This window comes from Xyrauchen texanus, chromosome 43 (genome assembly GCF_025860055.1).
Source record: "Xyrauchen texanus isolate HMW12.3.18 chromosome 43, RBS_HiC_50CHRs, whole genome shotgun sequence".
Classification (NCBI taxonomy): domain Eukaryota; kingdom Metazoa; phylum Chordata; class Actinopteri; order Cypriniformes; family Catostomidae; genus Xyrauchen; species Xyrauchen texanus.
Genome location: NC_068318.1, coordinates 14,645,448 through 14,933,805, shown reverse-complemented (window position 1 = coordinate 14,933,805; position 288,358 = coordinate 14,645,448). Strand labels below are relative to the sequence as shown.

General features: G+C 40.4%; 2 protein-coding genes across 3 annotated transcripts; both read left to right on the top strand.

The window, feature by feature from the left end:
- Positions 1-6,809: 6,809 nt before the first annotated feature.
- Positions 6,810-122,320, top strand: LOC127635464 (protocadherin-1-like). The gene is made up of 5 exons (XM_052115540.1): positions 6,810-7,027; positions 12,740-13,558; positions 15,333-17,519; positions 79,565-79,784; positions 118,731-122,320. Exons 2-5 carry the CDS (start codon positions 12,767-12,769, stop codon positions 119,102-119,104), a joined length of 3,573 nt encoding a protein of 1,190 aa, XP_051971500.1. The 5' UTR covers positions 6,810-7,027; positions 12,740-12,766; the 3' UTR covers positions 119,105-122,320.
- Positions 122,321-148,952: 26,632 nt separating this feature from the next.
- LOC127635949 (calsenilin-like) lies at positions 148,953-280,962 on the top strand. 2 transcript variants are annotated; one of them, XM_052116258.1, is made up of 9 exons: positions 148,953-149,055; positions 249,215-249,401; positions 273,268-273,392; positions 276,193-276,262; positions 279,847-279,917; positions 280,120-280,227; positions 280,323-280,427; positions 280,518-280,580; positions 280,915-280,962. In XM_052116258.1, the coding sequence occupies exons 1-9, from the start codon at positions 149,047-149,049 to the stop codon at positions 280,960-280,962; spliced, it is 786 nt and encodes a 261-aa protein (XP_051972218.1). In that variant the 5' UTR covers positions 148,953-149,046. The 2 variants fall into 2 exon arrangements, with proteins under 2 accessions (XP_051972218.1, XP_051972219.1); XM_052116259.1 differs by lacking the exons at positions 148,953-149,055; positions 249,215-249,401 and adding an exon at positions 271,999-272,095.
- The last annotated feature ends 7,396 nt before the right edge of the window (positions 280,963-288,358 follow it).

Below are 288,358 nucleotides of genomic sequence, written 5' to 3'. Positions count from 1 at the left end.
GAATGGGGTCGATTTCAAAGTACCGGAATATTCGGTAGCAACATGTCGATTTCTTGTGTAATCATGTACACACTTCTAAGACACTCGACAACAGTTTGTTTTTAAATCTGGCCGACCAGTAGTCAGGTAAGCACACTGTCTCTTGAGCAAGAGAGCAGCACTGACCAACAGCCAATATAATAGTGCAAAAACGACCTCAAGCCATTCCTTAATTTTGTTTGTTAACAGACAATGACATGATAGAAAGCTTAAAACTATGAGTCATAAAGTGTACAATGACATAGACTTTTAGTCTTGTGGTGTGTGCTTGACTTTACATGAACATATTTAATCCCAGTCCTGAAGCTCATTTAATTTTTCGTTTATGAGGAAAAAAAGGGTTGGAGGGAATCGCTGCAATTCTGAGCAACAAAGACCAGCACAGCGGTCTCCCCATATCCAAAGTCTTTGGTCCATTCCTTTGTGTAGCGAGTGTATCCCATGTGCCGGAGAAATAATTGAAGTTACTTGTGTGTAATTGAGTGAAATCCAAGAAAATATCCGGGTTATTCTGTAATGCTGCAACCTGCATAATTCATAGAATTTCTTCCAAGGATGACGCCCTAGTTCCTGTTCAGAAAACTGTATCAGGAAAAAGGCAACGTCATTCCATCTGGCATAAGCAAAGGGCACAGAGCACAGGCAATGTGATAAGACTTGGGCTGCTTTGAGAATGAGCGTGAAAGATATTTCCTCGCTAACTGTAAAATTGCAATGCCAAAAGCACAGTTTTCTTTTTTCAAGCAGCATTGTCTGGTTCTCTAATAAACAATAATTCATTTTAGACTGCTCTCTCAAGATTAGAATATGCATTTTACATAGTGTTGGTTAATGTTTCTTTGGATCAATGCCATTCACATTAATCCTTTTCTAGCATTTACTACAAAATAAAGGTTTAAAATCAGCATTATTATTTATTCATTTACAATTAACAAGCATTCCTTCAGCACATCCATTTATTCAAATTGAGCTACTGTGATTAGTCCTCCATTAAGGCAGCCAAGACATATTTTACTTGCTCATTTCCTCATATGTTTGCTGTGTTTTATTAAATTGCTTTTGTCATTGCTTTTTGTTCTGTCGAATTGTCTACTGTATGCAGCATAAAACCGTTCAGTGCTTTGACACAGTGAAGCCAGCCCTCCTGTAGAGACAGCCAGTGTCAGTGATTTTTCAAAGATTATATGATTTCTATACTTTCAAGGCTCCGGATGATAGATACTGTATTTCATGGTATTGTTGGAAGTGTTATCTCTACCATTTGAAGTTTCCTTACACAAAGTTATCGGGCTTGAAAAGCAGACAGAAACTGTTCAGTATCTCGCTGTGTTTTCAATCATTATGCTTGCTCTGTTTTATTCAAGGCTTCAGGTGAAGATCAGAGGTTTAGCAGCTATGACAACTCAGTATGTGTTATCTAGTATTCATACAAAACATTAAAGTGTGTCTATGTATTCAGCAGTGTGTATATTATTTATTACAGTTGCAAATTCCTGCAGCCAGTTAGAAGGTATCTATGTGCTCATTATGGTGGGTCAAATGTTGTCAAAACAACCGAATATCAATGTGGTCTTATTTTTAGTGGTTCTGGCAGCTCCACCAACTGGGTGTGTTTGGTCTTATTTCAGCATTTCTCCCCGGTACCTTGTTCAAGGCTGGATTCACCGCTGCGCTTGAGAGGCTGAAAGTTAGCAGGTTCCTTGGGCATGAATGTCTTGTTCTGTATAAACTGGCTCTACACTGTCATAAAGCTGTTGACCCTGAAATGTGTAGAAAAGGTTCGTGCCTGGGTTTTGTTCCTTAGCCACGCTAATTGTTCCCTGTGGTCTTGTCACGTGAATCAGCCACAAGGCTGAAGCATTAATAACATGAGTTTCTCGAAAATGAAAGTTTCATGAAAGTTTTTCTCATGTGTAAACGTATGTCTATGAAAAAGTGCCCACATGCATTGTGCTCTTCCATTCATGACTAAAATCATCAGCATGAGAAAAAGAGGAAAACAGACTGAATATCAGCAGCAGTAGAACAATGGTTATGTCATCCGCATGAATATTCTATGAAGTGAGGAAATGTTAAAACCATCTCATACTCTAAAAAGGAAAATAATCAAACTGCTTTGCTTGTGAAGTAGATCACTTACCAAAGCAACTCCCCTGCACCCCCCTAAGAGATTTCAGTGCCATTATGTGATTGTATCCCCTTTGAATACTTCTGAATACGCTGATTGGCAGTGGGGGGTGTCATTAAAGCAAACTGCTTAAAGAATGAGTCACTGATATTACACAATCAAAATACAAAAGACTGGTGATTTTAAAGTCTCTCACCTTTCATTAGAGCAGGTTTCACGCTGTACACTATTTGGATGCAGACCTCTTATATGCGACGAGCTGCCATTGTCTAGAGTGTTTAACTGAGTTCCATGAAAGTTATAAAATTTCAGCCACTGTTTGGGTGTCTAACACTGCCAGTTGCACAAGATGGCTGCAAGACACAAGCAAGCACAACGCTAATAGATTTTTTTGTTATAGTTTGTTTGGCTAAAATTCTTCGGAGACACTAATATATAGCAAAATATAGCTGTCTCATACAAAGTTGACATCTGACCCTTACCCTGTTGCATGTGGGCAGGCACAGTATGGGAAAGCAGCTACACTTTGATTGGCTGAAAGCGAGCTTGCGAATGACAGCCATTACTTAATGAGAGCCCAGGAGAAGTAACCTGACAGCTGTTTGTTTGCTGCTAATGAGAGACTGGTGGAGGAAAGAAAGACACACACTGGAGCTCTTTGAAAGAGGCTGCCTTCAGAGCGCCTGGCAAAAAGGATGTCCTGCCTCTCCTTGAGTGCTGGACTCGGGGCTATGCTGCAGTGCACTGCTCTGGAAGCTCCTGGGTTCTGCCATCGCTGTTCACCACAGATCAGATCTGATGTCTGCACAGAGACCAGGGAGATATGTTTCTGATAATTAGGTTTAACAAGTGCACATTTATTTAATATAAAAGATGACTACATAAAGACAGGCTTTGGCAAAAGGATACAACATTTAACACAGTTATGCAAGTGTTTTAGTGATGTTTGGGTTATTGTCCCAGATTTACAGTAGCTATACAGAATCCTACTTGTATTGTTCCTTCAATTTGAGCTTGTACACCGCATGGTGGAAATAATTAAAGGGATAGTTCACCCAAAAATGAAATATCTCTGATAATTTATTTACCCTCATGCCACCCCAGATGTGTGTGACTTTCTTTCTTCAGCAGAACAGAAAGATTTTTAGAAAAATATCTCAGCTCTGTTGGTCCACACAATGCAAGTGAATGAGGATCAGACATGTGTAGCTCCAAAAATCACATAAAGGAAACAAATAAGTAATCCATAAGACTCCAGTGGTTGAATCTATATCTTCAGAAGCGATATGATAGGTGAGGGTGAGAAACAGAGTTACAGTGGAGATTTAGAGTAAAAAAAGACATAATATTGTTCTGTTTCTCTCCCACATCTATTATATTTCTTCTAAATATATGGATTTAAATAAGATATGGAGTCTTATGGATTATTTTTATGTTTCCTTTATGTGCTTTCTGAAGTTGCAAAGGTCTGATCTCCATTCACTTGCACTGTGAGGACCTACAGAGCAGAGATATTTTTCGAAAAATCTTTGTGTTCTGCTAATGAAAGAAAGTCACACACATCTGGGATGGCATGAGGGTAAATAATTTTTATTTTTGGTAAACTATCCCTGTCAATGTGTAGTTTCCAACCAAAAACACTCTCAAGCATCTGTTGCACTCTTTCTAAAGGACAGCGTGCTTGCTGTCTTTGTTTTATACATACCTCTTCTCTGCTGGTGGTAGCAGCATGCTTTTAACAGACAGCATCAGGTAGCATGCTGTTACACCCAGTGCAGGAAACATCTATTGGAAACTACAAGGCTAAAAATATCAGGTTGAATCTTCCGTTTTGTAATATAAAACACTGAATTAAGCATTGCAGGCTCTACTTTCTGCTCTACTGACAACAAGACAGTCAATAAGGAACTTGGCAGACCAATTTTTTGAGGTACTAGAGTATTTATTCACAAGACATGTTGTAAACGAAGAAGCTTTTCAAGATAAACATGCTGATGAATCTTTAAAGAGAGTTCACAGGTTCATTGTAAACCCTAATTGAAATGAAGGTAACCTAATCTTGGTAATTTTCCATAATGGAGGGTTGTAAATTGTTGAGCATAATTTACGAGTTCTAAATTGCCCCCCTGAACTATTTAGTTATTTAATATACTTGTATACAGTATTACAATAGAAATTAATAGAAATAACAGTGGAGCTGGGGTGGAAATATTTGTCACAGAATAATAAGCAGCCTTTCATTGTGTTATAATTATATATTGATGAACATTATCCTCCCAAAACTTTAGTTTACTGTCTAACGTTATGATAACAGAAGAATCAGATAGCAGATAGCAGGGTTGGGAGGGTTACTTTTGAAATGCATTCCGCTACAGATTACAGAATACAAGCTGTAAAATGTCATTTGTAATGTATTCTGTTAGATTACTCAAGGTCAGTAACATATTTTAAATACTTTGGATTACTTCTTCAGCACTGGTAGATTTCTTCACTTGTTTTGACTATAAAAATTCTGCCAGTACAGTAAGACAAAATACACATGTTAAAAATACATTCTCTGAAAAACCTAAACATCTTATGTAGTGTTGGTTCTAAAACAAGATAAATCAAATTGATCTTGTTTGAAGGATTTTTAGATATTTTTACAGGAAAACAATACAAAAAATTATCAAGAATACGATTTTTGCCCTAATATCAAAGGTCTTACTAGAAACAAATAAATTATGATCCACCGTGAATTTTCTTGATAATAAATATGATTGTGACTGGTAACAATAAAAGACCAGATAAAAATATTAAAAAAAATATTACATCCACTGGTATGTGGATGTAAAATGGCTAGAAATAAGATTTTAGATTAGCGTAAAGCTGACAATTTACACAAGTTTTATTTCTATTTCTTCTGCTCAACTTACTTCAAACGTACTTCTCTGTCTGCTTGTATGAATGTAACACATCATAAGAAAGTGTTTCACCGCTGTTCAAATGCACTTTAGATCACATCATTTATATGTATAAATGTTTTCCATCTGAAAGGACTAAATATTAAATGAAACAAATGACAATAAAATGCAATGTAATCTCTTCAGTAATCAAAATAATTTTTGAATGTAACTGTATTCTAATTAACAATTATTTAAATTGATATTGTAGTGGAATATGTGTAATTTGTATTTTAAATAACTAATCCCATTACATGTATTTAGTCACTCCCCAACCCTGAGAACTAGTATACAATAAAAACACAGTACAAAAGTTTTATTTATCATATTACTTCCATGGCCCTTATATGATATATAGTTTGGTTATGAGAACATATTGCCTATGATAAAATAATAGTGTTATCATAACAATGAGTAGTTCTATTGTGACACAGTACAAAGCTGCTTTTAATGGTCTTCTTGATTTCTTATTTAATGGTATGGGCCCAACCACCGTAATTTAACATGAAATAAACCGACATGGCTTAGATGTTGATCAGCAGCTTTCAGTTCTGTTGCTGCAAAATGTCTTCGTTCATACCCCTAAGCTGTACAAATGCACAATGCTCTCGTTTTTATACAGTGAGTTAGAGGTCAGGCATTAGGTCTTGCTCTTCACACCAATTTGTTATCCTATTCAGCATCCGTCAGAATGTGAACAGCAACATCAGCCCTGCAAGTGCATGCCTATTTATTTATGTCTGCGTGGATGAAGGAGGAGTGAATTTACAGGGTAAATTAGAAGAACGGCCTTTGCCAGCGGTGCGTGCGTCCAAACGCCCGTGGGTGGCGCCAAAAGAGCAAAGAGCGCCTTACCCGGTTCAGCTCTTAACTGTTGAATGCGTCAGTGTGTATTCGCTCATTGGATGAGATTAGCTCAGAATCCATGCACGAGAAAGTAGCGACACAACGTGCAGAGCTCCGTGGGCGACCATGTGAATGGTCTGGTGCGTTTTAAATGTTGAAGTCACCCTTATAATTTCAACCATTACTGATAAAAAACAAAAAACGACAAACGTTTGGCAAAAGTATAGTTCTACTAAGAGCTGCAAATACATACACAAAATGTTATGGGTCATGTATATTATTAAAAAAATATATTATTTTCTTAACCTAATTGCGCCCTCCTCGTCAAACAGCTTGTGGCGCGTGGGTTTGAGAGCCCCACCTCCTCTCGCTTCCCGCATCTGCCTGTTCGCGCGGCTAGAGAGGAACAGCGCGCGGTGCTGAAAAATCTCCTCTCTCACTCTCTCGCATGCATAGAAATGCATGCAGGATTAACCCTGTGCGGAAAGGAGCCCAGTGCCAAACCTGCGTTGATAATCTACTTCTGAGGAAAATGATGGAGGGAAAAGCCAAATGTACACGTTCTGCCATGTATTACTGCAATTTGAGATACATTTTGTGAAATTGTGCTGTAATTCCGCGAAAAGTGAGTAACGAGGACCACTATCAAATCGTGAGAGGATCCTCTATTAAAAAAACAAAACATAATCTGAGTGTTTGAGGATTTACTGACTGAAAACGGTGGAAGTTGCTCATTTTAGAACTGTTTCTATGTTCTATGAAACAACCAGTAACATTTCAGGACCTATCGGCAGCGGTAATTTCTCATTTATCATCAGTTAAATCTGCCGACGCTATAAAACTGACGCGGAGTCGTGGGAATGGCGTGGAGAAATAGCGCGGTCACTTATGGATTGTTTTACAACAGAAGGATTTTATGTTTTCTTGATGTCTGGATTCCTTAAACAAGGGGTGTAAGTGTCTGTGTTACGTCGAAGGAAACATCAGCTGTAGTTGATTCTCAGACACGAAGCATCGGTCGCGGTTGAGACGCAGGGATCTGGCGAGCGGGGGAAAAAAGTGATCGACGAAGGTAGGCTACGAACTTTATTGACGTGACTGGAAAAATGAATAAAACAGCGGATAATGTTCAATAGCCTACGTCGACTGGGTCACATTTAAAGATTCGATCCACGGCCATTCGATCTGTGCCATTGGAGAACTATTGGGATTTCGATTTTATTTGATACATGATCGTGAATTGTAACTCAGCCTTTTATTATTTCGAAATTACGTACGTAATGGCCGAAAATCTATGATGTTTTATTAATGTGTTCCAGGATCTATCGGACTTATGGGTTTACGAATAACCAAATGACACTTGTTTGTCGCAGCTCACATAGACTTTGCCTGAATTCAGTGCGATGCGATTTTAGAATTCGTACTAATTTGCACGTATGTCAAATCAGTAGATACAATAGGCTAGCCTACGCATCCTGCCGAAATTCTTTGACGTAAAAAAAATTATTCGTTTAAATTCTGCTGCAAAAAAGACAGGCATTGCCTACATTCAACGACCAGTTGAATGTAGGCTATGCCGCGAACAGGCGTACATGTACTGTAGCCTACGTCATGCATAAAAATTTAATTTTCGTTAATAACTCGCTACCCAGCGGCGCTGATTTGGATTTTGTTTCACGGTGCTGTAGATATAGCAGATATAAGCGAAATCGCAGTGGTGCGCCCACCTGGGCTCGCTGGGTCAACAGCAGGATGAATGTTTGGTCAAATCCCTGTAAGGCTGATTACAGGATTCCCCCATCTACCGTCTCCACCCACAAACCTCTCTGAGCTGCAGGGAAGCATATAAAGTGGAGTTTAAGATACTAAACATTTTTAGATGTTAGTTAAACATTTTAGCCAATAAGGTAGATGCAAAACAATAATTGATTTAAGATATACTAAAACACAATAACAATTATTGTTTTGTGTGGGTGTGTGTGGGTTAAATATCTCTTATGATAGCATTCTTAATGAGTTCATGTAAAAGAAAAGAAAAAAAAAATCCTGTTTGTCCAGAAATCTAACCTCATCTTAAATAGTCATGCATTCCAATTACTGCATTCATTTGCCTGTAACATTGCAAAGTGTTTATTGGGTGAGCAAAGGTTAATAATATGGGTTATTGATTTAACTGGGCTGAGCTGAAATGCTAAACCTGTTGAACCTGAATGAACGTGATAACAGATCATTTGATCATTTACAGCACTGCAGAAAAATAAAAGGTCACAATACTTCAGGGAAAATAAAATGTCTGCATGAACTATCAGTCTCAAGAACGGGGGTGGGGTGGGGGGTGGGGGGTCGGTGTATAGGTGTCAGGTGGCTTGCACGGACCCAACACTTACAGTGAAGTATTAATATATTACAGTATATATAAGTAGGCCTATGGTATGAATATATCATATTATTTACTTTTAATATTTTTGGTATTTTAAAGATTCAAGTATTGCAAGATTTGCGAAAATAAAGGGCATCGAGCACAAGCTGGTCTTGAATAAATGATTTAATCAATTACAATAATGACAATTGTGCATGTGCACAATTTTATTTTTCACTCTGTGCTTGTGCATTGTGGGATTTATATCCAAGTGGCTCGAGTGTTTTGACTATGTTCACCAAAATTCCTTCAGATCCTTTTAATGATTCAGTGACCATTTCTGGTGATGCCAGAAGGTGGTGACAAATGAGTGTCTTTTGTGAAATTAGTTAGTCACTGAATCAACGATCAAAAGAAAATTGTAATCCTTTAAAATATGTATGTCTACAGACCTACAAAGAAATTTTAGTAGAAGTTTTAAGCATTATAAGAACAAATCAAATATATCATTTCCCTACAGTTTTTGAGCTGCTGAGCATGACAACAATAATAGTCTTATAATAATTATAATGAGTTTCAATAACATCCGTACATTTTCATGTATGTATAAAAAAGTGTGTCTACATATCTATTCGCTTCAATAAAATGCCTAAGCGTTCTAAGGACACAGCAGATCAATCTTTTTTCATACAGTTTGCTGATGCACACCAACATAGAGGTAAAAAACAGGAGCTGATATTAAACATAGTTTATTTAACACAGATATAGTAACATGCTTAAAATGGCAAAAACATCCGATTAAACTATTACCTCACAATCATAATGTAAAAAGCCTAACTTTACGAAGGCTCATGTACTGATATAAACTCCACTTATAATGTGTGCTTTAAAGGATTTTCTTTAGTTTTTTTTTTCTAATGCCGTAATGCTGTCAATCAAGAACAATATGCCAATAAATAGCTCTCATTTGTGTGTGTTCCTCATCTCTAGATTATTAATTTAGATCAACATCAATGAAAAACATGGATAAATGTGCATTTTTGAAAGCAACTGTAGAAATGAAGAGAACCGCACTGATTAGACTGTTTGACTGAAGGCCTGTTACATAAAGGTTGTTTCGGCTCATGAAACTCACCTGTGATTGGATGGATGGATGCTCAATCAGCCCAAAAGTAACACAATGCAAAGAATACTGTATACAAATCCACCATTTGGACTCTGTATGGTTTAGCTAGTTTGGAAATATGTGGGGGACCAGCATATGGTCTCATGGAAAGTCGGCATGCTGTTTCCGAATGTTCCGGAACCCTTGTATCGGCATACCGATATGCCGACTCACTGACATGACTTATCTCCTATTGGACATTTTTGGAAGGGCTCAACAATAATTAATTTCCCTCGTGGCACGGCTGTTAGCGCGCTGCGACAGTTGCATGGGAGACCACAGTTCAATCACCATTCAAACAAGGAAGTTTGTAGAAAACAATCACAAGCATGATAAGGTTGCATTTTTATCCAAATCATTGCATTTTGTCTCTACTAATGGTTATGGTTAGTTTTGGGTTTTGGTTGGGGGGAAGATTAAATAAAATAAAAATGCATCTTCATTGCTTTACACCCTGTTCAGCTGAAAACAATTCTGTTTACAACTGGCTTCTGGTAATCTCTCCTGGATATAAATGGATGTCACACTTGATTATATGCTCTGAAAAACGTACCGTTTTAGCCTCTGGAGGCAGTGATTTCAAATTTGGTCAGCGTATACTGATTTCAGCTAAAGAAAAATAGGCACACACTTGTCGAATTGTTTGTGCGATAAGGCTTGGGGGGGACAAAAATCATCTTTTTAAAGAGTGAGGCCTCACGGCTGCTACACCTTTGATTTCAAAAGAGTACTTAATATTTTCAGAGCTGTATAAGAATGAAACACTGGGTTTGTCTGGCTTGTTCATTTAGAAATTCTAGGTGTTTACCACTATTCACTAGAGAGGCTATCCTTAGTGAACATATGTTCTCTTTATTGCCTCTTCACAGCGTGTTACCAGCTGATGTATTTGAAACAGAATTATAGTATATTAAATGTTTTCATCCACATATTGTCTGTAGCTCACACTTGAGTTCAAAGCTCTTATAATAACCCTTTGTTCATCAGGCACTCTGAATAGTTTTAACCAACAGCACTTGCATAGTTTGTTGAGTGTTTGTAGACTCTTATCAGGATGAGATGAAGTGCTTATGCTCTTGGGTTGTTTCAAGAGGCTCTTATCTAAAGAGTGTTGCTGGTTTTTACATTTTTATTACTATATGATGTGTTGGAATAATGGATGAAACCATGTCAGCTTGTTGTGGCTGTTGAATGAAAAAAATAAAAAAATAAAACAAAGATTGGCTAAGATTTTTACAGGGAAGATTTCTATTTTGTTTTGATGGGGCGTTTATATGCTAAAACTGGCTTAAAGGTCGTTGGTTGTGTGCGATTTTAGTTTGGGTTATCAACACAAATAATTCCTTGGACTACAGTTCCATGACTACAAACTAAAAGCCCTCTACAAATTCAGAGAAAAACTTAAAGGTTCCAAAAACCAGAAAGTCACAAAATGGCATTTTCTCCATTAGGACATAATCCATGTCATCTTCATGGACCAACATGTCATAAATGTTATGAGTATTTTCAAAAATCCCATTAGCTCCACTATTCCAGTCTAACTGCATTACTGTAGGGCCCACCTCCCAAATGCCTTGAGTGCAAGTTATTGCCTAGGTCTTCAGAAGCTATGCTTTATGCCACAGTCTCTAATCATGTTTTTACCCTACACACTATCAGTGCAGCTAAATCGACAGGAGGCTGCTCTACAAATGCAAAAAAAGAGGACACATCAATACCTGGGCAATTAGTGCATCAATACGCTGCACTCCCATTCTTAACAGATATGGTGGAATTGGATTTCTGATTGGATTTCTATGTATACTTGTGTTTAGCTATTTTGTATAACACTTATTTACTTTCCTTTGGATCATGGCCTCTTGCACAGCCTGTATTGATCTGGTTTGACTCATGCTCCATTCAAGATGTTACATGGATGTTTTGCATACATAAACATACAGGGTTCTTCAAAGACCACTGCATTAAGTGGTACAGCTCAATACACTGTCCACTGTTCTTTAAAGTCACAACAATAGATCTTCTCACTCAGGAAATAATTAAACTCTAAAACCATTTGGTGCTTAAAAAAGAGAGAAACCTGGAGCCAGGGGGATATGGATCAAAGTAGATGCTAAAATAGAGACTAGTGATTAATGAGGAGGCCTAGCAGGTTGAAAATCAAACATGAGCATTACAGTGTGTAAATTAGCCTGAAGTTTCTGAGTCTTGATGGGACAGAGATTTCTCATCTGTCATGAGTAAATCTGTACTCTAAGATAAGGGCTGGCCTGCAGGTGCACTGTGACCTGGTAGTGCAGCTTCTTATTTTACCACTGTTTTACAGAGAGGGGATCTTTTACATTCTGTGATGCTGAATGGTTTCTTTGCTGTGTTAGCAGTCTTCTGTCTCATCAGCCCTTTCATTGAGAAACTGCCCATTTTATGTTATGAGCCAGTCAAATGAGTGTACCCTTAATTAAAGGGAAGTCATCCAGCATAATTGCCCCAACACTGGCTGTAAATATGCATTGGATTAAGCATATATTGAGAAAAGTGTATATACTGGTTATAAGAAGGATTAATTTATGTTGTAACTAGCACAAAGCTTGCTGAGTTGTTGTTTTTTAGCCTAACAGTAGCCCATGCCTTCATATTAAAAAGCCCATTAGGAAGTGTCTTATTACTTGTTCTAAATCATAAATTTTCAAAAGCAGCTTAGTTTGGACAGGCACTCATAAGGGTGATAATTAACATTTTCCCATGTGTTGAATGATGATTTATGAGAGATGATTTAACTTCCAGATTTGAGCAAAAAAAATTAAAAAAAAATCAATTGGAGCAATGTGCTTTCAAATCATTGGCTGAGGTTAATTAATTTAGCTTAATGTCAAAGGAGTATAAAGCAGTTTGTCATGGTATTAAACACCTTTAAGAATGAACGTGGTATAGTTGGCCTTCTTTTCCTTTCTTCATGTAAAAGTCATTGTCTACTCAAAAATGAGACTGGTAAATAATGAAAGATAATGAGGAAGGAGGCTTTTAGTGGTGTCAGGGGAAGAAGCATTTTCCGGAGAGCTTTTACAACTCATGGCCTTAGAATTATTTTTCATAATGTGTACAGAAAAAAGTATGCAGTGTGTGAATTCTGTTTCACCCTAGTCCTTAACTGTAAATTAAATGAAAAGATGATACAACAAAGTTGGTTTCTCTATGTTTACTGAAGAGAATACTGCATGACACACTTGTTTATGATTTAACCTGTTTTTCACACTGTTTTGCAGACTGAGGTGTTACCTCTCTGTGTGCTCATGGATCTCCCTGTGGCATTCTTTCTGCTGTGGGGACTGCTGCTGGACATGTTGAGTGGTGCGGTAGGTGGCATTCTCTACCGTGTGCATGAGGAACAGCCTCCCAGCACGCTCATTGGCAGCCTGGCGGCAGACCAGGGCCTACCAGACACTGGACACTTGTACAAACTGGAGGTGGGTGCTCCTTATTTGCGGGTGGATGGAAAGACTGGGGATATCTTTACCACTGAGATCCCCATAGACAGAGAGACTTTAAAGGACTGTCGCAACAAAGGCAAGCCCTGCTTTCTGGAGTTTGAGGTGTCTGTCACAGACCTTATTCAGAATCAGAGTCCACGGCTGATAGAGGGAAGGATTGAGGTGCAGGATATCAATGATAACACACCACAGTTTCCCTCACCTGTCCTCACCCTCTCGGTTCCAGAGAACACCCACATGGGGGCACTCTTCTCAATTCCGCTGGCCACTGACAAAGACACAGAGAGGAATGGAGTAGCTGACTACACCTTAACAGCAGGACCAGAGGCTGTAGCACTCTTTGGTCTGCAGGTTGCAGAAGACCGTGGTGAAAAATTGCCTCAACTGATTGTTTTGGGAAGCCTTGATAGAGAGCTGAAAGACTCCTATGACCTCACCATCAAAGCTGTGGATGGAGGCAATCCACCTCGCTACAGCAGTGCCTTGCTGAGGGTCGTGATCGCTGATGCCAATGACAATGCACCCAAATTTGAAAAATCATCCTACGATGCAGAAGTTGCAGAGAACAGCCCAATCGGACACTCTGTGTTGCAGGTAAAAATGGAAAGCATGTTTAGTGTTGTCAATCTTTAGATCCAAACAAGGCAAAATAAATTGTCTATTGCATCATCTTGAAGTGTGAAATTTTAATGAACAGTTGTCCCAACCTCCCAACTTTCTGTTCTTTACTTTGATTCCTTTTATCAATGGAGCAGGGCCTGGAATTTCAAATTGGCATTTTGTAATTACCAGAATAATCCAGTTTGATCACTGCATGCACATTCTTTTGGTTAACTTTTATTTAGAGATAAACATTTGAAGTTTGAAAGTAACAAGAAAAAATATGAAGAGTCTATAAGGTTAAAAATGACTCGGTTTGTTCAGTTTGTTTTTTAAGAAAACCCTGTATAGATATGACCTAGAAATTGTATTGTGTGTCAATTTGTATATGTTCCCGGTATTGGGCAGTATTGGTAACTTCAGCTCTAAATTGTCTACTTTCATTCGTGGGATATTGTTAGCTTGTGGTAAAATACATCAATTGGCTCTGCTGCTAATAGCTGACTGGTTGGTTTAGTGGTTCTATTATTGTCATTGATGAAAAAGTTTGCGAGTTCAAATATGTGCTTTTGTAACTTTTTATTTTAATAAACCAGGATTGCATCTACACATCTTGAGTGGGGAGACATGTGTTTGCATATTTCTTTGTGTTTCGACTGGAAAGGAGCAAGTAGAGTGTGCATTTGTGTGAACAAGAGAACATTACAGCTGTTACTCAACGCCACTGATAATAGCCACAAGCACTAATCTTTCCATTCAAAATAACACATGCTTGCGCCAGATCGCCACTTATTTTAACTCACATGAACAAAATTCATGTAATTCGTGTTTACGAAGGAGAAAGTACCATCCACCCGATCAATATAAAGTTATATGTGCCTTAACATAAACTTCTGTCAAAACATTACTGTGCCTTAGAAACATGGGATACATAGGATTTAAAATATAGACAAAATATTTTTTTTGTTACGCATGGCATGTGTGGTCATCATTGAATGACTTTTAATAATAATAATAATAAATGTTTTAATCATCATCAAGAATAAAAAGCTATTTGAAACAGGTAACAAATATAGGAAGTGTAACATTGTCCATAAAAGTAACTAAGACATATGGTACAACATTCTAACATAACTGCAACTGAACAGGATTAACATTACCAGTTGTTCAAACAACACAACAAAAAGAACAGTACTTGATACAGTGCTACAAACAAATGCGTCCATCAACTCTGCGTCCATAAATTATTTAATGCTCTCCAATTATTAAGTTGAAAGGTGTGCTGCAAAAGCATAAATAGAAATGTGCATTCGTAAAAATGCTAACATGAGATGGTTACCTTCTAGGCATGACCCTCCCTCATGGGGGCTGCCATGTTAGGATCACATGACCAGCCAAATACTCCAAGTTTAACTTTCACTCATGGAAATGAAAAATGTCTGACGGTGAATAGTGAAATTCTACAATGCCATTGGTTACTGAAAACTATAGCGCTTAAGTGATACATCTATGTCCCTATGTGTCTGTATAAGTCAAGACATATGCCATAATGACCAGCACAGCATAAACTTAAAATTACTAAGTGCACATAAAATGCCCTATGTCTAAAACATGTACATTTGTGGTCCAGTCTTGTTAATTTTGTTTAGTCTTTTGTATGTGTAAAATAAGTTTTGCACATTATATTGTTGTCTTAGTATTTAATAGATTGTCATTTGATTTCCATTCAGGTTGAGTTGTAATTCTTTTTTGGTGTTTTCTATTGTAGGTGAAGGCTAATGATTCAGACTTGGGCCCTAATGGTGAGATTGAATACACATTACATCAGGAAATTGATCCTGTTCCAAAACTACTCCAGATAGACCGTTCCACAGGTATCATATATGTCAAAGGCCTGATAGATCGTGAGGAGATCAACAACCTCAAGTTTTACGTCATCGCACGAGACAAAGGCCCCTCACCCAAAAGTTCAAAAACATATGTTTCTATTGATGTGATGGACCAGAATGACAATGCACCAACAGTCGAGATTCGTGGCATTGGACTTGTGACCCATAATGATGGGGTAGCAAACATATCAGAGGACATGCCAGTTGGCACTGCAGTGGCACTAGTGCAGGTTTCAGATAAGGATGAAGGGGAGAATGCTGTGGTGACCTGTGTGGTTGCAGGTGATGTTCCTTTTCAGCTTCGGCCAGCCAGCGATTCCTCAGTGGATAACAAGAGGAAGTACTTCCTGCAGACTACAACACCTCTGGACTATGAAAGAGTCAGGGACTACCGGGTGGAGATAGTGGCAGTGGATTCAGGCAACCCGGCTCTGTCCAGCACTAACTCTCTTAAAGTCCAAGTGACTGACACAAATGATAATTCCCCCATTTTCTCACCAACCCTATTTGAAGTGGAGTTTGCTGAAGAGAACCAGCCAGGGGAAAAAGTATTAGATGTATTCGCCTCAGATGCAGACATTGGCACAAATGCAGAGCTAGTCTACAGCATTCTTGCCGACTCTTCAACAAGGGGGCTATTTGAGATTGACCCCAACTCAGGTGAAGTACGTGCTCGGAGCCCTCTAGATCGTGAGCACAAGGATCGATATGAGTTCCGTGTTACTGCAGCTGATAAAGGGGTTCCTAGTCACAGGGGAACTGCCACAGTTGTAATCAAGGTGCTTGATCGGAATGACAATGATCCCAAGTTCATGCTGAGTGGCTACAGTTTCTCAGTCTTGGAGAACATGCCTCCCCTTAGCCCTGTTGGCATGGTAACTGTACAGGACATGGATGAAGGTGAAAATGCTCAAGTGCAACTTTTTGTGGAACCAGATGTAGGGAAATTTGTGATCCAGAATGGCACAGGCACTATCCTGTCCAGTATCTCATTCGACCGCGAGAAGGAAAGCAGCTACACATTCCGGTTGAAAGCTGTGGATGGAGGGGACCCACCCAGGTCATCCTACGTTGGTGTGACCATTAACGTCCTTGATGAGAATGATAATGCACCTGTTGTCACCAAACCATCTAACTCATCCTTCAGACGACTGTCTCCAATGGCTGCCCCAGACAGTGTTGTGGAAGTAGTTGAAGCAGAGGACATTGATTCTGGGTCCAATGCTGAGCTGGTATATAGCATAGCAGGTGGAAACCCACATGATCTTTTTTACATCTCTCCGTCTGATGGAGAGATCACGCTAACAAAGGAACTAACTCGAAAACATAGTGGTTTGCATCGACTTGTCATAAAAGTGAGTGACAAGGGGAAACCATCCCGTCATGCCATTGCCTTGGTACACATTTACGTAAATGAGACCATTGCTAATATAAGTCACATTGAGGCAATTGTGGGACACAGTTTGTATACCCCACTGGACATGGACATTGCAGGAGACCCTGATTTTGGTTTGGCTGCCCAAAGAAGCAACATTGTGTATGGCAGTTTGGCTGGAGTGGCGGGCGTTGTCACTGTGATTGTTGTGGTTGTCTTTATCAGGCATCGCCTTCAGAGGGAAGCTAAGAGTGGTTACCAAGCTGGCAAGAAGGAGACCAAAGATCTGTATGCCCCCAAGCAAGGGCCAAAAAGTGGCAAGGGTAGAAAGGGTAAAAAAGGTAAGCCACCAAAGTCACCCAAACCTCTTGGAGAGGAAGAAGACGTCAGTCTTCAAAAGAGTCTCAAATTTAACCTTGATGGGGTTAATGACAGCCCCAGGATCCATTTGCCTCTGACATATCCACCTGGAAGTCCTGACCTAGGCAGGCACTACCGTTCCAATTCCCCATTGCCCTCCATCCAGCTCCAGGCCCAGTCACCATCTGCCTCCCAAAAGCACCAGGCTGTCCAGGAGCTACCTGCTGCCAACACCTTTGTGGGAACAGGAGGTGATGACAACTCCACGGGCTCAGACCAGTACTCGGATTACAGCTACAAGACCAATCAACCAAAATACAGCACAAAAACGGTACAGATCTTTATTTCTATTTATATATGTGCAGTGCTTGCATTTACTGAAAAGGGTCTAACCACTGTTGTCCTGTTTGGTGCTAAAATAGTGGGTGTTTATTATTGACTGTATGACTATATTTTCATAATAGATTATTTTCTAATTTTTCAAGTGTGTTTTGGGTGAATTCCCAATAAAGCTCAAACATGCAAGAGCAATAAAGGCAGGGCATCTTGTCATACATGAATTTGCTTGATAGGTAAAATGTCTGTTGTATTTCAACACGTTTGCTATATTCCCTGACAACCTACTCACCATCAGAAAATAGTTTAAAATAAAATTTACTTACTGCTTAGTCAATTGTAAAGATCCAGTCATGAAAGGGTTCTTTTCAATAGTTTATTCATAATACCATATCATAATGAGTGAATGTACTCATTCATGCTCATGGGGTTTCACTGTAATTTTTGGGATTGTGAATAGGGTATAAAATTAGTGTTTCCTAGAGCTCATGGTGTCTCTCTGGTCCTGTAATATAGTCTCGTAATTAAGTTACTTTAGGCCACTATTTAAGGCAATTTCACCAGCCCCACTTATGGGGCTTTTCCACTGCATGGAAACTCGACTTGACTCAGTTCTGCTCACTTTTTGAGGGTATTCCACTGTGGATAGTACCTGGTACCTGGTACCTTTTTTAGTACCACCTCAGTCGAGGTTCCAAGCAAGCCAAACCGATAGTAAATGTGACGTCAAAACCCTGCAGATCACTGATTGGTCAGAGAGAATCATCACTACCAGTGTCACTAGATTTGCAACACAGAACATCAACCTGCTAGTTTTAAAGTTAGCCACAGCGATAGCAAAAAATATTTTTTCAGGAAGTGTCTCATCTGTTGGCCGCAAAGCTGAGACATGGCTACCACCGGACCTACCAACAGTGTAGGGAAAAGTTAAAAAAATGTTTAAGTGATTACAGAACCATCAAGGAAAAGTGGATGTGTTTCAACCAAATCGACACTATGGCTGAAGTCCACAATGGAGGATGGTACGTTAACTCTATACTCTTCTTGAAAGCTTCACTTTATTTTGTTGACCAGCTACTGGAAAGCTTGTTTCTAAAACAACCAGGCCAATTTAACTGTTACACTTGTGTAAAATCACCATGCAAACAAATTTATGCAGCACAATGAGCTAGTAGCTAACAGCTAGCGGCCGTGTTGTTGTTTATTGTTTTGTGTCACATTTAAGATGATGTCAGGGCAGTACAACTATGACGATCAGCCTAAAATCCCACCCATGTTGAGGCAGCACTTAAACATCAGTGGAAAAGCAAGCTCAGAAAGTAAAGCGAGTAGAGTCGAGTCGAACCATATCGTGCAGTGTAAAAGTGCAATTAGATGCCAGTTCAATGCAGTATGCTCACTTCAGATTGACACCAAAGGGGAAAACTGAAAAGCACTAGCTGCAATAATATGTATATTTTGTGGGTAGATTGAGTGTTATCTCAAGAGAGAGTGAAAGTGGTTTCCTGTTCAGAGGCACATTACTGAGAACAATGGTATATGGGTCCTGACTCCGTCAGTACCAGTCTACTGTTTGATAAACCCAGCAGATGCTAGATGACAGTCAGGGTGAATGCAGGCCTTCCAGACTCACTGACTGGGGAGAACAGTTACCCACGGCAGCTCCCACACTGTGATGGACAGCATATAGCATGGAAGTGACAATAGACTCCAGCTATGTAGATTGTGTTGCATTTGTGTGTGTTGTTTTTATATGTGTACTTCCAGCTCTCTGCATACACTCATGATTTGCTTGTGAGAATGTGGGTTAGAGGTTCTCATGCATGGCCTGGTTTTGTCAAGTATCAGATCAGAGTCCCGGACAAGAACATAAGTTACATAAATAGATATAGTATCTGCTGATTGATAGGCGTATAAACATGGGACAGATGTTGACTCATGTAACATTTCCTGGCAGATGTGAACTCATGAGGGATCCCTCTCTACTGCTTCCGCTTTCCCCCACCCAACCCCACATTAGATTTAACAGATTGACCAAAATATATAATTAAAATCCCAGCCAAGCTGAGTGACAGATGTGGAAAGTGAAGCGTGGCAGAGTGAATGGTAATACGCTCACCGCTGATTCAGTGCGCGTGGCAATGTGCTCATGTGTGTGTGACAGCCTTGGCTCAAGCTCTCCCAGTTTAAGCTTTGATGAGTGTAAACACAGTGGCCTTGTTTGCAGTTTATTGACAGTGAGGATTGAGCGTGATGACTGGCTTCACTGCTCCCCTTCCTGATCTGTAAAAAAAACTAATTAAGAGGAGTTTGTTTGTTCGGAAAGACTTAGGCCTATACTGAGGTGTGAAAAACTCCTCAATTTACAGTGGCATGGCCTGACTCCATGATGAGAGATTTGTCAGAATGTGTAGCTATGTGATGTGTTTTTGAGAGTGGCCATGTGTGCCTTTCACAGATCATGAATCTTTTCAAAACTCTTTCTCTATAACCTCTAAATGTGTAAGACTGGATGGCATTTAGTGCGAGGACTGCATGGGCTTATCAAGTATAGTGCTAATAATTAGCTTGGTTATTGCCAATATCTAACACCTTCTATTGAAATGTGCTCCCCTCTCCGGAAAAGCCTAAAGTGATAGACATGTGCACACAGAGGGGGATCAAGGGTGAGACCTTCCCAGTTATTTTTAAGTGGGTGTGATGAGAGCTTGTGAAGCTGTAAATCTGTACTTAAATTAAATCCATACAATTAAAATAGCTTATTAGACAGAGATAGCATTTGGTTATGGTTTTTTGACAGATTTAGTACTCGACAGGTACATCAGCCAAGTACTTGACTCTTAATGGAGAGGGGAATGGGAGATGGAGTGATTTCTGTCTCTTTCTAATTGTTGGTAGAAATACATATGCATCAGATGGACATCTTTTGCTGTTGCATCGTGTCTCGCTATCATCTTGTGCAATAAGTGTTTGTTTTTTTAAATGCATTGCAAATTTACAGATATGGGATCACTTTAAAATAAGGTTGTATTGATTTAGCAACAGTTAACACAATCATTAGCCTAACATGACCCAATAATGAATACAAGTTTACTGCATTTATTAACCTCGGTTATTGCTAATTTCTGATCAATTTTTTTTTTTACATGAAAAGTTGTATATATTGACATAAGTTAATGCATTATGAACTAACACAAACAATGAATAATAGTATTTTTATAAATTGACATAAACCAAGATTAATAAATGCTGTAAAATAAATTATTGTACTTCGTTAGTTCATGGTACCTCATGCAGTAATTAATGTTATCGAAGAGAACCTTATTGTAATGTTTACTTTACAACTTTTAAAAGCTGCAGTGTACTGTTTTTGAATGCAAGATAATTTCCTGTGTGTTCACCCCCTTAATCATCTCCAAACAGATTGTTGAGCCTTGTAGCTTCTCCTGACTGAAAGTCACTGTGTTCCTACATTGTTCATGTGCAGTGTACTATATAATCTCTAACAACTTACTGCCTAATATACCATAATAACCATTACATCCCAAAGTTTTCAAAATTGTTCAAAGCCATTGCTACCAAGTACTGGGCTATGTAAGTTCATCTATTCTTAACCAGAGTCTACAGTCAATGTGTTATTCCCCAAACCCTTTGTCAGCTTCACACACTCTACCACACAGTCTTGTATTTTCTGACAAGCAAAGCTTTAAGATAATAAGATTGCCTTTCTTTCAAACATTCTTCCTTTCTCTGAATGTTCTCTCCTTCACTTTAGTAAATTACACACTTTATATAACTAATCAAACACAACCATAAATCAGCCCATGTACAGAGAGAAGCTAAAAGTGTAAATATTCAGTACCTTTAGAGCTCCCTGCTCTTTGCACTGTTGCTATCCCACTTTGTGATACTATATGAGGCAGCCTTGTTTTGTGAAGTCTGCCTCAAGGCCCTTACAAGAATCCCACATTTTAAGTATCTGCTCTGCCCAGCTTTGGCTAATATCCATTGCAGAATGCAGCTGTAAACCTCAAAACTGGCGCCCACCCTCTCAGATCCCCCCTCAGTGAATACAGTCCATAATACTCTCAGACTGCACCTCATTAGAGCACAATACTGCTGGCACTCAACTCTCTCTTTGCGGACCAATATACTGTTAGGTGCGAAGGTCTCACAGGCTCAAACACAGTGTGAAGACAACTGCTGCACTTATGGGAATTTGAGAAATTGAGGCACCCCTTCAGCCTGCAGGGAAGAAAACTGTAGTAATTATCAAGAAATACTTTTATAAAAATTTTAAATTATATATTGTGGAGATAACTCAGGCAAGTGAGCACAATAAGGAGATGTTCACATATAACTTATTTTGTCTGTATGCACTGTTTTTTATTGCTTTTCTATGTACACATGCTAGATGGATGTCTTTGGCCATTGTGCTACTTATGGCTGTTTTGCAGATTATCGGTTCAATCCTACGACTATTATGATCTAAAATTTTACTTTAGTGCCTGTATGTATTGCATTACATATTCAACTACATTTAAAAGCTTTTACAATTGGAATCAAATTTCACAGTTGCTCAAATGATAGAGCATTGCAGTGGCAATGCAAAGGACCGGGGTACGAGTCATGAAGAGAGCGCAAGTCGACACGTGAGGTAAAATTGTCATAAGCACAGCAAAATGACATGTTTGTTTCAACAGTTGCTTTTTTTCATTTCACATTTGGTTTTGTGACTCCATTGGTTAGGTTTAGTTTCAAGGTTTAGGATAGGGAGGTACAGTAAATTCTATTGATTTAAAACTCCATAGAGCATTAACCTAAAAAGTTAGAAGAGTTACCTTCTGATAAAGATATTAGAAACTTTGTGGAAAAAGAAGAGCAAAAAAATTATCTTGATTCAGAGATAACTTTGGAGGAGCTTGGTGAGGTAATTAAGGCCTTGCCTGCAGGCAAGGCTCCAGAGCCAGATGGCTTTGCCACTGAATGCTACAGAATTGGCTCCATTTTTGCTAGAAGTTATTCTGAATCATTAAAGAATGGAAAGCTTCCGTCAACCACGACACAAGCCCAGATCAGTCTGATACTTAAAAAGGTCAAAGATCCAAGTGAGTGTAAGAGTTACCGTCCAATATCCCAGATCCAGCTAGACATTAAAATATTGTCATAAATATTCAATGTTTGATAATATGTCAATTGTTTGGGCATTTTATTCCTAGCAAATTTGTCTGATTTAGTTAAGAGTTAATTTTGTAATAAAAAGGTTTTCAAGCGATGTGGGCAGGTAGGCTTCATTACTTTTATCTATGATTGGGAAGGTTAATGTTATTAAAATGTATTGTATTCCAAAATGTAACTACCTGTTACAATATCTCCCTGTAGATGTCTCACTCTCTTATTTCAAGCAATTTGATAGCATTGCGAAGTCCTTCATTTGGAATGGTAAGTAACCCAGATTATATTTCAATAAGTTACATAGGCCATTTGACAAAGGTGGGCTAGGCCTACCCATGATTTTGTTTTATTATTATTATGCATTCAGTCTCAGACATTTGGCTCATTTGTCTCTTCCACCTGAGAGAGCCCCTCCCTGGTTTTGTATTGAACAGGAATTTCTGGCCCCTATTTCACCATTGCAAAGCCATTCTATCAAACTAACTGGAGAACTGGACCCCTTCTGCTGGTCAGAGTGGATTGTGAGGGGGGTTACTACACACGGTGGGTGACCTATATGAGAGAGTTAAAAATTTGGTTCAACATTCAGAACTGAGACTTACAGATCTCAGTTCTGTAAGTATTTACAGCTGTGCCACCTGCTTTTTACTGTTTTTGGGTGTAGTTTATGCCCCCTTAAATGGCAGTTACTCAGGGAGTGGTGATTACTGCTTTTGGAAAAGGTCACAAGGCATTAGTGTATTACTCCCTGCTAATTCAGAGTCTGGGGGATGGAACTTCAACTTCTCTTAAGTGATTATGGGAGAAAGATCTAAACTTGGAGGAGAGAGTGTGGGCTAGGATTCTAAATAACATAAAGTCTGCATCAAGAGATGCAAAGGTGCGCCTGATGAAATTCAAGATTTTACATAGAGTATATTGGACCCCTCTAGATTGTATAGACTTGGTCTTAAAGACACGCATACCTGCTGGAGATGTCAATCAGTAGATGGAGACACAACCCATGTCTTTTGGAGAAGTGTTAAGATCCAAGAATTTTGGTTAAGGATTCAGAGTTTTATGTGTGAGGCGTTGGGCTACCAGATTTTATTTTGCCCCAAACTCTGTATTTCAGGCGATGGGGGAGTCATTAATATGGAGAATAAGCACATAAAAAACTGGGTCCTAACTAGCGTTATAATAGCCAGACAGATCATTTTAAGAGGTTGGAAGTCAGCTGGAACACCCCCATTTCAGGAGTGGTGTTTGGAGATGGGCAGGGTGGCAGCTTTTGAAGAGGGGTCATGCAGACGACTGGGGAATTTAGACTTGTTTGTGGGGAGATGTGTCGAATGTTTTTTTATAGGGCTTTCGTGGGAGTGACAGCGGAGAGAGAGGTGTAGTGAATTTGTGTGATATATATATGTATTTAAAAAATTTTTTTGTCTATAATTATGTGACCACTGGGGTGTTGTTGGGGGTCGGGCTGGGGTTGGGGGTTAAATATTGATTCGGTTTGTATATGTTTTTCAGGGCTCAATGCTAAGAATTTTTTCTAAAAAGTGTCCCGGTTGGGCCTATATTTAAAAAAATATGTCCGAAGATAAATATTTTTTACATATCTTATGTTTTTAATACAATGTCCCCCAGAGACCTGGGTAGCTCAGCGAGTAAAGACGCTGATTACCACCACTGGAGTCTCAAGTTCGATTCCAGGGTGTGCTGAGTGACTCCAGCCATGTCTTCTAAACAAAAATTGGCCTGGTTGCTAGGGAGGGGAGAGTTACATGGGGTAACCTCCTTGTGGTCGCTATAATGTGTGGTTCTCGCTCCCGTTGTGGCGTGTGGTGAGTTATGTGTGGATGCTGTGGAGAATAGCGTGGGCCTCCACACTCGCTACTTCTCCGCAGTAACGTGCTCAACAAGCCACGTGATCAAAGATGCGCAGGTCGATGGTCTCAGATGCGGAGGCAACTGAAATTCGTCCTCCACCACCCAGATTGAGTCACTATGCCTCCACGAGGACTTTGGGCGCATTGAGAATTGGGCATTCCAAATCGGGCATTCCAAATTGGGGAGAAAAAAAATTCAAATACAATGTCCCCCAAAATGTAATCACATTTATAATTTGCAAGATATGATTTATGCCTTATGTAATCCCATACATGTACTTTACAGATATGAATTAATAAATATAACATATCAGCCGCCCTGCCATTTACATGTGTGTTTTTAAGCCAGGAGTTCTGTAGAGGAGATGATGGGTTTTCGGTCACCCGTTTAGTCATGCTGTCATGCAACTTTTGCCCATGTGTAGTGTTTTCACAAGAAGGATCAAAGATTATTCAGTTAAAGATTTGATTATTAGCTGAGAGAACAGACTTGCTACTAAATCGGTTGTGATGTGTAATATACAGTAGGTCGATATTAGGCCCAATCTGTGAATTAACAATGTGTATGTAACATGAAATCAGACAACCTAAACAATACCAACACAGACTGATATACAATGAACAAAAACAAAAATACGTGTATGGTCCAGAAATGAGACATGTAACAGGTGTTTTATGAGGATGATATGAAGTAGACTGTTTCAAATATTCATCTTCACCCTGTATCTAAACAGCTCTGATAATAATAGCCTAATAGCCATAGTGATCTTCTTTTCATATCAAATGGCATTATCATATCAAATTAATGTTTTGTTTTGAAACATTACCTAATTAAATGTATACTTACATTTTGGATATTGAGCAGCTCGTGATTTCCAGACGTAAGTTTATTACGTCTCATTCGGCTCTTCATCTCTAAAGGCAAATTAATGAGAGAAAATGTGTTTGTATATTACAGTGGGAATAAAACAAGTGCTCTGTCCCTTTACGAGAGCGCATGCATGTTAAACAGACTACGCTGCACGAAGAGATGATGATGATACATATGAACGGAGAGACATGGATTTTCAGTCCTTTAGAAAGAAACTGTCTCGGGTTATGACTATAACCCTTGTTCCCTGAGAAGGGAACGAGACACTGCGTCGTTGAAAACGACTCTTTGGGGAACGCTCCTTAGCGTGCGCCTCTGAATTATGAATGAAACTATTCCAATCTTGATTGGTGTTGCGTCATGACGTAACATGTGACGGCATAACCGGATGCATAAAAGTGACGCCGGTACACATACACATTAGCCTAGCGATGAAGCAAGCCGCTCTCAGGCCTTGAGGGCGTGGCAGGACGACGCAGTGTCTCGTTCCCTTCTCAGGGAACAAGGGTTATAGTCATAACCCGAGACGTTCCCTTCCGAGGGAACTCGCACTGCGTCGTTGAAAACGACTCTTTGGGGAACGAATGCCCACTAGGCCACGCACCGAAAAAAGGCCTGCCCTAGGGTGAAACTGAACTCAGGCACTCAGCTAGGACGAGAGCACACGCGTCGCCAGGCGTACTAGGGAGGTGCAGACTGTAAAACCTGATGAAAGTGTGCGGGGTAGCCCAACCGGCTGCCTCACAGATCTCCTGGAGGGGTACTCCCGATAAGAGAGCCCTAGAGGACGCCACGCCTCTAGTTGAATGAGCCCTCATGGCCAAAGGTGAAGGCAAATTAGCACCTTGTAGGCCGAGATAATAGCCTGAACAATCCAATTACTAATGGTTTGTTTCGAGGCAGGGAGCCCCTTCTTAGGTGACCCAAAACACACTAACAGTTGGTCCGACCTCCTCCAAGAAGAGGACCTCTCGAGGTAAACACTCAAAGCTCTGACAGGGCAGAGCAAATGGAGCCTCTCTTCTTCTGCCGACACATGAGGTGGAGGATAAAAAGCCTGCAGGACCGTAGACCGTGCCGTGTTAGACGGCACCTTAGGCACATAGCCAGGTCTCGGGTGTAAAATGGCTTTAACTCCGCCAGGGGCAAACTCCAAGCAAGCTGGCGTTACTGCCAGGGCTTGAAGATCACCCACCCTCTTTAGAGAGCTAAGAGAAAAGCCATCTTGAACGTCAGGTCCTTGGGCGAAGCCGACTGAAGGGGTTCGAAGGGGGCCAGGGATAACCCTTCGAGAACCACCGCCAGGTCCCAGGCAGGAACCCTGGACCTGGTTGTCAGTCTCATCCTCCATGTACCACGGAGAAAACGAATGACCAGCTGGTGCCTCCCCAGAGGCCCATCACTCAGTGGTGCATGGAACGCCGAAATGGCAGCCACGTACACCTTAAGTGTGGAAGGGAGAGACCCGCAGAGAAACGATCTTGAAGAAACTCCAGAACTGAAGCCACCGGGCAGTTAACTGGATCTAATTCATGTTCTCTACACCAAGTGGAGAACACATTCCACTTGAGGCCATATAATCTCCTAGTAGACGGAGCCCAAGAGCTAAGTATGGTTTCAACCACCCCAGCTGATAGACCAGTATTTAGGTACTGAACCCCTCAGGGGCCAGACCCACAGTTTCCACAGCTCTGGACGAGGGTGGAAGACTGTGCCCCCGCCTGAGACAACAGATCCCTCCTCAGAGGAATCTGCCATGGCGGAGCTATCAGGAGTGAAATTATGTCTGAGAACCATACTCGGGCCGGCCACATGGGGGCAACCAGAAGTAGACTGATGCCCTCTTGGCGGACCCTTTCCAGGACTCCCGGGAGCAGAGCGATCGGGGCAAATGCGTACAGGCGAAGCCTCGGCCAAGCCTGTACCATGGCGTCCAACCCCAGTGGGGCTGGATGTGAGAGGGAGAACCAAAGTGGACAGTGGGACGTCTCTCGAGACGCGAATAGATCCACTTCTGATGGTCCAAATTTGTCCCATGTATTGTCCGAACGTACTAGGACATGGTAACCTTTGATGTCTGGAAGGAAGCTCCTCAGAGCCCTGAACACAGCCAACATCTCTAGACAGTTTATGTGCCAAGCTTGATGATGGTCCTGCCACAGACCCCTGGCAAAGCGGCCGTCCATGACCGCGCCCCAGCCAGTGAGGGAGGCGTCTGTCGAAACGGTTTTCCGGCGACATGACGCTCCCAACACTGGCCCTAGGGACAGGAACCAAGGTTTCTTCCATATTAGCAGAGAACGAAGGCATCTGCGCGTTACTCTGATTATACTGAAATGGATTCCCCTTGGGGAAAACACCTTGGCTTTCAGCCACCACTGGAGGGGCCTCATGTGTAGAAGGCCCAAAGGTATCAAGTTGGATGCCGCTGCCATGAGGCCCAGCAGTCTTTGAAACTGCTTTACAGTGATGGCCTGGCCTAGTTTTAACCCGGACACCATCGCCAGAATGGACTCGATACGTGCAGGAGACATGCGTGCCTGCATCGTAACAGAGTCCCACACAACACCCAGAAACGTTGTGCACTGGGATGGTTGTAACACACTCTTTTGTGTTGAGTCTCAACCCCAAACTTCGAATATGGCCAAGGACGACATCTCGATGCCGAACCGCCATTTCTCGAGACTGGGCCAGAATGAGCCAGTCATCGATAAAATTCAGTATGCGGATGCCCTGAAGTCTCAGAGGAGCAGGAGCTGCATCCATACATTTGGTGAATGTGCGGGGAGAGAGTGCTAGGCCGAACGGAAGAACCCGATATTGGTAAGCTTCGCCCCTGAAAGCGAACCTCAGGAACCTCCTGTGACATGGAAGGATGGGTACATGAAAATAGGCGTCTTTTAGATCTATCGTGACAAACCAGTCCTCGGATCTGATCTGACTCACGATGACAGGAATGGTAAGCATTTTGAACCTGAACCTCCTCAAAGGCCGGTTCAAAACTCTGAGATCTAAAATCGGCCTCAACCCCCCATCCTTTTTTTTTTTTTTTTTTTTGGAACTATAAAGTACCGGCTGTAAAGACCGGACTCCCTGTCTGAATGAGGAACACATTCTATGGCCTCCTTCAGCAGCAGAGATTGCACTTCTTGTTCCATCACCTGAGCCTGCTCCGGAACCACTGTAGTCTGCACCACCCCAGAGAATTTGGGGGCGGTGCCCGAACTGCAGTTTGTACCCTGATTTTATTATATGCAGGACCCATGCAGATATGTTGGGAAGATGATTCCATGCCTCTACAAAATCTACTACGGAACCAGCCTCGAGGCTGGTCTCGGTGTTTTCGAGCACTGTTCTCGACTTCCTGAAGCGAGATACCGGCAGGATTTAGTCGATACAGTCCTTGTGACCACAATTGATGTGTGTTTTTTATTTTTGAAATTGATGTGGCCCGAGCGTCAGAGACGGCGGGAACCGACACCGATTTCCTGAGGACTCCGCTGCGAGAGCAACCTCGGTTGCCCTCCGAGGTTCTACCACCTCGGTAGGACCTCTATCCCGAAGCTTCAACTAAGGGAACCAGCCTCTCGAGGCTGGTCTCGGGTGTTTTTCAAGCACTGTTCTCGACTTCCTGAAGCGAAAGACCGGCAGGATTTAGTCGATACGGTTTCTGTGACCACCACTGATGCTTGTTTTTTTTTTTGACACGAACGGCACGGTGTGCATTCGCTGGAAATTGATGTGGCCCGAAGCGTCAGAGACGGCGGGAACCGACACCGATTTCCTGAGGACTCCGCTGCGAGAGCAACCTCGGTTGCTCTGCAGCGGGGGGGGGGGACAGCCCTCCGAGGTTCAGAGACGGCGGGAACCGACACCGATTTCCTGAGGACTCCGCTGCGAGAGCAACCTCGGTTGCCCTCCGAGGTTCTACCACCTCGGTAGGACCTCTATCCCGAAGCTTCAACTAAGGGAACCAGCCTCTCGAGGCTGGTCTCGGGTGTTTTTCGAGCACTGTTCCCGACTTCCTGAAGCGGGAAACCGGCAGGATTTAGTCGATACGGTTCTTGTGACCACAATTGATGCTTGTTGTTTTTTATTTATTTATTTATTTATTTTATTTTTTTTTTGACACGAACGTTCAGCTGTACGTTCAGCTGGAAATTGATGTGGCCCGAGCGTCAGAGACGGCGGAAACCAACACCGATTGTGTGCGGCCATGTAAGCCCTACTTATTAAAGCAGATGTATCTCTGCAGGGCTTACTAGGCAGCGCCGGGTTTTAGCCCATATACCGTGCCCCCAAAACATCATCTGTAATCAAACACTGGGGCTGGAGATACGGGACGAATGCGGTTTACCCCACGATCTCGTTTTAGATATCTTTGTGGAGATCGGGGATAAACGGCAAACCCCGGCGCTGAGTTTGTGATCTGTGCCGCAGGAAACGCACGTCTAATTGCTTTCAACTTGCGTTCCCTGCTCATTTTGTGGCCAGCTGATATTCAGTCTGGCCACGGCACGCGTCACAACCTCAATCAGCTCCTCATAAGCTTGGCCAAAAACTGGCGTGCTTGGCTCACGGTCGATCCGCATCGATGCTGAGCATATCCACTTCCTCGGAAGCAGTGAGCTCAAGCAAGGGGACCTGATCATGGGCAGAAGAAGCGCGACGCGGGCTTCTGCACCACTCACAGTAGGCTCGGGATCCTCAAGCGAAGAATGAGAACGTGCGCAGCAGTCTCATTCTCATCTGCAAAATCCGCTCGCGAACCCCGCGATTTCAATCGCCGCGCTGCCTCAACAGACGCGGGACCAAAACCGTGGGGAACGCGAGCCTGACCGTGCTCATCGAAGCACGCCAACCGGAGCGCAGCACTCTCATGGGTAGTGCTTCACAACTTTCACAGGCAGATCCCTCGAGAGCTGCCTGTGCGTGCTGTGCTCCCAAACAGTTCACACATAAAGCGTGCGTGTCCCTACCCGTAATGAAACGAGGGCAGGAGTGCACGCACTTCTTGAACTGTTCTGTGGCCATAATATTTTTAAATCAGACAAACAACACCAAATAAGACAAACAATTTCAACATAGAGCGCTTGCTGAAGAGCGAAAGCTAATGTGTATGTGTACCGGCGTCACTTTTATGCATCCGGTTATGCCGTCACATGTTACGTCATGACGCAACACCAATCAAGATTGGAATAGTTTCATTCATAATTCAGAGGCGCACGCTAAGGAGCGTTCCCCAAAGAGTCGTTTTCAACGACGCAGTGCGAGTTCCCTCGGAAGGGAACAACATTTAAAAATGAAAAATGTGGAGATTTCACACACTGTGAACACAGAATGTGCGGGGATGCTTAAAATTTTGCACAAGACATTAAATCCCACTATGAAATTCTTTAAGTGGTATTTTTGACTGCTATTTTCTACCCATTGGAAATAGCTGCTGCTTAAATACTTGGAAAAGAGCAGTGCTAGGAGAGTACGCTCGGTGTCTGCACGATCTTGTGCATGCACATGACACATGACACGTATATTATGCATTTGCAGGTCTTTGCAAGATAAATATACTTGCGCTCGCTCCTCGGTTAAAATACTTCGTTAGCTACATGCACATTTTGTGCTCTCACGCTTGTTGTTTGCTTGCACTAATGTTATAAATGCAGCACTGGCCCAATCGGGCAAGTGACAGATCCTACACACCCGGTCCCGTATTAGGCTAATTATGCCTCCGTGAGGGATAAAGGTCGACTGCAGAGTATCGTGCGAGAGAGAGAGAGATCGTTAACGGACATGTCCATCATGTGTGTGTTTATGTTGTCTTTTAAGTTTATCATTAAACTATTATTTATATTGAAACGCCTCCTCCTTTCCATTGATCCCTTTACACTGGGCTTGACAATAAGGACTGCCCGATGGCCCAGGGCCAATGTGAGAAAGATTCGGGCCAGTTGCTAGAACTGTCACTTGCCCGATTGGGCCAGTGCTGCATTTATAACATTAGTGCAAGCAAACAACAAGCGTGAGAGCACAAAATGTGCACGTAGCTAACGAAGTATTTTAACCGAGGAGCGAGCGCGAGTATATTTATCTTGCAAAGACGTGCAAATGCATAATATACGTGTCATGTGTCGTGTGCATGCACAAGACTGTTACAGGAAGTACCCCCCCATTTTAATTATTTCTGTTTCCCTCCCCTTGTCCCCTCCCTCGTCCAGGTAGATGGGGATGACCTGCCGGCAGACTAGACGTAAAGCACGCCCTCCCTCCAAATGGTGGGGGGGGTACTTCCTGTAACAGTGTAGTACCCCCCCAAAAAACTGTAAAATTTAAAAGAGGGAAAAGGCCAACGCAGAGCGACAGTGAGAGAGAGAGAGAGGAGAGGGAGATGAAAAAAAAAACTTACTCGCCAGTTCTCCGATACACCGCAGCTTGTTCCTCGGCCACTCCTCCACCCTCTATCGGACGACAGCCGCGCCTCTCCGGGCGGATCAGAGGCAGTCCTCCAGTCCCTGGCAGCGGTTCTCCCGCTCCAGGCGGTCGCCAGTGAGCCCCTCCCGCTCGCGGTCGGCGGTCTTAAACCCCGCCACGTTTCGGCGGCCGGTAGGCGAGTCCTACGGCCCTGACCGCTCCAGGCGGTCGGTTAGGAGCCCCTTCTCCCCTCGTCCCCGGCAGATGGCCGCGGCTGCTCCGTTGGGGTGGATGGTAGTGGCGAGAACTCTACTACAGCGTATCCCTCCTCCTTCCTGGGTTTCCGGCACCAGTGTAAAGCGATCAATGGAAAGGAGGAGATCCGGCTTTTCAATATAAATAATAGTTTAATGATAAACTTAATAGACAACATAAACACACACACGACGGACATGTCCGTTAACGATCTCTCTCTGCCGCACGATCCTCTGCAGTCGACCTTTATCCCTCACAGAGGCATAATTAGCCTAATACGGGACCGGGTGTGTAGGATCACGACCCGTCCCCGCCCTCCGCCCTGCCACACCCTGTTTTGCTTTTCTTTGTTTAATTGATGAATCAATAGAAAATCTTAATATTAATAAATAAATAAATACAAAATCTTAATATAATAATATTGATATGCAAAAATGTTGTCACAGTCACATCATTTTAATGAGATCAGGCTTTTTAAAAGCAGGTCTCACACTTTTTTTAGCGCAAGGATAAGTTTGGACCCTAATATGAAATTCAACAAGACCTACAGCTACAAAACAGCATCCCACTAGTGTGCTTGTGTCAACACAGTTAATGCCATGAAGACAACTGGGTGGGTCAAATATGCATTCTTGTTTGTACAGAGTCTCTCTAGAGGGCATCCCTGGGACCAACAAGTGTCTGCAGACACTTACGGACTGGTCTTGGCTAATACTTCAGAATAGATTGACCTGGACAAATGCTTAGGGATTTAGTGCAATGGACAGACATATTGTCCAATTGGGTAATATCATCAAGGGCAGCAGAAGCTTTAAGACAGTGTTACCACTAAGGACAGTTTTCAGTTCCTTCACAGCCATTTGCAGTTGAAAATACACATTAGTATGCCCAAACTGGTTCTTCTGCCAAAATGATTTACTAGATATCAGCATGCCATTGGATCTCTACTTCAAATAAATGAGGCCAACATGACATTTTGAGTCTGAGCTAATCGATTCTCATGATCTTGACAAGCACGCTGGGATGGGCCCTGCAGAACTGACACTGTAGAATTTGATTATCTCTCTATCCCTCTCCCTTCATCTCAAAAGGACACTATTTCAGAAACTTGAGGCTCAAGTAGTGGAAATGCCTGTGTAAATCGTCATGCTTTTGGTCTTGGTCCTTGTGTTTGCGGTAAGCGATTTCGATCTATCATTAAATTATTACCTGTTAAAGGGATTACAGCCACTACCCAGGGCAGTAGATAGTTTCTCTGTCACCGTAAGAGATGGCTGATGTTGTTGAGCTTTTCGACAGCGAAGCTCATTACACCACAGCAGAACACTGATGTGCAACTAATGATAGTGTCATTGCAGACAAGGATGACAATAATGATAATGATTATGGTAATATCCAAGTGTTCGCAGTCAGATTCATTTCCTCCCATACATATTTCTGCACACAACCACAAGGAGCTTGATTTATGGGAATGTTGTCTTAGAAGCATTTTTCTTCATACATGTTAATGTTTAAGTGATGTCGTTTTTATCCATGGCACCAGAGGAATCGCATCTCTAATTTAATCAAATTACCTTCTTAAAAAAATGAAAATATGAATATAGACAGTGACATTCTCATTCTCTCTTTATCTGTTAGCCTGAGCTGATGAAAGGCTGTAGCAATTGTATTCAGTGCCTCTGTCTCATTTCACTGCTGGCAAGAACGCATTCTGTGAGCCACCAGCAGTCAGAGCCACACTTAATAAAAAATGTGAACCTCCTTTAGGCAAAGCTATGTTGAGGCTCAGCTCCCTGATGGCATTGCCTTTAGCTCAGATATTTTATCACTACTCATTCCAGCCTCCTTTACCTTCCACCAGGCAGATTAGTGCTTTTATCAATAAGCAGCTTAGCGCCAATGCTTCTCTCAATAATGTGCTATGCCATTTCTCTCTCACCGCTTTAACTCATAGATGCTCCTTTTCCCCCATCTATCTCACCTCCTCTCTGAGCTGTTTTACTTGTTTTCTTTTTACTTGGATAGTGTACTCTTCTCTCAGTTTTTTCTGTCTATCTTCTGTGTTCTTTCTCTCTATGTCTCACTTTTTTTTTTCACTATGCAAATATGAATTGTTATTTTGCTCATTGAAAGGCCAACAAGGCCAATCAGATTTCTGAGGTGTCAGTAATGAAGTATCTCATTATCTCATTGTGATGAAAAATAAACCTTGCATGATGTAATTGCCTTGTCATGGGCTTTGAATGTTAACTGGGTGGCACATTTCTCCATTCAGCATGTTGCCATGGAGAAACAGGCAACAGCTCTGCATTGGCTGCTGAGGCTTATTTGAAAATATTGATGATATTAAAACTGAAGACATCATAAATAAAGAAGGCAAACAATCTCCTGACGACTGAAGATGCCCTGAGCCACATATATTTTCGTTTCATTAATATGATTTTCTTATTTGAGATACTGAGAGGGTCTTGTTTTGTCATCACACCAACAATACTTTTTGTGAGCCCCCACCAGTCTTCAAAATACCCTACCTTGCTCAGCCAGCTTCACAAGAAGTCCATATTAAAGATTCTAAAGGCATATGGTTTTGGTCAGAAACAACTTTGAAATGTAAATAACTTTTCAGTGACAATTTTGATGCATGTTCGGGAGCGATGTAAGAGAAGCTTAATCGCAATGACTGTGCACATCAGAATTTATCTTGTTTAGAACTAAATGAAACAGGTGAGTCCTTTTTTAAGCTTTAAAATTAGTCACTATCAACTGCCATTGTCTTGAAAAGACAAACTGGGGATATTGTTTAACATATCCTTTTATGTTCTGTATAAGAAAGAAAGTCATACAGGTTCAAAACAACAGTGAGTGTGAGTAAATTGTCAGAATTTTCATTTTCGGGTAAAGAGCATGGCTATGCTAGATGGTCCACCATCTAGACCAGCACCAAACCAGCATTAACTAGCCTGGTCTTGTCAGAAATAAGGGAATCATGGCAGACATTCTACTGCATTATAAAATAACTTTTAAGACAATGAATCCACTCGATCCATTTTAGTGGACACAGGTCTCTGTGTCGCCTTTGGGTCAGTGGGAAAGTTTGCACTGCAGAGAGCGAAACAAGGACAAAGTCCTCTTAGATAGCTCACCCCATTGTAGTGGTAGAGAGCTGCATGATATGCATTTAGCTCCATTAGGGAGGTATACGTTCTCACACAAACTCACACCTTGCAGCAGGGCCGTCCATAAGGGGGGATAAAGGGGAACGTTTTCTGGGGCCCAGCCGCTAGGGGGGGGCCCATGCAGTCCAGCAATAATTATGTTCATCCTAAATATCAGGTTACCATATTTTATGTTGAACCAAAAAAGCACCATTAATTGTTGAAAATGCATTTTATTTAATGCTGCTTGAGTAAAATGTAGCCAGTGTCATAATGAAACACCCCTCTCCTGAAAATGGTCTGAGCAGGCTATTTTTTTTTTAAAACGTAACGTAACGTCAAATCCGCCAGTGCTTCAGCGCCAGTTTGCGGTCAGCAGAAAAGTGACAAGAACAAAATAATTAACTTAATATTGTAGTACATTTAGTTGGTATGCCAGGGCCAGCTAATAAATCAGGGTGCCAGAAGAGAAAGGAGAAGAAGAAGAGGGAGCTGGCAAGGGCTTTAGACCCAAACAAAATTCGACTGACCAACTTTTTTCAGTCAGCTCAGAAACCTGTCAGTGCTCCCAGTCAGGCTAACGATAGCCAGGAGGCTATTAGCTGAGAGAGCCACCACCAATTGCGTAAGATGTTCTGCATTTAACCAGAGGTGGGTAGTAACAAAGTAGGCCTACATTTACTTGAGGATTTTTGGGGAAAATTTTAATGAGTTTATTCCAAGCGAGCTGTATTTTTTTCTGGGCATGAGCTGACTCTCAATTCACAAATGAATCACTCTTTTGAGTCGATTCTGTTCAAAGACTTCATCAAACAAGTTGGCAGATCTGTCTAAATCGGTTCGCTGAATCAGTTTGAATGATCTGTTCAGTTCCTCGCGACTGAATCGCCTGAAGCGCTTTCAATTCACACTCGACTCGAAGTCGCCTAACAGGAAGATTTGAGAACATGCGTTGGATGAATTGGCCGTGGACCTAACGCTACAGTACAGTCAAGTGAGAGCAAATTTTCAAATGCATCACATTTTTTGCCAGCGTCAGCGATGAAGATCTTTATTAATTGAACATGCTGTCTGTGAATTAATGATTCCACAGGATCGATACAATCGATCTCATTTCATTCAGGTAATACATTTTACAACCAAACAGATTATTACGCCATGATAGCACTACTACAAAGTATGACATCATCGTTTTTTTGGACATATTAATTTATACAATAAGCTACCATTGTTCACAGTTTATGAACCTGCCATCACGCGGTAGTTTGTGTGTATTGCGCAGTGGCGTGCAAACTCGTTTGAGAGAGAGAGACCAGCATGATATGAGTAGCTTAGCAGATTTGGGGAGGGCCCATTCACTGGACCTTTTCAGGGGCCCAGTCATTTCTGTGGGCGGGCTTGCAGTGGTGTGTTGTTACACTTACAATCAAGCTTCATTACACAGCCGCTTCATTCATACATAATGCAAGTTACAAACTACAAAGAGAAAACACTGTTTCATATTTGACCATGATATGTGTTGCTGCAGAAAAGAAGCCTGGGGCAGACTCGGCAGTGCTTTACTTTTACAAACCTACTGGTAATATCACTTACAGTAAGTATACTCTGATCATGAGCACACTCTGCATTAGAAATGATGCAGGGAATACTGTATTTTTATACAGATGACAGATGACAGGAAATCATACAGTCCTGCAGCAGTGGCATGTAGCTCTAATTCTCTGGCTTTGAGCTGTCTCTGACTCAATCATGCATCGCACCCAGGCAAAAACAAGTAAATACAACTAAATCAGTCCTTCAAATCCAACAGTCATCGTCAGAGGCTTGTCAGTCAAACCCTCTCGACAGCCCCAAGACGGCCTCACTCTTATACTGAGATGTCAACACATAGACTCAACTCCTAACCCATCAAAAACAAGTGCTGATAAGAACTTCCCCCTTTATCGCCACCCCTGAGGAAAAGGCAACATTGCAGTTTTTCGGGGAAACCAGCAAAACAGTTATGTTTAAATTGCTCAACCCACATCTTCAGTGACAGGTGTGTTTAAGGCCAACTTTAATATGTGATGCTTCAATACAATTTGTAGTTGTGATGGAAAACATACATTTTATTGTGTCCTGGATTTGAGAATAATCCACTTAACCTAAAATCCTGCAAAAACAAGAAGTGATAAACCACAAAAAGTGATAAGGAGATATGCTGTTATGCATAATTCTCTCCCCTGCTTTCTCTGGCTGGCTTGAGCAGTGATCATTATTTTTCTCTTCCTTCACCATATTAGAATATTTCATGAATATTGAGCTTTCTCTGGCTTTTTTCTCTGGCGGAATTTTGTTCTCTGCTGTTTCATGTTGGCACTAAAAGAGAACAAGGCTTAATTGTATAAGTCTATAAAATGGGGTGAGAGAGGAGAGGGTTCTGACAATGAGAATTGTTCTGATGTGCCTCCTTGTATTAGTCTCAAAAGCTAGAGCATCAAGCCAAATGTATTCCAGTATAAGGGGGAAAAGAATGGAGTTTTGATGTCTCTAAGACTTTATAGACATTACAGTTTCATTTTCTGTTAAAGCATGGTTCTCTGTAAAGCTGCTTTGAAACGATGCACGTTGTGAAAAGTGCTATACAAATAAAATGACTTGACTTTTGAATGTGTTCTGATACAATTGCCCTGCAGAATTAGTCTTCAATTGTAGTTGAAAACTTTTTAGGTTGAACTTAACCGTGTGGAGTAACATGCTCAAATCCCTCAGCGACATAGGAACTGTACATTTGCAATTTTATATGGGTCTGTGTATGTGGTGTTGATTTTTATTTAAATGTATGATATTTCTTACAACATTGATTATGGAAGCTAATCCCTTGTCTGACAAGAATTTTTCTTTTTTTTAATAAAACACCTTGGTGTGAAAGAGAGAAAATGAGAGACACACAGCGAGAGAGAGAGAGAGAGAGAGAGAGAGAGAGAGCGAGAGAGTCCACTGCAGTCTAATCTGTCCATTTACCTGTGGTAAGAGATTATTCGGGTGAGTGCTCTAAAGCACGTTTAGAGATGATTATTTGCATGGCAGTCTTATGCTCTTTTCTGGATAGAAGGCATGTTTAAACACGCCTAAAGGTCACTGAAGTGAGAGGGAGAGATAGCACTGGACTGTGCACCAGTGATAATTTTCTGTCCAAAAGCACTTGTCTGGATGATGAAATACAATTAAAAAAATTTAAAAAAGCAAGAAAATGTTATATAAAATGAGAGCAGGTCGATGAGAGCAGGTTGGCCTGCAAGCCAAATTAGCTTGAATTTCTTGGCATCAGACCTTCACAGACATGTGAGTTTTTCTTGCCCTCTTTCAAAGTGGAGACTTGAGCCATGCACCTCAACTATACACCACAGGCACACATAAATTACTGCACTGTCAGCACAGATTACACAAACATCCGATCTCTTTCACTCATGTTTTTCTGTTTCCATAATACAATGAAGATAATTGTGATAATAACACATCATTATCAGTTTTATTTCTATGACTGTAATCAGGATGCAGAGCAGATGCCCTTATCTGCAGCCACTGACATGGTTCTCAGTTGTCCATTATGCTCTTGGATACACAGAAGAATTCCGGTTAATTATCTAGCTGCTTGAAAAAAACTCTGTCCATTCCCCGTTGGGTTTTGAACTGGCAGGCAGCGGGCCACCTGCTTTACCATGTACCATAACAGAGAGGAAGAGAGATTCTGTGTTATATTAAAATATTTTTTACATTGCTTTGGCGATATTGCATTTTGCATAGTGACGTCATTTAAAGCTCCATTGCATTTGAATTAAAAAAAAGTTTACTGCAGAAGCTGTGCTCTGCCATTCATTTCACACCAGTGCTTTTGGGTGGTCACACGATACCAGTAAATTAGTTTATCCAATTCTGCTGGCAATGCATTCTGGACTGCTTCCTCAGCTACGGCCTTCCTCACATTCCACAGTCATACCAGTCCCCGCAGGGTGGAGAGAGATAATGATAGGATGTAACAGAGAGAGAGGGTTTTTAGCTGTTATTGCCACCACTGTTTTATAGAAAAATCACCTTGCCCAGTACTTACTCTAGGGCAGGGTAAGATGTCCTGCTCAGTATGTTTAAGAATTTTGAAAAGATCTGTAATTTAATCTTAGGTCTAAAACAAAGATCTTTTCCATTTTGTTGAGTGTAAATAAACTATTTATGGTTAAAGACAATCAAAAGTATCCTTTAGAAGCTCTGTACAACAGGACTGAATATATCTGTAACAGATGATGGACAGGCAAGGAGGAGGTGGAAACAGTAAGCACAAAGTTTAATGGTAAAACTCAACTTAAAACAAACATGAACACAGACACATACAACACAGCCATGTGCATCTCTCTCTCTCTCTCTCTCTCTCTCTCTCTAACTTGCGACTCCAGCTCCCCTTTATCTCGCTCTCCCACTGATCAGCCTATTCAGCGCCGGCCGAGCATCATCACGGCCCGGCCGTGCCCTCCTCTTCATCACAATATAATACAAAGCTCTTCCTCAGGCAAAGATTGTGTGTGTAAATATCTGTGTGTGGGCGGGTTTGGGTTGCTTATGAGGAAATTTATCTAGGTTACAAACTGGTAATTACAAGAGTATTATGTGATAAATGTGGTTTTTGAGGGCATTTCTAGTGTCCCCATAAATCAAATCGCTTAAAAAAATATACTAAACTTTTTTTTTTAAATGCAGAAAGTTTTTTGTGAGGTTAGGTTTAGGGGTAAGGTTAGGGGATAGAATATATAGTTTCTACAGAATAAATGTCATTATATCTATGGAGAGACCTCATAAGGATAGCCGAACCAGCAGTGTGTGTGAGTGTGTAGAGACTCTGAAGGGGGTTTTAGGGCATGATTCATCCTTCCTTTTATGTGGAAGAAGCAAACCAATCGGACAGTGACAAATGACCCCGTACCCTTTTCTCCTCCAACTGCTACCTCCTCGCTTACTATTTTCCCTTTGTCCCCTGATTATATTGTCTTTGTCTGCTTCTTTTGAACTCTTTGTGCTCAGTGTGTCTCTGAAGGAAAGGCCCAAGGCAAGGTCTCAATGTGTGGCATGCGCACCAAACACTTAATTCAGAAATAAGTCTTAATTGCCCAATTTTACTTTCCATGTTCCAAATTTTACAAACATTAGCATTTCTATTTACATGAAATTCAATTACCAACAGTGACATCTTAATATGTATTTAAAGGAATAGTTCAGTGAAAAATGAAAATGATCTCATCATTTACTTACACTCATGTCATATCAAACCTGTTTGACTTTATTCTTTATAACACAAAATAAGATGTAGTTGTCATATCTCATATGCCCCATAGTGGTTATGTTGGTCTTATTCATTTTCATTGTACGGAATAAAAGATGCAATAAAAGTAAATGACGACTGAGACATACTCCCTAACATACACCGATCAGCCACAACATTAAAACCACCTGCATAATATTTTGTAGGTGCCCCTCGTGTCACCAAAACTGCGCCAACTCGTATCTCAGAATAGCATTTTCCACAAGTGTACAGAGCGGTTGTCTGAGTTACCGTAGACTTTGTCAGTTCTAACCAGTCTGGCCATTCTCTGTTGACCTCTACAGAGGCATTTCCATCTGCAGAACAGTTGTTTTTTTTTTACACCATTTGTAATAAATTCTAGAGACTGTAGTGCATGACAATCCCAGGAGATCAGCAGTTACAAAAATACTCAAACCAGCCCGTCTGGCACCAACAATCATCCATGCGATTATCTAATCAGTCAATCGTTTGGCATCAGTGCAATGTGTAAAATCATGCAGATACGGGTCAGGAGCTTCAGTTAATGTTCACATTAACCATCAGAATGGGGAAAAAAAGTGATCTCAGTGATCTGGACCGTGGCATGATTGTTTGAGCCAGATAGGCTGGTTTGAGAATTTATGTAACTGCTGATCTCCTGGGATTTTCATGCAAAACAGTCTCTAGAATTTACTTCAAATAGTGCCAAAAACAAAAAACATCCAGTGAGCAGCAGTTCTGTGGACGGAAATGCCTTGTTGATGAGTGAGGTCAACAGAGAATGGCCAGACTGGTTTGAACTGACAAAGTCTACAGTTACTCAAATAACCGCTCTATACAATTGTGGTGAGAAGAATATCATCTCAGAATGCTATTGTGAGATGTGGGTTGGCGCTGTTTTGGCAGCACAAGGGGTGGGGACCTACACAATATTAGGTAGGTGGTTTTAATGTTATGGCTGATCGGTGTACATTTTTGTGTTCTACAGAAGAAAAAGGTATGGGTCTGAAACACATATGGGTAATTTATTGAATTTCCATTTTGGGTTGATCTATTCCTTTAAAATACTATACTCTAGTCCATATGGCTTTTTAAGATTCAGAGTAAGAGTGAGAGGATGATGCTCTTTTCTACCTATGATTACTGTCTTTATAATATTTTTTTGCTTGCCTTGGCAATGAGATGCCAAGACTATTAATTGCTTGGCTACCTCTCTCTCTCTCTCTCTCTCTCTCTCTCTCTCTCTCCCATGCACTCTCTGTTTTTCCTTCCCTCACTTGTTCCTTTTTATGGATGCCAAGTACTGCTGGCTGATAAGAAGAGAAGAGCAAGGCCACCCTGATGCTTACTGACTACTGAGCCTGTCTATCTCCCCCTTTCCATGCTCACTGTGGCTATGTTAATGTGATGGGCCAGTCCGCTAAATCCTGAACACTTCATAACTAGGGACACACAACACTGCACCACACAGCTCAATCACTTAACTATAGCAGCTCACCAATATCTGCTCCAAATAAAATTGGCTACAACACAGAACCGCCACACCAGTTCAGCCAGAAAGAGTGTGGTAGCTAAAGATAGCCCCGGATATTGCAAGAATGGAGAAAAATATTGGTTTTCAGGGGATGATGGAAGGTAATTAACAATACTATAATGCAGTATAGCATGAAATGAGAGAGTTTTGGAGATTTGATTCAGTACCTTCATAAGGAGTTTTAGCAAGCTTTTAAAATTATCTAGTGTTCACTGTGGTGTGCAATTATGTGTTAGATTGTTTGTAGGACTATCGTGGTCCTTCAGCTTTTATAAAAGTATTTTAAGACCTTGGAGAGGCAGATGGTTTCATTACTTTGCTAATATGTGAACACTTTGGGTAAAATGTATTTGAATTGCTATACTTGTGTAATCATGTTCTCAAAGCCGTCTTTTGGTTGGTTACAATTAGGGCTGGGTATCGAGTTTGATACATTTTAGGCACAGACCGTATTGCCTCGAAATAATCGAGTAACGAAAAATGTTTTGTCGTTCGGTTACCAAATTTCGATACCTAAGGGGTTAATCTTGTCAACGTCAGCGATAAGCATGTAGCATGCTAGATATGTCCAAATCTAAAAGTGCCAGTGATTGGCTGTGTTTAGGCATCAAGGAAAAACACTATGCCAGTTACGCCCAGAGAAGCGGCTCGTACGTCTCAACCCCCGTAGATATAAAAGATGTGCAAACGATCAAAAGTTTGGCTACATTTCAATAGGCTCGATGCCAACAGCACGCAATACAATATTTGCGACAAGATAATTGCTGCCAAGACTGGCAACACAACAAATCTGATGAAGCACTTGACAGTGCACGGAATAAACTTAAGAGCAGAAAGTTGCTCCGTCTTCGACTGCAAGAAGACCGAGCCGGTGCAGTCATCCTCTCAGCGTCCTCCTGCCACAGACCTTCCTTGAACATGCCCACCACACGAGTCCTCCTCCAAAACTACTGATGAATGCAGCAGCGCTATGACTGGGACACCAAACAAACCAACAAACAAAATCGTCTAACTTGAAGTAGTACATGGTATGTTAAATTTGCGTTTCTGTGCACGGTGGTATAGTCCTATAAACTGTGATCTACGTAACGTTAGATATTGTTTGGATGTATGGCTATAGATAGCTAGCTAAATCGATGTGAAAAATGCTTTAAGGTTGACAATAACTGATCAAGTTTAACATACATTAAGCTAGTTATCTTGTTAAACCATACTTATCCTTAGGGTTGGCTGAATTAACAGTTTAGCTTTCTTGTTTGTTTTTTTTTCCACATTAATGTTACAGCCTCAGGAGATGAGTTTTTGAGTCTTTAAAAAAAGTCAACAAACTAAAAAAATAAAACCAGTGTTTTTTTAAGGTAATTTTTGTAATCTTGATAAAACAGATTTCATAAAATTGGTTTCATTTAGGTTTTGGTATTGAACTTTTTTGAATGATACCCAACCCTAGTTACAATGCAACAAGAGCCAAGTCTATAACAACAACACTTACCCTAACCTTATTTTTCTGCTGCTACCCTATTCATCTTTACTTTACTTATGCTTATGAGGTTCGCATATTCACATTACAAACCCTAACATTTTGTGGAGCAGCAGCACACAAAACATCTATGTCAAGTGGAATCTTTCTCCTGCTACTGTTTAGTACGTCTCTATTTTTCCCATGTATGACTTCGTAAAAGGTGTACCAGGAGCTGAGGAACTACACACACCTTAAATGGGTGCTAAACTTCCCAATGCGTAATTGTTAGATATGGGAAACAATGCCATACTTACACTCCATTTTCCATCTAAAAATTACTAGAGACTAGAGAGAGAGCGGGGAGGCATGAGTCTCAAGAGCACCAACCCTGAAAATAGACAGTTTATTTCCATTTGCTTTATTTATGTTTTGCATACTTTAGTAATATTTGTTGGCAATCATTGACTCTTTCAACAGTCGTTTAGTCTTTTTGAACTGAATACCTTTTTAAAGGTTTCTTTTCTTATGTTTCACTTTTGGACTAATGTCAGTGCAAACAAAAGACCAGCAATTGGAAGTCTGAACTGCAGCGCTGTGGGTTTTTGTTCTTACAATAAAAAAGATTTGCGCAAACTGCAGGGTCTTGCCCTAGGGAAGGATTGTCACTGATTAGGAATCCATATGAAGTGTCAACTGGGATTTGACAAGTATTATACGACGTGGACAATCCCCGCTGGAGATTTCTCTTGAGTCGAAACATATTGTCTGCAATTGTTCACGAGAGAGAGATTTGCCCTCCTGGCCGACCCATGTCATTATGTTATAAATCTAATTATTAGCCTCAACTCATTGGCTGTGTTTGTCCAAAAGCCTGTTTGTGCTGTTTTTTGTGGCTAATGGGAAGAGATGAGAGCACATCAATGATACATTGAGAGAATACAGCTCTGCCCCACTTTTCTGTGTTGGAGCTCTTGTTTTCTCGATGGCATCATTACAAAGGCACGGATAGGCTTCAGGGCAGGGGATCCCTGTGCCCTGCATTCTAGTTTTAGCATGTGAGGCTAGGGGGCACATCTGCATCACCTCTCGGCTTTATTCCTTCATCGCTCTCACGGCACAGCTGGGTTTCCACAAGGGTGTGGGCTAGCCCTGTCCTTTTTTACGGCATCGCCCTGGCTACCGAGCTGAGGAGGAAAAGAAGTATGAACCGCTTTTGTTCTGTATTTTTATGCTGTTGCTGCACAGCTGGGATTCAAACCAGCCTGCTCTGGCTGTGTTCTATATTCACCATCTCCATGGAAGCACAGCTGGGAAGGGATGTAGCCCTCTGCTGCAACTGTACCAGAGCATCACAGCTTGAGCCTCCAGAAGTCTTAGGGCATTCGGCCTGAATCGAGTGTGACTGAGAAACTCAGCATATGAAATGAGCTTTCCATCTTAATCATTGCTCTCTTCAATGCACTGCATGTGGAGAAAAGATCCTTATTTGCAACTGTTGTTTTTTGCAACCAACACTGAAAAAATTGAAATTGTTATTTACAGTGATATTAGTATGGTTTGATATCTACAGGCATGGTCAGAATTTCAATTTTTCCTCCTGTCTGCTGTAGCTCTGACCTTCAGCCACCATTTATTCTTTGTCCCCTGTATGCAATTGCAATTCCCCCCTTACCCTCTGAATTCAATCTCCCAATACTGTTTCAGTGGATGGTTAGTTGATGGACCCAGAAATGTTTAGGCCTAGTAATGGACTGTGTGTCTATGAAGATCATGCCCACAGCCTGTGATTTTAGAATTATCTCAGAGTTTGCAATGTTTTCGTTTTCTATTTTCTCCAAGAAAAAATGTCTCTCTTGGTTCTTTAATTTAATATTGTATTCACAAACCAAAAAAAAAGTTAATTTGATATAAACATAATATTCCTACTGAACTGTTTGATTGAAGCTCAAACAGAATCTTATTATCAATCCTACAGTTTTCTGTGAGGGTTACAAGCCTTTGTGTTTATACACGCTTGCTTGTACTTTATAACTTTTGCTTTCAGGAGAACTTTTTCAAAACCAGATTATTTGATCATAAAAAGGGATAGTTCACCCCAAAATTATAAATATAAAAAAATATATATATATACACTGCCTGGCCAAAAATAAGTAGCTGTTTGGATTTAAATAAGCAGATGCTTAAAAGTATATGATTGGATCATTATTGCAGTGATTAATATGTTTCAGCTGGCAACAATTCTTTTAACCCTAACTAATTTATCCCGTGGTTGTGGAAAAGATGTTACTGTGTTTCAGAAGGGGCAAATTATTGACCTGCATCAAGCAAAGAAAACAAATAAGGAGATTGCTGAAATCACTGGAATTGTTTTAAGAACTGTCCAACGCATTATTAAAACCTGGAAGGATAGTGGTGAACCCTCAGCTATGCAGATGAAATGTGGATGACCGTGATCGGAGATCACTAAAATGCTTGGGGAAGTCACATTGTAAAATATCGATAGTAGAACTCAAGGCTGTGTTCAATAGAGTAAGTAAGAGCATTTCCACACTCACAATGCAACAAGAACTTACAGGATTGGGACTAAACATCTGTGTGACCGCAAGAAAGCCACTTGTTAGTGAGGCTAATTGGAAAAAACAACTTCAGTTTGCTAGGGAGCATAAAGATTGGACTGTGTAGCAATGGAATAAGGTCATGTGGTCTGATGGGTCCAGATTTACCCCATTTCAAAGTGATAAGCTCATCAGGGTAAGAAGCAAAGTGCATGAAGCGATGCACCCGTCATGCAAAGTGCCCGCTGTACAAGCCTCTAGAGGCAGTGTTATGATCTGGGGTAGCTTCAGTTGGTCAGGTCTAGGCTCAGCATCATTATGTGGCAATAAAATGAAGTCAGCTGAGGACCTGAATGTACTGAATGACCTGGTTATCCCATCAATGAATTTTTTCTTCTCTGACGGCACGGGCAAATTTCAAATTGTGAAAGAGTGGTTCAGGGAGCATGAGGAATAATTTTCACACATAAATATGCCACCACAGAGTCCTGAACTTAACCCCATTAAAATCTTTGGAATGTGCTGGAGAAGACTTTACGGAGTGGTTCAACTCTCCCGTCATCAATACATGATCTTGGCCAAAAATGAATGCAACTCTGGTTGAAAATTAGTGTTGTGAAGTTGCATAAGGTTGTCGAAACAATGTCACAACTAATGAGTGCTGTAATCAAAGCTAAAGGCGGTCCAACTAAATATTAGAGTACGCTTTTTTTTTTTGCCAGGCAGTATATATACACTCACCTAAAGGATTATTAGGAACACCATACCAATACTGTGTTTGACCCACTTTCGCCTTCAGAACTGCCTTAATTCTACGTGGCATTGATTCAACAAGGTGCTGAAAGCATTCTTTAGAAATGTTGGCCCATATTGATAGGATAGCATCTTGCAGTTGATGGAGATTTGTGGGATGCACATCCAGGGCACGAAGCTCCCGTTCCACCACATCCCAAAGATGCTCTATTGGGTTGAGATCTGGTGACTGTGGGGGCCATTTTAGTACAGTGAACTCATTGTCATGTTCAAGAAACCAATTTGAAATGATTCGAGCTTTGTGACATGGTGCATTATCCTGCTGGAAGTAGCCATTAGAGGATGGGTACATGGTGGCCATAAAGGGATGGACATGGTCAGAAACAATGCTCAGGTAGGCCGTGGCATTTAAACGATGCCTAATTGGCACTAAGGGGCCAAAAGTGTGTCAAGAAAACATCCCCCACACCATTACACCACCACCACCAGCCTGCACAGTGGTAACAAGGCATGATGGATCCATGTTCTCATTCTGTTTACGCCAAATTCTGACTCTACCATCTGAATGTCTCAACAGAAATCGAGACTCATCAGACCAGGCAACATTTTTCCAGTCTTCAACTGTCCAATTTTGGTGAGCTCTTGCAAATTGTAGCCTCTTTTTCCTATTTGTAGTGGAGATAAGTGGTACCCGGTGGGGTCTTCTGCTGTTGTAGCCCATCCGCCTCAAGGTTGTGCGTGTTGTGGCTTCACAAATGCTTTGCTGCATACCTCGGTTTTAACGAGTGGTTATTTCAGGCAAAGTTGCTCTTCTATCAGCTTGAATCAGTCGGCCCATTCTCCTCTGACCTCTAGCATCAACAAGGCATTTTCAGCCCACAGGACTGCCGCATACTGGATGTTTTTCCTTTTCACACCATTCTTTGTAACCCTAGAAATGGTTGTGCGTGAAAATCCCAGTAACTGAGCAGATTGTGAAATACTCAGACCGGCCCGTCTGGCACCAACAACCATGCCACGCTCAAAATTGCTTAAATCACCTTTCTTTCCCATTCTGACATTCAGTTTGGAGTTCAGGAGATTGTCTTGACCAGGACCACACCCCTAAATGCATTGAAGCAACTGCCATGTGATTGGTTGATTAGATAATTGCATTAATGAGAAATTGAACAGGTGTTCCTAGTAATCCTTTAGGTGAGTGTATATATCCACATATGCACATATACTGTTTATACTCACAGAGCACCTTGTTAGGAACACTATACATAGGGCCTCTCTTTGCTCTCAAAAAAGCCTCAATTCTTCATGAATTCCACAAGATGTTGGAAACATTTCTTTGAGATTATGGTCCATGTTGACATGATTGCATCACAAAATTTTTCAGCTACACATTCTTGCTGTGAATCTCCATTTCTTCCACATCACAGAGGTGTTTAAATGGATTAGACTGATGAGGCCAGTGAACTCATCTTCATGTTCATGAAACCAGTTTGAGATAACTTCTGCTTTGTGACCTGGTGCATTATCATGCTGTAAGTTGGTAAATATGGGTAAATTGTGGACATGAAGGATGCACATGCTGAGCAACAATACTCAAATAGGATATGGCATTCAAATGATGATTGATTGGTATCAACAGGCCCAAAGTGTGCCAAGAAATCATTCCCCACACATTATACCACCGCCACCAGCCTGGACTGTTGACACAAGGCAAATGCAAATTCTGACCCTACCATATGTGTGCCTCATCAGAAATCAAGATTGAACAGACCAGGCTATGTTTTTCCAGTCTTCAACTGTCCAGTTTTTGTGAGCTTGTGCCCACTGCAGCCTCAGCTTTCTGTTCCGACATGGCATTCTACTGTTAAAGCCCATCCACCTCAAGGTGCAATGTGTTGTGCATTCTGAGATGTTATTCTGCTCACTACAGCTGTACAGAGGGTTATATGAGTTACCGTAGCCTTTCTGTCAGTTCGAACAGGTCTGGCCGTGCTCTGTTGACCTCTCTTATCAACAAGGCATTTCCATCTGCAGAACTGCTGCTCATTGGATGTTTTTTTTTGTTTTTGGCACCATTCTAAGTAATCTCTAGAGACAGTTGTGCGTGAAAATCCTAGGAGATCAACAGTTACAGGAATACTCAAATTCTGATGGTTGATGTGATTAACTGTAGCCCCTGACCCATATCCGCATGGACTTATGCATTGCACATCTGCCACACGATTGGCTGATTAGATAATTGCATGAATAAGTAGGTGTACAGGTGTAAAATGCTAAGTGAGTGTATATTTTATTATCCTAGCATTTTTTTCATATAAATCAAGTGAAGGGTTACTGGAAATTTCAACCACCAAAATGAAAAAAAATTATAAAATAAATAATAATAAATGCTATATATTCCAAGTCTTTTGAAGCCTTACAATAACTTTGTGATCGCAACAAATCCAGTTTGAAATAGTTGTTCACTGATAATCTTACTCTCCTTTTATAATCTCAAATGTACTATAAAAATCATATGCACTAAAATGTTTTTGTTGCAATGCATCAATGCGCCATTTTTAAAGGGATGGTTTACCCAAAAATGTAAATGATAATTTACACACCCTAATGCCATCACAGACGTGTATGACTTTCTTTCTTCTGCTGAACACAAACAAAGATTTTAGAAGAATATCTCTGCTCTGTTGGTCCATTTAATGCAAGTGAATGGTGACCAGAACTTTGAAGCTCCAAAAAGCACATAAAGGCAGTATAAAATAATCGATACAACTGCAGTGGTTAAATCCATGTCTTCAGAAGTGATATGATAGGTGTGGGCACAAAACAGATCAACATTTAAGGCCTGATTTTTTTACTTAATCTACTTTCAAAAAACCCTCCTCCGCACAAGAGTTCTTCTTCCTTTGTTTTTTGTCAATTCACATTCTTCCTGCATACCGCCACCTACTGGACTCTTGTGCAAATATGATTTATTTTATTATTTTACTTTACTTTTTCCCAGCCCTACTAGAAGGGCTGGCGCAAGTGTAAAGGACTTCAATATTGGTCTGTTTTCACCCACACTTATCATATCGCTTCCGAAGACATTAATTTAACCACTGGTGATGTGTGGATTACCTTTATGCTGCATTAATGTCCTTTTTTGAGCTTGGAAATTTTGGACCCCATTGAATTGCATTTTATGATTATATTCACATCATATCTCCATTTATGATGCTTTTTGTTGTTGTTGTTGTTGTTGTTGACATTTTGGAGCTTGATAACTCCAGTCACCCTTCACTTTTTTATATGGAAAGTAGTGGCCAGGAATTAAAAGCACAAACAAACAACACAAATCTTTTTCTTAGTCATATGGCTTTGGAGCAACATGATGAGTAGAGTTTTTTTATACTTGACGCTGTGGTTTAAGATATAAGGTGGCACTTGTTGATAGAGCAAATATATTTAATCAACATGCTGATTTGGAGGTTATTTAGAGTTCATTTGAAATGACCTGTGTTAGCTGCATTTAGGCATGCAATGTAATGAAGTAGAGGTGTGAATCTTCACTGGCCTCACGATTCGATTACGATTCAAAGGGTAATGATTCAATTATAAAACGATTCTCGATGCATCTTGTCCTTCAATGTCTTTCTTTTTTCAGTTTCTTCAAAATACATTTTTTACTCTTTATTTTTTTCCCTTTCAGCTTTTTATTTAACAGCTGTTTTAAAAATTTGTTTAAAAAGAACAAGTCACATTATATAAACTAGCCTTTTACATTCAGTATGAGCTGTGAACAAAACATGGACATCCACAAGATTAAATACATTTTTCTATAGTTTAGAGTTTTTCAGTTTCTTTCTTTAGAACCTAATAAAAAAATCTCTTAAAAGCACAAAAGAAATATTGGTTTTCCACACTGAATACTATTACTTCAACTGATTATTTATTTTTTTTTATTTAATATTTTTATATAAATCATTTAATAGTATTTAATTATTATTAAAAATTAATCTATGCCATGCTATTCATTTTAATTTTTAAGCACAAATGGAAGTTGCTGGTCCAGGATGAGAGATATATCTGCTTCTGTGAGAGTGCAGCTGTCAGCTTCTCCTCTCCTCACCTGCACAGGTGATAGTAAAGCGGTTTAAATAGCACAGTAGTTGCTTCAGAAATGTATCAAGCATCCCATATGCACTGTTCTATCTGTTTGCTCTGCGAGTACAAGATAATACCTTTATCATTAGGTGTGCGCACTGTCCTGACAAACTAGTGACCGGCAATGATAAGCCAATGAAATGGAGAGCGTGCAAGAGTAGAGAAAGGAATCGGTTGGGGGGCGTTTGTTCTTACCACAAATAAACTCTCCTGTTGCTATGTGCGTGGGTTTGTGAAAGAATTTCGTGATCATACTCTAGGGGTTTTTGGTATGCTAAATTTAGAAGGGAACCGATAAAGGGCTCGTCTTCTCACACCAATATATGTAAGGGAATTTAGGGTCTAGAAATATGTGAATTTGTGAAGTATTTAACTAATGCACCAGCACTTTGAGCAGAATATTGTAGATGTACTGTACTTGCGTGTCGTGGTGTTTCCTTACGTTCTTTGAGTTGCTTGGTTCTTGGCTCTTGGTCGAAAGTTTGTTCTGTCGATGTTTTGGACCTCTGTAAGATCCGATTATTGTCAGTTATTGTCTGTATAAATGATGAGGTTGGCTTTGAAGCGAGGCCTTCTCATGGAGGATCCGCGACTCCCATTGGAGAGTGAGAGGCTTCCTCAGGACTTCGAGTCCCCAGAGAAGACCACGAGGGAAGAGTTAGAGCGAAATCCGAGCATTCAGAAGAGCAGAAGAAGAAGAGAAAGAGAGAAGAGGAGCAGAGTGTGTTCTTCCTGTTTGGAAACATTTGAACTGAAATAGGCCGCATCCCCAAAGGTGTCCTGCGCCAATCAGAAGTGACTTTTCAGAGTCACATGGTCGACTGGGCTGTCCTTTCTGACAGTTGATTTTATGGTCCTTTGTTTCAGAGTCTTACAAATTTCCAACTCAAAAATAGTGCATGTTTTAAACATTAACTTTTATATCTTGCAAATTGTAGAAGAGGCATGATATTCTTTGTCATCAGCTTCCTCTATGTAACCAAGCGAGCGTTTGCATACCAAATTTGACATTCTTTCATAAATATTATACATGTAGGTAACAAAACCTGAAAATCCCTGGTTACAAATCATACTGGTTAATTCTTTGGCTATACAACATGGATAAAATATTACACACATTTTAAAGAGGTACATCAGGCTATAATCATTAATTTGTCAGTTAATCAAGTTACCACAGTTCAAAGCAATTGTCATAATTACCTAGCAAGACTAGGTATTGTATAAATCGTGGATTTAAATGCATTCTGTACATTTTAGTTGGTTAAATTGGTAAAGTATTGTAACTTTGTGTAGAATGTTCTTGGAGTAAGATGAAATATGTTAGTATTAGAGTCGTGCAAATCTGATGGTCTTTTGGAAACCTTTCAAGGAAAAGTCTGCTTTAACTCTGTGTGGAAGTACAGAAGGTCATGCTGAGGGGGCCTTGCTGACCAATGACCCTTTTTGCTATGAATTATGGTGTTTAGAGTGTCTTGACCATTTTGTTGTCCAAAGACAGGCCTTCAGTAGGACTGTTGATGCTTGGTCCGTTAATTTATGATGTTGAGAAATTCCAGGATTAAATAGGTTGGGTTTTTCCTAGATTTAAATCATGTTGTTTCAATGCTTCTGTATGTATAATACTACAGTACTTTCATTCAGGCACAAATGGTCATGTATTTGATACAGCTGGTCTGCAAACAGTCGTTTTTGTGCACTTGACTTTAGTGTATCCACTTAACTCACGTCTTTGTTTCCACATCTGTCTTTGGCCCGCACCACTGCTCTGCCGTGATTTAAACTGAAATCAGAATCGATTCTGATTCTTTTGAGAATCAATTCAGAATTGTTTGAGTATGAATCGTGATTCACTGAAACAGCTTTCCAACAGCTCTATAATGAAGTCTGTCAGAATTTAATATAAGCTCTTTGTACATTTGTCCATAATAGGGCAGTATGCACTTACACGCACTGCTGCAGACTTCTTTGGTTGCAGGATGGCTGGCAGGAATGCTGTCCCTTGCCCCCGCTGCCCGTGGTCACTGAATCAGAAACAATTACTTATGGGGAACTTTGATGATTTGAAAGTAATTCATATTATTCTCCTTGATTTCACTGGTAATAATGTTTTCCTCACAGTTGTGCTATTTGAGAAATGTATTCAAAATAAGTGTTAGAATTGCAGTTTATAGTCATGCTACACCAGTGGTGCTTCAAAAACAACATGAAATCAAAATACCATACCATATTTATTTTCTTAATAAACTTTGTTTTCTTATAATGCCTGATTCAACAGGTCATGTTATTGCAAAGAAAAATATCTGGTTTATGAACAAACATCTGTTTTCATCAAAAAGTAATTGCTTTCTCTGATTCTGAAATGACTTTTTTTGCTGATATAACCATGGCTGGGCAGTAGAGAAAAAATATTAACCAATAATATCATAGCTCATTGATCACTATCCAATTAAATCCAGATGGGTAAAATCAAGTCCTGCCTTGTACAACATATTATTTCCTAATGTGTTGTACTTCACTCATACATATGTTGCATAATGAACGGTTAATTCAAATACCATTTAAGAACCATTTAATGTTGTCTTAAAGGTCAAAATGAAATCAAAATCTACTCTTTTTACTTTCTCGATGCATATTCTTGCTCTTTTTGTGCATTTTGATTATTGTGATTTTTTTTCCAAAGAATAGTGTGGGCTGGTATGTCAATAGATATAATTAAGTCCACCCAACATTATTGTATAGTGCTGTTCAATGTAATGTAAATACCATTTTTTAAGTGTGCCATTTCATGTCATTATAAAATCAAAATTGACATTATTTACTGATATGTGATTTACTAAATACTAGGGCTGTCGATTTAATGCGTTAATTCAGTGCGATTAATTGTACAAAAAATAATGCGTTAAAAAAATATACGCAATTAATCGCAATGCCCCCGTACCGTAATAAGGAAGATTCCTGAGAAATGCAAGCTTGTAGTACCACCTTTTTACTCCAGAGGGCAGTAAGTGAAATTGTAGCTGTATGAGCAATGCACAGTTTATATAGTGAAGAAAACACTCCAGTAGGCAGAACAACACAAACATGCTTTACGTTCTTGCGTTGAAAACACTTGAAGGAGCGCAAATGCGAACTAAGGGATCTCAAGATGTGTTTAAAGATTGAGTATTAAACTATTTTTAACTTGACACAGTGACCTAAACATTTTATGTTATGTCAAGCTTTATATTATTTTCTTGTTGAATATCCCTTTTTAAGTGTAAATAAGTCATAAAATAAGTAAAATTGGTTGTGAAGGCTGCTTTATGAGAAATGGGCTCTGTGTACATGCAGTGGCTCCAGAGATCAGAGATCAACTGAGAGTGCCTTAGAAGAAGTAATAGTGAGAGAGTGTAAGTGAGAAAATGGAGGTTAGAGTAGCCCTCGATTAAGTCCATAGCGAGAGAAAGAGTACTCATGCAGGAGATGGGGTCACATCCCAAACGTGGAATAGGGGTCAACTAGGGGAGGGGTTGGAGGGTAAAATAAAGGGGGATAAGTCATGGCGAGTGAAGATTAGGGTGAGCCTCCTGGGCTGGAGACAGCCAAGGTTGCTAGGAGACAGTGGGGTGAGAAGAGATGTGCTGAGAGCATACAGAGAGATAGTGTGCCAGTTTGAAGGCGGAAAGCTCTGTGCCAGTGATTTTAGAAAGGTGCCATTGTAAAGGCATCAGACCAAATGCGCACACGATATATCAAAGCAAGATACTCAGCCAGGATCTATCACCCCACATCAGTTACAAGGGGCATCTGGGTAAAAACCATCCCTCCAACTGCAGATGTGCTGATCCAGACACACAGTGAGGTGTCAAAGGGGAAAATCATTACACACAGCAGCACATCCCTGTGTATGTATAATTTAGATGGAAGATGTATCAGTAATTGGCAAGGTTTAAACATCGAGAGCTGAGGTAATTGAACAGTCTCTCTACTAATGGAAGCGTGTCAGACATGAGCTTCCACCCAACTGACAGTGAGTGACAGGCACGCTGCAGAGCCAAAAGAGAGGGATTGAGAAGGAAAGAGAGAGATACCGACTTGGAGGAGTGAGTCAGAGAGAGTGAAAGACAAGTCACTCTTCTCTTTGAATGGAGGTTGAGATGAAGATGTCATGATGAGGAAAACAAGTGTTTTGCTAGCTCACAGCCACGAGGCTGCCTAGACAGATTTCTCCCTCTTTAGCACAAGCTCTCATCTGTGTTGTCATTTTGCAAAACAGACCATGAAAGAAATGAAGAAACCTTAGAGCATAGCTGTCAACCCTCCCGTTTTTTCCGGGTTTCTCACGTATTTTAGCTCTTTTCCCGCTGTTTTCCCGTTTTAGTATTTTCCCGTAAAATATCCCGTATTTTTACGCTCTGATTGTGTTAACTCAGAACCAGAACACGCAACCTGTGTCTGTGAAGTGGCTTGCACTTGGGTTGCTAGACCTCCAGTAAAGCAGGTGGCAGTATACAGACAGTAGCTTAAGCTACTGTCGAAGAAGAAGAAGACAGTTGCAGCAGCGGCGGGCAGGAGGAAGAGGGAAAAAGTAGCGGGAAGTCTGAACGTCAAGGAGAGTAGAGTAACGTTAGATGAGTGTGATGATGGATCAGGACGCTGACGGCCAAAATCACCGTGACCTAATTAACCACCAACCAAAACTGAGGACATTATGCAGATATTTAAGTAAATGGGAGACCACCTTCCACTACCTGACAAGTAGCCATGTAGGTCCAAATTATGCCCACTGCAAAATTTGTCGCTGTAATTTCAGTGTTGGTCATGGAGGGAAAAACGACGTTTCGCAGCACGACAAGTCACAGAAACACAAGCGCGCGAGTGAGTCAGCTAGGCACACAACATCATTATCATCATTTGTGGTGAACCGTGCCTCGTCTGAAGCTGACCAAATTTTTAAAGCTGAGGTGAAAATGTCTATGCTAATTGCCAAAAATAACATCGCGTTCAGTTTTTTGGACGACTTCAACCGTAGTGTGGCTGACATGTTCCCGGATTCAGCAATTGCCAAGAAGTACACTCTGGGGAAAACGAAGGCTACACAAATCATTAAAGGTAAGACTATATGGAGTTACTAAGCTAAGATCTTCTAACGGGTTACTACGGGTACGCCATATGAGGGGTTTTCACGAATCACAACTTATGCTACCCATACATCAGAAGACAAAAAATCCCTTATTTTGGGGATGGATTCCGGGAAATCTCCCTTATTTTCAATGTTCAATGTTGACAGCTATGCCTTAGAGTCCCTCCGGCCTTCCCAATAGTACCCATGTTCAAAATGGCCACATTTCCTGTATGACAATGAAGTTGTCAGAATCAGAGACATTTGGACTTAATACATTACTCCAATTCACACAGTAAACACTTGTATATCTCTCATTCTCTCCTCTCATCTTGTTCCATCTCTTCTCCTCTACTCTTATTCTCACCTCTTCCTTGATTTTCTCTTCTACTCTCCCCTCCTCTCATCTCATCTCCTCTCCTTTACATCTACTCTCATTCTCTCCTCTTCCCTCATTTTCTCTTCTACTCTCCCCTCGTCATCCTCTCATCTCCTCTCCTCTTTTCTCCTTTCCCCTCCTTTTATCTGTCTCATATCATATCATCTTGTCTCATCTTGTCTCCTCTACTCTCTCCTCCTCGTTTCATCTCATCTCATCGTTTCTTATAATCTCTTATCTCTCCTCCTGTCTTGTTGTCTCCTCTCATCACGTAACCTTTCGTCTCTTGTCCATCACCTCTCTCCTCTCGTCTCATAACTTGTCTCCTCTCCTCTCAACCTCGTCTCATCTCCTCTCGTCTCGTCTCCTCTCATCTCAATTCCTCTCCTCACTTCTTTTCTCATCTCATCTACTTTCCCCTCCTCTCGTCTCAGCTTGTCTTCTCATCTCGTCTCCTCTACTTGTCTCCTTTGTCCTTGTTTCGTCTCATCTAATTTTTTTCTCTCTTCTCCTTTTTCCTATTGTCTCTTCTCATCTCGTCTTCTCTCTTTTCATCTCTTCTCTCATCACGTTTCATCTCATCTCTACTCATGTTTCCTCCTTGTCTGCTCTCATCTCGACTCCTCTCATCTCCTCTCTTCTTGTCACCTCTCATCACCTCTCTCTTCTCATCTTTTCTCAGCTTATCTTGTCTCTTTTCCTATTGTATCCTCCTCTCTCCTCTCATCTTGTCTCTTTTCCTCTTTGTCTCAATTTCTCTACTCTCCTCTCATCTCCCCTTGTCTCCTCTTGGCTCGAATAATTTAGTCTTCTCTTCTCTTCCCTTCTCTCTTCACTTCTCTTCTTTTCCTGTCTTCCATTCATGAATCAGAGCCATGAGAGCACCAGCAGCCCTTATAAATAAAGCAAGAGGGGAGAAAGGAAACCACTCTTTATCTCTTTTTTACTCTCTTTCTTTCGACTAAGTCACACGGCATCGCTCCATCCCCATTACGTAACCATTGAAAATAAGCCCAGCAAAAACCCTTTGCAAAGGCCCTGACGAGTGTCCTAAGAGATCCTGGCAAATTACATACCCCCCTCTTTATTTTCACACAAGATGAAAAAGCACAGTGGTATGTAAAACTAGTGCAAATGGAGTCTTCTGCATCACAATCGATCAGATCTTCTTAAAAGTCTTTTTTTTTTTACTTTTCCTTCATTGTCCACCTGAAGACCAAGCATTGATATTGATCTTTGATGTTTGGCATAACTATAAATGCACAGAGAGAGAGGGAGTTTTATCTCTATTGTATTTCAACTCCCCTCTCTCCTGGGATGCTTCCCGCACTCACAACACAATGCCACTAAAATGCCAGCAGGGAAATGGAAGCATTATTCACCAGTCTGCCATTCATAGCAGTTTTGCAGAGAGATGCTGGCTTTTGCAGCCCATCATCACATCCTCTTCATTATCTACCTCACCTGAAAATGCCAATGCCTTTCATGTGACTTATCCCCACATCAGACGGCCATTCAAATTAAAAACAGAGGCCGATTCGGGGGGGTTGTTTTCATTCTCTATCGTTTTTGAAACCGTTTTTTACAGGATTGCCATTTAAACCCAATATAGACAGACAGAAAGCGAGTGAGAGTGAAAGAGGGGGACCAGCACACTCTATATTTGATGAAGTGGTTCAAAGCACTGCCACACTAGCTGCCACAACTTGTGCGTCTGACTTTTTATTTAAATTCAATACATTGTTTATTTTTTGCTTGACAGGTTAATGTGGGGTTCTTTGATAAGAACTCTGATAAAGCACAAGGGTCTGTGTCTTTTCATATGTTTGACTTATATGTTTATGGAGAGCATAGAGAAGAGAAAGACTGTCAGAAAGACATGGATGAAAGCAGCTCTGAAAATGTCACTGAGCCACCGGAGGTACGATGGGTCTACCGACACGCAACATTTTTAACTGGAATGACAGAGATCACCGAAAACAAAGTGGAAAATAAATCAAGCCTCTCATTTGTGCGTGGGTGGCAATGAGGAGAGATAGACAGGGTGAATACACTACCTTGTCAGACATGCATGCACACATACAAACTTGAAACACCTTTAGTCAGCTGTGTAGATCCTGAATAGGTTCAGGGAGAATCACTGGGCTCTCTCCATCCCCATAAAGATACCACAGCAGCGACGGCAGGCCAAATGATAGAGGAGATTTATGGAGAATTCAGGCAGCCGCGGTTCTGCTAAATTGATCTGCATTGTTCTGCACAGCTCCCAAAAAAATGTGCTGTTAAGAGGAGTTTGGTGTACATGCCAGGCAGGCCTCATTAATCTGAAGTTAGTGGAGCTGCGTTATTGAATGCAGTCTTGGGGAAGGACTTCAACGGGTTATATACAGGAAGATGTTGTGCACAGTTGGACGGTTAAAGATAATGGCCCCTGCTCATTTTTTTTAGATGCTTCAGAGACAGTTGAGTGCAGTCATGTGATGTGATTGTGCGGTCCCCCCTTTCCAGGGAAGCGTGTGCTCCCTGGTCGCTGAGAAACGGCCACTTCATTTATGCATTTACACTCCCAAAACACTTCAAAATGTCCACCCCCACCACCACCACCTCCCTTATAAAGCCACAAACAAGGCTGGAAGAACTCTCTCAGTATGGCTCTCCTACATGGGAAATCCATCTACTAAGTGTCATCGTTATACGTTTTTTACCGCAGCTGCTATAGGCTAATGAAACGTGTCCACTGAGGGTAAAACAGAGGAGGAGAAAAAAATTTGATACATTCTCCATCTTTAAAGCCGAATAATCTTTTCATGGATTACCTGCCCTCTCAGAGAATAATCAGATAATTAAAGATAACGCCACTTCAGCTTCCAAATAGTACCATGTCAGCGCTAATACCAAGATGGCATAACAAGTGAGTCTGAGATTGTCAGGGCGCATTTAGGACTTCATACAGCATCTGTATACTTTTCTAATACCTACCGAGAGCAAAGCCAGAGGCAGAATATGGTGAATGTGTCCTTTATTCCTGCATTTGAAGTGGAATACAGCAAATAGATGCTGAAATATGAGGAAACCAATGCCAGACTAGGGTGGTGCATGGAACTATGTCTACAATAGGCACTGTTTATTTTTGGCTACCTACATTTAACAACCTTGCTGCATTTGCAAAGTCTTGTTTGAATAATGAATATCAATAGCATAATTACTGCACTGATGAAATTAAAGTGGATGGACACCACGCTCTGTTTTCCATGAAAAGGGGGAAAAGAACGAGAGCTCCGTCCATCAGTGTTAATTACATGGAGTTTTATTCAGCTCGTGAACTAATTAATGTCTTTTTTGAGGGGAAATCTAATGGACCACCTGGTCATTTCATTAGACGCCAAAGGCCTTTATGGGTTTAAGAGCCAATAAAGCTTGTTCTAATCCAAACCTTCATTACAATCGAATAAAAGATACACTCATGAATATGTATGTTTTAGCCATATACTGTATGTAGAGCATGATAATGAAGCCTTTTGTTAACAATGAGCCATTACTCTCCCTCCTTGATAGACAGTGATAAGAAGTTCTAATAATGAAGCCTTATTGATTTATATAAGCTTTGAACTTTGGATCTGACAGGGTTCGAGCTAAAGGATCTCAAAGTTTTTCAGTACTTTCTATGACTCTTCCTACAGCAGTTTATACTGGCAGGTAAGACTGCACGTCTCTTTGAACATGTTATTATACAAGCCTAGAAAGAGATACAATGTACACACTGGCAGCACATTGTGTATGTGCATCATGTGTGTAAAAGAGAGAGAGATCACGGTCTATCAGAACCATGAATGTATGAACCCTTCCAATCCTGTCAGCTAATGCTGTTTGATGTATTAACTATGAGGATGGGGGCAGTGTGTGTGTTTGTTTGTGTGTGTGTGTGTGTGTGTGTGTGTGTGTGTGTGTGTGTGTGTGTGTGTGTGTGTGTGTGTGTGTGTGTGTGTGTTAGCAAGCATGTGAGAGTGTATGTGTGAGAGAAAATGAAATGTGTTTTGCTTTGTGTGCTGTTGAATAGAAGGGGAGATGTGATGAAGCTGTTTGATATTTTGATGTTTCAAGCTGATTGAGAATCTCTATGTTCTGTTGGTTTGAGTTTTAATGAGTTTTAATCAATCTTTAATTTTGGCCAATGTGTAAACTGTTAGCCTTATTTATTGAAATATAAACAAAAGCTATACAGATCTGAGGACTACGATGAGACATTGCTTGTGTGACTGACGTTTATATGCATATGTGTGAGTATGATTGTACTGGATTGTTGCCAACATAGACCTTGTGATTTATCACCAAGTTGGTCCTAGATCTATCTTTAATCAAAACCTGTGTTTTGTGTGCATGTCTTCATTACAAGTATGACTGAGTTCCAATAATTTGAAAGGTTCGAGAAATAACAACGCTTCATAAAGGTCCCTGAGTTACATAATATTTTAGTTGATGTTTGGGGTTCAAAGGCACAGTGGTCACTGTAGACAGTCAATGCATTATAATGTATTAACAGACATTGTGAATGTGTGATCACACAAGAGCCTTATTTAAGAAACAGCAACTTAATGATTTTATTTCTGGGAAACTGGCACAAAATAATTTCTTTTCAACAGCTTCACTTAAACTCCATACCTGATTTTCAAGTGATGTATCATCTGTATTTTGTGAGTTCCATTCACACCGCCAGCAACACACAATGCCAGAGTAACAGGATGTCATTCATGCATGGATATAATAAAACAATGATGCATGAAAAAGACATTCTGAGATTCCTATATTGAGAGATTGTTCATTTGTTAATGATATGATGCATTGAGCACTGTTGCAGTTTATATAAAAACACTATCCTAGGCAAGAGAACAGCTTCCTTGTCATATTAAAATGATATCTTAGATTTACTGGCAGTACATCTCATATGTGATCATATTTTACAAAGCTATGGTCAGTTGTGCCGTCCACTAATAATGTTAAAGAAACAGCAGTAGGAGCACTCACTAGCGATGTCGCTGGCGGTGTGAATAGGCTTTAAACAAGCTTTAAACCTTACAAACTGGCGACATCCAAGATTTCTAATCTAACATACAGTCATCTCTGAAACGAATGGAATGGCAAGGCCAATTCATTTGTTTTTGCTCTACACCAAAGACATTTTGGTTTGAGATCAAAAGATGGATATGAGACGAGGGTTTAGGATATCAGCTTTTATTTCCTAGTATTTACATCTAGATGTGTTAAACAACATAAAACCTTTTCTGTCAGACCACCATGTCTTTAGGCAAGCAAAAATATTGGAACATGTGATTGACAGGTGTTACTTGTTTCCCAGGTGTGTCCTGTTAGATTGATTGCTTAACAATAAATAGCTCTGAACATCTACTCTTGGTTTTAGCCTTCAGTTTCAGCTGTGAAGACTGCATTTATTGTCAACAAGGATAAGCCAACATGAAGATCTGAGAGCTGTCTATGGGAGAAAAGAAAGCCATTTTGAAGCAGAGAAAAGAGGGAACATCAATCAGAGGCATTGCATAAACATTGGGCATAGCCAATACAACAATTTGGAATGTCTTGAAAAAGAAATAAACCACTGGTGTACTGAGCAACAGACACTGAATAGATCGGCCAAGGAAAACAACAGTAGCTGATGACAGAAACATTGTGAGAGCTGTAGGGTTGCAGCAGTATACCAGTTTTATTGTATACCCCGGTATGAAAATTGATGGTATCATACCATGTACATTTGCTTATCTACGGTATTGAGAAAAAAATGCAACAGGACGGAGTATCACACCTGCATGTGCGCATCTTCTTTCCTTCTCAACTGCCTGTCAGACTCCTCAACTTGCACACACACACACACACACACACACACACACACACACACACACACACACACACACACACACACAGGCAGCTGAGAAAATGTCAGAGAAAAGCGAGGAGAGTGGGGTCTGACGCGTGTGTGTGTGTGTGTGTGTGTGAGTCAAGGCAGTGTTTCTCAACTGGTGTGGGTCACATTCCTATTCGGACTGTGTCGCGGACAGCAGTGAAAGAATAATGACGTGGTTCTCACATTAAAGATATATCACCCGCCGTCCAAGTGATAGCCTATTTAAGATTTACCGAGGAGAATTAATGATTATCTCGCAATCAGCTAAAGGCTTCTCATCTGCACTTTCTCACGAGCGTAACTGAACCAGCTCGCGATCATGATCTGCTCATCTTTCTGGTGCATGCGTGCAACGACCAGGCTTGCGGAGCTCAGACCTCAAAACTGATGTGACCAATTTCAATTCTAGTGAAACTTTTCTAGTTTAAAGCGTTACGGAGGAAGTCAAACCCATCAAACAGTAGGCAGCCCTGACATGCCAAACAGCACTGAGGAGGAAAAAAGCAAAAGAGCAAAAATCATTATACAACATCACCTTTACAAAATTGTTTCAGGATTTAACATGAGTAAAAGTAACTGTTATATTTTGACCAACTGTTATAGTTTCATATGAAATCATCTTAATGTAGAATCTGTTAGACCTCATTTTATATCTACAGTGGTAATTTGAATTATAAACATGATAAAAAGTTTTTAACTACGTTTATTATTATAATTCTGTTAGCTTTCTTATTCTATTTATTTTATTTATTTTCAAAAGGGAGACTTTTTACACATACTTCCATTAAAAATGGTTTCAAGATTCAATTATAATAAAGCGTTTGTTCAACCAAAAATAAAACCCTTTCTGTTTTCACTTGTGTAATACCGTATACCGTGATACCGTGATATTTTCTGAGACGGTTATCATACCGTGAAAAACTCATACCATTGCAACCCTAGAGAGCTGTGAAGAAAAACCCAAAACAACAGTCAGTGACATCACCAACATCCTCCACAGGGTAGGGGGGAAGATATCACAATCCACTGTCCAAAGAAGACTTTGAGAGCAGAAATAAAGAGGCCATAGCACAAGATGCAAATCACACATCAGCAGAAAGAATCTGAAGGCCAGATTAGAATTTGCAAAAAAGTACAGAGATGAGCCACAAAAGTTCTGTAACAAAGTTTTATGGACTGATGAGACCAATATTAACCTCTACCGAAGTGATGGAAAGGCCAACGTGTGGAGGACGAAAAGATCTGCTCATGATCCAAAATATAAAAGCTCATCTGTGAAACGTGGTCACGGTAGTGTCATGGCTTGGGCTTGCATGGCTGCTTCTGGAATGGGCTCACTATCTTTATTGATGATGTAACTCATGATGGTAGCAGCAGAATTAATTAAGAAGTTTACAGGAAAAATCTTTCTGACAATTTACAGAGAAATTAAATGGGAGGAACTTTATCATGCAGCAAGACAATGATCCAAAACACACTGCCAACAGAAAAAAGGATGTTATCAGGGGGAAAAAGTGGAATGTTTTAGACTGGCCAAGTCAATCACCTGACCTTAACCCAATTGAGCATGCAGTTCACCTCCTTAAGAGGAGACTGAAGGGAGGAACTCCCCGAAACAAACAACAACAGAAAGAGGCTGTGGTAAAAAAGGAAAATCATCACAAAAGAAGAACCAACAATTTGGTGATGTCAGTGAGTCACAGTCTTGTTACTGCAAGCAAGGGATATGCAACCAAGTATTAATTGTCATTTACTTTAAGTCTTATCTGTTCCTATACTTTTGCTCACCTAAAACACCTCTAGATGTAAATTCCAGGAAAGAAAAGCTGAAATCCTAAACTCTCGTCTCATATCCATCTTTTGATGAGAACACATATGTCTTTGGTGTAGAGCAAAAACAAATAAATTGGCCTTGCCGTTCCAATAATTTCGGAGGGACTGTATACTGTAAATAATCTATATATATATATATATATATATATATATATATATATATATATATATATATATACAAAATATTAAAAGAATAGCTCACCAAAAAATACAAAGTGTGTCATCATTAACTCACCCCCTTTCGTTCCAAACTGATTAGGCAGATATGTCCTAGCTGTGTTTCTTCCGACATTACTCTCAAATCTGGAGATCATCATATGTTATGGAATGATGGCAACTCTTGGCTCAATTCAATTCTTTAATACATCTCCATTGGTGTTCCACATAATCAAAAAATGTACACAGATTTTAAATTAAATGAGGGTGTGAAAAAAGGACAGAATGGGTATTTATAATGCACATTCTGCTACCCAGGTTTTCAGAGTGGAAAATATGGCATGGCCTGCATGTATCCGCGGGGATCAAGACCATGTGTCAGGCCATTTTTCTGTTTTTATTCAATTTTTTCCAAGCCAATTGTGAATGTCTGTCCTGATAACAGTGCGTGTGTGAGGAACTGTGCACATTTGAGAAGAGTTGAAAGCTCTCTGTGTATTTGACATGATCACTGATAACACATCCCTGGAGCATTATAGCCATTGAAGTGCCATAGGCTAAGGGGGTGCTCTGTGCTCCCAGCCTGCCTCTGAGTTTGTGGTCAGAGATATACTGGACTTTTATACTGGAGTTGCTTTAACATTAGAATAATGGGTATTTTTGTGTCTCTCTCTGACTGTCTGTCTCTATTTGAATATCCAGCAGTAGTAAATGAGTTCAGTGCCCGCTGCAGAGGATCAGCTCTGGCTCCAGATTAGCCCACTGACCTACAAACGACCCTGTAATGTCAGTACCTCAAATCCCAGCATGCTTATTGGCTGGAAATATCTCTAACAAAACTAAAGCAGATTCAAGTCTACAGTTTTAGCTCATGTCTGCTACTCTAATTTCCAACTAGTTGACTCACTTTTTAATTGTATTAAAAATGACTGGCGATCTTTAAAAAAATACATACAATTAATTCCTGTGGTCACTGAACTCTAGTCTGCAGAAATTGTGTGTAAAGTCTGGTACATTTGAATCCTCCTTGCCTTATCCTGGGTTTTGGGAGCAGATGACCGGACTAAGTGCTGGATGTTGTGAAACCTTCTAAATTTGACCCTCTAAAATCTGATAAAATACTTGTGTAGACTGACTCCTTTTCTCACATTTTCAGAAATGATTGTGGCAAAAAAAATCTTCAGAGTTATGCAGAATCTATTAAAATATAAAACATGTAAAAAGGAAGAATTTTGTGGCAGGCATTCAAATCCTGTGGAAATATGTGGTCACATATTCTGTGCATGGCCACAAAATAACTCCATAGCAGAGTACAGTGCATAACATTGTTTAGCTTATTTTAGTTTGAATTGAGACAATGCACAGATAGACAGAGATAGAGTGAGTTGTTGAAGAGAGAGAAGGAGAGATTCAGAGAAAGCCTTGACTTTTTAAGCCATTATCACACTACACTAAGCACAGACAAACACTTTGCAGCGTACGCATACACATGAATGCGTAATCACAAACTCCTCAACTCTACATGCTTTCTCACTTAATTGGAAATGTCGGATCAATGCTTTCTGATTACCAGGCTTCACAAGATAGTTTGTTTCTGGCTTACGGCAGTGGATTTTATCCTTCTCTTTTTTCTTGTTTAAAGACTAACCTTTCTCTCTCTCTGCCTCCCTCGGCACACTCGCAGGCCCAGCTGTAGCCATGGCTATACTCATCCATCTGTAATCAGCTTTTAATTCATTAAGAGGACAGAGCTGTGAATTCGTCAGCTCTCTGTCGTGTCTCTCACCCACCCGCTAAAAGGGGCGGAGAATGAGATGTGAACAAATTCATCAACACTGTCATTTGCTTGGGGTCTTAAAAAGCCTTTAAATCCCTTTGATATTTGCAAACAGTACCCCAGACAACATGTCCTACTAATTTCAAAAGCTCAGGGAGAAAGCACACAAGCGAGCTGGCCTCACTTCAGATTAAAAAAAAATTCTAAGAGCAATTTTTACACCCAGTTGAACACAGTTAGGCAGCTGCCAAACCACAGGTCCGCTCAGATGGATCAATAGAGGAACTTCGTCCTAGTTCCATGGCCATGGCAGAGCGCTCCGAGCAGGAGTTGAAAGAGCTCTCCAGCTTCTAATTAAACATTATTTTTTAATACCAGTCTCTCTTATTTTATATGTTGAGGAAATTCAAAGCTTGGTTAGTTTTTTTTTTTTTTTTTTTTGTCTTTTCAGGAAGAGGGCAGGAAGTGTATAGATAAAACATATTGTCTGTCTAATACAGTCCTTAGTAGCATCATTTTAAGAGTGAATTACAACTGTGAGCCATCTACCCATTAGCCTATAAATAGTGATGCAAAAAAACAATCCTGGAGGGAGCTCTGCAAGTCTTGTGCACACTTGAGAGCTTTGTCATCTCTCCCCAGAATCCCATTATATATCAGGGCCTTAAAGCAATTTGAAGCTGAGCTCCATGCATGCCTTCCAGCCAGGAGCTATAGGGACAGAGATATTAACTCTGAAAATAGATGTTTAAGGAGAAAAAAGGTGTCCACTTGGGAGTGGATACTGAGGATTAATTTCTCAAGTGACTTTCTCTCTCTCTCCTTCTCCCTCTCTCTTGTCCCCTCTGTCCTTCCCTCGATCTCCTCATCATGGCTTAATATTCCGCCTGACTCTCCCACTGTCACTCATTATTTTCAAAACAAGGACTTTCAGAACACCACACAAATGAAATGCAATTTAGGGATACACCAAGCCTCAGAGTTTGCCCACTGTCAAACACAAATGCTTGTAGAAGGATTGAAGAGTACATCTCTCTGAGAAAATGCTTTATTGCGATAGAACAATCTGATCCACCCAGATTGAATTGTAATATTCAAAAAACTTGACACTTGCACTCCAGCGATTTGGCTGAAACTTCTAATGTTGTGAAAGAGACCTGTGTTATTATTTTATGGTATTCCGTGAAGGATCCGCACTCTCCTCCCAGGAAGTCACATTTTCCACATTGTGAATTGCAGGTATATACCTCTCATATGTTATTAAATGGGTTTTTCTCCTCTGCCTTAAAAGAAGCGGCAGATGTCTCGGGTGCCCTCTGATATGAAAAATTCAATTTAAGAGGATGAGAGGGAGAATGGCGGCCTGGCCTATTTTCATTCTCTCACACGAAGGGATATGAGAATGATGTTCTATTGTGATGGGGAAATGATGCCAATCGAACTGCAGAGAAATTCCTTCATAATTCAATTCAGATTCCTCGGAATCCCAATGGCAGGCTACAGTTCTTAAGAGGTGGGGTTGGAGACAGACAGAGAAATGGAGAGATGAAGAGGGAGGCATAGATGGAGTGACAGATGCCAGGTGAATTTAGGGTGGATAGAAAGATAGAAAGGTGAAATATAGAGGGTGTGAAGGAACTGGGATGAGGGAAAGGTTAGAATTTAGATAGTGTGAAAAGTGAAGGTGAGATGGAAAGGTGTAATAAGGAGTGTAGATTAGAGTGTTTGTTTCGCATCTCGTCCTGTTGATGGGCAGGAGGCCGAAGACTTTGAAAGGTTACAGGTTCACAGCTAGGTCAGCCATGACAGCCATTGTGATCTTACAAGTACATTCCAAAACTGGATTGCAGATTTGGCTGCTGTGTCTATTCCTAGTCTGCATGGGGATTCCAAGGAAGTAGATTGGACAGCTGCGCAAGCCACTATAAATGTTAATTGTCTTGAGCTCAACATAATCATTAATCAAATTATCCAGATACAGGGAAAGATGGGTAATATGCCGTTCTTAAAGGACTAGTTCCCTCAAAAACGAATATTATGTGATCATTTTCTCACCCTCATGTTGTTTAGATATAATTTAGGTATAAAACATTTGCTCATTTAGTTGTCCCAGCACAACATTGAAAATTATGTAAAAGGGTCAGACCTTATGACGGCAGTCACAGATATTATAGTATAAATATATATAGCATTTCTCATAGCTCCTTGTCTTTGCCTTCAGAGAGTAGGGATGCGCGAGGCTAGTTGGCTAGTCGACTAAACGGTACCGATGCTGCTAGTCGACACTGGAATTACTAGTCAGTCATTATTTTACTCCATTAAACTGTTCAACATTTTTTACATTTACATTTGGGTTTATATTTTTACAAAGGATGCGCTTAAATTACTGCCATGTAAATGTTACATTTCAAATATAATGAATATAATGGTTATTAAAAAAGAGCCATGGGAATCATTTCAGTGGTGGTGCAGGAAGTATAGTTCCAAGATGTTGGCTTGCATGTCATAAATGCATGTTTTCAAATTTGAGTCTTCTTTAAATATGTGCATGCTTGCAAGTTATTTTCCCATGGAGCTAGCTTTTTCAAGTGCATCTCAGGTGAGTCAGTTCCCTTCTTTCATCAGACCATGTTGCTCATCTAAAATGCATGCTCTGAGTAAGTAGCATTTTAAGTAGTAAGTATCTTTTATTCTGTGTGCATGTCATGTTTAGAACAATACATTTAGTTTATTTTACATTTCTAATAGGCCTATTTTTCTATCATAGCTACGTTTTTTTAACATCATAACTGTTAATGGTTTACATTCTTAACTGAACAGCTGTCATATAAGTTCATCGGCTAATGCACATCGTGAAATATGCACAACATTTCATCGCATTTTTTTTTCCTCGTAGATTTTGCTTACCTGTTAATTATTGTTTAGTTATAACGCTATAGAGTTCAATCAAAACTACAATGTTACCCATCTCCCCTCCCTAAAAAATGGTTTACTCCTGTTGGTTTGCTTGCGCTAATATTAATTACCTCAGGATGACAAACAGCTGCACGACCCAAAAAAATGCTAAGTCCCGCCCAAGCCAGTGAACACAACCAACCAGAACATTGACGCTCTTTTGGTTTCCACTATGGTGATTCTGTTTTGCGAGTCTGACGCAAAGTTAAATAAAGTACCGGAAATTACAGTAGGGATGTCAAACGTGATGGGCCCTGATCAAATCAAAGGTAATATTGTGAACAGATATGGTTTGATTAGCGCACAGAAAAAAAAATCTTATGTGTGTCAAACCAAAGGATGCAGTAGGCTTTGTAAATACATTACAGCATTACAGACCTGCCACTGTCTGATATGTTTTTACTGAGACAAAAATATCATCAAGAAAAAGAGAAAACTTTCTACCCTTGACTGGATTACTTAAGTAGCTTGAAGTACCAATATATTATTTACTTAATTTACTGACATATTTGATACTGATATTAGACAATTGAAAGGTTTTTTATTATATTGCTTGCATTTTTTGCTTTGTTTTTATTTTATTAATTACAATTATTATTTGAAAAAACTTGAAACAATGTTTACTTAAGAAATTATTGAAGGCTCAGTGCCATTGTTTTTATGTTATATTTATATAAACATTTATTTTCAATATAAAAGAGTATACAAAAATATTGGCTATTACGTTTGGTGTTGAGAAGCAGGAAATTTGACTGGCATTGACAGGGCCAGGTTAAGCCTCCCTGGGGCCCTGGGCAAGCTCGTGAATATGAATTAGGTCATGTGATTAACAGCTCTGCACAGGTTAACCAACGTCATAATAAACTAATTAAAATTCATGAGCCACGCCCTATTATTATTCTTTTTACAGAGTTTGGTGTTGTGCTTGTGGTGCCAAAATTACAAAATTCATATTAAAATGAATATTTGATCTTGTGTACCTGGGCCCCCCCTAGTGGCGGGGCCTGGGGCTGCAACCCATGTAGCCCATTGGGTTAACGTTGCTCTAGGCGTTGGTATTGAATACTGAAAAATGTGTTTTAATGTGAAGACTTCTTAGGATGGTTGATGATCAGTTGTATAATAAGTACAAGTAAAGATAGTACTGTCAAGTACGGTTGGACATTAAAGACATTATAAGTGACTTGGTCATCAAAAAGTTCCAACATTTGTATTTTGGTTCAGCCCAGATGTAATGAGGTAGCCTTGTTATGGATTTAAAATCATGTGAAAGATTTGCATTACTCATTTGAGGTACATTTTTTGCAATTTTAATATTAGGGAAAAAATAGCAGCGTATCACTTAAGAAATATCCAACAGTAGACAAACTTGGTAGTATTAAACGTTTGCCTATAGCCATGTGATATTTAGAGCAATTTTCACTGTTCAAGAATGTCTTTCTTTCTTTTTATATTTAATATATGCTATATACATTTTTAACCAATATTTTCATTATTTGAATCAATATTTATATTTAATTAATAAGTGTATATAATTATAGATATATAAGTAGGTAGGTTACATAGCACTCTTAATGAGGTATAGGATATGGGTGGTGGGGCCCTGATGTTCATTAAGAACATAACTACTTTAGCATTTCTAAATTAATGGATCATTAATGGGTGATTCTCACAAAACCTTTCAAGAAAATGTCATGGTCCTATTTTAATTCAAAATCTAAAGAAACAAATAAATTATATTTTGCATTTAGAAAATGAAGCACTAATTTTTATGACAGTTACACATATTTTACACCATTGTCTCTTGCCTCAATGCATAACAGGTGGTCATTATGATACCATATACCAGAAAAACTGAATTTATTTTCTCATAACATTAAAAATTATATAATATTTTATTTATGAATTACTTCTCCATAATAGTAGTATATCCCTGGATACTGTCTGTCTTACTTGCTGATTTTAATTGTATTGATTATTAATTGTATTACAGTAAAAATTTACTGTGTAATGTTAATGAGAATAGTAATTTAAAACAACCTAGAATCAACCTAATTTTCATTCATATAGTTAGAAAAGTCCTTTATATATATATATATATATATATATATATATATATATCTATATATATATATATATATATATATATATATATATATATATATATATATGTATATATTCTCTACAGAACCCCAGACGTTGTAGATAATTGAGGTGAAGTATTTCTGTTTTTATTTGTTTTTAGCATATTTTTTTACTTTAAATCTAACTACTTGTACAGACTATTTGGTGTCTGCCAAGGTTTGTAGTGATGTATTATGTGGCAGAAATTGGAGGTTGTTCTCTCAGCCGCTGTCACACATTTAATTTAGAGATCTTTCCTGCCCTTCTGCACCCACACTGAGTAGGAGATGTAGTGTGAACCCTGGCGCTCTCGCTTGGTTAAAGTTGGTGGGTGAACTCTTGCTGCCGTGTTTTAGTTAAAGGGGATCACGTCAAGCGTTCATGCTGCAGGGCTACGGGCGTGTGCGAGGTTCAATGAGCCGCTGCTTCAGAAGACATGTAGAGCAGAGGAAAAATGAGCTGCGCAAACAAACATGACAATGAAGAAGTGCACCTCTGAAGAGATGCAGCCAGCATAAAATCACAGAGAGCTGAGAGAGGGTTGGGGGGTTGGTATACGGATCCGTTTTTATTTTCCATCTGACTCTCACCTCCTCTTCTCTTTCCTCTTCCCTCTCCCAGAGTTGTTTCTCCTTTTTTTTGTAGGTGCAATAGCTTGGAGGCAAACAGTGTGACACAAGGGTCTTCAAAGAGTCCAGGCTTATCAAAGAGACACAGAGAGGGAGAATGAGAGAGGATGGTGGGGTGGGAGAACTCTGGCAGTGTGTTAGAGAGAGAAATGGAATGGAGTGGGTGTTCACGAAAGACATGAAATGAGAAGAAGAGCTTGTGATTGAAATGAGAGAAGGCAGGAGAAAGCTATTGTCAGACCTGTTTAGCATTTGCTAGTGGTTAATTGCACCGGCAAAAGCTTGGTAGAAACAAACCCCTCTGTGTCTGAGAGACATGAGAGCTTCTCCCTCGATGGTTATCTGTCTCGCTGCTTAGAAAGCCGCACTCTTAAAGCAGCCTGTTTAAAACCGGTACAGGATTTGGGGGCTGCGTCAGTGCTGACACAGTAAAAGGCTGTATTGGTCATTCGCAGCATACAGGAGATCGAGCTGCCACTTCTAATGACAAATCTCATAGTTCATGCCATTTGGTATGACAGCATGCAGGAGTAATGAGTTGAATGAATCGATGGTAGGAAAAGCTTGGGCCCAACACACCGCCTGCAGCTTAAAGCACCCCATGTATCGGCTATCCATTTGTGGAGTATTTCACCTCAAACCACACCTTGTGCGTGATGAATTGACAGATATCTGGCACTCCATTTTCCGCTCCGAGGCATGACACCACAACCATGCAAACTGCATCTTCTCCCTGTCTCTGTTTTTGAGAGAGCTTTTATTTCTGTTAAGTGTAAAATGCTCTTGCGTAGTCAATATCAGGGTTGCGTAAGTTACTCAGACAAAGGTATCCACAACAGACTGCTAATTCTTTAAAATTGTAATCCAGTGATTTTTAATGATTTCTTCCTGGAAAAAGTAATGACAATACTTATTATTTTACTTTAAAGGGATATTCGTAGTTCAATTCAAGGAAAGCTAAATCGACAGCAGTTGTTGCATAATATTGATTGCCACAAAAAAAACAAATATTTGGACATGTCCCTCTTTTTCCTTAAAAAAAGAAAATTGAGGTTACAGTGAGACATTTGTAATGGAAGTGAATGGGGCTAATTTTTAGAGGGTTTAAAACGCAGACATTTGAAGTTTATACAGTAATTTTATAAAATCATTTACATTCATTCTTCATTAGCAGTAAACTTGATTAAACTTCCGTTTTTGCATATACTGTGTTATGTTGTCAAGGCAATGAAGTTGTAAGACCGGAAATACATTTACACAGAAAACGATAGTAAGCGATTTTTTCACTTCTAAAATCATGTGAACACACATATTGTTTATGTCTTGTGGCTATATTTTTTAAAACAGTGAGTATTTTAACATTTACGGATTGGCCCCCATTCACTTCCATTGTAAGTGTCTCACAGCAACCCAGATTTGAACTTTTTTTTAAAGAAAAGAAGGGCCAAGTTGTAAATATTTTTTTGTGGTAATCAGCATTTTGCTACAAATGCTGTCAGTTGAGCTGAAAAGGTATATTTCACCCAAAAATGAAAATTCTCTCATAATTTACTCACCCTCATGCCAGCCCAGTTGTGTATACTTTCTTTCTTCTACAGAACACAAAGATTTCTAGAAGAATATCTCTAATAGCTCTTTTGGTCCATGCAATGCAAGAGAATTGATACCAAAACTTTGATGTTCCAAAAAGCACAAAAAGGTAGCTTGTACGTAAACTATACGACTCCAGTGATTTAATCAATGTCTTCTGAAGTGATCCAGTCTGTTTTGAGTTAGAACAAACCAAAATTGAACTCCTTAATGTGCTATTTGGAGCAAAGTTTTCAAAGTTTTGGTCACCATTCACTTGCATTGTATGGACCTCCAGAGCCGAGATACTCTTTTAAAAATCTTTATTTGTGTTCTACAGAAGAAAGAAAGTCATACACATATTGAATGGTTTGAGTGTGAGTATATAATGAGAGAATTTTCATTTTTGGGTCAACTTTAACTTGTACTGAACCCGAAATATTCCTTTAAGTTATTTTCTACAAACCCTACAAATGCTTTTCAATGAAAAGTTAAAAATATTCTGCTCAATAAATTCAAAATAATGTCTAAGTGTACTCCTTATCCATTGACGTATACAAGTCCTAGACACAGCACCACACATTTTTCCCTTACAACATTATGGGGCAGCCCAATTTCAGCTGTCAAAGATATGCATTTAGATGTAACTGCAATTTGTGTTTTGAATGCATTCCACACAAATAATATTATTTTAGAATTATGTGTAACCAAAGTAATGCAATTATAATGCAATTAAAAGTCAATAGCTTTAATTGGATTACAATAATTTCAAATGTAATCTGTTGCATTACTCTTTGACTAAAAAAGTAATAACACCCAACACTGTTCAATTTAGCGTATTTTTATTATTCCTTCTTGTTAGCTCTGTATGTTGCAATTTTTCTAATAAAGCGCAGCCCCTTGTCAACTTTTAGTACCACAATATTTTTTTCTAGTTTCTTGTTCCTGTTCAAGTTCCTTCAGGGCCTTGTTGTCTATTTTCTTTAATCTTGTTCTCCTCTACTTTGTCCAGTCCTATATGTGGAGCATAATTGAACCTTGCCATGAGCCCAAGTTCAATTTTAACAGTCAGCCCCAGTAACCCTTCTACATTTTGCCATTTCTGTCCTGGAGACAGCAGATTACCCGTCACTTTCTCCAGTCCAGTCTCTCTAGAGTCCCTCTCTCTAATCTCAGTTTCAGGTCCAAGGCCCTCTCCAATTCAAGAGTCTCTGCTCAGTCCAAAACTCTCTCAAGGCAAGACTCTACCCAGTCCAAGTCTTTTTCTCCAATCCAAGACTCACTCTACAATCAAGGTCCCTCTTCAATCCAAGGCTCTCTCTCCAGTCCAAGACTGAAACTCTCCCCCTTTATTACAACACCCTCTTTCTACAATCCAAGCCTCGCCTTGAAATGCAACTCCAGTTACCCAATTCGCATTCATCAAAATCTGTCTATTCTAATCATGGATAGCTTTAGTACAAGCATCAGTGCAAAACTTGTGCCGGCTAGATTGGAGGCTGCCAGAGCCCGGCCTCACTGCCATCACCACACAACCCCCCATCCTGGCTCTACAGTGCTCCCCCTGGAGGGAGAGAAAGATAAAGCACTGAGTGCTGAGACAACCCCATCTGCAGAACTGCAGAGCTCCAGCTTCCAGCGCTGAAGGGGGAAAAAAACTGCTGACTCTTGAGCAATGCCTGTAGGAGCAGTTTAAGCAAGAGTCCATATTTAAACAACTAAATGCCTCTCTTAGGTTTTAATAGTAAGGCAACTGCCCTAAACCACAATTCCAGTTGCTGAGAATGCCATTACCCAATGATGGTACCTGTGATGGCAATAATATTAGTGATTAAATTATCATAACCATAATAATGCACTCTCCCTAATAAAACTGCATTTGAAGATTTTTCTTTTCAAAGTCCCTTACTGTATATCAAACGTGACAATTTGCTTACTACATGTTGGCCTTGTAATCACCACATCCCTTTATAGTGAGCAAGCAGCACATTTGCATTTTCTGCAAAGCTTCATAAGAGCCTTTTACAAAAGATAAAACAATGACTAAAACATGTGCCACCCGAAGAATGGTGAGCATGCGGTCCCTTGTACTTCAAAGGGTAAAAATTAATAAGAAAATTTAAAGAGGAAATACATTTTAAGTTACTGCCCCAAGACAAAAGGCCCCATGGTTCTCCCTTCTGTATCTTTCTCTGTCTTTCAGACACACATTTTGAGAAAGCTTTGATAGACAACAGAGGGACTCACGCTGTGTGTCCATGTTTGAGTTTGCTAAGGAAGTCAATGTAATTACTGCTGTGAGAATGTTCCTCTACGCACTCTAGTGCCTCACTAACCATAAATACCAGGGCACAAGGGAGCACACGGAGAACAGGTCTACAATTTGTGAGCTTGAGAGAGTAAAGAGTGTGCACAAACTACAGATGTTTACCGGAAGAGTGTGTCTGAATAATGAGATGTGTGAAAATGGGTATATGTATGTAAATGAGTGATATGTAGCACAATTAGCTACAAACATTTTTGAATTTAGGGGCCTTTCACAGCAACCATGTTTTTTCTTTTTTGTCAATTTGCCCTTTTTTGTAATTGTTTTTCTTTATACATTTGAACATTGCACCGCATCAAGTTTAAAAGAACTTCAACTTCTTAAACTGCATCATGAGATTCCTGCATTCTGTATTTTGTTTTTGTGATGAGGCAGTTTTTTTTAGAGCAAGAACACACTCGGTCTTACAGTTTTGTTTTCAATAATTTTCATAGAATTCTCAATACTGAGAATGCATTTTCAAAACTCTACTTACTATTAGAACAGCATCAGTCTCTGAGGACTAAACTGTGGATTTTCATTGCTTTAACACAAAATCCATTTTGTGACCACATCTATCAAAAATCATAAAATCCTTTGTCACACACTCTCAACAACCAGCAAAGCTTTATGTAAAAACTGTTTTTTTTTTTTGCATTTGTTTGCATACTGTTGACAATTCTGTTTATCTTCAGTTCAAAACCTTACACAAAACTAAATTTAACAGAATTTGCTCTATTTCTATAATAATAGTGTACTTACAGTTTTTCTCAGTCGATTTTATAAATTTCTCCCAACAGACTCACACATCGGACGAAAAAGACACTCAGTTTTATTAACAATTAAAGTTTAAAATTTTAATTTCACTGCAAAATGAAGCAACATATTCTTTCCTGATAAGGCATTTATTAAAACTAAATACTAACTTCAAAACTATAGATGTGTTCTCTATTGAATTCATAACATTTTCAGCTATAGACATACATATCTATGATTGAAATAACATGTTTATCATAAAAATCCACAATAAAGACCTTTTTCCATCTGTTTTCATAAAATGCCTCTACATTTCTAGTTGTTCCCGCTCATCCTCTGGAAAGATGATGAAGAAGTTTACTGTAAAAAACAAACAAACAAACCAAAAAAAAAAAAAAAAGCAATCTTGATAAATTGTATGGAACTAAGGCAGCACTATAAGCACAGATGGAGCAGTAATTGTGGACATTGATTGACTGGCATGCAGAGGAATGGCATTTCTCCCTCTTCTTTTTTGTCGAGATTGAAGTCACTGTAGATCTGCTCACATTAGGCTGAACACTTTGTATGTCTCACAGAGATTGTGATTCATAATATGATAAATTAGAGGAACTATCAGATCATTTGAGCCTCTTCTGTGTCTTCTTTACTCTTCCACCCTGCTGTCCTCTTTCTCTGTGCTCTCCATGATTACACATCTCCATTTGGTCTTTCCTCAACTCTCTCAATGAAGTGCTCACCCATGAAAGAGTTGAGAAAACCTTCCCATTTTCTCATCTCTTCTTCCTCCTATTTTGTTCTCCTTTACCCACTCTACCACTTCTCATTTTGCACCTCAACTTCATGTCGTACTTCCTCTTCCACTTCTTCTTCTACTTCCTCATTGTTTGTTTGCTCTGCATTTTCATATTTTACCGTGCTTATATATAGCAAAGTCATGACAGTTGTGTGAAAAATGTAGATAATTGCATTGCATTTGCTTTGCTGTGTGCGTTACTAACACAACAGAAGGCATTTGACAAGTGCATTTGAGAGTATTACTTTAATGTAGTTGTTTGTGTTAACTGTTTTAAAAGCATGAATTTTTGATCAGAGAAATTTGTATGTATTGTTTTGAAAAAAATGAGGAAAATCAAGAAAAATCTGTTTAAGACAATTACAAAGTGTTCAGATGACTGTGTTAATTGTATTGAGAGCAGTGACCTGAGTTTAGAGAAATGTGAAAATTTGATTGAGAAAAACTGTAAAGATATCCACGATCAAGATAAATAAATAAATAATAAAAAACAGCTGATTCCCGTTTTAGCTGAAGACTTTCCCAGGTGTTTTGTCTTCTATGCCATTGCCATCTTTATAAAATAATATTTTTGAAACTATTCCTTTTGCAATCATGGATCAACAAGAAGGTAAAAGAGAAAGAGGAGTTGGCAGGAGAAGGAAAGGAGTGCGAATGTGTGGTAGAAGACCAGTGAGGGGAAGACCAAGAACTGTAGTCTCTGATGAGATGCTGCAAGGGATACTATTATCATGTGATAAACCATGGTCTGTCTTTGAGCGAGGTTGGACTGAGACTGCAGCCAAATCTCCCATGCTCAACAGTTGCATCCATTGTGGAAATATTTCAACAAACAATGCATTCTGCAAGTAAACCTACTGACAGATATTACAGTGGACAATATGATGTACTGTAAATTAAGATGGCAGAACTTCTTACATGTATTTTTCTCTCTATAACTTTCATTTTTTTTATTCATTTTGAGCTTTTTTGTTATTTTGGAATTATTGTGCCACATGCACACATATGTGAAAGTATAGGAACGCACATTGAACAACATTACAGCATTTGAGATTAATTCTATATTGTTAGTGTAGAGAGTACATTCTACAGTGAAGTGCCTCTCTTGCTTTGTAACAGAATATTGTTTTACATATGTAAATAATCAAGCATACCTTAAGCCAAAATGAAATGCCTTGTAATAATTCCTGTTGTTTGTGATTATTAGGTCATGTGTTTTTGAATCACAAATTTTTCTATTGGTAGAAACAGTTTGTAAGGGTTTTGGTCAAATTAACTGATTTTGAGATATTTTTGAAGTGTTGTGATTGTTGTTGGGCATTTTGGATGAAAGATTAACTGTTGTGCTAGTGTAAATGTTTGTAGAGATGACTATGTGAAGAGTTTTGAAAATGCGTTCTCAGTATTGAGAAATGTGTGAAAAATTATTGTAAAAAAATGTAACGGCTACAAACAATGTTCGTACACGTGTTGTGTTTCTGAACACTTTGGACATATATTTAGGTGGAATTCAAGAAAAATAAGTTACAAACAAATTGATAAATTAGCTTATAAATAAACATGCTTAATTAGAAAGAAAGAAGAAAGCCTTTTGAGTTTGGAATTGTAAAGTATGTAGCGTTAATTGCTTCTCTATATGTTTTAAATGGCCTTGTTAATGGGCTTTTTATATGAATTGAAATTGCTCTATTAATGGCTCTAATTCCTGCTCAAATAGTTCTATTTGCCAGTCTGTGTGTGTGTGTGTGTGTGTGTGTGTGTGTGTGTGTGTGTGTGTGTGTGTGTGTGTGTGTGTGTGTGTGTGTGTGTGTGTGTGTGTGTGTGTGTGCCTGACACTATCGATCCTTTCCTGCAGTGAGCTCACACAGAATAAGGAATAAAGGCTATTCTGTAGGATCTGTGATTTCCAGTGTTTATGAGCTCTGCGTCTCTGTATTTTAGTGTCAGTGTTTGCCCTCATTGGCCTTGTGAAAAACAATATGGTCATCTAAGTAGTAATTTCAGAAGAGAATCGTATTTCTTTTTCCTCCACTGCCAAGAGACACTCTTAGAAGTGATTCCTTCCTCACTGTTTTCCCTCAATTTGAACAAAACGTTTTCCTCATTAGCCGCCCCTCTGGAAATTACATATTGAAATGCCCGTCTGCTGAAGTGTGATATTACAGATTAAGTGGTCAATTAGCCTAGTTTTGGGGCCTAAAGTTATTATTAGATTGTTGTGACTGAAGGCCCTTCTTCTCCTCTCCATTCTAGCTCCCACATCGCAGAGTGACGTTCTCCACAGCAAATCCCGTGCAAGATCAGCAGGACTCTTCCCAGCAGAGTTACTACGACAGTGGCTTGGAGGAGTCTGAGACCCCGAGCAGCAAGAGCTCTTCAGGGCCACGTATCGGCCCCCTTGCCCTGCCTGAGGACCACTATGAGCGAACCACCCCTGATGGCAGCATTGGCGAGATGGAACACCCAGAAACCGGTAGGAGCTTTAGTCAGCTTTTACATCTCAGTTGGCAGGAAGAGCTTTGTTGGATCCATTGGAAAGAGTTTTTTTTTTTTTTCTTTCGTTTTTGTCAACATTGCTTTGTTTTGGCCAAAGCTAGATCTATTCATTCAGGGTCAAAAGCAAACTCAGCAGGGTTTGAGTCTCACCCATCAGCAAGCCTTCAATCACAACAGCAAATCATTCTTAATGACCCTCTCACACAAGTGTGCTAATTAAAAGCTCCAACTAATGGAGCATTTGGTCTTCAAATAAATCTGCACTTTGACGTCTGCCCAGACAACACTGTGCTGATCGTAAACAGCTTCTTTGCTCTGGCCAAACTGCTCTCAGTGCAGCTGCCAGGGTGATAAAACAATAAGGCGGAAAACAAAACCACCCCCAAAAAGAAAAAAAAAATGCATAGACTAAGCAGGGTAGTCTAGCTTCAATTTCATTCAGCCTTACTAAATTCCAGGAGAGATGTACTAGACGTTCTTCCTGTAATTAATTTATATTGTCATTACAGCTGCCATTTTAAACCTTCTCCTTACAAATTCGGTTTAGTCTAATTTAATCTCCATTACCACGGTAGCGCTTCCTTAATACCACTTCTGCTTTTCACACCTATCTTCTTCAGCTTTTGTCTCCATTAGTGCTGTTGTGCTTAATTACCATGCTGATATCCCTCTGGACGTCTCGGTGAGCTCATGTTAACATTTTATCTGTGAAATATACCAAAGTCTTCTCACGTCAGTGTTTCAACATGCTCCGTGAAACACAACGTCCTGTTGATTCCACACAGGGAACCTGCACTGCACGTGGGCTGTGTCTGCCAGCCCCAGAGACATGCTTCGGATTCTAGAGGAACCGTTTAGGAAGCGAAATGTCAGCCCTGCATGTGACTGGCTCTGTGTTCGGCATTGGAAATCCCTTCCGTTTGTACATTTGCATGTGGGTCTCATGTATGCATGATTTTGCTATTGTCTTTGTACTACAAAACCAGAAACACAAGAACAGAATGCCCTTTAAAGGAATAGTTTTCCCAAAAATGCAAATTCAGTCATTATTTACTCATTTTATTTCAAGCCCGTATGACTTTCTTTATAATGCAGAATACAAAAAGAGATGTTTTTATGAATATCTCGATCTGTCTATTCAATACAATGGCAGTGGATAGGGACTCACTTTAAAGCATAAGAAAGCACACAAAGTATGACAGTAATACAAGCGACTTTTGTGTCATAGTCCAAGTCTCCTGAAGATATACGATTTAACAAAATTTAAGTTCAGATCATGAGTTCACAGTGGCTTGTGTGTTCACAAGAGAATTTATATTATGTAGCACTTAAAACCCATGTTCTCGTGTGAACACATACTACTGTGAATGAGTTTCTCTCACAATGCTTCATATTGATCACTAAAACATAATTTATGCCTTTAGTAGACAAGGAATATGGAACACATATTACTTTTATGATATTTTTGGGTCCTTTTTAAACCTTGAAACAGCACTTCCACTTCCATTGTATTGAAAAGACGAGCCGAAATGTTACTTACAATTTCTCTTTCATGTTCTGCATAAGAAAGAAAGTCATATGGGTTTGAAACAGCATGAGGGTGAGTAAAGTATGGTATATCCTTTTTTGGGTTAACTATTAAGACTAGCTTGGCACAGACTGGCTTTTTTGTTGCCGGTGAGATGGCTGTGGTCACAGGGGCGCATTACACGAACGAGAAGACCAAGGATTGTTGGCATCTTTGATTTGATCCAGTTTGATCTGAAAGTGAGTGAGGCTGACAGCTCAGCAGGCACCGCTGGGTGGGCACATACTCTGATCAGGCAGGGAGGGGAACTGTTAACCAGAGGTAGACCTAATTAAAATATGATTCTCACCTCAGGGAGATTACAGAGAAGTCCCTCATTGAGAAATGGAGGGGAAAATGAATTTAAAAAGGCAGTTGTCCCCCATCTACCCACCACTCCCCCAAAGCTGTCTACTGCACAGCACTGGTTCCTGCCCCCTATTTATTTTTTGTTGTAGGATTTGAGTGACAGGGTGACAAGCAGGGCTGGTGGTGGATTTTGTTTCGCCACCGTTGGGATGATTGACAGGTAAGAATGGGGGTAAGAAAGGAGGGGCGTAGTGAAGTGCTCGGTGTGTCACTCCATTAAAGCTGGATGAAAAGCAATATGTGAACTTCACACACATCGTTCCTGTGCATCTGTGGCCCACAGCAGAAATTATACCATGGATCCCCAAAGTGGTTTGGCCTTTGGTTATGAAAAGTCTCCTTTTTCTGCTGTTGACGTTGGCCCTGTCGTGCTGGAAATGACAGTGGTTTATGATTTGCTTTGCCCTTTGTTACCTCCCCTCCAGATTCTCAATTTGCAATGAAAGTATTGGAACAGGCTGCATTGTTCTCTCACCTCTTTTAGATAAACAGTGAATACCTGCAGCCCGTGACTTATTGATTGACCAACAACTCGAAACCAATCAGTTCCCCAACCCTAGACTATCTGTTGAGTATTGTCCATCTCTCAGACTAAGCAAATGGCAGATGCAATATCTCATATGCCCTTCACGGAATATTTGACACAGCAACCATTTTTAGCCTCTATCAAAACAGAGTGCCACATACATGATGCCTCTAATCCATCCATAAGTCCACAAACCCATGTACCAAGAGCTCCGCTAATGTTTCAGCCTGTCACTACACCTCTCGTTTGTCAGTCATTTGATGATTGATTGGTTTCATCATTACACAGCATTATGTCACACTCAGGGGAGACTGCCGTTGGGATATTATTGATTTATATTTTACACAAAAAAAGGTCACAAAAGGTCATGGGTGGTAAACATATGATAAAATACATGTTAATCATAGCAAATGAGACATACGAACCTTGCTGAAATTAAAGTTGTATTTGACACAACATTTTCGAAACAATTCACCAAGAAAATTCGAAACAGAATGTGCATTGTCCAGCGACACGTTTGTGAGGTTGGAACTGACACAAGGGGGTGCTAACACTTTTGTTAATTAGCCGCACCAGCACAATATTACAGATAAATTCAAAAGGTTGTGGTCCGCCTGATATATTGGCATACAATTAGACGACATCATCACAGCAAAGGTTCCATATATATATATGTATGTGTCGCAGTCTGTCTCCCTCATGTTTTTCAGGACTCTTAATTTGAAGTTTTCCCCCTGACCACATTTCCCAGAATTCACAGCCCTCATCACTTTCATCTGTTCACTATCATCCTCACCTGTCTTCCATTCCATCATCTGCCCTTGCATGTATAAATATCCTTCTGTTTTTTTCATGGACTGTCAGTCGGTGAAATGTGACGTTGTGTTATGTTAGCATGTTTAGCTTTATTGTTTGTTCTACTCCAGCATTTGTTCCAATCTAGCGATTGTATTAAAGGATTTCAATTATTTACTCCTGCATAGGGATGTCACGATGTGAATTTTTGATGGTACGATTATTGTCTGATAAAAAATCATGATTTCACGATTTTTACGATTATCTAAAAATTTACATATTATGCAAAATAAATAAATAAAACCCTCCACAAACATATCACAATTTAAGTTTTACTGCAGCATTCGTTAGGACATGCAGTTAACACATATATTCCTACTTCTAAGATGAAAACAAGTAGGTAAAGTACATATGTAAGTAGGTGCAATTAAAACGTACTGTACCTTTTCAACAAAAAAGTATTTATAGCCTTTCAATAAATACAAATTAAATTAAATATAAATGAAAAATAAATAACCAAAAAAACTATGACTTAAACCATATGTTTTTTTTAAATAAAATGGTGCAAGGCTAAGAGAACCTTCTTTCTATATTCAGTATTTTAATAATCAGCCGGATTATCACAGCGCTCACTGAAATCGTAGCTTCCAAATTCTTACGGTTTAATAAACGTGACCATTTTAATCGCTGTTAAGTCGCAGTTTAAATCGCGGTTAAGTAGGGGTTTTAAAGGGAAAAAAGTTAAGAACCACTAAGGGTGTGTAGTTCGGTTCTCTTGATTTTCTTGGTCCGGACCAAAAAAGAAAATTAAACATTTAGTCCTGGTTCGTTTATCATTTACATTGGCATTTTTAACACAGAACCTAAAGATACAAAACAGAAGGCAAAAGGATAAGGTCACAACCTGATTGGACAGCTTTTATTACATATATTTTGCAACGAAATTTGCCAAACATCCAAAACAATGCTGGCTGCTGGGCTAAATGTGCTCGTTGGACCCACTTTCCCTTAAAATATCACTGAACATTTTGAACACTTCCAGTATACTGGAAATATGCTCATCGGACCAAATGTTAATTGGAACCTTATCTCCTCATTGCTCTATGTTTGCCCTCTGCTCATTTTGTTTTGCGTACACTTACTGCTCTTTCCATGTTATCAAATCATGTGATTTTTAGTGTCGCATCTTGTGACATCACGTCCTGTTATTCTTCTCATGCACTCTGCCGACAACAACACTGTCTCTACCTCATTCACATCCACTCATGACATGACATATGAACCTCGTAAAGTTTTTAAGCCACCTGAAGTTGTTATAACACCCTATAACAGCGCATAATTTCCCAGACCCTTAGGTACTCACCGTCACCAGGAACGTTAGTCTAGCTGATAACAAAATATAAGCGGAAGTGTGGAGCACCCAAGAGGAAGTCTCTCACCGTAATGGTGCCGCCCATGGAAAAGTCAGGATATAGTTGGATTGGTCGCGCGTCCTCTTGTCATACAAATTCACAGTTCAGAGTTCACTAAGCTTGAACTTTGGTACACAGCATAATATCAAAAAATTTCACATGGTATTGTGTTTCCACTCTGCTGCATTCAGATGCATTTGAATGGGTGTGAATGGAGCACGAAGTGACCTCCCCTACACAGATCACTTACATTATGTAAATAATTTATACTTTTGACATTTCTCATCTTACAGTTTACAGGAGTGTTATATCTTTCCATCAGTAAGAATCAAATCTGAGCTCATGCTGTTGTCAGACTGTTCTTACTGTTAACAAGTCAACAGAACCCAGACACGAGCACCAGTCAGTTGCAGAGGTTTACACTGGGTGCTGGGAGACAAAGCCTTTGAAGTGTGTTGCCATGGTACCCGTGTGATTTCCCCTTTGATCCTAGATCAGATTGAAGTGTATGATGTAATTTGGTGGTATATGGTCAGGGAAAAAAGGGGCAGTGGTCATAAATTCAATGATTTAGTGTAAGAAAACTGTTTTCTGTTTTGTGCTGTCCATCCACCCCCATCTCACCCCTTTGAGTTACTCCCTATCTCAGTCTGTCTACCTGTCTCTCTCAGCCGTTGTATCTCTCTCTCTCTCTCTCTCTCTCTCTCTCTCTCTCTCTCTCTCTCTCCCTATTGCTCTGTGCTCCTCTTGTTGTCTCTCATTTTTGTCTATCTTCCTATCTCTCTACATCTCTGTCTCCCTCTATTCTCTTTCAGAGTCTCTCTCTTTTCTCTCTCTCTCTCTCTCTCTCTCTCTCTCTCTCTAACTCAAGGCTTTTCTCCTTAGAGAAAAAGCTCAGACAGGTTTCCTGAGATCTGTGATACACAATTTGATTTTCATGTAACATGATCTGTTACTATTGATTTCTACAGTTCTCATTTTGGTGTTAGCATGAGCTCTCGGTTTTTGTTTCTACTGTATTTGCCTGATCTCCCTGTGTGTTTGTGCACCGTGAGGTTTTTTGTGCCCTTGTTCAGCTTCTAGAAAAGCATTTATTTTGTTAAATAAACATTTGCCCAAGCAGCCATAGATATTTTTGTAACGATGAGTAATTTTCATTACTATATCACCATATGTGCAGATAATAAATGATTCTGTGCTGTATAATCTTTAGATTAATGTTAATTGACGATCATTTAAGTTTCCTTAGTTAATAAACAGATAAAAGTAATCCCTTCCCTCAGACTGAAAGATTGTCTGTCACTCTTTTTATTTGTATTGAACACAATCTTTCAATACGTCTTTCCTCTTCATGGAAATTATAAAAATTGATGAGTGTCATTAGTTTAAGTGCTAGCTAATGTGTATTAGTATCATATTATCATTATGATGAGAAATGAACATTAAGTCAACAGTGTACGATTGGCAGTAGTTTTACCTACAGCTCTCATCTGTGGTTGTGTTTTCAGTGGTTAGTGTGGCCCCATATGCTTGAGTGACAGTATATGCATTTCAAATTAGCTTGTCTGTATATAGAAATACTATTAAGATCACGGCGACACAATTTAAGCATACTTTAACAGCCTGTGCTGACATTCCACACTAGATACAGTTCTATTTTATAAGAATGCCAATCCAAAAGCAACCCATAATAGAGATTTTCATATTAATGCATGTGCACTGTAAATCCCAACTCGCTCACGCTAATTACATCTGTTGAGGAATTTGTTGCACATAATACTTTTAGGTATTTAGTCCAGCACAGTAACATGAAAGTTTTGAGTACACTGGATACATATTTAGGTGCTGTTTCTACTAAGATTTCAAATGGTAAATGGTCTGCACTTATATAGCACCTTTTTAACCTTAGCCGTATTCAAAACACTTTACACTGCATCTCATTCACCCATTCACACACACATTCCCACACCAATGACAGCAGATCTGCCATGCAAGGCACTAGCCTGCCATTGGGAGCAACTTGGGGTTCAGTGTCTTGCCCAAGGACACTTTGGCATGTTGAGCCAGAGCCACCCCACAACCTGAGCCAGAGCCACCCCACAACCTGAGCCACAGCCACCCCACAACCTGAGCCACAGCCACCCCACAACCTGAGCCAGAGCCACCCCACAACCTGAGCCACAGCCACCCCACAACCTGAGCCAGAGCCACCCCACAATATAACGTATAAGTGAAGTGAACGAAATATAAATATTATTGCATTATCACTATATAAAAACAATACAAAAAATTGTGTTCAGCATACTGTTAAATATGCTAAGTGCACAATGTATTTGTTGTTAATTGAACTTGAGCACATTAGGCAATATGTGCTTTATAAATCTTAGTACAGTTAATTCAAAAATGAAAACTTGTTGACTTAACATTAAAAGAATATGTCAGACAAACATGATATGTGTTTTTGAGTCAAGTGAACATAACATTTGTATGTTGTTTTGACCATTTGTGTAGACGCTACACATAAATGTTGTGTCATGGATGAGTTGGCATTTACTGTATGGGTGCACCCAGTTCTGAGAGGTTTGATTATGATTTTTCAAGACAGGCAGCGCTAGCATTGAGAACATGTCTGCCACAACAGGTTCAGGGTTTTAATCTTCTGTCTTAATTGGACTCGTTTCATTGGACGAGCCATGTGTACAGAACTCGTTTCTGTAGGCAGCCTGAGTGACAGCCTGCAAACAATTAAATTTGCTTCCTGCACTCTAGAGAGGAGGAAAAAGAGGAGGGATTGACACTGATGAATCATTCCTTCCTGATAAGTGGTTTTTTGACTCTGATTAGGGCTGCTAATTTAGATTTATGAAGGAACTATCATGTTCTTTTTATGTATTGAACATTGCAGTTTTCTAACGACAATCCAGTCTTGCGTGTGTCTAGAATGATTTGACTCTTAGAAACGCTGTTAAAGGTTCATTAAACATGATTGTCGCAGTTGTTGGACTCATGTTAGATTGCATTTGTTCTCTTTAAGAGAAGCACTCAGTAGCCGAGTAGACAGTCCCATTGGGAGAGGTGAGTGCACAGGTTTTCTTCCCATGAGCCATGTTATTCTGTAACCTACGGTCACTAGTGCGGGTCACCATCTGAGGCTCGCTGGGACTTTTACACAGGTCAGTGGTGACGTTTGACCACATCTCAGAGCCTGTGACATGTAAGCCTTCTGCCTGCATGCAGTGATCAGCAGAGGTGGGGGTATGAGGGGAGCTTCTTGAATACCCCATGTGTTTGCATGTGGCCAGGCTTCTCTGAAGAGAGCCTCCTTCTGAAGACCCAGTATGAGCCACAGCACATGTGGCCAGAAAGGAAAAAGAGACATAGATAAAATGGAATAAAATGGCATTTCCATAATTATGGGGAACTTTAGCAATGCTGTGTGATTTTTCTCTTTCTCGCCCCTGATGTTCCAGTGCCTTATGATATCCTAATGATGCTGCAAGTCTTTTGAACTCTGCTGAACAGTGTCTCTCTTATATTCAAGCTCTCTGTTTTAATGAAATAATTTTTCATTGTTTCCTGAGCTCATTCAGTCGCACATCACACACAGATCTCTGGACCATTGTGGAAGTTGGTCTTGCTTTTGAGTGGTTTTAGTTTGTGTGTGATCGCTAGCGATTTTGTTGGCCATACAAAAGATGGCATGTCTTTGTTTGTTCTGTATGGGACAATGCGAATGCGTTCAAAGAGAGGAAGTGAGAGGGGACAGACTGAAGAACAGAGTGTTAGTCTGAGGGGGCTTGTTTGTCTTGTGGGTGCCAGCTTGGGCTGTTGCCCGGGTGCAAGCGTGGCATGTCGATGCGGGGCATGGCTCTGCTCAGACAGATGGCGTTGGACCTTGTCAGAGTCCCTGCCTGTTAGTAGAATTGATTTTGGAGGCCCGAGCCAGCCTCTCTGCTGTCTGCTCAACCTTCCCTTCAAAAGAGAGCCGCAAGTGATGCTCTGAATTTTTCGGACAGGATTTCTTTCCCCTGGTGGTTGTTTCAGATGTAGGAGGGAATGAAACAATGTGTGCTGGTTCTGTTTACCCTCCAGAGGTGAGTTGTCATTGTTGCTGTGGCCTTAATGCCAGTAGGTTCCAGCACAGCCATTGTGCTCAATGTGCTGTCATTTATTTTCTACTGCCTTTATTGTTCTTCAGTGCAGTGATTACGCTTACAGTGCTGTGGCAGAAAAAAATACACCCAGAGTACCTTCTCAAATGTAACAGTGTTGCAATTTTTCATGAAAGATCAAGAGAATCTTGCCGCAGTATAATGGAATGCTCCGGGTTCAATACATGTTCTATCATCAGCATCTGTATCGTAATGTCGATTACCACAGGAAAATACTTTCAACTATTCCGTCAGTTTAAAAAACAAAGGAAATAGGGCTGAAATGGTTAGTCGGCATTATCGACAACGGCAACATTAAAAAATTGTCGCTGAAAATTTTAATTGCCGAATAGTCATCTGATTTCATGTAACAGAACATGAGATCTTTTGAAATGCTAATAATAATGCAGAAGAGCAGCATTTCAGCTTGCACTTGATTGAGGAGAGGAAGAAAGAACAACTCACAGTCCAGACGCACTCCAAACTTTGCAAACAGATTAAGATGATGTAGATCACGGAGAATTATAATACAAAAAATGCAAAATAAGTAAATACAGAAGCAGTGTCATCGTGAAATAAACCAGAGCTGGTGTTCCGCTGGAGCAAAACTTGCATGTCAGAGCGACTAAAAGGAAACACTGCGCCATTATATTCTGTATTTAATGCAGGCTTTATTAAAGTTTAAATAATAAGGAAGCAGTCTGTATAAATAAGCACAAACTCCGAAACTGGCATTTGTCTGTGTGGTCAGATCCGCATATATGAGTCGCATGAAAAGAGAGAAAGTTTCAAACTTCTCCCGGCTGATACACTGTCTCACGCGGAGATGCTCATCACTGGCGCACACTTGCTGCACCTAGATTTTGTTTATAGTGATTGCTCGTGACATAGTGAATTATAATATAAGTGTCACAGTGTGTATCTTATGGTGAAAAAACAGGAGATGTGCAGCTCTATAAAGAAGAAAGAGTATTTTTGTGAAAGATGGATTGAAATCAAGTGAACAAAAATGTGAGAGGGTTAGGCCATTATACAATGCAAAATCAATATAAATGTCTAAAGCTCCTTATGTACATTTGCTTTAGCAGCTATACTACAGAAGAAAAAATTGAGAATATCTGAGAATTTTGAATATAATATTTAATTTAATTTCATATTTTAATATTTTAAAATATGGAAAAATCCTTAAAACAAGATACATTTACCTGAGAAGCAACATATAAGATATTTAAACTTGCTTTTAGAACATTTATGTTGAATATGAGTATATTTTGTTTTTACTGCACTGGCAGAAGTATGAACAAGTGAAAAAATACACTTATCAAAATGCACTTTTATTTAAGATACATTCTCTTAAAGCAAGTCTAAATATCTTAAATGTTGCTTCTCGAGGAAATTTATCTTGTTTTAATATTTTTAGATAATGTTATATGGAAAACAAGACAAAAACATTTGATAACAATAGGATTTTCAGCAGTGACATTTTTAATTAATTAAACAATATAAATCCAAGTAGTTTTTCCCCTTTGATTCAGTGAATGTCATTTAGAGGTATTTTGAAAAGATAATTTTGTCCTCTTTATTGTTAGTAAGCATGTTTAATAAACCTTTTATGTCTGGGCACTCGCTGAATAGTCAGTTAAGAGCTAATGATTAACCGTTGCAATAATTGTCTGATTAGTTGAATAATCGTTCTAATAATTGTTAGATTAGTCGACTATAAAAATAATCGTTAGTTGCAGCCCTAAAGCAAAAATTGCATTTACTCTAATGCACCATTGGTAAATGTGGCCATGCACTTTGCAAGTTTAAAAGCAGAAATGTATCACTTTGTTAAAGCACTTACATGAATTCTTTGACATTTCTGTTATTTGAGCTATAAATTTCATTTTTGCAATGGGACTTGTGTTCTAGATGGATAAACTAGTTATTTGTATCAGTGTATGAACTAGATAAAACATATCATTTCTGTGCACTAAAATGTTTTAAATTATAAATAAATACACAATACTAGGAGAAACAGTGCTTTTTTTTTTTTGGAACACTTACAGCCAAATTATATTAAATTATTGTTTAGTTTTACTTAAATATCTCTGTATTAAATAAAATAAATTACCAAACGAAAAACGCATTACATAGAAAAAAAAATTAAAATTACCAAACAAAAAAAGCATTAAATAAAAATAAAAAAATACATTACAAAAAGAAAAAAAGCATTAAATAAAAAATATATATTACCAAACGAAAAAAATATATATTTTTAGACCTATATATGCCTTTTCTTTACACAAACTTAAATTAGCTTTACCCTGTTCTGTAAACAGTCGGCTGAATGATGTTCTCAGAATGTTCAGCACTTTTTTCAAGACTATAAACTACCAGAACTATTTGTCCAATGCTGAGTTCACTTTTAGAAAACAAGTTTTTCAATATTTAAAAATGTTTAAATACTTTAAGTCTAACCATCTTTACCTCGGATCACATTTACTGCTTCTTCAGGATTATAACTTGGTTAGTTTCGTAAGCATTTTTATCATACTAGTCTCTCATGTTAACATGTAAAGTGCAAGTCTTGTGGCTAGTCTTAAGAAACACTGTCAATTTTAACCTTTGTTGCATTTCCCCATTTAATTATTTTAAGTTTGTCACTCTAATCACCATTTTTGCATTTTAAAAAAACATATTTCCCCTTGAAATCAAAAGTATGCCACAAATGCAGTTAATTGTGCTTAACTTGTATGGAACCCACAACGTACCTTTAAAGCATCCCAGAACGACATGGTTTAGCCAAGTAGAAAATTATCCTGGTTCTACACCTAACCATAACCTACCCCCAAAATCAAAAGGAAATGATAGATTAAGAATGTTGTTCAACTCAATAGCCTCAGCCCAAATCCTAAATCTAACTCTTAAATCTGATTGGTTGATAGAAATATTGTTTCAGCACCAACAAAGATGTTGATCCAGGACCGTGTCCTACTTGGGTTATTCATAATAAGCGAGCATATCATCCGATCTGTGTTTGTTATTCAGGTGTATCAACGCTCTCCTTCTCTTCAAGCTCCCCCGAATTCAACATTGCCCTCCCTCCACACATCGCACCGATGTTAACTCAGAATTGTCTGTAATGACTGTGAGGTGATCTGGCCCAAGTGGAGCAGATAAAATCTGTCATTAAGACAAAGTGGATCACTCAAAGTACAACGCTGGGTTCAGGGCTTGATGGGGTCTTGGCAATGTGAGCTGATCATAGATAAAAATTTGATGATTATCGCCTTCACAGAACGTCGACACCAGCCTTCGGTTTTCGCCTCAATGAAACTGATTATACCCTCATCATGTCACATTACAATAAAGCACAAATAAGCCCTTTCAAACCTCTTGATTGCTCCTCGCACATTTTCCAGCAAATAACGCTCAATTTTCCCTCGAGTTACATCATGCGGACTGACAGGCCTGGCTGGATGTTTTATAGGGAATTACTATAATGTTAGAAAGCAACTTAAAGAGTACCCCCTTGCTGTTGCAAGATTTCTCATCACAAATAATTGATCTATGATCCAAATTTCATCTCGTTCTGCTGATGTGGTCCAGCCTGAATTCAGTCAATCCATCCTGAAACTTAATTAATATATTATTCTGTTACTATTTATTTAATGGTTTGAGATGTTAGTTTATTAATAAACACCAGTATTGATGCAATTTTGCTGCGTGAATCCTTTTAGTTTTTCAGCGGGTTTCATTATATTCAATATTCTTTTTTGTGTGGGGCTGATTTGAGTGAGTTTTCTGGGAAAATATAGATGTGTGTGTGTGTGCCTGCATGTATGCAAATCAGAAGCAAAATCCTTTATACTGACATGTGGATTGCTTACACAATAAACACTTTTGATGATCTGACAGATGGAGAATATTACAATACACAAAGCCCAACATGCCACAATAAATAAAACAAAAGGTTTAGGAAGTTGACATTATGGAATGAAGATAGAAGAGAGGGAATTGTTAGATGATATAGAGATACAGAAAATAACTTGAAAGCTCAGGAAAACACTCCATGGTGCCTGTAGGTGTGTGCTTGTAAATGTGCAGTTGTGTGCACATTTAGCAAACACTATTACTATTGCTCAAAATTAGGCTTAGGGATTTGAACAAACATCTGCACTGCTTTTATTACAAACATAAATTATCTAAAATCACGCGGCTTCTTGAGGCAAGGTGTGGTATAGCTTTTCTTAGCAAGTGGATTGCAATTTTTGCCTAATAGTCAATAAAATTGGTAAACAATTGAATAGATTTACAATTAAGGAGAGAGCCAATCTCCTGCCTTAGGATGCATTTGAATGGGAGTTAATGGAACGGGAAGTGTAGTTTGACCGCCCCTGAAGACACCCCTGAAACTGAAATGTAAAAGTGAGGCAACTGTTTAGTAAATTTGCCCCAGAATATCATAAAACCTGGAAGTAGGCTCTTTAAAAAAAAACACATAGAATATGCTGCATAGCACACAGAACACCTTAGAAACCATGTGATTAGGTAAAACTGGACAGAGGATTAGCTCAAAACAACGAAAGGTGAACAAAGTATTCATTAGCTCATCTTTGCAAAAATTCAGCTTTCATGACTCTGTGCACAGTCTCAGTTGGGGTCCTGTGTAGAGCCGACACACTGTAGGCCAATTAGATTATCAAGGAGGGGTTATTCACCTCCAAAAAACATGCACCCGCATATCCGCTCAAATATCTTGTCCAGAAAAGATCTCTTAGACTAGGGAACGCAAAGGACATTTTTGAGAGACTTCTGGCTTGTGGCCAAATCCTTTTCCACCCCAGTTGGGCTGCTCATACAGGCAAAGAAAGGCCCTTTGGGCTCACACCTCCGTCTCACGCACACACACTCATACAAGCAGGCTGCCGGCATGAGCTAGTGAAGCGCTCTCTAACTACTGAACTGGCCTGCCATGATGGATGGCACTACAGGGAGCAGAACTGTGTGGCTCTGACATGTACTTCCTTATTGGAGTCCACTGTGGCTGCTCTTCATTTTCAGCCAGCCAAAGGCAGTGCTGTCCATGCAGTCAAACATGTGCTCAATCCACTGTCAGAACACACACGTTCCATTACACGGTATTGATGCAGTTGTACAAACCAATGGCCATTCACTCCATGCTTTAATGCTTTGTGATTATACAGTCATGCACCAGCAAGCCAAACTTTAATTGTTACCATATAATCCAACAGCAAACTGATAGTGCCAAAGTGTGTTGTGCCGAGGCCAGATACGACCATACGACCGCCAGCAATCACCATAATAAAACCCAGGACATGCCACAGCCAAGCAGCACCACTTGGATGCCAGGAGGAAAATGATCCCTAGCACAAAATTTGCAGCCCATCAGGAGGTCCTGGCAAAAGCAGGTGGCTAATCAGTTTATCAGAGTTGCCACACCATCTCCCAAATTTGATAGGCAGTTTTTTATGGAAAATAATATTTAAAGATTACTTTTTGGATTGTTTGATATCTTACAAATCCTTACCTTTCCTATAATATTTATATTTATTAAGTTATTTAATTTTTAAACACTTTGTTTGTCAGTTTAACATTGTGGCCTCTTGCTGAGGACAGGTTAAGTTGAATGTGCTTCCAATTATAAGCATGCATAAAAAAAAAAAAAAGATCTAATGAAATTATTTAAAAATATACTGTATATAATGAATGCCATGAGTATACACATTTCCTTTAGATTTAACTTTATTTGTATTTTATTATTATATGTATATATAAAAAAAAAATATTTACATAAAGAGGACTTTTTTATTTATATGTTTTGTCCATTATCTCAAGAATCAGTGAGCCATGTCTACTTATTTGCAGTATATCACATGTTGTACTGAAAGCAAAAAGAATCAAATGAAACACGAAATGTAGGCTGTCGTCCACTCAACCACACCCTCGCTGAAGCAAACCAGGCTCGTTTACTCGAATGATTCAACGAAGCTGAAGCGCTGCCTCAGGGCCAGCCCAAGCCTTTATGGGGCCCTAAGCAGAAATGTATTTGGGGGCCCCTCGGTGCCGCCAATACGATTGACTATTGTCGATGCTTTATTATTCGCACACTATAAATCTAACACACCCAATATACATTTTATTAGTTGTAGCTGTGTTGCTTACATCATACCAATGTCTGCCTGGCATGTTTTGACCCTTTTTTTATGTTAACAGTAGCAAACCCACAAGAGTGGTCAGGTGTTAATTTGCACTTTAATATTCAAAGTCTTACTGTACTAAGTGGCATACTTAATGTGGTGTACTGAAAATGCTAAATAAACCAGCAGATAATGCATTTACTGTAAATCATTTAACCACTTTAATTGCTTTTGGTTAAAAAAACAATTGCAATGTGCAAAAGTGCAGAACAATCAGGCTACAAATAAAATAACTTAAGATAAACTGTATTACATTAATAATTATAAAGATAAATATTAATACCAGGATATTCTACAGTAAACTGAGCAAATACAAAGGCTGCTGTGCTATTAACTTACCTGCCACATCTGCTGAGGTTTAAACAGACATGGAAGGAACAGTAGGATCAGTGGATGCAGGTGCTGGTAAGTGCTCCTCGCCTGCAGAGGATAGACCTGATGAAAGATGAAAATAAGATGGGCCCACTTTTATTCAATACTGGATTTAACAAAGGGTTATTGGAAGATCCCTTTAACATCCCTGATGCCATTTTGGATGACATCATTATATACTGTAATGATTGGCAGTGGCATATGCAGCATCTGAGGGCGGTTCTGAAGTCACTGTGACAGGCAGGATTCCACAGGCAGGTGCGTCCCAAATTGGCCTGCCTGAGAGCCAAGACCAAAAAGGGGGATGGCTGGCTATTATAGAAGGTTTGTGCCTAATTATTCGGACGTCACCAACCCGCAGACCGATCTCCAAAAGGCACCCCAGACCCCATCCAGTGATCGGAGCCATGCCAGCAGGCTTTTATGCAGGTGAAAGCTGCGCTTTTTTGTGGGCCGTTGTTACATGCTCCGCATTTTTCTCTCCCTTTTGTTGTCGGAGAGCGGATTTAAGCCGTGTTGTCCCAAGTGGTCGAGGGGGAGTAGCGCCCGGTGCTGTACATCAGACGGAAGCTTTCGGCGAGAGAGGCAAGGTACAGCACCATTGAGAAGGATTGTCTGGCCATCAAGTGGGCGGTCCTCACCCTTTGGTACTATCTCATGGAATGGCCGTCAGCACATGCTGCTGGATTTTATTTTCTTCAAAAAACTAAAGCATTTTTGGGCATACAAAAAATTGTAAGACATCATTAGAAACTATAATGGTTCTACTTTTATTTGTGTACACTCACAATAACAACAAAACCTTGTGCTTTTGTAAAATATATATATATATATATATATATATATATATATATATATATATATATATATATATATATATTAAAATGCAATTTATTCCTGTGATGTAAAGGTGAATTTTCTGCATCATTACTCCAGTCTTCAGTGTCACACATCATTCAGAAATCATTCTAATATGCTGATTTGCTGCTCAAGAAACATTTATTATTATTATCAATGTTGAAAACAGTTGTGAAGTTGTAATATTGGATATAACTTTACACATATAAGGTTAGTAATTGTATTACAGTAGGCTACAATCATATTAACATGTAATTAACATATTTAATTGGGTCATTCAGTCACATTCGCTTAAAAGCTTGATGTAGTGCAACAAAGCAGGTGTCTCGAGATGTTTTGGTTGCGTTCCTTTCATTTTGACATGGACAAATTTTTATTTTTTATTTTTTACTTAATCTAGTTGGAATAAAATTCATTGACTTAATTCACATGTGGTATCTGAAAAAATAAAAAATACAAATTGGACAATTTTCTGTAAAACATTATTTATTTTTTTTCACTTTTTTACACTTGTGTTCCTGGTCATAAATGAACGGCCATTGGAAATGAATGCTGAGCACCTTTTGTGCATCGTCTTTCCATGTACACTCTTTAGGGACTATTTCAAGATCTACTTTTCATATTATGTTGTGTTTTGGATCGTTTGAATCAGGGTTTTACCAACTCTGAAAGTAATTTTTGTGATAACAAATTTGCCAATTATGAGATCGAAACAGTTCTTATTTGTCAGCAAATTAAAAGCATTATTTAATAACTGATAGAATAAGCTATATGCGTTTTAAAGTCCAGATTCTAGGAAACAACCTATTTTTTGTTCATATCAAGCAAGTGGTTAATAAGCTCAGCTCAATCGACAATATTTGTGGCATAATATTGATAATCACAAACATTTATTTTGACTCATCCATCGTTTTCTTTAATAAAGCAAAAACTGTGTTACAGTGAGGCACTTACTATGGAAGCGAATGGGGGCAATTTTTTAAAGTTAATATACTCATTGTTTTAAAAGTAAAGCCACAAGACAAACGATGTGTGTGTAAACATGATTTTATTGTGATAAAATCACATACTAACCTCTTCTGTGTAAAGTTATAGCCAATTTTACAACTTGGTTGTCATGACACTGTAATGTCAACAATCCCTAAAACCCTAAAATGACTGTTATAATGACAATTTAAACAACTTTACAGCTCAAATAATACATGAGTTTTAACAGAATAATTAATTTAAGTGCTTTTATAAAATTATAAGCTTTACATTTGTTCCCTTAAAATCCTAGTCTCAGCGCATGTTTACAACAACAATTGAAAAACAGCACAGATTGATGAAAAAACATGTTCAGTGTAAACAGTCCGTTAGTTTGGTACCTGTACATTTAAAATAGTGTGTATTTATTTAATTTTTTTTATGGACTGGCCTCAGTCACTTCCATAGTAATTGCCTTACTGTAACCAAAATTTGCAAGTAAACAAGAGAGACAAAATTGATTTTATGGTAATCAACATTATGACACAAATGCTGTAAATTTATCTGAACTTTGAAGTATGTTAAATACAATTTATTGTATTGTATTGTAATGTACCTAAAAGATCTTCTAACAGTACAGTAGTTATTAACGTTTGACCCTCACTGACCAAAACAATATTCACAGGCCCCCTCCTTCTCTAAAAACAATTGTCTAAGTGAGAGGTCTTTTTACATTGAAATATTGATTTCTTAGCTGTATAATCAATTTAGTTTAAAAAAAAACATATTTAAAATAATTTCAAGTCATTTTAGACCCCCTTGGAAGTTTGCTGTACCTTGTGAGTCGTAGCCCCCTAGTTGCAAACCACTGTTCTAGAAGAAGCAGGCCATTTATTCTACATTCCCAAACATAAAGGCTTGTCAGAAAATGCAGGACACTCAAGGAGAATAAGAGCGCCTTTGAACCGAAGAGAAGTAGGAATGTTCAGAGCAGAAATCCACACACAACTACAAAAATAGAGTAGTTCTGTGGTCAATAATGAATTAAATCTTCTTTGAAATCTTTTTTGCACTTTCTGGAGTGAAAAATTTGGAGGCAGAGATTAACTTTACAAAAGGCCCATGCTGTGGTGGTGAAGGATGGTTAAAGATGATCAGTTTGTTGAAATGCTACTTGTCAGCTCTTATTGCCTTCAGAAGCCTATCTTTTCTTCAAATTTGAGTGGTTTTGTAATTCCCCTGCAACTGAGAAATAACCTACCTTCTTGAACAGATCCAAAAATGTCCATGTAAACCCATCCATCCATCCATCCATCCATCCATCGTCAACCGCTTATCCTGTGTACAGGGTCGCGGGGGGCTGGAGCCTATCCCAGCTAACATTGGGCGAAAGGCGGGGGACACCCTGGACAGGTCGCCAGTCCATCGCAGCCATGTAAACCCAACACAGGATAATAGTGGTCTTCAATGCTTCAGTACATAAAAGATTACTTCTTACATGTGTATCTTCCTCAGGATGTCTTTGTCATAACGTGAACATTTTCTAAATGAATTGTGTCTTATTTTGTTATTTTCTAGCTGATATCTCTCATTTTCTTTGTCTTTTCTGGTTGCTCTGGAGAGGAACATGATGTACTCAGCAGTGCCAGCTTGTTAGAGGAGCTTCTGTGTCTGATAATAACCCCAGCATGTCAGGCAAAAACAAGCTGTGTCATTTTCCCTCCACAAGACTGCTGCCACAAATTATTACTGAAATGCAGACATCATTGTTTTTTTTTTCATGGTTAACCACAGGCCACCTGATTTTTGATAATAGATTCTTATAACTACATGAGTATTTTGCACATTTGATTAAAACCGTGGACAATTGCAGAGTCAGACAGATTATTTTCGTTCAGCTTTTCAGTGAACTGACTGTAATTTCCAGCTGATTAGAGCACAGTGGCACTCTCAGAAGCAGCAGGTAGAGAGAAGGATGTGGAGGGGGGAACGAAAGAGGGAAAGAGGGTGATTGGAGAGAAAGGGAGGGGTTGAGAGAATAAAAGGAGGAATGTAAGGTAGAGGGAGAGTCATGGAAAAAACATTAGAAAAAAGGATCAGAGAGACAGGGAGAGGGCAAGAGGCTGAGGGTACGTTGGAAAGTGTACACGCTGGATCAAACGGGAGGTGTTCTGTGAAATCTTAGGAAGAGCAACATGCCCATTTCCCCTCCCACTACCCCTGGGCTTGAGATCAGACATAGAGGAAACCTGCACTGTTTCCCTGATGCAAGAACACTGCAAACCCGGCACCTTACATCTGTCTTAAGAAATGAATGACAGGCAAGTTCTGTATGCTAAAGTGGTCACGGCAAAGCGCCGTCAGCATGCCGTTTACCTTTTTTGTGCTCTTTCATCTTTCCTTTTTGTTGTGTGCTGTGATTAAGGCTGTAAATTTGGATGGATTGAAGCTTCCGTTGCATAGAAAAAGTGAAAGCACTGTCCAAATCAAAGAAACAGTTCCCCGTCTGTCGCTCGATCGACGTTGTGTCGAATGAAGCGACATTAGGGGTCTTTCTTGAAGGCCTCGTTTACCTATGAACTTGAAAAAAGGCCAATGAGAAATTTGCAGACAAAATTTGCATGTCCCTTCCCTGGACATAAGGGAATAAAAGTAGGGAATCGTGCATCTGTTTAGTCAGATTTTTTCTTAGGAGCCTAACGGTTGTGTGTTCAACAAGCGGGTGTTCCACTACTGTTACACTCACCTCTAAAAGCATTGCTGTTGGATCCTACTGTGCATTACCAGTGGATTTCTCCCTTATTTGCACGCCAGTGCAGTCCACGTTCCTGAGCGTTTCAACAGCATTTCCTTAAAGAGCAAATAGACCTGTAAAGAGTATATTTCCTCGTGTGTCTGGGCTGCGATCACACGCAGGCAGCGTTTTATGAATGGTTCATGTTCTCAGTGCGAGAACGTAACCATGGCAACATTGTGGGCGAGGCTTTCTTACCTCCGAGAGAAAGCCACTTCTGCCACCATGCCTCCTTCCTACGGTATTGGGGCCGGCGCGCTTGGCAATGAAGGCATTTTGGGGTGTACAGCGGGCTCGGTTTCGCCGGTTAAATCCCCACGAACCACCTGCCCCCCAGCACGCTCATTTGCTTCCATCCGGGTCGCCCCACGGCCAGTCTGATGTCTCCCTCGGACCCCACGAGCTGGATTATGATTTTGCCGCTGCATCAGAGAGCATCACAGTGGCGTCTGATTCTGACGACTCGACTGGTCTGCCACCTTCGGGTCTTCTCGTCCAGACTGAGCCTGATGCACAGATGTCCGCTATGCTTGCCCGGGCCGCCATGAGCGTGGGGCTGGACTGGAACCCTCCACCATTCCTCAGGTCAGGGCACCGCTCACAGCACCAAACCCTCCCCAGTTCCTTTCTTCCCGGAGGTGCATGACGAGTTGACGAAGCTGTAGAGGGCACTTTTTACTGACCGAATCCGCTTCCTCACTCTTCCGCTCTCACTACCCTCGATGGCGGAGTGCCCCCTCAAGCTGACCCGCCCTGCACACCATGGCGCTCCTGCAAGTCCACCAGGCCAAGGCAGTTAGAGATCTGCACTTGGGTAGTCCTGATTCTGATGTGCTGTAGGAACTGAGCTTGATGACCGACCACGCCCCCCACGATGATCACAGCTCACTCGGACAGGCGATGCCCACACTCGTGGTCCAGGAACAACATCTGCGGCAAGATGTGGGGTCAAGATGCGGGGCCCCTGTCTCCCAGTTCGGCTTATTCTGCAACACCGGTGAAAATTTTTCCAGCAGTCTTCGGCAGTGAGGAAGCAGACAGAGGCCATCTCCCACATCATGCCTCACAACTGTTCCAGCAGGAGCCGTGCTCTGTCTGCTAGCCAACATCACCCTCCTGCGGCTTCTAAACAAGAGGCAGCTCCGCTTCAACATGAACCCAGCTCTCAGCCCCAGTGTAGAGCTCCCCGCAGGAAGCTGACACCACCGTCTCACGAACCACTGCCGGGACGGGGGTTGGGGCATCCTCTGGCATCTGCGCCAGACCTCTGGAACCTCCATGTCTGGCCCTTGGATGGGCTGCGGAAGATCCAAGTGGCCTACCACCTGCTGTCGTAGACAGGATCAACCAAGCTAGAGCTCCCTCTATCAGGCAGCTTTACATCCGAAGTGGCGCTTGTTTGCAAATTGGTATTCTTCTATGCAGAGATGCACAGTCGGGTCAGTGCTCACATGTCTGCTGGAGAGGCTGGAGGGGAGGCTGCCCCCACCCCCACCTTGAAGGTCTATGTTGTGGCCATGTCGGCTTACCACAATGCCTTGGATTGTAAAACACAACCTGATCATCAGGTTCCTTAGAGGCACCCGGAGGCTGAACCCTCTCAGGCCATGCCTGTTCACCTCACGGGATCTCTCCGTTGTCCTTTTGTGCCTTCAGAGACCCCCCCCCTTCAAGCCGCTAGAGTCAGTCGAGCTTAGAGCCCTCTCCTTAAAGATGGCCCTCCTGATTGCGCTTGCTTCCATCAAGAGGGTTGCGGACCTGCGATCGTTCTCTGTCAGAGACACTTGCCTGGAGTCGTAGGAACCTACGTGCCCAAGGTTCCTATGACTCCCTCAGAGGGAGTGAACCAGCAAGCAAAGCTACCCCAGTAGGAGGCAGACCCAACCTTATCGTTACTGTGTCCAGTGCGTGATTTATGTACCTATGTGGACTGCCGCAGAGCTTTAGATGTTCTAAGCAGCTCTTTGTTTGCTGTGGCAGACAGCGGAACAGAGGCTGCAAACTGGGTCTTCAATGCCATAGCTGGCCTATCAGACCCAGGCTGTGTCCGCCCCCTTGCGGGTTCGAGCACACTACGAGCAGTGTTGTGTTCTCGTGGGCACTGGCCAACAGCACCTCCAACCTCCCCTGCAGAAAGGAAAGCACTGAGCCGACTGCGCATCTCTGGGGGTCTTCGCGCCGGGAAGAACACGACTTAGCGAGCAGACGCCACTTCAAGGCATGCAGGCGCCTCACAGAGGGGGCCCTAGCCTGAGTGATCGAGTCTACAATGGCAGGTGATAGGCCACTGAGGTCTTCCGTGTCCCATCCAGGGGTCAGACATGGAGATTCCAGAGGTCTGGTTGTGGGTGACAGATGGTACCCCGTCCCTGAGAAAGAAGGTCCTTCCTCAGAGGAATTTGGCGGGGTGGGATGATGCAAGGAGCACCAAGTCTGGGTGGGCCAGTAGGGTGCTACTAGCATAACCTCCTCATCCTCCCTGACCTTCCACAGGGTCTGTGCAAGCATGCTCACTGGGGAAAATGCATATTTTCATAGTCCAGGAGAAAAGCTGTGTGTCAGCGCGTCTATCCCGAGGGGCACCTTGGTCAAGGCATACCAAAGCGGCTGTGGGAGGATTCTGGAGAGGCGAGCAGGTCTACCTGTGCCTGTCCGTATTGACTCCAGATCAGCTGGACCACCTGAGGGTGGAGTTTCCACTCTCCCTTGTGGGTGACCTGCCGTGACAGTGCGTCCGCTGTGGTGTTGAAGTTGCCCGGGATGTGAGTGGCTTGCAGTGACTTGAGGTGCTGCTGAGGAGACGGCAGGTGAGTTGAGACATGCAAGGGGAGTGAACCACCTTAGATGTTGATATTTGCTATCGTTCCAGTATTTTCTGTTCAAGCCAGCACATGCTTGCCCTGGATCAATGGCTGGAACCTCCACAGGGTGAGCAGTATTGCCAACAACTCAACGGGCTTGGTCCCTGTGGCTGTGCTAAGTTGAGAGACATTGAAGCACTTTCCTGACTTACCTTACGGGTCTCCTGGTCCCTGGGATGCCCATCTCCGGGGCACTTCGAAGCCTTCTTTCTGGCAGCCGGCCATGATACGGGTGGCATCTGCCTCCTGCAGGGGGCTCAACACCGGAGCCGTGCCGGGCCGCAGCGGAGCTGGTGCAGCAGCCACAGTGGGACACCCTTGGCGACGAGCAGAGGGGGTGCGGGGTCTTGAGCCGCGCTGCTTTCTGGGCAGGATGGTATCTGTCTTCTGCTTCACTGGGCAAAGTCCTCGATGGTGTTGTCGAATAGGCTACCAACTTTGCCATGGTTATGTCCTCAAAATGAGGACATGACGCATCCACGAAGGATGTCTCCACGTGGGCAGTGCCCAGGCATGAAAGACAGCGACCGTGGCCGTCTGAAGGCGAGAGATAATGACGGCAACCAGAAATAACACAAAAACTGAATGGTGTTCCGTTGCGTGCCACTCTTTTAGAATATACTCTTGTAGTTTGTTCTGCCGAAGCACCCAGTGGCGATCTCTGCCTTGCACCAGTGCAGAGAGGAGGAGAAGCCGCTGTAATGCACTGTCAGAATCTAGCAGAGGTGAATGGAAGCTGTGAGAATTCAGCCCGCTTTTTTCTCAATGAAATAGCGACCGCTCTGCTCGGAAGAGAAAATCTGAAAATGCGGTATGCACGCCCCTTCTTTATAGCCTTATGTTCGGGGGAGTGGCATGCAAATACCACCATTATATACCATTGGCCTTTTATAAAATATCAGAATGTGTCTTGGGCTCACAAGAGTGACCCCTAGTGTCACTATATCGACACAACGTCTAGTGTGTGACCGATTGGGAACACAATATTAGCAAACATACATTCTCAAGATAGCATGCCATTCTAAAGTGTCCCCAAGAATATGCTTTTACCTGAGAGATCTCATCAAATCTCCTTTTTCTTAATCTAAAGACAGGCTGTTGATCACACCTCAGGAAGGCTTTGGACTTCCATGGCTGTAGAAAGTGATAACGTTATACATTTTTCAATCATTTATTTGTCATTGAAAACGTATTTAAAAGAAAAATAAATACTGTACCTATCCAGCCCATCGTTCTCCATCAAAATCACACACCACCATATTCTGAAGTTCTGGAATGTCCAGCTGCTCATAACATGCAAGTTAATACCCCTTTTCATCTTTAAATCACAATGTCTAACATTAGAGAGCACAGGACAAGTACTCACAATTGTGTAGTCAAACGTGGCATCCATTGCTAGGTAAAATACAGACTATAAATGGAAACAAATTGGGTATTGGGTACAAATACAGCCAGAGGATTAATAAACAAATAAAAAATATGCACCTTAACATTAACACAAAGACACCACAGTCATTCCTAAAAGGTTGCCCTGGAAACCCCTTTAATGCAACCTAAGATAGACATGAGTACATTTTTTATTGAGTTTGAGACTTCATGGTACTTACCTGTAAATCAAGGCCTGTCTTTTCAGCCCATTTTCCAGGTATTATCCTTTTGGCAATTTTCCTGTCGATTACACAAAAAAAGGAATTAATAAATGATTATAGCTGTGCAAAGATGGAAAGCTGTGCAAGTGTATGAATGCACACCAAGGTTATTATTCATTTTAATTCATTTCCATATTTTAATCAAATTTTTCTTCTATTTCTTTTATTTTTAAAATATTTTCATTATTTTCATTATTTTTAACAATTAAAAAATTTGCATTAATTGTAGTTTTGATGTGTTATAATAACTATTATGCACACTTAAATCTCTAGAGCAGTTTTTCAAACCGAGGCCTGTAACAGAGAGCCAGGGGGTCCATAAAATGTGTTGTTGGGGGTGGCGACCACATACAACTTCAAAGTGATGACAAGATTTTAAATCAGATAGGGAGCCCCTGGTGCTCTCAGTAACCTCTGAGAAACCTGCTCTTGAACAGGAGAACAAGAACAAACCTTCATGCATAAAATAAGCAAACAACAACTGATCAAACTGTGTAACAGTATGAATTTCTAGAGACAGGTCAAAAGAAAGTGACCATCTCTGAACAACAGAACACAGGCATTTACAGACTTCTCAGACCATTAGTTGTCGCTTACAAATGATGACACACAAGTGTTTAAATCTAATAGGGGTGTCCTTGTTGGTGCTAAAAGGTCTTAGAAATCTGCTATAGAATAGAACAAAACTGCATGCATGAAAACAAAGAAAAAATAACTAATCAATTCCTGAAACAAGATTTTGCACACATATAAGAACTTGCAGAGTAGAGACAAGTCATAAGAATGTGACCATCTCTGAACAAATATAAATTTTTATCAAATTTTATTACCACACACACACACCACACACACACACACACACACACACACACACACACACACACATACTGTGTAATATATCAATATATATATACACTACCGTTCAAAAGTTTGGGGTCACTTGACTGAAATGTTTCTCATGATCTGAAAAACCTTTTGATCTAAAGGTGTGTGCTTAAATGTTTGAAATTAGTTTTGTAGACAACAATATATTTGTGCCAAAATATTAATTTATTTAATTACAAAACTAAATAATTTTTTTTTTTTTTTAAATAAAAAGTTTTTGAAATAAATGACTTGGACTGAATAATTAAGAAAAGCAGCCACTAAGTGCCCAACATATAGATGGGAACTCCTTCAATACTGTTTAAAAAGCATCCCAGGGTGATTCCTCAAGAAGTTGGTTGAGAAAATGCCAAGAGTACATTTTTGCAAAATCTAGGCAAAGTGTGGCCACTTTGAAGATGCTAAAATATAACATATTATTATATTAAATATATTATTTTTTTAGTCACAATTCCCATATTTCCATTTATATTATTCCATAGTTGTGATGAAATTACTATTATTCTAAAATGTAAAAATAATAATAATAATAAAGAATGAGTAAGTGACCCTAAACTTTTGAACGGTAGTGTATGTAGCCTACAACCCCAATTCCAAAAAAGTTTGGACAATATGGAAAATGCTAATAAAAACAAAAAGATGTGATTTATAAATTATATTCACATTTTGCTATATTAAAAGCACCACAACTACACATTATATGATGTTTTACCTTGTACATTTAAAAAAAAAAAATTATGTACAGTAATTTCAAATCAGATGATTGCAACACACTCCAAAAAAGTGGAGAAAGGGGCAGTTTAAGACAAATAACATTTTGACGAGTTAAAATAACAAGGCAATGTGAAACAGGAGATGATAAACAGGTGAGGTACTTGTGTCAATAAGGTGCCTCCAAAAACAACCCAGTCCTTCAAGATCAAGGATCATTCGAGACAATTTGCCAACAGAGGCTTCAGTAAATAATCCAGCACTTTGAGAACAATGTTCTCACAAATTGGAAGGATTTTGGGCATTTCACCCTCTACAGTGCACAATAAAGTTAAACGATCCAAGGAATCTGGTCAAATCTTGGTACATAAAGGGCAAGATGAAAACCACTTCTGAATGCAGAATACAGTGATGTCTGATCCCTCAGACATCACTGTCTTCAAAAATATCATTCATCTCTAATGGATATCATGAGCAATGGCTTGGGACTACTTTAGTAAACCTTTGTTAGTCAACACTACTCGCTGCTACATCCACAGATGCAAGTTAAGACTTTACTATGCAAAGCAGAAGACATACATCAACACTGTCCAGAAGCACTGCCGACTTCTCTGGGCTCGCTCATCTTAGATGGAAAGTAGAACAGTGGAAGCATGTTTTATGGTCTGATGAGTCCACATTTCAAATAGTTTTTGAAAAACACAGCCATCGTGTTCTCCTGGCCAAAGAGGATAAGGACCATCCAAGCAGTTATCAGCGTCAGTTCCAAAAGCCAGTGTTTGTATGGGCCAGGGATATGTCAGTACCCATGGCATGGGTAACTTGCACATCTGTGAAGGCACCATTAATGCAGACAGATATGTAAAAATGCTGTCGCTTCTTCGACACATCGTCTCGATCCCTCCATCAGGGAACGGAGGTTACGTCCGTAACCTATACATTTTTGTTTATATTAGCATTTTTCATACTGTCCCAACTTTTTCGTAATTGGGGTTGTATAATTATAATGCTGAACTCCTTGTAACAACAAATGTATATAGCAATCTTAAACAGCCATAATCTCACAGTGGACTCCATGTCTCTGTTCAAGCCCAAGGTCCAAAAGTCAGCACAGTTCAGGACTGCCTTTGCTGTTCAAACAATCAGTTCGTCCCCTGGTCCCTCAATATCCAGTACGTCATTGAGCTAATAGTTTAAACATCCAAAAAGCCAAGGATAAACATAAAATTGTACAATATTTTGTTTGAAAGATTCTATAAAACTATCCAGTTCTATTTGATTTAGATGGTATCTCAAAGTCCATGATGCTCGACAGGCTGAAACATTTTCACACTTTTTCAATTCTTCACATTGAGGTCCACACTCTTTTGCATTTATTAAGAAAAAAAACAGTATTAGCTCAAAGCTGCCATGTTATTGAGAAAATAGTTGTTCTACCACAAGCTTGCAAAAAACTGCTCTGCAACTTGAATATTCATCCAACCCTGTAGTTCTGGGACCATACTGATTCTTCTGGGTACAACATACCTGCGGGTATTTTGGGATTCATGCAGTATATCATATAAGACTTAGTGGTCGGAGGATCCAGTGATGGGATGGCCTTTGGAATTCTTCTTTTCTGTCTTCTCAAACAACCAAGGAAGGGAAACATTTAGCTTGCCTTGCTTTGCTGAGCTTATGTTTTCTGGTGTTGACTCAGCTAATCTTCCTTCATGTGGTTTAAATAGAATTGCTGTTGGTGCATGCATATTTCCATGTGTGGTCAAGCTTTGTACAAATTCAGATATACTCACGTTAGGTAAGTGCTTCCACGACAAATGCAGGTTTGCAAAATCTCTATTCACCACACAATGTGGGAACAGGACAACTGACCACCCACCTGGAAAGGCATTCAAAATAATATAAAAAAAATTATAATACTTTTCAGTTGTTATTATTACATTAAAATATAATACTATTACTCCCACCTGATGCACTCCAGATTTTCTGGAACATGTTGTCATATGACTGCCTGTTCTGCATCTCTTATCTTAATCATGAAATCAGATACATGCATGAGCCCTTGGAGTCCACATTACAGTCCTTGCAGAGTTTTTGGACAACACCAACCTGATTTTTATAGTAAATTCATAGTCAGAAAAATGCTTTTGCCTCAGTAAAAATACATTCATGAGTCGATCTTCTGTCGATGCAACCTTTTCAGTTACAAATTTGCATATACTGTTCTGAGTTCAGTTGTTTCCTATCCACAAAGCCCACCTTTCATAACTAGGTTCCAAAACAAATTTGTTTTGTCCAAGTATTGAGGCAAATAAACACATTTAGAAGTCTACACAACATGCACACTAAAAAAAACACATAAATATACAGATTCCAGGAAGAAAAAATAAATAAATTAAAAAATCACACTCATAAGAGAGACCCAACAAAGTGAAATTTATTCTTATGTCAAATAAATAGTCTGGCAACAAACCCAAAAGCAATCATCTCAAGATTTACAGATTGCCAGAACTCTTCAGTGTTGACTTCTCTTTTAAACTTGGGTGATGACTCTTTAAGGCCACTCACTGTGTAATAAAAAGTATAGTAGTATTTCAGAAAGATTTACCTTCCCTTTTGTGTTTCACATTTTATTATAATAAAGCAAACATATCTTACTTGACATGCTAAAAACACCCTTCTTGTGCAAGTCCACGATTACCACAGGTAGATGTAACCACAAACCGCTGCACTGTCTATTGTCCTGTTCATTGTCAGTAATTTGTTGTACTGTCCTGTACTTTTTGCACATGTATGCACATGCACTTTATATAGGTATATATATATAGGTAGTTTATTTAGGTATTTTATTTCGTTGTGTAGTCTCATGTGGTCCTATGTTGGTCCTTTAGTTGTTTTTATGTAGCACCATGGTCCTGGAGGAACGTTGTCTCGTTTTGCTGTGTACTGTACTAACTGTACATGGTTGAAACGACAATAAAAACCACTTGACTTGACTTGAATTAACACAAGAAAATATGTAGTCAGTGTCTGTCAATGCTTCGAAAAGGCAGTACCCATGAAGAATGGCATCTCTATTGGGGTATTTCACTGCCCGGACACCCTCCAAAATGTCTACGTCCCGGGAAACTGATACATGATTCTGGAGTAGGCCTAATGGGATGGAGCGTGAGTTGAATGGCATAATTTTTTTATAGGTCCAGGTATCAAAAAACATTATCCAATAAAACAAACCAGTAAACTGTGTCTTAGATATAGACTGTAGTGGCTTTCCTATAAGCCAGGGCCAGGTGATAAGATGTTCTTTACTCATAGTTTGGAGTAAACAATGTTCACACATCGATATCCATTTCAAATGCTTTGTTGTCCATTTAATGAAATATATATATATATATATATATATATATCTTACCGAGTGTAAAGCATGTTAGAACCATATGTTCCTGCCACCTGTCCCCACTGATACAACCCAAGGGAAGTTTAAATACCACATTAAATTAACAGGTGACCACACTAGAGGTCTTCACGGGTCCACCCGATTCCATTCTTGTACCTCGGGTCCTGGGTCTGTTTAACATCTGCGTTGACAAGATAACTTTACCAATTGACGATTGACTTTTTTATTTAGAGGGCGAGACTTATTCTGCCATATTGTGTTTGACAGATGACGTAAACCGAAGTGCGTTATTTTTGAGATATTGTGGTTGGAGTTCGTTCGCTTTGAATATCTAAAAACTATGATCAGACACATCTCAGAGAGCACAGATGACAGCAAATTAGGGATACTAACGTCAGCGGCCGTGGCTCTGAATGAGCAATCATTGTTATAGTTCAGGTGTCGAGAACATGTGGCTCTTTGCTAAAAAACACATGATTGTATAAAACTTTCTAGAGATACTTTTCCAACAGAAAGTGTGGGTGCGATTGCAAAGCTTGAAGTCAATGACACTGTTTTGGTTTCCTTTCTCCCAAATTTAACAGCCTACTTCTGGAGAACAAGGTTTGAATTGAACACCCGCTAAATGCAGATTTTTCATGCTGAGTATTTTGCTTATGTACCAGCCACTGTGGAAGGCGACCTGAAAGACTTCAGACACTCTCGTGAGAGATATATAACAAAAAATTAGACACAAAGATGCACGTTTGACGAAACGTGATTTTATTTTGAAGAACAGATGAAAGAAAAGCTGCCGATGCACGTCTGATTTGATGTGTGCGCAGTGAGCTCTGAGTGCAATGAAACTCTTCTCCAACACACAAACATTCTCTCCAAATGCATTACATGCACGAGTAATTTTGCTCATCTACCTGCAAAAGATGTCTCAGAGTGACACATGACAAGAAATGCTGACGCGCTTGAAGAAACACACTTTATTATATTTTTAAGAACAGACAAAAGAAAAGCCGTCAATACTCATGTCTGATTCGCTGTTTGTTCAGAGGCATGCAACGGGACCCTGTCTCATGAAACAAGTGCATGTAAAGAGTTATCAGTCCTTTTTCTCTGTTTCATTCAACTGAAAACTTTCTGCAAGATAATGTAGTCTATGAGAATCTGCACATGATCTCCAATCATCTCGTGATGAGAGTTTAGTTTGCTCTTACACATTGTGAACAACTCTGCAGGTTCAGTAATAAATACAGGTATCTTTGTATTAAATAAACAAAGACGAATGTGATTAAATCATAAGGTAATACAAGACACATTCGCCTAAAATTGAGTTCTATTTTTTTCTTTATTACCAAAACGGAATACAAACACATTCGTTAAGAACACACATTTGGTAGCATTTTTTGGGAACACAATAATGTTTTAGGCTTATTTATTATGATGATGATTATAAATGTCTTTACATTTACCGTAATTAAAAGCCTTACCTGGAACGTCAAGTGCCCTGCTGAAAACTGTCACACTGGTGCCAGTGTGACAGTTTTCAGCAGGGAATAATTTAGCTCAGGTGTAAGTGCCCTTGCCGCTTTTCTCTCCCGGACGGGCGCTTGACCACGCCCCCGCTGCCACACACGGCTTGTAACAAAAAAATAAAAAATTACCAGTAAACGGTAGCCTACCAAGAAAGTCATTGGTCACTCTCTTCCTCCTCCTGTGCACTGAAACCACTGAAGTCATCTCCTTCGGTGTCGGAGTTGAATAGCCTCAGCTTTAGTTGTCTTTTTGCACTGAGTCAATTCCTCACGCTGCTGTTTCCAACGTCTTATCATCGACTCATTAAGACCAAGCTCCCGTGCAGCAGCTCTATTTCCTTTTCCAACAGCCAGATCAATCGCCTCCAACTTGAAAGCTGCATCATATGCATTTCTCCGTGTCTTTGCCATGATGAGGGTGACAAAATGACTACCGTAATCAGAATGATGGGAAGTTTGAACGCGCTCGATTTAATCTAAACAGTAAACAAAAAAGTTGTTTGACCTAACCCATTCGGCAATTTCATTGGTCTAATGAAAGCTTCACGCCGCCAAAAAACTGAGCACGTCACAGAATGTTTTATTTATTTATTTATTTATTTATTTTAATTCTAAAATTTGAAAGCGGGAAAAATCCATATATTAGCCGCGTCATTGTTTAAGCCGCGAGGTTCCAAGCGTGGGAAAAAAGTTGCGGTCCGGAAATTACAGTATTTGTCTTTAGTTATTAAGTTTTTCAGTAATTTTCACCTGTTGCTGCATACTGATACTTGCATGATGGCAAATGGAGCTGTTAAATATTTGGGGAGGTGGTTATATATAAGATTTTTTTATCACTTCATTATTTGTATTGCTTTTTCATTCGTTTAAAGTGCAATTTGAATTGAGAAATGTCTTTTGTTCAACTTTTGTGTTTCACTAAATTAATTTAATGCATCAACCAAAAATAAAAAAAATTGGCTCCTTAGTGAAAAAAGGTTACCAACCCCTGTTATAGTTCAAAAGGGCAAACAGTGGAAGTTATCATATTATTCGAGATACAAAAAAAAATGCAAAGTCGCATTTGTCATCCGCCATGTTATTATGCCATCTTTCTTGGCAAGGAGGATGGATTGTATGCGTCCCGGTCAGGTACAGGAGAGAAGGCTACTAACATTACATTAGTAAGACAAAAAGGTTTATTTTCACAAATTGTAAATTAACTTGTTAATAGCAATTAGCTGTGGGATCTGTGCCGACTGGATTCAATTATTACATTTGTACATTTTTGGACCGGTGAAGACCTTTAGACTACACCCACACCACTGGTGCACACTGCCATCTAGTGGTTTGAACAATCATTACATTTGGCTCCTACATAGACAAAGTTCAAGAGTCAGAAGCACAGGATCATTGAAATTGTGAAGACCATCCTGCCATTCCTGTTATCTGTATATCACATTACCACCGGGAATCTTCTGGTGTAGGTAGAGACATCTAAAAACAATAGTTATGAAAATAACATATCAATGAATGATAATGATTGAAATGTTTCTTAATTCTGAGCTATTTCTTTTCAAATTTATTTAAAAACTGAATATTGAACTTAATATTAATAACACTATCTATAGTGGCAACCACTGGAGAAAACTTGATGGAATCCCAGTTGATGCCTTCGATTTGGTTACTTATTCTGGGAGATTAGCTGGAAATTTCATATTATTATATATTCCACAGTGTGTTGAAGGTCAATTGGGGGAGTGTAAACATACTCATTTGAGTGTTGTGGAACCGAGGTGTGACGTAGTTCAGAGGATTCCTCTGTTATGAATAATTTTTTATTGGTTTGGAATAAGTACCATTTGGCAATGTTTTTTGAGGGCAGGACATTCTAGGTTTTGCACAGGGACAGTGCCAAGTCCCGGCATTGGAACTGTATGTAACGCCTCTCCCAAGGCGACTGTACTGATGAAGAATGGGTTAGTGTGTGGATAGGGTGATCTGCTTTTGAGAGTCACCAAATGACATCAACACTGAAAACGAGACATGAGCTGTCTGTGCTGCTTTTTGACCCTTCAAACAACCTACCTTTTTGGCTTCTCCAAAGAATTTGAGCTTCAGCATTTCATCAAGGACACTTAGTTCTAGGAACATTTCAGATGCCATTTCACAACAATAGTCCAGTGAATGGAGGTGTTCACAGAGACTAAACGTGTATCCACCTGGTGAACAAGCAGGTGGTATTGCAGACACTCATCCAACTCACACCTAACATAATGAGCTTTGGCCCATGTTTTCCTCTGCACATGAACTGGCAAGAAAACCATGGCCAGTTCTCTGAACTGCTGACACTCCATTTGATGAGTCAGTACACATACTGGAAAGATATTGATTGCATCGTTATATCTTTTGAATGGTTAGTATGCTTTCTGTTAATGTGAGTGTCCAAGTTCTTTTTTAGCACATTAACTGAATAGTGTGGCCATTTAATACATTTTTGGCTTTTTGAAGTTGTAAATGAGGACTGTAAACCTGTGGTTGAAGAGGGCAGGGTAGCCAGTGCAGGTGTGGTTGAAGAGGGCAGAGGAGCCACTGCAGATGTGGTGTTACAGGGCAGAGGAGTCACTTCAGATGTGGTTTTACAGGGCAGAGGAGCCAGTGCAGGTGTGGTTGAAGAGGGCAGAGGAGCCACTGCAGATGTGGTTTTACAGGGCAGAGGAGCCAGTGCAGGTGTGGTTGAAGAGGGCAGAGGAGCCACTGCAGATGTGGTTTTACAGGGCAGAGGAGCCAGTGGAGCTAGTGCAGGTGTCGTTATAGAAGACGGTGCAATCAGTGTGCTTGAATGAGGTTCATTTGATGGTAAGCATATTTGTAAATGAGCTTCCATATATCTTCTAAGAACAGATTTTCTGCAATTAGGGCAATGGTAATGAGTCTCCGTTCAACAGGCAACAACATAATCTTTTACCTGTAGATGAAGCACAGTGCACAAATCAGGAAAAACCATTCTAATCCATTCACATAAAAGCCAGATAATTAAACAATTAAGTTTAATTGGCCTAATTTAATTTAATATAATTATTATTATTATAATATTATTTTTAATGCTTTTTAAAAGAAAAATATGAACAAATATGTTTGTGCACAAACATCTACATCTACAGTAACAGTAGGATAGGGTTATGAATCTACCTTTGAAAACAGTTGCCTTTTTAAATGGTCTTCCCAGTGTTGCTGAATTCTTTTGAGGATGGTTGGTTTCAGAGCAGGTCATAAGGCACAATGGTACTCCCTGCAACATGATGTGCACTGTGGTACCACTGGGTTTTCGCTAACTAATAATATTGATTGGTGCATTTGTAAGAACGGAAAGAGATCAAAGATTAGCTAAAATCACACTACTGTCTAAACTGATATGTGTACAATATATTGTAACTGTTCGTATTCTTGATATTAGGATTGTGCAAGTAAACAGCATGATGGTGAAGTCAGAAGTTCTCATTCACTTAGGTTGAAGTCATTCAAACACATTTTTTAACCATTCCACAGATTTAATATTAGCAAACTATACTTTTGGCAAGTATTTTACAACATCTACTTTGTGCATGACATGAGTAATTTTTACAACATTTGTTTAAAGGCAGAATGTTTCACTTTTAATTGACTATATCACAATTAAAGTGGGTTAGGCATTAACATACACTAAGTTAACTGTGTCTTTAAGCAGCTTGGAAAATTCCAGAAAATTATGTCAACCTTTAGACAATTAAACAATTCGCTTGTGATAGGAGGTGTACTGAATTGGAGGTGTACCTGTGGATGAATTTTAAGGCCTACCTTCAAAGTCAGTGCCTCTTTGCTTGACATGATGGGAAAATCCCATCCCAACCGTGAAGTATTGGGGTGGCAACATCATGTTGTGGAGGTGCTTTGCTGCAGAAGGAACTGGTGCACTTCACAAAATAAATGGCATCATGAGGAAGGAAAATGATGTGGATATATTGAAGCAACATCTCAAGACATCATTCAGGAAGTTAAAGCTTGGTCGCAAATGGGTCTTCCAAATGGACAGAAGAATATAAGCATACAAGCAAACCTACAAAGTTGTGGCAAAATTGCTGAAGACCTTAATCCAATAGAAAATTTGTGGGCAGAACTGAAAAAGCATGTGCGAGCAAGGAGGCCCACAAACCTGACTCAGTTACACAAGTTCTGTCTGGAGGAATGGGCCAAAATTCCAGCAACTTATTATTATAACTTGTAGAAGGCTACCGAAAACGTTTGACCCAAGTTAAACCATTTAAAGGCAATGCTACCAAATACTAACAAAGCGTATGTAAACTTCTGACTCTCTGGGAATGATGAAAGAAATAAAAGCTGAAAGAAATAATTCTCTACTATTATTCTGACATTTCACATTCTTAAAATAAAGTAGTGATCCTAACTGACCGAAGACAGGGAAAGTTTTCTACGATTAAATGTCAGGAATTGTGAAAAACCAAGTTTAAATGTATTTGGCTAAGGTTTATGTAAAATTCTGATGTCAGCTTTATTTATAATTTCATTATGATTTTATTTAGCTTTGATATTAAGACAACAACACCATTATACCACCTACACTGTCACGGTTTTCAATGCGAGAAAGTAAAGCTAAACAGGAACGGTAAACTATACAGCGGTTTCAAAGTGTAAGCTATAAAATAAACATAAGACAAGACAGTGCATATTACACATAGTTAAATCTTTTTGTGTATTAATTTCAGAAATAGCAATGAAATGATATCATGGTTGGCTAGTTAGTTAATATCACATCCAAATTAGATAATATTTTAAAGCAGAGCCACCATATGTAAACAAATTGAAATATATTTACTTTACAATTAAACTTTTTAATATTAATTAATACAAACACAAAATGTAATTATATTTTAACAAAAATCATACATACATTGTATGATACATACATTGCACGCTGTTGAAAGTAAAAATGTTCTGAATCCAACACCTGTCCCTATGCGTCGATTGAAAGTGACGTTGCAGATAGCCAAGACTGCAGGTGGCGATTGCAAGTGATGTCACTTGCAGAGGAAACGCAGGTGAGTGAGAGTACAAGTCGCAGATTGCAAGTGCAAGTCTGCAGACAGATTCTATTGTGGAAACATGGCACATCCATATAGAATGTGCAGTACCATGTGTGCATTTATCTGCATTTTTTAACTGCAGAGATTCAAATGCAGATTTTCCAACCACAAGTGTAAAAATGCATTTAAACTTTTGTAATTGTCACGACTGGTGTGGAAACAGGACAAGACAGACAAGAGGTGCGGATCCAAACGCGGTTTCATTAAATAATAATAGGAGGAACACAAAACACTGGAACAAATTAAAGGTCCACGATGGGAAAACGAATTTAACACACAAACGCGGGAACAAGAGCAGGCATAAAACATTGGAAACATGGAACATCACATACAACGATCAACAAAGACTGAACAAAGAACCAGGTTTAAATACAGGAGGGAACAAACAAGGGAATGAGGGACACCTGGAGGAAACAATCAGGGAAACTAACCAATCAGGGGAACACCAATGAAACAAAGAAACTACAGAGGACTACAAAAACCAAACAGGAACTAAAATAACTTCAAAATGGCAGTACAAAAACAAAAGACAACAGGGAACATGATAGCATAAAAGAAACTACAAAGGACTACAAAAACCAAAACAGGAAACAGGAACTAAACTAAACTTCAAAATAACAGTACAAAAACAAAAGACAACAGTGAACGTGACAGTAATGTGACCTATTTCCAAATTAAACATGAAATGATGTAGATCGGACAGTAAGATTTGATTCTGGATTTGTTGGATCATGAAATATTGGGTTGATATTATTAGGTACTATACATTTTCCCTCCAGAGAAGCAGAAAAGATATGTAGATTAAATAATTTTTGCAGAAAGTAGCGTTTTTAAACGTCATGTGAATTAGAATGCAGTTTTCCTTATGCCGTTTAAGGGATAAAAAGAGAGCGGTTTAACACACCAAAGGTTGAAAACTCTAGATTCAAGTGATATCATTTCAATTCTTCTGCGTGTATAATACAACAACTTGCTTAATCCCAAATCCACTCTTTATTTCCAGTTTACCTTAGTTTACTGGTAAAATTATTGAAGCATTAATTTAATTTCCACATGTAAACTTATGATTGGCTTTTATTTTATCATTTTAAAAATGGGAAGAAATGAGATGTCAGTAATGAATAATAAATGTAAAAAACTGTTTCTAACACTTACTTTGTGGAGCAATAAGAATATCACACACTTCGGTCGCGCACACACGCATACACACACACACACCACACCTTTCACGCACACCATATGTAGCTCACAGTATCTCTCTTGCACACACACACACACATACTCCACACAAACACATATACATAAGCTCCATCTAGCAGACAAGCTCCCACTCTTATGAAGGTTACAGTTTTTCTTACACACAATAAACCTCTAACACACATGCTCCCAGTCCTACGCATGCCCTATTCTTCTTACACACACACAAACACACACAATATTCCATTAACACACACTCTAAATTACACTCTGACTTCACCACACACTTTCTCCCACACACTCCAACCCTCACACGCACACAAACAGGACTGCAGTACTCTAATGTGTTTGTTCCAGAGGGGAGTTATCTATTCCGCTTGGTGAGATATAAAGCCTCTTTCCTCCTCCTGTAAACGCCCTCTTTTACACTCTTCCAGACCTCTTTGATGTATTGACCATGTCGGCTTCTGCTTATTGGGAATATTTTGAAGCATACGTTTGCGCGCCGCGCTCTCCATGGTGGGGTCAGTGTGGTGTTTTCTTGTGGAGAGAACCGTCAGTTATGTTGTGACTGTAGAGCTCTTTTTAATGAGTGCATTAAAGCTGCATGGATGTTCAAGGCCAGTGCAGGTGTGTCCCCTGGGCCCCGACGTCTGCCTCAGGGCTGCCATCTGTAGATCTCTTGCACATTTAAAGGCTTTTCTCTGTAAGATGCAGTAGTTTGGAGCTGTGGAGAGAATTAAAAGTGGAGAGAGCGGGAACATGGGAGGCAGTGTGTGTAGATGAGCAAGGGTGATAAACATGGTACACAGAAGGGAACGAATGGCTTCTCATTTTTACAAAAACTGGTGGAGAAAGAATGCATGTGGTAGGGGGATCACAGTAAGTGTGTGTTAATGTAATGTCTCTCCTTGTGGTGCTCCTGGAATGGGGTCACTGTGTCTTGGCCCTATATAATTAATAGCAATCAGAGGCTCACTAATTTCAGACCTGCCAATCAATAAAACTTAGCACTGAATTTTCCTTCAGGGACATTCATACATCTCATTTAGTTTTGAATGTAGGATACTGAATGTGGACGTGCTTGTGCATGTATGTATATATAAATAATGTTGTGTATATTGAGGATTTGGAGCCTAAGGGACATTAGGCACCTAAGCTTCAATATGTCTAGATATGAAAACAATTGTAGCACTGCACCTAGCAACCAACAATCAACATTCAATCAATTTCAATTCACAACACACGAAGGAACAAACCATAAGTATCTGACCCACAGTGGCCAGTGAAGAAATCCCAGTATGCAGAGTATAACAACAGCACTGTGCATAGCAACAACTGTCTCTCACATAGCAACTGCACAACAGTGCATAGCAACCACCAGTAGCTCTTTGTGTATTCCCTGTTAGTTGCTTGCATTTGATGCTAAGTGAATTGCAATATCTCACTGACTCACCCGGTAGAGATGTACTCAAGCGTAACAAGTTTTGATTTGCTGTTTTATTTTGTGTCAATTACTGCTGCCATTAAAGACTTGTTTTGTTTGTGTTTTCTCTGACAGATATTCGCTCATTGCCTGATGTTGCCATGACAGGAAACTGCAGTCAGGAGTGTAGCGAGCTGGGTCACTCAGATGCCTGTTGGATGCCAGGTCAGCCTTCACCCGTCCGCAAGACACGCAACCCCCCGAAAATGTCTACGTTTGTGCCTTATCAGGAGAGGGGGAGCCTGGGACGCCTGGCCAATGGAAGTGTGAGGCTTGGAGGAGAGGAGAACAGGCCACGCCTCCCACCTTCTCGTAGTGCCTACTCCAGTAGTGACCACACCCCTAGTGACCACGCCCAACTGGAGGAGGTGCCTCTGAATGTGACATCAGAGTTCCCACCCACCAGTCCCACCTCCAAACACTCCTCGAAAAGGGAGATATACCTGTGAGATAACCACACCCACCATCTTCGATTGATGCACATAAAAAGTTACAGAGACACAGTTTTGCAATGAGATGTTTGTAAACGAACATCGAACCTGCGACTGGATGAAATATCAATTTAATAGTGGGAAAATACACTATTTGATATCAAAAATGTGTTGAAGAGTAGATTTATTTATTTTATTTATTTAATTAGTTCATTAATCCATCTATTTTTTTTTACATACCATCAAAAACAATCGACAAATACTTCGATGTGACTAACCGAGTTTTAGCTTCACTAATCTGCAGAATGTTGATGGGTTCTCTAAATACATTGTGCAAAGTGTCATGTGCAGGAGATACTGCTTTTAAGGGTCTTGAGCCACATATAGAGTGTCTAACACTCTTAACTTGATCCTGTCCTCAGAGGGGTGCAGTCTTTATACATGTGAAATGCTGTAAATATATTTGTATGGTGTAGATATGAATATTAATATCAGGCTTGACTTGAAAAATAATAAAAAAAGTTACATCTAAATCAGCCTGAACACCTGATGTGTGTGCTGCTTTTGAGGGTCAAAATGTGTGTAATGGTTAGATGGGAAGGTGAATAAAAGAACTGCCGTGGAGGGGACAAATTTCTAATACTGGTGCTCTGTAACCCTCGCTGTGCCCGTCTAGGCCACACAGTGTCTAGTTTGTGTGTATTTGTGTGGGTGTGTATTAGGTGAGGAGGGAGGGTTTAACAGGGAAAAACACTATGACAGAGCTAACCATGTACCAATGTAACACGTGTGGCTTCTGGCACATTGACACGCAATTCTACAGATGAGAATGCACATGCAGAACTGGTGTTTTCTGGCACTGTGAATCTTCTATTACTTCTGAACTCCCACAGTGTAGTGTAGTCTCTGTGGTGCTCGCAAAGACGTTTCAGCTCACATAGTACAGCGTCAGTGAGGAGGAGACCGTCTGCCTTCCTTCTGATTATCAGTATGTTTACCATTTAAATACTACTGCAGCCACGGTGGTTACCACAAAAATAGTGATTGAGAGTCCACGAACATGCAGAGCCTCCATCAAATGGATACATTTTGCCACAATCATATTCATGGTCTTGCTTTCGTGGTTTACATGGTTTTTTTTTTGTTTGTTTTTTATGATTGATTTTAAAGGGAAATCTTTGTGTCCTATTTTCATTTTGTTTCAAAGAACAAATGTATTAATGCCTTAAAACTGTTGTATATAACAATCACAATGGACAAATTAGACTGATAATCCTGTCTTGTCTTTCGCATGTCAATTGTGCATGTTTTTTTTCCACAATCAAAAAAATACAAATGTTGGAAAATATTACATTAGCGCACCATATTTTGTCTATATTTTTCACCACCTTATTATACATAAATGTTCTGTCCTCCATTGATTGTGTATATCTTCTGGTTTAACTCGTTTTCTTTTTGTTTTTTTTGACACTGTGTTGACTATCTAACCTGCTCTAGCAGTCTCCCTCCATGTTTGAGAGCATTTTTGAGGGGACTATTTTGACAATGACTATCTAGTGTGCTCAAGGATCCATATAACTAATGGAGATTTTCATAACTCACAGTGTAGCAGCTCGATATCTTTCCTCACCTGTTGCAGCATGATACCTGCCTAGATCCCAGAGCTTGGGCAAGTGCGAGTTTGTGTCTGCAGGGGGGTAAATGGGGTATACTGTGATGGGCATTTCCTTAATTAGGGTGAGTATTGAGTGTTGTGTATCTGGCATATGTGAACACTCCAGCCCCCAAAGAAAGAACAGATCATGGATAAGATCCCGGTCCATCAGTGAAAATATGGCTTTAATTATTTAGAGTCACTCTTTTTACTGCGCTTACCTCATTGCGACTGTCATACGAACATATGAAAATTACCATAGCCATGGTTAAATAAGGTGAATAATTATCCCGCCCTAAGGAAAGAAAGCACATTATGCTGTTTTCAAAGCCATTTAGTAACTATGATAAAAAAACAGCAAGAGTCATGATCCAGTGTGATTAGCCCAGTTCACATTCCCCTCCTCTTTGCCACGACTGCTCTTAGCTTCAGCTCTGCCTAGGCAAAAGTGTGAGATCGCTGACCTGACTTAACAAAGATAAAAGATAGAGATGACCACAAAACTCTACCACCACTTAAAGGCTTTCATCTATTCAAACTCTGAGAGAAGCAGAATTTGACCTTACCGCACTCTGATGCCAGCCTGAGACAGATTCTCTGAATTGCAGGTTTTGCCTTCTCTGAATTCATCATGAATTTGTGAGTCTGGCTCTTTTATTCAATGTAATTCTAAGGCTATAGACTCTGAGTCATTTTCCCAGATAACTGGTTTTGTTTCCTGGGCCCCTCAGAGGACAGACTCAGTAATGTCCACTTCTTGTGGTTGTTTTTTTAAACTGGTGTTTAGATGTGTGCTCTTTCGCTGTTAGATGTCTCTATAGCTGAGGACTTATGGATGTGAAAAGACCATAATGAATGAATAAGTCTTTTCTTTGTCCCTAGAATGAGACTTTTTCTTCATAGAGTAACGAAAACTGGTGTTTGTGGTAAACATCTCTCAAACAAAGTGTTTTGTACATAGCTCTCCACAACCCCATGTGCGTGGTGTCAAGCAGGCGACAAGTTGAGCATGAATTCCAAAGATAATTGGTAGAAACCGTTTACTGTTCCTGCTAAGATGTTAGTGCCAGTTCAGAAACCTTTCCTTGAGAACAAAATAGATGTTCACTGCACAAACTCATCCTCACCGTTCACCCCAAACTAAAGACAGCTGCCTTGAAAGTATGTCTTTTGCAGGAGAGTTCAAAACTTGTTATCCTTAATTGTTGGTTATATTTATATAGGACTAAAATGCTTGTGATGATCTGTTTTTGTACAGTTTTATGTACATGCAAGTGAAGCTTTTTAAATCTTACAACAAAAGCCGATGGCATATAAAAATCGTAAAGTGTTTATTAAGATTGCCTTGGATGGATTGATCTTTTGCTGAGTCAGTGTGAATGTGGCCGTTGTATGCCTGCACCGTAGTCATTCACTGGCTCCTGTCACCGAGGGCTTTATCAGTTTTTATGTTTATAGTGAACAGTGGTTTGTCTGATCCGACTTGTTTGTTTAATTTTCATGTGTTTTGTTTCGTTCTGTTCCGCATGTTGAAAACAAACTCCTTGTAATAAGTCCTTGCAAAGTTTGTAATAAAATGAGTGAAGAAAAAAAAAGAATACATTTGCTTGGTGAGTCATTGTTTTAGAATGAATCTAGGACTGTGACCTCTTCATAAAGCTTTTTCATTAATAAAGCAAATTGATCTGACAAAGATATAAGCAATTGGGTTTTTTCTCTTATATTCTGAATCTCTATGCCTGTGTAAACAGAGAGAAAAGAAAAGGTTATGGTTTCTCCAGACTGACAGGAACTTAATAGAACAGAATACTGAATGTGAGACTGAGCGCCTAAAATTAATGATCAAACATAAGCAACCCCAAATTGTATCATAGTGTGGCAAACCAAATTGTCTCCTCTACAAGCTTCCAAGGAGTTAAACTGCTACACCCAAGACCTCCCAATACTCGACAGCACAATAAAGACGAAGCCGTAAAGATGATAACAGTGAGATGAAAGACAATAAATCAATCCAAGCTTTCATTTGCTGTGCTCTCTTTATAGATGTGGCACAACGTGATATGCGCACCCCTGAAATGATAGCTTTCAAGATAAAAATAAATGGATGAGAGCCAGCGAACAAACGATGTGAAAAGTGAGCGATATAAACAAGTTTAAAAAGAATATCAAACATTCAAGATGGAAAGTGAGGTAAATACTCTGAGCAAGTAGACAGACAAATATGAGAAATACTTATTACACTGACAAGTGTGGGATCAGGAGGATGAATGCGAGACAATAGCGGAGGAAAAATGGTGGCTGGCAGTGTTGCCAGATTCGTTTGACATTTTCCAGCCCAATGTTTGCTCAAATCCTGCCCCAATGCATAAAAAACCATCCAAATAGTGTATATGAAAATTAAATGCACATTAAACATAATACTACAGCATTGCCTTTACAAACTTGACAACACAATTAAGATACACATAATCTTTCCAAAAGATTATCTTTAAAAGATAATTTACTTTAAAATTGAAAGTTTCCAAGAATATTTACATTTACCCATTTTTCTTTATTCACACATATAAACAAACACAGGCACACAGAAAATGAACAAATATGCTGCCCTGGGATTTCAAGCCAAATATTGACCGTATGCCATTGTGCTTATTTCAGTTGTGTTTGCCATTCAATAAGCATTTATTTTTATTTTTATTATTAATATGCAGGGTTGGGGAGTAACGGAATACATATAACGGGAATGCATCTTTAAATACAAAATAAAAATAACTGTATTCCATTACAGTTACAATTTAAATCATTGGTAATTAGAATACAGTTACATTCAAAAAGTATTTTGATTACTGCAGAGATTACTTTGCATATTATTGTCATTTGTTTCATTTAATATTGAGTCCTTTCAGATGGAAAACATTTATACATATAAATGATGCGATCCAAAGTGCATTTGAACAGCGGTGAAACACTTTCTTATGATGTGTTACATTCATACAAGCAGACAGAGAAGTAAGTCTGAAGTAAGTCTGAAGTAAGTTGAGCAGAAGAAATAGAAATAACCTTGTGTAAATTGTCAGCTTTACGCTAAGCTAAAATGCTATTTCTAGCCATTTTACATGCACATGTTACCAGCCACAATCATATTTTTTATCAAGAAAATTCACATTAGATCATAATTTCTTTTTTCTAGTAAGACCTTTGATATTAGGGCAAAAATCATATTCTTGATAATTTTTTTATTGTTTTCCTGTAAAAATATCTAAAAATCCTTCAAACAAGATCAATTTGATTTATCTTGTTTTAGAAACAACACTGCATAAGATATTTAGGTTTTTCAGAGAATGTATTTTTACTTTCTGTACTGGCAGGGTTTTTATATTCAAAACAAGTGAAAAAAATCTACCAGTGCTGAAGAAGTAATCCAAAATATTTAGAATATGTTACTGAGCTTGAGTAATCTAACGAAATACGTTACAATTTACATTTAACAGCTTGTATTCTGTAATCTGTAGTGGAGTACATTTCAAAAGTAACCCTCCCAACCCTGTTAAAATGTCATACAAAGGATATATATAATCCGTCCTACATTTTATGCTGTTATGACTCATTCCAAATTCCAATAAAATTGTAAATCGTAAGGTTTATTCGCTAATACACAGAACAGTAAAAGTTCCTAGACAGCTGTCATCATGAAGTAACGCAGTTGATTTTCAATAATTCCGTGTTCCTGTGCGCACATCCATAAATCAAAAAAGAGCAGCAAATTCAAAATTCATTTTTAAATTGTGTTAATTTATGATACTTTTATGATCATCACGAGTGCCAACTTCACGATTTATCCTGTAGTATTCTTAAAAGCATTAAACATCTAGCCATAAGGGATCAGAGGCCTGGTCATGGGAGAAACTCAAAGGTGCAATTTCTCTAAGAAAAACTCTATGTTTTCTTTATTTTAGTTGCATGGGCATTGGAAATTCTTAATTTTGTCATTTTAAAAACCTGCCAAAATCATTCCAAACAGCTCAAATTTTTACCACCCGCCCAAGCATGTTTTTCCCCGCACAAATCTGTTGAAAGCAGCCAAATTGTGCGGGAACTGGTGGCTGGTACAAACGGCTCCCTATTGGTTGTCGGGAGATTTACAACACAAACCAAGCACCTTGATGAAGGATTAGCATTTAATACCTTACAGTACACTCAACAGTCAGGATTTATGAATCATATAGCCTTCCTTTCTGCTGGTGTTCTTTAGCTTCTTGTTGACATCACCTACAGTACAGCATGTGGTTTCCCGAGGACAGAAGATGAAACGAGCGAAGCCATGTGAATAATAATTGAGATAAGGATGATAGTGGTTCTTGACCACATAGAAACACATTTCGTAGGCAGGGATGCTGGTAGCAGCTTATTTAACCGAGGCTGCATTGGGAGAACCCACTGATTTTTTTTTCATTAATCTCCTTCTAATGGATAGTTTTCCCTTTGCCTCGCACTCCGCAGGCTGAGCTTTAAAGAAGCAGCTGTGGTGGTGTTTTGTTTATGTGTGGCTGAGACATTTGTTTCTCATTGCAGAGGGAGCCTCAGTAGAGAGGCTCTTTCTTCAAGATGAAACTACCCCCTCGGCTACTGCCTACTGTTGATCTGCCGTTGCCTTGGAAACCTGGCCCCTCTCTCTTTCTGTTCCTCTCGCTCTCCCTCCCCCACGCTCTTTCTTGCTCACTTCGTTAAGCAGTGCTGCTAGCAATTAGAAGTAAAGCCAGCGGAGGGCTGCCTCTCAAACATACTCTCCAATTAAACACTGTCAAATAACAGTGTTTCTTAAACAGCCGCTTCCCTTTGTCTCCTCCAATCATATAACGGCACGTCCCTGAAAATGCATTTGCTCCTCTGAAAGAAGCATAGCTTCCAAAATGTACCTTGTCCGGATAAACAAATAGACTTGGAGATTGATGGGTACACAGATTCTTTTCTTACGGCCTTTTCCGGCAGCAGCCGTAATGATCCTAAAAAGGCATCATGTTTTTCCTGTAGTTGTGAGGCGCTAAAAACTTGATTATTTTTTCATTCAGCTGAAATTGCATGTAGTGGCAAGCCTTAAAAAGGTTTTCTCCACAGTATTGATTGCACATTTTTCAGTAAAGTGAGGTGGTTTACAGATTGTACGCACTTAAGTCTCTTGCTGAAAATTACTGGACTAAAGCCTCCTCATATTCAGCTATTTGTACTGCTTTCCTACATAACGACTCTCATATACTATAGACGTAATTGGTGCATTAAAATCAATGGTGCAATTTAAACAGCATCATCATTAAATAGGTTTATGTGCAAAGTCAATAAGCGCACTGAAGATGGTTCTGAACCACAAGTACATGTAACATCATACACACAAAATTATGTTATTTCATCTTACACTCACACCCAGCCATGTACAATTACACGTCCATCTTTTTGTTTGTGCTGGGGAGGGATACAGTCCTTTGCTGCTCAATAGTATCTATAAAATGTCTCTTTGTCTCATTTAACACCTCATTACCTTCCATCTGAACTCAATCTTCCAATCATCTATGATCCTGAAACAGCCTAGAGCCATTCATCAGCCCTGACAAACACACACACACACACACACACACATACACACACATACATACATACACTAAATACAGCTACCATACGCCACATTTCATGGCAGTCTTCTCTCAAGGCTGCCTCCTCACCTGTTCAGTGGGCCTAGACGCTCTCCTCCACAGTCGCTTAGCCCTCAGGATCCTTCTCCTGTATGTTCAAGTGGAAAATCACTTTTTGAATTACTATTTGTCCCTCACACACTCATTCACTGCCTCCTCCGTGGGATTCTGCTTTATAAAAACGCTTAATAGCTCGTGACTAGCAGAGAGAGCAAGTTATAGAGTACAATAACCATAAGATTCAGATTTGTATAGTAGCTCTACAAGACCAACTGTTATATGTCCATCATATTTTATCGTCCTGTGCTGTGTTTGTTTTGCGGGCCATTAAAGCGGTAGTATTGAAATTGCAGAGACATGCTAGAGAGCATCGAATCAACTGTGCCGTCAAGACAGAGTTCTCTCAACACTTCCCTGCCCACCCGCCAAGCACCGCACACACCCAGGGACTCGTTTGAATTCATCTTCTAATCCCAGAAACATGACACTAATCTAATTTGCGGCAAGCATGTGCCCAAATGGAATTAAAACAGCTTTTCAACTGCTGTCTTGTCTGTAATGTACAATGCCAATGTACAATGGCTGAGTCACCTGCGGTATATATTTATGGATATGTGTGAAGAATATATATATAGTAAATTACTTACCTCCAAGGTTTCATATTTGACTCTGTTTATGAATTAATAGGTCATTTTTTGTATCTTATTTTGCACCAGTTCTACTTTTTTCTATTCAGATTTGACTGCTTAAATAGACAGGCCAGTTTCACTCACCCTATTCTGTATTCCACTCCAGTTGATTCTCACATGATTTACACCACAATGGCTGTTGTAGTTGCTTCATCATATAACTGATGGTTAGAATCTTAAGAAGGTTTTATAATATCCTGTTGACAAAAAAAGACATTAAATGAACAACAAAGCTCAAAACAGTACACTGAGAATGTCAGTAAACACATTTGTCATGTGTGGTGAGAATGTATTTGCAAACCGGTCTAAATGACAGGTAATTAAAAGTGTTATCTGTATTTGATTTAAATGTTAAATGCATGTGCATATGTTATGATAGGTTGCATTAAGATGCTTTTGGTTGGTAAATTGTGAGGTTGTTGTTTGCTTGCAGGTGTTAAATAATGTTAATATAAGTATTTATTGTTCTTTTTAAACTGTATTTAAAAATGTTAATTATTTATTTTAGAGCATTAGTCTGCACAACCAATTTCACGCCCTTTTCATGTATTTTTCTGGAGAATCCTTATCCTTGCAGAGAACTTTACTGATTCAGATCTGAAGAGTCAACGTTGTTTAAATGATTAGTCCTTTATATAATAGTTTGAGTTTTATGATACTTCTCCAGTACCAGATACATGTTGTTTATTTCTGCATTCATGACTTCTCCGTTATGTCTACTCTTGTGGGTGGCTGCTGTTTACATCCAGTCCTATGGGAAAGAGGTCCAGTCAGGCAATCCAAGTTTGGTTTTCAGTAAGAAACTTAAGCTTCGTGGGAAAGTTGGATTCAAAAGAATATACAAACTTCTTAAATCAAGGGAAGATTCGAAATTACAACAAGAAGAATCGCCCATGAGAAACTCATTTAGGAACCTTCGACAAAGTGGAAAGAAGCAGATGCTCAAGAGGTAGAGAGTAAAGGATGGAATAAAGAGCAAAAGAAAGATGGATCTTTTGTTGTAAACACAGGGGGTGCAATTAAACATCATGTGTACAGCTGCACCAAACGATTTTATTGAAGGCCATACATAGTCAGTACAAAACACACCACTAGAGAAGCCATTTATTTTAGAGGGAGATCAGTTGAGAGCTGAATCACAACCGTTCCAATATTTCTACATATTTATCTTTAACTTTGCTAGTAGGGTCGTATTATTATTGCAAAAGCATTTCGTGTACTGAAATAAACTCAGCAACATTACTTGCATTTATGTGGATGTTTGTCAGATATTGTTACACACCTGAATGAGTCCTACAGGCACGGTGCGATACACTGTTTTCTCTGCCTCTAAGGGTGTGGAGGCAGCTATCCTGCACTTACTTGATGGCTTTGTAAAGACAGTCAGGGTACAGTTGGAAAACACAGCATTTTGTTGAGAAATGTTGTAGCTGCTGGGGAGAGCAGAACTGGCAGTTCCCAGAGAAGAGGAGACAGGCTACATGATGGAGTGGGGAAGGGGGCTCTCATTTAGAAGATGAATACTGACAGGCGGTCTCCCGGCGGTTCCCCGGCGGCCCTGCTCCTTCTGTCCGATCTGAAACCAAAAGGACAAGCTCTCCTGATTAAGCATACACCTGGGCGACTGAGTGGCATCAGCTGATCTCAGCCGTTGGAGCGTCTGATCAATCCTGCAGACTCATTTTCTGCTCTTTCAATCCTTCCACATCAAAGTATAATTGCTCTGCTGTCAGACTAAGTCTGCTGTTATATCTTAGCTGTGCAGGGAACAGTCTCACCTATTTGCTGACGGAGGCGGTTGGATGCACGTGATTAGAGAGAAAACGGAGTGTGTCTCTGCGGATAATGCAAAGCACATTCTGATTTACTCCACCAGTACAGCCCTGAAATGTTTTTTTTCCTCCTTATCCACTGCAATTTATATCTTGGCCTTACTGTAGCGAAAGAGAAATAACAACATACATTAAGGCTGTACTGACACAAAGCCATAATGCACAGCCATTAATGACACACGCTTCTCAATGTTGCTTTCAACCTACCACAGAAAAAAATGAAAAGTGAATTCCTCCCTTTTCCTCAAGCTCTGATCTTGTAGTCTCATTAGCTCACACTTTTTTCTGCTTTGTCCCTTATTAATAAAACATTCCTCCTTGAGCTATTTATTCCCTTCCGATTAAAGCCACCCTTTATTTGTGTCCGTCATCTAATTAAAAGGCTCCCGTTCACTTTTCGATATGATGATCCACTTAGCTGACATAAAAATCTCACCTTTTCTCTGTTCACAGATCACTTCTGAAAGTTTCAGCCTCTACTACTCGCAACTCTCTTCTGAACACAATTCTTTCCTCCTTCCTTCTCTCATGTCTGCAGTAAATTGGACTGAGAGTTGTTGGTAATTGAAGATCATTGTCTCCCACCTCAGGCAGTGAGGCTTCTCCATAGCCCTAACAATACACCTTTCTCCCTCAGCATCCAGACAATTTCAGTCCATCCACTTTGTTGCTTCCCAGACTGGATATACTAAAGCCATGTGGAATTGGGGGTTCCATCTCAAACTCAGAGTGCAGAGTCACTTCTTTCGCCTTGTTTTATTCCACTGTCCTTAGTGCAGGACTCTTATCTCCCTGGAGAAGTATCTCTCCCAGTTCACTAACACACAGACCTGACTTGCTATGTTTTCATACAAGAAATACACACAATAGGTCTGGCTGTCCAATTACGATAGTGCAGATTGTACTACAAATCAACAACACATAAAGATAATGGAGAGTCTCAAAGCTATTATTCAGTGTATGATGAGTTTTTTAAGAAATGGTTAAGTGACTTGGGACAGTTTCTCTAAAAGAAAGAAGAAAAGAAAGCATATGTTTTGGGTTCCACACACTGTCACATTTCTCTCTTCCACTCTTCATAAATTTGTTCTTTTGTTGCAAGTAGACAGAAAGTCTTTTGTTCTGGGGAGGAAAGTGGGGGAAAAGTGAGACTTGATAACCTCTCAACTGAACTCTCAAAGATTTCATGATGAAATGGAGAATATTCTCTAGAGGATATGTTGGCTTCATAAAGAGATTTAAAGTGTGAAAATGAGCTCTATTTTTCCCAACACTAATCATTTAATGTAAAAGTGCTCCATTGTTGGGGTGAAGCAGGAAGTTAAACGCATTTAAAATGTATTTCTCTCTTTTTTTCTTACACCAGAACTGACATGTTTCACTTTATAATGAATACTTCCTTCACGCTTGACTAAACTTGTATTTCTTTTTTGTTCTTCTGAGATGTAAGACAGTTTGGTGCTAGCAGAGAGCTCTACTCCTCTCTTTCTCATCACCGTGAATAAGTCTGAAGAAAGAGCTGACAATTGTGGTCAGATTTTTCAGAATTAGTCTGGAAATTAAAAGGAATAAAGAAGCTACATCCAAATCCAATTGTTCAACAGACCTGTTGTTTGCTTAGGTATAATTCTGTTAATAAAGCAAGCATTTGAACAGCTCTGTCAGAAAACTAGATTATATTTAGCAATATGACTGAAAGATTTCAGTTGTGTACTTGAGTCTCTCTTTTTCTCTACCTCTTTCACTCTTTCTGTCACCTGTTTCCTCAAAAAGTGGTTTAATCTCCCTTCATGTTGAGGGGCATTTTTGATGGATCTTTAATGGCCTGTTGTGGTTTAGGCTGTTTTGTGGTGGTTAAGGCGCATTTACTCGCAAGCTTATTGCAGAAGCCCGGGAAGCGGGTGACAAATCACTGCGCTCTGCCAAAGTCAGTCCACTGTCAGTCATGTTTGGAATGCTTTCGGGAGACTACTACCAGTCATGCCAGTGCAGCTCCTATCTACTTGAATGGCGGACACCGAAATCTCGAAAAACGGTCTCTCAAGATTACGATCAAAGAACATATTTCAAATCAGCAATACAATCTGATAATAGTGGAATCATAAAGTGTGCTTCTTGACCTCATATAATGCTAAAACATGCAATTTTCCCAGCTTGTATAGCGCATACACGTTAGCGAGTTGATTGACAGGCGATGTCTGTATCTAAAAGATTATTGGGGGGGGGTGAACAATGTAAGCCACGATTTGGGGGTTAGATGAATTCATCATTTTATAGGCCGAAAATTTTTTATTTAACCTGCTACGTCTATTTTCACCCATACATTTTGCACCTAAGAAATTCATTATGAACGCAGTCTCCATCAAGCAAATACAGATCCATCTTTAATCATCTCCATGACCTGATCAAATGTTCTAGGGTGTCATCATTTTAATATCTACCCAGAATACTTTTACAAGGAGTAATAAAGAATGAAACATATACGTATTGAGGGATTTCTATCATTTTTTTCACTTGTTGCTGCAATTGCTGGGGCTTATTAAGTTTGTTTTATGCTTTTAGCTCATTCAGAAGAAAGGAAATGTGCTCAGAGGTTACACTTTAATAGCTCAGGAGAACTGTTAGAGTAGTCAAGTTTCAATTAATTATTAACCAAAGGAGAAATAAAAAATAGAATTATATTAGATTGTTGTTGTTATACAAGAACTTTGCAATGAATGTCAAGAGCAGTTTCTTCTTGAAAGAATTTCATGAGTAATGTTTGCGTTTTTAATGAAATTTCTCACCTTTAATTGCAGATTTGGTATCTTGGCATCTCATGTGAAATTACTAAGCAGTTTTGTTCCAGAGAACAATTTGAGAGGCTAGAGTCCTTAAATCATCATGAAATAAAAAATAACGTACCTGGTCTTCACAATCCTTCATTAAAGTGCAGTAATTTACTCCACCTCTGAAACAACATTAATGTTCACCTGACATCACCAAACCCTTATTTTTTAACCCCCTCCCCTGCAACCACCTTTTAACAAAAAATACTTATTTTCATGAGTCAATCGATTTAGAAAGTCCTGTTCTAAATTTTTTCCCTCAATGAACATATTATTTCACTTTGACATGTTGCATTGAACTCATTTACATGGACACAAGAAAGCCATTTATTGCCAGAAAGCTGCTTAATACTCAAATGTGGAGTTCCCACTGTGTTAATTGCTTTCTCTTTACCCCTGTACACATGCGGTTCGATGAGTAAGCTTTCTCTACAGTAAAGTGATTTCCCCACAACGCTTGAGTAAACAGCAAACATGGGATCCGAGGAAGACTTAGCTATGTTATTCTCTGTTGCTTCGCTTTATTTCAAGATATTCCAGAGTTGTTGCTGTGTTTGTTTCCTTAACTTTCGATCATGACCGTGAGCAGAATTCCCCTGCAATAGTGGGTTTTCCCTTTTACATCAAACTCAAAGCATTTTTGCCCCTCCACTTTCCTCCCTCCCCTTCCTCCACTCATTTGTACATCATTATTTGCTAAGGGCTAGGTTCATGCCACCCCCCTCCCTGTGGTTTACTCCAGAGATAATTGGAGGGAAACTCTGCACAGATCTGCTAGTGTGAATCTAATTGTCCAATCACCGTGGTCTGTGCTCTAGGCCTCAGAGAAACCTGAACAACATATAGTGGCCTGTATAGCACTAATTCAAAATAATGATCTTATACACTTGTTTAAATTACTAAACAATTTTGTGCTCAAATTGTAAATTCCATTTGACCTAGTCCCCTCTTTCTTTTTGTCCATCTTTATTTCTCTCTTGTAGCTATAAACACTGCTCCTCTTTGAAACCAAGAGCCCATATGTCTATGCTCTGCGCACCCTTCCTTGTCTGTTCTCATAAGCGAAGTCACAAAGGAAGAGAAATACTGAGTGAATCTGTTGGTTTCAAGACGAGAAATAAGGTCGTAAAACAAGTCACCGTCAGACTTATTTTAGCATTATTTGAAAAAGCCAGCTGAAAAAAAAGCTTAATTTCACGTCGAGCATGTTTGTGTTTTTGCGGGGTGCTGCTGTGATTCGCTGAGGGCATGAGATAGAACAGAGAGCTGGGAATAAACCAAGCAGGATGTCATCTGTCACAGAATGCCAGCAAGGTGACAGACAGCCACCCGTGGCACTTTATTATCAGTGGGCGTAGTTATGAAAATTATAGCTGTACTTCAAACAAACGGGACATAATTCATGTTAAACTGCTCCCCAAGTTAAAAAAATCATATTTTACTGATGGTGATTGTCAAGGAAGATGCTCTGCTTTCACACTTGCTTTTAAGGTGGCTGTGAAATCTTAATCCTCTTGTTGGTCATCAGTCTTCATTAGATATGAAGGATGTTAAAAGCATGGAGCACATGTGGGCTTTTGATGTATGTATACACTGACCCATTTGGTGATTGTGTGGTGTATTTATGTTGGAAGCCGGCGGATTGATAAAACAGCGTGAAGAAAATTAGAATGTGTTTTTCTCTTAAACAGATAAAAGTGAAGGAAAAGCAGGAGAAGGAAAGCAATGTCGAGTTGCACATGCCAGTAGGCTTTTGACAGATAAGACTGTATCTTTCAAATGCCAGCATATAGGTATGTATATCCTTCTAGTTGTAGAGCATCTTAAATCTGGAATGCTGCGGGGGCAAATAGTGGTGGCTACATTTTCTCACCGTGTGGTGGGTGGATGAGCATTTAGATCCAGCGAGTTAATTTCACATTCACCAGTGATTGCACAGGAGTTCACAACTATGCATAATGTGAATGTATGTGGTGTTGGCAGGCCATTCTAATGTGATTGTGTATGCGATGTGGAGCTGGTCATCTAATGTGAGAGTGCGTGCGCTGACTGGACCGCAGCCAGTAAAGAGATGTTGCAGTGAAGAAGTCCTGCAGCACCATAATGTATTTACTCTGTAATTCGTGTCTCAGTGAGAGGCCATATATCCTGTTTAAGAGTGACACCTCCCTTCCCTGTGGTTCACTGTATCTCTGCCGTTCTGACGGAGACCACAGCTCGCTGTGCTGATGGATGAGCACGTCAAAGCCCCTCTTGCTGCAACACACACTCACACACACACACACTTCAGTATGCAGAGATGCATTCACACATAAAAACTTGAACGTACTGTACATACAATGTGCAAATGATACCAAAGAAGGCACAAAGACCGCGTTAGTGTCATATGCATGTGTACTACTTATTGCAACTACTTAAGTATCTTTGCATGTTAATTGGGTTTATTGTGCTCGTGGCACAGTGTGTCAAACACATGTTCCCCTTCTGTCGCTCTCTCCACGTTGTGTCAGAGAAGCGACACTAGGGGTCTCTCTTGAGCGCCGATATTCACCTCTGAACTATGAAAAAAGGCCAACGAGAGTTGGCAACCAGTATTTGCATGTCCCGCCCCCGGACATACGGGTATTTAAGCGGCGCAAATACGGGAGTTCATTCAGAAAATTTCTTCGGAGCCGATGGTCGTGTTTGCAGACTGCTGCGTTTTACACACTGAGTTCCTGCTATCCTCTGCTGCATGCTGTTGGATTCTACGGCGCACAACAGCGGCTTTCTCCTGTTTGCACGGCTGTGCACTTTCTGCCCCTGAGCGCATCGACAGTTGCAGATAAGAAAGAGCTCTCACGAGTTCTTTCATTCATAAAAGAGTGATTTTATTTAAAAGAGTAATTTCCTCTAAAAGAGCAAAAAAACACAGCGGCGTTGAACGTCCTTTTAAGGACGCGTCTTTATAAAGATGCCTTTCCGCCCCTGTGTTGTTCCTGGATGCGGTAGAGTACTCTCCGCTTCCGACGGCCACAGGCGTTGTCTCGTGTGTCTGAGCAGTGATCACACTGAGGCTGCGTTTGTGGATGGTTCATGTTCTCATTGCGAGAACATGACCATGACAACGTTGCGGTCGCGGCTTGCTTACAACCGTAAGCAAGCCACTCCAGCCGCCCCCCGCGTCGCTCCTTCTTCCCACGGGATTGAGGACGATGCGGCTGGCGATGGAGGCGATTCAGGGATGGCAGCGGGTGCAGCTCCGCCGGGTACGCCCCCTCGGACCACCCGCGCCCCGGCACGCTCGTTGACTCCCGTCCCCGCTCGAGGTGGCGGCGACTCGCCTCACAGCCAGTCTGCCTACCCTCTTGCGATGGAAGCAGATGAGTTCGCCGCGACATCGGAGGGCGCCGCTCACAGCCTCGCCCCCCCCCGGTTCCTTTCTTCCCGGAGGTGCATGATGAGCTGACGTCTTCGTGGAGATCACCCCTCTCCAATCGTCGCACCGCCACCTGCTCATCCGCCCTCGCCACCCTCGACGTCGGAGCGTGCCACGGGTACACGGAGATCCCCCAGGTGGATAGAGCTGTTGCGCTCCACTTATGTCCCGGAAGCACTACCACCTGGCGGGGCCGCCCTGTACTCCCTTCCCGGTCCTGTAGAGCAACATCCTCGCTCACTGCGAAGGCCTACAGCGCTACCGGACGTGCCGCTTCCGCCCTGCATGCCATGGCTCTCCTGCAGGTCCACCAAGCCAAGGCACTTCGCAACACGCACGGGGGTGGCCCTGATCCTGACACGCTGCAGGAACTGCGCTCAGTGACCGACCTCGCCCTGAGAGCGACGAAGGTCACAGCGCAGGCACTCGGGCAGGCGATGGCCACTCTGGTGGTCCAGGAACATCAGCAATGGCTGGACTTGGTTGAGATGCGTGAAGCTGACAAGACTCGCTTCCTCAACGCCCCTGTCTCCCAGTTCGGCCTCTTCGGCGACACCGTTGAGGACTTTGCCCAGCAGTTCTCCCTGGTGAAGAAGCAGACGGAGGCCATTTCACACATCATGCTGCGCCGCAAGCTTGCTGCCACGGCCCAGGCCCAGGCCCCACCTGCTCGCTGAGGGTGTCCTCCCGCGGCCAGAAGACCCTCTGCTCCGCCCCAACCTGGGCCCATCTCTCAGCCCCGGCGTCGAGCAAACCACAGGAAGCATACGCCCCCTGCCTCATGGACCCCTTCGAGACCCCCTGACGGAGGCTGTGGTACCCACATTCTCAATAAAAGAGCTATTTCCTTTACCTCTGGGTCACATGGCCCGCAAATGGCGTTCTCACGGCACTTTGCTTTCAGGCCTCAACAGTCTCGGCGCCCAGGATGCGGTGCTTCCGCCCTCAGCCCCACGACTGTTCCCCGGCTGGTTCAGATGAGTCCAGAGGACGCCAGCATCAGACCTCCTCCTCAGTCACGAACCCGCCCCCTGCCGGGTGCGCGGAACAAGGTAAGTGCTTTGAGTTTATTCTCAGCACCAGGGCCTCGGGACGCCACAGTGCCTCCCGATGCCGCGTTACCTGTTCCGCACCGCTGCGAAGCCCCGCCGGGCACGTCCAAAATACTCGTTGTACCCAAGAAAGGCGGCGGCATACGACCGATCTTGGACCTGCGAGTTTTCAATCGGACCTTGTCCAAACTCCCGTTCAAAATGCTTACCCAGAAACAAATTCTATCTGGCATCCGGCATCTAGATTGGATCGCAGCGGTAGACCTGAAGGACGCGTACTTCCACGTCTCAATTCGCCCTCGACATCGACCCTTTCTACGGTTCGCGTTCGACGGCCAGGCGTATCAGTACAAGGTCCTCCCCTTCGGCCTGTCTCTGTCCCCTCGCGTCTTCACGAAGGTCGCAGAGGCGGCTCTTGCCCCGCTACGAGGAGCGGGCATACGCATACTCAATTACCTCGACGATTGGCTCATTTTGGCCTCCTCGCAGGAATTACTATGCGCACACAGAGACCAGGTGCTCGAGCACCACGGCCGTTTAGGGTTTCAGGTCAACTGGGAAAAGAGCAAGCTCACCCCGGTCCAGAGCATCTCTTTTCTCGGTTTGGAGTTAGACTCAGTCTCAATGACAGCACGTCTCTCCAACGAGCTTGCTCAGTCAGTGCTGGAATGCCTCGATTCTTTCGAACCAGGCACCGTGGTCCCTTTGAAACGTTTCCAACGGCTCCTGGGGCATATGGCATCCTCCGCGGCGGCCGCGCCACTGGGGTTGATGCATATGAGACCACTTCAGCATTGGCTCCAGACTTGAGTCCCGAGACGAGCATGGCGCCACGGCACGCATGGCGTGGAAGTTACCCCGCCTGCCGCCAAACCTTCAAACCCTGGACAGACCTCTGCTTTCTACGGGCAGGAGTACCCTTGCAGCAGGTGTCCCGTCGCGTTCTGGTTACAACCGACGCCTCCAAATTGGGTTGGGGCGCCGTGTGCAACGGGCGCGCAGCCGCAGGCTGGTGGAACCGAGGCCCGCTGCGCTGGCACATCAACTGCCTAGAGCTGCTGGCCGTTTTTCTTGCCCTGAAGAAATTTCTTCCGTTGATTCGTGGCAAGCATGTCCTAGTCAGGACAGACAGCAACACGGTGGTGGCCTACATAAACTGCCAAGGCGGAGTACGCTCCCTCCACATGTCACAGCTCGCCAGTCGTCTCCTCCATTGGAGTCAGCAGCAACTGGAGTCACTGCGCACCACTCACATCCCCGGCAACCTCAATGTGATAGCGGATGCACTGTCAAGACAAAACTTGCCCGGCGGAGAGTGGAGGCTCCACCCCCAATCGGTCCAGCTGATTTGGGACAGGTTCGGCAAGGCCCAGGTAGACCTGTTTGCCTCCCAGGAAACCTCCCACTGTCCGCTCTGGTATGCGCGGACAGAGGCTCCCCTTGGGACAGATGCTCTGGCGCACAGCTGGCCCGCGGGGCTGCGCAAGTACGCTTTTCCCCCAGTGAGCCTTCTTGCACAGGTGCTATGCAAGGTCAGGGAGGACAAGGAGCAAGTCACTCTGGTGATCCCCTACTGGCCCAACCGGACGTGGTTTTCGGATCTCACACTCCTCATGACAGCCCCTCCCTGGCGAATTCCCCTGAGGAAGGACCTTCTTTCTCAGTGACGGGGCACGCTCTGGCATCCGCATCGAGACCTCTGGAATCTCCTCATCTGGTCCCTGGACGGGATGCGGAGGATCTAGCCGGCCTACCTTCGGCTGTCATAGACACTATTAACCAAGCCAGAGCCCCTTCGACCAGGCATCTTTACGCCCTGAAGTGGCGTCTGTTCGCGGACTGGTGTTCTTCCCGAGCCGAAGACCCGCAGAAGTGTGCAGTTAGGTCAGTGCTCATGTTTCTTCAGGAGAGGCTGGAGAGGAGGCTGTCCCCCTCCACCCTCAAGGTGTATGTTGCTGCTATCGTGGCCCACCACGACACAGTAGACGGCAAGTCTCTTGGTAAGCACGACTTAATCGTCAGGTTCCTAAAAGGTGCCCGGAGGATGACTCCTCCCGGCCTAACCTGTTTCCCTCCTGGGATCTCTCGGTCGCCCTTATGGGACTCCGGAGACCCCCTTCGAGCCGCTTGACTCAGTTGGACTCAGGGCCCTCTCTCTCAAGACCGCCCTGCTGATCGCGCTCGCTTCCATCAAGAGGGTCGGGACCTGCATGCGTTCTCTGTTAGCGACGCTTGCCTGGAGTTCGGTCTGGCGGACACTTTCGTGATCCTAAGACCGCAACCGGGCTACGTGCCCAAGGTTCCTACCACACCCTTCAGGGATCAGGTGGTGAACCTGCAAGCGCTGCCCCGGGAGGAGGCAGACCCAGCCCTTTCACTGCTGTGTCCAGTACGTGCCTTACGAATTTATCTGGACCGCACACAGAGCACCAGACGCTCTGAGCAGCTCTTCGTCTGCTTTGGGGGACAGCAGAAAGGGAATGCTGTCTCCAAGCAGAGACTCGCCCACTAGGTTGTCAACGCCATTTCCCTGGCTTATCACACTCAGGCCATGCACACCCCTTTGCGGGTCCGAGCCCACTCCACCAGGAGTGTTGCGTCCTCGTGGGCACTGGCTAGGGGCACTGCCCTAGCAGACATTTGTAGAGCAGCGGGCTGGGCAACACCTAACACTTTTGCGAGATTCTACAATCTCCGAGTTGAGTCAGTATCGTCCCGTGTTCTCTCTGGTACCGAGCCCGTAGAACTCGGTGGCACGTCCACGATCTGACCGGGTGAATCGCTTGCACCCAGCTCCTTCCCCTAACCAGGGGAAACAGTGCGCCTTCATTCCCAGGAGATCCCAGGTTTGGTACACTGGTTGACTCCTCCCTAGCTCCTCGTGGGTCGCAGTTCTGTGGAGGAACTCGCCGACCCAAACCACTGCGGGTACCGCAAGCTACCCTGTACTGGTATAGGTGCCCCACAGGTAAGGCCTCCTGTTCGGACTCCCCTGTGTGTAAAACCACGGTTCTGTCCCTTCACCACGAGTTGACTCAGTGTTTCCCTTAGGCAGTTACAGCTGCCTCGGTTGCCGTGCTGTATGCTTCCCCTCTGCGAGGCTGGATCTACCACCACGACTACTTTTCCGCAGATAAGACCTAAGTATAGGCCATGCGATGTATTTGCCACTCAAAATTTGCCTCCCTCCCGGGTAGGTGTGGCCTCCGCAGGGTCTTCTCCACCCTAATAAGGGCTAAGACCCCCTTCCCTCAACGCGTAAGGGCCCCGGCCGTAGTTGCTCTATGCGAGAAACATAGAGAGAAAAGAGGCCCAGCCAGGCTGGCCCATTCCCATGTTGGCGGCCATCACCTTGTTCCCCCCTCCAGGGTAACGATAAGGAATCCTGATGGCTTAAATGGGGCATTGGGGAAGGGTACGTGCAGCCTGATACAGTTGGTCGTACTGCACGTAGGAATACCTGCTCGCTCCTGTATCAGCAGATCACGTACACGGCTCAGTGCATGGCTCTTTTTAAGTGGACCCCTAGTGTCGCTTCTCTGACATAACGTGGAGAGAGCGACAGAAGGGGAACGTCTAGGTTACGTATGTAACCTCCGTTCCCCGATGGAGGGAACGAGACGTTGTGTCTCCCCTGCCACGTCGCTGAGCCGAGCCCCTGTTGTGGCCGTACCATTTCCGGCTCCTCAGAAAAATCCTGAATGAACTCCCGTATTTGCGCCGCTTAAATACCCATATGTCCGGGGGCGGGACATGCAAATACTGGTTGCCAACTCTCGTTGGCCTTTTTTCATAGTTCAGAGGTGAATATCGGCGCTCAAGTGAGACCCCTAGTGTCGCTTCTCTGACACAACGTCTCGTTCCCTCCATCGGGGAACGGAGGTTACATACGTAACCTAGACATTGCATGTATTGAAGAACCCAGCAGGCCTCTGTCACCATAGTAACAGATATGCATGACTGAAAGGATTCTTCTCACGACCCATAAGACATGCTAGATAACATGAGTTTATATCTTAGACCTAATATACACATCTATAGATCAGTGTTTCTCAAACCTGGTACTTATAGGCTACCAATACTGCTCTGTAGTTTACGGAACCTTTCCATGGTAATTTGTTTGGATTGTTCCTATGATTGTATACAGACAAATGTCAGATTATGAGTATAATGAGAGTGATACTTTTAGAACTAATAGAATGGATAAAAAAAATAATACATTACTGGGTTGCCAGTGTTTGTTTTGTGAAAATAGCAGGAATCTGATTCTGAATAATGCATGTGTCTAGAGCACATTTACTTGTAATAATTGCCCTTAAGAATCCTCAACCAGGTTGTAAATTGTGGGGGGTTTGAGTCTCTGTACCACCATCGTTAAGGCTAAAATCCACCCAAATAAGTAAAAAATGGAAACAAAATTTTATGACTTTTGACTTATACATGTAGACACATTTCAACAAAGTTAGCTAACAAATTTGTTAGAATGTAGTCTTACTTGGCACTTAATAAACCCTTGCAAACAGAAGGCGAGTTCATCTGAGAAGGTAACCATAGCAACAGTACACTGCTTGGGTGCTTTTTGTTAGTTTTGGATGGTACATTGATAAAAAATGACAAGTACATCCATTATGTATCACTTAATAGAGTTACATATTAAACATGTTAATAAACATCTTTAAAGGAATATTACGGGCTCAAAACAAGTTAAGCTCAATCGACATATTAATATTTTATATATTTTTGCTTTAACCCACCCACACACACACACACATTTACAATGAAAGTGAATGGGGCTAATCCGTAAACTTTAAAATACTCTGTGGAGCGGAGGGGTGCGGGGACGGGCTAGAATGTCGCACTCCCTATCCCCAATCGGCCTGATGGGACGAGCGAGGGATAAAGGCGGCCGGTGACGACGGTTCGAGAGAGAGAGAATTACGGCATGTCCGTCATGTGTGTGTTTATGTTTGTGCTTTTGGTTTAAGTTTTCATAAAATTTATTTGTCATTTATATTGACAAGCTGGTTCTGGCCTCCTCTTTGCTCATTATAACCCCCTTACATTGGTGCCGAAACCCGGGAAGGAGGAGGGATGCCCGTCGCAGAGTCCTCGACACTACCACCCAGGGGAGCGCCGCTTCCATCTGCCGGGTGATGGAGTAGCCCGACCACCTGGACGCAGGGAACGTCCGCCGTCTGCGGGGCAAGTGAGGACTGGATTCCCCGACCTCCTGGAGCGATGGAGCCGCTGCCAGGAGTGGAGGAGTGCCCTGCCGTCCCCCAGAAACGCAGAGGTTGTCGAGGGAAGACCGCCGTCCATGAGGGGAGGAGGGAAGTAACTCCCCGATCACCTGGAGCGGTAGGGCTGCAGCCAGGGGCGGAGGAATGTCCCCAGGTGCCGCCAGAAAAGCGGAGGGGCGTTCTGTCCGCTGGGGGTCGGAGATTTGACTCCGGTTCGCCCGGAGAGGAGCGTCTGTCTTCCACCGGAGAGTGTGGCGTAGTGTTCGAGGACCACGCGACGGTACATCAGCGAACCAGTGAGTGAGTTTTTCTCTCTCTCTCTCTTTCACACCGTGTTGGCCTTATTCCCTCGCCGATTTAGTGTTTTTTTGTTGTTGTTTTCCCCTCCTGTCTCCTCCCAGGACGAGGAAGGCGGGGATGACCAAGAGGGGGGGAATGTAGGTCATGCCGGTGGCACCCCAGCCTGAGGTAACGCCAGGAGGAGTGTGGAGCGGAGTGGGCAGGGCCAGGCTAGAATGTCGCACGCCCGGTCCCCAATCGGCCTGATGGGGCGCGCGAGGGATAAAGGCGGCCAGTGACGACGGTTCGAGAGAGAGAGAGAATTACGGGCATGTCCGTCATGTGTGTGTTTATGTTTGTGCTTTTGGTTTAAGTTTTCATTAAATTATAATTTATATTGACAAGCCGGTTCTCGCTTCCTCCTTGCTCATTATAACCCCCTTACATACTCACTGTCACAAGATGTAAAAAATATTCATTTTAACATGATTTTAGTGTAATGTAATCACTAATTAACCTTTTATGTGTAAGGTTATATCCAATTTTACAACTTAGTTGCCATGATGATGTAACTTGTATTGAATTCGGAATTATCCTTTAATGACAGTTGCCATTTTGCTAAAAGTCTATGCTCATGTAAGTAATTGTATGATTTACACAATGTCCTTAACAATTAAAAAATTATTTTAATTCATAAAAACTACTGAGCCACTTTATTTAATCTGGAAAAACTTCAGTCGTTCCCCAATTAAAATAGTATAAGACACCACAGTGCAAATGTCAGTCTCTAGTAGGATCTTGTCATCGCTCTAACATTCATCATGTCTGCCTGTACATGATTCATGCTTGTGGGTCATGAGTTCCTGGTAATTGAAGTGCAAAAAGACGGAGGTGACAGTTCCCACCAAGGGAGAGGAGACTCTCTGGGGCCCTTAGAGAACCTAATTTGTGAGGCTCTTCTACTTGCAGACTATTCCTTTGTGAGGCACACAAGAGTTTGCAAATAAGCTCCATGAAAAGCCTTCAACATCTCTTGTTCCTTTCTCAAATGGCTGTCTGCTATACAGTATAACAGCATGCATGAAGCAGATCTGTGCATATCTTCAGAGCTGGTTCACAACGTCTCCCGGCAGCCATATTTCTGCTACCGGGAGAAGAGAGCAAAAAGTTATTCTGTGCAAATGCGGTAGAATCAGCACACAAGGTGTCTTCTTTTGGGAAGGAAATCGATAAGTCCTGCTCAACAGATGTCTCCAGTGGAAAGTGGGACAGCTGAGCTGACACAAGATTGATCACAAGTTGGATGCCGTGAGGTCCACCATCTAGCCCAGCTTGTTTTGTGTGTGTGTAGATATGCACACAGCTCCTGTACTTGTTTTTGTACCCCAGAGCAAATGCATAAATATGGACTCCAAATTCCTGCCAGTCCATAATCAAGTCTGGGTCAGTGCTGATAACTTATTTGAAGATCTTTTATGCATGTCTGCAGCGACAGAGTCACAATGGGTCAAAGCTGATAAGACTGAAATTGACACGGAGACGTAGGTTATAAATATCTAAGCACACAGCTAAAAGGCCCTCTTTAAAACTCCAAACTCTCCCAACCTCATTTAATTAAAATGGCCAGCCAATAAAAAATGCTTACACACTGTTTCAGTCACTTAAAGCTCATGAAATATTTCCCAGTGTGCAGTGAGGCACAGACGAAATGAGAGTGATGGCAAACTTACGGGCAGCCAGTGCTCTAGGATTAGACAGTTTGTCACAGGACACGGCTCTGCACACAAAAATGCTCTTGACTGGAAGATGGGACCACAAATTCACTATTCTTTTAATAGAGAGAGGAAAAAATACAGGCGTGCGTATGCTAGAGAACTTGCAGTAGGTTCAGAGCACATTTCTTTTCAGTGACTATCAATGTTAAACTATTCAGATTACACAAAAAACAAAAATAACTGTTAGATTTATTAATTTATTCAACCTCATTTGCTTTTCCTGAAGAAAATATCAGACGTACTGTACAGATAGAGAGGAAAAGATTGTCAGTAATATGCAATATAGATAAATAAATAGATAAATGTGATAAATCACAGTGTACAAAACTGTAGGCTAACTCAAAGGCTACTTTAGACCACTGCCAGATTTATTTTGAATGGCAAATTAGATTCAATTATAGTTTTCTTTTAGAATATGTGATGCGTGCCCATGCAAAACTAGGTGTTCATAGTGGTTGCTAGGGTGTTGTTAAGTTATTTCTCAGGGGTTTTGGATGGATGATAGATTGTTGCGGGGGTTGACATCCCACCACATGTGGTGTCTCTAGGACTTATGTTGTTGCTGTCCAGACACTTTAAGGCAGACAAATAATACATTATAATTTAGTCACTATGATAATTCATTCAGAGGAAATAACTACAATTTAACATTTTGACAATATTTAAAAAATTTTACCCACAAACTTTTAACATTTTAATCACCATACATGTTACACTGAGATGATGCTGTCTGTTTTTTGTTATACTACAGTATATATTAAGTGTTGTATTAAGCATGTTCTCTGTTCATACAATTTAATTCTTCTATATGTGATGCCCAAGATAAGTACATCTTTACTCAGAACAGAGACTGAAGTCAGGATTCTGTGCTCAGTTTTTTGCTACTCAAGTGCTGGAAATGATAGACATTTTTCTCTGCTTGTACATCAGTTACCTGCTGATCCGCCAAATCACAAAAATAAACATCAACTCCACCCCCCACACACACACACACACACACACACACACACACACACACACACACACACACACACACACACACACACACACACAATGAGTTAACAAAGGTGTTTCGACAGATACATGCCTTTTCTGTAGATGTTGCTAAAGAAAACCAAGGGGGATGTGACAATCTGTTGTCTGGTACCTATAAATATATGCAGTACAAACAAGCATTTCAGAATGGTCTCTTAGTGACTTGATGCTAAACTTATGTTTGACAGGGTCATATTAATGAGCTGTTTGTGTCAAATGGTGTTCATCATTTCTGGATGGCAGGCTAATGAATGCAGGCTCTGCTAATACTGTGGAGATACTGACAGCACACGATGGGTGTGTACATAATAAATCTTTATGTTCCTAAGAAACAAGCAAGATAAAGCTTCATCATTAGTACTGGGCTTCTCTACAGAATTTAGTCTTACAGTAAATTCATGATTCCAACTGGCCTCACTGGGAATTCACAAAGAATTGCAATGTTTTAGCACACTATTCATTAAAGTAATTAAGCAAATTAGTTAATGCCACAAACACACCAACACAAAAATTAGTTCTGAAAATTGTTTGCACTGTACAACTCCTAATATTTCTGGATGAGAATGGTTAGGGTGCTGGAATATGCTCAAAAGTGGTGCTAATGTTTAGTGAATTTGCTCCTTTGTTTATAAAAACATATATATATTATTTTTAATTTACTCTGTAAATGTTGAGCCTCAACACTCATGTGATGTCCTGTCAAATATAATGCTGATGTTTAAATGTGGGTCATCAGAGCCACTTCTGAAAGCAATTGTCTGCATTCATTTTTAATGGCTTTTATGAATATTCATTAATTATTGATGGTTTTCTGAATCTGTCCCCAGGATGGCATAAGAGAAGAGTGAGATAGAAAAGATGGGACTTTTAAAGGATTTCCTGCATCCATCAGCTGTTTTCATGAAACAACAATGACTCTCATAAATATATATATAATGCCACATATGACAGGTGATTGTGATCAATGTTTGCAGTGATTTTTACAGCAGAAGAGGGAAATCTGTGGGCTGGAATTGTCAAATGAAATATGACAGAGATTAAACATGCCGTTGTTCACTCAGCAGCACTCTAACCTAACTACCATTCTTAAAGTATTAATGTTCATTATGGGTACCATACAAATTAAATGTTAATGGCATGAAACAAAGAAGCTCTTTATTTATTGGTGTCCTGAAAGGTGAAATAAATGCCCACCATAGGCAAATGCCACTACTAAGTTCTGTGAAATTAACCTGAATTTGTCATGGTCATGTTCATAAAAACAGGGAACCTGGACCCATAAAACTGCAATTTCATGCATCACTCCTATTCATTCTCCTTCAACTTTTATCCTTGAAGTGGAATCATGATCAATCTCCTCTATGCCATGGTTCCTCTTACACACCTCATTTGATTTCTGTTTCTTTTTATCTTTCTGTGTCTCTCGCTGTCTGTCTGTTCCTGGCAGGTAGGAGTTGTGTGTTGTCTGATATCCCAAGTGCTGTGATGGCTTTGGTCAGCAGTTTTAAAGAGTAATGACTGCAGTGGTCGCTAGACTCTTGCTTTGGGATGTCACGGCAGTACTGTTTAATGTATCCTGTTTGCTCTGTTACAGTCTGCCAATCCAATGAGCCCCTGTAGCACTGAACCTTTTACGGATGAAGTGGAGAAAGACTCATGGCAATGGCTTTAAAACTAATGCAGTGAGGGAATGGTCTGTCTGAGTCACTTCCACAGGATTAAAGTATTCTGATGCAGAATCTTTTTAGTCATCTCTTTTACTCTGGAACAGTGTTGGGGAAGCCACATTGAACCTCACTTAAAGTAGCTAAACTACAGTCCAGCTTATGTAAGCTACACTGCAAGCTACTAACAAATCACGGCTAATTAAACTGAAGGTATTTAAGACAGAAAATCTTTATAAATGTATAATTATCAAAATTATAATTAACTTATTTCAGAATTAATTAATATCATGTGATATTTGAATAAAAACATGTAAGCTGTGGGGCAGTGGTGGCTCAGTGGTTGAGGCTCAGGGTTACTGACCAGAAGGTCGGTGGTTCAAGCCCCAGCACCACCAAGATGCCACTGTTGGGCCCTTGAGCAAGGCCCTTAACTCCAAGTTGCTCTGGGGGGATTGTCCCTGTAATAAGTGCACTGTAAGTTGCTTTGGATAAAGGTGTCTGCCAAATGCATAAATGTAAGCTATATGTTTAAATGATTTCTAATCTAGAACAGTGTTTCCTTGTCAGGAGTTACACATAAATGCCCCCCTCAAGTAGTAATTTTATCATCAGCAAGCTAACCTGTGTTACGGGGCCAAAATGAAAGTTCTCCAAGGAAAATGCTACAACAAACGTGGTGTATTTTGTGTTTTCATGTCTCTTGGAAAACAAAGCACTTAATACACTGTTTAATTAAATGTTGCCACTCTGATGCCAAACATACTAAATACACCTAATAATAAAATAAAAAAATATCAATATAACTGACTGGATTATCAGTAACAATTAACTTAATTGTCCAATTAAATGTCTGAACAAAACCATTCGCTTAAATTATTTGAACCTCCAGTTCAGGTGAGCTTGTTTGATCAACCCTGTGGCTCGCTCGCCCTGTGAGAGCAATACAATGTGATAAATGTAGTGTTTTGGAACACATCACTGCTACTCCTTGGAAAAAGTGGCTTGTTACTCCCCAACATTGCTTTGGAAACCTGCAAGCCTCAGACTCCCATGGTAAATTTAATTTAATCTTCTCAATGCTGATCAATGAATCTTCAAATTCAAGGACAGAATGTTGATATTTCTTTTAAATGCACACCTATTACAAATCAGGAGCATGTAGGGCTGCTACAGTTAGCATCAATGAATCAAAATGATGGGTCATAAACTCAGGCTGGAGTTTATCATCGTTGATTTGCTGCATTGATGAAATATGCATTGAAACATTAAGGCCACTTTGCCAATGTGGAGAGAGAGACAGAAAGCCAGAGAATTAGAGAGCACTTATTAGATTTTCAGTGGAAGTAATGGATGTCATTTCCAAATGCATACACACCAGTATGATCCACACCATTTCATATGAAAGACAAGACAAATCTGATTACGGAGCAAAATGCCTGTTGTGTGGAAAAGATTGTTGACATTTTAAATAAATTGAGCTGAGAAGGAAAAACTCAGGTCTTACTGATCCCACAGAACACATCTGCTATAAAGCCTCTGTCTGTTTTCTGGAACAGTCTGTTTGGTGGCTTTTTAATTAACTGGGGGTGAAGATTACAGCTGATTCCTCTGACGAGTGAATCAAGCCGAATTTAAACGTGGCTCTAAGCTGCAAAAACAATGGGCTGCATTTAGAGCATCTTCTCACTCTGATGAAGAATGGGATTGACCAGAGACAGGAACGCATACTAATCTATCCAGCTGGCATTTTCCATCAATATTTACAGCATGGCAGCCATCAGCTTGGCATCCCCATTTGTATGCTCTGAAGAGAGGAACAATCTATGATTCTATTGCTATGGCAGACGTTTATCATTTAATTACCAGCAACAGGTTGGAAGTAGGGAGATGAGTGTTGTGAAACTTTCTCCCAGTGCATTGACATTATAAAATTTCAGCAAAGCTCAAGAGCTCCCCCATATGATGCCTGCAGAGCTCCCTCAGCAGTAATACCACTCCCTTCGGTCTTCTAATGTTATTGCAAAAGCAATCGTGTTGTACTGAACTGATTTCTAAACTGTAAATTGGCCCTTCCACCATAGATGTTTGGCAAGAAATAATGCAGGCAGAAATTACCCCCCTAAGTGCTGTGAGAGCAAGGGATGTGCAATCTACAGGGCTGTCCAGTGGGAGAAGGTTACATCGAGAGGTGCAAAGTGAGCCTGGTGCTTTCCCATGAGACTTGCATGAGCACGCACACTTCTTCAGGATTGGAGGAGATCAGGCCGTTGTTTATTAAATAACAGCATCACTCAGCCACAATATCTTTTCCTGAATCTCTGTTGGTGAAAACAAAAACTGTTTTGTTCTCCTAAGACGAGTGAAAGATTCACCCTGGAGGTGACTTGTCATGCGATATGTAGTGTCGTTGTTCCAAAGTGCATTTTCCATCCTTTGGTGCAACAGTACTGTGGGACAAGGCTTCTGTGATTCATCACAATAAATATACATGAGTTTATCTATTTTGCTTCAAACCAGAGAAATATGAACTTGGACGTCTGTAAAATGGAGACGATCTCATTAATACTGGTGAGAAATGTAATTTTATTTTCCACTTGTACAATTCTGTCATGCTTTAAAATCCCTGTTGGCAAGAAAGATTGTCCATAACGATCCTTAATCACATCAGTCTTCATAACTTTCCTCTTCTTATTAGAGGGTGCTGCTTTCTTGAGGATTGACAGTTCAATTCGCCGAGCTGACAGAGTGGAAATCAGTCTAGATCATCACATTCGGCTTGTGTACCGATCTCTTCATTTCCTTGTCTTATCATGGAGCAGGTAAAGTGCTGTAAAAGTTGAAAGAATAGTTCACATAAAATGAGAGCTCATTTGGCATGTGTCCATGTGTTGTTTTTAGCATTAACTCCACTGTGAACAAGCTTCTCTAATTCTACACATGAATGTTACATTTTGAATTGTTTCTCATCGAAACCTTTCGGATTTCTTCAGAAGACTTGAAATATGATTATTTGCATGGACTACTATAATTTTTCAGGTCCTTTTTAAGCTTTAAAGTGAGGCACCATCCACTGCCATCATATTAAAAAGAAGGACCAGGATATTCATTAAAACATCTTGTTTTGTGTTCCACATGGGACAGAAAGTCATACGGGTTTTTAATAACAAGAGGGTGAGTAAATTAAAAGAGAATTTTAATTTTCAGGTGAACTTTTAATTTAATTAGTCATTTCTGTGCCACCAACTGGGATTGCACAAAAATACCCAAGTCATTGTTTTCCTCTTCATCACCCAGCACAGCAACACACACCACAGTCAAAAAGCTCAACACTGCACGTTGCTCTTGGGCCAGTCCCCACTGGACCAGCACTCTGCATGTCTGACCTCTAGTACTCACTGAACAGCAGCATAACTAAAGAATTTGCACTTGAAATATTCATCTGGCCCTCACACACACATGCTGAACAATGTCATGGTTACTGTAGACCAATGAGAAACTGGCAGACAGAATTTGCATGTCCCGCCCCCAGACATACGGGTATAAAGGAAGCGGGCGTGCATCTGTCAGACAGGTTTTTGCACTGAGGAGCCGAGAATATGGTACGGCTGTTTACAGTGGTAGGTCTAGTGTCGTAGCAAGGGGGACACAGCATCTCGTTCCCTCCATCAGGGAACGGAGGTTACAACAGTAACATGACATTCCCCTTCTGTCACTCACTCAATGTTATGTCGAATATAGTGACACAAAGGGTCCCATTTAAAAACGGCATGCACTAGACCGTGTCATGTGAACCACTGACACAGGTGCAAGCAAATTACGGTGTGCTAGAAGCAACTGTATCGACCGCACATAACGCTACCCTACACCCCCAGAAAAAGGTGTCATATACAGACCTTAGGTTCCCAGCACCCTTAAGGTGGGAACAGGCGACATGACTATCGTGAGAGCAAGCCGGCCAGCCATGGCCTTTTCTCTCTCTATGTTTCCCGTCATAGAGCATAAAGCGGCTGGGGCTGTCTTAACTCTATGAAATGCGTTGGAATGCGATCTTTTCCATTCCTATTCATTCAAGAGGAAAAGACCCTGCGAAGACCACTTCCACAGTGGCCAATATGTCACATGGGTTGTCAAGCCACACGTGGAAGTGGCATGGTGGCAAGTCCTACATGGTGAGGGAGGAGCTCTATAAACACAACTACCAGGGGCTGTTGGACTGCCCAAGGGAGACGCGGGTCCGCCGACAGGGGGATTGTACTGTGGAAAATACTGTACATCACAGGGAGTTGCCTAAAGAGGGTCTGGTTGCAAATTCCTCCACTGAATTTGCAGGTCAGAAGGCTAGGGAGGAAGTACATCCAGTAAGCGAGAGCTTAGTGGCTAACCTGGGAGGGAGCGCACACTGGATCACTTTGGTGAAGGGCAATAAGTGCAAGAGGAACACCTGGTCGGCTGTTCCGTATTATCGAGTTCTACTGGCTCGGACCTGACAAAACACGGGATGAGACCAACTCAACCCTGAGTAGAATCTCGCAAAGGTATTGGGTGTTTCCCAGCCCGCTGCTCTGCAGATGTCTGCTTAGGGAGGTGCCATTGGCCAGTGTCCACGAGGATGCCTCACTTCTCATCAAGTGTGCATGAACCCGCAAGGGGGCGGGAAGGCCAAGGAAATGGTGTCGATGACACAGCGAGCAGCCACAGTTTGGAGACAGCGTTCCCTTTACACTGTCCACCAAAGCAGACAAGAACCGCTCAGAACATCTAGAGCTTTGTGTACGGTCCAAATAGATAGAAATAGCAAAGCACGAACCGGACACAGCAACGAAGGCTGGGTCTGCCTCCTCCTTGGGCAGCTTGCTTGCATGTTCACGACCTGGTCCCTGAATGGGGGTTGCAGGAACCTTGGGGACGTAGCCTGGTCGTGGTCTTAGGATGACGTGAGCATCTGCCGGATCGAACTCCAGGCAAGTGTCGCTGACAGAGAATGCTTGCAGTTCCCCAACCCTCTTGATGGAAACTAGCACTATCAGGAGGGCCGTCTTCAAGGAGAGGGCCTTGATCTTGAGTCAAGCGGCTCAAAGGGGGTCTCTGAAGGCCCGAGAGGACCTCTGAGAGATCCCAGGAGGGGAACAGGCTTGGCTAGGGAGGATTCAGCCTCTAAGGAACCTGATAATCAAGTCTTGCTTACCCCAAGGACTTGCCATCCACTGCGTCGTGGTAGGCCGTGATAGCGGCTACATACACCTGGTGGAGGGGGACAGCCTCCCCTCCAACCTCTCTTGCAGGAATGAAAGCACTGACCGAACTGGGCATCTCTGTGGGTCTTCAGACCAGGAAGAACACCAATTTGCAAACAAGTGCCACTTAAGGGCATAAAGCTGCCTGGTACAGAGAGCACTGTCTTGGTTGAATTGTGTCTACGACCGCAGGTGTTAGGTCACTCAGATCTTCTGTGTCCCATCCAGGGGCCGGATGAGGAGGTTACAGAGGTATGGGCAAGGATGCCAGATGGTGCCCCGTCCCTGGGAAAGAAGGTCCTTCCTCAGGGGATTTTTCCAGGGAGTTACTGTTGGGAGGAGCATGAGATCTGAAAACCAAGTCCAAGTGGGCCAGTAAGGAGCCACTAATGTGACTTGTTCCTCGTCCTCCCCGACCTTGCACAGCACCAGTGCTTGAAGGCTCACTGGGGGAAATGCATACTTGCACAGCGCGTCTGTCCCAAGAGTGGCCTCTGTTAGGGAGTACCAGAGCGGGCAGTGAGAATTGTCTTGGGAGGCAAAGAGATCTACCTGTGCCATGCTGAACCGGCCCCAAATCATCTGGACCACCTGGGGGTGGAGCCTCCACTCTCCGCTGAGCGAGACCTGTTGAGACAGCGCCTCTGCTGTCGTGTTAAGGTTGCCTGGGATATGAATGGTGTGCAGCGACCTGAATCGCAACTTACTCCAAAGGAGATGGCGGGCGAGTTGTGACATATGACGAGAGCGCAAGCCACCTTGGTGATTTATGTACGCTACCGTTGCGGTGCTGTCTAAACGGATCAAGACGTGATTGCCCCGAATCAGCAGGAGAACCTCTGCGGGGCAAGGAATACTTCCAGCAACTCTAGGCAGTTGATGTGCCAAAGCAGCCGGGGCCCTGTCCAGGAGCCAGCGGCTGCGTGCCCGTTCACACGGTGCCCCAACCCAGTTGAGAGGCGTCTGTGGTGACCACAACATGTCTGGACACCTGCTGTACGGGGACTCCAGTCCACAGAAAACAGAGATCTGTCCAAGGGTTGAAAGTCTGATGGCAGGAAGGGGTGATTAACACACGGTATGTGCCGTGGCACCATACCCATCTCGGGACTCGAGTCTGAAGCCAGTGCTGAAGCGGTCTCATATGCATCAACCCAAGCAGCGCGACCGTGGCCGAGTATGCCATATGCCCCAGGAGTTTTAGAGGAAATGCTGTGCCGGGCTCCAAGAGAGCGAGACACCTTAGCACCGACTGCATGCGCTCATTCATGAGGCGCACTGTCATTGAGACTGAGTTGAACTCCATGCTCAGAAAAAAGATGCTCTGAACTGGGGAGAGCTTACTTTTTTCCCAGTTGACCTGAAGCATAGACAGCTGAGGTGCCTGTACACCTGGTCCCTGTGAGCGCATAGTAATTCTCAAGAATGAACTAGAATGAGCCAGTCGTCGAGGTAATTGGGTATGCGGGGGAAGGGCTGCCTCTGCGACCTTGGTGAAGAAGCGAGGGGACTGGGACAGGCCGAAGGGGAATCCCTTGTACTGAAATGCCTGGCAGTCGAATGCGCACCGTAGGAAGGGTTGATGTCGAGGCAGAATGGAGACGTGGAAGTACGCGTCCTTCATTTCTACAGCTGTGAACTAATCTGATGCCGAACGCAGGTTAAAATCTGTTTCTACATGAGATTTTGAACAGGAGTTTGTGTAAAGCCCAGTTGAGAACAACTTCCAAGATTGGCAACCCAGAAGTAAGGACTGTAGAGACCCTTCTTCATCTTGGCTGGAGAGACAGGCTCTATCGCGTCCTTGAGTAGCAGAGTTGTAATCTCTGCCCATAAATTGCTGCCATTTAATGCCGTACTTCGAAGTGGAGCGAATACCGCTGAAACAAGGTGGGAGGCTGGTGAATTTAATTGCATAGCCGAGTCAGATGGTCCTGGGTGGAACCAGCGTGACAGGTTGTACAGCGAAAGCCATGTGTCGAAGCTCCGTGCAAGGGGCACTAAGGGGACGATCAGTTTTTACGTACCGGGTGGGGCTTCGCATCGGGGGGGAGCAGGTAATAATGCGTCGGGAGGCAAAAGCGCATCCTGAGGCTTGGGTGCTGAGAAAAGTCTCAAAGCACTTACTTTGCTATGCACACCTGGCAGGGCACGGGGTAGAGACTGAGGAGGAGGTCCTGAGGAGGAGGTCCTGTGAAGACGGCGGAGACCCTTCTTCATCTCGGCTGGAGGGACAGGCTCTATCGCATCCTTGAGTAGCAGAGTTGTAATCTCTGCCCGTAAGGTGCAGCTGTTTTTCACAGTGAATCGAAGTAGAGCGAGTACGACTTGCTGGCTACAGTGCATCCAGAAAGTATTCACAGCGCTTCACTTTTTCCACATTTTGTTATGTTACAGTCTGATTCCAAAATGGATTAAATTCATTATTTCCCTAAAAATTCTACAAACAATACCCCATAATGACAACATGAAATAAGTTTGTTTGAAATCTTTGCAAATTTATTAAAAATAAAAACAAAAAAATCCCATGTACATAAGTATTCACAGCCTTTGCTCAATACTTTGTTGAAGCACATTTGGCACCAATTACAGCCTCAAGTTTTTTTTGAGTATGATGCTATAAGCTTGGCACACCTATTTTTGGGAAGTTTCTCCCATTCTTCATTGCAAGACCTCTCAAGCTCCATCAGGTTCAAGTCTGGGCTCTAGATGGGCTACTCAAGGACATTCACAGAGTTGTCCCATAGCCACTCCTTTGTTATCTTGACTGTGTGCTTAGGGTCATTGTCCTGTTGGAAGATGAACCTTCGCCCCAGAATGAGGTCCAGAGCACTCTGGAGCAGGTTTTCATCAAGGATGTCTCTGTACATTGCTGCATTCATCTTTCCCTCAATCCTAACTAGTCTCCCAGTTCCTGCCACTGAAAAACATCCCCACAGCATGATGCTGCCACCACCATGCTTCACCGTAGGGATGGTATTGGCCAGGTGATGAGCAGTGCCTGGTTTCCTCCAGACATGAACCTTGCCATTCAGGTGAAGTGGCTTTCCCTCAAAAGGGAGTAAGCCGCGATCGCAATGTTACCATGGCTATGTTCTCGCAATGAGAACATAAATAATTAATAATTGCTGCCTCCGTGTGATCGCAGCCCAGACACGCGATGAAACGCTTTTAACTGTCAGGAGCGGAGAGAAAATGGCCGCATCCAGGAACTACACAGAGGCGGAAAGAACTCTTTAAAAAGACGCATTCTGAATAGGACATTCAATGCCTTCTGTGTATTGCTCTTTTGTGAATGAAAATACTCTCTTTAAGAGGGGAAAGATACTTCTCTTTTAGAGGTATACATTCTAAACGAAGCGCCCAGGGGCGTGGACTGCACAGTGTGCAGAGAGGGAAAACGCCGCTGGTAACGTGCTGTAGATCCAACATCAATGCTCTGATAGAGGTGAGTGGAACAGTAGTGAGACTCAGCTTGCTGCTGCACAACTGCTTGACTCTGAAGAAAAATCTGACTGACAGACACATGCCCGCTTCCCTTTATACCCGTAGGACATGCAAATTCTGTCTGCCAATTTTTCATTGGCCTTTTCTCAAGTTCAGAGGTCCGCGAGGCTCTCAAGAAAGACCCCTTGTGTCATTACATTCGACACAACATCAAGTGAGTGACAGAAGGAGAACCACATTTCAACCTTTCATGAAGAATGTGCTTTTTATGTTATCATACTTTTGTATGCAGCTATTTTTGCCCTGGTTCAAATATTTAATCTCTTCCCAGAATATTGTTGAACTGAAGATTTTATATACTCGATTTGTTTATTCCAACAAATCTAAGAGCGGACAGAAAGACAGATAGACATAATTTAGATAGCCAGAAGTAATGCCTGATGTTACATAATATGCTGGATGTATGTATGGATGTATGTATGTATGGATGGATGATAGATAGACAGACAGACAGGCAGGCAGGCAGACAGACAGACAGAGAGACAGACATACAGACAGACCGACAGAAATACAGTTAGTCCCGCCCCCAACTCACATCATTGTTTGAGCCAATGTGTCAGGCTGGTTTGGATTCACAAACAAACAGAGCAATATATCTGATAGTGCAACAAAGCTAGCATTTACACATTTCAGGGAAATTTATATGAATTACTTGTAGTTGCCTCTGCTTATGAAGCTGAGGCGTAAATGTTTTACCATACAACATACACACTATTAAGAAAAACAACATGCCTATGAAGAAAAACAACTATGTATTGGCTATTTTTTTATATATTGACTTATATTTACTAAATCATACTTTCTAGTTATTTGGTAGCTTTATATGCAACCCCGTGGATTAAATTGCATTTTGTTCACAATGAAAGCATAGCAGCTGAAGTGAATAAGTGTTTGAAGGGTGACTGATTCTGTTGGCGGCAGGTTTACATGCATGGTGGCGTGGGCCGACGTGCCCTCTGATTGGCTTTCAATGCAAGGCCATTCACAATGAAGTGTGCGTGGTTCAGTTCTTTTGTGATGACACATTAGCGGCACAGAGAGCAATTATAATCTGTAGCCTTCAGCCTTGTTTCATTCATTATACATCCATGACTGGTCGCTGTGTGCAACCTCCACCAGAGAGAGGGGACCAAAGGGAAATGCTAGAGTCGGTCGCTATTAACAGAATTAACTCCAGCTGGGAGCACCGCCCAGAGAGAACAGACCAATTCCATTATCTCAGCTGGACCCGTGTCACTGTTTTCCTCTTCATCACCCAGCACAGCCACACCACAGTCAAAGTGCTCAACACTGCTCGCTGCTCTTGGGCCAGTCCCCACTGGACCAGCACTCTGCATGTCAGAACGTCCTAGTACTCATTGAACAGCAGCATAACTAAAGCATTTGCACTTGAAATATTCATCTGGCCCTCTCACACACACACTGAACAAGCACATTTCAATCTATTCCAAAGAATATGCTTTTTATGTTATCATACTTTGTTATGCAGCTATTTTTGCCCTGGTTCAGATGTTTCATCTCTTCTTTTTCCCAGAGTATTGTTGAACTTAGTTGAACTGAAGATTGTATGTAAGTTAACTCCTTATGTTTATTACAACATATCAAAATGAGGATAGAAAGACAGAGAGACATAATTTAGATAGCCAGAAGTAATGCTTGATGTTACGTCATATGGATGGATGGATGGATGGATGGATGGATGGATGGATGGATGGATGGATGGATGATTTGGTGACTTGGACCAAATAATAAAGAAAAGCAGTCAATAAGTGCCAAACATGGATGGGAACTTGGTGGTGGCGTAGTGGACTAAAGCACATAACTGGTAATAAGAAGGTCGCTAGTTCGATCCCCACAGCCACCACCATTGTGTCCTTGAGCAAGACACTTAATCCAGGTTGCTCTGGGGGGATTGTCCCTGTAATAAGGGCTCTGTAAGTCACTTTGGATAAAAGCGTCTGCTAAATGTAAATGTAAAATAGAACACAGTTTTTATTTATTTTGGATTTTATTTAGTAACAACATAATTCCCATAGTTCCAGTTATGTTATTCCATATTTTTGAGGACTTTACTCTTATTCTCATTTTGGAGTGTGAAAATAATGTGAAAAAAAATATATAGTAAGTGTTTCAAAACTTTTGACTGGTAGTGTATATGAATATATCATATTACATTGAAGGGTTTTGTGAGTCCATTTGTGATGTTTCACAACACATAAAAGCTTTGGTCCAATCTTTGGTCTACAGCCATTCTTTTCATGACCACAAAGTGCTGAAGACAACACAGTTTATACTAGAATTTCTTAAGAGCAATTTTCTTTTTTCAGTGTCAGGACTGTGTTAGCACAGTCTTTTCTGAATATGGTGGTTTGTAGAATTTCACAAAAGGACATGCGCTATTGATTGTTGCAGACTTATTGTTGATTTGTGCATTACTAATTGTATTTGCAGATGGATCAGTGAGACAGTGGACAGCCATCTGTATAGCACTCCATGGCGATGGTTTCATGAACAAGGCTGTTTCGTATTGATCCTGTAATTCTTCCTCTAGGAACGCATTCTGCCTGAAACACACATTGTAAAGAGCTTGATTCCCATCGCTCTCCAATGTTAACATCTCATCAGAAACTGTCAATAATTCCAATTTTCCAGTGAAATAAATAGTATTCATACTAACGCACCGGAAAGCTTGTTAGGACTCTGTGCTCAATTTACGACACACATATTTGTTTATTTTGTTTTGTTCTCTGGGAAAACCTGGTAAATTGAGTCTATTATTTGTTATTTTGCCTATCAAATCTGCTGTTCAAAGGCAAAAAAGTATTAACCATACACATTTTGTCAAAATTGGGTAAATGTATGATTAGAAACATCTCGGTTACTGTCAGAACCTCCGTTCCCTGATGGAGGTAATGAGACATTGTGTCGATGTAGTGACACTAGGGGGTCTCTCTTAAGAGCCTCGGATGCCTCTTATCTTATCTTAAAAGGCCAATGAAATTGGTGAACAGAATTTGCATGCCCCTCCCCTGGAAATCCGGGTATAAAAGGAGGGAAGCGTGCATCTGTTCAGACAGGTTTTGAGCTGAGAAGCCGAGAGTAAGGTCCGGGGCCTTTCAGCGGCACAGTACAGTGTTGTGGCAAGATGGACACATCGTCTCATTCCCTCCATCAGGGAATGGAGGTTACAACAGTGAATGAGATCTTCCCCTTCTGTCACTCACTCGATGTTGTGTCGATGTAGTGACACTAGGGGTCCCTATCTAATTCTCTCATAAGATCTCATTCACTGTTGTAAAAACACCACACCACTGAATGTGTTACATGGACTGCTGATGCAGGTGCAAGCAAGCTGCTGCGTGCGAAGATAGCAGGTACATCAGACTGCATGTAACCCCAATGCCCAAAGAGATGTCAAATAGTCCCTGAGGGAGGATGCAACGTAACTAGCCTGGGAGCAGGTCGCGCCAGCCACAACCTTTTCTCTCTCTATCTCTTCTCTCCAGAGAGTGATCCAAGATGGCGGCGCGGTAGCACGCAGCGGCCACTCCGGATCCACAATGGTGCTATTTTTGTTAAAAAAGCCCGACTTTTGCAACACATGGACATCGGAGCAACCAGTGTTCGTGTCTACCATCGCCAGACACTACTCAAATATAAGACTCATGCAAAAACCAAGCTGCATGATGACCTGCAGGAGGCGCTACGCGTACTCGGCTTGCTGCGGAGACCAGGCCTCCAGCCCTCGGCGTCGCCTGATGCCGGTGGCCGGGGAGAGGACGCCGTAAGCGGTGTGCAGAAAGCGGAAGCGCGGAAAGAGGGCGGGGTCCATGCTAGGCTAAAAACAAACCCTAACCGGCCGGCTCTCCCGCCTATCCTGCTCTCAAATGTTTGCTCCCTGGACAATAAACTGGACTATATCCGACTCCAGCAGGCTACGCAGCGTGAGTTTAGAGACTGCTGCGTCTTTGTTTTCACGGAGACGTGGCTCAGCGACAGAGTTCCGGATGCCGCCATTCAGCTAGACGGGCTCGCCTCGCTTCGTGCCGACAGAAATACAGCTCTCTGCGGTAAGACTCGCGGTGGTGGCTTGTGTGTTTACATCAACACGAATGGTGCAAGAACTCTATGCTAGTCTCTAGTTACTGTTCATCGCTGTTGGAGCTTGTGACTGTTAGATGCAGACCTTTTTATCTACCACGGAATTCACCACTGTTTGCATAACCGAGTTTACATTCCCCAGCGCTAACGCTAAGGAAGCGCTCTGTGAACTGTATGGGGCTATGAGCTGAACTGCAGAACGCTCACCCCGACGGACTGTTTATTGTCGCCGGAGATTTCAACCATGCAAATCTCAAGACAGTGCTCCCTAAATTCCATCAGTATGTGGACTTTGCAACGAGAGGGGCTGAACGCGCTTGATCTTGTTTACACAAACATCCCAGGCGCTGCACCGGGCGGAGCCCCGCCCCCACCTTGGCTACTCAGACCACATCTCTGTTATGTTAATTCCAGCATACAGACCGCTCGTTAGACGCACAAAACCGCTTCAGAAGCAGGTGAAAACCTGGCCAGCAGGAGCCATCTCTGCTCTTCAGGACTGTTTTGAGTGTACTGACTGGCACATGTTCAGGGAGGCTGCAACATATGGCGATTCTACCAACTTGGAGGAATACACAGCATCAGTGACCAGCTACATCAGCAAGTGCATTGATGATGTCACTTTCTCCAAGACCATCACCACACGCTCCAACCAGAAGCCGTGGATGACTGCGGAGGTGCGCACGCTGCTGAGGTCCCGAGACTCGCCTTCAGAGCAGGCGATAAGGCAGCCCTAAGAACAGCTAGGGCCAAACTGTCACGGGCAATCAGAGAGGCAAAGCGCGACACGCCCAGAGAATCCACAGTCACTTCCAGGACAGCGGTGACACGCGGCGCATGTGGCAGGGCATCCAGGCCATCACCAACTACAGGACAACATCAGTTGCCTGTGACAAAGATGCCTCCCTTCCAGATGCGCTGAACGACTTCTACGCTCGGTTTGAAGTGCAGAACGACGTGATGGCGAGGAAGTCCACCCTTCCTCCCAACGCACCAGGTGCTCTGTCTTACCACGGCAGATGTGAGGAAAACTCTACGTAGAGTCAACCCACGGAAGGCTGCTGGACCAGACAACATTCCTGGCAGAGTGCTCAGAGGATGTGCAGACCAGCTAGCAGATGTTCTTACCGACATCTTCAACATCTCTCTGAGCAGCGCCGTTGTTCCAACGTGCTTCAAGGCCACCACCATCATCCCCATGCCAAAGAAGTCTTCAGTGTCCTGCCTCAACGACTACCGTCCCGTCGCGACTTACACCCATCATCATGAAGTGCTTCGAGAGGCTCGTCATGAGGCAGATTAAGACCCAGCTGCCCCCCTCACTAGACCCACTGCAGTTTGCGTGATCGTTCAAACCGCTCAACGGATCGATGCCATCACCACAACCCTCCATCTGGCCCTCACCCACCTAGACAATAAGGACTCATACGCTCGAATGCTGTTCATAGATTTCAGCTCAGCATTCAACACAATCATTCCCCAGCACCTGATTGGAAAGCTGAACCTGCTGGGCCTGGACACCTCCCTCTGCAACTGGATCCTGGACTTCCTGACTGGGAGACCTCAGTCAGTCCGGATCGGGAACAGCATCTCCACCACCACCACACTGAGCACTGGGGCCCCCAGGGCTGTGTGCTCAGTCCACTGCTGTTCACTCTGCTGACTCACGACTGTGCAGCAATGCACAGCTCGAATCACATCATCAAGTTCGCCGATGACACGACCGTGGTGGGTCTCATCAGCAAGAACAACGAGTCAGCATACAGAGAGGAGGTGCAGCGGCTGACGAACTGGTGTAGAGCCAACAACCTGTCCCTGAATGTCGACAAAACAAAAGAGATGGTTGTTGACTTTAGGAGAGCACAAGGTGAACACACTCCGCTGAACATCGACGGCTCCTCTGTGGAGATCGTCAAGAGCACCAAATTTCTTGGTGTTCACCTGGCGGAGAACCTCACCTGGTCCCTCAACACCAGCTCTATCACCAAGAAAGCCCAGCAGCGTCTCTACTTTCTTCGAAGGCTGAGGAAAGCACATCTCCCAACCCCCATCCTCACTACATTCTATAGAGGGACTATTGAGAGCATCCTGAGCAGCTGCATCACTGCCTGGTTTGGGACTTGCACCGCTTCGGACCGCAAAGCCCTGCAGAGGATAGTGAGGACAGCTGAGAAGATCATTGGGGTCTCTCTTCCCTCCATCAAAGACATTTACAAAAAACACTGTATCCACAAAGCAACCAGCATTGTGGACGACCCCACACACCCCTCACACAAACTCTTTACCCTCCTCCCATCTGGCAAGAGGTACCGAAGCATTTGGGCCCTCACGGCCAGACTGTGTAACAGCTTCTTCCCCAAGCCATCAGACTTCTCAGTACTCAGAGACTGGTTTGACACACACGTGTCCTGAGTTGCACTTTAATAACTGTCACTTTATAACTGTCTGCTACCTCAATAACTGCTATGTGCATAGAACATTATCTCATAGTATGTTATGTTTACATTTTTAGAAACTGTCATCTTTTTGCACTACTGAGTACTGGTCGGCGCTGCACTGTCTATTGTCCTGTTCATAGTCAGTAATTTGTTGTACTGTCCTGTACTTTTTGCACATGTTTGCACGTGCACTTTATATAGGTATATATAGGTAGTTTATATAGGTATTTTATTTCGTTGTGTAGTCTCATGTGGTCCTATGTTGGTCCTTTGTTGTTTTTATGTAGCACCATGGTCCTGGAGGAACGTTGTCTCGTTTTGCTGTGTACTGTACTAACTGTATATGGTTGAAACGACAATAAAAACCACTTGACTTGACTTGACTTGAGTGTTAGATGAGGCTGGGGCCATTTAACGCTATAACATGCATCGGGGAAGGCTTTCTTTTCCAATCCTATACTTTCAGGGGGGAAAGACCCCACGTCCTGCCTTGACGGGAAGGAGATCTACAAACACATTGACCTGAGTTTGGAGCCAGAGGGCTAGGGAGGAAGGACACCTAGGGCCTGTGACTTCTGGACTCGACTGGGGGAGTAGAGCACATGTCTTCAACTCAGGGGAAGGGAAAGGAGCTATGCGCAAGTGATACACCCGGCCAGCTGCTGTCACCATGTTACCGGATTCAATGTTTTTGGACCTGTCAAAACACGGGTCGAGACCGTCTCAACCTGGAGATTGTAAAATCTTGCGAAGGTGTGGGGTGTTGCCTAGCCCGCCACTCTGCAGTTGTCTGCTAGAGAGGTGCCATTGGCCAGTGTCCACAAGGATGCCACACTCTTTGTAGAGTGTGCTCGAACCTGCAAGGGGGCAGGCACGGCCTGGGTCTGGTAGCCCAATGTAATGGCAACCACGATCCAGTGGGCAAGCCTCTGTTTGGATACAGCATTCCCTTTCCGCTGTCCACCAAAGCAGACAAAGAGCTGCTCAGGATATCTAAAGCTCTGTGTGCAATCCAAATAGGTGTGCAAAACATGCACCGGATATAGCAACGCTATGGCCGGGTCTGTCTCTCCCCGGGGCAGCACTTGCAGGATCCCTGAACAGGTTGTAGGAACCTTGGGCACGTAGCCCGGTCGGGGTCTCAGGATGACATGAGAGTCTGCCAGACAAAACTCCAGGCAAGTGTCACTGACAGAGAACACTTGCAGGTCCCCAAACCTCTTGATGGAAGTGAGTGTGATCAGGAGGTCTGTCTTCAAGGAGAGGGCCTTTAGTTCAACTAAATCTAGCGGCTCAAACAGGGCTACCTGAAGGCCCGAGAGGACTAGGAGGGTTCAGCCTACAGATGCCTCTAAGAAACCTGATGATCAGGTCGTGCTTCCCTAACGACTTACAATCCACTGCATTGTGGTGAGCCGCTATGGCAGCTACATATACCTTCAAGGTGGAGGGGGACAGCCGCCCCTCCAGCCTCTCCTGCAGGAATGAGAGCACTGACCTGACTGCGTAGCTCTGTGGGTCTTCAGATTAGGAAGAACACCAATTCACGCCACTTTAGGGCAAAAAGCTGCCTGGTAGAAGGAGCTCTGGCTTGAGTAATCCCGATGGCTGGTGGTAGACCATTTAGATTTCCCGCATCCCATCCAAGGGCCAGACTTGAAGGTTCCAGAGGCCTTGGTGCGGATGCCAGAGGGTGCCCCATCCCTAAGAAGGAAGCACCTTCCTCAGAGCAATTTACTAGGGAGGTTCTGTCGTGAGGAGCGTGAGATCCAAGAGCCAAGTCCGAGTGGGCCAGTGGGGGGCCAAGAGAATGACTTGTTCCTCGACCTCCCTGACCTTGCACAGGACTTGTGCAAATAGGCTCACTGGGGAAAATGAGTATTTGCGCAGCCCCCGGGGCCAGCTGTGTGCCAGCATGTCTGTTTCGAGTGGGTCTCTGTACGAGAGTACCAGATCAGGCAGTGGGTGGAATCTCAGGAGACGTACAGATCTACCTCTGCTCTGCCGAACCGAGCCCAAATCAGCTAGACCACCTGAGGGTGGAGTCTGCACTCTCTGCTGAGCATTACCTAATGTGACAGCGTGTCCGCTGTGGTGTTTAGGTTGCCCGGGATATGAGTGGCATGAAGAAACCTCAGCCGCTGCTGACTCCAAAGGAGGAGATGGCGGGTGAGTTGCTACATGTGAAGAGAGCGAACGCCGCCCTGGCAATTTATACACGCTAGTGTCGCTGTGTTGTTTAAGCGAATCAATACATGCTTTCTGCAGATCAACGGCAGAAATCTATGATGCATCTGGACACCTGCTGAAGAAAACTCCTGCCTGCAGAAAACAGAGGTCTGTCCAAGAGCAGTATAAGTGATGTCAATAAGGGGTGAGTGTCACTCTGTATTTGCCGTGGCACCTCGGGACTCTAGTCTGAGGCAAGTGCTGAAGCAGTCTCATATGCATCAACTCGAGCGGCACGACCATCACTGAGGATGCTATATGCCCCAGGAGCCTCTGAAATTATTTCAGTGGAACCGTTGTGCCCGGTCTGAACGAACGGTGCAGTTCAGCACCAACTGCGCATGCTCGCTTGTGAGGCATGCTGTCATTTAAACTGAGTCTAACTCCATGCCAAGAAAAGAGATGCTCTGAACCGAGAAGAGCTTGCTCTTTTCAAAGTTGACCCGAAGCCCTAAACGGCTGAGGTGCATGAGCACCAGGTCCCTGTGCGCAAAGAGCAACTGTCGAGAGTGTGCTAAGATCAGCCAGTCATTGAGGTAGTTGAGTATGTGAATGCCCACTTCCCTTAACGGGACAAGAGCTGCCTCTGTGACTCTGGGACCAGCTCCATGGCAGACATCTCTCTCCCTGGGTTGCCCGTCTCTGGAGTGCTTGGGAGCCTTCTGGGTCCAGGAGGTGGTCCGTGAGACGGGGGGCATCCGCTTCCTGCGGGGAGCTCTACACTGGGGCTGAGAGCTGGGCAGGTTTCACCACCGCAGGGGGACACCCTCGGTGAGCTGACAGAATGCGGGAACTTGAGCTGCGGCGGGGAAAGATGTGTTGAATGGCCTCTGTCTGTTTCTTCACCGTTGAGAACTGCTGGGCAAAGCCCTCTACGGTGTTGGTGAATAGGCCGATCTGGGAGATGGGGGCATTGAGAAAGCGAGCCTTGTCGGGGTCCCACATCTCGACCAGATTCAGCCATAGATGCCATTCCTGGACCACGAGGGTGACAGTAAATACGCTGTGACCTTCATGGCCCGGAGGGCAAGGTCTGTCGCCGAGCGCAGTTCCTGCAGCACATCAGGACCAGGACTACCCAAGTGCAGATCTCTTAGTGCTTTGGCCTGGTGGAATTGCAGGATGGCCGTAGCGTGCAGGCAACTCCGTGGCAGCGGCAAAACTCTCATCTAGCTCGGGGGCGCTGAAAGAGACATCAGACTGATGGTGAGCCGGTCTCATCTCGGAACCGGACAGGGGCAAACAAGCGTGCTGGGGAATGGGTGGTCCGTGGGGATTTACCCATTTTAAATTCCCAAAATTGCCCCCAGTGCCAGCTGTGCCAGCCCTATACCCGTGGGAAGAAGGTGCAACGCGGGGGGCGGCTAGAGTGGCTTTCCCTCGGAAGAAGGAGAGCCGCGACCGCAACATTGCCATGGTCATGTTCTCGCAGTGAGAGCATGAGCAGTCCACAAACGCTGCTTCTGTTTGATCTCTGCCCAGACACGAGAGACAGCGTCTCTGGCCGTCAGAACGGAGAGGTAATGACCGCGTCCAAGAATGACACAAAGATGAAAGGGCATCTTGAAAAAGACACGTCTTTAAAAAGACATTGAACGTCAGTGTGTTTACTCTTTTAGAGAATTATATACTCTTTTAGAGGGCTGTCAAAGCGCTCAGGGTGTAGACTGTACTGGCGTGCAGAAGAAGGGAAACTTCGCTGAAATGCATGGTATTTCCAACAGCGTATGGTCATTAGAGGTGAGTGGAACAGCAATGGGTTTACTCAGCTCGCTGAAACACAACCGCTCGGCTCCTAAGAAAAGATCTGTCTGAACAGATGCGCGCTTCCCTCCTTTTATACACGTGAGTCCGGGGGAGGGGCATGCAAATTCTGTTAGCCAGTTCTCATTGACCTTTTTTCAAAGATACAAGGTAACCGAGGCTCTCAAGAGTGACCACTAGTGTCTCAACATCGACACAACCTTCAGTGAGTGACAGAATGGGAAATATGTCTTGTTGCATGTGAGTAAGGCTCAACTATGGTCAGATTCAAACAAAATGAGTGAAAATTGGATTAACAACAAAATCTAAATTAAATCTAAATTACTTGAAGCCATTTCAGCGTTGACATATTTACTGCATTTTGCCTTTGTAAATCGGAATTGTCCAGCAGATTGGTTGCATTTGTTAACATAATTTACTGTGTTTGTTAACATGAACTAACAAGGAACAATTTAATATACAGCTTTTCTTAATATTGATTAATGTTAATTTATGAAAATAGATACAACTTTTTATTGTTAGTTCATGTTAATTCATAGTGCATTTACTGATAACACTTTAAAATAAGGTTCCATTTGTTAAAATTAGTTACTGCAATAGGTATCATGAACAAACAATTTACAATATATTTTTACAGCATTTATTAATCTTTGTTTATGTTAGTTAATAAAAACATAATTGTTCATTGTCAGTTTATGTTAGTTTGTAGTGCATTAACCAATGTTAACAAATACAACTTTTGACTTTTTAAAAATGTATTAGTATAGGTTGAAATTAATATTAAATTATATTAATAAATGTTGTTAAAGTATTGTTCATTTTTAGTTCATTTTAAATAATGTTGTTGACTAATTAACAAATGGAACCATATTGTAAAGTGTTACCAATTTACTAACGTTAACATATACAACTTTTAAAATGTATTAGTTAGTAAAATTAACATAAATCAAAATTTATAAGTGCTGTAAAACTATTGTTAGTGTGTACATGTTAATAAAAATTTTGGAAAGCTATTAACATACAGTTTATTTTGAATATTTTGCAAATGCAGTCTTCTGTAATTGATCTCATTAACACTATTAAAGCTGCCAAGTAAACAACACTAGACAGATCCTGCTCCTTACAGAAGCGTGTTCTTGAAAAAAAAAAAACTCTGGCAGGGCCAAAGAGAGATAGCATAGCAAAAGAGCAAAACATGCTAAATCAGTATGAGCAGTTGTGTGTGTCTGTTGACATGTTGTTTCCCTGAGAACAGACATTCAAACAAATGTCAGAGAGTTTGGGCACATCTGTAGTGGCAAAAATGAGACACATGGAATATCTGCTGTGTTCTCTGTACTAACAGTGAGTGGGGTGGTATGCTCCCACACCTCCTTTCAGAACAACAGACCTGTGCATAGAAACAGAGCAAATGTGTTGTAACAGGTAAAGTTCACGCAAGGAGGCGGGAACCGGCTGAACAGTCAACATAAATGTTTAATGACGAACTCACCATAAAACCAAAATAAACAAACACAGGCACACATGCAACGAAGCCACGTGCGTCTTTCTCTCTCCCCAACCAGGGCCTCCATTATTGCCCCTTATTTCACTCTCCCGCTGATCAGCTGATTCAGAGCCGGCTGTGCTCCATCACGGCCTGGCCATGCCCTCCTCCTCGTCACATGTGTACAGTATAGTATGTATGGATAGATGGAATAGAAGTGCATGTGAGTGTGTAAAAGGGAGCTAGTGTGTGTACCTAATTTTTGATGAATGCATCTGTATTATTTACGATAATATGCACAAAAGTTTGTGTACGTTTATAAATGTTCTTGTTTGTGTCTCTCTGTATGATTTATGTTAGATTTGATCCTCAGTCAGTTGCAATGTGATTAGCCTTTATAATTGTGCGTGTGTATGTGCAAGTGAACACACATTTGCTTTTGAGAGATATTGACTGATTGATGGTAGAGATTTATCTAAGAGATTAATCTTTGCATACCAGCTGAGACTGATGTGTAACTGAAGTCTCTGAAGGCACTGATAACATCTCACCAAAAATGCAATACGTCAATGCAATCAGCATAAACACTGTTTGCAATGGCAACAGGAATGTTTTTTTTTTTATTATTGATTGATTCAAATTGCAGTTTGGCAGATGCTATTTACACTTAGTGCAAATAGTCACTCCAATAAATTAATCATGGCTAAGTCTGACTGCAAATATGGTGTCTACAATCAAATCTGTAACTGAACTGCTTTTGCATGATGCTACATATTTCCGAATATTTCAGCTCTGTAGGTCCATACAATACAATTGAATGGTGCCAAAATTTTGAAGCTCCAAAATCCACATATTTGACCATAAAAGTAATCCATTTGACTCCAGTGGTTAAATCCATGTGTTCAGACACGATATGATATGAGAAACAGATAAATATAAAATATAAATATAAATAAAAAGTAATTTTTTATCAAAAACTCTCCACCATGCCCAGTAGGGGGTGATATACTTGAAGAATGTGATCACCAAAAATAGGAGAAGAGTGTGAAACTGAAGTGGAGATTTACTGAGCAAGGGGAATAATTTATAGTAAAAAAGTACTTACAGTAAGTATTGATCTGTTTCTCACCTGCACCTATAATATTGCTTCAGAAGATACATGTTTAACCACCAGTCATCTGAAGTACTTTTATGTTGCCCTTATGTGGATTTTAGAGCTTCAATATTGTGACACCCATTCACTTGGATTGTATGGACCTACAGAGCTTAAGTTTAAGTTTATTTGACAAAAGCACTTTCATACTATACATAAAAAGCATAATATCATCACACAGGAACTTTATCTAAAAAACTTTTTTTAACTCTTAAGCTAAAATTATCCCTAATTAATGTCCACCTAATATCCACATGAAGCCTATTCCATTCTTGTGCTCCTGAGTATTCAAATTAACTTTTACCATACTTGGTATTAAACGTACATAAATTCAGATCGATTATATTCTGCCTCGTACTATACCTGTGCCTTTCTCTTATATATGAAAAATTATTTTTTTAAATAAACTGGAAATCTGTTTTTAATTATGCTGTGAACCATTTTAAGTATGGAATGAGTTGCCCTGAATTCCACTGGCAGCCATTTTAGTTCTTGATTAAACAAACTCCATCAAATAACATTGCCAACCTTAACTAAAACTTTAATTGCCATACTAACACCACTTAACTATTGTCAAGAACACAACCAAGATAATTAACCAAAGTTCTTGCTGAAATGACATAATCACGAGCATTGACAACTAACTCAAAAGTTTTGTGTAACTTATGTTTAGAACCAAAAAGCATTGCCTCAGTTTTACCTTAGTTTAACAAAAGTTTGTTTTCAGATTGCATAATCCTACTTTGTCTAACTCTTCACCTAGTTTCTCCTGAACCTTACAAATTTCCTTATCTGAAACTAATTATACAGAATCTTCAGCATACAATAACAAATAAAAATCAAATACAGCTTTCATGTCCTTTACTGTATATATAACAAAAACAATAATGGCCCCAAAACACTCCCCTGGGGAACACCACAAGTCACAGCTTCTACTTCAGAAAGGGTCCCAAAAACCTCCACCCTCTGAGCCCTTCCCAATAAATACAAATCTCAACTATATAATAGCTGAACTCATAAAACCCATAGCTTTTAATTTGGTTATGAGTATTGTATGGTTGACTGTATTAAAGGCTTTTTGAAGGTCCAAAAAAAGAGCAAGACCTCCTAAAGCATGACTGAAAATGATAAATAAGTTTAAGATTGCTTACATACACATAATTCTGTTATGAACCAACCTTTCTAAATTTTTTGATGCCACACTGAGTATGGAAACTGGCCTATAATTCCCTGGGTCATTTCTATTTCCTTTCTTTTTGGTTGTTGGTTGGCTTGTTCCCTCACTTGAGAGGATCAGGGGAGGAGGAGGATGGTCTCTCTATTATCTATAGGCTCTAACGTGTCTGTGGAGCCCAATTCGTGTGGTACAGACCTTTCCGCACTTGGTACAGACCTTTCTGCTGTCTGTACGACAGCCTGCTCCTTCAGTCATTTCCTCTTGACTTCAGCAGCTGCTCATCTGTCAGATTCCAACTTGAGGCTGGCTGTGTTGATACAGCTATGTCATCCTTTTCTGTTCTTTGCTACCTGGTGCCACAAGTGATGATGGATGCCGGATTGTGAAATCTGCTTATTGAGCTGGTCTTTAAAGCACTTTCTGGGGGTCCCTTGATTGCGCTTTATGAAGTTCACCAAAATAGTCTTGCCACACTCTTAGCAAGGTGCTCAAAAGAGCTGTTGGCTTTGTATAGGCAGTTATCTGGGTTCTTGCTGGTTGTGGCATCATTGGACATGACACTGCCCAGTTACAGGAAGTGCTTCACTGCATTGAGTTGCTGCCATTGATGGTGATGTGCGGTGCACTATAGGGTTCACATGGTGGAGGCTGGTACATAACCTCTGTCTTCTTCAGGCTGATTATGAGGCCAAAGGCCTTTGCCACTTCGCAAAGCAGTTGACTGCATTATAGTGTCAACTCTGTGTGAGCAATCAAGGTCCATTCATCCGCAAACAGGAGCTCTAGGATCAGCCGCTCCAGGGTCTTCGTCTTGGCAAGCAGACAGCGCAGATTGAAGATGCTGCCGCCGGTCCGGAAACGGATGTAGATGCCGTCTGCTGTGTTGTCCTTAGCTTCACAGAGCATCATACTGAAGAAGATGGAGAACAGCGTTGGGGCTTGTACACATCCCTGATTTACGCCATTTGAGATGGGAACACTGTCTAACAGGGAGCCGGCTAGTCTGACCTGCCTCAATTGACCCTTGTGGAGCTAGCAGAGGATGTGAGAAGCTTGGGTGGGCAGCCGAGGTGAACTAGGAATTTCCATAGACACTCACGGCTCACTGTGTCGAAAGCTTTGGTCAGGTCTATGAAGGCGGTGTAAAGGCCTATATTCTGCACTGACTTTCTGGTGTGTTCTCCTCAGCAAGCGATGGAGAGTAATGTAATGCCCCTATAATTGAAGCAGTCTTATTTCTCACCCTTGTTGTTGTACAAGGAGGTTCAGTGGGATGGTCCCTCTCTCCCAGCAAGCAGTATACAAACTCTCTAGTCTTTCTTGCACCAAGTCACCAACTTGCTTGAAGACTTCTGCTGGGATTCCATCACTGCCAGGTGACTTCCCAGTTCTCAACTGGGTAATAGCCTTCTCAATCTCGAAGTGGTTTGGTGGGTGGTCAAGGTTCAGTTTTGCTTCCGCCTGGGGGATCATATCCAGCAAGGACGCCTGCATGGAATGCTTGTCACTGAAGAGGTTCTCAAAGTATCCTTGTCTGTAAGCAGGGTTAACCCATCGTCAGAGCATAATGGTGCTTTTAATTGGTGATGGGGACATGCACTGTCCTGAGTGCCTCCTAGTAGGAGACAATTTCCCCTGTATGAGCCAGACCTTGGATGCGTTCTGCAAGAGCAATCCGTTAGTCACACGTGAGGGTGTGCAGCTTGGACTGGAGGGTACTGCAGGCTTCTGGATAGATGTCTTTTTCAGTATTGTCATTGGACCTAGCAAGGACATGCTGTGGCATGTGTGTTAACTGCAAATAGGATGTGTCTACAATCGAATCTGTAACTGAACTGCTTTTGCATGATGCTACAACCATGCCGCTAGGTATCAGTACTAACAAGTCAGGCAACTGGCATATATACTAACATACCATAAACAGAATTACTGGCAGTGTCTGGATCCAGGAATATGCTGCCTCCGTATGCTTTATACAGAGGTAGGAAGGGACCAAGGCATGTCAGAATCCAATTTTCGTATCACATGAACTGCCTTACAGGGCTGAAGGTTCCATTTACCCTGCTATTAAGCCATTGCTGAGGGCTGGTTTGTGGGCACTTGGGCATGTCCCCACACTGGGGGCCTGCATGTTGCACATCTGGAGACTGATGCACTCGGCTCTCCTTTCACGGTGCTGAAAATAATGGTGCTAGCCAGTGGTGAGTGCAGAAAGTGAGACGCTTCACCAACACACTAGTCGCATCGCACAGCTGTTTGACAGACTTTCTTGTATAAAGGAATTATTTTTGCTATTTTCATCTCACATGGAATACTACCCTTTTCAAATGATAAATTAACAATATGTGTAATAACGGGAGCAATAATGTCTGCTGCATCTTGCAGAAACCTAGCTGGAATGTTATCTAGGACAGTTACTTTGGATAATTACAATTCCTTTAACATCTTACTAACCTCATCTACTGAAACTTTCTGAAATATAAAATAATCTGGTTACATCCTTGACTTGAATAAAAATTCTCAACTAAATAAATTCCATAACTAACTATACTAGAATGGAGATTTTCAACAAGGCTCTTGCAGCTGATGAGAAAAAAATATTGTGGCAGCGGGGGCCATTGGGAGAGAGAGAGAGTGGTAATGGTGCATATACCTGAGCCAAATTTTAACTAACACCTGTCTCTAATTGTAGTGAGATTGGAAAGAGCAGCATAAAAGGACCATGCCAGTGCCAGATCGAGAGAAAGAGAGAGAGACTGGGTCGAGAGCCTTAATGTGAAGCTGATGTGTTATTGTAAAGCTGATGTGTTATAGTGAAGCTGTTGAGTTAGTGTGAAATTGATGAGTTATTGTGAAGCTGTAAATCAGAAAAGTGGTCAATTAAAAGTTCCCTACCAGTGTTTGAAGAATCCAGCTTCCCATGTCCTTCCTTTTTACAAATATTTAACTTATTAGCAATTTTATATTCATCAACATCAACTTCTCCATCAATCTCTATTCCTATATTTGATGAAACTGGTTTATTTTTACCACAAAAATGTAACTTAAGCGTTCTCCACATCAATTTTGGATCGTCATTGTTTTCCTTTTATTGTTCAGTAACATAAGAATTCTTTGTTTCCTTAATACCCTTTTGCAATTCATTTCTAAGCGCTTTATAACTAACAAATTCTGCTATGTTTTTAGTTCTTTTATAACTGGACAAGACCCTATTTCTACATTGTATAGCATCAATTATATTCTGATTCATCCAGGGACTAGATCTTTGCTTAACTCTGTTTCAGAGGAGCAATCCTGTTTACAGCAGCAAGAAATTATTGTATAAAATTCCCCTATGCCTTGTCTACCGAAAAGATACACTTTATATATTCCCAGTCAACTTTCTTAAAATATTTCTTCATAGTTTTCCAGCACCCTAGTCTTCAGTATTTTATGATTTATATCATAAATCATGTACCTAGTACAGAATAGAATATAATGGCCACTTACACCATATTCAATCACTCCCTTCTGTGAAATACTGTTATCATCAGACACCAAAATGAGGTCAATAATGCTATCCCTGTTTTCCCATACTTGAGTAGGATATTTAGTAAGCAGTGTTAAGTGAAATTCTTTACATAGCCTCATAAATTCTCTTCTGACCTTTTACTGATATCAGTATTATAATCCCCCATAATAATATTTTTTTCTCCCAAAGTGCCTTTGTACTTAAACAAAACCCATTAAATAAAATTAAAAATGTAAATTATTTTGATTTGGTGGTCTATAACACACAACAAATACATAAAATATGCTTTGTTGCTGGTAGTTTAACATCAAGAAACAACATCTCAAATACACCATCTGTATAAAGCAGACTCAAGTCAATATCAACTTGATTTTGTATAACCACAAACACCCTCTCCATTTCTATTACCAGGCATGAAATTTGCGTGGCCAGCATTTACCTGCTATATCTGTATAGAGTTTTTTTCAAAGTCTGCTACACTGCGAGTCTGACAACTGGACACACCGTCGAACAAACTGCACGTCGGAAAGCAAGTCTGAGGTAAGTAATTTAGCTTACAATGTTAACTGTCCTGTCAGATACAGTCATGTTGCCAATTTCATTATTTAACCCACTGTTATTAACCAATAATATTAGCTAAGCTAATTGTTCATTTATGTAGACGAATTGCAACCTGGATGTAATGTAGGCTAACGTCAACAACAGGACAAAACGTGTCGGTATCTTTCTCTTGATGCACGTTATCTACACAACATGTAAGCTAATGTAAGCAGGAGCAAGCTCCTATCTGCTGGCTTTTACAGAAATGAACCTGACCTCCATTTTACATGTTGAATACGATGCTTATAAATGAATAATGCACTTTATACGTTTTAAAAGTTCATGGCCAGAAAGATACAGATTTTCATTTAATAATTGTACTGTACCATATTGGTCCGAATATAAGACCTCCCCTCATAATATGTCTGAAAAAACACTCGTCACAGTCGCGTGCACACGGAGCAGAAATGCGCTCCAGATACTGTTCTGTGCGCAACCAGAGCAGAAATACTCCCTCGCGAGGACGGTTTTACACCTGCGGATATGGTTTTGTGTGCTCGTATTACGTACACATGCCTGATTTTTATGTGCGCTATTATGGTACTAGGCAAACGCCATAAGAAAGTATATTTACCCATAATGTGTAACATTCAATAGCCATTCAGACCGTCAACTACACCCTCCAATCCAGGCAGAAGACGGCAGTCGAGTTCTTCAGACGAGATGATGTCAAATATGGGGAGGTGGATCGCATACTCTGCAAGAACCTCCGTTCAGCAGGAACCACTAACACACGGCAGCAGCAGCGTCTGCTTGAAAACAGACTCAACTGTGGCTGCAAAGGATCCAGTAGTGCTCAGGATCTCAAAAAACAGGCAGCTGAAGATAAGAAGAGGGCAAGGCTGAGACAAGCTGCTAAACAGAGAAAATGGGCCCTTGAGAGTCTGGTTCAGGCGAAAAATAAAAACAGACCCCTCTTACGTGTATTTTGGAATGACTTGCCTCCACACATTAAAAAGGCCCTCATATTTTATGTGTTATTATATTATCTATTTATTCTTTGTGCAGCACTTTGGTGACCTTTATGTTTTTATAAATGTGCTATATAAATAAAGTTTTTGCTGGTGTATCCTTCTCACCTTTTTTATCCCTGACCAGTTTCATGCCTGTATGTCGACACTAACTTCTGTCACGATTCTCTGTTGTCTGCCCTGTGTATTTCCTCTGTCATCTGTTCCTCTCGGACTACACTTGCCATAATCCCCTACTCTGATCACTTCCAGCTGTTCCCTATTGTTCTCACCTGTGTTCCATTCCCTCATTAGTCAGTTTGTATATAATGCCCTTATTTCTGTTCAGTCCTTGTCATTTTGTTGTATGTGTTTTGGCCTCCTGTTCGTGACCAGTTCCAATTGTTCATGTTTGCTCTGTTCCTGTAGTTTTCCCATCATGGATGTTTCTTTTGTTCCTGTGTTCCCCTTCTGTCGCTCTCTCCACGTTGTGTCAGAGAAGCGACACTAGGGGTCTCTCTTGAGCGCCGATATTCACCTCTGGACTATGAAAAAAGGCCAATGAGAGTTGGCAACCAGTATTTGCATGTCCCGCCCCTGGAACTACGGGTATTTAAGCGGCGCAAATACGGGAGTTCATTCAGAAAATTTCTTCGGAGCCGATGGTCGTGCATGCAGTCTGCTGCGAGTTACACACCCAGTTCCTGTTTAATCCTCTGACTCTCTGCATGCTGTTGGATTTGACGGCGCATAACAGCGGCTTTCTCATTCGTGCACGGCTGTGCATTCTTGCCCCTGGGCGCTTCGACAGTGCAGACAACTCGAAAGAGTTATTCTAAAAGAGTGAATTTCGCTCTAAAAGAGCAAAACACAGCGGCGTTGAACGTCCTTCTCAGGACGCATCTTTTTAAAGACGATTTACCGCCTCTGTGTAGTTTCGGGATGCGTTGATTCTCCCCACCTCTGACGGCCATAAAAACTGCCTTGCATTCCTGGGTTGCGATCACATGCAGGCAGCGTTTTTATGAATGGTCTATGTTTTCAGTACAGAACATAGCCATGACAGCATTGCGGTCATAGGCTTTTTCTTGTAGTGAGAAAAAGCCGCTTCAGCCGCCCCCCGCACCTCGCCTCCTTCCTACGGGATTGAGGCAGGCACCGCGGGCAATGAAAACGATCTGGGGACAGTGACGGGCTCCGTTTCGCCGGGTGAACCCCCTCGAAACCCCCCGCCTCCCCGGCACGCTTGCTTGTTTCCGTCCGACCTCGGGATGAGCATTCTCTCCAATGGGTTATGTTTTCAGTGTGAGAACATAACCGCGGCAGCGTTGCGATCTCTGCTTTCTCTTGTAGTGAGAGAGAGCCATTTCAGCCGCCCCCCGCGCCTCGCCTCCTTCCTACGGGATTGAGGCAGGCGCCGTGGCGATGGAGAACGATCTGGGGAGAATAACGGGACGCTTTCGCCAGGTAACTCCCCTCGAAAACCTCCCGCCTCCCCGGCACGCTTGCCTGCTTCCCCCGAGCTCGGGATTAGTGCGGTCCACTTAACAGCCTACCGTCTGGTCCCTCGAGCTCCCCGGCATTGGATGATGACATCACCGCTGCATCGGAGAGCGTAACAGCGGCGTCGGATGCGGATAACTCACCTGGGCCGCCACCTTCGGGTCTCCGCCCAGTCTGAGCCTGACGCAAGAAGGTCCGCTATGCTTCCCCGGGCTTAATTGGTTCCGCGGGCATGTGGTTCCACGCCGCTCACAGCCGCCCCGGATTCCTTCCCGGACGTGCATGATGAACTGAGCAAGCCCAGCTTCCTCGCTCCTCCGCTCTCGCTACCCTCGGTGGTAGAACGGTCCCAGACCGCTCCCCCCTGCATGCCATGGCCCCCTCCTGCAAGTCCACCGGGCCAGGGCACTTCAAAATCTGCACTTGGGTGGTCCTGTTCTTGACGTGCTGCAGGAACTGCACTCAAACAGGCGATGGCCACTCCGTGGTCCAGAAGCGCAGCGATGGACAGGCAGTGCGGGAGGCAGACAAAGCACGCTTTCTCAAACGCCCCGTCTCCCAGCTCCGTCCATTCGGCAACACCACTTGACGACTTCACCCAGCAGTCCTCAGTGGTGAAGAAACAGGCGAAGGCTATTTTCAAGCAAAAAAGCATCCTGCCCTGCCGCAAACCTGCCGCCAGGGGCCATGCCCTGTCTGCTCGCCGAGGGCGTCCTCCTGCGGCTTTCAAGAAAGAAAGTGGTGCTCCGCCTCAACTAACAAGTGAGTGGGCCCAGCTCTCAGCCCCAGCATTGAGCTCCCCACAGAAGTTGGACGCCCATCGTCTCACGGACCCCCTTGAGGTCCCAGAAGGCTCCCAGGCGCTCCTGAGATGACAGACCCAGAGACCGAGACGTTAGCTCCGGAGCTGGTAAGACCACTCCGTTCCCCGGTGGAGGGCCGGGAGGAGAATTTTTTGTTAAATTCTTTACACTCTATAGAACTATTTCCTTGTTGTCTCTGGGGTCACCTGGCCCGCAAATGCCGTTCTCACGGCACTCTGCTTTCAGGCCTCAGCAGTCCCGGCTCCATGGACGCGGTGTCCCGCCTTCAGCCCCACGACTGTTCCCGGCCGGCCGGTTCAGGCGAGTCCAGAGGGCGCCAACATCAGACCTCCTCCTCAGTCATGAACCCGCCCCTGCCGGATCGCGCGAGCAAGGTAAGTGCTTTGAGTTTATTCTCAGCACCAGAGCCTCGGGATGCCACGTTGCCTCCCGACGCCGCGTTACCTGTTCGCGACCGCTGCGAAGCCCCGCCGGGTACGTCCAAAAAACTCGTCCCCTTGGTGCCCCTAGCACGGAGTTTAGAGGTGTGGCTTTCACTGCCCAACCCGTCACGCTGGCTGCAACAGACCATTCGACTCGGTTACGCAATCAGTTTGCCAGGTCTCTGCCCCCCTTCGTGGGCATACATTTTCTGCAGTACACGGCCAACATGCCCATTCCCTGCGCGAAGAAATCGCCTCCCTTCTATAAAGGACGCGATAGAGCCTGTCCCTCCAACCGAAACGAAGAAGGGTTTCTACAGCCCTTACTTCATTGTACCCAAGAAAGGCGGCGGCTTACGACCGATCTTGGACCTGCGAGTTTTCAATCGGACCTTGTCCAAACTCCCGTTCAAAATGCTCAACCAGAAACAAATTCTATCTGGCGTCCGGCATCTAGATTGGTTCGCAGCGGTAGACCTGAAGGACGCGTACTTCCACGTCTCAATTCGCCCTCGACATCGGCCCTTCCTAAAGTTCGCGTTCGACGGCCAGGTGTATCAGTACAAAGTCCTCCCTTCGGCCTGTCTCTGTCCCCTCGCGTCTTCACGAAAGTCGCAGAGGCAGCTCTTGCCCCGCTCCGAGAAGCCGGCATACGCGGTACTCAATTACCTCGACGACTGGCTCATACTGCCCACTCCCGAGAGTTACTATGCGCACACAGAGACCAGGTGCTCAGCCACCTCAGCCGTTTGGGGCTTCAGGTCAACTGGGAAAAGAGCAAGCTCTCCCCGGTCCAGAGCATCTCTTTTCTCGGTCTGGAGTTAGACTCAGTCCCAATGACAGCACGTCTCTCCATGAGCGTGCTCAGTTAGTGCTGAAATGCCTCGCTTCCTTCAAGCCATGCACCGTGGTCCCGCTAAAACGTTTCCAACAGCTCCTGGGGCATATGGCATCCTCCACGGCGGCCGCACGGCTGGGGTTGATGCATATGAGACCTCTTCAGCACTGGCTCCGGACTCGAGTCCCGAGACGAGCATGGCGCCGTGGCACGCACAACGTAAAAGTTACCTCTGCCTGCCGCCAAACCTTCAAACCCTGGACAGACCTATGCTTTCTAAGGGCAGGAGTACCCTTGCAGCAGGTGTCCCGACGCGTTCTGGTCACAACCGACGCCTCCAAACTGGGTTGGGGCGCCGTGTGCAACGGGCGCGCAGCCGCAGGCCGGTGGAACCGAGGCCCGCTGCGCTGGCACATCAACTGCCTAGAGCTGCTGGCTGTTTTTCTGGCACTGCAGAAGTTTCTTCCGTTTATTCTGAACAAACACGTCCTAGTCAGGACAGACAGCACCACGGTCGTAGCCTACATAAACCGCCAAGGCGGAGTACGCTCCCTCCACATGTCACAGCTCGCCCGTCGTCTCCTCCTTTGGAGTCAGCAGCGACTGGAGTCACTGCGCGCCACTCACATCCCCGGCAACCTCAATGTGATAGCGGACGCGCTGTCAAGACAAAGCTTGCCTGGCGGAGACTGGAGGCTCCACCCCCAGTCGGTCCAGCTGATTTGGGACCGGTTCGGCAAGGCTCAGGTAGACCTGTTTTACTCCCAAGAAACCTCCCACTGCCCGCTCTGGTATGCGCGGACAGAGGCTCTCCTTGGGGCAGACGCGTTGGCACACAGCTGGCCGGCGGGGCTGCGCAAGTACGCATTTCCCCCAGTGAGCCTTCTTGCACAGGTGCTATGCAAGGTCAGGGAGGACGAGGAGCAAGTCATTCTGGTAGTCCCTTACTGGCCCACCCGGACTTGGTTTTCGGACCTCACGCTCCTCACGACAGCCCCTCCCTGGCGAATTCCCCTGAGGAAGGACCTTCTTTCTCAGGGACGGGGCACGCTCTGGCACCCGCACCCAGACCTCTGGAACCTCCACGTCTGGCCCTTGGACGGGATGCGGAAGATCTAGCCGGCCTACCACCGACCGTCATAGATACAATCAATCAAGCCAGAGCCCCCTCTACCAGGCATCTCTACGCTCTAAAGTGCCGTCTGTTCGCGGACTGGTGTTCTTCCCGAGCCGAAGACCCGCAGAAGTGCGCAGTTAGGTCAGTGTTTCTTCAGGAGAGGCTGGAGAGGAGGCTGTCCCCCTCCACCCTCGATGTGTATGTCGCCACTATCGTGGCCCACCACGACACGGTAGACGGCAAGTCTCTTGGTAAGCACGACTTAATCGTCAGGTTCCTAAAAGGTGCCCGGAGGATAACTCCCTCCCGGCCTAACCTGTTCCCCTCCTGGGATCTCTTGGTCGTCCTTACGGGACTCCAGAGACCCCCCTTCGAGCCGCTTGACTCAGCTGGACTCAGGGCCCTCTCTCTCAAGACTGCCCTGCTGATCGCACTCACTTCCATCAAGAGGGTTGGGGACCTGCATGCGTTCTCTGTTAGCGACGCTTGCCTGGAGTTTGGTCCGGCAGATACTTTCGTGATCCTAAGACCACGACCGAGCTATGTGCCCAAGGTTCCTACCAAGCCCTTCAGGGATCAGGTGGTGAACCTGCAAGCGCTGCCCCGGGAGGAGGCAGACCCAGCCCTTTCACTGCTGTGTCCAGTACGTGCTTTACGTATTTATCTGGACCGTACACAGAGCACCAGATGCTCTGAGCAGCTCTTCGTCTGCTTTGGGGGACAGCAGAAAGGGAATGCTGTCTCCAAGCAGAGACTCGCCCACTGGGTTGTCGACGCCATTTCCCTGGCTTATCACACCCAGGCAGTGCCCCCCCCCCTGCGGGTCCGAGCTCACTCCACCAGGAGTTTTGCGTCCTCATGGGCACTGGCTAGGGGCACTGCCCTAGCAGACATTTGTAGAGCAGCGGGCTAGGCAACACCTAACACTTTTGCGAGATTCTACAATCTCCGAGTTGAGTCAGTATCGTCCCGTGTTTTCTCAGGTACCGAGCCCGTAGAACTCTGTAGCACGCCCACGATCTGACCGGGTGAATCGCTTGCACCTAGCGCCCTTCCCCCTAACCAGGGGAAACATTGCGCCTTCATTCCCAGGAGATCTCAGGTTTGGGACACTGGTTGATTCCTCCCTAGCCCTCGTGGGTCGCAGTTCAGCGGAGGAACTCACCGACCGAAACCACTGCGGGTACCGCAAGCTACCCTGTACTGGTATAGGTGCTCCACAGGTAAGGCCTCCTTCGGACTCCCCCTGTGTGTAACACCACGGTTCTGTCCCCTCTGGCGAGCGGACTCCCGTGTTTCCCTTAGGCAGTCACGGCTGCCTCGGTTGCCGTGCTGTATGTTCCCCCCTCTATGAGGCTGGATCCACCACCGCACCAACTTTTCCACATAGGCCCTAAGCAGGCCTCTGATGGTTTTGCCACTTAAACTTGCCTCCCCTCTCGGGTAGGTGTGGCCTCCGCAGGGTCTTCTCCGCCCTGATTAAGGGCTAAGACCCCCTTCCCTCAATGTGTGTAAGGGCCCCGGCCTTAGTTGCTCTATGCGAGAAACATAGAGAGAAAAGAGGCCCAGGCTTGGCCCGTTCCCAGGTTGGCGTCAAGCACCTTGTTCCTCCCTCCAGGGTAACGATAAGGAATCCTGATGGCTTAAATGGGGCATTGGGGAAGGGTACGTGCAGCCTGATACAGTTGGTCCTCCTGCACGTAAGAATACCTGCTCGCTCCTGTATCAGCAGTTCACGTACACGGCTCAGCGCATGGCACTTTTATAAGTGGACCCCTAGTGTCGCTTCTCTGACACAACGTGGAGAGAGCGACAGAAGGGGAACGTCTAGGTTACGTATGTAACCCCCATTCCCCGATGGAGGGAACGAGACGTTGTGTCTCCCCTGCCACGTCACTGAGCTGAGCCACTGTTGTGGCCGGACCATTTCCGGCTCCTCAGAAAAATCCTGAATGAACTCCCGTATTTGTGCCGCTTAAATACCTGTATGTCCGGGGCCGGGACATGCAAATACTGGTTGCCAACTCTCATTGGCCTTTTTTCATAGTCCAGAGGTGAATATCGGCGCTCAAGAGAGACCCCTAGTGTCGCTTCTCTGACACAACGTCTCGTTCCCTCCATCGGGGAACGGGGGTTACATACGTAACCTAGACGTTTACCCTGTTAATTTGTTATTTTTATTAAATATTTTAAGCCTGCATTTAGATCCTGCTCCTTTGACCTCCCTCCTTGTAACAACTTCAGTGTCACTTATGGTCGAATCTAAATAGGTTTCTGTTAAACCGAAAATCTGCACCTGACTTTTGTTAAGTAACACCCTTATTTCATCTAAAAAATTGATTTTGATATATTTTTTTGGACCTTGACATGGATGAATGTCTCCCAATAGCAACAAGCATGAAATTATGATCAATTTCCTGGCATTAGTATGATGCTTGGAGATGGAGGGCTTGGTTGAGTAAAACTTTAAGAGGGAAAGATGACACCGTGACCACAGCCAATGTTCGCCAAATTAAAACATCCTCCGGATTTGTATAATAAATCACTAGAACTTTGCTTAATATCTGAACTGAAATTTAATGGAAATCTTGGTTTCACAATAAAACTTAAAGCACTAAAAAAAAAAAAATCGTAAAAGCCAAAAAGGCTGCCTCAATGCCATGCGCACCCTGCGCCACCTTAAGTGATGTTTGACATGGCAAACATTCTGGCCATGATTTCATAGGAGTTCTGAGATATTCAAAAAATTTTGTTTGTGTTCAGCAGAAGAAAGAAAGGCATACGCATCTGGGATGGCATGAGGGTGATTACATTTTTGGGTGAACTAACCCTTTAAGGGGTAAAATCTTTTAATGAGGAATAATTACAGAGTGCATCTTTATTATCCTACAACACTGTCTTTAATGTCTATATGAAGGTTAGATCACATGTTAAGTGTCATTCATGAAGTAAACTAGATCATTCCAAAGGGCTCACAAACAACTGGAAATAACGTTCCATGGAAATGAATGTCTTTATTTGTTTAGGACTTGCTCTCCCCGTAGAATGAGCACCCTCGCCTCTTAAACGACCGTCATGCCTAAATTTCTCAATCTCTGTGGCCCAGCTGCATATGCCCTCCACATGCAACATGAACCAGCATGAAGAATTATATGACCCTGAAATATGATTTCTCAATAGTATGTCTTGGATTGTAAATTAAACTTTTATCACAGCATAAAAAAGGAATTGTTTTGGATTTTTTCTTTTCCTTTTTGATTGCAATAAAGTTCTAACAGACACTTTAAATCTGTGACTGCACGGCACATTTACAAGAATAGCAGAGAGTATACTATGTAATGAATTACTAAATTAGATTTTTATTACATTCATGCCCCAGAACATTGCACCCCTTTTTCATAATTACTTTTATTACTCAGAGCCCCTAAGTAAAAAAAAAAAAATGCATTGCACTACTCAGAAAATGTAATTGAAAATTCATATTTCAATAATAAAGCTAAATAGCACATTTACAACTGTCATGCTTATGTTATCTGTCTCGACTGCAAAATGGGGACATTGTGTTGTTTTTGTCTGCTTAACAAAACAGAGTGCTCAGAGTGTAACTAAGAGGCTAAATGGCATTTCTGAGCAGTAATTGAGGTTGACTTTCATGCGCAGAGAGTGTAGCTGAAATGGAGGGACCCTTTTTACTCAGATGCTGAGTGAAACATTGGCATGTTAATTACAGCAAATCTGTTGGAAAAATGCACTGGAAATGAGGAGGTCATACAGGGGTGCTAAAATATTTGTCATATAAAAGGCAGAAAGCAGAAGCCATTTCATGGCTCAGTGCAATCAGCCTGTCTTTTAAAACACATCTTCCTGCATTCATGAAATATAAATACAGCAAAATATAATCGAAGGCCACACAATCAAGGTTAAAAGTTTGACACGTGAAAAATCCTTTTCTTGACACAAATGGAGAACGTAATATTCACATGTATGCCAAATGAAATTTAGGCATATCAATTTTTTTTTCATTGCTTCTTTCTTCATATCTGGATGTACACTAAATCAGGCATTTAAAGTGTCACACAACCTGTCCTGTTTTGAAACGAATAATGAATTATAAAGTTTTTGGAGGCTGAATTAACAAACTCTGAAATGTCAAAGGTGGAAATGGGCGGCGTGTGGCTGAGAGCTGTTCTCTAATTGTGGAGACAGGGAGTCGGCAAAGGCGCTGATATTAGTGAACATACGAGTGAAAATCACTAGGGAGTTTAGAGCACAGAGTCAGAGAATGAAGAGTGCCAGGTGGGATCAGGCTTGACTGCTCAAGTTAATCCTCATTACAGAGTCCTCATTTCAGATGCAATGCAGTCGTGCGCAGCTCTGATTCATCTTTCATCCTGGCCTCTGCTCAGAATGCAGTCATTCTTCATAAAACTTCTCAATAAAGCATTTCAGAACAGTTACTGGTTGAGATGTCGTGGCATATGCATTTGCGGCACACCACTTTGCGCTGTTTGTTTAATGTAATGTTAATAAGTAACCGTTTGTGTATCTGTTTGCATATTGCTGTAAAGAAACATTGTGTTGCTGTCAAAATGGCAAGTTCAGTTTTAATAAACAACAACGTGAGAAATAGCTGCCTCATACACAGAAAATTCAGTACATAAATGGAAACTTCTACCATTAGCTTCTTTACACCAGCAGTTATGACGTATTAGTGTAGTCAGTTAAATAAACCTTTCGCTGAAAAAAAAAACCCACTGTATGTGTTGCTCGATTTGCAGCTGTTAGTATTGCATAGAAACTATAAAAACAAAATTATTAGACATTATTGTGAGTCAGTCAAATTTTTAAAAGTTTAGTTCACCCAAAAAAAAAAAAATTCTGTTATATTTACTCACCTGAGAATGTTATACGCGAACTTGCGCTGTTTGGAACTATAAACAATGCAAGACCTTGTGTGAACAGGGGCGGCCTTGTCCATTTGGAGGCCCGTTTCAAAACCAGTTGGAGTAGTTTTTAGCATTATAATGTAAAACAATACCAGTTTTGCATACCAGGCAGGATAAAGTTTATTTGATTGTAATTGTAATCTGCTATGAAGTGTCTGTTATGGCACTTCTCTGCAATAAAGTATGATCTGCATAGGCTGGGTGCGCTGCAGAATTAAGTAGAACATTAGTAGCGTTTAAAATGTTAGAAACATAAAATATTTGTAAATTCACTAGAGCTTTGAACCGCTCTTAAGTCCAAGTGCAACTTAAACATAACTTTAACGGATCTTTCTTTCATCTTTCACAGTTTATCAGATACTAGGAACATTTAATAAATTGTATTAATATAATGTAATTAAAATATTTTGATCATTGAAAGCCATTGGACACTATTTCAGAGGTTAAAAAATCGCCTTGAAATCAGAAGGCAGTCTCCGAGTTCTGCAACGTGATAGGTCTAAAGTTACATGATACAGAATAGTTGGCCTTCTATAAAAAGCATAACTTTAATGGCAATATAAGAATATGTTCTTATTAAGCAGATTTTTTGAGAAGACATAGGCTATACTGTATATGTATATAAACATATGTGTGTAATGTGACCCTGAAGTATAAAACTTAAAAAAATAGGCATAAAGAAATGACTAAAATATGTTTTACAAAGGAGATAAGAGTGAGAGTATGTAATGAACGATTCCCTTTCTTCCTCTCTCTCTCTTTCTTCTTCCTCCCTCTGATGGCTGGTTCAAATCAGCTCCAGTAGCCTATACTGTGGCCTGTTTATAGTTTTTTAGCAGTCTCAAATTGCATGTTGCATAATGGCAGTAAGGTTACAAGTGCACAGTGCCTGGTGCCTAGAACATAACCAGATGATGATGATCTATTAATATTCTATTAATAATATAAAAGTCTATGAGTAGTTCAATACTGATGTCCGTTATTTATATCCTGTTCTGTGCGCATCGCTACGTGAGGGCGTCTGAAACCCTGTCTTTCCAAAGCCATTATTTTTTCTTTAATTAAATGCAGTAAAAGTTCATAACTTTTGGTGCCTCGACAAGGATACATATCATTTCCATGCTTGTCAGTGTTTTTGCATTATTTTTATGTTGAGTAGACAAACTCCTACACATACCTGCCAAAGTTTCAGCAATTTTGGACCAGACTGCTCCCGTAACGAAGCACGAAGCACTGCTGCGAGGCCCGTTTCAAGTGAAATATGTGAAACACAGCAAAGGCGTGCTCTGCGTGCTAACGTGTGCCACTGTGAATGAGATTTTCTCAATGAAAAAGCATTTACATTTCAGGTGATTTCTCACCAAAACCTATAGTATATCTTCAAAAGACTTGGAATAGGATGCACAAGGTGCATGGACCATATTTGTTTATTATCATTTATTTTCTTTTGAAGATTTATTGTTTTTAAGTTAAAGCATAAGGTAGTTTTATAAACTTTAGTTTTACAATGTCAGCCACTGCAGAATTTAATACAGTCATGCCTTATATGGGCCAAACCATTGAAATACAGGAACACTCTTTTAATGCGCTAACGTTTGAAATGATACCTGTACATAATTTATATATGATTCAAAATAGATTGAGAAACGAGTCTTTCACAAGTGATATTTTCATCATCGCATAGCCTTTATGGCAGTTTCATAAAATCTAACTTCATTTAAATTAGTTAGTTTTCCAGTGATATTGTCAGCCATATATAATAAATAGTTATGCTTAAGATGTTCCAAACTTTTAAAATACAGGAAGTTTCATGATGGGATAACTTTTCAAAGTACTTTTTCATAATTTTATGATTGATTCATTGATTGAACAAGTTGGAAATAGAGAGTCTGAGAAACCAGTGGATGTTTTATCATTTCGATGTTTTATCATTTCGATAAAACATACAGTGCATAGCACAAACTTCAGACATATTGTTTCCTCTGCCACAATGATCTGAGCTCTCTTAGATATTTTAAGAAAAGAGAACATAGAAATAAAAGATCCAAAAGTCCGAATTTTCTGTAACCATTTCTTTTCATCTCTACTTATTCATAAGCAAGTTAATTACGCAGTGCTACATTTTCAGAATAAATCTCGAGATGTGGTTAATATGGCAATTCCTGATTGTCAGAACTGTAAAACAGAGGACTGAAGCAGGAATTAAGCAACCAAGCATTTCATTTCAAGAATTCATCTTGCCTCATCCCTAGTGAAGCACTCATACACAATGAAACATCAAAATTCAGCAGGAAGCTTTATTATTCTTCAAACAGACATTTTCTGTCTCTCTCTCTCTCTCCCATAATAAAAAGAAATCCAAAATGTGGGACTAGAAGACATATTTTCAGTTTACATCTTCCTTGCGACTAAAAAAATTACTTAACTTTACCTTTAACTGGATTCATAGCACATTCCCATTCATTACTCCTGCCACTGTGTGCCAGTTAAAGGCTTCTTTCCCAGAATGAATTATATTGCCTCAAAGTAACATTGACTCTCAACTTCAAGCCCTGTACTTTCAGTATAATTGCCTTTGGGGTGATAGAAAATGAATGAAAGCAGTTTATAATGCAATTGATGCACCAGAAAGGAATGTAAGAGAGACTGGAGGAAATGTACGAGAATGTAAAAGCATGAAAAAACTCAGGCAGCATGAGTCGGACAGAAGAATGTGAGAATGTCAAGAGACTCAATTAGATTCTAGGAAAATGAACTACTAATGGAAGAGGAATCTGGCAATTTTTATGCCATTATACTGGCCGATTATCATAATTGCTTATCCAAGCCTGAACAATTTGTTTTGTTTTGTTGTTGGGCAATTATTGCTCCTTTAGCAAAGAATAGCAGCTACCCTTGCATCCAGTTACTACAACAATTGACTGGAAGAATTTTGTATGTCTAATGAGAAAAAAAAATAAATAAATCAAAGAATTGAAAATGAGTGTCACTGCACATTCTTACATTATGCCAGATTGATTTTTGTTCAACATGTGATTAAAAAGGATAAAAGAGCTGTCGAATATTTATAGATGCTTCTCAAGTGTCTTAGAGCATCAAAACCAATTAGTTATATTTGAGGCTATTTTAACATTATTATATTAGACAATTCTTATCTTAAAGTATATCAGATAAAGGAGAAATGCTGGATCGGAATTGACAGCTTAGAACCAAACTGACAATTAAATTCCGAAAGAATCAGCCTCAGTTTTTAAACCAGATTTTTCTCATTCATCCAAACAATGGAGTGACTGTTGAACTGATCTGTTGCCACTGGCAACAAGGGAGCTGGAGAAATCCATGGCAACATGAATTGGCTGTCACAGTAGTAATACCTAAAGCCCATACACCTCATGCTCTTAAGATTGTGGCCTTTTAAATGGTGTCCAAATGTACTTGAAAATGAGCTTTTTTTTTTCAGGTGCTGGTTTTTTTGGTCTGAAGCTTTTGTTTGGTTTTGAATCAAATATGGTAGATTGAATACATTAAAGGGATGGTTCTATTTCTGTTTCACCATGGTGTTGCAAGTATGCCTTATACACCAATTACAATAAAAGTCCTCAATCGTAAATTGGCATCACATTAGCAATGCAAGACAATCCACTGAGCTGCAAAGTCAGAAAATAAATAAATAAATAACCGATTCTCTCCAGAGTTTTAGACAGTTGAGATTGTGAGAGCTGACCCTGACTCTTACTGGGCTAGAAATTTCAGAGGACACCTGAGCACATAGTTTCTTTTCAACAAGCCATGGCCCTGTCTTAGCTGTCAGGGCTGGTTGTCGATCCCATCTGGTAAAATCAATGTCGGGAAGATTAAGCCGCTTGCAACCAAGCAGAAGGGAACATCAGTGGTGTGTACCCTTACAACCAATTACTGGCCTGAGTAAATGATTAGGTTGGTGCTTATCACCTTCTCAAGCAGAGTAGCAGAGATTTGACAAGTTTCATTGTTGCCACATTCCACAAATACGGTACACTTTGGTGTCCCATGACATTCTATAAAATCATTACAGGCACAAATACAATGTATTTTGTGAGAACTATAAGATATGCAAGATAGACTAGTATCTAACAAAACATTTTAACATAAAATTATCTGAGCATGAAAAGAAGGCTCAAATGTCTTTATCCCCTCCAACATGATCACACAGGAAGTCAACATGTTGCTACTAAATGTTCCGGTAACCTGCCATCGATTACATTCTGCTGAGTTACTGACAAGCGCCATCTCTAATCAGACATTCCTGCATCAATTCAAATGTGTTTACCTTTTACTGAGGCATAACTGATAATGCGTGCATCAGAGACACAGATTCTGATCACATGTGGAAACTAGGAAGTAATTGAGGTTACATTATCAATGAAGAGAGTTAATTGAAAATCCCTCTAATGTTACATTTGTATTCTATTGAGTGTTAGGTTTATGGTTGGGGTTTGAGTTAGGGTTGCTAAAATATGCATTCCTGTTGACATAACTTTTACAACTAAAAAATTCATCGCTGTACAACTCGCTTTTGGCACAACACTGTGGACATTTTACCCAGAAAGTGGAGCTCACACATGCCCATACGTTTGACAACACTTCCAGCTTTGGCCTCTGGGGGCAGTAGTTTAAATTTCGTTAAGTATAGACCAATTTCAGCTGAAGAATTTCCAACCTACTGTCGCTGAATGCACAGTGAGATCAATCTGGATTTTGGCCAGTAGACCTTCTTGACCGTATCCAAGAAATAAAATGAAATCAACAACGATGTCATAATCTGTTGAATTTATAATACTACAATTAGTATGCAATAAAAAATTATTGTGTTACATGTGTCCCTTGATTTGTGCGCAGTTGTATTACCCTATAATTGTTTCCGCTATTACAAATAATTTACCATTCCTTAGAATTGTGACAAGATCAAGGCACATCTGATCCAATGTTCATGTCACATCCTGTCTACTGAGAGACATTCATCTGATCGATTTTTGAAGGCAGCATAGATTTATCCTTCGCTGCCTATGAAATTCAGCAATAATATGTGTGCTGTTCCACAACGGTTGAGCTAAAGAAGAAAAAATGGCAGCCAAAGAGGCATTTGATAGCCAATTTGTGTATAAATGTATGTTTTTATTCACTTTTTCAAAATTTTTATTCCATTTCTAACAAGAAAGTAGTATTGTAGTTATTACATTTACACCTCGTTATTGCCAGATCTCTATTGATTTTGTTCTAGATTATATGACCATTGTGGTTCGGTTGGATTGAATGAAGCAGACATGTTACCAGAGATCTTAGAGTACTGAGATAACCACCTTTGAGGTTCTATCATTGGAGAGAATATATCGGTTTTAACAGTCAACTAGCAATTTATGATAGTTTGCTGATGCTATATAAATTAATGGATATAGTTGTAAACTGACACCTTCCATTTGTAAAATAAAATTCTGTGTTCATGAAAAATCATACATTTTATGTCCATGATTTCTCCAAATTGATTATTTGGTGTAAAACATATTAAAGATCAACTGACATTTCATTCAATGATGAGCTATTTCTTCACCTAAGCAGTTTATTCAGCATTGTGAAGCATCTCCTCCATAGGCCTACATTTAAAAAGAATGGTCTCTTGTCTCCTCGTCAGTGTACCTCCATAGAGTAGCCATGGAACGGCCACGTTACGCTAATCTATGCTAACCTTGTAGGCTACCCTATCAGAAGGGCATTGGCGTTCGTTACCTTTAGTGGACACCAGATGTCTTTAATCAGTTGCTGGTATCCTAGCAATGATGTGACGTTATGCTGCCTCAGTAGCCTGTAAAAAAACAGTTTCTGGAGGTATCATTGTACACAAACGCTGTCTGTTGAAACAAGCGAGGCAACAAGACACCTATCTTTGGTTTCAGACACAGCCATACACTTACAAAGCACTCTATTAGGAACACCTGTACATCTACTTATTCAAGCGATTATAAAACCAGCCAATCGTGTGGCAGCAGTGCAATGCTTAAAATCATGCAGATATGGGTCAAGAGCTTCAGTTAATGTTCACATCAACCATCAGAATGGGAAATAAAATTGGATCAGTGTTTTCGCCTGTGGCATGATTGTTGGTGCAAGACGGACTGGTTTTACTATTTCTGTAACTGCTGATCTCCTGGGAACAGTCTCTAGAGTTTACTCAGAATTAGAACCATAGTGTTGTTAATAAAGTTCTCAGTGAGTGTATTATTAAATATTAAAAATAATTATTTTTATATTTAATTATATTTATATATAATACAAATCTATTACATTTTTATGTTTGTATATTGCTAGAAAAATCACAAATTAGACGTTTAAACTGTATTTAGAAATGAAACTGTATTTTTGTCATTAAAATGTATTTAGTCCCAAATTTTGGTAACAGGGTTGCAAAAACATCTAGTTTTCGGATTTAACCTCCGTTCCCTGATGGAGGGAACGAGGCGTTGTGTCGAAGAAGCTACACTAGGGGTCTCTCTTGAGAGCCTTTTGCATCTCTGATCTATGAGAAAAGGCCCATGAGAAATTGGCAAAATGTCCCGCCCACGGACATACGGGTATTAAGGGAGAGAAATGCATCTGTTTAGTTCAGAATTTTTCTGAGGAGCCGACAGTGAGGACACAATGTCTCATTCCCTCCATCAGGGAATGGAGGTTACATCCGTAACCTAGACGTTCCCCGTCTGTCGCTTACTTCGACGTTCTGTAGAAGAAGCAACACTAGGGGTCCAATTTAAATCACGGCATGCGCTGAGCTGTGTACGTGTACTACTGACACAGGAGCAGGCAGGTATTTTACGTGCCTAAGTGACCAGTTGTGCCAGGCTGCACGTACCCTTCCCCAACACCTCATAAAATCGTCAAAGCCTTCAGGTTCTTTACCCCCGACAGGGGGGAACAAGACAACGTGCCAAGCATGGGAGCAGGCCGCACCTTTTCTCTCTCTATGTTTCTCGCATAGAGTTAAAGCTTAACGCTATCATACGCACTCGGGGAAGGGTGATCTTTCCCAGTTTTCCTATTCTTTCAGGGGGGAAAAACCCTGCGGAAACCACACCTGCCCAGACTGTGGGAGGTAAAGAGTGGTGAAATACATCACATGGGCTTTTAGGTCACATGTGGAGAATGGCACAGTGGTAGATCCTACCTCATTGGGAGGGAGGAGTTGCTACAAACACAGCAGCCGGGGGTCCGTGAGGACTGGCCAAGGGAGATGCAGGTCTACTCGCAAGGGGACCGTACCTCAGAAAACATGCACAGGGGGAAAAGTCCACGTGGGAGCCCATCTTGTGGAGCACCTATTCTAGTTCAGGGTAAATTGAGTACCCGCATTGGTCTTGGTCGGTGAATTCCTCCGCTGAATTCGTGGACCAGAGGGCTAGGGAGGAGTCATCCAGGGAGCCGGGTTCATGGGATCTCCTGGGGTAAAGGCACACTGTATTACCTCAGCAGAGGGAAAGGGCATTATGTCCCTTCCTCCCTGACCTTGTGCAAGTAGGCTCACTGGGGGTAATGCGTACTTGCGCAACTCCGCGGGCCAGCTGTGTGCCAGCGCGTCTGCCCCGAGGGGAGCTTCCGTTCGGGCATACCAGAGCGGGCAGTGGGAGGTTTCTCGGGAGGCGAACTGGGGGGGGGCTTGCGGCTGTGAGCGTCACGCAGACCCGAGGAACTAATCATCCAGCGAAGGCTGTGGGGAGGACGGAGGGTTCCAGTCCAGCACCACGCTATCGGCGGCCCGGGCAAGCATGTCAGACATCTGGGCGTCGGCCTCAGACTGGGCGTGCTGGCCTGAAGGTGGCAGCCCAGTCGAGTCAGACGCTGGACCACTCTCCAAAGTAGCGGCGAGCTCATCTGGCTCGGGGAGCTCAAGAGGATAGGCAGGCTGGCCGTGAGGCGAGCCGCTGTTACATCGAGCCTGGACGGAGGTCAACGAGCATGTCGGGGTAGGCGGTTCGCGGGGACATACCCCGCAAAACCGTGTCCGCTTTTCTCCTAGATCAGAGATGCAAAAGGCTCTCAAGTGTCGCTTCTTCGACACAACGTCGAAGTGAGCGACAGACGAGGAACTGCAAACCTAGTACAAATTAATAGAAAATAAAGCAGCTAATATAATTTATAATTTGAATAAGGTTGATGATCAACATTTTTTTTTTAAATGTGACACCACATTTCACTAAATATTTGTTGAATAAAAATTACTTTTTTTATGTGTTTCCTGCCCTATTTTGTACCCAATTCATAGAAAGTGCCTTGTACATGCCTAAAAGCTAGAAAGTTTGTTCTCCTGAAAATAAAGGCTGTTTACTTTGCTCCAACTTGGCATTAAATTTGTACAATATTGTCTCAAGAGATTCACTCGCATCCTGGAAAAAAGAAAATAAAAGAGTTGACTGCAAGCCTTCGCGGGAATCACAGATCACAATAATCCACACCTTCAGTGTTACCAACATCCTCTGTAGTTGCATGTTGTTATTGATGGAAAAAAATAATCAGGAAGCAGATCAATTTAATAGCTGTGACAGGGTGGCATGCATCACACATGGCATGAATTATTGTTACTTATTCTAAGTCACATTCTTCATCGCGACACCAATTTCTCACAACGGTTCCTGAATCCATCATGCTGTGCAGAAATTTCAAGCTACCTGATGTGCATCGGTTATGTGTGCAGAGATTTGGGGCAGAATCTACCATTTATGGACCATCTCTCAAAATGTCACGCCAAATGCATCATTCATATCAAGAAAGTACAAAAAAACCTACTTATGGAAATGATGCAATATTAATGCTACATGTTTGCTAGAGGTATGAACAGAGCTGGAAGATTCACTCCCTTATTTTAAAAGTAGTCACTGGATAAAAGACAATTTCTTCTTTTTAATGTTTTTGTTATAGCACATATAGTGTGCCACACAATGGTTACACTCGCCCTCTCTGGTCAAATGTATTCAATTTGTGCATTTAATGAAGACACAGAAAAAACATTCAATAGCTTTTAAAAGTCTCTTGTGAATAGAACCAGTCACACAGCTGGCAAGAAGCACGTGGATCATATTTTGTTATATGGTTTTGAGTCAAGAAGACATTTTGGTGGGATGACCTCATTGAGCGTTGGTGTTTACTATCTGATGGATCTGCATCATGCTGTAAACAATATATATTGTCTTCAGCAACACAAGTCAAAGCGAATACCAAATCGTGGCATGAAATTATGAGTAAAATATGACTCAAACAAACATGCTTGAAGTAGCTGTAGCTGAATGCAAAATGTGATTTACAAAAGTAGGACATCTTTCTGAATCAACATCCTTTGTTGATCCTGGAACAACATCAACTAATAAAGAGCCCTGTCCCTTGCCCTAAAATCAGAGGGCTATGATTGGTTGATAGGAATGTTGCATCATGTTAGGCATGCAACTCGATTGAAGGATAGTTCACCCAAATATTTAAATTCTGTCATGATTTACCTGCCCTCATGTCGTTTTGACCCAGCATGACTTTCTGTCTTTTGTGGAAGCAAAATGACAGATCCTTTTGTGTTTCATGGAAGAAAGAAAGTCATACAGGTTTGAATATAAAAGGGGAGTAAATGCTGTCAGAATTTTCCTTTTTAGTTGAATTATTACAAAATATTATTATTGTACATATAATTACAGCAGCACAGCTACTTTTACGCAGTAAATTGTTTAAGTGTTTTGATAATTTCATATTATATGCACACTTGTACTTTTTGAGTTGAGCTCATTGAGCTTTGCTCGTTATCTAATGAATCTGCACCAGGCTGTGAATCTCCTCGGTCTTTACAAACACAATAGGTCAAAGCCAAGATCAAAACGGTATTATGTGTAGAATTTTAACAGAAACAAACATGCTTAAAGGAACTGTAGCTGAATGCACAATGTGACATACAAAACTAGGACAAGAATCAACATTCATATTAGTCTCACGTAGCTTTAGACTTTTGACTGTCGGTATAAAGTTTGGTCCACATTGTGGCTTCTTCTGGCCAAAAAAATGGCTCCTGAGACACAAAGAGACCATCTGACCGACAAGTGGCAAACCAAACTTTTATTGATTTTTTTCGTGTCATTTAGGGGAAGATTTATGTGAAGTTTTCCCCACAATAAACACGTGTCTGTATGCTAGGGCTGTTACTTGATTAAAATCTTTAATCAAATTAATTATGTGATATCTCACTTAATTAATCAAATTAATCAAATTAATGTTATTATTTGCCAAATATAAATAAATGTAGAATAATTAAATAAATAGAAAGTTCTAAATATGATTATAAAGTGAATATAATAATTTATATACATTATATTGTGGTAGACAATTAAAGTATTGATTAGACACCACAAAAAATGGCTTTAGAATTCAAAATATAGTTTATTTCCATATCAGTAAACATAAGCCTATCATTGGCCTACAGTCCACAGCAATTCATTTTGCAATTGAATTTGTTAAATCTGACTGAGATAGATTTATAATAAGGGATTTTATAAGGAATCATCTATGTACACGTTTCCCTTTCGTGGAACTCAAGCTTCATGTGATCGCTATGGGACACTGTACAGGTCTGATGCCCTTATACAGTCACACCAATTTATTGGCTAATGGCATTTAAGCAATGCCCCCCAGGGAGTCATACTTTCTGTTCTTCAGTGCACAAATTGTCTAAGTCTGTGTTTGTTTCTAGCGACTCACGTCGATGTGAGGATTATTTTTCACCCTTTTGAGTGGTAAACATGTAAGAATGTTGGATGTTTGGATGTTTCAGAGCAATTTCAATATTTTTTTTTCCAAACATTACAGAGGACTGACGAGGACAACGGCACTTTTTCGATGCTCACAATTTCTCACCACGAGGTGTAATCCCCACTTGTTCCAGTTCTGCGTCCTCCAGATTTGGTGCTCCATGCGCTGGAGCCATTTGGGATTTCAGCTTTGTGTCTGAGAAGATAGGAGTGCAATAATTAAAAAAAAAAATTCATGTTGAGCATTCTCAATTAAATTTACAATCCGGTGTGCAAAAGCTATTTGTCTCAAATACTACACTTTGTTCCTCCATATATGCTGGGACCAATTTAGTGTCTAACCCATTTTTTAGTATACCAATTTAGTACATAAATTTTCCTCCGTAATTTGCTCTGGCGAACGAGCATTGAATATGTTCAGCTTGAGTTTTGCCTCTGCCTCCATGACCAAGAGTCTCAGGGGCATGTGTAATATATATAACTCAATATACAATAATAATAGGTCTACACTTGAGCCTGATGGGCTTGCTGTGTAATAAAGGGTGAGCCCCCATTCAGTGAATGAAATTGGACTGTATAAGCATATCCGTTTCTCCCCTGTTTACCCTTTGGTCAGTATCAGAATGAGTTCGCTGTTGTATATGCCTCAAATGCCCAACAACCAGAATAACGTTCAGTTTCCCCCTGCAGAAAAACGCTTCCTGAATTCAGCCTCTGTCTCCATGTCCAAGTGTCTCGAGACATGCATAACAGAATTCGATGTTCATCAAGCACAAGTGTACACAAAACACACAGTGAACGTAAGCACCACAATTTGTCCCCCATAAAGAATGATGGGGGCCATTGTGGTGAACTAGTTTTCTCAAATAAACATTCCCCCCAATGTTCACACACTCTTTCCTGTCCAGAATACCAGGGAACAAGTTTATTCTGTCAGCATCCCTGCTGTAAATTCATTTCAGGGCGCTCGTCATTCATGTCTGAATGCAATAAAAGCAGAAACATTATTAAATTCCATTCAACCAGCCAAACAGTAGTAGAGGTGTAAAGGCCCCCCTCCGCTGTGCCGCTGGTTGTGGGGCAGTCATCAAACGTAACCCAAGTGCACCATCTAATGGTTACATGAAGCGCTACAGGTGAGAGCCATGTATTAATTCCTCTGTCTGCCCATCTAGCGGCTTCGCAGAAGTTGCAGGGCATTTTGAACTGGGTACTTTAAATGATAGAGCATGGTTATGTCATTTAATTCAGGTGCGCTCTGCCAGAATTCAATGGGGTTGTTCCAACAGACGTCTCTGTTCAGGAACCCCCATTTTTGATTCTGGAAATTCAATCTCTCTTAGAAAAAGGCACAATATTCCCCCTTATCAGAGAGAATGCACCTTTTTCAGCCGTTATTTTCTGGTCCCAAAAAAAGATGGAGGCTTGCGTCCCATTCTGGATTTGAGGTTTCAAGGCATCTGTGTTTTGAACTATATTGACTATTGGTTGATCGGCAGAGACTTTGGTTGCCCAACAACAAGATGACATTCTCAGCCATTTGAGCAATCTAGGGCTGCGTGTAAACCTAGAAAAGAGCATCATCAGGGAAACAGACTTTGTTTCTACATGTAGAGGTGAACTCGCAGGTGATGCAAGGTGCTCCTGTCTCCAGCTGTTATGTCATGTCTAGCAATGTTCAGAGTGGGACATGTTCTTCCTGTGAGAATATTTCACAGGCTTTTGGGGCTCATGATCTTGGTGTCCACTGTCATTCCCCTGGGCATGTTGCATATGAGACCCTTTCCATTCATCCCTTCAGAGTGACGCGTGGGTGCTATCAAATTCTGCTGACATGGAAATGGACCTCCCTTCTGATGTTGGGCGTTCCATTGGGACAGGTGTGTCGCTGCAAGTTTATAATGACAGACGCCTCCTCCACGGGTTGGGGTGCTGTAAACGAAGGTCATCCAGAGTCTGGAAAGGCCAGTGGAAATATTGGCACTTAAATTGGCTGGAGATGCTCACAGTGCTATTATGGTGGTGGTGTCCTACATCAATCGCCAGGGAGGCACTCTCTTGCCATGCTAAGGCTGGCACGTCGCGTTCTTCTGTGGGCTTGGGACAATGTACTATCTTTAAGAGCTGTACATGTTCTGGGCCAGATGAACTTGGGGGCAGATCTCCTGTCCAGACATGGTCTGATGCCTGGAGAATGGACACTAAATCCTCAGAATATGGAACAAATCTGGAAGATGTCAACTGATGTCGCACTGTCCCCACTGGTTTTCTCTCTTGCCCCCAGCACCACTGGGCATCGATGCACTGGTGCATCACTGGCTGAGAGTGCATCTTTACGTGTTTCCACTGATTAGTCTGCTGCACACAGGTGTGAAGAGAGTTCAGGATGATCAGGTTTGGCTTCTGTTGGTGGCATCATATTGGCTATCTCAAGTATGATTTTCGACTCTGGTCTCTCTCCTGGAAACGTCACCTTGGGGTATTCCAGTCAGAGCTAACATGTTGTCTCAGGCATGAGACAGCTTTTGGCAAACCCAGCCAGGGTTCACTGCCTTGTCGGTACAATGCTGGATTTTTTGCAGGAGCGTTTCGGGGCCGGGGTTGCCCCGGCAATGCTTTAAGTTTGTGTTGCCACTGTAGCAGCTGAACATGCGCTCATCAACAGAGTTTCTATTGGTAAACATTCTCTTGTCTCTCGCTTTATGCATGGGGTTTGCAGGCTTAGACCTTTTCGTCCTTTATGAGATTTATCTGTTGTTTCAGAGACACTCTCGGGTGCTCCGTTCGAGCCCTGGTCAACAGTTACTGATATGTTTATGACTCTCAATATGGCACTGCTAGTTGCATTAGCAACATTTAAGAGAGTTCGTGCTTTGCATGCCTTGTTGGTCAATCCCTTGTATATGGATTTTGAACCAGGGTGTTCAAATGTTGTGTTAAGATCTTGTTTGGGCTATTTGCACAGTTATTTTGACATAATTTTGCTCATAGACCATTATTTGTAAGGCTTTCTCTCCTCCCCCATTTGAGTCGGAGGAGCATGAAAGGTTACATATGCTTTGCCCAGTTTAGGCGCTGCGAGTTTATGTTGACCACACTAGCCAGTGGTGTAAGTTAGAGCGGTTGTTTGTGTGCTTTGGTGGCCACAACAAACGTGTTTCGGTGTCCAAGCAAAGACTGTCTCATTGGCTTATTGATGCAGTATCGAGTGCTTACAAAGCTTGCAGTTTACCTTCGCCATCAGATATTCAAGCCCATTCTATGAGAAGCATGGCATCCTCATGGGCTTTGGCTAGATGTGCATCCTTGGAGGACATTTGTATTTTGGCAGGGTGGTCCTCTCCGCATTCATTTGTTAGATTTTATAATCTGGACGAGGGTGTGACTCCTGCTTCCTAGTTACTCCCTGTTGGAACGGGAGTAAACTCATAATTCCTTCTTTTTATTCAGATGCTTTATCTCGCTTGTGCGCTGCTTTATGCCTGCGACACGGGCTTAGACAGTTGGCAGCTACTGTTCACATGGTGTGAATGTATAATGTTCCCATACTGATTACGCAGCTTAAGTTCCATGAAAGGGAATGTCTCAATTATGTACGTAACCTTGCTTCCCTGAGGGGAACGAGACGCTGCGTAGCTGGCCATATTTTCTAGCTGCTGCATAGGCTTGTGCATTTTACAGAAAATCGGACTAAATGGTGCAAAAGCAAGTACCTTTATGGAGCCCATGATGTAGCTCCCTAGGGGCGTCACTTAAGCGGCATCAGCCAATAAATTGCCGTGATTGTATAAGGGCTTCTGACCACGTGACACTCAAACGGTGTTTCATAGTGATCATTTGCAGCAGCTTATTCCCCTTGCAGTGGTTCTCAACCCTGTTCCTGGAGCCCCCTCACACTACATATTTTGGACATTTCCCTAATCAAACACATCTGATTCAACTCCTCAGCTTATTAGTGGAGACTCCAAAACCTGAACTGGGTGTGTCAGAAAAGGGAGGTATACAAAATGTGCACTGTTGGGGGGCACTGCAAGGGAACCAAAGTTACTTATGTTGCAGAGACGATCAGATGAACGTTTTTGGAGTGTCTGACTTTAGTTGTGTCATGTCATAAACAGCATTTTTAGGGCGCAGTGTCAAGTTAAACTAGTTAACTTAGAAAAACACATCTCAAGGGGTCTCATCTTGTGCTGTCTCCTCTAGTGTGGTTTGTTGCATGTATAGCTGTGCGTTGCCAGTACAGCTAAAGTTGTCCAACTTCCTTTTGCGTGGAATGATTCCACATTGTGCATTAAAATTAGCTGCCCTATTGGATTTGTTAGCTAAACAGGTTTTATCATTACAGGTTTTTCATTAATATTTGTAATTTTTTTTTTAACATTTTTAACATTGTAAAGTCTAAGGAGTGTTTCAGATGGCATGTTGGGACTTCTGACTTTTGGAGGTGAATGTGATGCAGCACAACCCTGCCCCTAATGTCAGAGAGCTTTGATTGCTTTTGACTGATGTTGTTCCAGGAACAACATTGTTTCACATTAATAATTAATGATGACTTAATAATTAATTTATTAATAACTTAATAAGTTATTAATTACTACATACCAAACTGTTCTCACACCTAAGGCTTGGGTAGGAACCCTGCACATCATTATATACTGTAGATAGCAAAGATGCCCCTAAGTGACACGGCTGGTAACATTATTATTTTCATCAATACATTTTTGAGTCAATATGCTGACGTGATGGGCATTTAAAGTTTACCAACATGAAATAAAATTTTCACAATATCCTGGTAATTTAATCTAAAATGGGTCCATGCTGTTATTTCTGAGAATTTAAACCAAGTAAATTGTTAGAATGTGTTTTTTGTATACAAAATATGCAGACCTAAACTCTGCAGTTACCATGGAGATGAGACAGCATACTGCACCCTAGAGATTGTGCAGTACTGAGCTGGACCAACATGTAATGACCAAACCCCCAGCTGATCAACCAATAAACCGCAGAGTAGCAAGATCTATTCTAACTGCAACTGTGGATAATAAAGTGGGGGTTATTTACTCTGATGAAACTAATGGGAGGAAGTATAAAAATGGGTAAATAGTAAAATCCACAAAGGAGTATTGGAAGATGGCACTCTTTTGAGTCAGCATGTTTATCTAGGCTACATAAACACAGAACATCCCACAACTGATAACTGTACTGTGATGATTTCAGAAAGAGCTAAGCTCAGGACATCAGATGGGTCAATTATTCATCCACCCCACCGGAATAGAAAATAATCAATGTTGAAGCCAATTTCACCGTGTTGACCCAAAGGTAATTGGGTATGAGAGGCTGGGTGACATGGGTCATCCCATTGTGCCCAGCCAGAGGAAAATAGAATTTTGCTTGGTGACTCGGCAGACAAGATGTCTGTTCTCGCACTCGCATAACTCATTTCATGTATATCATAGGGGGTCAGTGTTCATTTGAATTGTAAAGCAGTCCCATGGTAATGAACACCAGTAACACTCTTGTTGTATTGAAAGGAGAACATTGAGATTGAGATGTATGAGTTTTTGTGTAACAGAAACATTTAGAAAGAGTAAGAAGGACATGTGGTTTGAAACTGGTCACACGTTAGATCAAACTGTGTTGTTTTATATTAAAATAATTCTATCCTAGCTTAATATGCTGAGACTAGTAAGCCATCGGTAGGTTGATTTCACCTGAAATGTGGGGAAATCATGTTGTTCCAAACTCACAAGACTTTCTTTTCTCCATGGAATGCAAAAGGAAATGCTATACTGTATATAGAATTTTTGTCTCAGTCACCATTCACTTCCAATGCATCTTTTTTTCTTACAATGAAAATGAATGGTGACTGAGATTGTATTTCTGTCATTTCCTTTTGGTTTGTATGGAAGAAATTCCTTGGAGCATAATGTGGGTAAGTAAATGATGAAAAATGTTTTCGGATGAGCGATCCCTTTAAAGGCTCGGTCACATTTACCTTTGCACAGCAAAATTCTTCAGGCAAAATGAGTATACTGATCAGCCGAACAAGCAATATTGGCTCAACTAATGGCATCAGTTTATCTGGAACTATTCGTGTGTTCAAACAATAGAAAATGGGGGAGTGTTCCAGAAACCTGTTCCACATCAATAATCTTCCATTTCCATTTGGTTCATCGAAAATCAGAGAAGTTACACACTTCACCTTTGACTCTAGCTAAAGAAGCATTTGACCTCTTTCATTCTTTCCCTGATATAGCAATTTTGATATGATTATAGCCCTTTTCTGGATCAGAAACACTCTGATTACAATGATATTGTAGTTGTAGTATCACAGTACTAATTACACTCAAACACTTACCATAGCAGGGAGCGTTTAAAACCACAATCCCTTCAGAAGTAATAATCACCAAAATTAATACAGTCTAGATCATAACAAGTCTACAATCACTGCAGCAGGTAATTATTACAGAACTCCTCTGCTGCATAGACTAATTAGGATTAGTTCAAACACACCTACAGAACTACCGCCCACTGCCTCATTCTTATGCAGTCTATATTAAGCTCAGAATGTCACGAAAACCTCAAAACACAGTTGTTTCAAAATTTTATATTTATATACAGAGATTAAGACACTTCAAGTGTCAACATTTATCTATGCACTAGTTGAATTATTTTCATTTGCTGACTGTGCCTGTTTGAAATCAGACAAATGAGATTATTGAACTATTCTGTGTGGACCTAATAAGGTTTTCATTATATCTCTAAATTGAATTTTCATAATCATGATATTTTATATATGCATATATATTACAGCTTCACATTTCGTTACAGCAATACTCTCAAAGTGATTTAGCCAAGTAGGATGTGTTTCTAAATCAACATCAAATTTTCATAAAAAAAACTATCACAGGCCAGGCCCCAATCCTAGCCTTAACCCTAACCCTGAAATAAGAGGAAATGATAGATTCATAAAAACGTTGAACATTGTTCAAGGCTGTTGCACAAATCTCAGCCCTAAATCCAAACCTAAGCCTAACCCTAAAATCAAATTTGTTAATGAGAATGTTGTTCCAGGTTGAGTGGTGGGCATAATATAATAACAAAATAATTAGTTAAAGTAATCCAATAACTTTTTTTGTAGCTCGTTACATTTGAAATTCTTGTGATCAGATCAAAGTTAGTGACCACGTTTACATGCACTTAAGAAAACTGATTATTCCAGGGTTTTTGCAGAAAAGGCATTCTGAAATGCCATGTAAACATTTCTGATAGGTGTTTGAAGAGTGCGCGTATGAGGAACAGACCGGGGTAACAAATGTAATAGGATAGAGCCCAACCAAAGTCCAAACAACAAAAAGAATTCAACATTTCTGGAAGTACTAGAAATACACTATAAACTACAAATTTATACACACAAATGTAAAATATAATCCGTCCCTCATGTTCACCTATATGGGCTCATACATTGGGGAAATCCCAGAGTTTTATGCAAGAGGGAAATCCCACTACTTCATTGCAATTCCACTGCAGGTTTTGATGTAAAGTTAAGGAAACAAACACAGCAACAGCTCTGGAATATCTGGAAATAAAGCTTAGCAATGGAGAATAAACAAGTCATCCTTGGATCCCATGTGTGTTATTTACTCAAGCAGATTGGGGAAATTACGTTGCAGTGGAAAAAGCTGCTCACTTACAAAGCCACATTATTGGGGGAGTAAATCAGAATGCTGTCTTCTCACAATAAGCCACTTTCTGGTGTCCATGTAAACGTAGTCACTGACTTTCAATTAAGTTATTTACCTTTAGGTTCATTTCTTGGGTTACACATATTTCTAAAGTAACATTATATATGAAGAATGCAGATTTAAAACACTAATTATTTCACATCTGACATTATGTGTCACGTTCCTGTGTTGTCTGCCCCGTGTTGTCTGTTTCACAGACCACACGTCACATTCCATGTCACGTTCCTTGAGGTCCGGTCCGTGTTTTTTGTTTCACTCAGCACGTCACATTCCATGTCACGTTTTCCTTGTTGTCCGCCCCGTGTTTCACTGTCTGTGTATAAACTACAATTCTCACAATTCCTGGCCTCTCTCACTGTCTGCACTCTTCATTGTTCTCACCTGTGTCTCGTTTAGTCTTCATTGTGTTTGTGTATTTAACCCTGTTTGTTTCTCCTTTCCCCTGTCGGTCTTTGTTGAATGTAGATGCCTGATGCCCATGTTTTCCGTCGTTGTTTTCGCCTCTGTTATCTCCTTGTCTGCCGTCCGTGTTCTTGTTAACTCCTTGTGTGCCTTCCGTGTTTTTGTTGACCTTTTTCCCATCGTGGATGTTTTCCTTTGTTCATGTTTTTGTATTACCGCTTTTGTATAATAAACCACCGCTGCAGATAGATCCTCGTCCTGTGTCTGCCTTCATCCACAATCGTGACATTATGAGACATTATTTTTAATTTGTTGAGCAGAAACACAAAATCCTAACACTGTCCAGGACCAACAAGGATGTTGAATAAGAAATACATCATACTTGAGTAAATTACATTATATACACAGGCATTTTAAAGAATAATTGGAGTGCCTGACCCATGTAGGTGCTGGACAAAGGAATAATAAATCAGGATCTCACATGGAAAGATGTCACGTTTTTAACTAAGTAGATATATTAATTCAGAACACATGTAGAACTGGGAAAAGGGGCAATATCATGAACCTATATATCAAGGACCAAATGAGGAATAGGGGCATCCTGCATTCAGAACTGCACCCCATTCACAATGAAAACTGTCATGTAATAAATGACAGTTTATAGACTATAATTAGTGTTATTTTCCAGAAGTGAAAAGCCTTTGTAAATTTGTGACTCATTAGAACATTTTATGTCCAGATTGGGTGCACATTATATGGATCTGTGTGCATTGACCTTGCATATTAACGGTTTACAAATAGCAACTCTTTGTCTTTGCTGATGCAGTGTGCTTATTTTTGGCATATTCTGTCATTGTCTGCCAGGCCATTACCCATGATGCATTAAATGTAGCTGTGTCGTGAATGAAGCACCTTTAATTTGAGAACCAATTATTTGTGCCTCTTTGGAATGTGCCTCATGTTGCTTTGAAACCTCACATATCAAAATGCTAATTGTCAAACTATTTTTTATAGCTGGCACACACATCTTATTGGCGATGAAACCAACGAGATCCACTTTTTCAGTTGTATGTGTGATTGCAATTTAGCTGAACTCCTTGGAGGCATATGGAGGCATCCTCTTGGAGGAGGCATATGCGTTGAGGAAGGCAGAGCACCCACTGGAAAGTATGATGCTATATTAATGAAAGGAAATTCATTTCTGTGGCATTCATCAATTTATATGCAGTTAATACTTGCAAACTATGTCAACAATGTTTCTTTTCATATATTGTAACCTCTATTTCTATTTGTTTGTTTGATCGATTGTTGTTCATTTTCAGTGACAGGATTTGTGGTGTCTTTACATTGGTGCCTTAAGTAACTTTCATGGAACTTAAGCTGTTAAGTAACAGGCAATTCCAGATCCTTTTTAGGGAGGCTTCAACCCATCTGTCAACACTCAAATCTGTGACTGCATAGTCCCCATAAAATATGTGATCTTTCTCTCTGTGTTTTTACTGAACACTAGACTGCAGTAAGCTATCTGAGGTTATTTCAATCCTCTCCTTACCAATTGTTAATAAACTTAAAGTTCATAACATTAAGTATTATCCTTACCTTCAGGCAGTGGCGGACCCTGGTACAGGCAACTTAATATTCGTCTACAGTGGCAGTGTTCTTTTAGACAACGCCGCCCCCGCATATCTACTAATAAAAAGTTTATATTTTAATTGGTTTTAAAAAATGAAAAAGTGACAATGCAGATTTTGAACACATGCACAATGTTTTATTTACTCACTAATGAAAGTAAATGGTCACTCCCTTGCAAAAGTTGTCAAGTCTGTCTTTTTTGCTATCCCAACAGTGCACAATTATATTAATTGCATATTATTATTTGCATATGACTTTTTTTTCCATGCTGTATGTGATCAGAGCACACCTGTGACCCATTTTTGGGTTGTGACCCCCAATTCAGAACCATCATTCTCAACCACATCATCTTGTAGTCTGAAAGGGGGCTGAACAGACCTTATGGCTGAAATCCTAAAATCAAATTTAGATTTTGATATCTCTTGATTGATTGTGATTCCTTTGCATATACAGTTATGTTGCCTCTTTGCTCCAATAAAAACTGTTATTCTCCAAAAAAAACTTCATGTAGGGACCATTTTTGGAGTATTAGCTTAAGGAGTGGTGCTAAGTATTCTTTTTAAAAAGTAAGGCTTTTTTTAGGTTACAAACTGGAAGGGCATTTCTAGTGTCCCCATTATTCAAATCTCTTAAAAACATACTAAAAGGTTTTTTTATTGAAATGTAAAAATGCAGAAAGTTTTTTGTGAGGGTTAGGTTTAGGGGTTGTGTTAGGTTTAGAGGATAGAGTCTATAGTTTGTACAGTATAAAAATCATTATGTCTATGTAGAGTCCTCATAATGATAGCTGCACCAACATGTATGTGTGTGTGTGTGTGTGTGTGTGTGTGTGTGTGTGTGTGTGTGTGTGTGTGTGTGTGTTTCTCTCTATGTACGGTGCATCTGCAAAATGAATTAATGGCAATTTGCCTTTTATTTGAACACATTTCCCTCGTTCTTGTGGGAAATTATGAATGACTTTTAAAGACATTTCGTACTGCCTTGTCTGTGTACCAACAAGCTTAATTGTTCCAGGTAATGTAATGATATTCACTTGGTGGTGTTAGCTGGTGAAAAGTTAATTGCATTAGGGCAGAGATCTCCCAATAAAAATCATGTTTAATCAGTACCTGAAATAGTCATTAAACAAGATGGAGGTGGAGGGCTTTTGGGGGTGGAATGCATTTTCGGTGGCTGTAACATTCATTAACATTATCGTTTTGTTTTTTTATAGTGACTCACCAAGGTGGTTAACTTTGATATCTAACAGAAGCCTCAGTTAAAAGTGTTATACAATGCCATCATTTCCATGACTCCTGACTCAAATTAGCAAATATACACCAGACACTGGTTCAAATACTGTTTTGCAGTAAAAGTCGCTCCGCCACTTTCAAAGGCATTAAAGGGGAAAACTGAAACTTAACTTTGGATGCAAGATCATGTTGCAGTTTTGTTCTATTTGCACTTTTTTTTATAGCTGGCACAAATGAGCTCTGCACATTTGTTGTGTTTTTAAAGAGGAACACTGTGCATATTTGTTTTTTAAAGTTAGTCACTAATCAATAAGGTGAGCACAAAGCAAAACTTAATTTCCTGGGAATTAAGGCAGGGAAGTTTCTGTAGGCAAGTCACTAATTTAGCATATGTGTTGGCAGAATCTTTTTTGTATGTGTTTACCGCCACAGTTCCAAACTCTGAAATAATCTGTCCATATTCTTTCCCTTTGTTCCATTCTCCTCATTCTGCAGCGCAAAACTCGGAGGGGTTTGAAATGACTTTGTGTGCGAATGAATGTATTTACATCTTAATTAGCATCTTAGACGTACATTTTCTACGAAATATGGCTGATATTGATGTGTTAATATCCATTCAGCAATGTTCTTCATTAATTTTATATTATAAAAGAGAAGCAATTAACCAGTTAGGACACTATATAGGGTGCATTAGCAAAGTTTAGATCCTTAAGTAGAATCTCTCCAACTTTAAGCATTTGCATATTTCAAACTTTCTTTATCCCTTGCGACAACACTTGCACTGATAAGATTCAAGAGCCTGCAAGGCTCTTTCAACAGTTGGCCAATAAAGAATATGAGCCGAAATCCTTTACATTATATAAAACATAGTTACATTTCGAAGATGTTAAGTATTTCACCTTAGGATACACATCTTATGAGTTTGTGATTTTGTTATATGCTGTTGTTCCGATTATTATGACTGTCTGATGCAATCAACTGAGACATTTTCAAGCAATCTCCTATCATTTATCAAATGTTCTTTCCTAGAAAAATGGCACTCATCCGAAAATACAGAAAAATTGTGTTGCTGCCCCTACTACGATTTTTTTCATACTTTGTTATTTGGAACCTAAAACTGATGTCTGTAAAATATTTCAAGTAGATTGTAACATTTTCATGTTTTTTTTCACATATCTGAAATATTTATTATTTCTCTGATTGACTTTTTGTCGATTTAAGAGGAGAAATAAACTATAATGAGAAAAATGACATATTCATATTTTAGTCCAGTTCAATATTTTGCTTATTTTAAATATTTTAAAGTGTCATGGAAGTAGGTCTATTTGCCCTGTTCTTATTGTAAAAAAAACATGACTGCCAAGACAAGAGTTCTTCATATGAATATATTTTCTATAGTTTAAGGCCTCTTTTTGCCCATGGTTCTACATTAAAGGGTGATTTAATATTATCAAATGTATAACTGAACATATATCTGATTTCTCACAGATAAAGAGTCACAAATGTGAGAGCTTATAAAGGGGACAATTACAGTCTATTTTCAATCCAATCAGAGAGTGGTCTTTACATCGCTTCTGCTCTTAATGAGCTATACAAACATCCACACTCAAAATAACAAGGCACAGGGTCTTCTGACATGAGACTCAAGATCAAGGTCATATTCATAGGAAGAGAATTGAAAATGTCATAAAAAGAACATCAATCAGTTAACAGCAGGGACGTGCACAGACATTTTAGGGGGCAGGGGCTCAAGTGGAAAAAAAGGGTGCTTCTCATAGTTATTTATTTAAAAAATTTAATAAACAAAACGTTAAATATATTAACACAACTCTGACTTCTTACCAATTAATTTTAATTTCCTCACACTCACGCAATTGTTTCATACTCAACAGATTTCTACAAAATAATCAGTTCACACAGAGACCATGGTCTTCTTTAGTATTCACTAGGTTTATCACATGAGCAGGCAACAGAAAAGGAAACTATGCCACAATGTGCATGTTTTCTGTGCTACTAGTTTCAAGTATATTTAGAATAAATGACTGCACCAAGGAGAGGGACATAGTTTCAATAATAATTTGTTGATTTTGCACAAGGCAATAAATCTTTTAATTCTGTTGGTGTTATTGGAATACATAACACTTAAATATATGCAAATTAGCAAATTTTGATTTGTTAACATCTAATTTGCATATCAATGTGGCGATTGTGATGACGTTATTAGACACAAATTTTACTGTATTCACCTGTAGTGTCTCCTTTAAGTACAGTACATTAGCCTGTATGGCCATGATATATTACTTTAGCTAAACTTTAGCTAACTTATTATATTAGCTAGCAGCTCATGAGTCATTCATGTTAGCAAGAAACAAGTTAACTATATTTGTCTTTTGGTTTTTGGCTAATTAGCTGTAAAGTCGAGGCAATTGTAGCTTAGTCTTTTGTTCATCACCACTCACATCATCACAAGCCAAGAAAAACACAACTGGGATAGGAGCTGGGAAGGGCTGCTGCCTGCCTGTCTGTGTGTCTGATGTGCCGAGGTGTGCTGTACTGCTGCGTGGAGACGTGGAGGGAGAGAGAGGGGGGAAGAGAGGGAGGGCATCGGAACTCTACAAAGTCTCATCTCCCGACCTGATATTTTGATTTTTTTATTCAGTAAATATATTTTTTTGACAGGTATGCTGTGTGCAAACAGGAATATATATATATATATATATTTATTAAAAAAATAATAAAGATAGGGGAAACAGCTAGAATAAGCCAAGTGACACCAGAGAATGTGAGTGGAATGGAGTGGCAATAATTCTTTAATCACTCCGCTCCAGCTCCACTCCGTGTTGTCCATTTCCCACTCCTCACTCACTCCATGGAAAAATTAGCTACCTCTCCACGGTAAAGTTATTTCAGTATGCTTTTTAATATGACAACCTTCCATGCAGAAGGTGTATTAAATGAAAAATAAATGCACAATACTAGAAGACAAGCTACAATATGCTTTATTAGAACCCTAACATTAGCCCAAGACTAAATTAAATAATTTTTATAGCTTACTTTTTAAACAAATCGGCAGCTGTAACGAACTCTGATCCTCAAGTTCACCCCGCCCCCTCTGGCTCTCACGCTCGCTCCCAATCACCAGAGTATTAGTTTCACGCGCACTCGTCCCAATCACTAGATTATTAGTTTCACCTGCACTGTTCGTTTTCCCCTATCTATACACGCTGCCCTTTCGTTTCACACTTGTTGGTTATTGTTTAGTTTACCCCTTCGCTTTGCCAGCTCTAGTGTTCCCCTAGCGTCCCCTGTCTATTCAATTCGCTTGTCTTATTCAAAATACTTATTCTGATTCCCAGGCTTCGACCTTACGCTTCCCTTGACCACTCTTCTGTAGATTTGCCCCTTTGCCATATTCTGATTCCCCGGCTTCGACCTTTTCGCTACCCACGACTACTCTTCTCTGGATTTGCTCTTTTGTACTTTTGCCTGCTCTGTAATAAAAGCAGTTTTCTTTTACATTGTGACTGTCTCTTCTTGTGCGGGTTACAGCAGCATTCTCTGGGTTTGATCAATTAAATAAATTGCTAGATGCAAAAAAGACAAAAACATTAAATTAAAAATATAAATTACCAAACAAAAAAAAAACTGTAAATTAGCAGCACAAAAACAAAACATTAAATTAAATTAAATCAAATTAATAAATTACCCAAAAAAACTAAAACATTATTAGGCCTATGTATTATTGCCTAATTATTGACTATTATTTTCTATTATTGCACTTCTTATAGAATTAACCTTGCCTTATAATTCTGTGAAAAAAATGTTTTATTATATTCTCAGAATGTTCAGAATATGCTTTTTTTTTTTAATAAAAACTAGACAAGACTGTCAAAACTATCTGTCTAATGCAGAGTTCACTTTTAGAAATACTAGCGTATTTAAATCTTCCTCTATTTGCATTTGATGAGCTTCTTCATCTGCAAATGTATAACGCATAAATTAGCCTACAGCACTAAATTATATTTAGATGGCAATCGATTTAAGTCAAACTACACAATATTAACATGTTGATTAGTTCAGTTGGTGTTTTTCGTCATTAAAAGTTCAATTCTATTTAATGCGGGACATAACAGCCTACAGTTAAGATTGAGATGCATTACATTAGAATGTTGATATGATTATTCTAAATATTTAATAGGGGATTTATGTATTTCTGACCTTTTAGATTTTCTCTCCACATGTGAACGGATTATCATCCTGTTTTTTGGACATGTCTTTTAGGATTTCACAACAAACCTTTGACTGTGGCAATCACCTCCCCACTAGTGTTCTCCTTCGCCATCCCATCATTCATTTTCACTATATGCCAGTTGACGTAAGAATAAAGAGACGAGACATAACCATGTACTGTAGTTAAGTCAAGCTTTACCGCAAGCTTATCTCAATAAGAGGGAGGGTGAAAACAGAAAGCGAAAGTAACCTTCGCGCTGGAGGTCGAACCTTACCAAGTTCCGCTAGATTTTAAATTAGTATTTTTTTTAATCACATTCTTTCTGGTTATATCAGAAATGCCATCTTTCCTTCATGCTAATAGTGTTTAACACCTCATAACACATGGTGAATTATTGCATTTAGGTCTGTTAACAGGTGTTTTGCCTATGATCGCTCTTGATGTGACGCTCCGTTTTTTTTTTAAACACTCCTCACTCCAGGCAAAATCATGCCGCTCCACTCCTCGCTCCAGGCAAAATCATGCCGCTCCACTCCTCGCTCCAGGCAAAATCATGCCGCTCCGCTCCACTCACATTCTCTGTTAGACACTGTCTATTTACAAAGACAAATTAGTGCCATATTAATGTTGAACAGTTTATGAAATGTCAAATACCAAATGCTGCATGACTGAGACACGATGAGGACTATGTAACAGACCTTTGCGAGCTGAGATGTGCTCAGCTAATGCTTGCTGTTTCTCTGCACTTTGTTAGCCTTTGTTAATTGTCTCGGTTGGAGATGGAGGTTAGAAAGGGAGTGTGCGACTGCGTTAAGCCATGTGACTCTCTCGGAATTCAACACCACCTCCTCGTTTAATGAGCAATTATCAAACCAAAAGCTCACTCTGTGTCTAAACTGTCAACAACCTTCCAGCCTCTCTAATGCGAGCAGTGTAAACTTACTGTAATTGCTTTCAACACAGAATAATGAATCAATTTTCTGTCTGATTTCCATATGCAAGGAAAATTAATGCTCCGTTGTTTTATGCTGTGTGTCTGACGAAGAATCAAACCACCACAAAAGCAAGGGATCAGCTTTCCCTTTACATTCGAATTGCAAAAGACATTTATATATATATATATATATATATATATATATATATATATATATATATATATATATATATATAAAAGACTTTCTATAAAAATGCCATAAACTTCAAATGCATATACAACATTCTTCACCTTTGCATTATATTTGTATAAAAGCAGTAGTTGAAATTCAACATCATATTGATTGCTTGGGGTCGTATTTATTACAGACATGCATCATGAGAAAATATGAACTGTGCATGTGAATATGAATATGAGACAGGCCCACAGATCAGGGAATGGCTTTTTATTTAGCGAACATTCTAGCCATAAATGTATTTATAATTTTGCTGCTTTTTTTTTCTTTTTTTACTAAATTCTTCATGGCCCTGTCCGCCTGGTGAGGCCGCCCCCTCTGAGCCTCTGAGTGCTGACAGAGGGGCAGACTTAGAATATGCATGTATGGAAATCAATTAACAGACATCCTTCTGCCTGAAAAAAAGCAAATGTGTTCTGGGGACAGTTGTAAGAAATGGAATGTATTTCCCAGAGATACAGTTGATGGGCTGTGGAGAAGGGCCAATTGTCCTCACGTGGATTGGAAATCCTGAAATCACTTACATTGTGTGCACCAGCCGGTCCCTATGAATACAGCTTAATAAACATACTAAATAATGTCATGTAAAATGTAAAATGACAATGAAATGAAAATGTAAAAATGTATAAATGTTTCTGTGAGGGTTAGGTTTAGGGATGGGGATGGGTGTTAGGGTCAAATCAATAAAAAGTATGGAAAACAAACCAACAATTTCTTATACTTCAGTCATGCCAAAACAGAAGGTAAACACATTTGAGAAGATGCAAAAATGTATGATGGGAGATGCCGCTTGTCAATGTGTCGGAAATAATGTGTCCGCTTCCAGGGTAATAGAACTCTCTAATACACTGTGGAGCGGAGGGGGGCGGGGCCGGGTCGGAATATCACGCGCCCGGTTCCCAATCGGCCTGATGAGGCGCGCGAGGGATAAAGGCGGCACAATTCCTCCGCCCCTGGCAGCAGCCCTACCGCTCCAGGCAATCTGGGAGTTACTTCCCTCCTCCCCTCGCGGACGGCGGTCTTCACTCGACCCCTCCACGTTTCTGGGGGACGGCAGGGCACTCCTCCACCCCTGGCAGTGGCTCCATTGCTCCAGGAGGTCGGGGAATCCGGTCCCCACTCACCCCGCAGACGGCAGTGTCGAGGACTCTGCGACGGGCATCCCTCCTCCTTCCCGGGCTTCGGCACCAATGTAAGGGGGTTAAGATGGGCAAGGAGGAGACGAGAACTGGCTTGTCAATATAAATGATAATTTAATTAAACTCAAACCAATAGCACAAACATAAACACACAGATGACGGACATGCCCGTAATTCTCTCTCTCTCTCGAACCATCGTCACCGGCCGCCTTTATCCCTCACGTGCCTCATCAGGCCGATTGGGGACCGGGCGCGTGATATTCCGACCCGGCCCCGCCCCCCTCCGCTCCACATACACTAATTTGACAATGAGACTGTGGATATTTACTAACAGAAAGGCTATATCTTCATGTGCTTAAGTTCTGTTGTGCGTGTTTAATTGGAAGTATTGGTGAGAGGTTGTTGACAGGAGTGTATACAGATGTCTCTTTCAGAAAGACCTCAGGAACTCCTTTACTCTATTAACACATTTAGCATTGTCCTATCAGTTATGTCAACATATTCTCAACGTTCCTCTCTCTACAGCACTTCACAGCCTCTTACTCTCTCAGGTGTATTCTGTTTTCACAGCCTCTCACCAGCACTTAAGCAAACTTCACATCTGCACATGCTTATAAATGCAGTGTCTAAAAAGAGCCTCCATTCACCTGTCAGTCTTGTTATTTACGTCTCTCTTCTCAACCCTGACTGAATCGAACCCTTTCTTTTTGTTCTCTCTGTCTGACCTTATACTCTCATCCTTTTCCTCTCTCTCTCATCTCTGTCTCGCCTGCACTTTGCTGTCTTTACCTGTGATGTCTCACGTCAAACCCTTTTGCACCTTCCTCTTTGTTCCTTTCCTCAATGCCAGCATGCCATTATTCCCTCAGTCTTTGTCCCACAAGGCGCTCAAGGCGCTCAAGGCACCGATTCCTCCCTGTGCAACTACTTTTTATAAAGAGCTGTTCTTTTTCTATCTGTGTCTTTGTTTTGCTTTTTCATGCTGTGATTTTGATGTTTTGAAGTGACACTTTGTGTCCTCTCTGTCCATATACAGTCGTTAAAGCAGCTTGTTGTGGTGCTAATGGTTTCCTGAATGCTTTCGTTCACAGTGTAGATGGAAATACAGTGACGTCACACTGCAGGCAATCATGCTTCCAGGTTATTTTGAGCAGCAGATTTCAGTGGTGGATATGACCAGTTCTTCGCAAACAGTAGCCAACAGTATGAGTTGTGGTGGTGTAAATGGGGTCTAGTTCATTATTAGGTCTTACATGGTGGTATAAGTTCATCGTATGATCATTACCTCGTATATGACACAGCATTTGTACTTTTTGGGAAATTAAAAACAGCTGGTTGTGATTGGAGTTTGTGTGATTCCTTTGTGAAGTGTTTACATCTACTAACACCAGCTGTGGGGTGAATGGGTTTTCTTAGAACAGATGCGATAATAATGAGAGTGATCCGTGAAATATGACAAATTATGTAAAATCCTGAGTTTATCCTGATCCACTGATCCTAATTGAAATTTAAAGAAGCCCAAATCTCCAATAATATTTCAGAGACAGGTGTTTCAACCCTTCAAACAGCACTTTTTAGGCATGTTCAGCTAAATTTGAAAGAAGCACCCATTGATTACAGTTCTTTTCTCTGGTCCCAAAGAACCTCAGAAATGCCAGAGCCAAGTGTCTGTTTGTAAACAGTAACTTGATTCTGTGCACTTATAACAGAGTGAGGATAGTTCTAGGAGAGTGCTTGTGCTCCTCTTTCTGAACGCTCTTGTGCGCTCACACAACAGTCCCCCGCATCGGCATGTCCAGTATTATGCTATTATGCGTTCCCTTGTTTCTGCGTACTCAATAAAATTGCATTCATTCATCTCTGAGTGCTTGGTTAGAAAACTGTGTTCACGCTCTGTAATTTTTTATTGCTCTCGCTTTTTCTCTGCTAGCACTAACAAACATTATGTGCAGCACTGGCCTGATTGAGCAAGTAATAGTTCTAGCAACTGGCACAAATCGCTCTCACTTTAGCCCCGAGCCATCAGGCAGTACTTATTGTCGAGCCCTGTACTAAGTTACTGAGTACTTTTTCTTGGAAATTCTCTTTGAAATGATCATACAGCATGGCTATCATGATTGTTCATCCTTTGAACTTGGAATGCAGGGAGAAGCTCTGACAAACTAACGGCACTCTTTGTACTTCGCTCAGAGCTAGAATGTCGAAACAGCTGAGCAATTCTATACTGTTTGTGAAAATGTTGACAATACAAATACATCTAGGCATTTAAAGGATCATTTACAGTCTGAAAGTAATATATATGCAGGAGATAATGTGTAATTTGACATGTTTACCATTCTGTGCTAATGCTAACATGCTATACATGGCCATAATATGCAAAGTTACCTTTTGTTGTTGTAAATTTTTATTTATTTTGTGATATCAATCCATGTCCCATCTTGGCGGAGTGAAAAATGTGTAAAAAAATTGGCACCAAAGTAGGTGGTTCACCGTGTCACATCTACAGAATACATTGACCGGTGGCTGTAAGAAGGTGTTTAAAAGCCAGTACAAAGTTTCGATGGTGCTGGCAAGCTGTTTCAAAATAGTGCAGCTCCCTTAAAAACACCTTCTTTAGGCCATATTTTGTATGAAATTATGTCACACTGGTTGCAATTTCATTAGAAGTATATTGCTGTCTTCCAATAGTAGCTATCCATTCTGACTAAATAATTTTTTACAAGCAACATATATATAGCAAGTCTTAAAGAATTATACAGTTGTAATTTGTAACAAGGACAAATTTTTTTAAGGGTTCTGAAAAGCATGGCATGACACACACACTTAAGCATCAAGATGGCACAGAGTATGGCTGCTGTGCTGCGAGCTCTGACCCAATATTGCAGTTTTTTGTTTGTTTTGGGAATTAATATCATCAAGGACTAAAATCTGGAAATAGAAACTCCTGCTGCCTTTCTCCCGTATGAGCTAATAATTTTAATGCTCGTTTCGAGGGAAACCGCCTGGTACGGCAACAGCACCGGCCTAAACCACAAAACCCTGCAAAGTGTGGTGCGAACTGCCAGACACATCATCGGAGGTGAGCTTCCCTCCCTCCAGGACATCTATACCAAGTGGTGTGTGAAAAAAATTCAGAGGATCATCAGAGACTCCAGCCACCCGAGCCATGGGCTGCTCTCACTGCTACCATCAGGCAGGCGGTATCGCAGCATCAGGGCCCGCACCAGCCAACTTCATGACAGCTTCTTCCCCCAAGCGATCAGACTTTTTAACTCTTGTTCGCTCACAATACCAATATCAGCACCGCACTTTATTAGCCTCAGACTGGACCCATATTTTATACTTCACTTAATCACAACACTTCACTTAATTACTCCAGCAACTCCACTCAACTACAATTGAGATGAATGGGAACTTTTTAGTGCACATTTAACTAATTTCATTTACCTTGATAACCACAGTTTCTGCCAAAATATTGTTGTTACAACAGTTATGGTTACTAATGTAAAATCTGGACTCATTTATCTATTTCAAACAGTGTGAGAAGCTTTAAGAAATTTAAAAAATAAATAAATAAATGTCTTTCCCCGTCTGTCGCTCACTCTGCGTTTTGTCGAATGAAGTGACACTAGGGGTTCTTGAAGGCCTCGGTTACCTCTGAACTTGAGAAAAAGCCAATGAGAAATTGGCAGACAGAATTTGCATGTCCCTCCCCCGGACATACGGGTATAAAAGGAGGGAATCGTGCATCTGTCCATTCAGATTTCTTCTTCAGAGCCGAGCGGTTGTGCGATTAGCGAGCTGAGATCACTTCGGTTCCACTCACCTCTGCCTTTTTTTTGGCGCATGCGTAAGCGTGCGACTGGCAGCGAGAGAGTTGGCGTCCGATTTGTTTGTTTTGTAAGCGTCATTAAGTGTGTCAAGTTTTGTCTAAAGTTTGTACAAAGTTTGTCTGAGACTTCCTATCGAGCAGCTAGTCTCCAACCGAAGGTGTTAACCTAAAAATGGATCTTTTCTACCTGGTTTTGACATGGATTCTATCATGTCTGCTGCTTGCCCAGGATTCAAAGCAGGCAGCTACCCAAGGAAGAACACAGTACAGCAGAGACCAATTGCTTTATCTTAGCTCTGGGAACCTGCCTAGTGTATCAGATATAACCTTATACTTACCAGACTGTATACTAAAGGATTACAGGTCCGGATCCTCGACATGGCAGAGAAAAAAGAGGAAGCGGGGAAAACGCGGAGGCGTCAGACTACGCCTGAGAAAGCAGGGAATGAGATGGATCCCCCTGCCCACGATGATAATGGGGAATGTGCAATCCCTTAGGAACAAGGTGGATGAACTCCAGGGAAATGTCCAACTACAGAAGGATTTCAGGGAATGCTGCGCCCTGGCCTTCACAGAGACCTGGTTGTCTAACCGGGATCAAGACCGAGACCTGTGGATTGACGGCTTTGGATCACCTGTTCGGATGGACCGGGAGGCCAGTGCAACAGGGAAGACACTGGGTGGCGGGGTATGTGTATACTTTAATACACGGTATTGTACCTCTGTGATTGTTAGAGAAAAAATATGCCTGCCCGATATCGAACTCCTGTCTGTGTCATTACGACCATTTTATTTACCACGGGTGTTTCCACAAATTTTCTTAACAGTCGTGTACATACACCCGAGGGCAAATGCCATCACCGCTTGCACTGTGATTTCTGACGTAGTGCAGAAACTACAGTCACTCTCCCCAGATGCGCCAAACTTTATCCTAAGCGACTTTAACCATGTCAGCCTGAAAAAGACTTTAAAGGACGCTTATAAATCGATGCCACTCCCCCCATTGGGCTCCGCAGACCATAATTGTATACAACTCCTCCCCACTTATCGTACTGTCCTGAGAAGGGAAAAAGTGCAAACCAAGGCAGTACAAGAATGGACTGAGGAATCAGTTATGTGCCTCCAGGAGTGTTATGATTGCACAGACTGGGATATTTTTAAAGAATCCTGCAAGGACTTGGATGAAATGACTGATGCTGTTTGTTCACATGTGGCCTTTTGTAGAGATATGATTATACCCTGCAAACAAGTAAAGATATACCCAAATAATAAACCATGGGTGAATAGGTCTATAAAAGAGAGTATACAGAAAAAAAGACATGCTCATAAGCCGGGAACTGCCTCTGATCTACATGTAGCCACCAAAGAGCTTAAAGGTGAGATATATAAAGCAAAACAAAGATATAAGTCTAAACTTGAAAAAAGTCTGGCTGAAAATAACCTTAGCTCTGCCTGGTCCTGTATGAAAACAATAGCAGGTACCCAGAAGCACAGTAATAGTAGCCATGTCTTTCCAGAGGGTTTTGGATCTGATGCGGAGCTTGCCAATGCTTTCAACTCTTTTTATACACGTTTTGATAAGTATGATTTCAGCCAGGAGGTCCAAGGACTCCAACACAAACTCAAGGATAATCAACATTTCAACATCACATATAAAGATGTTGAAAATGTCTTTAGTAGGACAAAGATTAATAAAAGTCATGGACCTGATAACATTTGTGGGCGTGTGATCAAAACATATACAAGAGAGCTGAGCCACATATTCCAATATATTTTTAATAAATCCCTGCAGACGCAACATGTACCAAAAATTTGGAAGGATGCGGTAGTGGTCCCAGTTCCAAAATGCAGTAGTTCTAAGACTCTAAATGAATTTAGACCTGTCGCTCTCACTTCAATTGTAATGAAAAAGTTTGAAAAATTGAGAAGGTCACATATTTTAAGGATAACTGAACATGCATTGGATCCCATGCAATTTGCCTACAGGCCACGCAGGGGAGTAGAAGATGCCACTCTCACTCTGCTTCATTTGCTCCTCAAACAGCGGCAATCAAACGGTAAAAATATTTGCACAAAACGCATAAGCAATTTATTTATTTATTTTTAACCTGTTTTTATATGTTTTAATGTTTTGTATGTTGCATGTTATGTTGTGGTCAACAAAGTTGGATGTCCTGACTCTCAGACTGTAAAACTAGTTTACCCACGGGTACCAATAAAGTAAAGTAAGTAAGTAAGTAAGAGCGTTTGCTGTTGGATCTACGGCACGTATCTTTCTCCTTCTCTGCACACCAGTGAAGCTTTGCCCCTGGGCGCTTTGACAGCGCTTCTGAAAGTGCTATTTTCTCTAACTAAAAGAGTTTAATTTCTGTAAAGGAGCACACACAGCAGTCGCTGAACATCCTTTTCAGGATGCGTCTTTTCAAAGATGCCCTTCCACCTATGTGTAGTTTCAGAAAGCAGACGATATCTCTCTGCTCCTGACGGTCATAGATTCTATCTCGTATGTCTGGGCCTCAATCACACTGAGGCATGTTTGTGGATGGTTCTTGTTCTCACTGCAAGAACTTAACCATGGAAATTTGCGGTCGCGGCTTTCCTTCCTAAAAAGGAATGGACGAGGGCATCCCACTGCGGCCTCCAAACGTCAGGCAGCCCCAGCGTCGAGCGCCATACAGGAAGCGCACGCCCCCGACTCTCGGACCTCCTCAAGGACCCAGAAGGCTCCCAAGCATTCCTGAGACCCAGGGAACTAGACATTTATAACTGCGTCAGCAGTTCACGTACACGGTTCAGCACATGGCATGATTGAATAGGGACTCCTAGTGTCGCTTCATTCAACACAACGTTGAGTGAGTGACAGATGGGGAACATCTAGGTTACTGTTGTAACCTACGTTCCCTGATGGAGGGAACAAAACATTGTGTCACCCCAGCCACAACGCTGTACAGAGCCACTGTAATGGCCAAAGCTTATTCTCGGCTCCTCAGTGCAAAACCTGAATGGACAGATGCACGATTCCCTCCTTTTATACCCGTATGTCAGGGGGAGGGAAATGCAAAATCTTGTTCCCTCCATCAGGGAACGGAGGTTACTACAGTAACCTAGATATTTTATATATATATCAATGGTGGCTAATACCAAGTTGTCTGGTTTAATGCAGTAACAGTAACTGTAGTACGTTGGTATTCGTATTTTGGCAGAAACTATAGTAACTATGGTCATTTGGAATACTCTCACTCTTTGTTTTCACTGTTCTTGTAATATTTACCTTTCTCTGGTGCAGGCCAGTTCTAGCCTCTTTTGTCACACCAGCAATTTATACCTCATCCCTTTACGGTCTGTCGCACTCTTGACACACTCAAAGCCCTTCCATTGGTGGCTACTCTCAGTGTTACTGATTTGAAGTGTGCATTCAGTATGGTAACAGTGGAGAAACTCAATGCAAAGCTCATCTGTCTTGAGTCCTCCATATGTGTTTGATAACAGTCTTTCATTCAGGCCTTCATCAGCAGCACCATTAAGTGTGACCATGTAACCACAGAGCTGTATAAGGCCGTGCTCTTTCATTGCACATTGTTGTCATATTTCTATATTTGTGAGACCTTCATACTATAGGGGACAGTGGTGGCTCAGTGGTTGAGGCTCAGGGTTACTGACCAGAAGGTTGGGGGTTCAAGCCCCAGCACCACCAAGATGCCACTGTTGGGCTCTTGAGCAAGGCACTTAACTCCAGGTTGCTCCGGGGGGACTGTCCCTGTAATAAGTGCACTGTAAGTCGCTTTGGATAAAAGCGTCTGCCAAATGTAAATATGCGGGCAGTTGATATTTAACATGTGCATCATTGTTTTCTTTTTTTTTAATCAACATAATTTTAGCTTAGAATTTATATGAAACAGTGAGGGAAAGGGATAGATGTATGTGATGTGACTGGTCACAACGGGTCTTTTTTTAACATTTTGCATATGTAATCAACATTTTTCTTCCACTAGTTCAATTTGTGGTCTGAGAAAATGTGACTATTCCATGTAGTCTCTCAATTAATATAAGGGGCCCTATTTTAAGATCGCTAGCTCCGTGCAAGCATGCGCTAAGTCCAGGTACAAATGATTTTGGTGAAATTGTGCGTGCAAAGCCCTAATAGGCTGGGTCAAATGCAATTTAATTCTGAGGTCTCAGTCATTGCACCATCTGCATCCTATTATAGAGTCCATTCCCTGTCAACTAGCAGCATTAAAAACAAAGACAGCACATTCATAGGAAGTTGGTAGTGTAAATAGGCTGTATGCAATTAATTAGATGAATATAAATATGGACTTAGCTTCCTTTGTGCATTAACTGCATCCTTGTTGAATGTCAGGTAGGCCTATATTTCTATGACAGTGACACACTCATTTTATACTTATTGAAAATGTGGTTCACAGCAGAATTTGGATATCGGCTCCATTAAATTATGGAATATTTATTATTTTTCATTATTATTCATATTGATGAGTGACATACAAATCATGGCTAGTATTAACAGCAATTGTAACAGCCTTCCAGGTAAGGCTATGGATTGAGCGATCGTTTTAGTTTTTTTTAACGTACTTCAATTCTGCCAGTCGGGTTTGCTTTAAAAATGTATAATTTTATAGGGGCCCGAGTAGCTCAGTGGTAAAGACGCTGGCTACCACACCAGTAGTGGGAGTTCACTAGTTCACTAGTTCGAATCCCAGGGCGTGCTCCAGCTGGGTCTCCAAAGCAACCAAATTGGCCTGGTTGCTAGAGAGAGTGACACAAGGTGATCTCTATAATGTGGTTCGATCTCGGTGGGGTGCATGGTGAATGGTGAGTAATGTGCTCAACAAGCCATGTGATAGGTGGGTTGGCGTCTCAGATGTGGAAGCAGCTGAGATTTGTCCTCCGCCACCCAGATTGAGGGGTCCCGGATCATTATGCCACCACAAAGACATAGAGCAAATTGGGTACTGGGCATATATATACAGTATATATATTTTTTTCCACTTTTTCTCCCAATTTTAATTTTATTAAACTCAAAATTTTATAATAATAATAATAATTCAAAAATAAACCATGAACTTAAAGTTTAAGACAAATGTTTGTTTAATAATACGGCTACAACAGTGATTGTCAGGGACATCATTTGATGTTCCACAATATTTTCAGAGTTTGGATATGAACTCAAAACTGCAAATGCAGGAACTGAATTTAGAGTTTGTGCTGAAAACAGACGTGGTGCTGAAACTTCAGCGCAGTGACCTATTTCTCAGGAAAATTGCAAATTGCACTACTTCATTAATATATAATACACCCATAGTTTACACACATAAACCCACAGATAGTGCAAACACTCCCATCCACCACCACTTGCGCTCTGCACTGGTACAACAATAGCACTTAGAATTAGCACTCTTACCAAAATTGTGAAAAAATATAGAAATTAGCATGTATCGCTGTGCTTTTGCATGGCCACGAAAAAAAAGAATACAAAATCATTAAAACTGCACTCATAATAATTATAATAAAAGTATTTGCAAAATTATGTAACACATTGTTTTATTGTTAAGCATGCCACACTGCAGTACATATCAACTTCCCAAATGTATTTCTAAGCTCCCATGTACAATTTGGATAACTTCTGTCTATCAAACTGATCAGACCTGTCAAAAGTTAAATTGGCTCCTTAGAAAACTTTATCCAGTATAAGAAATTCACATAGGTCTAATTTTCATTTTCTAAAATGTTGTGTTTTATAAGCTGAATAATTTTAATTGTCCAAATGTAGGGCCTTTAAAATAATTTTCACTTTCTACAAGAAAATAAATTGCTCAATAGAACGTTTGGGTTGTTTTTGTTTTTGTTTTTTCTTGGCTGCTATCTGTCCTTTGGCCATTTCTTTTCAGTTCTAGTCTCTTTTCATCTGGGGTAACTTTGAACTTCAGCATTTCTTTGTGTCTGACCCTACATGTCCTGTTGTAATGTGAAGTCACTCAGCAGTCCGTCTCAAAAACTTCCCATCTTCCTCCTGTTTACACAGTGCTCCATTCACTCCCTGCTTTAATCTTCAACAGCCCTTTCCCACTTAAAGTGCCCAGAAACTGGAAGTTTTTCCTCTAAAATGACCATGGCCTTCTTTGCTGTAATTGCTCAAAATGCTAATTGGACTGTGAACGCAATCCCTGGTGATGCATTTGGGATTTCCCAGAGACTAGAGACCAAAATAACAAGCCAAAAATGCTTTTAAATTCCAATTGCCACTAGACATCTGGATGGCCTTGCCCTGAATGCATTTTCATAATTAATACAAAGTCTAGGGGAAGGTGCCTTTCCTTGATTGAAAGGTCCTTATGGATTCCCCTGGCTAAATATGCAATGGAAAGTGTAAACTTGGCATGCAAGGAAGATGACATTTGAGAAAGAGCAGGCAACATTCATTTAAATTCAAAGTAAGGCCCTAACAAAATTTTTCCGCAAAGCTTCCAGCTAAACATGAAGGATCCAGTACCCTATGGAGACTGCGTGCTTCCCATTTGCCTGTAGGTTCTCGTGAGTCAAGCTGGCACCATTAATTTATGTGGTATTTACTTTTATTGCACCATTCAAAAATGGTGTTAAAAAGTGATTTCCTCTGAATTTAGCCTCTTGCCATTCAGGAATTCTGAACAAACTAATTTCAGTACAATGCAAGTGCCTGAACAAAACTCCTCAAATCCTAACTCAGACTTTGAGAAGTCATAGTAACAGTCCACTGAGGTTTAATTCCCAAGTACCTGCACTAACTCAAAATTTGGTTGAGAGTCCTGAAATTATAAATGAATAAATGTGCTTATAGTATGCTGTTTTCACTCTCGCTTATCTTGCTATGTGTGAACACAACCGTATTTCAAACAAGTTACTGTAAAGTAAGCCTTTTGCCTTACAGGAATTTCAAACAAAAAATTACAAAAAAGTAACAGTGCTGCATGAGGGAATAAATGCAGCAGTGCAGCAGATGTCTCAATGGTTAGGGTATAGTGTGTTGGCTGTCATAAGGGAGGGTGGCAAAACAAAATGGGACTAGAGGTACAGTCGGCGACACTGTCTCAGCCGTCAGAGCGGCACTGCTGATGGAGAGCGTATCTGTCCGTTTATACACCATCTGCCTCTTTGCACTCAGCCACTGGCAGCCTCATCTGCTGGATGGAGACCGCAGGCCCAGGTGGCAGGTTCTACTGAACCGCCCCCATAAGTTTCTGATTGAACTATTTAGAGCAGGAACAGGCTCAGAGTGTGCTGTGCAAAGCTTCTGCCTATGTGTTTGAGGCCTCGGGATATCCTAAGGGAGCACGTGTGATTTTAGTGGGATAGACCAAGCTGAGGTGGATTGTTTCATGCTTGTTTTTGCTTCATGGAAGAGTAGGTTATGGAGGCAGTCCTTTGATTGATGAAGGATATGATGTTCTTGTAAGGTCTGTGCTGGATGCACAATTGTGCGTCTCCTAAATAGGCAAAAATTCCATTCATCCAGAATGATGTCAATTCTGTGTAACCAGCAGGGTGATCTCATTAGTTGTAGATTTTACATATTGTTTCAACTTTAGAGGCATGCTAATCTTTCTGAATTATCTGACGACTGGTTAAAACAGAAATTCCTGTAACCTTTAGGATATTGCTGTAAGTGAATGAGTTCAGTATTCAGACACAATAACATAGACGGGATCTAATTTATCTGTAAATGATGGATACATTTTTCCCCAAAAATACCTTTTTAATGGCATATTTATGTAGAATATACATCCAGATGTATAAGGCCTCGGTTACCCCTAAATGAGAAATTGGCATATCCCTGTATGTCTTTTATCCCTGTATGTCTGGGGGAGAGTATAAATGCAAATTCTGTCTGCCAATTTCTCATTGGCCTTTCTCGTGTTCAGAGGTAACCGAGGCCTTCAAGAAGGACCCCTAGTGTCACTTCATTCGACACGACGTCTTGTTCCCTCCATCAGGGAGATGTACATGTATTAAGAGAAGGTGCATGTGTGTGTGTGCACGTGCATGTACGCACATGTACAGAGACTTTGTGAGTGCAAACACATATCCACAAATGTGCTCATCTAAAGGACTGGGATGCTCCTAAACACATAATATTTCTGTATGTTGTAGTCTAAGCCATTCATTTCCAATGGTTTGTCATTTTTGGCCAGGAACACAACAAGTATAAGTGAAATAAAACCAATAAAATATCAATAAAATGGTCCAATATTTTTTGGTTTTAGATACATATGAGAACAAAGACAAGGAATTTTATTCAAATTGGACTGAGGAAAAAATTTATTTGAACACAACATAAGGGTTCATCAAACAGGAGAAAAAGTTCCAACTGTCAAAACAGCGAGAGCAAGACAAAGAGACCCAAGAGCAGAGGAACAGTTCAAAGGATTTATTAACAATAAATATCTACTTCAACAGTGCTGGTGAAGAATGAAGTTCCCAGCACCGGCTGCCGAATCGGGGGAGAAGTTTGTTAATACGTGCGCACAATAGCCACGAATGGGCAAATCCATGAATAGGGTGTTCGTAGGCGAGTGTGTGCATCATGGTAGTCAGGAGCAGATTTGTGAGGAATCCTCCGTTAAAGTGCAGTGAGGTGCACGGAACAAGTGCCCAGCAGACTGGAAGGCAGTCACTCTCCCGACATGCAGGCAGAGACAAGGAATCATCTGTTGAAGATTTGTGAGTGCAGAGAACAAGCATACAGCAAACTGGAAGGCAACCACACTCCCAACAAGCGGGCAGAGATGGACAACCAAACAGATACACGAGACAGGTCCAACTAGGCAGAGAGAGTGAGTGTAAAGTAGGGAGTGAATCAGTGGAGAACCAGCACGCTAGCACATTAATTAGAGCCATGATCAGCGTTCCCCGGGAACAATTAATGTTAATGTTACTATGGAAACACTGATCATGCATGCTGGCAGCGCCTGTGAAACATGAGGGAGAGAAAATAGCAAAGCACAGAACAAACCGACAAACTTACCGGAGCAGTGACACCAACATCAATGTCGCAGTGCTCTCTAGTTATGCAGAAGTTTTACGCTATTGCGAAGTTCAGTGAGCATCTGTCCCTACAGAAAATGTATTGTGTCCAAAAATGTGGATAAACAATAGCTCACTTTTCATTGAATAAATGATACTCAAGAATGAAAATCTTAGAAAGCCATTCACTGGTGAGCACATAGGATCCATTTAATGTGAGCTTATGTGTGCTGTGTTTAGTTCATATATCAGCTCCTGTAACACAAATTGTTAGTTACCATACGTGCACTCTGCACTCGTAAATAACCAGAGACCATTGTGGATGCAATATTCAGGTAAGATCAGCATGGCGGGTAATTTTCATAGGTATAAATTATTTATTTTAGCCTTGGCTCATTAACAGGGCATGTTTATGTCTTGTGTCCATTGTTCTGCTTATTACCAACCGCTTAATTATCTTATTCCCATGCCACAAAATTGAATGGCAAGACAAATATTATCACAATGTAGGTCTCTCAGACTGTTATTGTGCTCATTAACAATTCCTAGCTCAGTTAAGTAAATCGTATTGCTAGAACCACTTTTGGAACAAGCCATCTTAACTCCGACTGTTCTGGCTGGTAGAATAAAACAAAAATTGTCTTGGGATGATACTTCTGTGAGGCGACATTTCTTGGTGTAGATTAAAACTGAATTTAAATTTCTTCAACACACTGTGCAATAAATGGAACATAAAATTCATGACATCAATATTTGCTTTTTATCTTTTATTCTAATTTTGTCAGCATGAACTTCATGCACATTTGTGTACAAATCTGCTCTGGTTGCACATCCAATTTGCTCAAACGCATAATCTCGCTTTACTCTCACTGAGGACATTTCTGCAGTCCATTTGGAATTTCTAGCCAAATTTACATGCAATGACTTTCACAGTGGGAGGAAAAAATAGAACACAGAGATGTCTGGTCATAATATGTTGATTTTCAGCACGAGTTGCCTTCCAAACGCAGTGACTCCATGAAACATTGATGCTCCATAATTCCTTGGCAGAAAGCTTTGAGTGGTAATAACGTGTTTCTTTATGCTTTGCCGTGCCTGACCAGCGACAGGAAGACTGCAGGCCATAATTATCCTGTTTGTTCACAGGCCGACGGATTTTATTATTTAAATCTCTTTGGGCGAGATAGGGAGCTGGGAGGTGCGAGTCTCTACCATTTTCTTGTCATGTTGTGTTCGTCAGTGTTAATCCCCCTCTCCGTAATTTGTCACTGTTTTGTCTTTTATATCGTACCAAATGAAGGAATGCTGTCTTTTCTTCGAGTGTTGGAAGTGATGGTGTGCTGTAAAAGTTGAAATTTGTGCAAATTGCAGGATTTAAAAGCTGTGGAAGAACACCACCAGGCTGGGGAATAAAACCTAGTATGCTTCTAAAACTAGCAGCCTGTTGTGCAGAGCAGGCCTACCGAAAGCTCCTGAGGGGAGTCATTGTGGGAAGTCCAGTTCTCTTTCAATTCACTTTTGTGCTTAGATTTTCTGCAGATGATACATTATATATTCTGTGCATCATTACTTTGCTCTTGAAATGGTAAACAGTTTTGTCGTTTCTGCACACCTCATGAGGCAGTCAATAACCTCAGTGGACTAACACGTTCCGCTCAGCTCAATGAAGCTGTAAAGGTTTGATCATTCTCATAACCAACAAGACCTGCCATGGTTATAAACTCACACTTGAGTTGAAGCCTCTATTTAAAGATTTGTCAGACTGATAAGATATTTGATTTCCATATGCACAGACACATGCAGAGGATGTGAATCAGTAGCACATGTCTATGAGGTAGATTTAAAGGGGTCACAACATGACTTTTTTATTCTTTTAATATGTTCTTTGAGGTTATTATATTAGTATTTTTTTTTAAAATATTTTTAAGACTTGACAGTAAACGCCCACTGTTATGATTGGCTCTCTGCTCTTGACTGACCTGCACTCTCCTTGCTATCTCACTGCTTACCGCTACTGGGCGGGGCTACGGAAGTGATAAGGTGTTGGCGTTGATGAGTTGTTGTGGAGACGGTCAAATGCAAATATCTTCCACGGTTTGACATCACAATGTGGATGAGAACAAGTCGTTTTGGCAGCTTGGTTTCAACAAATGCTCTTTTTGCAATGAGGAAGTTTTGAGTTCTGAAACTTACAGTATAGTCTTATTGTACAATGACCTCTAATTTGTCATTAGATCAAGGAAAATGTGATTCCTCATGTCATGAACCCTTTAAATCTAAATGGGGTTCTTAGGATAAGTTTTTTTTATATATATATCAAGTCGGGTTAAGTTGTCACATGTCTTTTAAGTGTTATAAATATGTATATTTGTATGCTTTTAAATATTTATTGGTAAATGATGCTTTGATATTTTTGTAGCTTTACTTGGTAACACTTTATACTAAGGTTCCATTTGTTAACATTAGTTAACAAGAACTAACTATTTACAATAATTTTACAGCATTTATTCATTTTGGTTAATGTTAATTTCAATATTTACTAACACATTTTTTAAATCAAATGTTGTATAACATTAGTTAATGCACTATGAACTAAACATGATCTAAAAATGAACAATTGTATTTTTATTAACTAACATCAACAGAGATTAAAAAAACTGTAAAACATATATGTTAATTTTTTGTTCATAATTCCTAATGAATTTACTAATGTTAACAAATGTAAACTTACTATAAAGTGGTACCGTTTCCTTTTGCATTTTACTTTTTCAAGTTTTACTTTTGACATTTTTCTGAAAATAGTTATCTATTTAATGGCAAGTTCCATGCTAACAACATTCCCCATATCGTGTGACAACACACTGAGGAATGTAATCACATAATGTCAGAATGTTTTTAAGGAACTCAAACTTTTTTCCTAGGCAAAATGTGCAGTATATGTTTGATGTGTTCAATATATGTAACCAAGACTTCAAGGTCCAAAACTGACTCAATAATACACATACCTTGAGAAATATTCACAGCAGTAAAAGGTGTGAAAACTAGCCTCTCTCTTCCCTACAGTATATGAAGCCTATATATACATGTCTTATGTGTATATCGGTTTAGTGACTGGAATATAGCACAGGTTAAAACCATGAAGTATACAGTCCTAAAAGAATAGACTCTGTTTATTGTTTACAGCTAAGCAGTATAAAACTACCTCTCTTATTTGCATTTAGAATGGCAACATGAAAGTGAGTGTCTTTTAGGCAAAGAGAGAGGGAAAATATACTCAAATATTTACTGCACTGCGGTTGCCATCAGCGCTTGTTGCTAGGGAACTATATGAGTGTATTTTATAAAAGAAACAGAGCTTTAACCAAAGCTGGAAGTTTGACACCTTCAATAAATAAACACAACATATTTTGTCACACCCACAAGCATAAGTAGAACTTAAAAATGTGATGAATTATTTTGTAAAACAAACTTCTGTAAGATACCCCTCTTCCCAATTTCCTCTCTAATATGTTGTTATTAATCTTTAATATTTCACTTCCTACAGCCAGGGGCTGTTCAGACAGCTAGAATTCCCTCTTTACCTTGTTTTCAGATACTGTAGGAAGATCACTGTTAAATAAGATTAACTGTTTTTATTAGATCAGCTAGTTGTGTTTTTCCACTAAACACAAGTACTATACGCATACTTTAAAAGGCTGTTTACACTGCAATCTCTGACCCTGAAAAAGTTTTACTTACAGTAACTTGTTTAATGCAAATGGATATTTAAATCCTCTTTTGTGAAAGGAGCACCTGATGTATTGTGTGTGTGTGCATGTTGAACATGATATCATCATTTACGCACCCTTATGTTCTTCCAGTGAGAACCCATATGACATTTTTTATTTCTGTTTAACACAAAAGGATATGTTAGGGAGAATCTTAGCCTCAGTCACCATTCACTTTCATTGCATCTTTTTTCCATATAATTAAAGTAAATGGAGACTGAGTCTGTCAGTCCTTAACATTCTGCCTATGCCTAACATCCCATTTGTGTTCCACAGAAGAAAGAAGTCATTTGAGTTTGAAGTAAGTAAATAAATTTTCACTTTTGGTTGAACTGTACCTTTAAATCCAAGATTCTTCTATGCATTTAGAAATGCAACATGACAGGCAACACTTTTCATTAAACACTCACCCCTGCATATACTGCCATCAAGTGCTTCATAATGGAACTGCAAGCATGTTTATGAAAAATATATACATATACACCATTGTTTAGCATCCTAAATCACATATTTATTTCAAGTTATAAGTCCCAAAATAGTGTGCAGTTCCTCATTTTAGAATTATCTTTTTGCATAAAAGATTATTTTTAAATCACCAAGTAAAAATGTTCTTCAAAAAAGGATGATTCCAAAGCTGTGTGTATGCAAGCAGAACATGGGTTTCTGACAGACATCGATTTAATTAGGGAGGTCATGGCAGTGTATTAAAAACAACTTTAATGGTCCCTGTCCTCTATAGATATTAATCTGTCAAAGATCAAGGCTCTCTCATAGTCTAAATATCACAAAGGCATCTGTTGGAATAAGACAGCATGCATGCCTCCTTCCACTCGAACACTGGAAATGTCACAATGGTGATGCTCTGGGGTATTAGAGAAAGGGGGAAAGGTCAGCTACTGTAGTCTGCAGCTGGCATCTGATATTTGGAGAGGTGCAGAAGCAGTTTCAGTCGTGACAGCAGACAGACTGAAAGACCTAATGAGGCTGTAGTCATTTCATATTCCCAAATTCTTATTATCATGGCAGTCTGAAGATGATCAAAGGATATTTTAAAGTATTTAAAAGTAGCAGTGATCATTAGGCAAATTTTAAGTAAATATTGTTAAAGTTTGATGTACCACACATTTCCATCCATGGGACAATTCAGACCATTTCTTGGAATTTTGTTCTCTGTGATATTTTTAATTTTATAAACACAGCAACTCTCAATATTATCAAATATTTGTCTAAAATGCTGTTTGCATCATTACCTATTCAGTTATAAAGCATGCATCGCTGTTGCCTTTGCTCATACTCTGAGTGAGAAACTTGAGAAACTTTGAGTAACCCCTAAGTGCGTGTATTTGATCCTGAACCTTTTGGGCTTCGGACATGAATTGTAGGCCTACCTCACATTTTGTGGGTTGTTGGGGGAGTTCTGTACTAGTTCTTTTCTACCCCATAGTCTAGAACAGGGGTTTTCAAACTTTTTGGTGCCAAGGACCCCCAAATATAATGATCCCCTTGCGAGAGACGCCCTTGTGTGATAAAACTAGTAAAAATTATATTATGAAGACTTTTTGTTTGCATAATTAAACAATTGGCTTTTATATAGTCATAGTACTAAAGCAAAAATATATTTCTTATGCTGGAGTAATGTTAAATGTATAAACCCAAATATTTATATATATTTTTTATATAAATCTTAATCTTAATAAATATTAATCTTAAATTATTTATTTTAATTTTGAAAAGTGCTATATAAATAAATGACCAAAAGTACAACAGATATCGTTTCAAAGCAGCTTTACAGAGAATCATGAAATACAACCCTTATTTCTTACAAATATGATTTATTATTACAACATACAAAGTTATATACCAGTTTATTTTTATTTCCTGCTCTGGCTGTCAATACAATAAAAAAATGGTGATTAATAATTTTAGAATGAAACAGTAATAATGTCAACATTTTTACAAGTTTTTTCTCTGACATTTTTTGTGGAACCCTTAGCACCCCCTTACGGCCCCCTGGGGGTCCCCGGACCCCAATTTGAAAACCCCTGAGAATATCATTGAGACTTAGCGTGGGTTCTTTCGACTTGGAAAAGGAAGCAAACATCCAGAACACCCTAGCAACTGCGTAGTAAAAATAAATAAATAAATGACCTAAAACAGACTCAGAAATTGTTGCGGCTAATTTTGCAAAACTTTGTAGAGTGAAGCTATAGCATCGATTTCCCGCCTTATGTACTGCGGTTGCAGATCAAAAAAAATTATGAATGTAAATCATTAAATTTAAAACATATAAAAAAATATATTTAAAAAAAAATAAAATAATGATTTCCTTGGATACATTGCTAATTTGTTTGCTCTCTCTGACATTTTTTGCTCTTATTTATTTTTTTGCTAGTTTACACTGTTTTTCTTTGCGCACATTTCATAGTTCTTGCAGGTAGAGTTTCATGCAAAAAAGGGCAGTGTTTATCATCCTCATTGGTCCACTAGCTCTAATCTAACCAATCAATCAAAGTGGGGAGTTGACCTCACTCCAGTCCACTGCACGACTTTTAAAGATGTCGGATTGTTGTACCGTTCATATTACACAACAGTCTGTCTTGTCTTGGAAGTTGTAGGGTTTGCAAATTATACAAGGAATTTTGCGACAGGGGTGAACACATTACAAAATATTTCACTATTGACGAATCCCTGACAACTCTTCCTGGACAACCAAATTACGTTTCATAACAGACTACATGCAAGAAGTGATACAAGAATTTACACAAGATCATGCATGAGTAGACGTTCTTGTGCTTGTCCGGGCAGGGTTTTGAAAATGGCGGACAGCAAAAAGCTTGTTATAGTCTTTGTTTGTGCACTGATCGTGCGTTCCATTTGTCTCGGAAGTCAGATCTTCAAGTTATTTTCCAAGTTCGAGACCGGAACTGACAAATGGAATGCTCCCCTATGTCGGAATTCCTACTCAGAAACTTGCACGAACTCAGAGGACCTCAAGTTCAGAAAGCAAAATGGCTGCTAAGAGCATCAACTGTAAGTATGCTGTGGGTTTAAAGATATTTTTTTAGCACTTTTGTCTGTATTTGTCTGTCCTGTATTACTGTTGCCTATAGGCATGTTGCTATGATCCTGTTATGCGTGAATTACTGCGTAATGTGTTGTTTATAAACTGGAATTACAGCTAAAATTGGCTAGGTCGCTGCTGTTAACAACAACAATGGTCGCTGCTGCAACAAGAACAATAGTTGAAGTTGCTACACTGCATAACGTTACAAACCGAGCAGAAATGTGAGCAGGAAAATGTAACGGAAAACACAATAAAAAGGTTTTTAAAAAGTTTAGAACACCTGTTAGGACATGCGAATGTGGTTGCATTCAAATACACGGAAACATTAACATACCTTCTCCGCTTTCTGTCATCTTCCTCGAGGTCTCTTAGGTGAAGGGCATAATTATTTTGCAGATGTCTGTACTGCGAAAGAGCTAGTGCATCAATTACATTCCTGGAGGCGTCCATCTTTTTTTCCGACTTGTGGTGTTGTGTGTAAATGGAATGCATACAACTTGTTTTTTTTAACGGAAATTGGCAATTTCAGATCGCGTCTTTGATCATTCATACATTGCGTTCATTGTTCACGGGAACGAGCTCTGACTTGCCTATGATTTCGGGCTTTTGTCGGCAATCTCCACAAAACTGTCGGCGAGTGAAAATCGGGCCTAAAATTGTGTAGTGTAAACTCGGCATTAGGCTACTGCACAAACGTCCTGATTACAGCACTTTGCTGAAAAGACCAGTTAAATCTAGCCTAAACTGATCGCCCAGGCTGGTCAGTTGGTTGGTTTAGTTTGGTCAAGTTCTGGTCTTTTCAGCAGAGTAGCTTTCTAGCTAAAAAAAGTTGTTTAATAAATTGTAAATTCGAACATGAGATTAGATTTGTTTAAACTGTATCATTGTGTGGAATACAAGTACAGAGCCAATGAAATACAGTACCATCCAAACAGAAGTGCAAATCATAAACATAATAAACAATATGTATTTAAATTATGGTGCAAGTGTTGAGAATGGCAGGTAACAATTACAATGCAAAATAATAATGTACAAATACAGAACCCAGAATTGGTCAAGTATGTCAACATATTTAAAGAGGCAGGATTGATGGGTAATTATACATGGCCAACTGAGCACAAGTACATGACAGTATTGCCAATTATCCCTTTAAAAACCAATTTTTTAAATCAGTAAGATTTTAGTGACTCAAAGTAAAGTCTGTTAACTCCAGGTATTTGTTAATGATGAAGAAATAAAACATGAAACTCACAGTCTCATCTGTCTCTTACTGGATCATAATACAAATAAGTATTTGTGGAACGTCTTTTTTTTTATATATATATATATATATATATATATATGGATATATATATATATATATGCATATACTCATATATATTTATTATTATATATATTTTTTTTTTTTAAAAGATAGTTGTTAATAAAAGACAATACTACATTTTATATGCACACACAAACACTGAATTTGAACAGCACAGCTGGAGATCTTCCTCATTAAAATGGCATGGTGTCATCAGGTCTCTGGGACAGATACAGAGGAAGACAGATACAGAAATGAATGTATAAGTACACATAACACATCATGCCTGTTTATGTATTGAAAGGATAACATTAAACAAATTAACATGACTGAACACAGCAGAGAGCACCATTTCTCCAGTATCCTCCCAGTTATTTGATCCTCCTGAACCAACATGTTGAATGCACATTGTTTACATCATATTTCTCATCACTGACATTGGACTTGTCTGCCAGAACACTTACATTAAAGAGTGCAAAATACAATGTCTTTGAAATGTAGTGTCATTTGAAACATATTACTTCATTAATGAAAAACAGTGAGATTGTACAATTTGATTCTGTGTTGTTTTGTGTCTTTATAATACCAGCTTCTAAACCGGATACAGCATGCGACAGGTGTTTGGATCAAACATGCAACATTAACAATCAATCTTTTGACTACACAAACAGATATATCTCTTGATGTAGCCCAGAAGTTCAGTTTAGAAGCTTAGTTAAGATTAAAACAGCTGACTGACTGATGCCTAAAACATCAAATTACACAGCCAAGTGTAATTTTAGTAGGGATGGGCGATACCACTTATTTTCTGTTCGATCTGATGCCAATAATTTCAAGTCCAATAACGTCGATACTGATACAATGCGATACTTCTATTACATGTATTTTTTGGTGATTACATGGGATAAAATGGGTAATTTAAAATAATACTTTTAGTCATAATTCAAGTCATTATTTTTTTTTAGCTAAACAGAAAACGATTAGACCCTTACAAAAAATAACCATTTCACTACAGTAACTATAGTTCTAGGATTGGTGATGATCTGGGTGTGCTTCAGGCTGAAATCGGGAAGATTTGTCTTCGTGAAGGACGCATGAATCAAGCCACATACAAAGTTATCCTGGAAGAAAATTTGCTTCTTTCTGCTCTGGGCTTATTTAAGTTTTTCTTTCCCCAACTCTGAGGATTGATTTTTCCAGCAGGACAATGCTCCATGCCACACAAACAGGTGTTTGACCAGTATTGACCAATATTTTAATATGTTCATTTTACTCAAACACATACATATAAATAGTAAATCCAGAGAAACTGATAATTTTGCAGTAGTCTCTTAATGTTTTCCAGAGCTGTATATATAGTGTATGCAATGAGGCAATTCTTTGTGGGCTATTTCCTATATGCGCCCTCACTTTAAAAGGTAAATAGCATTGTGGCCTGTTTTATTGACGAGCATGCAACTCTCAAGACAAGAGAATGTGTATAGAAAGACAGGAGTGTGCATTTGTCATGGAACTACAGAAACTTTTAAATTCTGAAAACTGTCAACAGAACAGTGAAAGGTAAGCTGCGTTTGCCAGCAACCAAACTGCAATCAATCAAATTCAAAAGATTCAACTTCTAACCTGAAGAATGTCCCACTTGAGGTGAGTCTTTCTCAATACAATATACACACTAAAATGACAATAATCTTAATCACCATCAAGTCTTTGGCTTTGTGTGAGGTACAAATCGAAATTTATAGGCAGTCAGTAATTTGTTGAAGTATGTCAAAGTGACTTACATTGGCTTACAATGACACCTAGTGGCCTGGATACTGCATCATTCAAACACAGTAGTTTTCAGTTACCAATGCCAGTGTAGAAATTCACTATGCAGAGTAAACCTGTGTTAATTTAATCAATGAATGAAAGTGTCCAATAACAGGGCTGGTAATTCAGGGTGGCAATTCAGCTGATCATGTGATCATAACCTGACATCCCCCATGTGGGTGCCCCTGCTCCATGTACAATAACCAAGCTTTTATAAGATCACTGATAAGACTGATCTCTTCATCTCACATGAGTGGTAATGATTTTATACATATGTTTCACACTGGGGTAGGCTCCTCGCCTCTGCCTCCTATCTCCGGCAGGATATGACGGTTCTGAGTACAACTTCTTTGGACTTCCAGACGGGGCCTACGCCAAAGAGAGACATTCATTTTCTGTTTTATATTCATCAAATAAATTTCATCTTAAATTTCACTCAAGTCTGTAAGTCTTTGTGATAGAAGGGTATTTACTAAACACGCTTTCAACGATATCTGTTTTGTAAACTTCTCGATTTTTAGTCTGATCTTTTCAATGACCTTGTTCTGCCGGTTCATAAAACCAGTCTGAATAATTCGTTCACGAATGAAACTGATCCAGTTCTTTAGTTTGATTCAATGATCCAGATGCAGTGGTCACAGTAATAGTCGTAGGCCTACATTGATTAATTTAAAAAACTTGGGTAAATGCACGAGTTTCATACTAAATGTTGTAAGATTATACTTGGGTGTTCAGTGAAGGTATTTTGTTACAATTTAAAAACTATTATTTTGCTAATGGTTTTAGAAGAGTTGTTGCTGCCTCTTCCTGCTAATTGAATGAATGGTTCCAATTGGCTGGGAAGTTCATTTACTTAAATATTGCTACCATTTTCTGTTTTCATGTATTTGTTTTTCCTTGTATTGGAATACTTCAGATCTGCAACAGTCATATACGTATGGGATGGCTTGAGGGTGAATAAATTATGAGAGTTTGTTTTTGTCATGCATGATAGCACACACTAGCCTACATCATGTATTTGTGGAAGACATATTTTTTAGGTTGTTTGCTCATCTGCAATACATCTATAAGATGTTTCCTCTCGGATGTCAGTAAGACATTCAGCAGATGTCTTGGGGACATTAATAATTTAGAATGTTTGTAAATATGATCTTTTAAATATGTTTAGCAGTTAAATAGATTGTGATGCTTTCCAGATGTAAAGATCTAAAACAGAAAACTCATAGATGTACGTGTGCTATCTGGGACCTGTGCTAAATCATTATGTGATGGTTTTTGTTACTGACAGTGACTGGCAGCTCTGACTGGACTGAAAAGAGAGTGAGTGTGGCAGTCATCTCAGCACTGCTTAGCATCTCTAGATGACATTTCTCAACCATTTGTTATTTGTTTCATCATAATCCCATGGGTGTGACATCCTCTCTCTCTGACCCAATAGCTTCAGGGCTTGAAAAATGTCATTAGGCTTGCATTTGGCCTCTAGCCCGAAGACTGGCAGAAGCCCAGTTTAGCCAGGTCTTCACATTAAAACCACTACAGACTGTATATCCATCATATCATGCTGACTACACACATATGAAAATGATAAATTATAATTTATATTGATTTTTATGTTTTAATGCTAGTATTGCTCATGTATACTTTTCTTAATTACTGCCTTATGAGCAACTGACTTATTCTTACATTTAAAAATGTATATTGCAATCTCTTATCTAATTTTCACCTTCACTGTTTATTTAAATGTATTATTTTATATTTATAAAAAAAAATGTAGACAGTTTTAGTTTACTGCTAATATCCTTGTGATTTTCTTACAAAATGCATTACATTTGAAGACAACATGTTAGCTAAAAGATGTTGCTCATATTCTGTTTCCTGTTGTTTAAAATGTAATTATTATATTATATTTATAATAATAATTTTTACATTTATCTGGATTGTAACTTGATTCTAGTGAACTATGTTTTCTATTAATTGTTAAATGCTTTGCATATTATTCTTGGTATATAAACTATTTTTTTTTAATTGCTGACCTCCAGCAGAGAGCACTGTCATATAAGGTATTTAATGTGTTAACATCCAGTTCTTTCCTTTGTATGGAAGTCACACACACACACACACACACACACACACACACACACACACACACACACACGATGGTGTTTGTGGTTTAAGAGGACTCTCCATACCCATAATGTACTTTATACTTTACAGATTATAGATTCTATCCCTTAACCCTACCCCTACACATAACCCTCACAAAATACTTTTGGCATTTTTAAATTTTCAAAACGTTTAGTTTAGTATGTTTTTTTTAAGCATTTTGGTTTATGAAGACACTTGAGGTGTCCTCATAAACCACATTTATAGCATAATTACATGTATATAATCTAGAATAGTGCTTGTGAATAGTCCTCGTAAACCATATACATTATACCTGAACACACATACACACACGTACACACACACGCACACTCACTGTGGGAACCAGCCAAAGATCAATATGAGGAAAACATCTTAATAAACATACTAAAGAATATCTTAAAGGTGCACTCTGTCATTTTTTCATGGAGAGTGTCCCCTCATGGAGGCTGCTATGAAATGATCACATGACCAGCCAAATTCTATATGATTAATCTCAGTTTACACCCTGTCATTGTATACTTTCACTCAGTTAAATTAATCATGTATCACTGTTAATTGTAAATGAAATTCTACAGTGGCATTGGAAAATTAAATCTATTGCTTTTGAATAATCCACACCTCTAGGTGTCAGTGTAAGTGTATGACGATATGCACAAAAAAGAAAAAATACTGAGTGCACCTTTAATTACATTTTAAAGATTTGCTTACTGATAGGGGTTTCGAGGATATAAACAGTAATTTACTCAGTATAAAAACAACAAAAGTTCATGAAAAGTCTCCACCATAGATTTTCTGTTGACCTGATCATTTTTAATGTCCACAGGGAAACTTTTGCCTTGGAAGGATTAATTAAGTTCCATATATTTTAATTAAAGGTTAACATCATGGTTTTATCATTACTGCTTATGAAAATACTTTGCTCTCTATCAGACAATATGAGCAAATGCTTTCACTTTTTATCTTGAGCCTGTAAGAACACATTGAAACAAGAGTGTCTGGTTATTAGAACATTAGCACATTTGAGTTCAGTTGAGAATTGTTCTTAAATTTTATAATCAGCCCTTAGTAAGTATACTTTTTTGTGTGTGTTTGTGTGTGTTTGTGTGTGTGTGTGTGTGGGGGGGGTATTATTTTTCATTTGTTGTTAAAGAAGACTAATGGTCCCTGTGAAACATCTGTCAATCCTTTTCAGAAGCATTCACGCTTAAACTATTGACTGTTGTTTTTACGGCAGTTTTTTTTTAGAGTATTTGTTCAAGCTGTTTAAAATTCTATCACCTAAACAACAAATAGTGGTTCAAAACGTATTGTTTTGACTGATTGTGCAGTAAGGTCTCCAAAATTGGGCAAAACACTGCTGAACACCATTTATTAACTCCTGACAGCACATTATGTACTCCTAGTTTAATCATAATAAAGTTTGATTCTTGAAGCCTGACCGCTGTAAGTAAACAGCAGAGGGAAAAGCAACTATTTAGGTCTCTTTTAGGTGCATAATTATAGGTATATAGTAAATATATACCTATAGTTATGGTAAATATGGTAAAGATCTCATTTTGTATTGATGGGTCAATCACTTTATATGGTATTATGTGTGAAAAGGTGGTTTAGATATTTGAATCGCACATTAAGATACTTTGTGATGCATTCACGTATCAGCCACTGGTTCTCTTGTGAGGAGCAATTGCATGAAGACCCTGTGGATCTCGTATAGATAGTGATGATGATAGTGGTCCTCCAGCATAATTGGGCTATATATGCAAACAGGACATCTGTAAATTTATGCAGAGCAACAGTTTACAAATTTTGTAACATAGAGATGAATGACTGAGCACAGTGGTTCACTATCAAGATAGATGACTGTTTTAGATGACTGTTTTCATACTGGAGCTGTGTGAAGAACAACCGAGGAATTGTCACAGATTCTGCGGTATGATTTCAGCCATAAGTAGCATGATACAGGATCACATCTACTATAATGCACACTGTAAATTACAAGAAATGCTTGCTTGTCCAAATTTGTTATTTATTGGTACCTTAATTTAAATTATGCATTCAGGAATCATATTAATTAGGGGTTTCAATGGCTTTGCAGCCCAATTCAATGTTTTTTAAATTGCATTTTCAATTCAATTTACCAGTAGAAGCCAAGTTTGCAAGATTATCTACAATTTAGATTTTAAACCAAATAAAAAAACATTTATCTTAGAGATTTAGTCTGAAGCTGCTGTAAACCTCACATGTATACAGTATGATAGCACTGGCCTATGTACTGTAAATACTGTAATACTATATATTTTATGTTTTCTATATAGAAGAGTAATATGGAGGCTCATTAACCTTTCACCACTTATTATACTTAACATGTAGGACTCTGAATGTGATGGTCCGCTGAAAAATATTTAAGCCTATTTTCTTTGTTTATGTACTGTTTTATTTTCACATTTTTTTAATTTCAAATTAAAATTTCAAATATAGTTTTTATATTTCTTTTTAATAAGATTTTCGTAAAGATTTCTCAATTCAATTTGATGGAAGTTTGTTTTTAAATTTAAGAGCGTATATTAAAAATATTTTTGAGTAGACATCAATCTTGAGTGTAATCTCGAGTGTAATCTCGAAATATATATTTAAGCAAAATAGACAAATGTAAGCACATTTTTTGAGAATGCATTTTTATGTCTTTATTTGTGCATTGTTGTGTATTCTATTTTCCAGAAAGTTGTGTGAATCATTTACATTTTTTTACAGTTGTGATTGAATTAGTTGATGGCAATGTTATAGATGCTACACTGTCAAAGCAGTCTCACTCAGTTCTTCAAAACAACACCTTTTTGGGAATCAAAGTTTTTGGGTTGTCCTGCAAGAGATTCAACAAACCTTTTACAAGCTATATTTAAATGAAACACCAACGGTAACATGATGTCTGATATTTAAAATGTTTATTGACTTCTATTGTTAATTTTTACATAACTTCAACTAGGGTAAATACTGTGCATGTTAATGCTCTTACAATAAACACAAGTTTATATTTTATTTGTGGAATGGAATTAAACACACTGCATGGGAGCACCATTCTCGGCACAATGGATTTCACATCAAAATTATTTTTATATATTTTTGGAAAAAAAATAACTTTAAAAAGGAGACATTTAATTGACAATCTGAAATCTTGAATACCAGCAAACCAATACAGATCTTTTGAGATGCATTTAGACATTAGCCCCAGGTCCTCAAATTCAGGTGTTAAGGCAGCATCTTGTCTACATATCCATTAACCACCAACTAAAGATTGTGGAAGATTTGAAGGAAGGCAGTCGGGACCAATTAGTTTTAAAGAGTGAACAGTGAGAACTAATGTCTGCTAAAAGGTATGAAAATGCTATTAATGTTGTGAATGACTCAGATCTGTGGGGACTCAAGTCTTCAACACCAAAGACAAGGCTAACCCATATCAAGTATTAAAACTGACATCAAATTATAGTTAGTCTGAGGAAGGATTCATCTCCAAGCAAATGTCCAGCAACCAAAAATGGACTAAAATAAATAATGTATCTTTTCACACTCTCAAACAGAAGAGTGTGGCAAGAGTTAATAGTGTTGCTCACCCTTCTCCTCCAGTTAAGTGAAAGAGCAGGGTGGTGAACTCATTTGGATATGATTAATTAAGTTTTTAAAGCACTGGGGGGAATAGTGTAGATAAAAGCTATTTTGCACAATCAGAAACCGAATGAGTTTAACAAGGAGCCTTGCACAGATGGGACCTTTCTTCTCCATTAAGTTAATTAAATAAAATGAAGAATCTTCATCTACCACTTTCTTTTACTTTTTTCACTTTTTTAACATGCATAAAAATTACAAAGAATTACTGAGCACCTGATTGCCACAAATTTCATAGACTTAATCACTGCTGTTAAAATCAGTGCTTTTACCACATTTATGGCAAATTCAATTTAGACATTTCAAGCATTGGGTACATTTGGTGCATTCTTTAAGGGATTATTCACCTGAAAATGAAAATTCTTTCATTTACCCACCCTCATTATGTTAGGACTGTCTTTCTTCCGTGGAACACAAAAGGAGATGAAAGTTATTAACTGACAGCTTCAGTCCCTGTTTACTTTCATTGCATCTTTTTCCATTCAATGAATAGGGACTGAACAAAAATAAAATAAATTCATACAGGGTTGGAATGCCACACAGGTGATTAATTAATCACAGAAGTTTCCCTTTTGGGTGAACTATTCCTTTGATAGCTTAAGTCATTCAAAGCCCTCTAGACCTCATAATGGCTTTACAAAAACGAGGGAGGGATTGCTTGCATAAATATTTGTAATGGTCGAACAACAGGCTTTTCAATGCCAATATCAGTATCCAGAGAACAAAATGACAGATTGTTGATATAATATTGCTATAATAAAACACTTAGTTTTAAACTATATTTACTTTATTTATTAAGAAAAACAACAAGGGAAAGCTACTACATCTGTTAATCAAGCCAAGCAGGCCGAGTTAGATGTCAGTATTTCCAAAATGTTCATATGAGATGATATTGTCAATCATCTGTAACCAATACAAATAAACTGGACATTCGACTAATAAATCACTATATTATTAAATAAATAATATCTGTCTTCTTCGTGACCGTGAGTCCGTTTGTCTCTTTCAGATAATCTGACAACTGACGCTTAATTTACCGAATGATTGGAAATAACAATGTGCTCCTCCACCGTTTATCACGTGCAACCACGTCTCTCTCTCTCTCTCTCTCTCTCTCTCTCTCTCTCTCTCTCTCTCTCTCTCTCTCTCTCTCTCTCTCTCTCTCTCTCTCTCTCTTTCTCTCTCGGACCATCATCAAAGAGACAGTAAAGGACTGGAACGGGTAAACTCCTAAGGACACATAGTTATCAACAGAGACAAAACATCATGCAGGTAAGATGCTGTTTAACTGAAAAAACTGAAAAGAAAATATTTCGATGTGTTTTAATGATACATTATGTAGTCTCCAACCGATAAAATGTAATGTAAATAATAAAATATCATTTTAACAATAACAATCTATTATTAAGTTATTTGAAACTTTAAGCCAGTCCACACGTTCGTAAATATTAATTTTCAAACGCATTGGAATAGCTACATAATTCTTTCGTGGGAGGTTTTAAAGTTTTGAAAAGCTTAACCATTAATTCATCATTTTCGACATAGTGAATGAATTGTACACTCGATCACATGTAAGAATTTCTTTCGAAGTATAATTCCATTGTTTATCGGATCTACTTTGGCAAATACTCTACCTGTCAAATGAATTGGAAAGTAAACTAACGACCCTTTTTGAATAAATTAGTTGACCCTTATAACTTTTTTATTGTAGAGCACAATGTCGAACTCATTTATATCAATGCTTGCTTTGTTGAATCATAGGCCTACTTGGGTTTCTAAGAATGTCTGAAGGCTCATTGCTCATATTAAATAATGGGGGTTGGCTCTATATCATGAAGACATAAGTGTTTATAGCACTTTTCACATCACACATTGTTTCAGAGCAACAGAAGATAATGTATTAACAGAAAATTCAACTGTAATATTTATAATGTCTTATGAGTCATCATTGTGTAGTATGATAAAATATGATTGTGAATTGTGTTTAAAAATAAATAATTAAATAATAATTGTATTTATAACCCCAGCGAGCAAGCCGAAGAACTAAACTGTGGCAAGGAACACCAAACTCCATCAGATGTTGGTTAATGGAGAAAATAACCAGTCACTGTGGGGGCCAGTTCCCCTCTGGCTAACATCATGAATATAATGGCAATATTACTTATAGTGCAAGTCATGGTTTAAAATGATTAAACTAAGTAAGTGTTAAGGGTCAGTGTTTAAACATCGATTTTGTTTGAACTGTAAGATTAATGCTAATGTCTTTGAATTCCATCCTGGATTAACTGCAGAAGTTCACATAGATACATTGTCCTTGTTGGCTGATGAAGGGTTTTGTTTTGTTGGTTTATAGTCTATGTATTCCATTTTGATGCAGGCAGAGATCAGTGAGGTGCATCACAGTTCAGCCGGCAGGTCATTTCGTTGAGGTCTATCCTAAATCCAAGGTTCAGGCAGTGGCATATGAAATATCTCATGTCTTGTGGTTGGAGTTGGCATCAGTTCATCCTCTGAAGTCCATCGTAATAGACTGAAGTTATGTTTGGCTGGCACTGGCTGCTATTAGTCATCATCACTCAGAGACACATAGCAGTGGAGTCCAACACGAAGCAGGAACCAACCGGTTCTGGTTACCTCAGGATACGAGTCCTGAGGTTGAGACAGGGAAACAAATAGAATAATATTAGCATAGATGCCATTCAATTTATTGCAGATTTATAGATCATAATCAATGTTTCTAGTTTCTGGTTCTGGCAGACCTAACTAAAGCAGCCTAATTGTGAGTTGAGTGATATATTAGGTGGGTGACTGGCTAAATAGGTGAGTCTTTAGTCTAGACCTAAACTGAGTGAGTGTGTCTGCATCTCGAACAGTGTTAGGGAGACTTTTTGAAAAGGATCTACCTCTTTTTGTTGATTTTGATATTGTAGGAACTATTAACAGGCCGGAATTTTGCGATCGTAATGAACATGATGGAATATAGTGTGGTAGAAAGTCACTTAAGTACATTCAAAGCTTTGTACGTAGTAAAGACAATTTTTAAATGAATATGAAATTTAACAGGTAGCCAATGTAACGATGATAAAATGGGGCTAATATGATCATATTTCTTGGTTCTATTCAGCACTCTGGCTGCTGCATTTTGAACCAATTGAAGTTTATTTATTGATCTTGCTGGGCATCCTCTCAGTATTTGTCTTAGGAAGAACCCTAAACCATTTTCATCTACCAAGTTTGTTGGATAGTGACTTCTTATAACCAGTAATTATTGTTTAAGAGTACGCCTTCATTTACACTACTTTAGAGCAGAATGTGTCAAGAATTTGATATCATTCCTGCCCTTCATGTTCCTTGGCTAACATAATTGAAGAGTTTTGGGAAAAGGGTCATATTATATTTTAATATCTCTTCCAGATTTCGTTCGTTCAATGGGTTTTGCTTTTGGACTTTATCACATTGTTTTCTATATCTCTCAAAATCATCATTATGACTTAAATATACTGTATATCATTTCTAAATTAATAATTTTATCAGATTTGTTTTAATATTTTACATTATAACTTTGCATATTCCTAGCATGCTGGTGTTATTTGTGCTATATACAAGTTCTCTCTCATACATTATATTGTAGAAAACAAAGAACATAGACAATTACACAAACACAGGTATTCACATGGTGACCTACAACAACAATGGTGGCACAGATTATGTAATAGTTGGCAAAGTAACTGTGCATTCAAACGTCTGTTGACTGATACTGTCCTTTTTGCTTGACATTTCGTGACAGTTTATAGATTGTTTTTCGCAGAAGAATTATTGCTCCTGGAACATCCAGTAACCAGTAATTGGTGTGGAGTCAGCAGAAATATTTGCTTCTCCTATTTGCAAGAAGATGCTGAAACCAGAGGTATATATAAGACTTGAAATCCCTTTGTACCTTGTTATTTTTTTTTAAATCCAGCTGCAACACATGAGATGTAAGCTATTTTAAAAATGTGCCAAATTTGTACTTCCTGTGTCTATTTATATCTTTTTCGACCATTGGCATATTTATTTAAAGCAAGTAGTGTATAATCTTTCAATGTGTTGCTTACATCAAGTCGATACCACAGTATACTGTTGGCACATTTCTGCCAACTCCTTGACATCCTCATCCTTTTGATCATTATTCCTAGAAAAAGAAGGAGATTGAGAATTGAATTGAATTGAAAATTGAGATGCAGCTTTAGACTACATAAGGGCCTCACAGTCTTAACTGATTCAATTTAATATTGGCTTTGCGTGTTGGCAGAGGGAAGAAACTGTTATGAGATTCAAACACAATATAACTGTGACTATTATTAAATAATTCAGTGAACATTTTGCCCAACCTTAAATAAGAACATTTATTACAAGAACATTTCTTAATAGAATCTGAAAAGCACCCAAAGTACAGAGTACTAGTGGGACTGAAAGCATACGTGTCCACATTTTGGAAGCGTAACAATAAAGTATCTTGAGGACATATTATTTTTGTCAGTGTGGCAGGGCAGAGGGCGGGGCCGGGTCGTGATCCTACACACCCAGTCCCGTATTAGGCTAATTATGCCACCGTGAGGGATAAAGGTCGACTGCAGAGGATCGTGCGGGAGAGAGAGATCGTTTACGGACATGTCCGTCATGTGTGTGTTTATGTTGTCTTTTAAGTTTATCATTAAACTATTATTTATAATGAAAAGCCGGTTCTCGCCTCCTCCTTTCCATTGATCCCTTTACAGTCAGCTTTTTACATCAGCATTCATCTAACTTTGGTTCCAAACATCCATGTACTGTCTAAATGATTTTATGTTTTTGCTTTCCTCTGTATTAATTTGCTGTGCTTAGTTTTGAGACATTTAGGAATCGGCTGTCATAATTCAGTGCAGTTTTCTCCACTGTTTCTCCATTTCCTTTATTATACAGTCAGGAGTTTGCCCTTTAATTGTTTTTTTGCAAGCCTACTTTAGCTGAAACATTTGCTCAGCTAGTGTCACTCTAGACATGTGCTCTACAATATGTTCAGATAGTGCTGCTCAAGAATCTGCTTAGCAGCTCTAGAACCTGTTCGGCTATAGATGCTCTAGAATCAGCTCAGTACTAGCTGCTCTAGAATAGGCTCAGAAAGCGCTGCTCTAAATTTTGCTCAACTAGTGTTACTCTAGATCAGGGATGGGCAACTTTGAAGGGGGCGAGGGCCAACATTTTTTCTCCATTCTACCAAGGGGCCGGAATGCAAATCCGCACTCTAACAATGTTCACCCTTTTACTCAGTTTCCTCATTATTGTGGTTAATCTATACACAACTAATGCAATGATCTTTTAAAGATTTTGTTACCTATATTAACATTTTAATTTAACAATATTTATAAAAACTATTATAATTATTTTGTAACTGTTTTTACTAAAACATGCCATTCACATGTACAGATTAATGTTCAATTTATAAGCAATATACATCAGACTTACATTTTCAAGAAATGCATTGCAACGGACAAACACAAAAATGAACAGACAACATTTTCAACCTAATAAAACTTATAGGTATTAGTTAAAATCTAAATATTATCATCAATATCAATACTGGATACAAGAACATCATTTTAGTGCATTAATACAAATGCTAGAATCCTAGAGTGATCAGCAGTTCTGCTAAGAATAAGCAACCTCTTCTGGTCAATAGTTTCAATAACATCATAAACTGAATGCTATCTTTAAAAAATCCCTTTTCAAAGAAATAAAATCAATCCTCAGTCTTGTCCGACAGGCCGTATTCAACAATGCAGAGGGCCATATACGGGCCACGGGTCACCAATTACCCATCCCTGCTCTAGATCAGTGGTGGCCTTTAGCATCTGGGGGCCTGTTTCAAGAGCTAATGTGAGGCCTACCCCCCACACAAAATAAAATAAAAACATAAAGGAGAGAAAACAAGCTACAAGATACAAGTTTTCATCAATTTGGTATATTTTCAATTGCAGCACCCCAAAGAAGCTCATAGACTCCATTGTTGATTTTGCAGCATCTACAATGACTAGGTTTAGACTGTGGCTGGCGCATGGCATGAACAGTGCTTTTTTTGTTAATATCCCTCATCCTCTTCTGCACCCCGTTATTTTCCACTCGCACATTGATCCTGTTATCATATGCTTCTCCCATGCATTTTGAGATATCCAATCCTAACTTCTCCATATGCTTCAAGAAGACATCTGTTAGGCCTGCACCTGATGTGTCAAGCACTGATAGGAAACTGACAAAATGCTCACAAACAGTAGCCCCGACACTGACTTGGCATTTGAGAATGCGCAGTGACACAGAGAGCTGCTCTATGTGTGCATCGTCAGTGGTGCAGTCCATTATCACAGAGTAGTAATTTGATTTTGTTTTACCCTCTCATTATTGCTTCCAGTGTCTTGTCTCCAATAAGTGTGATTAGCTCATTTTCTGTGGTTTTCCCCATGTAGTGGTCAGCAGTCTCTTTTTCCTCTGCTCATCTGACGCATTCAAACATCACTGGGTCGAACTCGGCAAGCAAGTCCACCAGACCTAGAAAGTTCCCATTATTTGGTTCATGTATTGTGGTATTGTGGCCATGGAAAGCAAAGTTTCCTTCTGCAAGGTGACAGACTATGACAATGAACCTCTTCATGACTTCATCCCAGTATTTTTTCCAGCATCTGCATTTCTTGGTACGTGCTGTCAGTGGCACTGTGCATTCTCAAGCACGTTTCCAGCTCGTGGCAGCTATCCATGTTAGCACGGTGCGCATTTGACTTCTCATGATCCTGGACTATGAGAGTGAGTCGCTCCTACATTCTGAATACTCCACTGGTGCTGGATCAGTCTCTGTGAATGCTAGTAGGGCCTTCTCCTGTGCTGGAGTGCTAGTACAATTGTCATTGTGTGGTCCTAGTTCATTAAACAATACAGTTTGGTCATCATTATTCCCACCACCTGTTTGAGTAGAAGGGTTCTCATTTCCATTGTTCTTCTGATTAGCATCATCTCCCATATCACTTGCCCCAGTTGTTTGGCTAGCATGCTGTGACAGGCCGCCGCTTGTTTGGCTAGCACGCTGGAAAAGCCTGCCAACGACTGCACAGGTTACAAATGCTGGACCAAAGAATGAGGTCACTCTTGGAACACTATTTAGACGTTTTCTTTTGTTGTTTAATATTTGTTTTTCAGCACCACTAGGATAGGTGCGTTTCATTTTCGTCTCACAAGTAAGATCCTTGCTAGCTGTTGTGTTGTTCAGCCAGGTCAAGTTCAGTGATTGCTCAGATGTCAGCCAAGCGTCTAGAAGTGGTTGAAGCAGTGTACAGTGTGTCATCTTTGAATTAAGTTATCACAGCTTACCAGTCAGCCACCAAGGCCACAATATAGCTATATAAAGTCCTTAAACTGTTTGTGTTTGAAAGAGAGATAAGATATAGTGAAGTTGTTTCATGTACTTTATAGTTCTTGATTTTTTCCCTGTAAGTTGTAAGATTCTCTTTTGTGGCAATATTTGCCGTTGACACATGTTAGCCCTCAAAAACAATCTCCCCAAGATGCTGGCCTCTGATATTTTATTAATGCTGTTTTTAGGGAGTTTTAATTATTTAGTGATCTTCTGAATGTTCAGAGCAATGCTTACTGTCTTTTCATATTCAAATAGGAAATAAGATAAAAGTGTGGGCCATTCAAGATGAATAACCGCTTATAGGCACACATACACACACACACCAGCAGACTCTCACAGAAACTGTATGTCCATTTCCATGAGGACGAGAGCACAAGTACATTTCTTTGAGGAAATGTCTTTCTTTTTTCTTCTTTTTTTCATATAATGTATTTTACTATGCTTTAGACACTTTTCTCTCTCTGACTTAACTTTTTCATGCATTCATCTCTGCATCTCTTTATAATGTGTGTCTCACCTCAAACAACTTTGATGCTTTCTTCATTTACAGTGTAGTTTAACTAAAATTCTAATGTCATTATGTAACAACTGCTGCCATCTCACAATGCCTGTGGTAAAAAACAAAATGGTACACCAGTGCTGCCCTACCAAGCAAGCAGCCTGACAATACAGCTGGATTTTGACATCTGTCTTAGTTTATCATAAAGATAGTGTTTCCTAAGCTTTCTACTTTGCTCAACCTCCTTGACTTGCTTTTAAGATCTGCTCTCCTGCAATGTGTTTTCTCATTGTCTCTTTGCTCCAGACAGATGGACTGAAGGGCATGGATGGAGGTCTGATGGCTGATTCCAACGTGCGGGATGGAGACATCAGCAGGCAGAGGGAGAGCGACGGGAAGGGGCAGAAACCACACATCTCTCACAAATCCCTCATGAAATGCTGTCTGGTGAAATGGATCATTGACCAGTTAAGCGCAGCGCCCCAGGGCTCAAGTATGACTTTGAAAAACACTTTTATTATGATCTCTATACATACTACAGTTCAGAGTGAAAGGAACAAATTAGAGAGAAGGGAGGAGTTTATTATGTATATACTAAACTATATATAGTACTATCTATCTAACATATTGCCTGCTGCATTAGTCTCTTTTTTGCCTAGTTAAGTTACTGTACTGCCTCACTAGGTACTTAACTTGATATTCGTCATATTTTCCGTCTTTTACAACAGCACTTTCTCACTCTTCCTCTCATTCTCTCTCTCTCTCTCTCTGTCTCTCTCTCTGTGTGTGTGCATGTGCGGAGTGACTGTGGGGAGCAAGTGGAAAGAGTGTGTGATGGTATTGAGTGAGTTTCAAACTTTTTCTTCTTTTCCGGGTTTATTTCTTCTGAATATTGCCTTGGATTAGAAGATAGGGCATTAGGGTGCTGATTTTGAGTGCACGCCGGCAGATGAATCAATATCCAGTGTTTTGGTTGCTATTTGCAGAGAAATAGGTGCACAAAACATCATGTCTGCTTCTAGAATGTATAAAGCAATGGTTGTATTCCTGAAAGAAGTTGAAATGGTTAATCATTTAGTTGAGTGTGGTTTGACTGTCCAGGATGTTTTTGTTCCAGTGTTACCTTTATCTAACCTCTCGAAAAAGGTGATGTTGTCAAACATACCTCCGTTTCTCACTGATAAAGCATTCAAGTCTATTTTAGCTCTATATGGAAAATTGGTTGGGCCGATCAAAATGATTCCTCTTTTTTTGATTTTTGAGTTTGAAAACCACAGAGTTGAAACATGTCATGTCATTCAGACGTCAGGCTATCATGATTCTACATGCTGAATTTGCAATGCTTGAGGTGTCTGTTAAATTAACAGTGCTCGGTAAAGACTATACGATCTGTATCAGCACTGAGTCTATGAAATGCTTTGTCTGTGGAAAACATGGTCAAATTAAAACAGCCTGTCCTGTGGTTAAAGAGGCTCAAAATGTAAGGAATATTTCTGAATTTAATTCAAAGCAGAGCTCTGGAGGATGAAGTGAGTAATGAAACCGCAACAGCTGATTTGAAAGCTGAAAAGTCCACACTTACTGAAGTCGGAGAACAGTTGCATCCAGGTTGTAGTGTTGAGATCACTGAGACAGATGTGAAAATGTCTGATGCTAGACAGAGTGGATTGAACAACCCAGAGAACTAGATGGGCCTAAAGTCAGTAACTGATACTGATTTGTTGACTGAAAAGACAATCGCTAGTGTTCGGATTTAATTACTGATGATTTGGCTGAATTTAATTCACAGGAAGGTACGATGTCTTGTTATTATACCGTGGAACAACTAAATTGTTTTTTTGAATGCTTAAAAAAATCAGAGAAAGCCAAAGATCGAAACGTTCTTTCCTAAATTAAACTCCTTTTTATTGAATCTTCTGTAATAGCCATGAAGAAAGCAACATTAGAAGAACTGGATCAGCCTAAGCATTATCGACTAAAGAAGTTTGTGAGTGCTGTCAGAAAAAGAATAAAGAAAAGCCCCTAAAGAATTATCATGTAAATTACATCAGTATTGCATTTTATATCTCTTCTCTTTTTAAATCCTGATGATATCCTTTAACATTGGATCCTTGAATATAAATGGTTGTAGGGATGTATGAAAGAGAGCTACTTTATTTAAGAACTTGCACCTCAAAAGAACAGATGTAATTTTGTTACAAGAGACACATACTGATGCCTGTAATCAAGCAGAGTGGATAAATGAATGGGAGGGCAACATTAACCTAAGTCATGGTACAAATCTGAGTGTTGGTATTGCGTTTATATTTTCAAAGCGTGTAAAAGATGATGAGTTATTTTAGAAATAATGCCTGGATGCTTGTTGCGAGCTGATTTAATGATAGACAATAATATCTTTTCTTTTTTTTACATTTATGCTCCTAATATAGGAAGTGAGCGTACTGATTTTTTTGAAAAACGTTCTGAAGAATTGTTGAAATGTTCTCAAGATAAGATTGTCGTAATAGGTGGTGATTTTAATTGTAATGTAGATCATAAATTAGATAGGAACCACGAGGAACCTCATCCTGGTTCATAGACATAATCTGGTAGATTTGTGGAGGGATGCTTACCCTCATGTTAAACAGTTTACTTGGCTAAAAATGAATTCAAATAATGTCTCTGTTGCGAGACTGGATCTTTTTTATGTTGAGGAGTGTAACAAAGGAAACATTTTTGGTAGCTGTATCTCACCAACATCTGTTTCAGATCATCATTACGTCTCCATGTCTATGTATGTCCTGTCACCTAAACCATATCAGTCACACTGGCACTTTAATAATAGATTACTTCAAGATCACATCATTGTGCACACTTTTGGCTGTTTTTGGAAATCTTGGAGGGAAGAGAGATCTAGTTATACATCTCTAAGTCAGTGGTGGGATTTGGGAAAAGTGCAGATAAAGACTTTTTGCCAACAATATACTGCACATAATACTGAAAACTTGAAAATGAAAATATTGGAGGAAGAAATTCTTCAGCAAAACTACAATACTGATGGAGGAAGATTATTATCAACTGATATCATCAAAGTGAATAAATGCCTTTTGAAGGGTTTATTTGAAGAACAGGAGAAGGAAACTCTTGTGAGAACAAGATATATAAAGTACAATTATATGGATGCTCCAACTGCCTTCTTTTTTGGATTAGAGAAAAAGTCAAGAGAGCAGAAATTGTTTCATAAACTGATGAATCTACTAATCAACGAGAAATAGTTTTTACTATTTCCTTTTATGAGAAACTCTACCAGTCAGAACAATGTGATGAAGTAGCAGTTGAAGAACTTCTTCTAGATCTTCCACAGTTGTCTATGAAAGAGAAGATGGAGCTGGAGAGATTTCTGACATTTTCTGAGCTGTCAAGTGCTATGCAGGGGTTGAACAGTGGCAAATTTACCTGAATTGGATGGTCTTTCTGCTGAGTTTTACAAAAGCTTTTGGAATGTGCTTGGACAAGATTTGCATAACGTTTTTCTGGAGTCCTGTAACCAAGGTATCCTACCATTGAGTTGTCGAAGAGCAGTGCTGACATTAATCCCCAAAAAAGGGGATCTTAGATACTTAAAGAATTGGCATCCTGTGTCATTATTGTGTACTGGTTTTAAAATACTGCCAAAAGCTATAACCAATAGGTTGAAGAAATGTTTGGCAACTATAATTCATGAGGATCAGTCATACTGTATCCCCAAAAGGACAATTTTCGATAAACTTTGTTTGTTAAGAGACATTATTGTGGTTGCCAAAAAACATCAAAATTATATTGGACTTGTGTCTGTAGATCAGGAAAAAGCTTTTTACAGAGTGGACCATTTATACTTACTAAAGACTTTGAAGGCCTTTGGCTTTGGCCCACGATTTGTCTCTTGTATCAAACTGCTATATAGTGAAACATCTAGTATGCTTCGAGGTTGCCTGACTAGGCCTTTTGCAGTAACAAGAGGCATAAGGCAAGGATGCCTTCTTTCAGGACTTTTATATTCAATATCTATCGAACCTTTACTGTCATCTTTCCAAACGATTGTATGGACTTGATTTTCCTAGGTTTCCAGAAAGTCCACCTGTAAAACTGACAGCATATGCAAATTATATTTTTTATTAGAAACACTGATGATATGACTGCTTTGAATTCTAATTTAAACATCTTTCAGAAAGCAACATCTGCTAAAATGTATTGGGATAAATGTACATCCCTGCTGCTTGGTGAGTGGTGAAATATGGAATCTCTTCGGCTTCCACAACAATGCACATGGATTAAAGATGGTTTTAAAGTTCTTGGGATATATTTAGGAACTGATTTTTACATAAAAAAGAATTGGGAAGGCCTAGCTGACAAAGTTACGGAGAGACTACAGAAGTGGAGGTGGATCCTTCCAAAGATATCTTTTAGAGGGAGATGTTTAATTGTTAACAACTTGGCAGCCTCAAAGTTATAGCATAGATTTACAGTGTTAGATCCTCCAGAAGAGCTACTTATTTTTGTAAAAACATTTTGGGATGGATATCATTGGCTTACTCCTGGAGTTTTATATCTCCCAGTGATTGAACGAGGACAAGGACTTACACATTTGAAGGCAAGAGTTAATACAATGAGACTTCAAACATTAAACAAATTGCTATACTTTTCAGATAAGAAACCCTAGATTGCATATAGTTTGTCTATTTTACAAAATATTGGGGGAATTGGGTTAGATAAGCAGTTATTCTTAATTGAAAAACCTTTTGTTTAAAAAATAAGTGGGTATCTTTAAAATTTTTATGTGTCTGTTTTCCAAGCCTGGCAATTATTTAATTGATTCTACAAAAGGTCAATGGCATACGACTAGATCAATAACTGATCAATTTGGGCTTAGATCAGAGAGATATGTTGAAGGGTTTATTGAGGATCTTAAAAAATCCTTTCCTCAAATCTTTCTTGACCTATGTAAACAATTTTATTGAGAATGGTGGAGAACACCTTTGACGTTTCCGGATCTTAGAGTAAATAATTTTGAATTGGATGAAGATTTAAATAATACTTTGTTATTAAAGGGGTTTAAAGATGTATTGTTCTAAAATGTTGTAAAGAAGATGCTGTATTTTATGTGTGTGAAATCCTTGTTTTATACTCAATTGAAAAGATGCACTGATACTAAATTTAGAGTATCTATCAGTAACTAAAGATGCACTGATACTAAATTTAGAGTATCTATCAGTAACTAAAGATGCACTGATACTAAATGGATATCAGTAACTATCTTCAGAAATAACTCCATCATGGAGGTGTTTGTATAAGCCCCCTATTCCCAAGAGATCTGGAGATCTCCAGTTGAGAGTACGCCATTGTGCTGTGGCAACAAATAGTTTTGTGTCAAATTTCAATGGAATGGTTTTATCTGTATGTCCTTTTTGTAATATTCTTGATACTGTTTGATTGATTTAGATTAACTCCTTTGTTTGAACTGTTAAACAAAATATTCACTGAGCTTGTTTTTATGTTTACAAATAATTTGTTCATTTTGGGTTTAAAGTACAAGAAAGAATGTAAAGCACAGTGTACACTTGGTAACTTTCTAGTAGAGCAGACGAAGTTGGCTATCCTAGAATCCCACAATTGTAAAAATGAGGGGACAAATATTGATTTGGTTGGAATGTTTAAATCCTTAGTAGAGTTGCTGTAAAACATGCATATTGTAAATAACAAATATGGTTTTTTTTTCATGCAAGGTGGAGTGTGAAAAATGCTCTTGTGGTGTGGACAGTTATGGTCTAATTGGTGATATGCTTTGTTGTTTTTAACTAGTTGTTTGATTAAAATAGTTTTAAAAGTCAAAGTCTCTTTCTCTCTCTCTCTCTCTCTCTCTCTCTCTCTCTCTCTGTCTTTGCTTTCATCCTCCTTCACTGATCCTCCCCCTGGTTGCTCTAGGTGTTCTTCTTCTCTCACTAAAACTGTGTTGTTTTTGTTACTTATCTTTCTAAAGACTGAGATGTTGTAGTCACAGCTATAATAAGCAAGTTGGTACATATGGTATTTAATATGTAAATTGTGTCAGATGCAGTCTGCTCAGGGACTGCAAAAGGGGACAGTGTGTGTCTTTGCTGAAACATGCACTCCACCGGTGTAAATAATTGACAGAGCACCCCTGTGTATGCAGACATTGAGTAATGTTACGTGTTTGTGTCTACATCTGCAGGGCTGAGACCCCAGATCCCTTTAATCCCATCAGCATTTCTTTCAGCCTTTTGTGTCATAGTGTAAAATCTGTTTCTATATTCAGCACAGCCTTTAGCTACTGATATAACAAAAATGTTCAATTCTCAATTTTATTCACTTGATCCTGTGTAATTTCTGCAATCCATTATGTGTGCATTTCAAAAAGACAGACGCAACATTGCATTTCTTACAACCTTGTATTCCAAAGATTTAAGTGTTTCCTTATTTAGAGGCTGGACCTGTGACCAAAATATTATAATGCTGAATCAGTTGCAATAATGTGGTCCTGCTCCACCACTTGAAATCAACCATCTAGAACTCTGTGGCTGTCTTGTGTCAGTCATACATATATGTAATTTTTTTTTATTTAATTGTACAACCTCAGTCTATGAATGGAGAATGCTCCCATTACTTAATCCTCTAAAGAAGAGTATTATATAAGTAATAAATGCTTTTTTGTGAGTCAAGCATTTGGGAAGGCCTTACTCCTGTAAAATTGCTAGCAATAACAGGCAGACGAAGAAGATGAAGTGAAGAACACAGGTGAAGTTTATTTACATACAGTATGATTACACCAGTGATATATCCAAATATGAAACCAAAAAATTTTTTGACTTGACTTGACTATAAAATAAAACATAAACATGAACTTGACTTGACTAAACATGACTTGATGTGACTTGACTTGACTTGGTTTAAAAGACATGGCATGGAGCAGACTCAGGCGTGGCTGTGACATGACATGGCGGCCGTGAAGTGGGATGCTGGTTCGGCGGTCTTGACGTGGGACGCTGGCTCGGCAGCCGTGACGTGAAACTCTGGCTCAGCGGCTGTGTCATGAGATGCTGGCTTGGTGACCGTGACATGGGACGCTGGCTCGGTGCCCGTGACATGGGACGCTGGCTCGGCAGCTGTGACGTGGGACGCTGGCTCTGCGGCCATGATGTGGGACTCTTTCTCATTATCCGCCTCCCCCACAGTGAACGATGAACCACTTATCAGTGGGACAAGGTCAATATACTGAGTCAGGCTATAGGTACTCCAACCGTCAGGCATCAGTGAGGAGACCGGCTCATTCAGCCCAAAATGGAAACAGTCCTTGAGGGCAATCTCATTGAAGTCGACCCTGCAGGCCAGAGCGCAGAAGTCCTTTACATATTCCTCCAGGGGACGATTCCCCTGACATAAATGAAGAAGCTGAACTGTTGGATTCATTTTGTGGTCAGGTATTCTGTAACAATGCTGGCAATGACAGGCTGATGATGACGATGAAGTGAAGAACCCAGGTGCAGTTTATTTACATGAAGAGTGATATATCCAAATGTGAAACCAACCAAAAAAAAAACATGAATTTGACAATAAAGTTGAATCTTAATCTAAATAAACAATACCTGATCATGGACAATGGCAAACATAAGGGCTAACTACTTGGACTTGGGAGAACACATGACAACGATAATCAATGAACACACACAACTCTAAATAAGATAAAGAGACTACTAACAAGCTAATGAAACAATGGGGACAAGACACAAGAACATGGAAAACACATGACAAGATCACATGGCATTGAAACAGAAAAAACATGGCATTGAACTACTTTACCAAAATAAAAGACATGAACAAGAACACATAAAACCATGACAACTCCCTCCCTCTATGAATTTGGAGGATTATTACAAAGCTGTACATTTCTCATATGCTAAAATTCACTAAAAGTACACTGCCAGAAAATGTACTTATTTAAATTAGCAGTTAGCACTAAACCTAGTTTAACCAAGTTCATGATCTAGATATTGAAGATAAATAGGTATCACTTTAAGACTTTAAAGGATAGCATGTACATATATGGTTTTGGCAGATGCAACTTCTGGTACATTCAAGGTATACAGTGCATTCATTTTATTTAAAAAAAAAAAAAAAATGTAAAAAATGTTTTGTTATGTTGCAGCCTTATGCTAAAATGCTTTTACATTTTTTTTTTTTTTTACATCAATCCACACTCCATACCCCATAATGACAAAGTTAAAACCATATTTTTTATTTCTGAACTTTACAAATTTATTAAAAAGAAAACACTTTTTTTTTACATAAGTATTCAGACCCTTTACTATGACACTTGAAATTTAGCTCAGGTGCATCCCATTTCTCTAGATCATTTTTTAGATGTTTCTACACTTTGATTGGAGATCTCCTGTGGCAAATTCAATTGATTGGACATGTTTTGGAAAGGCACACAATTGTCTATATAAAGTCTCACAGCTGAAAATGCATAGCAGAGCAAAAAACAAGCCATGAGGTCAAAGGAACTGCTTGCAGAGCTCAAAGACAGGATTGTGTTGAGGCACAGATCTGGGGAAGGCTACAAAATGTTCAGCTGCATTGCAGGTTCCTAAGAGCATAGAGTCCTCCATAATTCTTAAATGGAAGAAGTTTGGAACAACCAGGTCTCTTCCTAGATCTGGCTGCCCAGCCAAACTGAGCAATCGGGAAGAAAGGCCTTTGTTAATTGTCAATTGTCAATCTGGTTGAGCTCCACAGATCATGTGTGGAGATGGGAGGAACTTGCAGAAGGACAACCATCACTGCAACACTCCACCAATCTGGGCTTTATGGCAGAGTGTCCAGACAAAAGCCTCTCATCAGTGCAAGACACATGAAAGCCTGCGTCATGTCTGAAGAAAACAAGGCACGTTCATTACCATCCATAGACTTACGTTTTTAAGTACTAATAACTCAAATTATTGAGTTCAAAATTGAGGCTATTGGGAATAAGTAAATGCTTGTGCTTGAAATATTTTAATTATGTTTCCTTTGTCAAAAGTAACTTATGGGGACACAAAATATTTTTTCTTTAAAATTGATAGCTTCTAAGATCTAAAATGGATCACAGAAAGATACCAGGACATAATCCCAAGCAGACTCAGACCAAATAAACTCTCCTGACTTCATTACCACTGTACTTTATACTCTGAGCCCAACAGATGGCAGTGTGCCTTTGAATGTGTGGCCAATATGGACACACTATTTGTATACGCTTATAGTTTAGGATGTGAGTGCAATAAAATACCTCACAAATCACAACTTATATAACATTTAATAACTAGTGAAAAGTGAACTTCATACATTCAGTTTAAAAGTAAAATATACAAGGAAATATTCAGGTTAACTCAAGGGTAGCTCCATTATTGGACACTTTTGTTTGGAGAATAAATGAATCATGGCTGACTGTGATATGAAAATTTCATGGATTGGATCTGTAATGAAACACTATGGCATTTACATGATGCTTCAATTGAGAATGTGACACGTTCCCTCAATTGAATTGAGTAATGGCATCTCCAAAACGTCTGTAAATATGTTCACTTAACTTGGCGTTCATACACAGTCATGTGAAAAAATTAGGCCACCCCATTAAATATTTAGTCATTTTTTTAAGAAATATGGACATATCAATATTTGATCTTCTTTCAAACAATATCTATAGATAAAGGGGATGTAATTGAACCAAAAACAATGAAACTTTAACCATGATCATTTTTTGAACAAAAAATGTACAAAGATGCCAATACCTACTGAGGAAAAAGTTAGGACAACCTATGCCCTAATAGCTGGTATTGCCCCCTTTGGCTGAAATAACCTCAATAAGATGTTTCCTATAACTGTCTACCAGTCTCTGACATCGACTGGGAGAAAGTTTTTCCTACTCCTTCATGCAGAATTCTTCTGCTGTCTGATGTTTGAGGGGTTTCTTATATTTATAGCCTGTTTCAAATCACCCCACAGCATCTCAATAGGATTAAGATCCGGGCTTTGTCTTGTCCATTCCAGAACTCTCCATTTCTTTCTTTTGAGTCATTCCTTGGTGGATTTACTGGAATGTTTTGGATCATTGTCATGTTGCATAGTCCAAATCCGCTTCAGCTTCAATTTTCGGACAGATGGTCTTACTTTTTACTCAAGCACCCTATGATAGTGAGATGGCCAGGCCCTGCTGCAGCAAAGCAGCACCAAACCATTACATTTCCACTTCCATGCTTCACAGTTGGTATGATGTTCTTGTGCTCAAATGCTGTCTTTGGTTTGCACCACACGTCTTCTGTTACTGTGCCCAGACAATTCAACATTGGATTCATCTGTCCAAAGCACTTTGTTCCAGAAGTCCTGGTCTTTGTCTAAGAGTTCTCTGGTAAACTTTAGTCTTGCCCTGATGATTTTTTTGACAGCAAGAGTTTCCTCCTTGCACACCTCCCATGCAAATCAAACTTGTTCAGTCTCTTTCTTATGGTAGATGCATGTACTTTGACATCTACTGTGGCAAGTGCTACCTGTAGGTCCCGAGATTACATTTTAGGATTGTTGGAGACTTCTTTAATCATCTTGCGGTCTGCTCTTGGGCTGACCTTGCTAGGAAGGCCTGACCAGGGCATATTGGCAGTTGTTTTAAATTTTCTCCACTTGTAAATTATTTTCCAGACAGTGGAATGGCTCCTCCACAATCCTCTCTAACGATGTTCTAATCTTTTGCACCTGATGTGGTGCACCTAATTTTATGCATTTTAAGTAGTAATAATTGTGGGGTTTCCTATCTTTTCCTCACCAAAGTACATTTTATGAATAATTTTAAAAAGATATTTGTTCAGTTTTATTTGTTTATTATATTACCTCCATCTCTCAATAATTTTAAAATTAATATATAATATCCATATGTTGAAAAAGACAAATTCTTTCATGGGGTGAAAAAGTTTTTCATCTTTTTCACATGACTTTAGAAAGAACTGCACTATTTAAGTTAATGTAACTAGATGCAAGTAGAATTAACTTAGATATGTTATTTAATTTATGTTGATTCAACATATTAATTTGAATTGAATGTACTCAAGTATTTGTCATAGAGTTTAAATAATGACGATTATAACTGATTCTAGGTCAATCATTAAATAAACTTATTTCTCCACAGAAATGCATATATACCTTCACTTCAGTTGCACATGCATAAAAAGCGAGAGTGTTGACAGGGTCCAACTTGACCAAAGGGGACACAGATCATCATAATGGTGACATCACTAGAAACAACTTATTGCAACAAAAAACATTATAAATACTACAAAAGAGCTAAAACCTCTATGAATTGTTAATAAAATTGTTAATTGTTAAAGTACAATTTTGTACTCAATTGTTTGAGTTATTAACACTTAAAATAAAAGGTTATGAGTTATGAGCACAAAACGTGACATTTCAAGAAATACTTAATTAAGAAAACTTGATTTTTCAACATAAGGGTTTACAGTGTGGAGTTCTAGAATGGCATACTACTACTCTTACTGTTTCCAACTTTCTACCATAGCTATATACTGCTGAATTGAGAAAAAGTAAGAGTAGTATTGAAGTGTGCTATTTCGAACTCAGCAAATCTGTTTAATTTTTTTTTTATAGACAGTGCATACTGTGTAGTATACAGTTTGTATTATGCTAGTATTCTATTACTAAACTACACTGAACTAAAAAAGTATTATTGAAACTCCAATAGATCAGCCCATGTTTTCTTAATTTTCTCATTGATTTATATTGTTTTGAGTTTTCTATTTATCCCTCAGCAGAGGGCATGCGTATGTGGATCAAGATTTCATGATCAAAATGCTGACAATTCTTTTTGAATGTAGGATATAAAGTATGGTTTATTAGTGTAGTATTAAACTGCATAAAAATTCAAAGATAATTATCATTTTAAAGGGATAATTCACACAATAATGAGAATTCTGTCATCTTTTATTTACCCTTATGTTATTCCAAACTTATATTACTTTCGTTCTTTTGTGGAATATGAAATGTGATGTTTAACAGAATGACAATCCCCATTCACTTTCAGTGCATCATTTTTACACACAATAAAAATGAATGATGACTGAGGCTGTCAGTCCCTAACAGTCTGCTTAACATCTCATTTTGTGTTCCTCGGAAGAAAAAAAGAAGTCAAGTCATACCGATTAAGATCAACATGATCCAGTATCCTTTAGAGAATGTTATGGTTTTGTTTTATGACAATCAGTCCAATGCAGCATGTTCATGATTCACACTTTTACACATCACTTAGTGATCCTGAGATTCACTTTGCTAGGTGCAGTACTTTGTTATAATTACATCTATGATGGTTCTCCCATGATTCCCCACATAAACAATGTATAAATACTTGCAGATCTAAAAGTAATACCCCATGTCTGATGTATCTAACTCATAGACTATAATGCTGTTTCAGCATCAAGGCCATTAAATTAAGAGCTACACTGAGTTTTAATCACTTGCATGGAGACACTCCCTTGCAGTGGCGGGCTGAGCATTAAAAGTCTAGGTAGGCCTTCAGTGTGATCCATGCCACTAGTCTTAGTTAACTAGAAGTTAAGAAAACACAGTTTCACAATGAATAAGACACCCTATGCCCCATGTCGCAGCTAACTAATAATACCAATTGACATTTTAAAAACTTGAAATGACACTTAATGCTCAAGCAAGCCTAATTTTAACTGCAGCATAACTGTATTGTGAAATGAACATCTCCTGAACAGACATTCAAAAATCATAATTTTTCATATGAATTTACCAAGGAGGTCTATAATACCTGGAAAAATGTATCTAATAATATTTGCAATTTAAATGTTGCTTGCAATATATTTTGTTTCGTCAGTGTATACGGTTATGTTGCGTTCCATTCAAGTTGGATGTGGGATATTCCTACTTCCATTGCCTGATATTCAAAAGATGACATTTAAGGAAACAAAACTGCAATGCTTCCGTTTGCTTAGCAGGGGTTTGAAACTCATTAGAGATGTCTCCTAGCAACTCAACTGATAAACAATGCTGCAGTGCTAGCATTTGTGCTTCAAGTGTTCGATTATCAAAAGAGATTATAATGTTTTATACACCTGCTCCTGCTGGCGTTTGTTAAACAAGCTTTATTATCATGTAATGTGGAAACAATAACTCATTTATCAATATTACTTAATAAAGTAAATGTTCATCACTTACTTTGTATATCTCCCTGAGTGTCGACATGTTTGTGTGACATCATGCACCTGCATCTCGGCGAAATCAAAGTTGAGAATTTCTGCACAAGCCTACAAGTTGTAATTCTGACTTCAAGATACATTCCATTTAACTTTTCCTAGTAGGAATTTGGAAAATTCGACATTCCGAGTTGTATGGAACGCAGCACTACTTTTCAAAACTTGATCCGACACTGAATAGCAGCCTAATTTACACTTAGAAAGCAAAAAGCACTTACCAATTTGCTTGAAGTGAAAATCAGTCCTCCTTTCCTGATAAAAAAAAATGAAGCAGTCACACGGTAATGTAGAACATCTTGTGTTTTTAAATCTATAAGGATCTCTTTCTCAATGGTAATAGTGGCAGTGATGACAGACGACTTGTCAGCAAGATATGGCGCTTTTCGCTTAAAGATTTCGCCACTTAAAGCGTGATTGCGTCACTCAAGGCCTGCTAGAAGGCCTCAACCAGGACATATCCTAAAGATCACACCCACCAAGAACAAATAAATCAATCTGATTGGCTGATGTATCTGACAATCTGACTTCAGTTGCTCATTCATTTGCACTGTTGAGGGATTCTATAGAAATTCTGAAGGCCTGACAGGGTGGAGCTCAGACTCACACACTGCATGTGATTTGTGAAATAGTTGTCACACTTCTCTTGTATGCATCAAGGAATAAATTCTGACTGGATAAACTTTTAGTTTTTCTCTATTTGTTTGTAGATTAATTATGAGTGTAAAGAGATTCAAAACACATAGGCAAAAAGGTGATTGAGAATGAAAGGATGAAAATGATGTATTTATTTGGAATGTTAGGCCAGCAGAGAAGGCTTTGCTGGCCCTGAGAATTCGCCACTGCTCCCTTGAGATAATATTCACCCTCACGCACACTGTAAAGACTCTGCAACGCATCACCTAATAGAAACTACAAAGTTTGGCACAACAGTTTCCTAATCACAAACAATATGCACAGTTGCATTTCTCCTTATCTCAGTGGATCAGCACTGGATTTGTATTTCAGCTGTGCAGTTGTATATTTTATGTATATACAGTATTTAGTCTGCATTTATTACTATTTATAATTTTGCTCCTGTCCTACATCACTTACTGTAGCTTGGATAGATATCAAGCAATTCTTGTCTGTGCACATCAGTAATCGTAACTTGCATACAGACAGAGAAAGTTGGTTTTGCAAGTTGTCAGTGCCAGTGGCTTGTCCTCTATGCTCTATTGATTTACCCCAATGCTCACTGATGCCTATGCTCGGTTTAAACTCATGCATTAATAAGTGCAAAGTCATCAGCAATCAGCTATCCTTTTCTCCATCACACATTTATGCACTCAGGTCCATAAAATGATGGGTAAAGTTTTTTCATGTTATAAATCTTTAATATCTTCCCTAAAGTATGTGGGCCTATTCTCATATTATTCTCAACACATTTAAACTTCAATTAAAAGTATAGTTAAAAAAGGCAAATATGCTAGATGACAATCAGTCAGGCTTCAAAAGCAGACATTCAATTGAGACTGCTTTGAATGAATCCAGAGGGATGTCATGAAAATGTGGTTCAGGTGTCATAGCAGTTCTAAGGTGAAATGTTCAATGTGTGATGCTAAAAGTAAGTTAAATGTTCTCCCAAACAGATGAGGCTTTAAGGTTAGATAAAATAAAAATCTCCCTACCCTAAACTTTAAACATAACTGATAGTGTCATAAAAAAAGCAAATGTGAGTTGAAAAGCAGATGAGGTTTTTAAAGGTTAATGCTCTATAGGGTATTAAAACAACATAACCTACAGTACATCCTACCCTAAATCCTAAACCTAAACCCAATAGTATCATAAAAGCAAATGTAAGATGAAAAACATCATTTTGTGGTGCATCTATGACACCTCATTTGGCTCACGTCAATTTGTGTGCTCTTCCGGACTCATACCCCAGCATTGAAAGCACAATGCTCTGTCAGTTGAGCTACTGCACAATTTAATTGTGATTGAACAAGCTTGTAAATGCAGTTGGTTATGTAATGCAAATGTTGAAATGTATCAACTTACAAGTCATATGCTATATGGTAAAAGTGTATAGATGTCATATGATAGGATTGTGTGAGGAACAGGGCATCTGTCGTTTTACTTGTGATTATTGAGAAAGTGAATAATAGGCATTGTTGTAGCACCTCATGTGTTCATTTCACCAGGAAACTGCAACGATACATGGAACAAAATAATTTAGCAAAAATGTAGGTTTAGAAGCAGGTGGGTTGTGCTTTTTTTTTTTCGTGGCATGCTTCCCTGTGATTGTTTTTTAAATTAATTTGTAAAATCTAAAGTATCACAGCTTCATTTCCCTTTGCTTGTCTGTCATCCATCTATCAATCAAAATATTTCAGTTTTCAAAATTCAAACGATATAGTTTTGTGGGGGAACAGACCTACAGACCCAAATTGCACAATTTGTCAGTCACTCACTGTGTTTTCTGAGACACAAAGTTGTATTCCTGCAGGGGGCACACAGAACACAGAATCCTTTAGGGTGAAAATAATGTCTGCCACTATTTGCACTGGGGTGCAAATAGCATCTGCCTAAAAAAATATAGAAACAAGGACAGACACATGATTGGGTGGGACAATTCACCCTCTTCACTGGATTCTACACCAATTATTTTTAAGGTCATCATAAAGATATTTTATTTAAATAACTTTGATTAGTCAGATCAAAATTAATTCTAAGATAAATAGACAGCAGTTTGACCTATGTTTTAAAAAGATAAAAGTTTAGAGAAATGCTCAGACAAGACTTGCACAGCGTTTTCATGCACTGAAGATCCATAAAGCAGTCATAAAGTCCTTCCTCTAATGCATAAAACTGAAAAGCACATTAAGTGAAGTAGACTGGGGCAGTTATGTTATGGGTTCTTTATGGATATTTTAATAGGTTTAAGATTCTGAGGATTGACATTACAATGGAAGTTTAATTTTGGAATTGTCTAGTCAGCCCAGTCATAGTCTGAAGAATATGACTTGCAGAAAGCCACATATCAAGTCATAAAAAGTTTTTGAACATTAGATGTTCCCATTTTAGACAAATTGGTAAAACTTTATAATAACTTTAATTTACAAGTTATTATTTTAGCTCAACAATGTCAGTACTGTTATTCTACAGACAGACTTTTTCCAAAATCTCTTAACTAAGATTAACCAAAATTATAAATATTGACCTTTCTTACACATTTTATGTCAGGTTTTGGAGTAGAGAGGCGATGAATCAGAATAAGTACTGTAAATGAAAACAAAACAAACAAAAACTACCACGAGGTGGAAAGTAACCATTCAGGACAGGCACTCAAGACTGGCTGGGCTGGAGGAACTGTACAATACAGGACTGGACTGGACTCGACTAGACAAGATTGGTCTGGACCAGACCAACAAGACACACACAGAACAGAAAAAGTCCAAAATTAACTGGCAGGGGATAGAAAACACAGTGAGTTTAAATAGGGAAGGAAACGAGGAGGTAATGAGTGAAAGCAGGTGAAGCAAATAAACTAATAACAAAGAAATGAGAAGGCGAGGTCTAGACAAGAGACAGGAGAGCACATGGCAAACAAACCTGACAGAAGCCATGTGTTCACACCAAGCTCAATGACAAGACATAGAGTGCATGGCCAATGAAAACATCACTGACGATGTGTTCAAACAAAAGACAAGACAGGGGAGTGCATGGCAAAAGATCCGATCCTAAAGCCATGAGCTCACAAAGATGAGACATGGCACACAAGTATCCGGATCCCGACTCAGAAACAAAACCAAACCAGACTGCAGAGTCAGGATCCAGACACCATGCTCCGAACATGTAAACCAAACTGGACAGAAGAGCGCACGGCAAGGAATAAAACGGCAAAACCATACTCTCACATGAAAAACAGAACATGAGTGTCATGCAAACTAGGGTTGGCCAGGCAGCACAGACCAGGTTGAGGCAGGCGGCACAGCACAGGGTGAGGCAGTCAGGACGGACCAGGGCAGGACAGGAGGCTCAGGAAATACCAACCAAGGGAGGGAGGATGGGGGAATCCAGTGGGAAGACTTCAGAAAGTTGGAGGGTTCCAGCGGCCTGGGAGGAGGCTTGAGGAAGAGGGCAGGGTCCATTGGCATGGGAGAAGGGTCCAGATAGGGGCACGGTCCAGTGGAACAGGAACGAGGTCAGGCACAGTGGCCACTGGCAATGGTTCAGACTGGGTAGCGGTGACTGCTGGCGAAGGGTCAGATTGGGCAGCAGCAGCCGCTGGTGAAGAGTCAGACTGGGTGGCTACTGGACAGACTCGTCGATGGCCACAGGGGACTGGACAGACTTTTTGACGGCCACAGGGGACTGGACAGACTTGTCAACAGCCACAGGGTACTGGACAAAATGGGCGGCAACTGCAGGGAACATGACTGTGGCCGCTGGTGAATGGACAGGCTTGTCGATGCCACAGGGGACTGGATAGACTGGCAGATGACTGCAGGGGAATTGATGTTGGCCGCTGGTGAGGGGTCAGACTGGGGGATGGCCACCAATAAGGTAGATGGAATGTTGGCGGCCTCTAGGGAAGCTGTAGCAGATTTGAACCCCTCCTGGCAAGCTGCAGCAGACATAGGAACTCGTCTCGTGCTGCTTCTGTGAGCAATGGGAAGAACTGCTGCAAACTCAGCCGCCTCCTGGTCGTTAGCAGCTGGCCCCTCCACCTCCTGACGGTTAGCAACTGGCTCCTCTATTTCCTGGTGGTCCACAACTGGCACCTCCGCCTCCGCCTCCTGGTGGTCAGCACCAGACCGTTGCTGACTGTAAATGGGCTTTTTTAACATAAATGAAAATAAAACTAATGAAAAGTAATTAGAGGGGGAAAGTAACAGTCCAGGCCAAGCGCTGAAGACTGGCAGGACTGGATGAACTGGACAAGACTGGACCAGATCAGACTGGACTGGACTGGACTGGGCCAACAGGACACACACCTAACAGGGAAACATCCTAAATTAAATGGCACAGGACAGGAAACACTGTTTGAAATAAGGAGGGTAACGAGGGAAAGCAGGTGAAGCAAATTATCTAATAACTAGGAAACGAGGGGGCAGTGTCTAGACAAGAGACAGGAGAGCACATGCAAACAAACCTGACAGAAGCCATGTGCTCACACCGAACACAATGACAAGACACTAGAGCGGGGGTACTCAATAGGCGGACCGCGGTCTGCATCCGGACCCAGATGCAAAACAATTTGGACCGAAGCCAAAATCAACATTATATAATTTAGTCATGATCCAAGCGAGTTTTCATTGGTGCGTGATTTCACGTCTATATTGTTTTCCTACTAGATGTGGTTTATCTATCTTCTGTGTCTGTCCAATCCAAAGATCCAATCAGGAGCTGTAATAACTGTAATCACCATGACAACTCACTCACTCGTTGGCCGCTGTGTGTGTGTGTGTGTCATTCGCAACGCAGGCGCTAATCCATCTGCGGTACCTGTTTCCTTGCAAGCGAAAATCATGGCGTGCTCAAAACCTGACAAAAAGAGAAAAGTCGATTCTGAAAATCGCGAATTTAAGACAGAGTGGACTGACAGTTATGCATTTGTGCTGCCGGCGGGGAGCACAAAACCAATGTGTTTAATTTGCAACGAGACGGTTGCCATTGTCAAGAGTGGTAACGTGAAACGTCAACATATTGTTGTGAGTCTGCCTTTTCAACCATGAATATGGTGAAAAACAAATACAGGAGCACCCTCAGTAATGAACACTTACATCAGTGCCTCCGCCTGGCCCTCACACCTTTTATGCCCAAGTTTAAAGAACTGGTGGCACAAAAAAGGTGTCACTTTTCACACTAATAAGGCCAGACCACATCACCTTTTGTACATAGTTTGAACGTTTTGTGGGATTTACCACCTTTTTTGTTGGAGTTCTGTTTTTGGATTTTGACTATCACTGTTCCGGACCCTGGACGCAAGGAACATTTGGTGAGTGGACCTTTTAGGTTTCTAATTGAGTACCCCTGCACTAGAGCATATAGTCAATTAAACCATCACTGACCATGTGCTCAAACAAAACATAAAAGACAAGTCAGAGGAGCGCATGGCAAAAGAACCTATCCTAAAGCATGCATTCACAAAGACGAGACATGAAGCAGGAGTATTCAGATTCCAACTCCATGCTCCAAACATGTAAACACAGACTGGATAGAAGATCACACGGCAAGGAATAAAATGCCAAAACCGTGCGCTCAGACTAAAAACACAGAACAGGATCCTGGATCCAGGATACTTTCACCACAATAAACATAACTGACAAGGTGACAGGACCCAAATATTTTAAGCCACATTCACCAAACTTTGCACAGACTTTAAGGCTGTTCTGAAATTCTGTTCTGCTATATCTTTTCTAACTGATCAGAATTATGATTTTCGCACAGCGGACAATCCATAAAAAATCCCATTGACTTGATTGAATGTTCAAAGGAGCCAACGTAATGTTCAGAAATTCAAATCTATCTATCCATCCATTCATCTATCTATCTGTCTGTCTCTCTGTCCGTTCATCTCACAGTTTATTTAGCTAGCAAGTTGTTTATCTCGTAATGAATAAACAATCAAGCTTACAGGGGTGTAAAGTAACAAATTACAAATACTCACATTACTGTAATTAAGTAGTTTTTCCCAGGAATTTTACTTTTTTAAGTAGTTTAAAAATTGTATACTTTTATTTTTACTTGAGTATATTTTAAGTGCTGTAACTGTACTTTTACTGCGCTATTTTCCCACCATCTGTGTTCGCTACTTCCCCGTTCTGACTTAATGTGATTGGCTAGTGAGAGTGTGACTCCCATCAAATCAAATCACACACTTGAACAGCAGCTGTAGATCTGGTGCCAACTGTGGAGGATGCCTCAACACCTGGGTATTATTATGGGCATTTCACTCGGAAAACTTTGCTTGACTGTGGCATTAAGGCGATGTTATCAATAGAGCTGGGCAATAAAACAATCTTGATGTTTATTTGAAAAATAAAAAAAGATAGATAGATATCGATGATAAACGTTTGAGTAATTTTCTATATTTAGCCAATATTATACATCTAGAACAGGTGTGTTCATTACATCGATCGCGATAGCAAGACAAGGTTGATAATAAAAAATTGTCGACAAAAGTTTTTGTAAAAAAAGATGCATTTATCTGAGCAGCATATAAGATATTTATACTTGCTTTTAGAGAATAGATCTTGAATACAAGTATATTTTGTCTTTACTGCACTCGCAGAAGTATAACCAAGTAAAAAATACACTTATATTTAAAATGTATTCTCTTAAAAGCAAGTCTAAATATCTTATATGTTGCTTCTCAATTAAATGTATCTTGTTTTAAGGATTTTTAGACATTTTAAATGGAAAACAAGACAAAAACACTTGATAACAATAGGATTTTTTTTGCGGTGAATTTCTTTACTGAATTAAACGTATAAAATATTTTTCCCACTTTGATTCAGTGAATGTCATTCAGAGGTATTTTTAAAAGATGATTTTTCCTCTTTATTGTAAGCACATTTAATACAAACTTTTAAGTCAGGACACAAGCAGAATAATCGGTTAAGAGCTAATGATTAATTGTTGAAATAATCACTGAATAGTCTAATAATCGTTAGATTAATCGGTTATCAAAATAATCGTTAGTTGCAGCCTTAAAAGATACCAGAACTAAATCATTGTGGAACATTGTATCTCAACAGGAGGACAATCGCCCCCCACTCAAAAATGAAAATTCTCTCAACATTTACTCACCCTCATGCCATTCTAGATGTGTATGACTTTCTTTCTTCAGAACACAAATTCAGATTTTTTGAAAAATATTTCAGCTCTGTAGGCCCATACAATACAAGTGAATGGATGCCAAAATTTTGATGCTACAAAAAAGCACATAAATACAGCATAAAAGTAATCCATATGACTCCAGTTGTTAAATCCATGTCTTCAGAAGTGATATGTTAGGTGTGGGTGAGAAACAGATCAATATTTAAGTGCATTTTTTCTAGAAATTCTTCACCCTGCTCAGTAGATGGCGATATGAATGAAGAATGTGAATCACCAAAAACAAAAGAAGATTGACTGAGCAGGAAGGAGAATTTATATTAAAAATGTACTTAAATATGGATCTGTTTCTCACTAAACCTATCATATCCCTTCTGAAGTCATGGATTTAACCACTGGAGTCACATGGATTAGGCTACCTTTATGCTGACTTAAGTGATTTTTGGAGCTTCAAACTTTTGGCACCCATTCACTTGTATTGTATGAACCAAAAGAGCAGAAATATTCTTCTAAAAAAACAAACAATTTGTTTTCTGCTGAAGAAAGAAAGTCGTACACATCCGGGATGGCATAAGGGTGACTAAAAATTGAGAGAAATTTCATTTTTGTTTGAAATAGTTCTTTAATGCCTGTACCAAACCACTGCTCTACCACCTCTATTTTGCGGGATATAATGCACCAAGTATCACTGCTTTTTTTGTGGTTTTCATATTTTTTCTATTTTTTTCTTTTTGCATTTCTTGCATTGTTTTGAACATGTTTTATGATTAACAGTAACTCTCTCTGTCAGCATTAAGGGAAATTTAGACCCTGCACATAAACTGATTTTAATGTTATTGTTTCATACATTATGATATTGAAAATAACTTTCATCTTTTTATTTCTGTAATCATGTCACCCTTTTATTTATTTTTTTAAATCAGATTCATGTAGTGTTTACAGTATCATAGATAAGTGATGTATTTTAAAAGTTGTCAATCACAAACACCTATGAAATACCTATATGTTTATACTTTCTGGCAATCAGCCATGAAAGGGAATGTAAATTATGGTATGTGTGCTACATTTTTAATATGAGTATTATTTTTACTTGAGTATTATTTTTCAGTACTCTTTCCACCCCTGCAAGCTTACATCAAAGTTTGTCTACAAACTTTATCTATCTAGTAAACAAATATTGTATTATATAGTGCATTGCACAACATTAGTTAAGTGTATATTCAGAAGTTTGAAATGGCATGAAACTTTTATATTCATACTTATTCATGCTTGTACATGAACACTAATCTGTTAAGCATTACTGTTTAATGTTTGTTGACTTATTAATAAAGATAATATAAAGTGTTTCTGTCAAGCTATTATCTTTATAGTGTTATAATGGTGATAATAGTACATTAAAGGTATGTGTTTTTCAGTGGGAGCAGAAATCAATTTATCTGTTAATATACATGCTCATATTATGGCTGGCTCATCATTGTGCATTATATGCATAGAGAAGAGGGAGTGTCTGTGTCTTGAGATCAGTCTCTCTTAGTACTCCATATGGAAAATAAGGTCAGTGAAGGACCGTGACTCACTAGTCTTTGGAGACCAAAGCCGCAAGAGGTTTACGTACAAGATGCTGTTTATGGATTTACATGGACGAGGACAGAACTCAAACATATCCATTTTTTGACTTTTAAAGACAGCTTGTAATTGTGTTATATGTTAATCCATAGTGCATGCATTGCTTTGTCTGGATATACCAATGACGAATTAGTTATTGTGGTTTTGTGAGTGTAAAGGAGTGTGGCATTGTTTCAGAAGTGGACCCTCGACTTACCAAACAAGATACAGAGAGCATGGAGAAAGAATTCGGTTTTGTTGCATGTCTTGAAATCGTTTAGCTGAAATCCAGCATGACCTTGTGACCACTGTGAATGTTCCTAAAGGAATCCTAAAGTTGATCGCAGTTGGCCCTTATTTGCACAAACCTTGGCAATGGATATTCAGGGCATGGAACTGTTTGCAAGTGCTGTAGTGCTTCTTATGTTTATAATGGTGCTCAAACAGTTTCGCACATATGACCCATTGGATGGTAAGAACCACAGGATGGCTTTCGGGTATCCCCTTGTTATCTGTAAAAACAAAAAGAGAAAATATGCAGTTGTTACCTGTTATCTGACCAGTCTCTTAAAAATGAATTGCATTGGTGTAACCCCATATAGTTATGTTGATTCAGTCATATTAAATATTATTTTTGATTTAAGGAAAATTATTTAATTTACAGTAGCTGTTACATAAAACACTGTTTACAGTGTTTATCTGCTGCTGTTTTTATTGATGCTGCAATTGCTGTAAAACTGTTTTGTAAGGTGACCTTAAAATTTGCTTTGTGTGGTAACATCTAAATGAACTGGTTACACCAGTGGTTCTCAACAGGGCGGATATTATCATATCCCTTCTTCAGCTATATTACATTTACAATAGGCTACATTAGGGGAATGAGGGAATTTATGGAATATAATAATTTGTTACAACTTATAACTATTTATAGTTTGTATTTTATTAAATTTTTTTACATGTGTTTAGAGTAGGTCTACTGTTTATAATTACAAAAATGCCATAGTTTGTTTTATAGAAATCATGTTGCATCTAACCATGGTAGTGAAGATGCTTCAATGTGCTTGCTTACTAGGGTCATGAAAAAAAGGTTGAGAACCACTGGGTTACACTAACAAATGTTCCTTTTTAAGCATTATATCAATTAGAAATAGCTCTTTAAAATTAAAGTTCACCCAAAATTGAATACAAAAAGAGATTGAAAAAGTTGCAATGAAAGTGAATAATGACTGAGACTAACATTCGCATGCATTCATCTAATGTCATGTAATCTTGGTGCAATCCAGCTAATTTATTTTTCTCCATTTCTCCGTTCTCTTTATATCTTCTTTGAATTTCCTCCCTTCCCTCTGTATATGTTCTCTCATTCCACATAGATGGTGAGTAGATGTCTAAATCCCATTCTACCCTGTCGGTTTCCCTAGAGCTCCTCTTCCCTTGTTTATAATGTCTGTTTTTATCTTCCTTATTTCAACCCCACACCTGTGGTTTTCCTGCACACCTTCCACCAGACCTTCATGTTTCTCTCCTTAGGAAGTCCTCTCCTTAGTGGCACCCAACTGATATCAGTCACTTACCACCTCCACACTCCCTCATCTCCCTTCTCTTTTGGTCCCCCCGTCTTCCCCTTCTCACTCTCTCTAACAGACAGAATTGATGGTGATCTGGAGTTGTCCATGGTGCGACATCAGCCAGAGGGTCTGGAGCAGCTGCAGGCTCAGACAAAGTTCACAAGGAAGGAGCTGCAGTCACTCTACAGAGGTTTTAAAAATGTGAGCCTGTTGTCACTCAAGAGCCAAGAATTTCTATGAAGATTCTTAAAGTGATAGTTCATCCAAAAATGAAAATTCATCATTTACTCACCCTTGAGTCATTCCAAACCTGTAAGATATGTCCATATATCCTTTATTTCTTATGTGGAAAACTAAATATAAATAAAAAAAATAAATACTTTGCTTTGCCATTATGAAAGTGAATAGTGACTCTCTCAAAGCTTGAAAAAAAAAGACAATAAAAACACCAAAAAAAGTATCAATAAAGTAATCAACTCTCATTGGAATGTTTTTATCAACACAGCCACCATAATTGATATTAGTTCTATTTTTTTTATAATTATTGGATTTGATTTGAGAGAGAATAACAACTTTCCTTTTGTTGTTCTCTCTTAATGAAATATTATGATCGTATCGCTTCGGAAGACTTGGAATTTAGTGCATCCAGTCTGTCTTTTTCAAGCTTGACAGACTTGAGTCACTATTCACTGAGATCGTTTGCATGTATACTAATTTCAGTTGGACTAAAGCATTAATTTGTCTTTTTAAAAATCTCATGCTAACGTATTAGTCTGACTGAAATCATACCAGTCTGTTTTTTGCTAAATCGAACAAACAGACCTAGATAATGCATTGTATATTGGTTCATCTAGCATTTATACACGTCAATCCGTCCGCAATAGGCCTCGGCATTATGCGCATGCTCTGAAAAACAGGTGCCGCGCGACGTGTATTTAACCCAGAAGTTGAATGCTCTTCTTCTCACAAAGCAGAGAAGAAGAGCAAAAACAACTACAACAACACTGGGGTGCATTTCATCAGAAGTGATCATCCCTATGCCCTATACCCTTCAAAGACTTTACCATCCACTTTAAGAGCTTTGAACGGCTGAAAAAGAAATTCACATTTTAATTCATTTTTATTGGAAATTCTGTTTAAAGCGATATTACAGCATACCTACAATGATTATTCTCACTTCAAAGTGCCCTTCAGAGACTGATTTATCTCGTTTGTAATGCAGGGACACATGGCGAATGCTAGAAATGTTCATTTTTGGATGGATCAGCAGTCTGTAAACCATTCACACCTGTAACACATTGATGTGCCTCTAATTATTATTCTTTTGTCCATTGACTAATCCTCCTATCTGTCTGCCTAGTAATACTTATATCATACATGTAAATGTGCATCACTCAACACCAATCTTTGCGGAAACAATAAATATCTTTTTTTAATAAAACAAGTATATAAAAAACACTTTTTCATGATCTTACATGGACTATATTTATATCATTGTAAAGGGATCAATGGAAAGGAGGAGGCGAGAACTGGCTTGACAATATAAATAATAGTTTTAATGATAAACTTAAAAGACAAACACACACATGACGGACATGTCCATAAACGATCTCTCTCCCGCACGATCCTCTGCAGTCGACCTTTATCCCTCTCAGAGGCTTAATTAGCCTAATACGGGACCGGGTGTGTAGGATCACGACCCGGCCCCATCCTCCGCTCTGCCACATTCCTCCCTCATTCTCTCAGGCTGGGGAGCCCCCGGCCTGACGTACATCCCCTCTTTCCCTGGGGGAGGGCGTGCTTTAAGCCTAGTCTGCCGGCAGGTCATCCCCATCTACCTGGACGAGGGAGGGGACAAGGGGAGGGAAACATAAATAATTTAAATGGGGGGGTACTTCCTGTAACAGTGTAGTGCCCCCCCAAAAAAACAATAAAATGTAAACGAGAGGGAAAAGGCCAACGCAGAGCGGCAGTGCGAGAGAGAGAGGAGAGAGAGATGAAAAAAAAAAACCTACTCGCCGGTTCTCCGATACGCCATAGCTTGTTCCTTGGCCACGCCTCCACCCTCTGTCGGACGGCAGCTGCACCTCTCCGGGCGGATCAGAGGCAGACCTCCAGCCCCTGGCGGACGGAACGCCCAGCCGTGTTTTCGGGGAACAGAAGGGGTCTCCCCCGCCCCTGGCAGCAGTTCTCCCGCTCCTGCCGGTCGGCAGCAAGCCCCTCCCCGCTCATGTGTATCCCATTCATAGAATGAGGTAAAAAGTATGATTTTTATTGAAAATGCAGCCTGAAGAAAAATATAGACAAACCAAATATTTTCTTAATCGTCTATTCTTTTCACGACATTTCTCCACGGACTAAAATTTTTTATAATGTTTTACACAGAGATTATAAGGATGAAAGTGAAGTAAAGCAGAGCTTGTATAGTTAGAACAATCCAGAAGCAAATTGTGAAATCTTCATCCTTCCGACTTCACCATAGGCACAACGGATATTGTGCATCTAATCTGCACCAAAATTATTGTGTCAAGAAGAAATGCACGTGGCTGTAAAGTTGGCCAAGTTGTTGTGGCTGTGTTCTTCAACGCACTACTATGATGCAAAATGTCAACCGGAAAACGTCTACGTCACGTCCTCAGCTGACGTCCTTTCTTCACCTATTCGATTGTGCATGGTGTCATATACTTGGACAGATAGATTAAGACTGCCGCTCGACATCACAAAAACCTGCGGTAGCTCGAATATAACTTCCCATGTAAACGTACTCAGCGGCTACGTTTACATGTATACCAATACAGTGATAATTGCAATAATCATAGTATAAGGAATATGTCATCATATGGCAAATAAGCCATGTGAAGACATTTTTACATTTTAACACTTTTAAACCAATAAAGAAATGACAGAATTTTAATTTTTGGGTGAATTATTATTCATTGTTATATAATTATACTTTTGAGTGAAAGTTTATTTTCAGTATGTCTGTCATTTTTCTATATAGGAGTGTCCCAGTGGACTGGTGGATGAGGAGACGTTTAAATCTATATATTCCCAGTTCTTCCCTCAAGGAGGTAGTGTGATATTGCATTTTCCACTTTCATTTGGTGGTTTTTGATTAGTGTAATTATTTTTTTTCTTTATTTTTTTACCACTTTGTGTTAATGAAACGCTTCAAGCTAATGCTACTGCTCAAAGTTGACTCAATATGAATATAACACATGGAGGTCCAAATTACTCAAAATTAAAGAAATGCATAAATACATACACAATCATTAAATACATCCTTAAAAAATGATAAAATCATCAAATGAATCATTCATTTACTAAATGACTTGCTAAATGTTCCCTGTATTTCATGTTAGAACTTGTATCCATTTTCTTTTAGTATCATATTTGGGTTGATTTTCCATTTAAGTATGAGCTGTGTCTCTTCCTTTTCATTTTCAGGGTTACAGTTATCGGGACATGAATCAACTACAGTGAATGTCACATTTCAAAATCAGTTTCTTTGTACATTCTGAGTTTAGGCCAAAACAAATTTCACACTGCAACTATGGCTCAGCTTGATACGAGAGAATTTTCATGTTAACTCGTGCAAATGAAGATGCCAACTAAAACGTTGACAATGAAGTAACCTTATTCACAGCAGCACCATCTTTAATATTTGACAGGAATGACAACAAGGCTGTAAGAGATAAACTTACAATCCCTTCAATGACCATTCTTAACAGTGTTGAGCAATGTGTTCAACTGGAGAATGCATGATGTTGATTCTGTGAGAAAAGGTCATTATTGAAGAGGACGTCCTACTTTAAAAGTTAAGTGATGTCCTGATAACCGTAATACTGAAAATTAAAAGACACAAAGCTTGTACTTTAAAATCTCTCCTCATTTACTCACCCCCATGCATCTCAGGTGTGTATACATTTCTTTCTTCTGCGGAACACAAACAAAGTTTTTAGAAGAATATTTCAGCTCTGCAGGTCCATACAATGCAAGTAAATGGTGACCAAAACTTTGAAGCTCAAAAATGCAGTCAAAGGCAACATTATATTAATCCATACGACTCAAGTGGTTTAATCAATGTCATCTGAAGCGATCCAATTGGTTTTGGGCGAGAACAGACCAAAATGTAACTCTTTTTTCACTATAAATCATGACAGTAGTCTCCTTGGCAATCATGATTTCAAGTTCGATTACACTTCCTATACAGGTCCTTCTCAAAAAATTAGCATATTGTGATAAAGGTCATTATTTTCCATAATGTAATGATAAAAACTAAACTTTCATATATTTTAGATTCATTGCACACCAACTGAAATATTTCAGGTCTTTTATTGTTTTAATACTGATGATTTTGGCATACAGCTCATGAAAACCCAAAATTCCTATCTCAAAAAATTAGCATATCATGAAAAGGGTCTCTAAACGAGCTATTAACCTAATCATCTGAACCAACTAATTAACTCTAAACACCTGCAAAAGATTCCTGAGGCTTTTAAAAACTCCCAGCCTGTTTCTTTACTCAAAACCGCAATCATGGGTAAGACTGCTGACCTGACTGCTGTCCAGAAGGCCATCATTGACACCCTCAAGCAAGAGGGTAAGACACCGAAAGAAATTTCTGAACAAATAGGCTGTTCCCAGAGTGCTGTATCAAGGCACCTCAGTGGGAAGTCTGTGGGAAGGAAAAAGTGTGGCAAAAACGCTGCACAACGAGAAGAGGTGACCGGACCCTGAGGAAGATTGTGGAGAAGGACCGATTCCAGACCTTGGGGACCTCGCGGAAGCAGTGGACTGAGTCTGGAGTAGAAACATCCCTGCATTCCCCAGGTCAAGCCACTTTTGAACCAGAAACAGCGGCAGAAGCGCCTGACCTGGGCTACAGAGAAGCAGCACTGGACTGTTGCTCAGTGGTCCAAAGTACTTTTTTCGGATGAAAGCAAATTTTGCATGTCATTCGGAAATCAAGGTGCCAGAGTCTGGAGGAAGACTGGGGAGAAGGAAATGCCAAAATGCCTGAAGTCCAGTGTCAAGTACCCACAGTCAGTGATGGTCTGGGGTGCCATGTCAGCTGCTGGTGTTGGTCCACTGTGTTTTATCAAGGGCAGGGTCAATGCAGCTAGCTATCAGGAGATTTTGGAGCACTTCATGCTTCCATCTGCTGAAAAGCTTTATGGAGATGAAGATTTCATTTTTCAGCACGACCTGGCACCTGCTCACAGTGCCAAAACCACTGGTAAATGGTTTACTGACCATGGTATTACTGTGCTCAATTGGCCTGCCAACTCTCCTGACCTGAACCCCATAGAGAATCTGTGGGATATTGTGAAGAGAAAGTTGAGAGACGCAAGACCCAACACTCTGGATGAGCTTAAGGCCGCTATCGAAGCATCCTGGGCCTCCATAACACCTCAGCAGTGCCACAGGCTGATTGCCTCCATGCCACGCCGCATTGAAGCAGTCATTTCTGCAAAAGGATTCCCGACCAAGTATTGAGTGCATAACTGAACATAATTATTTGAAGGTTGACTTTTTTGGTATTAAAAACACTTCTTTTATTGGTCGGATGAAATATGCTAATTTTTTGAGATAGGAATTTTGGGTTTTCATGAGCTGTATGCCAAAATCATCAGTATTAAAACAATAAAAGACCTGAAATATTTCAGTTGGTGTGCAATGAATCTAAAATATATAAAAGTTTAATTTTTATCATTACATTATGGAAAATAATGACCTTTATCACAATATGCAAATTTTTTGAGAAGGACCTGTAGTACCATCTAGGAAGTGTAATCAAGATTGAAATCATGATCTTCCCTAGAGATTGTAATGGCAAGATAAACCGAGAAAAAGGAGTTATATTTTGGACTGTTCTCACCCAAAACCGACTGGATCACTTCAGAAGACATTGATTAAATTACTGGAGATTATCTGCCTTTATCTGCTTTGTGGCGCTTCGAACTTCAGGCCACCATTCACTTGCATTGAAATGAGCTACAGAGCTGAGATATTCTTCTAAAAATCTTTGTTTGAGTTCTATAGAAGAAAGAAAGTCAGACACATCTGGGATGTATGATGGTGAATAATTTAGAGAATTTTCATTTTGGGGTAAACTATCCCTTTGGGCGGAAAAAAATCAATGAAATGGTAACCTCACTCCCATCGGGGTCACACCACCACTGTAACTGGTCCTGCTCAAACTGCTCCAAACGCGATTCAAACCGGTGTCGAATCGGTGTGGGAGGCGGGTACTCTAACAAGGAGGCTAAAGGCTACAGCCTCTAGCCTCAGTTGCTAGTGCACCTCTTGAGGCTAAGGGAGTGAGGTTTACACACTGCACAGCTACCATTACAAAAGTATGATGCTAAAATGAAAATGGATGCAAACTAGTGTTAAAATGAAATACAAGGGACATGTATTGATTTGTTTGGTGATTTCATTATTTATTTAATGTTTGTTTAATTATTAAATTATTATTTTACATATTTAATGATAATTTTAAATATGTATTTAATTTTGAGAAATTTGCATCTTCATTATAGCAGTGGATGAATGTTTAAAATATAAATAAAATAGTTATAGTTTTATATTGAATGTTATTAAATCCAGATGTTCTTTTAAAGAAATAGAGTTAAGGATTCATCTTTTCCAGATGCAACCATGTATGCACACTTCCTTTTCAATGCATTTGACATGGACCGAACTGGCTCTATCCGTTTTGAAGTAAGGAACCTTGTTAAATAGTGAAAGCCATTTTCAAAATGTTTATTTGTCATTTTACAGACTTTGTGCTATGTGTAAATCTGTTATGCTTCTGTACTTATCCCGTTAAATTAATTGTTTATATTCATATAAATCGTAAGATTAATCAAGCAAACCAGCACAACTGGGAAAATTAAGCACTTTAATACATGTGTTTTGACAGGACTTTGTAATCGGCCTCTCTGTTCTGCTTCGAGGATCTGTGACAGAGAAACTGAGGTGGGCCTTTAACCTTTATGACATTAATAAAGACGGCTACATCACCAAAGAGGTATTAAGGATCAGAGTTAACCGAATGGGCATAGCATCATTAGTTAAATGAGTTAGTTGTTGTTTATGCAATTAACATGCAATCACTTCCTTCAGGAAATGCTGGCCATCATGATGTCCATCTATGACATGATGGGCAGGCACACTTTTCCTTGTGTTAAAGAGGATGCTGCATTTAAACATGTGGAGAAATTCTTCCAGGTACTGCTCTTTCAGCAATCCAGTGTCATTCTTTGTCAGCCAGCCATGGCCACCTGCATGCAAAGTTCTGAAATCAGCTTTGTTTCACAGAAAATGGACCGAAACAGAGATGGCACGGTCACCATTGATGAGTTCATAGAGACCTGTCAGAAGGTAGGACAATGCGATTGTTTAAAGGGGTGATTTGATATAGAGTTCATTGTAAGAAAGTATACTGTAACTTCCAGAAGAGAACTCAATCTCTGTTTATTGAAACCAAGCTACAAAAAGGTTCACATAAAAATGCCACTTTAAATCATGCTGTTTTCATATCCTGTCTAGAAATATGTGAGGTTCGGTGTTGGATGTCAGTTAAATGTTGCCATTCCTTTTATTTATGTTGATATGGATGCTTGCACTGTCAGTGGGTGACAAACATATTCTCACTATAAACTGGCAGTAATAATCCGTGACTGACACATCTTTTCTCCCTCTGCCGTTTCATTAGGATGAAAACATTATGAGCTCCATGCAGCTGTTTGAGAATGTCATCTAGATCCCAGCATGAAGTGCACAAACATCCCTGCTCATTTACCACTCAACTCTCAGCATTGTTCCATTATTCCTCAACTGCTGCACAGGGACTCTTGCAGAAACATATCTATTTTGTACCTAGGCTTAGCACATCATCTGTAGCTTGTGAATGAATATTCTGATTGATCGTAGACTTATTGTCTAGAACCGACCCTGCACCAATTTAACAACTATATTCCAATTGTATACATTTGTATGTGACGCAGTTTATTGCTATTAATGTAGTATGGGGGGACTGATTATTTTTTATTTTATTTTTTTTTGTCTAGCTCTGTTTTGTATATTAGTATTTGTTTTTCTTGGCTAGTATTTGGTTATCTAGGTTACCAAGTTACACTTACATAGCTACTAGCTTGGCCATGTTAGCTACCACTTTTATCTGAAATGATATTCATATAATCTCTCCTGTGTGTAAAACTACACTGTAAAAATTTAATAGTGAAGTTTTGGGGGAACTTAATTTCACTTTTATCTATTCCAAATGATATTCTGAGAGAGCAGTTTATTAAAATAAATATGACCAGATCACAGTCTGCCATGGATCAACAACCACTGAAAATTCTACTTTTTGTTATTATTATATTAAATTAATAAACGTATTTTCATTTTCTTTAATAAACGTTATATTTTGTCCACCTTCTTTAGTTTGTCATCTCCCATTGTTTTGACAGCCTTGTGTATTATAAATAATGAATATGATAAACATTGCCTAAATTAACATCTTCTATTCTTGATGATAAATTAGAAAAGCTGTTTATGTTTGCATTTCAATCAGTAGGGTATCTTGAAAAGTGCAGTATGCTGTTAATGCATTCTACCAGAACCCTTATGGCAAATTGATTAATGTGAAAAAATGGAAGAAAAGAAAAAGGCTCATTATGTCTCCTATCACAGTTTGGGGTAAATTAAATGTGCAGTATATTGAACCTCAACTGGTTGAGACTGCAAAAAAATGTGTGCATTGCATGATCCCAGGCTACTATATTTTTTAAATTACAGTAAGTCAAGCCTTATAGTATTCCTGGTATGTCTACAATCAACAAGGTAAATATCTTTTGTAATGGTAATTTCATACAGTAATATAAAGTGTGTATTGATCTTGGAGCATTGTGCCTGCTGGCTCCTCTACAAAAATTACACGAGTTGTTGCTGTAGCTACCTCAACTGTCCAATCACAGAGCGTTTGTAAGCAGCCACTAATAGCCAATCCTTACCTTGGAGGCGGGAGCTGTCGGAATACGGGTGTGTAAAAGCAAGCTCGGAGTCTCTAATGGCGCTTTTCCATTACCAGTACCAGTACCAGCTCGCCTCGGCTTGCCTCGACTCGGCTCGCTTTTCGCTCCGTTTTCCATTGCAGACAGTACCGCCACAAATAATACCCGGTCGTCATAGCGACACCGCAGGAAACTGCCGTGACGTAATCTTATACGCGACACACATCCGCTACCCACACACACAGGACAATGGAGGAAATCGAGTGTATGCTGTTTTTGATCCTCGGGATGTGGCTGTTTCTCACAGCAAGAAGACAAACGTTGTTTCATGAGAGGCTGAGGGCAGCAAAACGAAACACTGCTGAAAAAAACAGGAGAGTTTGGGAATTACTGCAGAGTTCAGACTACGAGACGAATCCGGTTGTTCACAGCCGACGCAAGAGGTTAAGTTATGCTAACATAGCTAACGTTTGCATATGTGTAAATACTATACTATATGCAAAGTATTTAATCAACTTTATAGCTACCAGTATTACGTACTAAAATGTGCATGGTTTATGTGTTTCAGATCTGTTTAGCTTTGCAAAGTCGCCGCGGCAGACCGTCTGTTTGGGCTTTCAACCGAGCTACCGATTCACTGACACTGGACGGCTGACAGTAGAACAGCAGATCTACAACAAGAAAATATGTTGAGCACGGGTAGTGGTTGAAAACGCTTTTGGTAGACTGAAGGGTAGGTGGCGTTGCCTCATGAAAAGAAATGACTGTGATGTTACAATTGTGAAATCTATGATTCTTACTTGCTGTGCTTTGCATAACCTTTGTGAGAGTCACGGAGAGGACTATGACAATGACTGGGATGCACCTGCAGCAGCAGAGCCTGTGGTGGCAGTGGCACAGGGTGTTGAGGAGGAGGGCAGAGATGTACGAGAGGGTCTGATGCGTTATTTTAATTGCTAAATAAATACATTATCATTAAATATGTTGTCTCTGCTGTTTTTCATTAAAGGTTATCACAGTATACAATCTGAAAATACTTGTTCAAACCCTTGTAAAAAAGCAAACCATCAAAAAAAGACACTGTTTGTAATAAGTTTCAAAAAGGTTTTATTTAAACACGCATACAAATAGAAAAAAATATAATATTAATATAAATTCACACATCCAACTATATACATATGTTACATGTAGTGCAAACATTTAATTAAAATAAACAAAGGGGTTTCAGTCCAGGGGCGGTGGAACAGCATCCCGCCGGTTCAGTGCCTGGACAAGCTGGCTCAGGGTTCCCAGAAAGGCCTGGTTGAAGGACGACATTGCAGCAATCTCCTCTCTCCTTAAAGCCGCTTCGAGTTCTTGGGCATGTGCTGCATCATCGAGTGCCATCTGTAAATGGCGCTCCCGCTGTGCCATAATAATAGTTTTGTAGGCTATATCTGTGCAAACTATTTAAAAATGGCGGAGTTATTCTGGATACTCCGTCTGGCGCGCGCAATGATGACGCAGTGAATAGTGACGATTCTCTCTGACCAATCAGCAGTCGGCATTGTTTTTACGTCACATTTTAGTATCGCCTCAGCCCGCTCAGAACCTTGCCGGAGGTGGTACGAAAAAAAGTACCCGAAAGCAGGTACAGGTACAACTTTTACACAGTGGAAAACCAAACAAAGTCGAGTCGAGTTGAGCCGAGGCAAACTGGTACTGTGTAGTGGAAAAGCGCCATAATAGTTCCGAACGCACCCAGAGCGTATACAAGGGAGAAAGTGAGTGAGATATTGCGCATGCAAAAAAATAGTAATCTTTGCAAGAATATTGCTTTACAAAACTTAAGTCAAGCGCGTGCAAAATTACTTTTTGTGCGCTCAAAATATCATCTTGCGCGCGCAGAACATTTTGGTGCACTCAAAATGTCATCTTGCGCGTACAAAATCCCTTTTTTCCACGCTGAAAATATCACACAGTACGTTTATAGACCCGCCATATTGAGAGTTCCTAGTATCTCTCCCATTCATTTTAAAACAAGTGGTCTGTCTCTGGCTAACAAAACTCTGTTATGGTTTCATATCGCTGCAGTGCTTAAAATTGCACTGATTTAAGCTGCCACACGGTGGCAACGTATTGCTATAGTCTAACCTGCTGTTATAACCATAAACTGAAGAAAGTTAATTGAGCATTTATCAACAAAGTAAAATTAACATTTCCATAAATTCACTGTTCCCTCTCAGGTATGGAAGCCATGAAGTGCTGATTAAAAAATCAGTCTATTAATTTGAAAGGATAAATAAACCAATTTAAATAAATGGACACATTTAAATGTTTTTATTTAATTCATGTTTAATTCAGGCACACTACACCTTCAATATTCAGGTACTGGAGCAAGAATAATTTGATTTATTTTTATTCTTTGATTAAGCTGACCCAATTGCTTCAATCATAACACACTGTTCACAACTTTGGTGACTGAAGCATTTTCTGTCATGGTAAATGACAGTGTCTGTCATTCACATTCACAGCTTGTTATAAATGTTCCTCTGTTTCTCTGTCACCTTATTTCCTATTTCCTATTCAAACACAGAGAAACAATTCAATTAAATATATTAAACACCCTCAGAGCTTGAATTTCGGTGCCTCATTAAAACAGAAGCATTGTATTTTGAGAAAATGAATGGAAACGCAAAGGAATGTGCTTAAATTATGACTAATGAAACACCCGTCACTCTTATGATAACCCAGTGAACAAATGTATGTTTAAAAAGTACATACAGACAATGTTGCACTAAGAACATTTTCTCCAAATATTGTAAGATTGTTTATTGAACACTAATAATATAAGGATGTTTCATTAAGTACTTATGTACTTATTTGTACCAGTAACACTTTACAATAAGGTTCCATTTGTTAACATTAGTGTACCACATTAGTTAACATGAACTAACAATGAACAATTATTATATTAATTAATCTTATTAAATGGTAATTTCAACATTTTCTAAAACATTTTAAAAATCAAAAGTAGTATATGTTAAAGGGATAGTTCACCCAAAAATAAAAAAATTCTCTCATGATTTACTCACCCTCATGCCATCCCATATGTGTATGACTTTATTTCTTCTGCAGAACACAAATTATGATTTTAAGATGAATATCTCAACTCTGAAGGTCCATACAAAGCTAGTGAATGGGTGCCCAAATTTTAAAGCTCCAAAATCCACATAAAGGCAGCAAAAAAAAAAATGTAATCCACCTGACTCCAGTGGTTAAATCCATGTGTTCAGATATGATAAGATAGGTGTGGGTGAGAAACAGATAAATATTTCAGTCATTTTTTATCATTAATTCTCCTCCCTGCCCAGTATTGGGTGATATGCATTATGACTGTCAATAACCAAAAACGTCTCGGGTTACATGTGTAACCCTTGTTCCCTTAAAAAAGCGGAACGAGATGTTGCGCTGCTAAGCGCTACGGGGAACAGCTTTAGCTGTGAGCCGAGCTGAATAATGTGTGGAACACGTCAATGAACATTGACCGGAATTTATAGCCTCGGCTGATGTAATCATTAGATGCACCTGAGGCCAGGCTATAAATGGATACGTCACCAGGTGTCGTCAGATACTTCTTTTTGAAGAGCAGTCCTGGGATGTCCCAGTGCGGCAAAGCAGCGCAACATCTCGTTCCGCTTTTTTCAGGGAACAAGGGTTACACATGTGACCCGAGACGTTCCCTTTACAAAAAGCTTCACTACGATGTTGCGCTGCTAAGCGCTACGGGGAACGCAATACCCACGCCGCCGCACTTGGGGCTGTCCGGACCCCTACGACTGTGCAGTGTACTCACAAAAACATCTCAGACATGAGCTTCAGATGTCGACTCAAGGGCATAAGAGCCCGGAGTAGCATAAACATCTAAACCATTCAATTTTGATGAATGTGTGCGGAGAGAACCCTATCGCCACACAAACTTGTCATAAAAACTGATGAATGTGAGCGGAGAGGACCAGCCTGCCGCATCACAAACTTGTTCAGGCATGAGCTGAGATGTCGACTCAAGGGCATAAGAGCCCGGAGTAGCAAAGCATCTAACCCATAAAGTTCGATGAATGTGTGCGAAGAGAACCCTATCGCCACACAAACTTTTCATAAAAACTGATGAATGTGAGCGGAGAGGACCAGCCTGCTGCATCACAAACTTGTTCAGGTATGAGCTGAGATGTCGACTCAAGGGCATAAGAGCCCGGAGTGCAGAAACATCCAAACTAAAAAAGTCCAATGAATGTGTGCGGAGAGGACAACCTGCCGCATCACAAACTTGTTTAGGGATGGGCTGAGATGTCGACTCAAGGACATAAGAGTCCGGAGTAGCAAAGCATCTAGCCCATAAAGTTCGATGAATGTGTGCGAAGAGAACCCTATCGCCACACAAACTTTTCATAAAAACTGATGAATGTGAGCGGAGAGGACCAGCCTGCTGCATCACAAACTTGTTCAGGTATGAGCTGAGATGTCGACTCAAGGGCATAAGAGCCCGGAGTGCAGAAACATCCAAACTAAAAAAGTCCAATGAATGTGTGCGGAGAGGACAACCTGCCGCATCACAAACTTGTTTAGGGATGGGCTGAGATGTCGACTCAAGGACATAAGAGTCCGGAGTAGCAAAGCATCTAGCCCATAAAGTTCGATGAATGTGTGCGAAGAGAACCCTATCGCAACACAAACTTGTCATAAAAACTGATGAATGTGAGCGGAGAGGACAAGCCTGCCGCATCACAAACTTGTTCAGGCATGAGCTGAGATGTCGACTCAAGGGCATAAGAGCCCGGAGTAGCAAAGCATCAAACCCATAAAGTTCGATGAATGTGTGTGAAGAGAACCCTATCGCACCACAAACTTGTCATAAAAACTGATGAATGTGAGCGGAGAGGACCAGCCTGCTGCATCACAAACATGTTCAGGTATGAGCCGAGATGTCGACTCAAGGGCATAAGAGCCCGGAGTGCAGAACATCCAAACTAAAAAAGTCCAATGAATGTGTGCGGAGAGGACAACCTGCCGCATCACAAACTTGTTCAGGTATGAGCTGAGATGTCGACTCAAGGGCATAAGAGCCTGGAGTGCAGAACATCCAAACTATAAAAATCTAATGAATGTGTGCGGAGAGGACAACCTGCCGCATCACAAACTTGCTGCAGAGGGAGACCTCTATCCAAGGTTTTAGAGGAGGAGAGCCCTCTGGTAGAGTGCACCCTGAAACCAACTGGCGAAGCTTGACCGCGCGCCTCGTAGGCCCGGGCAATTATGAGGATGCCTCTTTGAGGGCACCCCGCCCACCAAGCCGTGGCAAACCGCAGTGGCCACACAGAACCTGGCAGTGGCGAGGCAAGTGCCCGCTGACAGTTCTTTCTACAGAAAATCCAGAACTGAAACAAACTGGCAGTTAGCTGGTTCTGTAATAAGAACTTTAGTAGAAGGAAATGTATGCAGGCGCATTTGTGTTACTACATTCAGCCCCTCCCAAGGGGGAGGGGGGGGACTGGGCGACTCGGGGAGAAGTAGAGGAGACATTGCGCTATCAACAGAGGCGAAGAGGTCCTCTTCTGCCCTGTAAAATTTACCCAGATCAGTTCCAAGTGGAGGGAGCCCTAGCACTTGAAATGGTCTCGATAACCTCAAGAGAAAACCCTGTGAACCTCATTCGGTACCCTTAGGGGCCAGACATGAAAGGTTTCTACATTCGGACCAAGGATGAGAAGGTCCTCCCTGTTCGGAATCGCCCAAGGCGAGCCGTCGAGGAGAGGAATTAACTCTGAGAAACATATCCTGTTCGGCCAGCGCAGCGCCATTAATAGGAGGCAAGACCCTTGCTGGTGAACATTGCCAAGAATCCCGGGAGCAGAGAAACCGGGGAAAGAAACGCATACATACGCATTCTGGGTCATGTATGTGTCTTAACGTCCAGACCCAAGGGGGCTGGGTGATTTCAGGGAGAAGTAGAGGAGACATTGCGCTATCCATAGAGGCGAAGAGGTCCTCTTCTGCCCTAAGATCTCACACAATCTTGTTCCAAGTGGAAAAAGCCTGGCATTTAAAAAGGTCTCGATAACCTCAGGAGAAAGCCCTGTGTCCCTCAGTTGGTACCCTTAGGGGCCA

What these genes read in the sequence shown, in the direction of transcription:
- LOC127635949 (XM_052116258.1), top strand. An exon ending in CTGGCTCTATCCGTTTTGAA is followed by an intron (nt 279,918 to 280,119) that starts GTAAGGAACCTT and finishes GTGTTTTGACAG; the next exon opens with GACTTTGTAATCGGCCTCTC. An exon ending in ATGTGGAGAAATTCTTCCAG is followed by an intron (nt 280,428 to 280,517) that starts GTACTGCTCTTT and finishes TTTGTTTCACAG; the next exon opens with AAAATGGACCGAAACAGAGA.
- LOC127635464 (XM_052115540.1), top strand. Translation starts at nt 12,767, where the DNA reads ATGGATCTCCCTGTGGCATTCTTTCTGCTGTGGGGACTGCTGCTGGAC. An exon ending in TCGGACACTCTGTGTTGCAG is followed by an intron (nt 13,559 to 15,332) that starts GTAAAAATGGAA and finishes TTTCTATTGTAG; the next exon opens with GTGAAGGCTAATGATTCAGA. An exon ending in GATGGAACACCCAGAAACCG is followed by an intron (nt 79,785 to 118,730) that starts GTAGGAGCTTTA and finishes TTTCTCTGACAG; the next exon opens with ATATTCGCTCATTGCCTGAT.